This window comes from Lineus longissimus, chromosome 14 (assembly GCF_910592395.1).
Source record: "Lineus longissimus chromosome 14, tnLinLong1.2, whole genome shotgun sequence".
Lineage (NCBI taxonomy): Eukaryota > Metazoa > Nemertea > Pilidiophora > Heteronemertea > Lineidae > Lineus > Lineus longissimus.
In genome coordinates, this window is record NC_088321.1 from 7,812,790 (window position 1) to 8,101,147 (window position 288,358).

The window sequence follows — 288,358 nt, forward strand, 5'->3', positions numbered from 1 at the left end:
GGCCGAATTGGCAATATTGCCCGAAAGCTCTCGACCTGCGGTCTCGAGTTTTCCGGTCGTAGAAAATCATCTCGTGCAATCTGGCTACCCGGAATCAGCCACTCGTGTGGTTTTCTTATTGTATCGATAATTAAAGTAATTTGTTACATTAACAATAAAATAAGACGATCCATGGCAATTTTTAAAGCTGCATTCGGTATGTGATGATTCTTAACACAGCTGGTCTTCATACAGTCAAAACGGTCAAAATTCAGATTTTGGCACAATCACTTCCAGTGAGGCTATCGATGAAATGGATTGTGGATGCTGGTTGCCAGTGGATTGACAACGGTATCAAATCAATAAGAGGAGATTCCTTACAAAGGGAATTTATCCATTAGTAACACCCATAAAGGAACATTTTACCACAAACATGAACATTGGAAGCAGTTACAAACACACAGATCAATGGTTTGAAATTAATCACAATAGTGGCTCCACACAACGCCTATATGGGGAACTTCCATTTTTGCGGAAAAGCGACACCAAACGTCTATTTGAGTTATTAACAAAAAGCTGAAAACACGACAATATATGTTTATTTGAGATACGAACGCCACCAAACGTCTATTTGAGTGTATGTCTATTTGAGATACGACACAATATGTTTATTTTAGGTACGTCTCCGTTAAAACGAGCGTCACCAAACGTCCATTCGAGTCATAACACAACATAAAATGTCTATTTGAGACAACCTCTATTTATGCGGAAATAACCGCCCATACTGTTGTCAAAAAAACGATCAAAGTTATTCGGGAAGAAAGTTTTCAAGAAACTGCACACAAAGGCCAAGGGCACAAAGAAAGCTAAAGAAATTCGCCATGGTTTGACTAGTGGCGGGGGCTTCAAACGGGGAAGAAATAGTTACAACAAGCCCTTTCAGAACGGACCCTCGTCCTAAGTTAAAAAGTTGCATCCAAGAGGTGCGGGAATGGATGGCCATCAACTCTCTGAAACTCAACGACGAAAAGACAGAATTTATCCTTGTTTCATCTGGCGCCGGCTATCAACGGCAGGAATTAAGCATTAAGCCTGTCCATCAAAATAGGAGATCAGCTTATCTCAGCGGTGCCTCATGCACGTATTATCAGTGCTATTTTTGACGAACACCTCTCAATGGACCGACACATAAATTCTATATGTAAGTCAGCCTACTTCGAAATTCACAATATTGGTCTTATCAGAAAAATCCTTACAGTTGATGCCACAAAAACCCTTGTTCATGCCCTTGTCACCTCTAGATTGGATGGTCTGAACGCACTGCTACTTGGCCTGCCTCCAGAGAGTTCAAAATAGTGCTGCTCGTGTCATCACTGGTGTTTGCAGGTCAGATCATATTACTCCAGTGCTGAACGACCTCCACTGGCTCCGTATCCGCAGCAGGATAAAGTATAAGATTCTACTCCTTGTATTTAAGTGCTTTAACAATTTAGCCCAAAATTACATATCCTCCCTCATAGAAGTCTACCAACCTAGACGCAGTCTCCGTTCCTCATCTGTTGGCCCACTGTTGGTGCGACCAAGGAGTAGGTTGATAACGTTTGGCGACCGAGCCTTCTCCACTGCAGCCCCAAGGCTCTGGAATCAACTTCAGAATGTGCCAGCATCTCGGTCTTCAAATCGCATCTTAAATCCTATCTCTTAGGTCGCTACCACTCCTGTCTCTCTTTTAAAGTGTCACCGATCATTCTGAGTGGATTCTGGCACTATAAATCATTTCAATATTATTATTACTATTATCACGTACAGACGGCGGGGGTCAGAGGAACACAAGTTACCAGTACAACGCCAGAGGTATCGCTACATCAAGCAACGTCAGAAGAGGTCGTGGCAGAGGAACCAAGACAAGAGGCCAAAAAAGGTACGTTGCAGTCAAAGTCAGTAGCCTCATCGGCACCAAACCGATTATCACTTCCAGGGTAATTCGCAAACATTTCTGTGGAGACAGTGGCGAGGGAAATAAGGTCTTTAGGGCTTTGACATCCGCCTCCTACAGACGGACCTGTAGGGGGTCGTCTCATAGATTGTCTAGAAAATTGGAAAAAAGTCACAAACGACCCGACAGTTCTGGAAGTGGTAGGCGGTTATCATATTCCATTGTGGAATACCCCAAAACAAAACAGACAACCCTTCAGTCCCAGATTTTCCACAGCAGAGACAGAACAAATAGACATAGAGAAAAGGGCCATCACAGAAGTAATGAACCCAAGCACGGACTTATTTCTGAGTCACATCTTCCTTCGGCAGAAGAAAGATGGAACTTACAGACCAGTTTTCAATATGAAGAATCTAAATGCATTCATCCCATAAGAACACTTCAAAATGGAAATCATCCCAATGCTGAAAAACCTCGTGCAGCCAGGGGATTGGATGGTAAAAATAGACCTAAAAGATGCATACTTTTGCGTCCCAATGGCAGAAAACACAAGAAAGTTTCTTTGCTTCCAATGGAGGGGCAAGACATACATGTATCGGGTTCTTCCATTTGGCTTAGGCCCAGCACCACGGGTTTTCATCAAAATCCTGAAGGTCCCAATAGGCCTATTGAGAAGACTGGGCTTCAGGCTGATAATATTCCTGGACGATCTCATTCTGCTACACCAAGACCCATTGGTACTACAGCAGCAACTCCAGACCTGTCTTTGCTTACTTCAGGCACTAGGATTCATAATAAATTGGACCAAGTCAATCCTGAATCCAGACCAAGTGATGAATTCTTACCTAGGTTTTGCAGTAGACTCCGTACGAATGCAACTACAGTTACCGGAGGACAAGATTGCGAAGATACAAGCTAAATGCAAAGACATGGTGGCACAAGACCAGACAAGAGTCCGAGAGCTGGCACAACTAATAGGGAAATTAGCGGCGACAACGAAGGCGATTCTCCCCGGGCCCCTGCACTACAGGAACCTGCAGATGCTGAAGAGGGCAGGCCTTCGTTTGAAGAGTCAATGTTACGAGACCACAGTTACGCTCAACCCCGACTGCAAAGCAGACTTAAAGTGGTTGATAGAACAGCTTCGAAACCACAATGGGAAGGCAACAATATCGACCAAGCCAACGGGTGATTTCACAATCCAGTGTGTGTTAGGTGTTGGGTGTTAGTGTTACTGATCTGTAACAGATCTGTTAACAGATTCGCTAATCTGGGCTCCTCAAACGGTGCTCAGATTCAACAGGCTGTTAACAGGGTGTTAACACGGTGTTAACAGGGTGTTGAGAAAAAAAGTTTTTTTAGATTACCTGGTAATCATTCAATGAAACTGCATGTGTACAAATCACTGCTACTGTGGCATCACAACTTTTTCCATTGCGACCACAAAAATAAGCATTTCCTGCATGGTCCGGCCTTTGAATGCGAATGATGACCCCATCAATAAACAGAATCACACGTCTAACGCGACCATCAACATCCTCAAGATCCTGAGCAAGTTCATCGAATTCATCTGGTCCTGGTAGAGATATGTGCTGCGGGGCGATGTCCATGAAGAATGATACAACCTGTCGAATATCGGCAAATGATGTGGAGGTTGCACGACCAAATGCAAATCCGACCAGCCTGTAGTACCCCCCAGACGACACATAATGCAAAAATGTCTCTATCATTTTTCTGGATACGTCATGGCGAGCCTGTCCTCGGTCTCTCCAGGCATGAAATTCATCCGCCAGCTCCTCCACTTGGGGCTCTGTTAGCCTCATGTGTTTCTCTGTAGGCTCTGTGCTGGTAGCTGCTGTCCTCACATGATTTTCTTCCCTGTTGATGGCTATGGCTTGGAGAAATGGCTCGAACATCATTTTGACAAAGAAATCAAATTTCTTCACTTCTAAAGAAAATGGCCGCTAACAGAACACCGAGTTGTGAAATCATGACGGTGTTACACCTCCTTAACCTCTAGAGGTTAGTGTTGAAAGATTTTCCTAAAGTTTGTATTGGTCAAGTAAAGTGCAAGGTACTTATCTACATTGAAACATAGTGATTCTCTGAAAACATTAAATGAGAGATAATGAAATTATCTTAAGAAATATTGAAATTAGAAGAAAAACTCGCTGAACAGATTTCAGGTTGCTGAGATTAAGTCAACACCTCATGTTACATATCTGTGAGGTGTTCGTGTTAGTGTGACAGCTCTGTTGAAATTTTGCTATTTTCAACAGATCTGTCACACTAACATGACACTAACACTAGTGTGACACCGGTGTTTGTATCGATTTCAGAACCCAGTGTTAGTGAAACAGATCTGTTACAGATCTGTTACACTAACACATCAACACATAACACACACTGGATTGTGAAATCACCCATTGACATTTACAACAGATGCCTCGTTGACGGAATAGGGAGCGGTCCTAGAAACATCGAAGGATGTAGCGCAGGTACGATGGACCAAAGAAGAGACAAGACTCCATATCAACGTGTTAGAGTTGAAAGTAGTGGAGATTGCCCTGAAATCATTAGCACGACAGGCAAAAAATTGCCACAGACACTTCAGGCTGGACAACTCGTCAGCCGTTGCCCAGATCAACAAATTAGGAGGGAACAAGATCCCGAGACCTGCTGAAGATCACCCAAGAAGTATGGGACTATTGTATTCAGAGAGACATCTCATTGACAGCAGAGCACCTCCCAGGGGTGAAGAATGAGGAAGCAGACCAAGCTTCCAGAGGCGATAACATTCAACGCGTTTGCACTAGATTGGGGAAGGTTGGAGGCATATGCATTTCCACCATTTTGCCTGATTGGACGAAGCTTGGCAAAAGTCAAGGAGGACAAAGCGAACATGATCTTGATCACACCAGTGTGGCAAGGACAACAGTGGTACCCGACACTACTAGAGATGACTGTAGATCGACCAATCTACTTCCCCCGACAGCAAATCTGCTGACGGACCCCAAGGGGGACAGCCACTCTCTCGTTCTCGACTACACAATGTACCTGGCGGCATGGAAAATCTCAGGGAGACGAGAAGAACACCAGGGTTTTCTGAATCAGCTGCAGAACTCTACAGAAGAGGCTGGAGGGAGGGAACTGAGGCTGCTTACGACTCAGGTTGGAAAAAGTGGACTGGCTGGTGTGTCGGACGGGATTTTAATCCATTTCAGGCCACTGTGGCAAATATAGGCAATTTCCTGTCGTCAGAGTATGAGACAGGAAGGGCATATAACACAGTAAATGGCTACAGATCAGCCATCTCGGCGAGACACCTGGAAATAGACGGTCACAAGACGGGACAACACCCTGACATTGTGAGACTGATGCATGGGGTCTTTAATTGCAGACCACCGGTACCACGATATATGGACACCTGTGCGGTGGATGTAGTCCTCACAGCAATAAATTTACTGGGGTGCAATCGGACCATGAACATCAAAGATTTATCTGCCAAACTAGCAATGCCTATGGCACTGACAGGTGCATGCAGGTGCTCAGAATTACTGAGTAAAATAAAAATTATCAACAAAGCCAGGGAGGGTAAGAATGTGGTCTTCCAACTGGATTCTGTGACAAAGACCTCACGACCATGAAAACCATTGTTGAAATTGACATTCGTACCATAATATGACACAAATGACAAACTAGATGTTGTGCAGTGCTTGGAATCGAATGAGACCAGGACAGAAAATGGCGCATCACAGCCGAACAGAAACAGTATCTGTTCCTGGCTATGGTAAAACCACACCGCCCAGTAGCAAAATGCACAATAGCAAGATGGCTACAGTTCATCATGACAAAAGCGGGCATTGACACGGACAAATACAAAGCCCATTCGACAAGGGCGGCGACCACGACCAAAGCCAAAATTCAAGGCTTGTCAGTGGAGCAAATTGTGACCCGCTCTACCAAAACTAGGCGCTTGTCGCATCTGAACTTGCCAGGTTGATACGGACTTGTTGTTCATTTCCCTATTGTAGACCTTTTGTGAAATGTGACCAAATCAGTTTGTAATAGATTTCACAAAAGGTCTACAATAGGGAAATGAACAACAAGTTCGTATCAACCTGTCAAGTTCAGATGCTACAAGCGCCTAGTTTTGGTAGAGCGAGTCACAATTATGAAGAAAGCGGACTGGTCAAGGGCAAGCACATTTGGTAGATTTTATGACAAAGATATTGGATCGCAGGCCCAAAATAAATGCCAGTTCCAAGATAAAGTATTGGAATGGATGTAGGTTAGCTTTGAACATTCAATTATTACATCTATTTACGGTTTATGAAATTAGATTTAAAAGTGTGCGAAGCACATGAAATTAAATTATAATTTAATAAGTAAACCTAAATAGATGTAATAATCCCACCCTCCCTACCCATATTGATTTTGAAACATCCTTTCTCACTTTATCTTTACATATAGATCTGGATAACACATCTGAGACAACAACCACGGGAGAAGGACAATGTGAATTCGGCAAGGACTGGTTATGACACTTGCGGAAAAATCAGACTTTATTTTAAGAGACAACGGTCTCACATGAAGTCAGGTTGGACTAAGTTCAGTTATTAAGGCGATTCATAAGCCGAAGAAGAGACGAGCAGTCTGGTGAAGTTCAGTTCAGTTGATTTATTTGGACATGAGGCGATAAGCCGAAGGAGGACAGCAGTCCTGTATAGATTTAAATTTAAATTCAGTTATTGACACGCAGGAACGGCAGTAACCTTAATAGCCAGTGGGCTGGTTATCTTATGTTATTTACTTCATTTGTTGAACTTTGAAAAAAAGAAGAAGATTGTTTATCAGTTTGTACTTCTATAACCTGTACAGTATATATCTTAAAACTAGCAACTCATAAGGGGTGGACGGGGCGGTTATGAGAACCTAGTATGTTTTTTGAGTAAACTTGTTGGTCCAATCATGATTGAAGACATGATTGGGTCTATTAGCTAGGTTTGAAATTGCAGCGGACTCCAAATGAGGATGGGATGAGAGGAAAATGCAGATTCGTTTTCGGTTGAGACCGGAACGAAGTTTCAGCTGACCTGTTGAATTCTGGAGCGAAATTCAATTATTACATCTATTAAGGTTTACTCATTAAATTATAATTTCATTTCGTGTGCTTCGCACATTTATGAAATTTCAAATTGTGGATGGTCGCTGGTGGTTTACCAATGGTATCGAATTAAATCAAAGGCGATTCCATAAATGGGGCATTGGTCCAATCGATTATTGATAAGCAGATCGCTCGATATGTATTCTTGTCCTTAGAGGTCCTACATGTATAGGTATGCTGATGTCTGTCAGATATCTCTGCTGTCGTATGTATAAAGCATAGTTTTATGCAAATCTCATTACCAAGTTGTGGCTTAACATGGGTATGTCATTGATTGCCTATGACTTTTTCGAAACGTACTTCACAGGCAAAGGCTATATAAAAAACCTCATTCAAAGGCCATGGCTATACAGGAACCACAGTCAGAGCTCATGTATATGTGGAAACCTCATCACACGTTTTAACAGGCTATGGTGGTGCATCTTTTTCTATTTCAGGGAAGCATGTTTTGCTGAATCTACTATGTCTCATAACTAACATTGGGTCTCGAAGGATTGTATATATTATCCGATAAGATTTAGCGAGTTGACAGCCATTTTTAATAGTGCCACTTGTTTTAATGATCCAAGCTCCCATTGCAATATATTCAAGGTGTTTTGCTTTATCAAAGGCAAATAACCATGACCAAGTGCAAAACCCCTCTCGAGGCTATCAATAGTGGTGGTATCGTCACAAAATGTATAGATGTACTTTGTGCCCCTAATTAAACTTTTGAGAAAGCAAACATTTTCATTCATTGGTATACACACAACTTTATTGTTTACAGACACTAAAGGGTAATTTCAGGTCTAAAATTACCAGGTTGCAGCTGATATTACCAAAATGTCTCAGCAATCAGCTTACCGAAGGCAATGAGCAGATTCATTATTCTATGCTTAACAAAAAATTAAAAAGAAATGAGCGCACAGAAGACAAACGTGTACTTACCATGTACAACCATGTACAGGCTCAAGTGTGATTTGAGAAATATTCAGCAATACTAGTATAATCCAAAATTACTCAATGTGGTCTTATTGATGATTTGGAAATAAAAGAGTTATGGATATGATCGATTTCTGCTCAAAGGAATGGTTGAAATATATATTTGCCAGTCGGCTTGAAAACCGTAATGTGACAAGAGATAGACAAAATGATTAATTGTTGTTTCTTCGCACTCCCTAAAGGGCTTTTCATGGATTTTGAGCCCTCATACACACCGTATCATAGTAAACATGGTAAAGGAGCCGTGTGAGTGTTTGGGTCATGGGCCGGGGGCGGGGGATTTCTTTTAATCACATCTTTTAAAGTAATACTTCGTCCATTCCACAAACAACTGGTTCTGGGGTTGAATTTACAGCAGCCATTCGCATGTGTTGTTGTTCCGACTACAGCCACTGTTTATTCCCAGGGAAGATCGCTGGGAACTGGACTACAAGGGTTAGGTCTAGTGAGAGGCATCCAAACACCTATTCCCTTGATTATAGCTCAGGCCAGGAGATGTATTATCGCTACACGAACAATTATTCAAAATGGGAATGCTTTTTTAAAGGCGGCTGCTGTGAAGAGATAATTTACAAGAGGCACAAAGTAGCTTGCAACAGTTAACAGAGGAAAACTTTGTATATTTTACAACAATTAGACTCGGCGGTGGGAGAACGCCAGATTCCTGATTTTGAGAACCTTTCTTGTAACGTTATTTGGCGTTATTTGTCAAAACAAATTTAATTTGCATATGACTTGACCGAAGCAATGCATAGTGACCCATTGGAACGACACAAGTTTACACTAAATGATAAATGTTTAGGGGACGAGTACAGAATGATGATAATGATAACACAATAAACAAGAATGTTAAAGATCGTCATAAAATTCGATAAAGATCTTCTTAAAATCTCGCCAAAGATCCTCATAAAATCACCGCGAGTAGAATCAATTTGGAGCTTCGTTGGGGGGGGGGGCTAAAGTATAGTATGCCAGCAAACTGTGGCAGCACTGGGACGCTGACTGAGAACTGCCGACTTTCCCGAATGTTCGTCATTCAGATAATCCAACCTGCAATTGAAATTGCCAGTTCTCTTGCAGCGACCATATTGATCGCTGAACTTCTGATGGATTAAGTACTGCCTATGTGTCATCAAGGATGCGATACAGGATATATTTGGAAACATGTGGAATTTGGAGGCCAGTAATTGAATCGAGTTCAGGCTTTTTAGTCTAAATAATATATTATACACCGATCTTTGGACGCTCTCTCTCGATGTTCACCCAACGGTGTCTGCATATAATGCCTCGCTTTCGATTCGTGCATGGGGGAAATGGGAAGATCCAAATGCACATCACGAACATTCATGTGACCTCGGCCCCGGCCTTACTCGCGAATATATATTAGACCTGTCAATGACAAATAGCACCCATGTCTCCTTCTCTGCATGATAAGTGGTTATTTGTGCATGAATGGGCAATTCCCAGCCCATTGATGACCACTAATCTGGTTCTATCGTTCAGTTGTTATGAAAATGTGCTTCTAAATACTCTCGAGGCATGGTCTCATGGAAAAATCATTAACAGGCTGTCATGGCATTATGTAAGCCTCATTCGATCCCATTGCTTTATAACGGAAACTACACTCACATTGCTTTATGGGAACAACATTCACGGGCGACGGTTTTATACAAATCACATTCACTAGCAATGGTTTTATAGAAACTTCATTTCGCAGGCCATGGTCATGGCTGTATTGAAACTATTCACAGACCATGGCTCTATGGAAACCTCATTTATAGCCCATGGTTAAATGATAACCTTTATACAAACCAATGCTTTCTGGAAGCCTCATTTACAGACCATGGTTTCATGGAAATCGCACCATTTACATGTACAGGCCATGGCTTGAAAACTTCAAAATCAATGGCAATATGGGAACCACTATAATAACGCGATCAGACACCTTCGGCAATAACTGGATAAATTTAGGCTTTGGCAGTTTAAACCTGGGGGACCTTGGAGTTTCCGGTGATTTTGCGCTCGATGACCTTTGACCAGTTATGTCCCAGACCTTTGACAGTGCTTATTTTGGGCAATATGGTGATGCGGGCCATAGATCTGGTAGGAAATGTTCATTAATGCACTCATTCCATTTTATACCCCAGTATTGTGACCTTTTCAAAATATTGATGCCTCGATCGGTGGTAAGTCCGGGTGCAACCTACACGTCACACGTATATCAAGCTTATTGGCGATAAGGCCATCGACCTTGGAGAATAAGTGGAACACACAGCCGGCAAACAAACAGAAAGAAAAATGGCCCAAAAACATTTAGTATGGATAGTGTAACCCCCCCCCCCCCTCCCGTACGATGGTCCTCTAGGTACTCTCTTCTCCTCTCTTCTCCTTGCCCTTTTTGACCCTCCCTTGGGGGTCCCACGGTTCGTTAAGGGGGCCAAAAACTATGCAATGTTAAAGTACCCCCATAGACCTTCATTTTGATACCCATGTTGACATGTTTCGATGACATCAACTTTTTGACCCCTACTTTGGGACCATTAGGCCCTATTAAGGGTCTCATTTCTGACTTAATGTGCAACTTTACGCGGGAGAAAAATTGATTTTTGAAATCAGCACCCCCATATTACCCAAAAAACGACTGTTTTCAATTTGCCCGCTAATTTGTCAAACGGAATCCTTTTTCTAGACACATTTTTGCCACTCGTCCCATGGCCTACTACACGCTCAACGTCTCCCACATGAGTGTCAAATATTTGAGCAGCGAATCCCAGCCTAGGCAACTTGATTTTTTCTGCATTTCTTACTTATTTTCAATTATAAATATCAATGACATTGTGGATGTCAACATTTTTATCTTATCTATATATATCATTGAATTATTTCAGAACGCGCTATCTTCCAATACACACACTCATGTATAGGACGACAGACGATCCAATTTTATTGTTTGATTTTGATATGCCATTGACGTTACACCAGATATGCATTGTACTTGCGTCTTGAATACAATACTGCATCCACTCACCAATAAGATCCCAAGCCCGACAATACCCGATTTGTACCACCGCCTTAATGGGTAGAGTCTAAACAGCCGAACACAATAGTAGGCCTTTCACAGCCATAAAAGTGGTTTGGATATCTATTCAAGAGTTAACAACGTAATCGTCATGAATAGTCATGACTCTGCAGCGGAACTTTTCATAAAGACCAACTAGATATAACGCCATCGATCGAGGCGAATGGCATCAGAGTCTACAGGACTGTAACTGAACTGAACTGATTTTGAAGTTAAGTGGTGTAAAGGAAAGACGGCAACCTGGCAGCCATATTGGATATTGTGTCAGGTCATACATCTATAGGAAAGCTCCCCTACACTAGGCCATCACATCACAGAAATGTCAGGCGTGTCACTCACTCAGTTCTGGAGTTATGGGGCAGAATGCGAAAAACAAAGATGGCGGTCTGGCGGCCATGTTCGACTTTGGATCGGGTCCAAAATCGATAGAGAACCTCCCCTACACTAGGTTATCACACCACATAATTTTCATGTATGTGTCTCAACCGCTTCTTGAGTTGTGGGTCGGAATGCGAGAGAAAAAGATGGCGGCCTGGCGGCCATGCTAGCCCAAAATCGATAGCGAACCTTCCCTACACTAGGTCATCACACCACAGGAGTTTCAGGTCTGTCACTCACTTGGTTCTTTAGTTATGGGACGGAATGCCTAAAACCAAGTTGGTTGCCTGGTGGCCATCTTGGATTTCAGGTCGAGTCCAAAATTGATAGAGAACCTCCTCTACCCTAGGACATCACACCACATAAATTTCAGGTCTGTCACTCACTCGGTTCTTGAGTTATGGGGCAGAATACAAAAACAAAGATGGCAGCCTGGCGGGTATCTTCGATTTTGGTTCGGGATAGAAATTAGATATCAGTCAAGCAACCTCTTCTTGAGTTATAGTCCGGAATGGGAAATCCGAATGGCCTCCGGGCGGCCATGTTGAATTTCGGAGCACGACCAAAATCGATAGGGAACCTCTCCCTATCCACCCCATTACACAAAAGAAAAGAGCAGAATGCAAAAATCTAAGATGGCGGCTGGCGGCCATATTGGATTTTGAAACGCGCCCAATATCAATAGGGACCCTTTGACACATTAGGCCTACACACCCCCTAAAGATTTTACGTCAGCCGAACATGGGGTTCTTGAGTTATAGTCCGGGTTCAGTAGTGTGGCGTGGGTCGGAAGCGAATTTTTTTTCCTACGAGGTTTTTGTCTCATTTGCAAATGGCGCATGCGCACTTGGCCTTTGAACGTGCGCCATGGGTGACTTGTTCATTTCACCGTGTTCGAATTGTAGTGCGCGATGTCGATTAAGTGCTTTTGTCGGTAGGTATCTAGTTATTGCGAGTGATATTCATTTAGTTGTCGTGTTTCTGCATCTATTTTTGTAGTTTTAAAGGTTATTGATGCTTCTGAAGTCACACTAGAAATCTTGATTTTAATCGATTTTTTTCGTACTGAGATAAGTGAAGCGCTTAGGAAAATTATACACGCCTAGGCCTATCATGCCTATTGTATGTACGAAAAAACATGAACATTGCACTCGTTCAATTTGGATTGTGTCCTTAATCATTGCACTTGACCATGATGTCGGTGTCAATAATAGAAGCTTTTAATGCATGTAAGCACCCTGATGCTGCATGCCAACAAAATTAAGCTTTTCCCAATGATTATATCTTAAGAAAACACATAATAGTACAATGGAAGTTTTGTTGATGACGCCCAACACAATTAATAGCCCTTTTCACATATTAAAGATTGAAATTGTATTGTCCGCTTCATTTGTTATGGCCAGCATTGCAGCAAATAAGCTGTAACAAAGACAACCAGTGAACAAAAGACTGCTGTCACAAGCGAAAAATACCACATTTTGTGTGTGAATCAAACTTATCTCTTGCAAATTCTTTTCAGACTGTCCTTCCTACAAACTATGATCATCATATCTGCCACTTTGAAGCCAAGGAGGGAAAAGAATCATTTGAAGTCACTCTAAGGTTAAAATTGTCTACTGAAGAAGAAGCATGAAAATGATTGTCAGACTTCCAGGAATCAAGCTTTACTACATTAAGGAAAGCACAAACATATCCAAATATTGCTGAAAAGCATGGAAAGATTGAATTTTAGGTGTGTGGCCAATGTTCTAAAAATTCTGGTAACTGCTTATAATGGCTGTATCACTAATGATTACTTTGCGCAAAGCCTAAGCATGTTGTTGCTGATTAGTTAATGGAGGCTTAATCCAACATAAGCACTCCACTGTCATTTGTTCTGTCCTTCACACACTCAAGAATTGTGAACAGAACACAATGGAGGGACCAGTTTAGCCTCAATCTGCCTTAATCAGAATAATTTTTCAGCTTCTAATATTGCCCAAGCAGTCAAGACACATTGAGTTTAAGTTTCTTGCTTATATGTTTTGCAAAATCATCTATTTTGGTTCAAAGAGCTGGTAAATAGATGATCGTTTTTGTGATTGAACTTTGAAATATTCTTTCTTCGCAAATACTTTCAGGTTGATCTAAGATGCTAGCACAACACGATTCCACGGTCAGAAACCGCAGCTAATCGAAGAGGTAACAAGAATACCACCTGCAAAGCCAAGCTACAGGTGTCCATTCTGAAATTTAAAGAAGCCTCACTGTGTCAGAACAAAAAAAAGAATAGAAGGTGGGTTTTACAAAGTTGAAATCAAATTGATCGATAAAGAAAACTTGACAGTTACTGTGGAAATGATGAAACTGATTCCAGGACCATACTTCACCATTTTAAAATCCAGGACCAAGAACTTACATGTAGATGTCTACACCACCACAATATGCACACGTTAAATTTACCTCCATGAACTGTCATACTTGTATTTAAGTGACCAATAATGAAATTTCCTCACTTCAGGTCTGTGGATCCACATCCTCGTGATGAACGTCTCATTGTGACCCTTCATCATTGTCACAACCATCCTATCATAGCCGCAGATGCCCTTCGTTACAGAGATGTGTTACAGGAGGTGAAAGATAAACTACTTGAACTGTACAAGCAAGGTTATACACCCTCAAAAGCACTTGAGCTTCATAAGTTCGATTTACAGATCGAACATGGTGATGATTACATTATAAAAAGTGGTGACAGAGCAATTTGTCCGGACCTTCAGTTTTGTTACAGGTAAGCTCAGAATGAAGTACAGGGTGTCACAAAAAGAATATCAGTAAATGATTGATGGTATCTAATTCTAAGGCATTTAAGGGGGTAGATATTTAAAGGCTAAGAAATATTTTCATGATCACCTTTTGTCTTTCAGGTTGTAATATAAGAATTTTGCTGCTGAATATGGAGAGACGAAAAGAGAACATGTCCTGAAAAGACATGAAGAGAAGTTGAAGGAATACGACCAAGCTGTAGGTGGAAGTTGTGCACGGATGAAGGTTTTGGATCAAAAAGATGTGGCAATTGCAATCGTTACCCCACTTATGCATTGTGTGCATGAGCACATTAAACATGCAGGGGAGTTGGCATTCATTGATGCTTCGGGTAATATGGATAGGCAGGGATGCCGTATTTTCCTGATATTGACTCATAGCTCTGCTGGAGGAGTTCTGCAAGGTGTCTTGGTCACAACCAGTGAGAATACGGAAACTGTGACCCATGCATTAGAGATGCACAAATCACTGCTGGAAGATAGATCGTACTTTGGTAGAGGAGCAAGCTTTGGTCCAGAAGTGTTCATGACTGACGATAGTGCCTCAAAAAGACAGGCGCTGCATAATATTTATCCTGAGGCAAATCTTCTTCTCTGTGTTTTCCACATTCTCCAAGTGTTCTGGCGCTTTCTGTGGGACTCAAAAAACAGTGTAAGGAAAGAACACAGACCTCCTCTTCTCTCCCTGCTGAAGGGGCTGGTATATGCAGATAGTGCTGAATCTCTTGACGTTGAATATGCAGAGGCTGCTCAAAATGAGATGTTGTCGATGTATGATAATGTTGCCAAGCATCTAGAGGACATACATGCTAGCCGAACCTATTGGGCACTCTGCCACCGTTCCAATCTTAATGTCAGAAACAATAACACTAACAACTTTGCAGAAGCGGATATGAGGGTACTTAAAGATCAAATTATGGATTGTACCAAAGCGTACAATGTCATACAACTCGTTGATTTCCTGTCAACTCGCCTAGAGGCATATTAAGAGAGACGATTACTGGATATCTGCAACAATCGACTTGATCGGGCCCTGCAGTCCTGGTTTCTACCAAATCCACAGACAGGTGCGAAGATAGACCAGGAGAAGATAACGAAAATTGGAGAGACGGCATACAGAGTTCCCAGTGAAACAGATCCAGACGTCACATACACAGTAGATGTATCAGTTGGTGCATGTACATGCTGGAGAGGGAAAACAGGTAATTCAAAAGGGCTTAGGCCTATGCCATAGATATTTGCGGGTTTTCTACATGACAATACAGTAGAGCAGAAGCAATTTAGTCAGTGAAATTGAGGAATGCAATTGCAGCAACTTAAAGGGGAACTATAGGCATGAGCTAGGGGGTCAAATTGGTAGTCTTTATGTGATTAATATGCACAGTTAGGTGACTGGGTCGCATTTAATTCACCGATGAATATATTCCTCGTACACGTGTGAATAGTTTCGATGTTCTGTGAGATAGGAGAGACCCCTACCGGCAACTTCGAGTAACTAAAGCTTGTCTACCTAGCTCCTGCCTTTAGGGCAGAGACATGTATTCATCCACGACCGGAAGTGTGGCACAGAGCTTATCAAAATGTCAAGTTGTGGTAAATAGATGGCTGGGATGGACCAAAGTGGAATTAATTCTCAATCTGTGGTTGATTCTTAATCTACAGAGTCAGGCCATCACAGAAATATGCTTTTTGATAATATATTTAAGAAAATGTGGTCTCACTGGTCAGTTTAGAACTTGTATTTTGACAGGGCCATATCAATGCCCCAGTGACGTTTTGATGGATATAGTGTACGGAAATCATTTTTACTCAGGCAATCGGTATTGGAATGTTTTTAAACTTTATTATGCTATTGGCAAAGGGTTCTTCTTGACACATATAAAATTTTGTGCAGATTGATTGGTCCAATGAGTACTTTTTTTACCAAAACTTATGCACAACAATGTACACGTAATGTACACATGTTTTAATAGAGGACTCTGGCCTTTAGACCCCCTTTAACTGTATCATAGGCATTGTATTCACACTTCTAATCTGTATTCTAATATTTTCTTCATTTCTATTCGGGAGGACCATGTAAACACCAGTACCTGGTGGTGAAGATACTTGCGTCATGGAATTTCATTCCTCTGAATGATCCAGCCATGAGGCGTATTTTCTTCATGGTTGCAACTGGGAAAGCAACACCACTGAATGGTGACTGGTTTAAATCACTCCACTCAGGAAGGACAACCCCTGCCGATACCAACACTGTTGTTGAGGAGACGGGAGGAAACGGTGATGATCCCATGGACATTTCTATTGAGGAGTCGGCCTTGGTGGTTCCTACTGCTGGGGTCCCTACTGAAGGTGCTTTGTCTACGACACTTCTTGATTCTCTCCACTTGCAGAGAGATCTTCAGAATCAGTTTGATCGTAGGAATCAGCAACCTCCATTCAACGATGATCATAATCCATGTACTGATAGTATTTATTGGATGAGTTAAACAAAGTATTTGACAAGATAAAGACAAGTTTCCTTGAAAACAGAGACTACTTTGAAAAGCCATTGAGAATTTTTGTTAAACAAGCCAATTCCTTGACCACAAACTCTGCATTGTCTTCTGCATTACAGTGCTTTGGGAAGTACTCGGGGGCTGCGATAGCATTGGGCAAAATACGGAAGGCAAAAAAGGAATTGGTGAGTTGCAAGAAGATTGGGGTCCAGCCTGCCGGACTTGCTAGACGTAAGATGCTGGGTGGTGGTAAAAACCGAGTTGGTAGTGGTAGGCCAGCTACTAGAAGTAGTTAGGGAGAGACAAGCAGTAAGAAGTTGAAAAAGAGCAGCACTCCTTTCTCTTCCCAGATTTTGCCTAGGAGAAAAGCTTCTCATAATTTGAGAACATGTGTCCAAAGAAATGAAGCATTAGGTAAGACGCACTCTGCCAAGTGGTCTGCAATACTGTATTGTTCCATTGGAAAGGTCGTACATGTAAACCAGTTCATGCGTCTTGTTAAAGTTGCAATTCATTCATGAATTGGCCATTAAATTATGTACACCTTTGATTTAGATTCGTTCCCTCCATGCATATTTACTGAGATTAGTATGCAATCAGTATGCAAAAACTGTAAAAGACCCTTATGGAGCTCGCAGTGACATCTCCTTTGGAACATTACAGTAATATTCTGTGCCAGAATGTGAGTGTTTTATATTGTCACTAACTTGACTATGACTTCAGTCTTTTTCAATACAGTGTATCTTACTTTTTACAACATTTTTCCGCATTTGTTTTAGAAATGTTAAAGGGAGACTACACTAGTGTGCATTTGTCAACATTCCATTTTACTTTTACAACATTTTTCAGCATTTGTACTTGTTTTAAAAATGTTTTTAAAAAGTAGACTACACTGATGTGCATTTGTTAGCATTGCCAATGGAGCTTGAAATTGAGATTTCTCTGTTCATTGTACGTTATACCTGTTGTGACTGTTTACTTGGTTCTTAACTTTTGGTGTAATGAAATAATTACGGTATGAACCTCATACTGTCCTATTACCAGTATTACCAAGCCAGTAACCCATACATAGGACTTTAGATGTAAAATAACCTTACATTTTTTGCTATCAATAATAATAATAGTTAATCTGCAAAAATACTGTATTCAGTGTTTCTATTTTATTTAATACTGTAATATTGCTGAGGAGTGGGCTCCGCTTTTTCGGGTCTGTGCTGAGGGATGGAATTGACTTGACTGTGTGCTGCCACTTAACACCTGTTTGGGTACTGTAGAACTCGCCTCCCCCCTTCCCCAGATCCTATGTCCCCACCCAGAGTCTGATGTTCAATGATATAACACCACTGGTGCGCCCCCTTGCCCAACGACCATGAGGACTCCAACCTCCACCGTTGTCGTCATACTTCTGCCGAGAGTGTCTTGCCCAAGGACCTATACTCCAAACTTTTGTCAAGTGTCTTGCCCAAAGACCCACTCACACAAACAACCGCACGCACTGATCGCATAAATTATTCAATTCATGACGTCATATGCAAATGAGACAAAAACCTCGTAGGAAAAAAAAATTTGCAGGCCGGAAACCACCCAAGTACATGATGCCCCCACTATAGCGAGGGCATAATAATGGAAGAAACGAAGACAAGATATCCTACCTCTTTTGCCTATTATTATGCCCGGATGTTTAGGCTCTACCCATCGAGGCGGTAGTAGAAATCGGGTATTGTCGGGCTTGGGATCTTATTTGTGAGTGGATCCAGTAAACTGTATCCACTGGTTGTCGACAAAAGAGAAACGAAACAGTCCAAATATTGCGTGGCCATCCCTAGTAGACTGTTACATAAAATCTCGGAGCTTCGAACTCAATGATTTTTATCAAACAATTTAGATATGATAGAGATACGAAGACAATACTGACATAAACAGCGAGAGGCTGTGTCCTTAATTTTTTCGACAGTTATGAGAAGTTGCTGATGGCAATGATTTAAGAGTTCTTTTCGAAGTTCGTTGTTCTTCGCCACATGTTCATATTTATCAGGTTTGCATTGAATACATTGTCGTTGTTTAATCGACTAATTCTGGGTATCATATGGTCCCTTGTTTTGTTCTCAGGATATCCAATATTTTCAATTCTGACCAACTACAACGAGTTTTATAACATACTTAATTTTTGCAATCGTTAAAGAGATCCAGTCGTGGCACAAGTCTTTCTTTAGACGAGTTAAACGTGGTAAAAATAAATATATTGGTGATTACTTCTTATGCAGCTCATTGGCTACGTATACATAATCAACTACCTGAGGGGACCTCGAAACTGCCTACATTTTTCAATGGAAGCTTATTTCCACCTTGGATTTAACCGGGGCGTTCAAAACTCCCCATTTTCATAAGCGTTTCGCTATGTTTCCTTCAATGAGAATATCTCATTAGATGCCAATAACTGGTACATGTATATGATACCATAAGACACTACATGTAGTCCATGAAACGAAGACCACATACTTAATTGCTTACAAAAAAACTTAGTTCTCAACTGTAAGCGACAAAATATGGCGCTTTTCACGTCAATGTTGTTATCTAACTAGTTTTATAGAAATCAATGAATTCAAATTGACCGTTGATTTGTGTTATATCTAGTGCAGTGGTACGGATTTGGCCCGAATCAATGAGTGACCCGAGATGGCACTGCCCCAACACAAGTGTTATTGTTTTCGAAACGGGTCGTTGCTTGGAAACTATACGTTGATTTGTGATTTGTTGTTTTTTTATTCTAGTGTCGTCATTGGTCTGCATGGGGAGGAAAAAGAACTACACCTTCTGGTATCAATGTCTTGTTTTGTATTGCGCAACCCTCCATACTGGTCACGGCAAGTCTCCATTGGTACCACAGCTCTCCCGGGCAATTTACGGGAATATCACGATGAAGCCCATTTAACTAGGCTAGAAACAGAGCTGAGGTACAAAGCATTGATAGAATGATAAATATAATTCAATATAAAAATATACTCCGAACATGCAGTATACATATATATAAATGTATCGGGTAACAAGTGCTTAAAAATTAATTTATGGTATTGATGTGACAGGCTGACAATGTTAGAATAGGCAGTTGTGTTAGTACATTTTCATTAGCCGAATGAAGCCGCATGCAATCGATCGGTTTGCCATGAACTCGATCAATAGATAAGTTCTGGAGTAGTGCTCATGGTAAACTTGTGCAGGCACATACCATTCTATCTTACGAGATGACTCAAAATCAGTGTACATTATGACAAAACACATGTAAGGTTTAAGCCAAACGGCGTTTGCAACAATATTGATACGATAAACCTCACCCATGTAAGTCGAAACAAGCTCTTAATGGGAAATGAACCATTTTCTAATCTTAAAAACCAAGAAACAAGTTAATAACAAACTAAACAAATTAAACAAATGTCAAAATAACAAACTAGTTATAAACCCCATTAAATAAAAGTTGAATTATTAAAAAAGAAACATTTTAAGTCTTCTGGTAGTCAGGTTCAGATCGGGGTTATTGTCAGTAAAATCTGACTGATTTCAATCAAAACATGTCAACTTTTGTGAAATCACCCATTGACATTTACAACAGTTTGCCCAGTAGCAAAATGCACAATAGCAAGATGGCTACAGTTCATCATGACAAAAGCGGGCATTGACAGGGACAAATACAAAGCCCATTCGACAAGGGCGGCGACCACGACCAAAGCCAAAATTCAAGGCTTGTCAGTGGAGCAAATTATGAAGAAAGCGGACTGGTCAAGGGCAAGCACATTTGGTAGATTTTATGACAAAGAGATTCGATCGCAGGCCCAAAATAAATGCCAGTTCCAAGATAAAGTATTGGAATGGATGTAGGTTAGCTTTGAACATTCAATTATTACATCTATTTACGGTTTATGAAACTAAATTTAAAATTTTATAAGTGTGCGAAGCACACGAAATGAAATTATAATTTAATGAGTAAACCTAAATAGATGTAATAATCCCACCCTCCCTACCCATATTGAGATTGAAACATCCTTTCTCACTTTATCTTTACATATAGATCTGGATAACACATCTGAGACAACAACCACGGGAGAAGGACAATGTGAATTCGGCAAGGACTGGTTATGACACTTGCGGAAAAATCAGACGTTTATTTTAAGAGACAACGGTCTCACATGAAGTCAGGTTGGACTAAGTTCAGTTATTAAGGCGATTCATTAGCCGAAGAAGAGACGAGCAGTCTGGTGAAGTTCAGTTCAGTTGATTTATTTGGACATGAGGCGATTAGCCGAAGGAGGACAGCAGTCCTGTAGAAATTTTAAGTTAAATTTAGTTATTGACACGCAGGAACGGCAGCTACCTTAATAGCCAGTGGGCTGGTTATATTATGTTATTTATTTCATTTGTTGAACTTTGAAAAAAAAGATTGGTTATCAGTTTGTACTTCTATAACCTGTATATATGTTAATACTAGCAACTCATAAGGAGTGGATGGGGCGGTTATGAGAACCTAGTACGTTTTTTGAGTAAACTTGTTGGTCCCAATCATGATTGAAGACATGATTGAGTCTATTAGCTAGGTTTGAAATTGCAGCGGATTCCAAATGACGATGGCGTCAGATGAAAATGCAGATTCGTTTTCGGTTGAGACCGGAACGAAGTTTCCGCTGACCTATTGAATTCTGGAGCGAAATTCAATTATTACATCTATTTAGGTTTACTCATTAAATCATAATTTCATTTCGTGTGCTACGCACACTTATAAAATTTTAAATTGTGAATGGTCGCTGGTGGTTAACCATTGGTATCGAATCAAATCAGAGGCGATTCCATAAATGGGGCATTGGTCCAATCGATTATTGATAAGCAGATCGCTCGATATGTATTCTTGTCCTTAGAGGTCCTACATGTATAGGTAGGCCCGATGTCTGTCAGATATCTCTGCTGTCGTATGTATAAAGCATAGTTTTATGCAAATCTCATTATCAAGTTGTGGCTTAACATGGGTATGCCATTCATTACCCATGACTTTTCGAAACGTCCTACACAGGCAAAGGCTATATAAAACATCATTCAAAGGCCATGGCTATACTGGAACCACAGTCAGAACTCATGTCTATGTGGAAACCTCATCATACGTCAGAAATTAACAGGCTATGGTGGTGCACCTTTCTCAATTTCAGGGAAGCATGTTTTACTGAATCTACTACGTCTCATAACTAACATTGGGTCTCGAAGGATTGTATACTATATACATGTACTGTCCGAGATTTTGTGAGTTGACAGCCATTTTTAATAGTGCCACTTGTTTCCAATGCTCCGAGCTCCCATTGCAATATATTCAAGGTGTTTTGCTTTATCAAGGGCAAATAACCATGACCAAGTGCAAAACCCCTCTCGAGGCTATCAATAGTGGTGGTATCGTCACAAAATTTATAGATGTACTTTGTGCCCCTAATTAAACCTTTGAGAAAGCAAACATTTTCATTCATTGGTATACACACAACTTTATTGTTCACAGACACTAAAGGGGAATTTCAGGTCTAAAATTGCCCAGCTGCAGCTGATATTCCCAAAATATCTCAGCAATCAGCTTACCGAAGGCAATGAGCAGATTCATTCTTCTATGCTTAACAAAAAATTTAAAAGAAATGAGCGCACAGAAGACAAACGTGTACTTTTACCATGTACAACCATGTACAGGCTCAAGTGTGATTTGAGAAATATTCAGCAAGACTAGTATAATCCAAAATTACTCAATGTGGTCTTATTGATGATTTGGAAATAAAAGAGTTATGGATATGATCGATTTTCTGCTCAAAGGAATGGGTGAAATATATATTTGCCAGTCGGCTTGAAAACCGTAAAGCTTTAAGGGTCATACGAGAAATGTGACAAGATATAGACACAATGATTGCTGGTTGTTTCTTAGCACTCCCTAAAGGGCTTTTCATGGATTTTGAGCCCTCATACAAACCGTATCATAGTAAACATGGTAAAGGAGCCGTGTGAGTGTTTGGGTCATGGGCCGGGGGCCGGGGGCGGGGGGGGGGGGGGGATCTCGTAGTGACAACTCTTAAAGTTGCAATTCGTCCATTTTACAAACAACTGGTTCTGGGGTTGAATTTACAGCAGCCATTTGCCTGTGTTGTTGGTCCAACTACAGCCACTGTTTATTCCCACGGAAGATCGTTGGGAATAGCAGTACAAGGGTTAGGTCTAGTGAGAGGCATCCAAACACCTATTCCCATGATTATAACTGAGGCCAGGAGATGTATTATCGCTACACGAACACTTATTCAAAATGGGAATGCTTTTCTAAATGCGGTTGCTGTGAAGAGATAATTTAAAAGAGGCACAAAGTAGCTTGCTACAGTTAAAGGGAACTGGAACCGCCGAGCGATTTATTCAACTTTTCGACTTTCACCGCCCGAGAAAGTCAAACTTCCAACTTCCTATTCGAGTTCAGATGTGTAGCTCCGCCCCCAGTGCCCGAGCATGCGCAGTTCAATTCGTTATTATTGAGAATCATGTGAGAATCACGTGAGTCATGCGATCTTGCATTCATGAGTTTTCGTAGTAAATTCCATAGTAGTGACGTCACTCAATGATTGACAGCTAGGTGCCATGTTCCATTCATGCCTCGTTCTGATCACCCGATACGCGGGAAATGAAAACGAGGTCATACGAACTGGCTTGGCGGTTTCAGTTCCCTTTAACAGAGGAAAATTTGTATATTTTACAACAATTAGACTCGGCGGTGGGAGAACGCCAGATTTCTGATTTTAAGAACCTTTCTTGTAACGTTATTTGGCGTTATTTGTCAAAACAAATTTAAAATGCATATGACTTGACCTAAGCAATGCCTAGTGGCCCATTGGAAGTACACAAATACACTAAATGATAAATGTTTACTGGACGAGTACAGAATGATGATAATGATAACAAAATAAACAAGAATGTTAAAGATCGTCATAAAATTCGATAAAGATCTTCTTAAAATCTCGCCAAAGATCCTCATAAAATCACCGCGAGTAGATTCAATTTGGAGCTTCGTTGGGGGCTAAAGTATAGTATGCCAGCAAACTGTGGAGCACTGGGACGCTGACTGAGAACTGCCGACTTTTCCGAATGTTCGTCATTCAGATAATCCAACCTGCAATTGAAATTGCCAGTTCTCTTGCAGCGACCATATTGATCGCTGAACTTCTGATGGATTAAGTACTGCCTATGTGTCATCAAGGATGCGATACAGGATATATTTGGAAACATGTGGAATTTGGAGGCCAGTAATTGAATCGAGTTCAGGCTTTTTAGTCTAAATATATTTTACACCGATCTTTGGACGCTCTCTCTCGATGTTCACCCAACGGTGTCTGCATATAATGCCTCGCTTTCGATTCGTGCATGGGGGAAATGGGAAGATCCAAATGCACATCACGAACATTCATGTGACCTAGGCCCCGGCCTTACTCGCGAATATACAGTATATTAGACCTGTCAATGACAAATAGCACCCATGTCTCCTTCTCTGCATGATAAGTGGTTATTTATGCATGAATGGGCAATTCCCTGCCCTTGGCCACTCACTAATCTGGTGCTATCGTTCAGTTGTTATGAAATGGTGCTTCTAGATAATCTCTAGGCCGCATGGTCTCATGGAAAAGTCATTAACAGGCTGTCATGGCATTATATATGTAAGCCTCATTCGATCCCATTTCTTTATAACGGAAACTATACTCACATGCCATAGCTTTTTGGGAACAACATTCACGGGCGACGGTTTTATACAAATCACATTCACTAGCAATTGTTTTATAGAAACTTCATTTCGCAGGCCATGGTCATGGCTGTATTGAAACTATTCACAGACCATGGCTCTATGGAAACCTCATTTATAGGCCTTGGTTAAATGATAACCTTTATACAAACCAATGCTTTCTGGAAGCCTCATTTACAGACCATGGTTTCATGGAAATCGCACCATTTACATGTACAGGCCATGGCTTGAAAACTTCAAAATCAATGGCAATATGGGAACCACTATAATAACGCGATCGGACACCTTCGGCAATAACTGGATAAATTTAGGCTTTGGCAGTTTAAACCTGGGGGACCTTGGAGTTTCCGTGATTTTGCGCTCGATGACCTTTGACCAGTTATGTCCCAGACCTTTGACAGTGCTTATTTGGGGCAAACCTGGTTATCTCCCAATATGGTGATGCAGGCCATAGATCTGGTAGGAAATGTTCATTAATGCACTCATTCCATTTTAGACCCCAGTATTGTGACCTTTTCAAAATATTGATGCCTCGATCGGTGGCAAGTCCGGGTGCAACCTACACGTCACACGTATATCAAGCTTATTGGCGATAAGGCCATCGACCTTGGAGAATAAGTGGAACACACAGCCGGCAAACAAACAGAAAGAAAAATGGCCAAAAAAACATTTAGTATGGATAGTGTACCCCCCCCCCCTCCCGTACGATGGTCCTCTGGGTACTCTCTTCTCCTCCCACCCACCCCCCCCCCCCCCCCCACCCCACCCACCCACCCACGCCCTCCTCCCAGCCCCTTCAATTACCTTTGGCCAATCGGTAGGACATTAAACTGTCAATCTAATGATCGGTGACTATGCAACTTCAATATTCGTATATGTTCTTTGAACCATTAGCGTCGATTCATATTGCAAAACACTTTCGACACTAACTACCGGCACATTACTAAAACCCGGAATTCCGCGGATTTCCCCGGATTTACGCACATTACGGAACCAAGCTCTTTTCCGAAATTCCTGGGACATTATTGCTCACACGCGGTAGGGCTGTATTCGTTGTCACAGGCGATTGAGAGATTGCGCAGAGGCGAGTGAGAAATACATGCTGCGCGACAGGGCTGTATTCGTTGTCACAGGCGATTGAGAGATTGCACAGAGGCGAGTGAGAAATACATGCTGCGCGGCAGGGCTGTATTCGTTGTCACAGGCGATTGAGAGATTGCACACATGCGAGTTGGAAATACATGCTGCGCAGCAGGGCTGTATTCATTGTTACAGGCGATTGAGAGATTGCACACATGCGAGTTGGAAATACATGCTGCGCGGCAGGGCTGTATTCGTTGTCACAGGCGATTGAGAGATTGCACAGAGGCGAGTGAGAAATACATGCTGCGCGGCAGGGCTGTATTCGTTGTCACAGGCGATTGAAAGATTGCACACATGCGAGTTGGAAATACATGCTGCGCGGTAGGGCTGTATTCGATGTCGTAGGCGAGTGAGAGACCTCTCCTCATGATCCTCGCATCATGAATGATAGTACACCTGTACAGTGTGTACATCAGGCCTACGGTACGTATAGTGTGTGGTGTGTACCTCGGTGTCTACTGTACTAGTGGTTGTTGCTGCACTACACTATGTTGTTGTAATGCCACTAATAGAACCTGGGGGCCTTGGACGGCCAGTGAAGTCTCTTCCATGTAGATAAACACAGGTGGGGACAGCTAGGAAGGTCGGAGCTGAGAAATGAATGCTACGCGCCACACTCAAGTCGCATTTCGGTCTCATGGCATTTTTGGCGGCTTTTAACTCTTTGAGATCGCATCACTTTTTTTCTGTCGCAATACCAGGAACGTGCGACTTTTCTTGAAAAACACCATTTTCAAAAAAAAACAATCATCAAAGTTACTTGCAATTTATATCCCCTGAAAGGTCTTTCTGAGTCCTTTTCTTTGCTTCATAGCATTCCAATTTAGGCAAAACACCTGAGTTTTCACCCCTCACCGAATTCCGAAATAATTGGCAGAACTAGACATTCCACTAGCCACAAAAAGTCATAAAAACAACACAGAAAATTAGAACTCCCTAGCAACTAACTGCATAATAAATCATTGTCTAAGGCATCCCAAACTTCATGGGCTTTAAATCTCAATAGCATTCCGCGAAGTTAATATTTATAGCTCACAAGGTCATTTGCATAAGATATTGATGACGTTTTAGTCACGTGACAGTCGGACATCGACACTTATTTCTACGCATTTGAGCTTATTTCAAAGTCAATTATCTTTGACCGTGCATTGTTTTTAGCATGAATGATACCATAGTGTCAGAGAGAGAAATATTCAGAACAATTATGTAGTATTTCCAACACTCGGACATTGCCAGATTGAATCTAACTGCCCTAGTTAGAAAGCCTGAATCCATTACGAAACCGCATGTTTGTCTGACATTGCCTGTAATTCAGCGATGGGGAAATAGAGGGCAGCAGCTGCAGTGACCTCATCATCGCGGAATGCTATTGACCTGACAGTTTGACAGAAAATCGTCTTCTAGCTATTACCACCATATACACCAACCATCACCCGACCATAGCAACAAAAAAAAGCTGTTAGTAACCTAGAATGATTGTAGATGTATCTCGGATCGATTCCAGACAGTGCTGAGCACAGCTAAATCGTGTGTAAAAAGTAGTGTATACAAACAGCATGGGTCGTTCAACGTTACTGGTGCCTGATTTACCCAAACGACTTATGCCGTTCAACGGTCTCAAAGAGTTAATATAAAATGAAATGAAATGAAATGCGCGAAGTATGTATTTAGAACTGCATAGGCTTCCAGTACAGGTTCTTGGCTTCCCATACAGGCCGTCTGCAGTCACAATCCGTGATCCATTCCGTAATCCGCGGAATTCCGGGTTTTAGTAATGCCGACTAATTACACATACCTCCTAATACTCCTCATACTAGAAATCATATCATTGTCTAAGACATTCTTGGTGCAGACTTAGTTTAGTTTAGCTTATTCGTGGCTACATGTATACAGCAATAAAATAATCGATACAGTGAATAAAATGCACTTGTAAAAAGCATACATTGGTAAAAATGCATGCACCAACGGTAACCATGCAGGTCATAATGACCTTTTCAATGACACCAAGAAAGAGGGGCGACAGAACGGATATTCCTAATGATGACGACCTGTGCATCAGCAAGGGGGCATGGCGATTTAGCGGATCCTGCGGATTCTGCGGATTCTGCGGAATCTGGTCTGCAGCGGATTGGTATCCGGTCGTTTCGCTTCCTGACGTTTTCGCCCCCAGCATTTTCGCCCCCAAACTTAGCCTCATACCATTAGGCCCTACGTGGTGGCACTGAAGGTGGCCGCTGCCGTGATGTAATGTAATCAAGCTAAATCAAGAGAGTGTCTGAGAGTCACTCTACCCAAAAATTAGTCATTTCGCCTCCTGGGACTTCGTGTGGTTTAAGGATCGTTGCCAGGATCTCGGGCTTGTCACCTGTCATCGCATGATCTTGCTGGCTGTTTGGTCATCAAGAGTGGGATGATTGACTCGGGTGGACGTTTTAGAAAAATCTTTTGTTTATTATCATGAGAGTGGGAAATTCTCTGTTTAAACTGATTTGTCATCTGGGAGTCCTGGACATCATCAGTCATCATGTGACTTGAATATCTTAATGATGGATCATCAAGGCAATCGTATGTTGCTCGTGCACAATTTTGCGATGTTGTAAAATAAAGAGAGACGTGTCAACCAGACCAGTGTAGAAGTTTAAAATGTCCCCTGGAAAAAGTGTCCGTCCCTATTGTATTCTGCACGATATTAACAAATTAACGAATGAGCGAAAATGACGTGTGTTTTTCGGGTGCGTAACGACTTACACGATTACGGGCCAACCGGCCTATTACCAACTCGGTCTGGGTTATAGATCATGGTCAATGGTCTCATTAGGGAGGGGTTTTTTTATTCATGCGCGCCCCCCCCCCCCCTCACCGTAGTTCCTAAAATCATTGATTTCTCGGTCCTTACAGTCTGTCAGTGTTGATTCAGCAGTTGTTTTGGCAAAGACATGTTTTTTTGGAGTTTCTGAAACATAGAGCGCTACTCAATAGGCGGCTAACAAGAAACTACGCATTTATACTGTTGTTGCCGACGTATGTGTACACTGAACTTGGGATGTGCGTCGGCCCCATGTTGAAATGCCGTCCAGTGACAGTTGGTGCGTTTTTCGCTGATTTATGCAAAATTCAACATATCTAAAAAGTTCAATGGTTGACCCTCGATTTTTTTTTGATTTTTGTGTAGCGTAAGCAACTGTCTTTCATGGGAGAATGGTCACTGTAAGAATTATTCAGGAAGAAATGTATAATATTTGGGGTTTTTCGTGATTGTCCGGCCCAATTGGCAATATTGCCATTTGGGATAGTGAACAGAGCTAGGAGCAAATGTGACGCTTATGATTTATTTAAAGAAATAAAATGTCCGATTTAACATCCTGCAGAATCAGGGGAATCGGGCGTTTCCAGTGATATATGACACAAATGGGTTGTCCTCATGCATTCACTTTGGAAACGCATTTTAAAATAGATGTTACGTCCTGTTAATGGGGCACGTCATCATCGCGTACATTTGGGAAAAACTCCCTAACGAGACCAATGTGGAAATCGTCCGATAATAGAATGCAGACATTTTTTTCATGCATGTTGGGGTTTTTCCGAAATGCTTGATAATCTTAGCTTTTTAGACAATTTAACAGTTATGGAATATTACAAATATTTATTATAAGGATAATTTATCATAATATCGATATTCTCGAGCTGTTTTAATGCTGATTCCGCCCAGATTCCGCAGGTTCCGCAGAATCCGCAGGATCCGCTAAATTGCCATGCCCTCAGCAAGGTGGGTCGGCAATCGAAGGAACGAAAAAAAGTGACGAAAGTAATTTGTCAACCTCGAGACGATACATTCAGTCAACAAAAAAATCAATAGTAGGTCTAAAAATAAATTTTTCTTACTCCTGAGTTCAAGAGGTAAACAATGCCATAACTTTGGAGTTCAAATAAAATAAGTCGCACCGAACGTGCAACAATCGTGCATGGAGGTCAACTCGGTACGACAGGGGAAGCAGAGACAGCACTCGCGAACGTTCTACATATTAAGGTATGTCCGGACCTAGAATGTACCGTGTCACTCCCCGCTGCACTACACGCTCAACGTCTCCCACATGAGTGTCAAATATTTGAGCAGCGAATCCCAGCCTAGGCAACTTGATTTTTTCTGCATTTCTTACTTATCTTCAATTATAAATATCAATGACATTGTGGATGTCAACATCTTTATCTTATCTATATATATATATATCATTGTATTATTTCAGAACGCGCTATCTTCCAATACACACACTCATGTATAGGACGAAATACGATCAAATTTTATTGTTTGATTTTGATATGCCATTGACGTTACACCAAATATACATTGTACTTGCGTCTTAAATACAATACTGCATCCACTCACCAATAAGATCCCGAGCCCGACAATACCCGATTTGTACCACCGCCTTGATGGGTAGAGTCTAAACAGCCTAACACAATAGTAGGCCTTTCACAGCCATAAAAGGGGTGGGATCTCTATTCAAGAGTTAACAACGTAATCGTCATGAATAGTCAAGACTCTACAGAGGAGCTTTTCATATTACAATTAAAGACCAATAACGCCATCGATCGAGGCGAATGGCACCAGAGTCTACAGGACTGTAACTGAACTGATTTTGAAGTTAAGTGGTGTAAAGGAAAGACGGCAACCTGGCAGCCATATTGGATATTGTGTCAGGTCATACATCTATAGGAAAGCTCCCCTACACTCGGGTAGGTGATAAAGTATGGAATTAGTGAAACCTTGGAAACACTGATAAACCTTGGAAATACTCCTTAAAATGGTAGTTGATAAAGTATGGAATTAGTGAAACCTTGGAAACACTGATAAACCTTGGAATATTCAATGTAAACCATGGAATCACTGTGCAAATAGCGCGGGAAACCGGGTGCGTTCCTTCCACGATTTATACCCTCCCAACTGACAGTCTCGTCCCAGCTGACTTTATTGATAGCAATTTGCCAGTTAGTTCAGAAGCCAACATTTTTAATGTGGAGGATGACGTCATCAATTGGCAATGCGTTGTGGTCGTTAAAATATTTTATTTCTCTTCAATGGAAGCAAAAATTAGTTTTTATGATTGTTTTGTATTCCATAGACGATAAAGTATTATGCTCGGTACTAGATGCACGAGATCATAGGACAAACACACACGTGAATAAAAAAAACCGCTTAGAACTGGTGACGTCACAAAGATCTCTGCATCCCTCGATGCGTACTGGAAGATGTAAGAAATCGCTCACGGCGAAGGAAATTTTCATCCGCAAACTTCGGTAATAAACATACATGACTAGGCTTCTTTTATTCATCGTTTGTTATAAAATATCAGTCAATCATAGACAATTAGGCCTAGACATAGTCGTCAACCTTATCCATGCATAATGCATGACAGGCCCCCAATTTTCTCTGTATCACCCTGTATGAACAGACCGATCCGTAGTTCAAATAGGCCCCGCGTGGTGGTGGCGTATTTATAAGCGGAGCGCTATTGGTCCATATTATGGGTGTGTGGTGGGCGTGTCTTCCCATATTTGGGAGATCAGTACTGTACACTGGAGGCGAGGTACAACTGGGTTGTTCTAAAATATAGACTATTGAATCGGATATGCGACAGATTTCTAGATTACCATAAAATTCCGATCTGATCATGTAAGAATAAGCTCCAAATGTTGATTCGTAACCACGTTAGGTTCGAATGGCATTATTTCATGTTTTTATGCATTTTTAGGACTGATTCCAAGGTTTATCACTGGTTCCAAGGTTTCACTGATTCCAAGCTTTATCAACTACCCCTTAAAATGCATAAAAACATGAAATAATGCCATTCGAACCTAACGTGGTTACGAATCAACATTTGGAGCTTATTCTTACATGATCAGATCGGAATTTTATGGTAATTTAGAAATCTGTCGCATATCCGATTCAATAGTCTATATTTTAGAACAACCCAGTTGTACCTCGCCTCCAGTGTACAGTACTGATCTCCCAAATATGGGAAGACACGCCCACCACACACCCATAATATGGACCAATACCATCCATGCAATGTAATTCAGGTTATCGCATCCGATCCGTGCGTACAGACAGCGTACAGACAGCGTACAGGTCATGAGGTGCATCATCAGCCATGCTGCCATGGCCATGGCCATGTCTTGCTTTTCGATCAGACGAGTTGCTTGGGAAGTTGGGGGCCTGTCATGCATTATGCATGGATAAGGTTGACGACTATGTCTAGGCCTAATTGTCTATGATTGACTGATATTTTATAACAAACGATGAATAAAAGAAGCCTAGTCATGTATGTTTATTACCGAAGTTTGCGGATGAAAATTTCCTTCGCCGTGAGCGATTTCTTACATCTTCCAGTAGGCATCGAGGGATGCAGAGATCTTTGTGACGTCATCAGTTCTAAGCGGTTTTTTTATTCACGTGTGTGTTTGTCCTATGATCTCGTGCATCTAGTACCGAGCATAATACTTTATCGTCTATGGAATACAAAACAATCATAAAAACTAATTTTTGCTTCCATTGAAGAGAAATAAAATATTTTAACGACCACAGCGCATTGCCAATTGATGACGTCATCCTCCACATTAAAAATGTTGGCTTCTGAACTAACTGGCAAATTGCTATCAATAAAGTCAGCTGGGACGAGACTGTCAGTTGGGAGGGTATAAATCGTGGAAGGAACGCACCCGATTTCCCGCGCTATTTGCACAGTGATTCCATGGTTTACATTGAATATTACAAGGTTTATCAGTGTTTCCAAGGTCTCACTAATTCCATACTTTATCAACTACCCTACACTAGGCCATCACATCACAGAAATGTCAGGCGTGTCACTCACTCAGTTCTGGAGTTATGGGGCAGAACGCGAAAAACAAAGATGGAGGTCTGGCGGCCATGTTCGACTTTGGATCGGGTCCAAAATCGATAGAGAACCTCCCCTACACGAGGTTATCACACCACATAATTTTCATGTATGTGGCTCAACCGCTTCTTGAGTTGTGGGTCGGAATGCCAGAGAAAAAGATGGCGGCCTGGCGGCCATGATAGCCCAAAATCGATAGCGAACCTTCCCTACACTAGGTCATCACACCACAGGAGTTTCAGGTCTGTCATTCACTTGGTTCTTTAGTTATTGGACGGAATGCCTAAAACCAAGTTGGTGGCCCGGTGGCATTTTGAACTGGGAAATGGAGTCAGAAAGGGTTAAAGTGACTTGCAAATGAATGAAATGGAGTCAGAAAGGGTTAACGTGACTTGTAGCTGAATCGGGAGCCAGCATTTGAATAGGGAAATGGACTTATAGAGGGTTAAAATGAGTTAAGACGAATAAGGAACTGGCATTTTGAACCGGGAAATGGAGTCAGAAAGGGTTAATAAAAGTGACTTGCAAATGAATGAAATGGAGTCAGAAAGGGTTAAAGTGACTTGTAGCTGAATTGGGAGCAAGCATTTGAATCGGAAAATGGAGTTGTAGAGGGTTAAAATGAGTTAAAACGAATAAGGAGCTGGCATTTTGAACCGGGAAATGGAGTCAGAAAGGGTTAAAGTGACTTGCAAATGAATGAAATGGAGTCAGAAAGGGTCAAAGTGACTTGTAGCTGAATCGGGAGCCAGCATTTGAATAGAAAAATTGACTTATAGAGGGTTAAAATGAGTTAAGATGAATAAGGAACTGGCATTTTGAACTGGGAAATGTGTCAGAAAGGGTTAAAGTCACTGATAGTTGAATCGGGAGCTTGGTAGGAAAGGGTTAAAACCACCAAGTTGAGTTATCGGACTTTGGAGGGTTAATATTTGAAAGAAATTTGAATTGGGAACTGGGAAATGCTTAGCCCATTTCCTAGTTCCTTATTCGTACCCAACTGCGAACTGGGAACTGGGAACTGGGAACTGGGAGCCAACTTAACAGACCCGTTATGGGGCAAGGAGGATACCGCGGTGACGTCACGGCTTTTCCAAGATGGCGCTGCATATTGTAAACAAACTCGATCCACGGCCAAGGGAAAATCAAGTCATCAAAAAAGTTAGATTTTTCGCATCAAATCAGAGTTATTAGTACTTTTCTGCTATGAAATAAGTCTTCAGACAATAAGCTATCATTTGAATAATGAAAAGTGCTGTTTTGATGGGGAAAAATAGGGTTTTTTAAACCAAATAGCCGGCACCGATCTTCCAAAATTAGCGATGGTTTCAAAACAGTCTCCCAGATATGGGGCAATCTCTTCATTATCATAATGGGATTTGGAGGCATGTTTACAGATTTTACAAGTTCGAGACCTGTAATACCTAAAACTCGCATAGATCCCCATAGATCCCCTCTATTTGTCGAGTTAGCGCCCCTGTAAGATCATGCATTTTCGGACACTAGAACGAAATCTTCCTGCGGATATCGCGGTTTCGGTGATGATTTAAGGAGAAATTGACTGTTCTTAGAGTTGTATGGGACAGAAATGAGTTCATACTTCATGAATACATGAATATATTATGATATGGGCGGGCTTCTAAGTCAAAACAATAACAAACTCAACTGCATCTCTACCGTGTATCGCGTAGTGCATTGCCTAGTGTATTTTAGCGGAGACATTATTTCCCATTATTTCCGCACTTTGGCCACGCCAAACGTCTTTTTTATTCGTGGAAGTTAATCTGCTCTGTAAATTTTATTCTACACAGGAAGAATCCATACTAGGTATTGCAATATTTCATGTCTATTGGTGTTTTTGTGTACAGGAGCGCACCAGACAGTGAGACGTGGAGATGTGTTCAGTGCTGGTGCTGTCAGTAGACTGAATCTGATTGGCCATAGCGATCACTAATATGGGTCGGGATCACGTGATGTGACGTCACCGCGGTATCCTCCTTGGTTATGGGGCAGAATACAAAAACAAAGATGGCAGCCCGGCGGGTATCTTCGATTTTGGTTCGGGATAGAAATTAGATATCAGTGAAGCCACCTGTTCTTGAGTTAAAGTCCGGAATGGGAAATCCGAATGGCCTCCGGGCGGCCATGTTGAATTTCGGAGCACGACCAAAATCGATAGGGAACCTCTCCCTATCCACCCCATTACACAAAAGAAAAGAGCAGAATGCGATAATCTAAGATGGCGGCTGGCGGCCATATTGGATTTTGAAACGCGCCCAATATCAATAGGGACCCTCTGACACATTAGGCCTACTCACCCCCTAAAGATTTTACGTCAGCCGAACATGGGGTTCTTGAGTTATAGTCCGGAATTCAGTAGTGTGGTGTAGGCCGGACGCGAATTTTTTTCCTACGAGGTTTTTGCATATGGCGCATGCGTACTTGGCGTTTGAACTTGCGCCATGGGTGACTTGTTCATTTCACCGTGAAATCGAATTGTAGTCCGCAATATGTCGATAAAGTGCTTTTGTTGGTAGGTGTCTAGTTATTGCGAGTGATATTCATTTAGTTGTCGTATTTCTGCATCTATTTTTGTAGTTTTAAAGGTTGATGCTTCTGAAGTCACACTAGAAATCTTGATTTTAATCGATTTTTTTTCGTACTTAGATAAGTGAAGCGCTTAGGAAAATTATACACGCCTAGCCCAATCATGCCTATTGTATGTACGAAAAAACATGAACTTTGCACTCGTTCAATTTGGATTGTGTCCTTAATCATTGCACTTGACCATTGTGTCGGTGTCAATAATAGAAGCTTGTGAAGGCCATTTTGTGTTTATACTTTCCCGCCTAAATATTTGTTCAAAAGTTTTATTTATACATGTTGACCTCTAATTTGCATAGGTCATTTGGGGGTTCCTTTTCCTTTCTTGCCAATGGAGGTCTGGGACCAAGACCAGTTATCTTGGTTTCAGTGTTTTTATCTGTCCGCATCTGTATCTTGGATGTTACTATTTGTGTTCCTTTTCATTGGAATCGTAAAGTGGGATTCAGGGACGAGCTAGGGAGTCTAATTTGTCTTGTGAGTAAACATTTTTGTTGTCTTTGAGACCATTTTTCAGTCCATGCTGTGGAGATCCACATGTGCTGGTTATTTTCCCCATGCATAGGGTGTACAATATGTACTATATAGTATTATTTCATCATTATGTGTTTGTCTTTATTGATCATTTAACATGTAATACCATTATTTCCTCCTGTTTTGAGTTGTGTCCTGCTTGGTTGGTTTTATAATTGCCGTTATTGAATGTTTTGAAGAATCTTATCTTTGGTTTGACTTGAGTGCAGTTTTACTTGGCATTGGGCCTACACTTATTTATGTTATAGTATACTGTCTCTGTCTTATTCTATTGAGCATTGGGCTCCAGCTGATTCTGTCACTTCATTTATACTGTAGTTTATTGCCTATTTGGGACACATTGTGAGGAATTGGGTTTTTGTCTGGTATTTTCATTGTCGTGATTGCGTTTGATTGTATTTTCTTTGCATATTTTTGTGCTACTGTTTTGTACTGATGTCTACTTCTTGATTTCAGTAAACCGTTTCATTTACAACAATGTGTTCGGTTGTTCGTTTTTGAGACGTGTTCTACACTTGACCCCCGGCTCCCACAAAGCTTTTAATGCATGTAAGCACCCTGATGCTGCATGCCAACAAAATTAAGCTTTTCCCAATGATTATATCTTAAGAAAACACATAATAGTACAATGGAAGTTTTGTTGATGACGCCCAACACAATTAATAGCCCTTTTCACATATTAAAGATTGCAATTTGATTGTCCGCTTCATTTGTTATGGCCAGCATTGCAGCAAATAAGCTGTAACAAAGACAACCAGTGAACAAAAGACTGCTGTCACATGCGAAAAATACCACATTTTGTGTGTGAATCAAACTTATCTCTTGTAAATTCTTTTCAGACTGTCCTTCCTACAAACTATGATACATATCTGCCACTATGAAGCCAAGGAGGGAAGAGAATCATTTGAAGTCACTCTAAGGTTAAAATTGTCTACTGAAGAAGAAGCAAGAAAATGGTTGTCAGACTTCCAGGAATCAAGCTTTACTACATTTAGGAAAGCACAAACATATCCAAATATTGCTGAAAAGCATGGAAAGATTGAATATAAGGTGTGTGGCCAATGTTCTAAAAATTCTGGTAACTGCTTATAATGGCTGTATCACTAATGATTACTTTGCGCAAAGCCTAAGCATGTTGTTGCTGATTAGTTAATAGAGGCTTAATCCAGCATAAGCACTCCACTGTCATTTGTTCTGTCCTTCACACACTCAAGAATTGTGAACAGAACACAATGGAGGGACCAGTTTAGCCTCAATCTGCCTTAATCAGAATAATTTTTCAGCTTCTAATATTGCCCAAGCAATCAAGACACATTGGGTTTAAGTTTCTTGCTTGTATGTTTTGCAAAATCATCTATTTTGGTTCAAAGAGCTGGTAAATAGATGATCGTTTTTGTGATTGAACTTTAAAATATTCTTTCTTCGCAAATACTTTCAGGTTGATCTAAGATGCCAGCACAACACGATTCCACGGTCAGAACCGCAGCTAATCGAAGAGGTAACAAGAATACCACCTGCAAAGCCAAGCTACAGGTGTCCATTCTGAAATTTAAAGAAGCCTCACTGAGTCAGAACAACAAAAAGAATAGAAGGTGTGTTTTACAAAGTTGAAATCAAATTGATCGATACAGAAAACTTGACTGTTGCTGTGGAAATGATGAAACTGATTCCAGGACCATTCACCATTTTAAAATCCAGGACCAAGAACTTACATGTAGATGTCTACACCACCACAATATGCACACGTTAAATTTACTTGTATTTAAGTGACCAATAATGAAATTTCCTCACTTCAGGTCTGTGGATCCACATCCTCGTGATGAACGTCTCATTGTGACCCTTCATCATTGTCACAACCATCCTATCATAGCCGCGGATGCTTTTCGTTACAGAGATGTGTCACAGGAGGTGAAAGATAAACTACTTGAACTATACAAGCAATGTTATACACCCTCAAAAGCACTTGAACTTCATAAGTTCGATTTACAGATCGAACATAGTGATGATTACTTTATAAAAGGGGTGACAGAGCAATTTGTCCGGACCTTCAGTTTTGTTACAGGTAAGCTCAGAATGAAGTACAGGGTGTCACAAAAAGAATATCAGTAAATGATTGATGGTATCTAATTCTAAGGCATGTAAGGGGGTAGATATTTAAAGGCTAAGAAATATTTTTATGATCACCTTTTGTCTTCAGGTTGTAATATAAGAATGTTGCTGCTGAATATGGAGAGACGAAAGGAGAACATGTCCTGAAAAGACTTGAAGAGAAGTTGAAGGAATACGACCAAGCTGTAGGTGGAAGTTGTGCACGGATGAAGGTTTTGGATCAAAAAGATGTGGCAATTGCAATCGTTACCCCACTTATGCATTGTGTGCATGAGCACATTAAACATGCAGGGGAGTTGGCATTCATTGATGCTTCGGGTAATATGGATAGGCAGGGATGCCGTATTTTCCTGATATTGACTCATAGCTCTGCTGGAGGAGTTCCGCAAGGTGTCTTGGTCACAACCAGTGAGAATACGGAAACTGTGACCCATGCATTAGAGATGCACAAATCACTGCTGGAAGATAGATCGTACTTTGGTAGAGGAGCAAGCTTTGGTCCAGAAGTGTTCATGACTGACGATAGTGCCTCAAAAAGACAGGCGCTGCATAATATTTATCCTGAGGCAAATCTTCTTCTCTGTGTTTTCCACATTCTCCAAGTGTTCTGGCGCTTTCTGTGGGACTCAAAAAACAGTGTAAGGAAAGAACACAGACCTCCTCTTCTCTCCCTGCTGAAGGGGCTGGTATATGCAGATAGTGCTGAATCTCTTGACGTTGAATATGCAGAGGCTGCTCAAAATGAGATGTTGTCGATGTATGATAATGTTGCCAAGCATCTAGAGGACATACATGCTAGCCGAACCTATTGGGCACTCTGCCACCGTTCCAATCTTAATGTCAGAAACAATAACACTAACAACTTTGCAGAAGCGGATATGAGGGTACTTAAAGATCAAATTATGGATTGTACCAAAGCGTACAATGTCATACAACTCGTTGATTTCCTGTCAACTCGCCTAGAGGCATATTAAGAGAGACGATTACTGGATATCTGCAACAATCGACTTGATCGGGCCCTGCAGTCCAGGTTTCTACCAAATCCACAGACAGGTGCGAAGATAGACCAGGAGAAGATAACGAAAATTGGAGAGATGGCATACAGAGTTCCCAGTGAAACAGATCCAGACGTCACATACACAGTAGATGTATCAGTTGGTGCATGTACATGCTGGAGAGGGAAAACAGGTAATTCAAAAGGGCTTAGGCCTATGCCATAGATATTTGCGGGTTTTCTACATGACAATACAGTAGAGCAGAAGCAATTTAGTCAGTGAAATTGAGGAATGCAATTGTAGCAACTTAAAGGGGAACTATAGGCATGAGCTAGGGGGTCAAATTGGTAGTCTTTATGTGATTAATATGCACAGTTAGGTGACTGGGTCGCATTTAATTCACCGATGAATATATTCCTCGTACACGTGTGAATAGTTTCGATGTTCTGTGAGATAGGAGAGACCCCTACCGGCAACTTCGAGTAACTAAAGCTTGTCTACCTAGCTCCTGCCTTTAGGGCAGAGACATGTATTCATCCACGACCGGAAGTGTGGCACAGAGCTTATCAAAATGTCAAGTTGTGGTAAATACATGGCTGGGATGGACCAAAGTGGAATTAATTCTCAATCTGTGGTTGATTCTTAATCTACAGAGTCAGGCCATCACAGAAATATGCTTTTTGATAATATATTTAAGAAAATGTGGTCTCACTGGTCAGTTTAGAACTTGTATTTTGACAGGGCCATATCAATGCCCCAGTGACGTTTTGATGGATATAGTGTACGGAAATCATTTTTACTCAGGCAATCGGTATTGGAATGTTTTTAAACTTTATTATGCTATTGGCAAAGGGTTCTTCTTGACACATATAAAATTTTGTGCAGATTGATTGGTCCAATGAGTACTTTTTTTACCAAAACTTATGCACAACAATGTACACGTAATGTACACATGTTTTAATAGAGGACTCTGGCCTTTAGACCCCCTTTAACTGTATCATAGGCATTGTATTCACACTTCTAATCTGTATTCTAATATTTTCTTCATTTCTATTCGGGAGGACCATGTAAACACCAGTACCTGGTGGTGAAGATACTTGCGTCATGGAATTTCATTCCTCTGAATGATCCAGCCATGAGGCGTATTTTCTTCATGGTTGCAACTGGGAAAGCAACACCACTGAATGGTGACTGGTTTAAATCACTCCACTCAGGAAGGACAACCCCTGCCGATACCAACACTGTTGTTGAGGAGACGGGAGGAAACGGTGATGATCCCATGTACATTTCTATTGAGGAGTCGGCCTTGGTGGTTCCTACTGCTGGGGTCCCTACTGAAGGTGCTTTGTCTACGACACTTCTTGATTCTCTCCACTTGCAGAGAGATCTTCAGAATCAGTTTGATCGTAGGAATCAGCAACCTCCATTCAACGATGATCATAATCCATGTACTGATAGTATTTATTGGATGAGTTAAACAAAGTATTTGACAAGATAAAGACAAGTTTCCTTGAAAACAGAGACTACTTTGAAAAGCCATTGAGAATTTTTGTTAAACAAGCCAATTCCTTGACCACAAACTCTGCATTGTCTTCTGCATTACAGTGCTTTGGGAAGTACTCGGGGGCTGCGATAGCATTGGGCAAAATACGGAAGGCAAAAAAGGAATTGGTGAGTTGCAAGAAGATTGGGGTCCAGCCTGCCGGACTTGCTAGACGTAAGATGCTGGGTGGTGGTAAAAACCGAGTTGGTAGTGGTAGGCCAGCTACTAGAAGTAGTTAGGGAGAGACAAGCAGTAAGAAGTTGAAAAAGAGCAGCACTCCTTTCTCTTCCCAGATTTTGCCTAGGAGAAAAGCTTCTCATAATTTGAGAACATGTGTCCAAAGAAATGAAGCATTAGGTAAGACGCACTCTGCCAAGTGGTCTGCAATACTGTATTGTTCCATTGGAAAGGTCGTACATGTAAACCAGTTCATGCGTCTTGTTAAAGTTGCAATTCATTCATTAATTGGCCATTAAATTATGTACACCTTTGATTTAGATTCGTTCCCTCCATGCATATTTACTGAGATTAGTATGCAATCAGTATGCAAAAACTGTAAAAGACCCTTATGGAGCTCGCAGTGACATCTCCTTTGGAACATTACAGTAATATTCTGTGCCAGAATGTGAGTGTTTTATATTGTCACTTACTTGACTATGACTTCAGTCTTTTTCAATACAGTGTATCTTACTTTTTACAACATTTTTCCGCATTTGTTTTAGAAATGTTAAAGGGAGACTACACTAGTGTGCATTTGTCAACATTCCATTTTACTTTTACAACATTTTTCAGCATTTGTACTTGTTTTAAAAATGTTTTTAAAAAGTAGACTACACTGATGTGCATTTGTTAGCATTGCCAATGGAGCTTGAAATTGAGATTTCTCTGTTCATTGTACGTTATACCTGTTGTGACTGTTTACTTGGTTCTTAACTTTTGGTGTAATGAAATAATTACGGTATGAACCTCATACTGTCCTATTACCAGTATTACCAAGCCAGTAACCCATACATAGGACTTTAGATGTAAAATAACCTTACATTTTTTGCTATCAATAATAATAATAGTTAATCTGCAAAAATACTGTATTCAGTGTTTCTATTTTATTTAATACTGTAATATTGCTGAGGAGTGGGCTCCGCTTTTTCGGGTCTGTGCTGAGGGATGGAATTGACTTGACTGTGTGCTGCCACTTTACACCTGTTTGGGTACTGTAGAACTCGCCTCCCCCCTTCCCCAGATCCTATGTCCCCACCCAGAGTCTGATGTTCAATGATAAAACACCACTGGTGCGCCTCCTTGCCCAACGACCGTGAGGACTCCAACCTCCACCGTTGTCGTCATACTTCTGCCGAGAGTGTCTTGCCCAAGGACCTATACTCCAAACTTCTGTCAAGTGTCTTGCCCAAAGACCCACATCACACAAACAACCGCACGCACTAATCGCATAAATTATTCAATTCATGACGTCATATGCAAATGAGACAAAAACCTCGTAGGAAAAAAAGTTTGCGGGCCGGAAACCACCCAAGTACATGATGCCCCCACTATAGCGAGGGCATAATAATGGAAGAAACGAAGACAAGATATCCTACCTCTTTTGCCTATTATTATGCCCGGATGTTTAGGCTCTACCCATCGAGGCGGTAGTAGAAATCGGGTATTGTCGGGCTTGGGATCTTATTTGTGAGTGGATCCAGTAAACTGTATCCACTGGTTGTCGACAAAAGAGAAACGAAATAGTCCAAATATTGCGTGGCCATCCCTAGTAGACTGTTACATAAAATCTCGGAGCTTCGAACTCAATGATTTAGATATGATAGAGATACGAAGACAATACTGACATAAACAGCGAGAGGCTGTGTCCTTAATTTTTTCGACAGTTATGAGAAGTTGCTGATGGCAATGATTTAAGAGTTCTTTTCGAAGTTCGTTGTTCTTCTCCACATGTTCATATTTATCAGGTTTGCATTGAATACATTGTCGTTATTTAATCGACTAATTCTGGGTATCATACGGTCCCTTGTTTTGTCCTCAGGATATCCAATATTTTCAATTCTGACCAACTACAACAAGTTTTATAACATACTTAATTTTTGCAATCGTTAAAGAGATCCAGTCGTGGCACAAGTCTTTCTTTAGACGAGTTAAACGTGGTAAAAATAAATATATTGGTGATTACTTCTTATGCAGCTCATTGGCTACGTATACATAATCAACTACCTGAGGGGACCTCGAAACTGCCTACATTTTTCAATGGAAGCTTATTTCCGCCTTGGATTTAACCGGGGCGTTCAAAACTCCCCATTTTCATAAGCGTTTCGCTATGTTTCCTTTAATGAGAATATCTCATTAGATGCCAATAACTGGTACATGTATATGATACCATAAGACACTACATGTAGTCCATGAAACGAAGACCACATACTTAATTGCTTACAAAAAAACTTAGTTCTCAACTGTAAGCGACAAAATATGGCGCTTTTCACGTCAATGTTGTTATCTAACTAGTTTTATAGAAATCAATGAATTCAAATTGACCGTTGATTTGTGTTATATCTAGTGCAGTGGTACGGATTTGGCCCGAATCAATGAGTGACCCGGGATGGCACTGCCCCAACACAAGTGTTATTGTTTTCGAAACGGGTCGTTGCTTGGAAACTATACGTTGATTTGTGATTTGTTGTTTTTTTATTCTAGTGTCGTCATTGGTCTGCATGGGGAGGAAAAAGAACTACACCTTCTGGTATCAATGTCTTGTTTTGTATTGCGCAACCCTCCATACTGGTCACGGCAAGTCTCCATTGGTACCACAGCTCTCCCGGGCAATTTACGGGAATATCACGATGAAGCCCATTTAACTAGGCTAGAAACAGAGCTGAGGTACAAAGCATTGATAGAATGATAAATATAATTCAATATAAAAATATACTCCGAACATGCAGTATACATATATATAAATGTATCGGGTAACAAGTGCTTAAAAATTAATTTATGGTATTGATGTGACAGGCTGACAATGTTAGAATAGGCAGTTGCGTTAGTACATTTTCATCAGCCGAATGAAGCCGCATGCAATCGATCGGTTTGCCATGAACTCGATCAATAGATAAGTTCTGGAGTAGTGCTCATGGTAAACTTGTGCAGGCACATACCATTCTATCTTACGAGATGACTCAAAATCAGTGTACATTATGACAAAACACATGTAAGGTTTAAGCCAAACGGCGTTTTCAACAATATTGATACGATAAACCTCACCCATGTAAGTCGAAACAAGCTCTTAATGGGAAATGAACCATTTTCTAATCTTAAAAACCAAGAAACAAGTTAATAACAAACTAAACAAATTAAACAAATGTCAAAATAACAAACTAGTTATAAACCCCATTAAATAAAAGTTGAATTATTAAAAAAGAAACATTTTAAGTCTTCTGGTAGTCAGGTTCAGATCGGGGTTATTGTCAGTAAAATCTGACTGATTTCAATCAAAACATGTCAACTTTTGACCACAAACTTCGAGATATTTGGAGTTTTTCAGATTTTTACCACGAAAGTAGTATTATAAACCTGCTATAAAGCTCGTTGTAGTTGGTCGAAATTGATAAGTACATGTAATGAATAGTCCATTAGATGACAACAAGTGAAACTATACGATACCCTTACATAGTACATTAAGCACCGACAACTTACTGAACTGCTAATAAACCAAAAAAATATGCGAAAATGTGAAGAAGAAAAAAACATTTTTAACCTTTTTTAGTCAACTGAGATTGCTTTGAGAGTGAGAAATTAGAAATGTTGTAGAAGCTTTTTGGTCCGCCAAAAAATATGGCGCTAAAGTTGAGAAATAAAACAATTTTGTTGACATTTCATTTCTGGTCAACTGAAAAATATGGGGGTGAGACAAGGAAATTAAACATTTTTGGACGCCTCTTAGTCCTCCAAAAATATGGCTTTGAAGTTTAGTAATAAATATTTCTGTGGACATCTTTTTGTCCTCTGAGTAAAGAGAAATGAAACTGTATTTGGATATCTTTGGTACAGTTAAAAATATTGGTTTGAGACTGAAAAATAACGAGACGTTTTTTTATCCACGGAAAATATGGCTGTGAGATTGAGAAATTAAACATTCTCTGAAGCTTTTTGGTTGTCAAAGATAATGGCTTCGAAGTTGAGAAATAAACTTTTCTGTGGACATTTTTTGTCCACTGAGTTTATTATGTGGCATTGAAATAGAGCAATTAAAAACATATTGGGGCACTAAAAAAAAAAGGGTGTGAAACTAGGAAATTAAACATTTTCTAAAAGGTTTTAATTAAAGTCCTAGACAAAACATGGCTTTAGTTGAGAAATAGGAATTGCTGTGGACAATATTGTGGTCTACAATAAAGTAATGTCACATTGAAAGAGAGAAAAGAAGAAACATTTTTGTGGATACGTTTTGTGCACTGAAAAATATGGGTTTGGAAAAATAAACTTTTAGTCCACTGATTAATATGGCTTTGTGACTGAGAAGTTGAACATTTTCTGGATGCCTTTTTGCCCTCAAAGAAATATGGCTATGAAGTTGAGAAATATATTTTTTTGTATACATTTGCTGGTCCACTGAGAAAGATGGCTAGAAGATTAAAGATATATTGACAATATGTATTTATAATTTACTGGACGCCATGATGAAGCCCACTTTAAGTCAGCTACCAACGCAGCTAAAATGCACTAAAAATTAGACATTGCGACAATAATTCAACGTTCACGTACGAGTTTCAGGGGCTTTGCAAAAACTCCCGAATATGAATTGTTGACTAACATTGACGTGAACGATCCAAAAATTTAGACAATAGTGTTAGTAACTTTTGATTAGCTGCTAAAAACCAGCCCGCACTTAAGCAGCGTGCATTCACAGATCAGTATGCAATTTGTTATAAAAACAAATGGTTTGCAATTACATGTATTTGCAAACTTGTGAGAGACACATACTGAAATGACTCAGAATTAATGTACACGTCATGAAATATATTTCAAAATGCTAAGCAAACCGCATTTCAAACAATGTTAGTACGGTATACCATTCACCACTTAAAGGGGGACAATAGGCAGGAGTAAATTGGCCACCTTCGGGTGACTCATATGCACAGTAAGGGTACTGGGTCATGTTAGATTCAGCACTACATATACAAGCCATTAGGCTAATATGGGTCGTCGCAACACGGGAAGGATGCACGGAATGTCACTAAAAAACGCATAAACCATCTCGAAATAATTCATTACATATTTCGACACTTTGACACGCATCTTTTTCTAGTGAACATACAGACCTATATCATCGCTTATTGTGACGAACTCGGATATCAGTCCGCTAGAGAAACCCGGCCCGAGAACAACCCATTTACCGCCATTTCCTGGACACAGCACACCCTCGCCGTGCCAGGCTAATCATTCCACATTTTACTATGCTCCAATGATTATCCTGGCCCCAAATGTTTTTAAACATCACTATTACAAGAAAATTGTAATACTTTATCCAGCAAAAATATCGCATTTTCTCTCGATAGAAAATGACAAAATGTTTAGAAATTGAGATTCCATTAAAAACATCCTTCATATTCGGTCAATTAGTACCCTTTTTTGATAATGTTTGTCTGCACTATTTTGCGAAGGGCTACACACTTCGCGGCATGCGATTTGGATATTGCCTGTTCACTCAGTCTGCAGCTAATCAACAAGCAGCCTGAGATTTGAATTTGTTGTGATTTCTTTGGCGTGCAAATTGGACACAGCAGACGGGCTAATCACGTGACATGGAGTCTGGAACATGTATAGGTCACGCCTGCTGATTTACAATCATTAACATTCAATTGTAGAAAGAATAAGGCGGCGCCGTCAGCTTGAATATACACACTCCGGATGCTAATTTTTGAGTTACACTCCGCCTCTGACAAAGTTGTAAACACGTCAGGAAATGGCGATCCCACGCTGACATTTAGCGAAAATTCCCAACTTCCATCGGTGATGATGAAATAATAACACAACGACACGGAGAGATACAGAAGTATGTATCTAATAAGAGTCTTAGTTACGTGATACGCGTGAGATATCTGATTGTCTGTGGTTTTGTTGGGTGAAATAAGCGATTTTATTGGGGCATGTTTTCGTGTGCGTGGTCACGTATACAGAATGGTGTTTTGCATAGCATTCCCGATCGGCCGAAGCCACTGAGCTGAAACAAATCGATTCACCGCCTACACTTTTACTCCGATTTTGCTGAAATTTGGTGACAAAGAGGCTTGATGTATTCCGCACAATTCGTAGGAAACGAATTTCGAAAATAATGATGAAAAATGTTTTTTCTAAGTAAAAATGGCCGTTGCTAGGCATGGTTGCTAGGCCATGCTGCCACAGACATATCCACGGAAAAACTGACAATAAGGTTCTGCACTGCGTTAGCGACGACCCAATATTCATTGTACAAGCCTGAATAGTTTTGACGTACTGTGAGATGTTAAATGTTTGCCGAAACAAACACATCGATGAGAAAATGAACCATTTACAAGAAATTAGACTTCAAATTACAAAACTGTTAAAGGAGCATTGGTATTATCAACAGCATTATTACCAGACTGTCGGCCGTCCCCTCCGTCACCTTCTATTCCACAGTCGGAGTTCCCATCATTAAATAACGGTTTAGTTCAAAACCAGGCAATTGGCATTTGGCAATGTCAATGTGCCAAACGACAACTGCACGACAGATTAGAGATATCCTACAGGGCACTTCAGGTAATTTCATTAAAGATGGATTGATGGACTCAACCAAGTCATACAGCAATGAGATAGTATAGTCCGGGAGCTGAGTGACTTTAGAAACCGTTTTCCTAATTTCTGTGATAACAATTTCTTTTCAAGAATATTTCTTAATATCTAAGAGTCAAAGTTCTCTGTGGACAATAAAGTGCTTTGTTCTTGAAATTTAATTCTCTCCTTCCATTTCGAAATCTTTTCCAAATTTCTCTGTGGACAATTTTAGTTCAAGAATATGTCAAAAAACATTTTAATCGAAATTCTCTGTGGAAATATTCGTTTTCAAATTTCTATCTCTTCCCTTTTGAAATGTTTTTCGAAATTTTTCTGTAGACGATTTCATTAAGTACATATTCTACTCAACCTTCAATCATATCAAAGCTTCTTGCTTCTATTTCAAAATTGATTCCCAATTTTCTCTGCGGACAACTTCCGTTCAGGATGTTTCATAACGCATATTCCTATCAAATTTCAAAGCGCTTTCAAAGCGCTCTCTCTTCAATTTCAAACTCCCAAAATGTCAGTTCAATAATATTTCAAATAGAACTATCAGCAAAATTTTCGGTGTGGTACTATACACTCTTCAAATATCTCTCATCCACTTCAAAAAGTTTTTTCCTATTTTCTCTGTGGACAATTTCAATTCAAAAACATTTCAAAAATTATTCTAATCAAACTTCTTTGTCGACAAAATCACCGTATAATGTATTCCCTCCATTTCAAAATTGATTCCTTATTTTCTCTGCGGACAATTTCGATAAAATTCTTATGAAACTTCTTTGTAGACGATTTCCAGTTCAATAACAAACTATAAGCAAAATTACTTGACTGTGGAGGCTCTTTAAAATTTTCTCTTCCGCAAAAGTCATATCACTTCTATACATCGAAATCCCTTGTCAACTTTCACTGCATTTTTGTCGATAGGGAAAAAATTACCGAATGTGCTCAATGCCATTTCTCTCAGTGGACGAAATCAATTTTTAGAATTTCCAAAAACATATTTGTTTGATATCGATGGCATGTTCCTCATCAGTGGACCAAAGAATGTCTACCAAAATGTCATATTTCTCAACTTTAAAGCCATATTTCTTTGACGACCAAAAAGCGTCAATAAAAATTGTTTAATTACTCAGTCTCAAAGCGATATTTTTTAGTGGACCTAAGAACGTCATAAAAAAAGTTTATTTTTCCCAACTCATATTTTTTCAGGAACAAATTTCGTAGAAACGCTAAATTCCTGAAATAGAGATATTAAAATTTCAGTCGAAATTTTAATTTCTCTATTTCAACGCCACATTACAATGATCACTCAGTGGACCAAAAAATGTCCACAGAAATTGTATTTCTCAGCCTCAAAGCCATATATAGGACTAAAAAGCGTCCACGAAATGTTTGATATCCTAGTCTCACACCCATATTTTCTAGTGCCCAAAAATGTAACCAAATTTTTTAATTTCTTTATTCTTTTATTTCCGACTTCAATGCAATTTTTCTTTGAGAATCAAAAGCGTTAACAAAACGTAAAATTTCTCAGTCTCAAAACACAATTTTCCTGTACTTCCTGAGAAAATTAATTTTTCAATCTCAAACCCATATTTTTCAATGCACCAATAAAATTGCCACAACATGTTTCATTTCCATATTCACGTCTTGACCCTCAATATACTGATATTGCTTAGTTTCCAGACAAGGCGCGTCATTACCTTGGCGAAGAATACAGCAAGCATTGGTATGCAATCTATTTCAAACTGAAGTTGATCGGCTATTACTCACTCATAAACGGCATCGTTGTGTACACAATGGTAACAAGTTAGCGTGATGCCACTGACATGACTGATCATCACTGCTGCTCGATCAGAGGTCTGATATCTCGGCAAATATAGCGTTTTTGTGTCTCATTCAAAAACAACAATATGCTTTGCATCGAAACTTACGCGCGCAGTGTCCAGAGAACATAAAAAGGGCCAAACGAGTGAAGTAGGTTTTAAATCCAGGTCATATAGCAGAGCAGTGTTCTAAAAAGCCTCCTTTTGATATGTTGTAGGAAATGAGATTTTTAAATTGGTTTCTACGGAATCAAGGCAAATCAAGACAAAATACATTACAAAGTCATTTTCGACCAAACTGCCACTTAAAAACAAATAAAAATCACGCTGGTCTCACTCAGAGGCAACATGTTGCTATCTGTTGGTAATACATTTATAGGGTCTTAATCCTACCGTTCAAGATGTATGCATACATTAATACTTGTACTCCTTTACAGAGCTCCTATGCTAAAATTCTAACCTCTATATCACCTACACCCACCACTGGAAAAACTTATAAAACTGGGTTTCTATGGGCAAGTAGGCCTACTCTATCACTCAACACATTCAAATCATTTGTAGCTTCTATGTTAAGTAAAACTAAATGAAACAGAGAGAGAGCGATTTACTTTCCACAGAGGATTTTCATGATAATAAATTCTGAAATATTCGTGAAAAAAAATTTTAATAAAGAAATTTGGATGAGGATTTCGAAATGGACGATAGAGAAATTAGATAGCGATTTCATAAACTGTGATATTGCATATTTCAAACATGGAAACTAGTAGAATTAGCCATGGACGTCTTTATGAATTATATATAAATTACACTACAGGAGAACTAGATAAATATCGCTACAAAAGAGTCAACTATTAAAGGTGTCAATAACGAGTAGATGCAGGAAACTGATATTATAGGTGAATTCATTAAACATGTTGAAAGACACTTGCTTTACTATTTTCATGCTATAGTTTCACCGGTCTAAGTCAGCTGGATTATATTTTTCATGAAATCAAAAACAGACCAATCCGAGACATGACGTCGAGTAAAACCGGACAATATGGTTTTGCTAACGCGATGTCAATGTAAAACATGAGGAATCGCATCAGGCGGCAATAATATCGTATTTTACCTTTGTTGATTATTCAGGAACGATATTCAAGAAATGATCTCATATTGGTGAATCTGGAATGAATATTTTTTTTTTCTGGTTTTTATCATGCGCATGCATCCGCTTAATAGAACGCCGGTCTTTTGTTTAAATTGTAACTTTCAATTATTTGTCTTTTTTTGCGGGGAGGGGGAGGGGCTCAACATTGAAATAGATGTCGTTTTTTTCACTATCTTTAGTGTACTTATCAGTCGATCTATTTGTTTTAAAAAAAACCACGAAGCCACACCAGGGTCTTTCAAATAAAGAGTCAGGTCACGGCAAGTTTCTTTTGATCCCACAGCTCTCTCGGGCAATTAACTGGAAGCCATTGTGAAGCCCATTTAATTCAGCTACAAAATGAGCTGAGGTGCAAAATAATGATAGACGACACCAAAGTTCAACGAACAAAATTTACTCGGCACGGAGGTACACAATGATTTATCGCGTTACAAATACATAGAATATAAATTATATTGATGTGAACGATCTAAGAATTCAAGCAGATGTGTTGAGTATCTGCTAATTGCCAAACATAACAATAATCAAATCGCAGTTAAGCTGATCACTGATCGCTTTACAATTTGTTATAAAAAATAGGTTGTAATCAATAGCAAACTTGGCACATGTAATGTAAATTGTTTCTTATGAGGTGACTCAAAAATTGATGTAAACATCATAAATGTTTGTGTTCTGGATTTTTTACCGTGAACGCGAAATTAAACAAGCTGTAAAACTCGTTGTAGTCGGTTAAAATTAATAGGATATGAATATCCCATTAGATGACAACAACCGGAACTATGTGGTACCATTAGATTGTCCATTAAAAACCGACAACATACATGTACTAAATTGCTAACCACAAAAATATATATGTGATGCTGTGGAATAGAAACGCTTTTCGTAAATTATTTTTAAATCAGTGCCATCACTTCTCCTCAAAACTGTCGAAAAGCAACATGCGAAACTTATCGCTTTTCATAAAACTGTTATCTGAATAGTTTTATAGAGATCAGTGACTTTGAAGCTGGCGTTTGCTTTAAAACGGGGTGTTTGTAACGGCGATGTTCAGCTGATCGAAGAATTGTTCAAATTCCTGTCGTGCGGAATAGGCTTGGGTGTACCACATGACCCGAGAGAACCCCGTCCCTACGCGCGTCTTCCGAAATGGGTGGTGGCTTTGATGTTGAAGTCATACGTTCCCGTGTTGCCTGACTCTTTATTTTGAAAGACTCTGGTCACACCGACCTTTTAGAGCGTGATTCTGGGGGTAAACTAAGTACCATTATTGACCCTGTTCAGAGTCAGGTTTCAACCTAGCTATCCCCAGTACATACATGTACTGCCAAATTGATTGAATATGCAGGTTCAATAGAATCTTTGCTCAACCGAAATAGATGCACCACTTTCGACCCACAATTTCAAAGATGTATATTAAGTGTGAATTGAACATATTGGTTATGAATAAACAACAAATTGGAGCCAAACTCACCGATTTCCTGTGAGGTATAACTCTCTTTTAAATATTCCAAAAAGCATATACAATGTACTCCTTTCTTACTCATGAACTAAATGGATAAATAATCTTATACATGTGAAACTTGAATTGGTTCAAGTGGTCAGCTGATGATTTCCTCCTTACCATGCAGGCTATCACTGATAATAGCAAAACAGGTTAGAACTAGATCTGACTAAGCACGGACATTTTGTTTAATCTTCAAAAAATGTCTTGTATAAAATTTTGTTTTATCTACAGCTCATCAGTCACACTGTCTGTTGGCATGTGACGTTGAGCAAGCCAACAAGCAAGACTGCAACAGATGAACATGCCGAAAGGCCTGGTGCAATGGCAGGCTGGGGTCAAGAAGCGCAAAAGTGCCCATGCCGCTTATGCATTGGGTTTCCAACATTTCACTAGAGGTTACTAGCCACATTCGTCTGCTGCGGCGTTTCTTTCCAAATTGGTTACCAACGCCACCGCTAACCGGATAGCATTTGTACTGGCCGCTATATATTGTTAGGCCACCCACTGAGCCCTCTGCAACGCCATGTTATTTTTAGACGGAAAGCCCCCACGCCAAGAGTTACTTTGAGAATGGAAACCCCTCAACCTAATGGGTGATGTCATTGTCAGTGCAAAATGGTAGGTGATAAAGTATGGAATTAGTGAAACCTTGGAAACACTGATAAACCTTGGAAACACTCCTTAAAATGCATAAAAACATGAAATAATGCCATTCGAACCTAACGTGGTTACGAATCAACATTTGGAGCTTATTCTTACATGATCAAATCGGAATTTTATGGTAATTTAGAAATCTGTCGCATATCCGATTCAATAGTCTATATTTTAAAACAACCCAGTTGTACCTCGCCTCCAGTGTACAGTATTGATCTCCCAAATATGGGAAGACACGCCCACCACACACCCATAATATGGACCAATAGCGCTCCGCTAAAAATACGCCACCACCACGCGGGGCCTTTTCGATCAGACGAGTTGCTTGGGAAGTTGGGGGCCTGTCATGCATTATGCATGGATAAGGTTGACGACTATGTCTAGGCCTAATTGTCTATGATTGACTGATATTTTATAACAAACGATGAATAAAAGAAGCCTAGTCATGTATGTTTATCACCGAAGTTTGCGGATGAAAATTTCCTTCGCCGTGAGCGATTTCTTACATCTTCCAGTACGCATCGAGGGATGCAGAGATCTTTGTGCCGTCACCAGTTCTAAGCGGTTTTTTTATTCACGTGTGTGTTTTTCCTATGATCTCGTGCATCTAGTACCGAGCATAATACTTTATCGTCTATGAAATACAAAACAATCATAAAAACTAATTTTTGCTTCCATTGAAGAGAAATAAAATATTTTAACGACCACAGCGCATTGTCAATTGATGACGTCATCCTCCACATTAAAAATGTTGGCTTCTGAACTAACTGGCAAATTGCTATCAATAAAGTCAGCTGGGACGAGACTGTCAGTTGGGAGGGTATAAATCGTGGAAGGAACGCACCCGATTTCCCGCGCTATTTGCACAGTGATTCCATGGTTTACATTGAATATTACAAGGTTTATCAGTGTTTCCAAGGTTTCACTAATTCCATACTTTATCTACTACCGTGCAAAATACTCGATCACCTAATTTCTACATGGATTTCCAAATATTAATGAGATTTCTTCGACAAATCACCAAATTAAGTGCCAAAAAAGAAATATTTAGGAAACCGGGTGCTCAAATGTTTTAAAAGATATGAATTCATTTAGGATTGGTCAACCACCAAAAAATCAATTTACCAAATATCGTCGCAAAGTGGGAAAATATCTTTGAGAGAGGTATGTTCAGCGAAGATTGCGAAAATATCATCTTTCGAAAAATTGATCAAACTCGGTTGATTTTGCTTGGAATTTGATGAAATAAACACCAATTTTTCTTTCAATAACTAACAATTTCGCCATCTTTGATCAATCGCTCTCCCCGAACAGTCGTGCATGCTACAGAGGTTTTAGTCTCTGCCACAAATATGGCGCGAGTTAGTACCAAATTTTTACCGATAGGTGACAGTAGCAGCGCAACGCAGAGAGAAACGCTTTTTGAGCGCTGCGAACGGGGGCGCGGCCAACTGACTGCATTAGGAAAGGGGAAGGATATGTCTTCTAACAATTGTGGCAATAATAAGTTCTAAAGTAACGCACTGAATAAATTGACTGGAGTGACTCTAATTGTATGAATGAATTGTCGTCTGCTATGACTGCAAGTGAACCTGCATCGACTATTGGTCAGGAGTTTATGATGGTTCATTGTATTTGAGGTTACACCCTGTGATGTAAGATGACCTGTGTGGACAAAGTGGTATAAATATAGTTAGCTCAAGCTGGTAAAAATCAGTAACCAAATATTTACTGATGATGTCCACAGTGTCACCTGCCTTGTGTGTGGTCTCACTGTACTGTAGTATTGGGGATGGAGCGCATCACCCAAGATAACCACAAAACGCAAACACGATTCCCCGGGAGAAAAGAGCGGAGTGGCCTGGGGATTGACATTGACTTTGTTATTAAGCACAGACCGATGCCCTTTTCCTTAACAACCCATCCCGATGTCCATCCCAGCCCACGCACGCAGACGCCTGACCACTGATCGTCACGCAAAGCACACTGTCAGCAATAAATCCCTTGAGATGCTAGAGGGGAGGACTAAGGCACTTGCCAAAAGCCAAAAATATGTTAATTATCCGGCGGTAAAATATCATGTGAAACTTGAATTTACATCAGAATATTTTGAGGCAGCATCAAGATGTAATTGAATGCAGAACCAACCTCATTTGTTTATTTTTTTGGATGACCTGCCAGGATTTGTGTGGGGAGCAAACAATGAAGGAAAAATGCTGTAACGTGATTTTATTAATCCTGTGATGATTCTTGCAAATGCACTTGAAAAATAGTCATTGTGAATTCATGATGATATGCATAGCCCCTTAAAAATGAATTCCCTTTTTATGCTCTGGACATAGTTTCAAGTCTTCTAAAGGCGATTAAGCTCAACTATTTTTACATTTTCTCGGGCGGTAAAAATGTAACTTTTCCGGCCTTTCCTGTTTAAAAGTCCGGCGCAGATCAGTTTGCTAAGTCTGATGAACATGTTGATAAGGGTTCCATTCAGAAACTCGTCTATGACTTGATGATGCGTCAATTGCTTTGATAATGATTTAGGTGCAGGAAGGGTATTGTGTTGCTGGTGCGAAATTCGCTTTGAATTGATTTGAACCATATGTCCCAAAATGTTGTGAAGCAGAGAAAGGTATCAAAAAGACGGTAGTTATATTATTTCGGGCCCCAAAACCTTGAAGTCATCGAAAATTCGTGATTTGACCGACTTGTATTATAAATCTACTTATATTTTGCCGTAGCCGTGTTCCTCACCATAACACCTTAAAAATTATAAGCGTGCAGAGTGAGAGTGCCATTTCACTTTTCACTGGACAATGGCCTAAATATTTATAATGGGTGACTCACGAAGATAGACTCACTATACAGCACGCATGATAGGAGAATCACACGAAAGCAATTGACCTTCTTTACGAGTTTTATTTTTGTTCACCTGTCGGGACATGGACCGCATTCGGGATGGGAGATAACACACCAAGGAGCACTTGACTTTTATAAGTTTGACTATGTTATCAGTAGCCAAATAAATCATACCAAGTTATTGAACACAAGGGATCAAATATCACCATAGAAACCGATAACCTATAGAAAAATCGAATGTCAAATACATGTACAGGCCAGATAAAAAATCACTGAAAACGTGAGATCGTCCTTTCTTTCTTGCTGTGCATCGGGAGAGGGCGTATTTTAAAGATACATTTATATAAGTGAAGACGTCATCAAAACCAAGGCCTGGTGGTTCAGGGCAAATGAAGTCACTAACCCAGTCTTAACTTTCACTCAGCTTTATCTCCTTCAGTTAGCGCGGTAAACTTGATGCAGAGCAATGCCACGCAAGTGGCCAACATGTGTTGAACAACCAGCCCAGGGATGTAGAAAGAATAATATCAATACGTCTCCGTCTCAAAAACGATTGAGAAAGAGAAGACATTTTAACTAACGCTTACGTTTTTAAACAGGTGCACACTGACGCTTTATCTTTCTCAACCACTTGTTTCCTCCAAATTGCCAGTGGATTTGAACTGTGAGGATGTGAGGGCGATTTCTCTAGGTATAGTAGGCTACTCTAAAGACTGTTTTAACCCGCGCCTTTACATGTTTTTTAAACGTATTGACATTATTGACAATAGTTTTCTAAATTACTTTTCTTTATCTCACGAGATAACCACTACATTTGATCTACGTTGATTGCTTGGAGTCTTTTGTTTGGTTAAGTGCTCTTGAGACGCTCGTTTAGGGATGGCCGCTTGATAATAAGCTATTAATTGTGTGACCTTGTAATGAGAGGTATGCGTACGTAAACATCGGGCGACAGTGATAACACACTGCTGTCGATAAAACCTGAGAATAAAAGTGGTATCGATCGAACCTCACCATTACCTCTCATGATAATCATAATTGGCAGAATCCAGCCCTTTCGTTTCTGACCAGAGAGAAAATTGATATGGAAGTGTTCGCTTCTGCGTGATCAACTGAAAAACTAATGCAATTTAGCCTTCTGTGTTTGTGCCCAAGACTCACATCTACTTTTATCAAACTTGTAAAGCATATTACATATTCTAAAAGCGTCTGTTCTGTTCATAAAACCAAGCAGATATCGTGGTATTCATGGTCAACACTTTCGTTTCTGACTATACTCCATGACATAGAGAAGATAGGCTGAAGGAAAGTCCAACTTCGGAATTCTCAGCCTGCTGTGATTGTACCTAGGATGCCCATCTACGTTTGTCTAATGTGTAAAACATATTACATCTTCTGAAAGAATCTCTTCACGTTAAAACCTTGTAGACATCGTTAGAATTCGCAGACTGTGTAGCACTTTTATTTCTGACCATTTTACTGTTACCCGTCACAGCAAAATCAGGCACAGGTCTCTCGAAGCTTGGCAGGATGAGACGGACTAGTCGTTTATTTCACTGTAGTCTGCCTCTGGCATAACCATCAATGGGAGGCCTATCAGACTCGTATGATATCCCGACAGTCGGGCGAGTAAGTGATGACATTTAAAATCTAAACTGGTTGTTGTTCACAGATATTTTTAGAAAATCATACAAGTTTGATTTTTTGACACGTTTCACCCCCCCCCCCCCCCCGCGCCCTGACCAATTGGCAAATATAAAAATCGCTTTTTATAAAATGATTTCTTTATATCTGTAGCAAATATATTTTGAACATCTCTCCAAAAAATGACCTTAAAAACTCGAGTCTAATTGAAAGGTCTGGATCCTCCAACCAAAGAAATCTAATCTTGTCTCAATGAGGGGGGGGGGGGGGGGCGGGGGGATAAGGTAAAAATTTTGAGAATCCAGCAAAAGTTTATTTTCCTGTTAACATAACATCCCATAACTCTCCTACCGAGGAAAGTGATCTGGAAAAAGCCATGATTTCTACTCCAGCCAAAAGCACACAGTTCAGCACCACCTCAATGCAAGTTAAGGATAAACGCAAGAGTATCTATGTTGCTTGTGAAACGACTTTCATGATCAGGGGCTTATATAGTTTCAAAGTGATTGCGTATTGACTAGTTAGACAATACAATGAAACCTCCCATAGCGGACACCTCTTTATTAAGGACAATCTCTCTATTAAGGACACATTGGATATTAAATCATCAGCAATGCAATACTCTAAACGAATTACATATAGAATGATTTAAGCACATTCTAAATATCGATCAAGATGACCAGGGCAAGAATTTTGCAAATTGTATCAAAACTAGACCATTGCGGCCAATGCAGCAGGCCTGGGACGGAACGAACTCAGATATGATAGAGATTTTCGGTCATGCGCAAACAGGACGCCTAACATGGTATACATCATCAAGTCAGGTTGCAATTAGCATTATCGCCGCTGCCTCGGTATAAGGAATTGATACCGAACTGGCGGTATCGGTTGTCTCACCAAAACCGCGAGGGTCGAGCAAGAAATGTAGACCAACCGATTGAGTGGTTTTGGCGAGACAGAAATTGATACCTTACCAACTTCTGATATATATACGTTTTCCCCACGCTCCCGCCAGGTGGCCAGTGTGTAAAATACCGTTAGTATAAGGTATCAATTTCTGCTCTGTAAAACCTCTTAAATTAAATAACGAATAGTGTGGTTTTAAATGCTTTTTGGCTGTTATCATATTTTGCAGCAACCCAAGCGTCGGTTGCCTCACCCAGAGTCTTTCAAATAGACCGAGGTTGCCGAGGTTTTGGTCAACAATTAAGCTTCACCGGAGCGCTTTTTTGAGACAATATCAATATTGATTATGCCGATTATGCATTAATGCCGACAGTGAGATAGCAGTTTATATTCTTAAACAACGAGCTGTAATGTACTGGTTTTAGATGCTTTTGAAAGACTGTGCTGTAGTTAGGGATCTACTTAATTTTTGTGAAAGGGCAAACGTATGCAAATATATATATTCTCTATTTTTCTAATGTTAATTGATCACGTAAATGGGCAGTCGGTCGCCTTTAATTTCATCAAATTAGCCCGATTAACACAGTTTGTTTGCGGGGAATTTTTAGCATGGGGTTGTAATAAAACAATTCAGGTAGAAGTAATTTAATAAGTTCAACGGTTAATGTATAAGAGCAAACTAAATTACAAAAAGTCCCCTATATTCAAAATAAGAACCAAGTGCTAGTCTATCTAACCAGTAGCTAGTTGAAGTTCTTATTAAATCAATATTTGGGTGTTCGCCAAAACGGGTGGTCGAGGACTTGATATACGACTTCACATGCCTCGATCTGGGTTATTCTTGTACTAATGGGCGGGATTCCGGGCTGAAATCGTCTCCTGTGATTGACATTATTATATTTGTCTTGGTACTGTAGATCACTATTTTTGTACATAGGGTCCGTGGCTGATAAACTTCCATTTACAGAGAGTAAGACAATGGTGTATATCAGAGACGTCCGGCAAGGTCTTAATTAACACCTTCATGTTCACGACAAGCCTATGATAAACAGACCTATCAAAGGTGAGCATCTGATGAAGACTGGCTACTCCTCGCCCGCAAAAGTAGTCAGAAAACCAGACGTCTGGGATTTTTTGGCAGGAATCGTTTATTTAGTACGTAATGTGGTCAGTAAGGAGAGCAGTTGCATAGTGATAAGATCACAGGGCTCATAATCGGGATGTCTTGGGTTCGAATCACCGAAAGATCATCATTTGTTTCGTCTTTGTCATTCCAGACCAGCAGCAAATTGGTAACTTACTTGCATATAGATGGCGAAATATGATTAAGGAATTGATACTGAAGGTATTGCATTTCTTTTAGTGAGTTTTTTGGCCGGATTTGGATCCACACAATGGTACTTAAAAGTACCATTGTAAACAAGGGACTAGCTCCTACTGTTGTAGCTTTTTCTAGCAAACCCCGCTCATTATGTCACGTCGGTGGTGTGTGTCTGTCGCAGAGGACGGAGTTACTGACTCACCAAAGTCCCTCACTTTCACCGACAAGTAAAACATTGCGAATTCTGAAGAGCGCCGGTTGGTTAAGCTCTTGGTTCGGGCTTTTAATCTCTGATATTTTCCGTCTGTACATTTTGTAACCATTGTATTTTCATTTTAATGTTCTCCTTTTAGGAGGTTAATAATGTTATTATTATATTATTATTGCTTGTCTCACCAAAACCGCGAGGGTGGAGCGAAAATGTAGACCAAAAACGAGGCAGCTGGAGCCGAGGTTTCGGCAAACATTTCAGATCCAGCCGAGCGGTTTTAGTGAGACAATCAATATCGACAGTGAGGTATCAATTTCTAATCTAAAAAATCTCAAATAAAACAACGAAAAATAATGCATTCCATTTCACTCAGCTAAAATTACCATTTTGCTGAGTAACCCCGACTCTCAGTCTTTAAACAAAAAAAACAAAGGAATAAAAGAAGAAACTGAGATTTTAATTCATTGTTAACAGAGATTTATTCAACAAGTATGATCAGTAATGGTATCCATGTATCTAGTTAAATCATCCATTTCTCACAAGTATCTGAAGTGACCAACTGAATTTAGTCAAATGCAGAAATAATAAGAGCACTGTCTTCAAGAATTTAGAAAGTCTGACTAAATTCAATCGTTGTCTGAAGTGTCATCAATTCGAATTGTCATTTTTTTTCTAATTTCAAAACATCCTTACCAGACCACGATGACCCAAAGGAGTTGGCTGAGAAGTTCTGTAGTTTTTTCACAAGTAAGATCAGTAAGATTCGGGTAAAACTCGTTTCGAGCAATGCTGTGTCGACACCAATTTCAGAGGACTCTGTTGAAGGCTGTGTTCCAGGCCTGTCCAGTTTCACCCATGCAACTGAGGATGAAATAAGGAAGCTGGTGTTGTCAATACCCGCCAAGAGTTGCACTCTGGATCCGATCTCGACTGTCCTACTGAAAAAATGTGTCACTCCCCTTGTGCCAGTGCTCACATCTATAGTCAACAAATCAATGCAGCAAGGGCATGTACCTAAAGACCTCAAATTTGCCTTAGTGAAGCCTTTGTTGAAAAAGCCAACCTTGGACTGTGATGAACTTGCCAACTATAGGCCAGTTTCAAACCTGACCTATTTATCCAAGCTAATCGAAAGGGTTGTAGCTGTTCGTCTACGAGAGCATATGACAGTGAACGAGTTGTATGACCCGAATCAGTCGGCCTATCGAAAAGGCCACAGCACCGAGACTACACTTCTTAAAGTTACCAATGACATACTCACATCCTTGGATGTAGGACATGAGGGTCTCTTGGTGTTACTCGATCTTACTGCGGCCTTTGATACGGTTGACCACACCATTCTGCTTGGCAGACTCCAGGAGAGGATAGGACTCTCGGACACTGCCCTGCACTGGTTCAGCTCATATCTCGAGGACAGACAACTTTCTGTGTGTATACAGGGTTTTACGTCAGCTGCTGTGTCACTGGAGTATGGAGTGCCGCAAGGGTCTGTGTTGGGCCCAGTACTTTTCACGATATATACAATTCCATTGGGAGACGTCATGAATAGAGCATGCATTCCATATCAAGTGTACGCTGATGATAATCAGTTGTTGACTTCTGCTCGATGTGGTGACAACGCCCAGTGTAGCGCCATGGTTGCCTCCACGGAGGGTGGAATAGGCCATATCCAGTCTTGGCTGTCAACAAATTGGCTCTGTCTTAATGCCCCAAAAACGGACATGGTCAATTTTGTGTCAACGCGTCGACAGGGATCCATTCCCAGTATCAGTATCAGCGGAGTTCAGATTCCAAAATCTGAATGCGTTAAGGACCTGGGAGTGTGGCTCGATGAGGGAATGACTATGCAGACTCAAGTGAAAATGACATGCAAAGCTGCCTATGCCAGCCTCTACAAAATTGGGAGGATAAGGAAATACCTAGATCGTCACTCAGTAGTAAGGCTTGTGCATGCATTGGTTGTCTCCCGACTAGACACTAACAATGCCATACTCTATGGTCTACCAGATAAGACCCTGGCTCCTTTGCAACGTGTGCTAAATTCCGCTGCTAGGCTTGTTTGTCGCCGCAGGAAATTTGACAGCATCACCCCACTGCTCCGCGAGCTCCATTGGCTTCCTGTCAAGGCAAGCAACGTTTACAAAATTCTGACTCTTGTACACAAGACAGTAGTGAGCAGTGGGGGTCCGATATACCTGTCAGATTTGCTGGTGGCGACAAGCGGCTGTACGAGGTCCACCACGTTCAAGGCGCTTAAAATCAAAAGAAGTAAGTCCAGGTATGGTGACCGCAGCTTCTCATGCTGTGGCCCATACCTGTGGAACAAACTTCCTGTTTCCGTCAGGGCTCTACCAGAAACATCATTTAAGAGGCAACTCAAAACCACCTTGTTTGAGGACTATTTAGGGGGGGTGGCGCCTTGAGCGTGGTGGACCACGGAAAGGCGCCCAATATAAGTTTTTCAATTCATTCATTCATTCATTCATCCTTTTATAATCTGACCTAATTCAGGCAGTTAAAGCAAGGTGTGAAGATGACTAATTCAGTCAAATGCATGCCCAGAATAAACAATAAAATAGTGTCCACTATCTGCAATACTCACATACATAGATATATAGATTGTAAACGTTGTGTGGGGCGCCTTTTCACCGAACAAATTGTGCTCAAGGCGCTGCCCTCTCAAAGTGCCTCGCGTACAGCCAAGTCTTTAACTGACATTTGAATTTAAGGACATCTGAAGCATTCTGAATATGAGATGGGAGTTGATGTTCTAACCAAATTGAATTTGAATTCAGTCATTCAATGAATTGTTTTAAATGCTATCGAAAAACTGTTTCTACTTCAGAGGCCTAAGCATGATGAAATTAAATACGATTTTCTTGTTTTCAAAACACAATTAAGTAAAACAGCAATGTAAACTATGCTAGATCTGCAAATCACAGAGATACAAACGAAAATAACGATATCATAACAGAAAAATTGTATCTATCAAATCTTAGAAAACGACAGACAAAGTTGACAGGATTTTTATGAACGTTACTGACGATAGTAATGTGAGTGATGACCCTAGTGTTACCGGCAGAATTAGGGCGAGTTAGAGTCTGATTTTGTTTCAGATGATGACTATGTACCTGCTGTATAGCATGACGCTAGTAATAGTGATGGGGCTTTTGATGGTGGCCCACGTGGAAACAATTCGTCTGGGGATGAAGACATGCACCTCCCCCCCTCAGAAATCCTGAGAAATTCGGCGATTTAAGTGTTAATCTACTGGTATGATATTATACTTAGAACACGACACCAAATCAGAAGAGCCGATGGGTCGGTGTGCCGGTGTAGACAGTAAGACCCTTAATCTACTGGTATGATATAATACTTAGAACACGACACCAAATCAGAAGAGCCGATGGGTCGGTGTGCCGGTGTAGACAGTAAGACCCTTAATCTACTGATATGATATTATACTTAGAACATGACACCAAATCAGAAGAGCCGATGGGTCGGTGTGCCGGCGTAGACAGTGAGGCCCTTAATCTACTGGTATGATATTATACTTAGAACATGACACCAAATCAGAAGAGCGGATGGGTCGGTGTGCCGGTATAGGCAGTGAGGCCCTTAATCTACTGGTATGATATTATACTTAGAACATGACACCAAATCAGAAGAGTGGATGGGTCGGTGTGCCGGCGTAGACAGTGAGGCCCTTAATCTACTAGTATGATATTATACTTAGAACATGACACCAAATCAGAAGAGCCGATGGGTCGGTGTGCCGGTATAGGCAGTGAGGCCCTTAATCTACTGGTATGATATTATACTTAGAACACGACACCAAATCAGAAGAGCCGATGGGTCGGTGTGCCGGTATAGGCAGTGAGGCCCTTAATCTACTGGTATGATATTATACTTAGAATATGACACCAAATCAGAAGAGCCGATGGGTCGAAAAGATTTTGAACTTTTAGATATATTTCAAAGTAATCATTTTAAGCGTATTTTAGGTCTGCCAAAGAGGAGCCACCATTGTAGCTGTTGGCGGCCCTCGATATAAAACCGGTATCCGCTGTAGTTATAAATGGAAAATTTGTCGTTTTTTTCTGTTTTTAAACAACAGTCTCCGGCTTGTTTTTTAAATACATTTCTTTTAGCGAGGTTTTTAGCAGGATTTGGATGTATTAAAGGCACGCTTTTAATAAATACCATTGTGAACAAGCGACTAGCTCCTACTGTTGTAGCTTTTTCTAGCAAAACCCGCTCATTATGTCACGTCGGTGGTGTGTGTTTGTCGCAGAGGATGGGGTTACTGACTCACTAAAGTCCCTCATTTTCACCAACAGGTACAACATTGTGAATTCTGAAGAGCGCCGATTGGTTATGCTCTTGATTCGGGCTATTAAATCTGTCATAATTTTACCGTCTGTAAATTTTGTAACCCATCATAGTATAGTATTTTATTTCATTTCGACGTTCTCCTTTTAGGAGGTTAATAAATATTATTACTATTATACCAAAACCTTTTTTTCCTTTTGATATACTTGGCCCTTTTTCACTCATTCAAGAGTTCAAATTAATTATTTCATAGGAAAAGTCAAAGCATCAGAATCTCATGGCATTGATAGATAATGGTAACGTACTTCAATATCTTATTATGAATACAGCCGAGAATTTGGATGATGAAGACATTGGTGAAATTGAAAATAATGCTCACGTTGATTGAATAAATGTACAGGTTTTGTAGGTCTACATTGTAGGTCTTAGTTTTATAGTCTTCCATTTGTAGATTTAGTTATACGGCTATCAGTGGTATGACCTAGGAATGTTGATTTCTTTCTGGTCAATAAAGATGTCAGTGTTACTAAGCACTTATTTCATTTCTTATTATTGAGAGGATTGGGATGGACTTTAGGAGAGAAATGTTGTTGGTGACTGCTGTGATTATTGACATTCGCAGCTCATCCCAACAGAACTAGCACGGAACCGGGATGCATGGGCTGTCCATGCCATTTTGTAGGACAAAAGGTACTCTTCTATGCACCGGCAAAATCACAAAAGTGATACGATGCTATGATGATGATGATGATGATGTCTTGTCTACATGTATAAAGCCACTTAACTATTCTATTGTCTTTGGCTCTGAGTGTACATATGTAGTACTGTATTCAAACAAATAGGCAAAGGAACGGCAGGTTACACAAAAGTACATTTATTGAATCAGGTACAGAACTACTAGTGTGTACAACAAATATACATGTACTATGTATGAAAAATTGATCTACCAGTATCCACCCGTATAATCACACCAGTCTCCACTGATAGTAAGACCCGTGAGACTTTTATGCCAGTCTCCTAGACATAATAGATTGTTCCTATAGGTGCAATGCATATCTTTTTTGAGAGTTAATCACACACAAAACAAATTAAGATAAAATTGGCAGTAAGGTCTATTAGGGACGACACCGCAACAGAGTTCTATTGAGCAAAAATCAGAATCAGAGTTTTTCTTCAAAATCTCATCAAATATCGCAATATCAAAATACATGTATCATGAAAAAGCTACTTTTTCATAACATGTAAACGCCTAGAATGTGAATCTAAGATCCATGCCCAAAAAAACCTGCAAAAATGGGTATAACTTTGGTATGCAGACATATACAGTATCAAATCACAGCTGCACAGTACAAGAACACATTCTATAAGCCTATGTGACCGATCAGACACACCAAAACCAGGCGCATGTAGGCATACCATAACTTTACAGAATATGCATTGTATTTATTTAACCCTATTTCTAAATTTTACGACAGGCGTCTGGTTTTGCTGTGATGGGTCGCATAGAGAATCTCACATCAGACAAACTGTACTTGGTTTAATGAAATTTGCCCTGAAATCTTTAATTTCCTACAAATGAATAGGGGTTACCATAGATGGAAAAATCAATTAATCAAATTCATTGATAAAATTTATAGATTTCAGGTCAAATACCTCCGACACATGTATAGAAGGAACACCCAATTCATCCTGGCAATGGCATAATACAGTGACAAAGTAGGCCCGTTTTACTGTTCAAGTAAAATGTAACAAATACCAGCAGTTCTATCATTGACCAGTTAATCCACACAGTCATAAGAAATGGGTATACAGTAGAACTCGCGTAAGTCGACATCGTATAACCAGTCACTGTGCATAAGTCGGCACCCACCAGAAAGTCCCAATTTCATCTAACTAACGTTAATTTCATTAAAAGATATGCGTACAACTCGTCATTCATAAGTCGTCATTTAAGGTTTGGCTCTACGTCAATTCTTTGCAACACCATTCTGCCATGATTTTTTTTGCAAAAACACCAGCATTACTCCTTCAAAAGTGAGTTTCATCAAATTTCAGATAGCGCACACTGTTCTTTGTGCATTACTGGACATACTGCCAACCTTGAAATGCAAATTAACTTCCTTTTGAGGGAGTTCTAATTGCTTTCGAATTTCAGTTTCCTGGAAAAATTTCCAAATGTGCAGAAAAGCAATTAGAGCAGCTTCAAAACGAAGTCAATGTTGATTTTGATGGTGGCAGTTTGTTCATTAAATCACAGAGAACAGTGTGCGCTCCTTGAAATTTGATAAAACTCATTTTTGAACAAGTAATGCTGGTGTTTTTGCCAAAAAAGCATGCCAAAATGGTGTAGTAAAGAATTGTCGTAGAGCCAACCCTTAATACAAGTCGGCACCAATCTTACAGTCCCTTGTAATAGAAATGAATGTACAATTACACCGGTAACTCGTCACCGCAGGGCGTGCATCTTTGTTCAGCCAATAGATCAAATGACGATCCACGTGTATTAAAAATGTACGAATACAGTTACAAGTCGTCACTGACGAGTTATGTAAGCCGTCATTGTGATGAGTTATGTAAGCCATCATTGTGACGAGTTATGTAAGTCGTCATTGTGACGAGTTATGTAAGCCATCATTGTGACGAGTTATGTAAGCCGTCATTGTGACGAGTTATGTAAGCCATCATTGTGACGAGTTATGTAAGCCGTCATTGTGACGAGTTATGTAAGCCATCATTGTGACGAGTTATGTAAGCCGTCATTGTGACGAGTTATGTAAGCCATCATTGTGACGAGTTATGTAAGTCGTCATTGTGACGAGTTATGTAAGCCGTCATTGTGACGAGTTATGTAAGCCGGCATTGTGACGAGTTATGTAAGCCATCATTGTGACGAGTTATGTAAGCTGTCATTGTGACGAGTTATGTAAGCTGTCATTGTGACGAGTTATGTTAGCCATCATTGTGACGAGTTATGGAAGCCATCATCGTGACGAGTTATGTAAGCCATCATTGTGACGAGTTATGTAAGTCATCATTGTGACGAGTTATGTAAGCCGTCATTGTGACGAGTTATGTACGCCGTCATTGTGACGAGTTATGTAAGCCATCATTGTGACGAGTTATGTAAGTCATCATTGTGACGAGTTATGTAAGCCGTCATTGTGACGAGTTATGTAAGCCATCATTGTGACGAGTTATGTAAGTCATCATTGTGACGAGTTATGTAAGCCGTCATTGTGACGAGTTATGTAAGCCATCATTGTGACGAGTTATGTAAACCAACATTGTGACGAGTTATGTAAGCTGTCATTGTGACGAGTTATGTAAGCCATCATTGTGACGAGTTATGTAAGCCATCATTGTGACGAGTTATGTACGCCGTCATTGTGACGAGTTATGTAAGCCATCATTGTGACGAGTTATGTAAGTCATCATTGTGACGAGTTATGTAAGCCGTCATTGTGACGAGTTATGTAAGCCGTCATTGTGACGAGTTATGTAAGCCATCATTGTGACGAGTTATGGAAGCCATCATCGTGACGAGTTATGTAAGCCATCATTGTGACGAGTTATGTAAGTCATCATTGTGACGAGTTATGTAAGCCGTCATTGTGACGAGTTATGTAAGCCATCATTGTGACGAGTTATGTAAGCCGTCATTGTGACGAGTTATGTAAACCATCATTGTGACGAGTTATGTAAGCCATCATTGTGACGAGTTATGTAAGCCATCATTGTGACGAGTTATGTAAGCCATCATTGTGACGAGTTATGTAAGCCGTCATTGTGACGAGTTATGTAAGCCATCATTGTGACGAGTTATGTAAGCCATCATTGTGACGAGTTATGTAAGCCATCATTGTGACGAGTTATGTAAGCCATCATTGTGACGAGTTATGTAAGCCATCATTGTGACGAGTTATGTAAGCCGTCATTGTGACGAGTTATGTAAGCCATCATTGTGACGAGTTATGTAAGCCATCATTGTGACGAGTTATGTAAGCCATCATTGTGACGAGTTATGTAAGCCATCATTGTGACGAGTTATGTAAGCCGTCATTGTGACGAGTTATGTAAGCCATCATCGTGACGAGTTATGTAAGCCATCATTGTGACGAGTTATGTAAGCCATCATTGTGACGAGTTATGTAAGCCATCATTGTGACGAGTTATGTAAGCCATCATTGTGACGAGTTATGTAAGTCATCATTGTGACGAGTTATGTAAGCCGTCATTGTGACGAGTTATGTAAGCCATCATTGTGACGAGTTATGTAAGTCATCATTGTGACGAGTTATGTAAGCCGTCATTGTGACGAGTTATGTAAGCCATCATTGTGACGAGTTATGTAAGTCATCATTGTGACGAGTTATGTAAGCCGTCATTGTGACGAGTTATGTAAGCCATCATTGTGACGAGTTATGTAAGCCATCATTGTGACGAGTTATGTACGCCGTCATTGTGACGAGTTATGTAAGCCATCATTGTGACGAGTTATGTAAGTCATCATTGTGACGAGTTATGTAAGCCGTCATTGTGACGAGTTATGTAAGCCGTCATTGTGACGAGTTATGTAAGCCATCATTGTGACGAGTTATGGAAGCCATCATCGTGACGAGTTATGTAAGCCATCATTGTGACGAGTTATGTAAGTCATCATTGTGACGAGTTATGTAAGCCGTCATTGTGACGAGTTATGTAAGCCATCATTGTGACGAGTTATGTAAGCCGTCATTGTGACGAGTTATGTAAACCATCATTGTGACGAGTTATGTAAGCCATCATTGTGACGAGTTATGTAAGCCATCATTGTGACGAGTTATGTAAGCCATCATTGTGACGAGTTATGTAAGCCGTCATTGTGACGAGTTATTTAAGCCATCATTGTGACGAGTTATGTAAGTCGTCATTGTGACGAGTTATGTAAGCCGTCATTGTGACGAGTTATGTAAGCCGTCATTGTGACGAGTTATGTAAGCCATCATCGTGACGAGTTATGTAAGCCATCATTGTGACGAGTTATGTAAGTCATCATTGTGACGAGTTATGTAAGCCGTCATTGTGACGAGTTATGTAAGCCATCATTGTGACGAGTTATGTAAGTCATCATTGTGACGAGTTATGTAAGCCGTCATTGTGACGAGTTATGTAAGCCATCATTGTGACGAGTTATGTAAGCCATCATTGTGACGAGTTATGTAAGTCGTCATTGTGACGAGTTATGTAAGCCATCATTGTGACGAGTTATGTAAGCCGTCATTGTGACGAGTTATGTAAGCCATCATTGTGACGAGTTATGTAAGCCGTCATTGTGACGAGTTATGTAAGCCGTCATTGTGACGAGTTATGTAAGCCATCATTGTGACGAGTTATGTAAGCCATCATTGTGACGAGTTATGTAAGCCGTCATTGTGACGAGTTATGTAAGCCATCATTGTGACGAGTTATGTAAGCCATCATTGTGACGAGTTATGTAAGCCATCATTGTGACGAGTTATGTAAGTCATCATTGTGACGAGTTATGTAAGCCGTCATTGTGACGAGTTATGTAAGCCATCATTGTGACGAGTTATGTAAGTCATCATTGTGACGAGTTATGTAAGCCATCATTGTGACGAGTTATGTTAGCCATCATTGTGACGAGTTATGTAAGCCATCATTGTGACGAGTTATGTAAGCCGTCATTGTGACGAGTTATGTAAGCCATCATTGTGACGAGTTATGTAAGCCGTCATTGTGACGAGTTATGTAAGCCGTCATTGTGACGAGTTGTGACGAGTTATGTAAGCCATCATTGTGACGAGTTATGTAAGTCATCATTGTGACGAGTTATGTAAGCCGTCATTGTGACGAGTTATGTAAGCCATCATTGTGACGAGTTATGTAAGCCATCATTGTGACGAGTTATGTAAGTCGTCATTGTGACGAGTTATGTAAGCCATCATTGTGACGAGTTATGTAAGCCGTCATTGTGACGAGTTATGTAAGCCATCATTGTGACGAGTTATGTAAGCCGTCATTGTGACGAGTTATGTAAGCCGTCATTGTGACGAGTTATGTAAGCCATCATTGTGACGAGTTATGTAAGCCATCATTGTGACGAGTTATGTAAGCCGTCATTGTGATGAGTTATGTAAGCCATCATTGTGACGAGTTATGTAAGCCATCATTGTGACGAGTTATGTAAGCCATCATTGTGACGAGTTATGTAAGTCATCATTGTGACGAGTTATGTAAGCCGTCATTGTGACGAGTTATGTAAGCCATCATTGTGACGAGTTATGTAAGTCATCATTGTGACGAGTTATGTAAGCCATCATTGTGACGAGTTATGTAAGCCATCATTGTGACGAGTTATGTAAGCCGTCATTGTGACGAGTTATGTAAGCCATCATTGTGACGAGTTATGTAAGCCATCATTGTGACGAGTTATGTAAGCCGTCATTGTGACGAGTTATGTTAGCCGTCATTGTGACGAGTTATGTAAGCCATCATTGTGACGAGTTATGTAAGCCGTCATTGTGACGAGTTATGTAAGCCATCATTGTGACGAGTTATGTAAGCCGTCATTGTGACGAGTTATGTAAGCCGTCATTGTGACGAGTTATGTAAGCCATCATTGTGACGAGTTATGTAAGCCATCATTGTGACGAGTTATGTAAGCCGTCATTGTGACGAGTTATGTAAGCCATCATTGTGACGAGTTATGTAAGCCGTCATTGTGACGAGTTATGTAAGCCATCATTGTGACGAGTTATGTAAGCCGTCATTGTGACGAGTTATGTAAGCCATCATTGTGACGAGTTATGTAAGCCGTCATTGTGACGAGTTATGTAAGCCATCATTGTGACGAGTTATGTAAGCCATCATTGTGACGAGTTATGTAAGTCATCATTGTGACGAGTTATGTAAGCCATCATTGTGACGAGTTATGTAAGCCATCATTGTGACGAGTTATGTAAGCCGTCATTGTGACGAGTTATGTAAGCCATCATTGTGACGAGTTATGTAAGCCGTCATTGTGACGAGTTATGTAAGCCGTCATTGTGACGAGTTATGTAAGCCATCATTGTGACGAGTTATGTAAGCCGTCATTGTGACGAGTTATGTTAGCCGTCATTGTGACGAGTTATGTAAGCCGTCATTGTGACGAGTTATGTAAGCCGTCATTGTGACGAGTTATGTAAGCCGTCATTGTGACGAGTTATGTAAGCCATCATTGTGACGAGTTATGTAAGCCGTCATTGTGACGAGTTATGTAAGCCATCATTGTGACGAGTTATGTAAGCCATCATTGTGATGAGTTATGTAAGTCATCAAAATGATGAGTTATTTTACTCGTCCTACCTGTAAGTCATCATCAACATCTGAGTCCCAAGGATGGCGACTTACACGAGTTCTACTGTATCACAATGTTCATGATATGATTACACAACCAGTCCATTGACTTTAAAGTAGGTATTAACTTACACGAGTTCTACTGTATCACAATGTTCATGATATGATTACACAACCAGTCCATTGACTTTAAAGTAGGTATTAACTTACACGAGTTCTACTGTATCACAATGTTCTTGATATGATTACACAACCAGTCCATTGACTTTAAAGTAGGTATTAACTTACACGAGTTCTACTGTATCACAATGTTCATGATATGATTACACAACCAGTCCATTGACTTTAAAGTAGGTATTAACTTACACGAGTTCTACTGTATCACAATGTTCTTGATATGATTACACAACCAGTCCATTGACTTTAAAGTAGGTATTAACTTACACGAGTTCTACTGTATCACAATGTTCATGATATGATTACACAACCAGTCCATTGACTTTAAAGTAGGTATTAAACGATACAAGTTTTGCATGTATAAATCAATATCAAATTGAAACATCCTATCACGTTTCTGAAAATGTTTAACAAGAATATTGCATTAGGTCGGGGGGGGGGGGTAACCACTTGTCCACCCAACTGAACAACTGCACCAGTATTCCTGCGTTTGGTCTCGCGACGCCAACAACAGATTGACAGCGAGCCAAGGCCACTCACAGCCAGTAAAATCGCGAGGTTGTTCAGTCGGGTTGACTAGTGGGTAGTGCTGCCCCTCCCATATGAATTATTGAGTCTAGTGACACAGTGTTCCTTTACTTTCAGTAAGATTTTTTTTAAATTGCATTGAGATGAAACCTGTACCACATTGTAGCCAATATCATATAGTTTCAAAAACAGAAAGAATTAAAATAATCTGTTGGTAAAATTTTGAGAAAACTGCATTTTTCCATTTCATGTACATTTTCCCATACATTGTATACATGCATTTCTCTTAAGTTAATCCTCCCATTTTTACTCATTTAACATGTTTAAATGTGTCATTTGCACTAAAAAATCACTTTGTTTGTTTGTCCACATGGTCAAAAGGAAAAGTAAATGATCATAACCAAAATGATTTACAACAGTAATTAGATATAAGCAGATTATACATGGTGTTTAACTCTCATATTTGACTTTTAGCCATATTATGAAGGGAATATGGGAGTTAAACACCATGTCATCTCCTATTATCTTACCATTGTTGCAACACATTTTGGTGAAAATCATTTACTCTTCCTTTTGGCAAAAGAAAAAAATATTATTTAGTGCCGATGGGAAATATTGACATGCATGGCAATCTGTTTGCATTCACCTTGAGCGTGATCGGATCTTTGAGTGTTGCATTCATAAGTCTCTCTCAAGAGGAGGCAAGAGCTTTAAGAAAGGACTTGTGATCATCTCCGAGTCCACATTCGGGTCAAACAGGGCACACAATGATGCCTTGCATAGGCTCATTGGGAAGTACCCCAACAACACGTAAGCGTGGCTGATGATTTTCCCAATGATGGAGAAAACATCAGTGTCCATCACATCATGGTCCACTTTTGGGCCCTTAGCATCACTCCCCTCAAAATACTTTGAGAGGGCAGCCTTCAGAAAACACGTCAACATCTCTCGGGACAAGCCATCCATATCCTCTGCAATGTTTTCTCCTTCGAACGTCACATTGATTCGATGGAAAGTCAGTTGGTCATCACTCCTATAATAGTCCATCAGGTTTAAGATCGACTCACGGCTGATGAACATGTTCTTCTCCACACCAACTCGAATGAAGGTTTTTATCTCCATAGCTGCACTTTGTAGATCTCCAAGACCTGAAGTGATAGAGTAAGTTAATCAAAGAAATTGCCAACTCTAAATTGTCAATAGACAAGGATATCCTTAAAGAGATCAGGGTTTTTCAGTGGCCTCAACAAGACCTGAATGAGATTGGGGATTCTGTGATATGCCATTAAGCTAAATGGACTGCCAATGACTTACAATGGCCATGTAACTCGGGATAGAATCAGCATTCTCTACACACCAGTAGCAACTGAAATTGTTGAAATTATATTGAAAGAAAACTTACAGGTTTTTGTGCAAACTGAACCAGTAGCAGTAGATTCAATCTCCTCTTCATTTTTGTCCATTTCCTCATCATCCAAAGATTCCACATCCTAGAATAAGATGAATGACATCCTAGAAGTAGAAGAATGGATCAGCTTTAAAAATAGATTACTAACACGGGGTATTTATATAGGGCTCTATTACTCATCAGGTGAGTATGCTGCTTTCAATGAGTGCATTGCCAGGTGGCTCTTTAGGAAAGAAGTATGCAAGTGATTCTGTTCTTTCAATCCTCCACAACCTGGTTCAACATTGATCATGGTTGAGGCAACTGTCACAAAGATACTACCATATAGTGGTTGCATCTAACGGTGGCCAGTGGAACCAGGCTGAGACTGGTCCAGCGACCGGGAAATCAATGAAAACTAGCAGTGGCGGAATAAGAAAAGACTGGCGTTTGAATGTAGCCACTGCTTAAAGGAGTGTAGGTAAGCTTAGGCTTAGGCTTTTATTCACTAGGCCAAGGGTAGTTCTCTGCCAATCCCAACTTACCCTAAATCAACATCTGTGCCAAGAATGCATACAGAGGGCTTTTTTATAGACATCATACATAAAGAGACTGAGATCAACAAATGAAATAAACTTACTGAAGACAATTGGCGATCATCATCATCTTTTATGTGCAGTGTGGTGTTTGATGTTCTCCCAACCTCCTTCAGGGAGAGTTGATCCCGCTTCAGCTTTTCGCCAGCTAACATAAGTTCACAGCCCTGAATCTTGGTCGATCCCTCAACAAAATAGAACAAGCTCTGAAAAGAGAAAATATACCCATAAATGGCGAGGCAGACGCAGAACACACAGTGCTGCAAGTGATGATGACTGTGCATTTCTGTAGACCCAGGTGAAAGTTCCCGTTTCAAACAGGATTTTACCAATATGGTTGACGCTGAGACAGTCAGGCCTTCTGGTGAGGAAATACAAATTGAAATATCTCATCCATTTTCTCATTCATGATATCAATTCATTCATTCAGGGCTGTGCACACCACAAACACACACAAATGAAGTTTTTGGCAACAAAGTTATTGAATGACACTCGTGGTAAGTTCCACCTCTTTTTTATCCACTATCAAGAAGCAACAAGGCTGGGTTCTGAGAGACGAGAGAGAAAGTTGTCACATACCAGGACAGTATCCGTTTCCCGGAATTGCCTCGTTAAATTCGTTTCAGGGCACACAAATTTCACCTGGATACATCCCTCCTCATCTGGTTCTAGGCCCAGTTCTGCAACCCTCTTTTCTGTCAGCTGAAGCACAAGAAAACACTGGTCAACTCTTGAGATTTAAATCGAACAATACTCTTCCTGATCCAGGTGCTAACTGTGGAGTGAGGACAAGAGGTCAAATGAAAAGTTGGTTAATCACTTCTCTGAATATAATGCAATATCTGAAGGACCCCAAAAAATTGTTTCTCACTGACAAATCCATGTCGTTCTCCAACAAGGACTTCACCAAGCCAGTCAACTGGATCAAACAGGGGGCTAAATTTGGCCTAACTAGCTGTCGATACCTATCAAACGGTGTGAAGTACACCAGTTTTAAGTTCAAGTGTACGTGAAATTCTAAATAATTGATTCCTGATTTCCAGATTCCATCTTTACTGATTTCAGGCTTGCATTGGTCGCGTCCTCTTCTAACCTTCACATAAGCAAGCGGCCGATAGCATTTTCAACGTGTACACATTTGGAGGAGCGTTGGTTGAGATTCTGAGGAGTCACACTGGACCAGCCAATCATATCACGATATCTGTTACAATGTACCATGACTTGCCAATCAAACCATGATCAAACCAAGCGGCGGCAAAATTCTTTTGAAGTCTGACCCCGTTTTCTCTTCGATTGTTATTATCGTGCTTTTGAAGTCTCAGTCAGCGTCTTCTGATTGGTCGCAAACAATTCAGCGCAAAGATTGGACGGGCTCAGCGATTGGTCCTGTCAGAACGTAGTGAGGAGTAAGCAGACGAAGAATTATGTGAGGAGTTAGGCAGAATTATGTGAGGAGTTAGGCAGAATGATGTGAGGAGTTAGGCAGAATGATGTGAGGAGTTAGTCAGAATAATGTGAGGAGTTAGGCAGAATGGCAAATTCATACAGCATTACTAACCTGACTTAGTTCTTCTCCTTGCCCTCCTTTCAGTGTGTGCAATCTGGAGGTTTAGGCGAGCAACCCTTCTTCAATTGGCCTGAAATTGAACATTTCATAGGGTCAAGAAACTGTGTGGAATAATAGAAATGAAACAACACTGGAAAATAATCGCTCGCATATTTCGACCAATTCAATTAGGTCTAATCGCCAACGTTCTTGTCTAATGCAGATATTGGAGGCAGAGAGACCCCCCCCCCTCTCTACGGGCTGAATCTCTGCAGAGTACATTGCTTGCCTGAAGTTCCTTAGAAACAATTTTCTGATTTGTCACCATACTGAATATCAGACCAATCCCACTTTTAAAGGAACCTTCCTCATTAACAATGCCACAACGCTCCGACAACAATAGCTGGTGGAGCATTTTGGGTATAGAGGGGTAATAGCTGATAATCATGGATTTGCATCTTACCTTTTCACCATCTACAATCATACTTTCTATATATTCAATATCTTGAATAACACGAATGTTTTCTGTTGCTGTTCTTGGATGGTGCTGCAAGGCAAGAAACACGTCTCATCAGAGAAATGTTAAACATTATTCAACTGTTAGTGTTCAGTTCACTCTGTCTGAGTAAACGAAACAATAACATTCATCTTACAAATTGTCTCATCAAGATCACCTCAAGCACATCCTTTAAAGCTGACCTGCATGCTTTCTCAGTGACAAATTGGCCACAATAAAAACACCAACAGGTACTTCCTTGACCTTTGGCCCCTGGTGGCCAGAAGGTGAATCATATGAGCTCATTTTCCGTGTCTGAGTAGCGGTCACCAAGGAATGTGTGTGTGTACCAAGCTTCACTTCAATTGCTTCAGCGGAAACGAAACATGCCACCCATGCCTATAAACGTTGACGGACGATATTATTTATAGTGTGTCCTTGTAAAGGCTCACAGGTGGGCCAAAAAATGAGGTATTCTCAATTCCATACCTGTTCAGCTATCATGACAGTGTCATCCATCTCTATGTCTGGGCCACCGGCAAAATCTCTCATCTCCGGCTGAAATAGAGATTTATGCCAAATTTATTTACTACTGTGCAAAGTCTGCCAGGAAGAAAATGAATCATAGCATCCTGTCAGTGTCATAGAATGATCGGATAGAATTATTTAACTTGAACATGTTGAAGATACTGCATGCTTCAGAGATTATCATCAGGAATCAGGATATACACAATACATGTATCATACAATGATACATAGATACTGTGTCTGCGGGTTTTAGCCGGTTTCGGGTCTACTATACAAAAGACCTGTTTTACCTGTAATAGGCCTATGTAAAGTGACATACCGAGCACCGGCTAAAACTCACGCACACAGTATGTTGGTAATGTGACCTAAGGACATCCTAAAATCTATTTCAAAATGGTTTAAATTGAGATGGTCCATAGATCATGGGCTTACCTGTGGACCAACAAAATGAAGAGAACAAGACCAACAGACAGTGTTAATATTGACTCATATATTATTATTGCCTACCATAGCCATCTCAACTAGCAAAGGTGAGGTTCTCATACATGAAGTACATCAGCACATCCATTGTATGTAATACTATGCATCAGAAACAACCTGGTGAGTCATGGTCACTAGAACTGAGATTTACGCCTGTAACCAGGTTGGGGACTGATAGTGATACATAGTACTGGTGCTGAAGAAAACCCCCGCTGCACATGTGGTGCTACTTTAGATCATATTCAGTACACTTATACTCACCACTACTTTGCCTCCAGCTGGAGTGCTAGCAGCAAGGTCCATGGTTGAACTATTAGTATCAGTGAAGAGGGAGCTTGCTTGACGTCTAGATCTAGATGCCTGACCAGAAGTCGTAGCAGTGGGGATAGAGCTTTCCTGGCGGATAGATGCCCGAGTGGACACCTGAAATATGTTTAAAAGAAAGAATGATCAGCAGAAAGCATTGTTACAAGTACTGCTCAATGCTGATAGGCCAAGGAAATGTGGCACATGAGGGTATAGAAATTCCAGCAGTGCTACTGCATACAGTGAGTACTCATTTGACTTCAAAATCTTCACTCAGTTTTTCTAACCAGGTGTGCTCATCCCACTTACCTCAGAATCAGGTGCATCAACATCTCCACCAAGATCAGGAAGGAAATCGTCTACCGGTAATTCAGGCCCACTACGCCCATTGTCCTTAAAATACAAAAACAAAGTTATTGTTAAAATCAACAAATTATTGGAAATCAACAATGAAGTTCATGGTTTGAAGCCGCCAAAATGTGTGATCATCATTTTGCAAGGATTGTTGTAATCTTATAAGTACTGAACTCATAAAGCAGTATAGAATGGGTGAGGTGAAGTCTTGGAGTTGAGAAAGTGTAAGGTGTTGGTGCTACCTTCACCATGGTAACACCATCACTACACCAACACTTGACATTCCTGATATTCTTGCTGCAGTGTAGTCATGAGCAACACTGCCCCACCATGGCCAAAGGAAGTACTAGTAACTGACATTTATTACTTTTCGAGAAAAATGAAGAAAAACATAAACAGCCTGTGCTTTTGAATGTAATGACAAACCTCCCTGATAAGCCTGGTAAGCTTAGCTCAGTTTGACCTAGATTGACCTAGATTGTCAGTTACTTCTTTTGCCATGGTGGGGCAGAACAGCTTTCTGGCCTGATAATTGCATAACAATAGTTTAACTTACTTGTAATGGTGCTTCAATTCTGGTATCACTTCTTGATCTTCAACTTCGATGAAGTTGAAGTCGGATGCGAGGTCGTGATTGGGGACGAGGTCTTTCAGATGCAGCCTGCCTCTACAATGACGAAGAAATTGCTCAAAAGATGTTCAATCAGGAATTTGTTTCACCCCTAGCCTCATTCTATTGTACTCTTACAATGTTCAAATGTAGTGATGATAGTGGACATATTGTGATCTGAAATTTTAGGGAGAAAATGAAACGGTGACCTTGACTAGATCTTCAGACATTTTCAGAAGTGTTCACTTCAGGAAAAATGTGTAGTCCTAAAAAGAGTACAAATTCGGCTCAAATACAATTGTTTCCAAATTCTAGAGATTCCAGACTTGGCAATGCAGATATAACATATTTCCCAACAGTTCAAAAAATACAGTGTAGGTAATATGTCAAGGGATAGAAAACAAAAGTTCCAAAATGCAGGCGAATCTATCACTCCTCTGGTCCCAAAAAAGTCTTCTCCTCTCAAGTTAGTTACCAAATATTCAATCAAAATGCAGGGGAATCTATCACTCCTCTGGTCCCAAAAAAGTCTTCTCCTCTCAAGTTAGTTACCAAATTTTCAATCAAATTCGAAGTGCAGGTGTAGTAAAATGACAAATGTGCCACCTTCAAAAAGAAGAGTAGGAGCCTACCTGATTATGACTAATATCAGGTAAGTTTTCACCTGCTTCCTCCTCCTCGACAGTTTCCTGAAGAATAATATCTCTGGTTACACTATGAAGACTTCAAGACCACTAGAGGCCCTAAATGACAATCAGCCAATCACCACACAGAGATGTTGCGCAATGTTCTCATTAGCCAATCACCACCTCAAGAAGAAAGACATTCATGTATTTGAATCGTACTGACAGATCAATGACCTTTACAAACTAAGATTAAGTAACATTTTGGACAGCCAGTGTAGATATTTAGATAGGCTTAAAGAAACATTGTTTTTTTGGGATAGTCGAGTCGGCACAACTATTCGTGAAATGCATAAGTTTAATGCATGCCTGAAAATACTTACACTCTGACAGATGTAAGTTCATCCTTCTTGAATTTTGTGAGGAGAACAGCAAATCGATCGACAATGCCTCTTTCAGTTGCATCCTTTTTTTCTTGTCCCTCCCCGGTGAAATAAAAATTAAAGTTCTGAAGCACTTCTTTCCACTTTGACGGTTCAGAGAAAGGGTTGATGGCTACAATCTCTTTTAGAAGCGCTACATCCTTCACCATAGTGAACTTATAAATCTTCCTTTGTTGAGGAGCCGTAGACATTTTCTAAAAAAAAGGAGATTCCTATAGTTTATTACTCCAAGGCCTAGGCTGGGCCTAAATCCCTAAGAAGCTAAGGCAGTAAGGGTCCATCTATATATACAGAGGCAAAAGTATCTGTCCACGGATAGCTGATGGCCCATGAACGTTCCATCCATGGAGCCCATGGATGGATAGTTCATGATTAAAGCTTTCAATGATCACTTTTTTGCAGTACCATTTGTAAACCAGTTGACATGACCATTGATTCAAATGCTCTCAATGAGCACTTTCTGATGGTACCATTTGTAAACCTACTGACATGACCATTCTTTGGAAAGCTCTCAATGAGCACTTTCTTATGGTACCATTTGTAAACCTATTGACATGACCATTCATTGGAAAGTTCTCAATGAGCACTTTCTGATGGTACCATTTGTAAACCTATTGACATGACCATATACTGGAAAGCTCTTAATGAGCCCTTTCTTATGGTACCATTTCTAAACCTACTGACATGACTATTCATTGGAAAGCTCTCAATGAGCACTTTCTATTTAGAGACTCACCATTTCGGGGCTGATATATAATAAGGCGTTCCCAGCACTGTATTCGCTCCTTTATCAGCAGTTGACATTATCTTTGAGATTCCAAAGTCGCCAACTTTAACAACGCCCTCTTTTGTCAGGAAGATGTTGGCCGTTTTCATATCCCTGGAGAAATTATCAAAATCATTTTTTTTGTTAGGAGAAGTTACTCAAGAAAATGCAGACCGACACTAACGAAATCTACAACTTTCCTGAAAAGAAGGTCATAACGTCTATCAATCCCTTGGGCCTAAAAGCATCTAATACAAACTGTGTGGGCTTTGGCCATGCATGCACAACTATTAAAGACATTAACCCATTCTCCCACATGCAGCAGAGACGCAAGAGCAAAAGGGCCTGGGTTTGATCCCGAGGAGCACCCAGGATTGTATTTCTGGATGAACCGGCGTGGCTTTCGAGGAACGTAAATTCCTGGCTCTTCACAGTCCATCGAATGAGATGTTAAACCGAGGTTCCTTGTAGGGCAGGCTAAAGACCCCACCAAGTGAGAAACATGAGCAGCTTGCGTGGACTGTACCTCTGGCCGAAGTCGGATTCACTAGGCCAATAACCCAATTGGTGCATAATCGTAGTGGCACGCATAAACGCTCATCCTGCCTCGGAGGAGGAATACTCCCTGGAGAAAATCACCTCCAAGGGCAGAGTGAATGCTGAAGAGGAAGAAGAAGGGACAACACTCGACCGCCGATAGGGAGATTGGTGTTTTTCTGGTGTATTACGCTGGCAAAAATGCCCAGTTAGGTGGCACTGTCTTAACCATGTTGGTCCGACACATTCAAAACAGTCAGGGAGGACACTAAATGTGGCCCACCACGGCAAAATGGGTCGCATGTCTCACAGAAGATGAGCCTAAAATGACACATAAGAGTCGCGTCCACTACATAAAACGCCAGTGTTGGTACGGAGTTTTTGCGCTTACACCTGTTAATTTTCCCCTGGAAAACGCCGGTGCTAGAAAACGCCGGTGTTTTCTTGTCACGACGATGGATTCAGGGCTAAATGGGGGCTAATTTAAGCACGGCGTTTTATGTAGTGTAATCACAAAAACGCCGGCGTTAGTAAGTTTCTACACTCGGCGACAGGCGGCGTGGTTACCACTGCGCATTTTGTGTCGGTCAATCGCGACTCCAACAATAACAAAAAATCGGAGAGTTCTACAGGAATTTCATATAGACCACGCCATCTGTCGCCGTGTTCAGTATCTGCTTCCATGTAGTGGAAGTCCTCGCCGTGTCTTCTCCGGGCATTGTCTGGTTCGGAGTATCCCCGGGTTTAAAAACGCCGGGGTTTTCCATGTTGTGGACGTACTACTATTATAGAAGAAATCGACTTCACATAAGGCAGACAATAGTGAAATGAACAACCAGTCCGTCTCAACCTGTCAAGCTCGAAGCGACATGCGACTCATTTTGCTGTGGTGGGCCACAAATACTAAAATAGATCACAGATACACTGGCAAAATTTGGCGAGTAAAATTTATATAAATTTTATATAAAATTCGACTTCTCTGAATTTGATATATAGAAAACTTTGCAGAGACTACCTGTGTAGTATGTTATGTTCGTGAATGTGACGAATGGCTGCCACCATCTGTTGGAAGATTTCTAGTATTTCCTTCTCGTCCAGTGGAGCGTCCCTATGAGAGAGGTATTGAGCTAGCGTCCTGGAAAAAGGAATCGAGGAAAATAAAAAATTGCAACTTTTTACATGAGCATAGCGCTTTATAATGCAGAACAGCCTCAAAGCACTTTATATTATCTACAGAACATAGATATATTAATGATAATGATATTAATCATGAGACTTATATAGCGCTAAATCTAACTGGTTTCAGTCGCTCAAAGCGCTTCACATTATTATCCCTAACAGTCTCAGAGCACTTTATATTTTTTACAGAACATAGAGAATAATAATGATAATAATCATGAGACTTATATAGCGCTTAATCTAACTGGTTTCAGTCGCTCAAAGCGCTTCACATTATTACCCCTAGCTATCGGCCTGAACATTTTTGTTTCAAGCTCGACTCTCTGGGAGTATCACAGGTCCGAGCTGCAGCTTTACAGCACTCTAGACTAACATTCATAGTGGGCCATCTCTGCCAGCTAGGTACCCATCTACTCCTGGGTGAAGAGAAGCAAGTAAGCTTAGCTCAGTTTGACCTAGATTGACCTAGATTGTCAGTTACTTCTTTTGCCATGGTGGGACAGAACAGCTTTCTGGCCTGATAATTGCATAACCATAGTTTAACTTACTTGTAATGGTGCTTCAATTCTGGTATCACTTCTTGATCTTCGACTTCGATGAAGTTGAAGTCGGATGCGAGGTCGTGATTGGGGACGAGGTCTTTCAGATGCAGCCTGCCTCTACAATGACAAAGAAATTGCTCAAGAGATGTTCAATCAGGAATTCGTTTCACCCCTAGCCTCATTCTATTGTACTCTTACAATGTTCAAATGTAGTGATGATAGTGGACATATTGTGATGTGAAATTTAAGGGAGAAAATGAAACGGTGACCTTGACTAGATCTTCAGACATTTTCAGAAGTGTTCACTTCAGGAAAAATGTGTAGTCCTAAAAAGAGTACAAATTCGGCTCAAATACAATTGTTTCCAAATTCTAGAGATTGCAGACTTAGCAATGCAGATATAACATATTTCCCAACATTTCAAAAAATACAGTGTAGGTAATATGTCAAGGAATAGAAAACAAAAGTTCCAAAATGCAGGGGAATCTATCACTCCTCTGGTCCCAAAAAAGTCTTCTTCTCTCAAGTTAGTTACCAAATATTCAATCAAAATGCAGGGGAATCTATCACTCCTCTGGTCCCAAAAAAGTCTTCTCCTCTCAAGTTAGTTGCCAAATATTTAATCAAAATGCAGGGGAATCTATCACTCCTCTGGTCCCAAAAAAGTCTTCTTCTCTCAAGTTAGTTACCAAATATTCAATCAAAATGCAGGCGAATCTATCACTCCTCTGGTCCCAAAAAAGTCTTCTCCTCTCAAGTTAGTTACCAAATATTCAATCAAAATGCAGGGGAATCTATCACTCCTCTGGTCCCAAAAGAGTCTTCTCCTCTCAAGTTAGTTACCAAATATTCAATCAAAATGCAGGGGAATCTATCACTCCTCTGGTCCCAAAAAAGTCTTCTCCTCTCAAGTTAGTTACCAAATTTTCAATCAAATTCGAAGTGCAGGTGTAGTAAAATGACAAATGTGCCACCTTCAAAAAGAAGAGTAGTAGCCTACCTGATTATGACTAATATCAGGTTTTCACCTGCTTCCTCCTCCTGGACAGTTTCCTGAAGAATAATATCTCTGGTTACACTATGAAGACTTCAAGACCACTAGAGGCCCTAAATGACAATCAGCCAATCACCACGCAGAGATGGTGCGCAATGTTCTCATTAGCCAACCACCACCTCAAGAAGAAAGACATTTATGTATTGGAATCGTACTGACAGATCAATGACCTTTACAAACTAAGATTAAGTAACATTTTGGACAGCCAGTGTAGATATTTAGATAGGCTTAAAGAAACATTGTTTTTTTGGGATAGTCGAGTCGGCACAACTATTCGTGAAATGCATAAGTTTAATGCATGCCTGAAAATACTTACACTCTGACAGATGTAAGTTCATCCTTCTTGAATTTTGTGAGGAGAACAGCAAATCGATCGACAATGCCTCTTTCAGTTGCATCCTTTTTTTCTTGTCCCTCCCCGGTGAAATAAAAATTAAAGTTCTGAAGCACTTCTTTCCACTTTGACGGTTCACAGAAAGGGTTGATGGCTACAATCTCTTTTAGAAGCGCTACATCCTTCACCATAGGGAACTTATAAATCTTCCTTTGTTGAGGAGTCGTAGACATTTTCTAAATAAAAAGAGATTCCTATAGTTTATTACTCCAAGGCCTAGGCTAGGCCTAAATCCCTAAGAAGCTAAGGCAGTAAGGGTCCCTCTATATACTACTCTGCCTATCCGTCCTGTAAAAAACCTGAAATCTTGGCTCTCAGAGTAGGGCGTACGAGTTAGATAATGACATATCATATTGTCAAATTTGATCAAAATTTCAAAACAAAAACTTCGGATTTTAATTCAAAACTTGATCGATGAGAGGTTGTCCTTAACAGAGAGGTTGTCCTTAATAGAGAGGCTGTCCTTAATAGAGAGGCTGTCCTTAATAGAGAGGGTGTCCTTAATAGAGATGTTGTCCTAAATTGAGAGGTTGTCCTTAATAGAGAGGTTGTCCTTAATATAGAGGTTGTCCTTAATAGAGAGGCTGTCCTTAATAGAGAGGTTGTCCTTAATAGAGAGGTTGTCCTTAATAGAGAGGTGTCCGCTAAGGGAGGTTCCACTGTATTTGTAAATAAATATCATCCCTACCTCTGGCAACCGTCGATACATGAGTTCATTGGCAGACGGTCGGTATTCAGGCTCACGTTCTAACATGTCCTTTATCAGGTTCTTGAAATCTTCTGAATAGTTTCCTTTCACTGGGGCAAACTGGCCCTGGAAGGTGAATGAAAATAATTGAACTCCTTCAGTGCCAAGGATTTGAGCATTTTCATCACCGAAATCTCACAAAAATAATTGTGATACACTCATCGAAATTCTTCAAACCTACGTCGTTACCCCTGGTTTCCATAAAACAGCAATGATAAGTAGGAGCATATTGGGATTATTTTCTAAAAAGTGGGAGTGGTAATTTTGGCCGATTTCCAAAATTTTTTACCTAAAATGAGGTGTGGCAGACCCCACCTCACCCTCGCAGTTGAACAATTTATTCAATTAGGACACCCCAGGCCAGAGAAACCATATGAAACACATTTGAGTAGCTGGGGACATCTGGTATTGTCTGGAGGAACTAAAATACCTGTACCTAGTTTCAGCAAATAGCATCCCGCGAAGTTACTATTTATATCTCACAAGGTCATTTGCATAAGATATTGATGATGTTTTAGTCACGTGACAGTCGGACATCGACACTTATTTCTACGCATTTGAGCTTATTTCAAAGTCAATTATCTTTGACCCTGCATTGTTTTTAGCATGAATGATACCATAGAGTCAGAGAGAGAAATATTCAGAACAATTATGTAGTTTTTCCAACACTCAGACATGTGCCAGATTGAATCTAACTGCCCTAGTTAGAAAGACTGAATCGATTACGAAACCGCATGTTTGTCCGACATTGCCTGTAATTCAGCGATGGGGAAATAGAGGGCAGCAGCTGCAATGACGTCATCTTCGCGGAATGCTATTTTCCTGAACCACCAGTAAATATGAACAGTGGACCCCTTTAAATTTCTTACCTTCATAATTTTATTGACCAAGGCGGGCAGATTTGACCCCTCGAACGTCTTCTGTAAACAAGCCATTTCATACAGAATGCAGCCGAGTGCCCAGATGTCCGATTTGTCATTGTATTCCTTGCCTTCGCACTGTAATAGAACAAAATAATAACAAAACTACCTGATCCGAGTCACCAGGTTGCACGACATGATTTTCTCCAGCCTGAAAGCTCGAGATGGCAGGTCACATGCTTTCAGGCTGCAGAGGATCATCGAGTGTGATCTGGATGACAAGGATCAGCCACGAGTGAAGTTTTTTTAAATCGTATACCACACATCGCAAAAAATATCAAGAAAATGACAATTGTAAAGACAAGTTTTTTTTTCATTTTTCACTAAAAATTTCTCTTGAAGACATGACTATCTTTTGAGTTGAATGGAGAGCTCTCTATTAGCACTTTCTGATGGTACCATTAGTAAACCTACTGACAAGACCATTCCTTAGAAAGCTCTCAATGAGGACTTTCTTATGGTACCATTAGATAACCTATCGACATCGCCATTCTTTGGAAAGCTCTCAATGAGCACTTTCTGATGGTACCATTTGACATAACCATTCATAGGAAAGCTCTCAGCCCTTTATGGTACCATTTGTAAACCTATTGACATGACCATTCTTTGGAAAGCTTTCAAGATCACTTTTTTGCAGTACCATTTGTAAACCTGTTGACATGACCATTGATTCGAATGCTCTCAATGAGCACTTTCTGATGGTACCATTTGTAAACCTACTGACATGACCATTCTTTGGAAAGCTCTCAATGAGCACTTTCTTATGGTACCATTTGTAAACCTATTGACATGACCATTCATTGGAAAGCTCTCAATGAGCACTTTCTGATGGTACCATTTGTAAACCTATTGACATGACCATTCACTGGAAAGCTCTCAATGAGCCCTTTCTTATGGTACCATTTCTAAACCTACTGACATGACCATTCATTAGAAAGCTCTCAATGAGCACTTTCTATTTAGAGACTCACCATTTCGGGGCTGATATAATAAGGCGTTCCCAGCACTGTATTCGCTCCTTTATCAGCAGTTGACATTATCTTTGAGATTCCAAAGTCGCCGACTTTAACAACGCCCTCTTTTGTCAGGAAGATGTTGGCCGTTTTCATATCCCTGGAGAAATTATCAAAATCATTTTTTTTATTAGGAGAAGTTACTCAAGAAAATGCAGACCGACACTAACGAAATCTACAACTTTCCTGAAAAGAAGGTCATAACGTCTATCAATCCCTTAGGCCTAAAAGCATCTAATACAAACTGTGTGGGCTTTGGCCATGCATGCACCTGCAGCAGAGACGCAAGAGCAAAAGGCCCTGGGTTTGATCCCGAGCAGAACACAGCATTGTATTTTAGGATGAACCGGCATGGCTTTCGAGGAACGTAAATTCCTGGCTCTTCACAGTCCATCGAATGAGATGTTAAACCAAGGTTCCTTGTATCTGATGTCTATGCCAGGGCAGGTTAAATACCCCACCAAGTGAGAAACATGAGCAGCTTGCGTGGATTCTACCTCTGGCCGAAGTCGATTCACTAGGCCAATAACTCAATTGGTGCATAACCATAGTGGCACGCATAAACGCTCATCCTGCCTCGGAGGAGGAATACTCCCTGGAGAAAATCACCTCCAAGGGCAGAGTGAATGCTGAAGAGGAAGAAGAAGGGACAACACTCGACCGCCGATAGGGAGATTGGCGTTTTTCTGGTGTATTATGCTGGCAAAAATGCCCAGTAAGGTGGCACTGTCTTAACCTTGTTGGTCCGACACATTCAAAACAGTCAGGGAGGACACTAAATGTGGCCCACCACGGCAAAATGGGTCGCATGTCTCACAGAAGATGAGCCTAAAATGACACCAGGACATAAGAGTCACGTCCACTACATAAAACGCCAGTGTTGGTACGGAGTTTTCGCGCTTACACCTGTTAATTTTCCCCTGGAAAACGCCAGTGCTAGAAAATGCCGGTGTTTTCTTGTCACGACGATGGATTCAGGGCTAAATGGGGGCTAATTTAAGCACGGCGTTTTATGTAGTGTAATCACAAAAACGCCGGCGTTAGTAAGTTTCTACACTCGGCGACAGGCGGCGTGGTTACCACTGCGCATTTTGTGTCGGTCAATCGCGACTCCAACAATAACAAAAAATCGGAGAGTTCTACAGGAATTTCATATAGACCATGCCATCTGTCGCCGTGTTCAATAACTGCTTCCATGTAGTGGAAGTCCTCACCGTGTCTTCTCCGGGCTTTTTCTGGTTCGGAGTATCCCCGGGGTTTAAAAACGCCGGGGTTTTCCATGTTGTGGACGTACTACTATTATAGAAGAAATCGATTTCACATAAGGCAGACAATAGTGAAATGAACAACCAGTCCGTCTCAACCTGTCAAGCTCGAAGCGACATGCGACTCATTTTGCTGTGGTGGGCCACAAATACTAAAATAGATCACAGATACACTGTCAAAATTTGGCGAGTAAAATTTATATAAATTTTATATAAAATTCGACTTCTCTAAATTTGATATATAGAAAACTTTGCAGAGACTACCTGTGTAGTATGTTATGTTCGTGAATGTGACGAATGGCTGCCACCATCTGTTGGAAGATTTCTAGTATTTCCTTCTCGTCCAGTGGAGCGTCCCTATGAGAGAGGTATTGAGCTAGCGTCCTGGAAAAAGGAATCGAGGAAAATAAAAAATTGCAACTTTTTACATGAGCATAGCGCTTTATAATGCAGAACAGCCTCAAAGCACTTTATATTATCTACAGAACATAGATATATTAATGATAATGATATTAATCATGAGACTTATATAGCGCTAAATCTAACTGGTTTCAGTCGCTCAAAGCGCTTCACATTATTATCCCTAACAGTCTCAGAGCACTTTATATTTTTTACAGAACATAGAGAATAATAATGATAATAATCATGAGACTTATATAGCGCTTAATCTAACTGGTTTCAGTCGCTCAAAGCGCTTCACATTATTACCCCTAGCTATCGGCCTGAACATTTTTGTTTCAAGCTCGACTCTCTGGGAGTATCACAGGTCCGAGCTGCAGCTTTACAGCACTCTAGACTAACATTCATAGTGGGCCATCTCTGCCAGCTAGGTACCCATCTACTCCTGGGTGAAGAGAAGCAAGTGAGGTAAAGTGCCTTGCTCAAGGACACAAAGGCGAAAGATAATCTTCAGAAAAAAATAAGTTCAGGGTTTTCATGACAAGTCAATACGTAAACAACTTCGGAACGAGATGCGAGTTGACTTTGTCGATGATTAAAGGCCTACGCGGTTCGTAAAAGAATTTGAATTTGTAATTGAATTTGAAAACTTTAATTGCGTAAATACATACTGAATATAAATTTCAACACTGCCGTTGTGTAGACTGATGTACAAATACAGTGGAACCTCCCTTAGCGGACACCTCTCTATTAAGGACAACCTCTCTATTAAGGACAACCTCTCTATTTAGGACAACCTCTCTATTAAGGACAACCTCTCTATTAAGGACACTAGTTCTGGTCCCAAATTGGTTGTTTCCATTCGATTTGACCTCTCTAATCGGGACACCTCTCTTTTAAGGATAACATTTGTCAGTCCCAATGGTGTCCTTTAAAATTGAGAGGTTCTACTGTGCTACTCTAAAGTGAAAAGTGAAAAGTGACTGGGCAGCCGACAGCTTGGTAATATTGCCATTGCCATAGTACAGCACTTGTCAGTCCCATGGGTGTCCTTAATAGAGTGGTTCTACTGTAACTTACCCTCCATTTGCATACTCCATTTCAATCATCAAGACGCCGTCTTCTATTAAGGACAACCTCTCTATTAAGGACACTAGTTTTGGTTCCAAATTGGCTGTTTCCATTGAAGTTGACCTCTCTAATCAGGACACCTCTTTATTAAGGACAGCTCTTGTCAGTCCCATGGGTGTCCTCAATAGAGTGGTTCTACAGTAACTTACCCTCCATTTGCATACTCCATTTCAATCATCAGGACGCCGTCTTCTTCAAAACTATCGTAATAACTGATGATGTTCGGGTGGTCTAAGACGGCGAGAACTTTCACCTGAAAAGACGAGATCGTGTCAAAAATCAGACGACTTGCCTGAAGTATCTGAAAATACAGGTAAGTACAGTAGAACCTCCCTTAGCGGACACCTCTCTATAAAGGACACCCTCTCTATTATATCAGAAATTGCACGACTTGTCTAAAGTACAGTAGAACCTCTCTATTGAGGACATCCTCTCTATTATATCAGAAATTGCACACCTTGCCTAAAGTACAGTAGAACCTCTCTAATGAGGACACCTCTCCACAAAGGACACCCTCTCTATTATATCAGAAATTGCACACCTTGCCTAAAGTACAGTAGAACCTCGCTATTGAGGACACCCTCGGGACTGACAAGTGCTGTCCTTATTAGAGAGCTGTCCTGATTAGAGAGGTCAAATTGAATGCTCACAACCAATTCTCGACCAAAAGTAGTGTCCTATATAGAGAGGTTGTCCTTAATGGAGAGGTGTCCGCTAAGCAAGGTTCCACTGTATGTGAAAATAAGTAACAAAATGGTTTAAATGAAATAAGCACAAATTTGACATTTTTCAATATTTGGCTGAAAATGGGTCTTTTTCACACTTAGTCCAATTCTCACAAAGTAAGTAAAATATTGAGGTGAGAGCCAAGCGTCAACTAGGACTCTATCAGATCTATTATAAACAATATTGGGTAATGTTTTCATGTAAGTAGGAGGAAACCTACGATATTGAAGAAGACACTCTGTTTCTGAGTGTACCCGTACGGAATGGGAATTGAACCTGGGACGTCAGAGGTGACAGGCGCTGTTGTTTCCACTGCGCCACTCTGACGGCCGCAGCAAAGTGAGTAGTTTTAGATATTTTTGACTTAAAGGTGTACGCCGTTCGTAATTACTGGTGGTCTAAGAAAATAGAAATGCAGTGATACACAATGCCGGAGTGCCGTTATTATGCATGCAAATTTGTTGAAACTTGGTATTTATAGTATTTGTATATCAGTCTATGCAATGGCAATGCAGAAATTTTCAATAAGCCCACATTGACGCAACTGGAAATTTTCAAATTCATATTCAAATTTCACTTTTTTTACAAACCTACGTAGGCCTTTAATAATAATATTTTGTTCAACATGTTCAATTGCTGAATTTTCCGCATGAAATCTCCAGCGCCATTTTTTTCATGAAATAGACAGAAGACAACAACGCCGGGGATATCACTGTACATTTCTTTACGACTCTCACCTCGTTAAGAGCAAGTTGTCTCTCTGCTGCATTCAAGTCGTGCATGTTGATTTCTTTGAGTATGACCAGGGAGTCGTCGTCACGTTTCCGGTAGAGGACGGCCGCACCATATGCCCCTAGAAGAAATTAACAGTTAATAATAACTAAACGTATTTATAGTGCCAAAATCTACCTGAAGTGATCAATGACACTTTACAATTACTTACTTACTTACTTTTTTGTACAATAAGTTAATAGAATAAGTCTAATGCCTGTAGCGATGAAAGAGGAAGGTTTTAAAGGGAAGCTATGGGAATGATTCCCCATTCGACCAACAGTTACATGAAAGAGGAAGGTTTTAAAGGGAAGCTATGGGAATGATTCCCCATTCGACCAACAGTTACATGAAAGAGGAAGGTTTTAAAGGGAAGCTATGGAAGGTTTTAAAGGGAAGCTATGGGAATGATTCCCCATTCGACCAACAGTTACATGAAAGAGGAAGGTTTTAAAGGGAAGCTATGGAAGGTTTTAAAGGGAAGATATGGGAATGATTCCCCATTCGACCAACAGTTACATGAAAGAGGAAGGTTTTAAAGGGAAGCTATGGGAATGATTCCCTATTCGACCAACAGTTACATAAAAGAGGAAGGTTTTAAAGGGAAGCTATGGGAATGATTCCCCATTCGACCAACAGTTACATGAAAGAGGAAGGTTTTAAAGGGAAGCTATGGGAATGATTCCCCATTCGACCAACAGTTACAACCTCAACATCTACGTAAACTGCGTATTCTTAAAAACAACTGTGGCTCTTGGTTTTATAAATAAACAAACATTAATGAGTGAAATGGATGATTTTAATTGCTTATTTTTGAATCAAGTATGCCGCCATCTTGGTGGATTTTAATCTGGTCTCTCCTCCAAACCGAGAGCCAATGACGTCATTGATGCAGCCATTGTGACAATCAGCTGTTCGAACAATGGCGAATGCTTGGAATGACAGATGACAGTTCTTCGATTTCTTCGGGTTCTTCGTCGACGTCCGGTGATGAATCCTTCGATTACAACCGTGCATCAACAGAAGAACGAGCAGGTCTAGTTCCCTATGCGTTTGAGCCAAGGTACCGGGGTAGAAAAAGGTCTGGAAACTTAGTGGAAACGAGTAGTACTCGCCTTGATGAAAAAACCCCACTGCATCCATGACGTCATTCGCCCGGGAGATTTGAACAAACATGGCAACCCCCGCAAACTGCTTATTAAATGCAATTTTCTGCACTATCTAGGAATATTCATCACATCCTTGGTGTAGAGTATTTGTTTGTCATGTAACTTGGTATGTATTTGTTAAAAAAATATTATTTTGCTGCATCAATTTATTCCCATAGCTTCCCTTTAAGGCTGTTCTTGAAGACCGCGATGCTGCCATTTTCCCGTATAGGACGCGGGAGGCCATTCCAAAGTTTTGGAGCAGTGCAAGAAAAAGCCCGGCTCCAAAATTAACCGACCTGCTTCTTGGTCGCGACAGCAGTAGGCCACTTGCAGAACGAAGTTGCCGCCTCGGCTGATAAAAAAAAAATCAATGAAGGAGCTAAAATAATCAGGGCCAGAGTTGTTGAGACACTCGAAAACAAGCAAAAGCACCTTAACCCTTTAACTGCCGAATATATTTTTCATAATTTTCAAACTTTCCAATGACCTGTTTTGAAAAGACTGCAGCTTGAAACGGAGAAGAGTTCCATTCCTCGAAACCGCCATCGACACGATCACCTGCACGCCATCTATCAGTAGGTGGGAAAACTGCGTAGTTTTTGTTGAGGCAGGTGTTAAGAATTTCCTAACAAGGCCGATGTTTTTATTATTAATTAATGAGGGTCTGTCGGATGAGACAAAAAGTTGTACCTGAGTGTCTTAGCCAGGACAAGTAAAAGATCCCACATACATGTAGGTGGACAGTAGCATACAGTAGTCTAGTCGAGCTAGCTCATTTTGGACCTTAACCGGAAACAAATTGCAACAGAAATTATTCCACTGGCACTGCCATTCATTCAGGGAATGAATAATTATTAAAAGAGTTATGTCGCAATGTGGCAGAATGTATGGTGATCGCACTGATGACCGCAATGTGGCAGAATGTATGGTGATCACACTGATGACGACCTAGGTCGCAATGTGGCAGAATGTATAGTGATCGCACTCATGACGACCTAGGTTGCGATGTGGCAGAATGTATGGTGATCGCACTGATGACGACCTAGGTTGCGATGTGGCAGAATGTTTGGTGATCGCACTGATGATGATCTCGGTCGCAATGTGGCAGAATGTATGGTGGTCGCACTGATGATGACCTAGGTCACAATGTGGTTGAAAGTATGGTAAGTCAAGTAATGGGTAATTGAAAGCCATGGCTTCCAAAACTCAAAGATGCTTGATTGAACTCGGGGAGCTAGAATCTTCACAAATACACACCCAACAAATGATATTGCAACTCTGTGACCAATTAATATACTTTCAGTTTTGAAGTATCCAGTTGTGCAGTGAGTGACCGGCGTATTAAGAGCCTGATTTACCCACCTTTCCCAACGGTTCTGATCTTCTCAAAGCCGGCCATTGACTGCTGGTAATGTCCACTCCATCCACGGAGACACTCAAGACGGAAGTAGAGCTCCCCAACCGTACTGGAAAAAAGTCCATAAGATTTAGTTCCGTGGATTTTTAGAATTACACCAAGCAGGTTGTCCGTAATAGAGAGGTGTCCACTAAGAGAGGTTCTACTGCAGTAGAATCTCTCTATTAAGGACACCCTAAGGACTGACAAGTGCTGATCTTAATAGAGAGGTGTCCTGGTTAGAGAGGTCAAATTGAATGGCAACAACCAATTTGGGACCAAAACTAGTGTCCTTAATAGAGAGGTTGTCCTTAATAGAGAGGTATCACTAAGGGAGGTTCTACTATATGCTTAAATTTACCATTCATGTTCTCACCTTTTTGAGGACGGGTCTTTGACCAGCTCTGCTCCGACAATGTCTCGAGACAAACCAACCGACACCTGAGGAAGAAAAGTCGACAATGAAGACCTGAAAAACCCGACATTTTTTTCAGACATTACGTTATTCAGCCCCTGACCTCGCAGTTAATAATAGAATTCAGGGGTCATACTAAACAGCGTCCACCAGGTTTAAAAGCATATGTGACCCGTTCCAGCAAAACCAGTCGCATGTCGCTCTGAGCTTGGCAGGTTGAAACAGACTGTTTGTTCATTTCACGATTGTCTGCCTTTTGTGAAATCTGACGCCATCAATTTCTTCTATTATCTCCTGGTGTCATCTAGGCTCATCTTATGTGCGACATGCGACTAGTTTTGCTAGAACAGGTCACATATTTAAAGCCATCAAGATAAAATCTAATATTCATAAACGAAATAAGCAGGACATTTTCCACATTTTCTGATCGTTTCATGACATTTGTGTGCTAGATTAGCAAGTTGTTGCCTAAAATGTACCAGCGTTCACTGGTCACCCAGTCGGTGGCCTTGTTGGATTTGACTTGGAGGAAATGATAGGGCTTCCCTATACTACAGGGGCCTTGTGATTTTAGACAACATCTCCCTTATTTTACACCTAAATGTCATGAAATTGTCAGGAAATGTGTTCTATGGTGTACTTATTCCATTTATGGCTTCTAAATTTTATTTTGATGACTTGATACCTGACTTTAAACCTGGTGGACGCTGTTTAGGATGACCGGAATTCAGGCCTAGCCCAATACATGGTCTATTGTCTTTAAACAAAGTCCGTTTGGACCTTGGCCTAAATTCCCATTGTTCTACTGACTTATCAAAGGGTTTAAAGGACAAATCATGATCACATAGACCCCAAGAAACAGCTTCATGGAGGTTGATACGCTTAAACACGAAAATGCAAATAAAGGTATATGGGGACCCTCACCCCCTCATTTGGGCCCAGGGGATGTTCATTGCCCCGTTTACAGTAAAGAACTTCCAGTAATTGAAACACAATGGAACATCTCTAAGCGGACACCTCTGTAATTAGGACACCCTCTCTAAGACACTGATTTTGGTCCCAAATTGGTCATTTTCACTCAATTTCACCTCTGTGATCAGGTCACCTCTCTATACTTCCTCAGTCATCTTCGTCCCTAGTGCTGGGGCATAAGGCCTTCACCTCACTATAAAGCACATCGACTCTCAGTCCCAAGGGTGTCCTTAACCTCTTGAATCCCGGTGACTGACCAGTCGCTCATTTTGAAATAACGTTTTTTCCAAACGACCGACAGGTCGGTCTCAGTGATATTTTATTCCCTTGAGCTGGGACGCTAGCTTATTGCTTGTTTCAGCGTGTTTGATGTACAGTAGGGTCAGTTAGAGCATGCCTGGGTAGATGGCGCCTCGGTACCGGACTTTGGCGGTTGTATGCGGGCGCTATACATCGTGAAAGTCAGACCCAATTTCGCAACCACGTGACCACCCTGGGACCCCGGGATTTTTAAGTTCTTGGATTCAAGAGGTTAATAGAGCGGTTCTTAAGTACCTGCATGGTTACTTACCCCCAGCAGAGCCTCCAGCTCCTTGACGATGCCCTGTCCGCCATCTTGTCCCTGAGCGGCGTTACATGCCAAGAAGTCGAGGCGGAGGTTCGCTGCCTCCTTGTTGCCATGGAGACTGAAGAGTTTGGAGAAGAAGCCACGAATACCTGCGTGGTCAAGGACGGTATCTCTATTGAGCGGCTGTAAATTTAGAGATTCAAAATTGTACATGGAAGACGGAAGTGTAGAACTTTTTTTAGCCGCATCATTTTCAATGTTGTCAGGCCAAGCTGGCTACCGAGTGGACTAGTTATCACTGGCGGTGGTAGCCACTGAACCAGTTCACCGTTAAGGTCAGGTCAGTGCAGGGTTGTTGCTGAACCTTTTTTAGCCACATCATTTTCAATGTTGTCAGACCAAGCTGGCTACCGAGTGGACTGGTTATCACTGGCGATGGTAGCCACTGAACCAGTTTACCGTTAAGGTCAGGTCAGTGCAGGGTCGTTGCTGAACCTTTTTTAGCCACATCCTTTTCAATGTTGTCAGACCAAGCTGGCTACCCAGTGGACTGGTTATCACTGGCGATGGTAGCCTCTGAACCAGTTCACTGTTAAGGTCAGGTCAGTGCAGGGTCGTTGCTGAACCTTTTTTAGCCACATCATTTTCAATGTTGTCAGACCAAGCTGGCTACCCAGTGGACTGGTTATCACTGGCGATGGTAGCCACTGAACCAGTTCAATGTTAAGGTCAGGTCAGTGCAGGGTCGTTGCTGAACCTTTTTTAGCCGCATCATTTTCAATGTTGTCAGACCAAGCTGGCTACCCAGTGGACTGGTAATCACTGGCGGTGGTAGCCACTGAGCCAGTTAAATGTTAAGGTCAGGTCAGTGCAGGGTCATTGCTGAACCTTTTTTAGCCACATCATTCGAAATATTGCCCAAAAGAAACGCGCTACCTTTTGGAATTGACAATATGCATTAGTTAGTTAAAATGAAAAATTAATGATATCATATTGTATGATTGTTAGCTTCAAAATAAATATCACTTGTAGTACTTCATTTTCAACTTTTTGTATCTCTTTTGCCAAAAGTCTATACACTACATATAGGAATACCTGGAAATCTTCAGGGAGATGCTGGAATAAAATGTGTAGACCCGCAGGAGCTAAAGGGTTAAAAAACAAAAAGGGAAATTTTATGGGTTTTTGCCACAGGCCGCTGACCCCAGCGCGGTTGTCTGGTGCCCCCTGGTTCAACCTAGTGCCTCATGACCTGCTCATAGTAAGTAGCCCGAATAACCTACCTTTTCCTCTTTCCCACACAACTGTATCACGCCCACCGGGCTATTTATACTATTTATCATAGTAAGTAGCCCCGAATAACCTACCTTTTCCTCTTTCCCACACAACTGTATCACGCCCACCGGGCTATTTATGCTATTTATCAAAGTAAGTAGCTCCGAATGACCTACCTTTTCCTCTTTCCCACACAACTGTATCACGCCCACCGGGCTATTTATGCTATTTATCATAGTAAGTAGCCCCGAATGACCTACCTTTTCCTCTTTCCCACACAACTGTATCACGCCCACCGGGCTATTTATGCTATTTATCATAGTAAGTAGCCCTGAATGACCTACCTTTTCCTCTTTCCCACACAACTGTATCACGCCCACCGGGCTATTTATGCTATTTATCATAGTAAGTAGCCCCGAATAACCTACCTTTTCCTCTTTCCCACACCACTGTATCACGCCCACCGGGCTATTTATGCTATTTATCATAGTAAGTAGCCCCGCATGACCTACCTTTTCCTCTTTCCCACACAACTGTATCACGCCCACCGGGCTATTTATGCTATTTATCATAGTAAGTAGCCCCGAATGACCTACCTTTTCCTCTTTCCCACACAACTGTATCACGCCCACCGGGCTATTTATGCTATTTATCATAGTAAGTAGCCCCGAATGACCTACCTTTTCCTCTTTCCCACACAACTGTATCACGCCCACCGGGCTATTTATGCTATTTATCATAGTAAGTAGCCCCGAATGACCTACCTTTTCCTGTTTCCCACACAACTGTATCACGCCCACCGGGCTATTTGTGCTATTTATCATAGTAAGTAGCCCCGAATGACCTACCTTTTCCTCTTTCCCACACAACTGTATCACGCCCACCGGGCTATTTATGCTATTTATCATAGTAAGTAGCCCCGAATGACCTACCTTTTCCCACACTACTGTATCACGCCCACCGGGCTATTTATGCTATTTATCATAATAAGCAGCCCCGAATGACCTACCTTTTCCTCTTTCCCACACAACTGTATCACGCCCACCGGGCTATTCATGCTATTTATCATAATAAGTAGCCCCGAATGACCTACCTTTTCCTCTTTCCCACACAACTGTATCACGCCCACCGGGCTATTTATGCTATTCATCATAGTAAGTAGCCCCGAATGACCTACCTTTTCCTCTTTCCCACACAACTGTATCATGCCCACCGGGCTATTTATGCTATTTATCATAGTAAGTAGCCCCGAATGACCTACCTTTTCCTCTTACCCACACAACTGTATCACGCCCACCGGGCTATTTATGCTATTTATCATAGTAAGGAGCTCCGAATAACCTACCTTTTCCTCTTTCCCACACAACTGTATCACGCCCACCGGGCTATTTATGCTATTTATCATAGTAAGTAGCCCCGAATGACCTACCTTTTCCTCTTTCCCACACAACTGTATCACGCCCACCGGGCTATTTATGCTATTTATCATAGTAAGTAGCCCCGAATGACCTACCTTTTCCTCTTTCCCACACAACTGTATCACGCCCACCGGGCCATGGAGAACTAAGGCAACACTGTGAAACTTCTTATTGAGCAGGAATTGGCCTATTAAACCTGAAAGAGAAGGGAGCTGAGGTTAACATGTGTTTTGAATACTTTGTACATTTTGGGGATTCTTTTTCCTGCTGTTTTGTATGACGTCATTTCCTTTGATACATCATCATGTCGCCGTCTTTGTGGTTATCTCCGTTACGTATTTCGGTTGGGTTAACGCCATTTTTAGAATCATTCGCAGACGTCAGTCCTGTTTTCCTTTATAACATGAAAATCGCACTCTTAGGTATGATTAGAGTAGAACCTCTCTATTAAGAACACCCTTGGGACTGCAAAGTACTGTCCTTAATAAAGAGGTGTCCTGATTAGAGAGGTCAAATTGAATGGAAACAGCCAATTTGGGACCAAAACTAGTGTCCTTAATAGAGAGGTGTCCACTGTACTTTCCTTTCAATTTCTCTTTGATTTGTTGGTAATGCTAATCCGCAATACCATATTTATTTCATTGCCTCATGTCTGTATATTTGTTTTTGCAGAACGTGTTTTTATCATAATAAATCAAGAACGTTTACTCTTTCACTGCCAATAACGTTTTAAAACGTTACTGAAAATATGTCGCTAAATTGCCAATAACGTTTCAGAACGTTATCTCAGTGTTTCCATCTACTCATCAAAAAGTAAACCAAACTATTGATTCTATGTTGATTTAAAGTAAACCTCCCGCCATGTCTTCGGAAGTGTTCTCGGAAGGATTCAGTTCAATCTCGTCCCCAGGAAGTGGGTATTTCGAGTCAGGTGAATTGGTGAAGATAGACCAATTTAGCCCCCTCCCCCCCAAATCCTCATCCTTCTGACTCTCAATAAGTCCTTCTGAGACTGTTATCTCGAGGCGATGGAGTGGAACCCCGAAACCATCTCGAGTCCTTCCGACACCTATAGTGGTGCGCTAATCTCAACCATCATTACCCTTCCTTTTCATGCTATTGCTAATTCCAACCATGACACTTCCCTCTCATAGAGCTATCTCTAACCATGACGATGTCTCGAACTTATATTGCAAAAATGTCACTTGAGGCAGTAGGGCATTCTGTAGAGACATAATGTTCTTCGTTTACTTCAAAGTACAGTAGAACCTCCCTTAGCAGACACCTCTCTTATTAAGGACAACCTCTCTATTAAGGACACTAGTTTTGGTCTCAAATTGGTTGTTTCCATTCAAGTTGACCTCTCTAATCAGGACACTTCTATTAAGGACAGCACTTGTCAGTCCCGAGGGTGTCCTTAGTAGTGAGGTTCTACTGTCATGAGTTTTTGGTGCCTAACCTACCTATCAAACCATCAAAAGTCGATGTCTCGAACTTATATTGCAAAAACGTCACTTGAGGCAGTAGGGCATTCTGTAGAGACATAATGTTCTTTATCTTACTCGAAACCACCAGTAACCGCGGTGGAAAATCGGCGCGGCTTCCCTGACGATCGTACTTCAGCGACCGCGATCGCGATAACACAACCTCGGCATGCTCATTATCATAAATGCCCTGATCGCTATGCTGTCCGTTGGAATCGCTGCGCTGACGACGTGGGCTCACAAACACCGCCCCGCCATCAGAATAACTCCTTGTGTGTTCCTTGACTAACTTTTCTTTCTGATTTCTCGCCGCAGTCTGTCCGCTTACAGGACGCTCTTTGCCAATATTTTCCGAGTCCGGCTCAGACTTATTTTTTCCGTGTTCCATATTCGTCGGATTATTGCCACTCTTACGATCCGCGCTGTTCTGCCGTTCAATCTCTCCCTGTGCGGATATATTCGTGCGTCGGTCCGCCTCCGCTTCCCGACCGAGTCTCTCGTGTTCCTGAGTCGTTTCGTCGCGGGCATTGTCCACGTCCTGATCACCACTCGTGCAGTCACCCGCCCCATTCCTTGGCACCTCCTCCTCAGGATTCCTCCGAGTCCGACCTTTCTTCTCACCACTACCGGCTGAATCCACCGCTTTCTCGCACTTTGAAATCGGCTCACTCCCCGCCTCCTTTGATTTCACCCGCTCCGTTTTTCCTCGATTTTCCGAATACCCACTTTCACCGTCTTTGACGTTAACTCTGGAACCACTGGAATGCCCATGTCTTCGCTTCTTCTCTTTTGATCTATTCTGGGATTGCTCTGGTGGTCCAGGCCCCCCTGTAACATCCCTGGAGTCTGCCATGTTGATGACAACGGCGTTCCAGGACTTGGCTTTTGCTTTGTTTGTTTAGGACGGCACAAGTGTCAGGTCATCACAGTTGCATGCTCACGTCAGCAGTGTCCTAGAGATTCTGAAGGAACAATCATATTCAATTAGCCTACAATTATGTACAATCATGTAAATCACATCGTCATCAACTATAATTTTAAAAGGTTACGCCACTCGTAATTACTCGTGGTCCAGTTAAATAGAAATTCACTAATCACACAATGCTGTAGTGCAGTTATTGCCAGAGCCCTCTATTAAAAACTGTGTACATTACGTGTACATTGTTTGTTCATAAGTTTTGGTAAAAAAAGTACACCTTGGACCAATCAATCTGCACAAAATTTTATATGTGTCAAGAAGAACCCTTTGCTATAGTATAATAAAGTTTCAAAACAATCCAATACCGATTGCCTGCGAAAAAATGATTTCCGTACACCATATCCATCAAAACGTCACTGACGCATTGATATGGCGCTGTCAAAATACAAGTTTTAAACTGACCAGTGAGACCACATTTTCTTAAATATATTATCAAAAAGCATATTTCTGTGATGGCCTGACGCTGTAGATTAAGAATCAACCACAGATTGAGAATTAATTCCACTTTGGTCCATCCCAGCCATGTGTTTACCAAAACTTGACATTTTAATAAGCTCTATGTAACTGTGCACACTTCCGTTTGTGGATGAATACACGTCTCTGCCCTAGTATTATGATTACAAATTTGTTTAAACTTGGTATTCATAATATCTGTATATCAGTCTTCACAACGGCAATGTCGAAATTTATATTTAGTACGTATTTCCGGAATTAGGCTAGACATTTTAACATTTTAACCTGTAAGCAGCGTAGTTTTTTATTTGTTAACCGCGTCATATCGTGTAATTGATTAGATTACACATCCTCATCTCACAGCCGCTTCCTCTTGCATGCTGTAGCCATGATTCAGCTCAAAAACCATGATTCAGCTCAAAAGCTCAAAAACCATGATTCAGCTCAAAAGCTCAAAAGCCATGATTCAGCTCAAAAGCTCAAAAACCATGATTCAGCGGAGCAACTGCAGAATAGCTGGGACACTCTGTGCTAAATGCTAGGAATTCTGTACATTATGTACAGAGGAACAGAGTGTAGGCCTACATCGTCATAACGCAGAGCTACTACTGTCCCGGCTATTCTGTAGTTAGGCCATAGGCCCCTATAGGCCTACATTCACTTATTGACTAATTGAGACATCTAGGCTTCGACATTTTTTCAAACTTAATCAATAACTCTGTGTGATTGAGAGTTTGACATGATGACTGGTGTGTGATTTAACTGTAATGAATGCGAAATGACTTTTTTGTAACTTTTTTGTTTTTCTTGGAATGCCATCTCAATTTTCCTTAGATACGCCCAAAACATTTAATTTCTGGCGAAATCTTTTGATGAAAAAACATATACTCTTTCTCTTCATTTGGTTATCCTCCAAAATTTCGTTCTCTAGAAGGTAAAATATTACAAAAGAAACCGAAAAATTTGTACCTGTCAAAGTTTGGCTTCCATCTTGTTTTTTAGTTCATAAAAAAATTCTGAGAGGCGCTCGCAGTGAAAGCCGACAGATGGTGCACAAGTGCATCCGGTTTTTTCTCGGAGTTGGGTTTGTTTATAAAATTTCCTCCGCACTTCCGCTAGTTTTGTCGTTATTATTGGTCAGATTCTACTGAAAATTGTTTAATTGTATTTATAAAGGTATACACTACTAATGACTTATGCCGAATATATGTTGACATATGCGTGTATTTTGGCTTGATGACGATTTGAAAACGCCAAAATTACCAGTCATCCGATCGGCGAAACAGCGTCCACCACTCATCTCATCATGCACTGCACCAGCGTCCACCTGGTTTAAAATTCAGGCATAAAGTCATCAAAATGAAATTTAGTGGCCATAAACGTAATAAGTACACCATGAAACACATTTCCTGAAAATTTTTATGACATTTGGGTGTAAGACTGAGATGTTGTCTTACTCGGACTCTTATCTCTAAAATCACAGGGGCAGCTGGGCTCTGACGGGTCCACCTAATGTGCGTCCGGAACTCTGTTTGCGCGTCCGGAAGAGAAAGTGCGCGTCCGGAACAATTTCCTATGTAAATATGAACCTATTGTTGCATTCGATGGCTTAAATAGCATTTTAATTCCATGTAGAGAAAATAAAATTGAAAAAAATCTTTTTGGTGACTTGTATTTTACAATTTTCAGCGAGGTGGTTAATTACTAATGCCATACTCATATCCTAACTTCCTTACGCGCCTTCTCCTATTGTGGTCGTCTAAGTCGGTATGAGTTTGTCTTTGCGTGCCGTGGGATAAGGGGCAATAGCAATTATTGTGAAGCCAATTTGCGCTTTTAGGGGGGAGGGGAGGGGATCGAGGGGGGCGGGGGAAGGGGGTCAACAAAATTCATTCCATGTGCTGAGACACCAGATACCAGTCTAATCCATTACAACACGGCTACTATCGAAATTCTGCAACTGCAACAACAATTTGTTGAGGAGAAACGTCAGTAAACTGGGATTTGATGGCTGTGTAACACCCAAATCACCCCGCTGAAAATTGTAAAATACAAAGTCACCAAGGAGATTTTTTCCAATTTTATTTTCTCTACATGGAATTAAAATGCTATTTAAGCCATCTAATGCAACATTAGGTTCATATTTACATAGGAAATTGTTCCGGACGCGCACTTTCTCTTCCGGACGCACAAATTGTTCCGGACGCGCATTAGGTAGACCGGCTCTGACCTCTGTATTGTCTATTGACACTATTGACTGTAGTCTGTTGTCAGTGTTGACCAGGTCCAGGAAGCCCTATCCAGTTCAAATCCAACACGGCCGCCGACAGGGTGGTGGACGCTGGTATATTTTAGACAACAACTCGCTAATCTAGCTAGCACCCAAATTGGCCTTTGTCTGCAGAATAGCCGGGACAGTAGTAGCTCTGTACATTATGTACACTCTGTCCCTCTGTACATTATGTACACATTCCTATCATTTAGCACAGAGTGTCCCTGCTATTCTGCAGTTGCTCACACAAATGTCATGAAACAATCAGGAAATGTGGAAAAATGAAAATGTCCTTATTTCATTTACTGATTTAGGGCCTATGACCATTATATTTTATTTTGATGACTTTAATGCATTTAATTCTGGTGGAGGCTGTTAAGTAGTAAGTTTGACCCAAAATTACAGCTGCTGACACCTGAGAATCTGAAATTGAAGTGAAACTCTTTTTTCTGTCTCTTTGGGAAGGTGTAAATGCTGATGGCGACTCTAATCTCACTCTGATAGAAGATCCGCCTTCTTGGATCAACAAAATCCAACTATTTTCACCTGAGAGAGGTCAAACTATTTTGGCCTTAAACTTGATGATCAATATTAATCGTCAACAAAATCGAACTATTTTCACCTGAGAGAGGTGAAACTATTTTGGCCTAAAACTTGATGATCAATATTAATCGTCAACAAAATCCAACTATTTTCACCTGAGGGTCAAACTACTTTGGCCTAAAACTTGATGATCAATATTAATCGTCAACAAAATCGAACTATTTTCACCCGAGAGATGTCAAACAATTTTGGCCTAAAACTTGGTGATATAAGGCCTAATTGTCAACAAAATCCAACTATTTTCACCTGAGAGAGGTGAAACTATTTTGGCCTAAAACTTGATGATATTAACTGTCAACAAAATCCAACTATTTTCACCTGAGAGAGGTGAAACTATTTTGGCCTTAAACTTGATGATATTAACTGTCAACAAAATCCAAATATTTTCACCTGAGAGAGGTCAAACTATTTTGGCCTGAAACTTGATGATATTAACTGTCAACAAAATCCAACTATTTTCACCTGAGGGTCAAACTACTTTGGCCTAAAACTTGATGATCAATATTAATCGTCAACAAAATCGAACTATTTTCACCCGAGAGATGTCAAACAATTTTGGCCTAAAACTTGGTGATATAAGGCCTAATTGTCAACAAAATCCAACTATTTTCACCTGAGAGAGGTGAAACTATTTTGGCCTAAAACTTGATGATATTAACTGTCAACAAAATCCAACTATTTTCACCTGAGAGAGGTGAAACTATTTTGGCCTGAAACTTGATGATATAAGGCCTAATTGTCAACAAAATCCAACTATTTTCACGTGAGAGAGGTTCAACTATTTTGGCCTAAAACTTGATGATATTAACTGTCAACAAAATCCAAATATTTTCACCTGAGAGAGGTGAAACTATTTTGGCCTGAAACTTGATGATATAAGGCCTAATTGTCAACAAAATCCAACTATTTTCACGTGAGAGAGGTTCAACTATTTTGGCCTAACTTGATGATCGATATTAATTGTCAACAAAATCCAACTATTTTCACCTGAGACTGAGAGGTCAAACTTTTTTGGCCTGAAACTTGATGATATTAAGCTTTGCATTCTTAATCTTATATTGTTTCAGCACTTTTTAATTTGCATCAAATTACAATATTCGGCCATTATATTGACGTTTTGAAATCTTTTTCGACCCTGTTTACATTGTCTTAGGAAAAGTATAGGCTTGACTAGTTTGGGGTGAGTCTCCACTCGCTTTTCAGAGAAAAGTGAGTCCCAAAGGTGAATTGTTATGACTGGAGGTGAATCCGCTCCTGGTGATTTCCATGAGACAGGTGAATCTATGACTGGTTCCCAACCTCAGGGATTTGCTGGACTGGCGAGTTAACGTCGAGTGCCTGAGGAGGGGGGTCCAGGCATAAGCTTGATAGCTGCATTAAAACAATGAAATGTCAAATGAAGCCGGCGGCTATTTCTTGCACCGGTACGTCAGTACTAGATCAACTGTAAAACACATGGTAAACTTACACTGCCTGTGATTCACAGGCAGTGTAAGTTTGAAAAATAATAAATAATAAATTTCTGCCATTTTGAAAAGCACTTTTCACAGAAATTTATTTGCGCAAACCGTTTATTGAGTCTTTGGCATGGGAACTGGTATTGAAACATCTCAGTTGTAATCTGTTGTTTTTGATATGTCATCCGATCTGAAGTGTATTCAGATCTCGATAATAATTTTGGGCAAGTTGGGGTTCCTGGCCACAACTGTCATGACTGTCAACCCAATGTTCGTCTAATCTTTTGATTTCACCACGTTCTTTTTCTAGATGGATCCAGCATTGCTGAAGGAGAGAGAAGCTTTCAAAAAGAGGGCGCTAGCACAACCATCAGTCGAAAAGAGAAAGGCCCAGAAAAGAACTGAAAATGATCGCTGTACTAAGAAGGCACGGCCAGCGCCAAAACCTAAGGGTAAGCACCCTACCCTTGAAAGCCTCATACTTACTTAGGGCTCTTCGTCCCTAGTGGCACATAAGGCCACAACACAACCTCCAGCCTTTTCAGTCTCGTGCTGCCCGTTGTGCCTCGTTCCATGTCAGCCCCATCAGTTTCAGCTCCTTTGACATAGTCCTCCTGGTAAGCACCTACCCTTGAAAGCCTCATACTTACTTAGGGCTCTTCGTCCCTAGTGGCACATAAGGCCACAACACAACCTCCAGCCTTTTCAGTCTCTTGCTGCCCGTTGTGCCTCGTCCCATGTCAGCCCCATGAGTTTCAGCTCCACTGACATAGTCCTACTTCATTTGACTTTGGGCCAGCCTCGTTTGTTCTTTCCCTGGGGGCTCAAATGCAGGGCAGTCTTTGGTATGCTGCTTGGATTCATTCAGAGGACATGTCTAAGCCATCAAAGTCTGCAGCATCCGATTACGCGGCAACGTTAGAACTCTAGATCTGCGTCAGCTGACGGATCGGAGAGCTTCATTAGAGATTATCCTTGGCAAGAACACTTGGCAGATCCATCGCAGACACCTGTTTGAAAGCCTCATAGCCTAGTGGTTGATAAAAGTACTGTGGGTTACCACGCAATTCGGCCCAGATTCGGAACCAAGGATTTGTGTTCTTGATGAACCGTTGTAGATTTAAGGAACTAATATTCCTGACTCTTCACAGTCATTCGAATAAGACTTGACAAAACACCCGAGTGAGAATATTTCGTTATCATAATGGATAATGTAGCCTTTATCATTCGATATTTCATTTGAGATGTTTTAGAATAGAAATTGATACCTCACTGTCGGTATTGATTGTCTCACAAAAACCGCTCGGATGGAGCTTAAATATTGGCTATGGTTTTGGTCTACATTTTAGCTCCAACCTCGCGGTTTTGGTGAGACAATCAATACCGTCAGTTCGGTATCAATTCCTTGAAGCCAAAGCTCCTAGTATCTGGTGTTTACGCTAGGGCAAGTTAAAGTCCCCACCAAGTGAGAAACATGAGTAGCTGGCGTGGACTTCCCTCCTTTGGCCAAAAGACCGGGGGCATAATGGTCAGTATGATGGCCGCGTCCCAGTGTTAACCAGTTCAATCAGAACATCAAGATTCAAACAGACTCGACGGCTTCGGGAGTTAAAACTGGCTGTGAAAGAATTTTGAAGGCCAAGTTTGCATGAAAGATTAAGCCTAATGATTTTCATAGCTTTGCTTGTTGGCCGAAAACAGAAAAGTTTTTGAGTGGCTGTTTTAGTTTTGGTCTACTCTAATTGCAACTGAAAATGTTTATGAGTTGAGCCTTTCAGTGAGTTTACTGTTTTATTCATTTCAGCCGATTTTAACTACAAGGCAATGCAAGGAAGTTCACAGTTTAAGTTTGGAATATTGGCAAAAATAGTTAAATATATGAAGGTAAGATAAGAATACTAATCACTTGGTTTCGTTGACTGTTTTTTCCACCAGAACAAAAGTACCGAAAAGTGTTTTGCCGCTGAAGTAAAATGATCAAATGTATGTGCAAATTTGAATAAAGGAGCCTTATAGCTGAGTGGTGAACTCTGACTACCACTTAAAAGGCCCCGGTCAATCCCGGGTAGAACCCAGTAGTGTATTTCTGGATGAACCGGCGTGGCTTTCAAGGAACGAAAATTCCCGGCTCTCCACAGTCCTTTGAATGAGATGTAAAACCGAGGTTCCTTGAATCTGGTGTCTATGCCAGGGCAGGTTACAGACCCCACCAAGTGAGAAACATGAGTAGCTTGCGTGGACTCTACAGGGCTGCCTAACCTTACACATTTGGGGGAAATCTCACACACAGGCCTGTTTACACTTAGTTAGGGCCATTTTACACTTTGACTCCAGAAAATGTCTTTAAAATTGTGCCGAAATCATCAGAAGACCCAACAATGACATTTCCCTTGCTGTTTTACCCTTTTTACTGAGGGTTTTAGTTTTACACATTGCTGGACGAAGGCAGTTGTGACACTCCATCCGGCCGAAGTCTGGAGTCACTAGGCCTTGCCGAAGGCGTAGTCGCTAGGCCAATAAACCCAACTGGCGTCTAACCATACTGGCACGCATGAACGCTCATCCCGCCTTGGAGGAGGAATACTCCGTGGAGAAAATCACCTCCAAGTGCAGAGCAAACGCCCAGGAAGGGGAAGGATAGAAGAAGGGAAATTGGATTCCATCAAATTGGATATCGTGATGCGATTTTGGGCTGCACTCACCCTGTTTCTGCGCCTCTCATGTTCGAAGTTGCTCACAATGAAAAACAAATCCCCAACTGATACTAGCTCATATAGGCCAATAGAACTTCAGGTGACTTCTTCAATCATAAAATTAACGCGGTTTTGGAAAAATATCTTATTTTCCTCTCCATCGGAAAAATAGAAGTTGTCCTTTAAAGAAATCAATCAGCAGCAGCTAGGTAGGTTAGAAAAAGCTACACAAAGTCCTTAATAGGTGTCCCTCCAATCTCATCGTACGTCAAAACTATTCACGCTTGTGCGAGGAATGTTGTAGTGCTGTGTCAAACATTACCGGAATTATTGGAATTCAGGAATACCAGACGACTTGGAATCCTGACTTGGCACTCAATGCCGGGAATTCAGGATTTTGAATCAGCAGAGTTTGCCCTGATGACGCCAGCGTCGACACTGATGAAACATGGGCCTACCCGATGTGAGTTGTTTGTCTCAGTGATTCATTCCTAACTTATTGAAACGTTCCTAGAGATTGCATTGTCAAAATCGTGTATCGTCCGCTTTTAATATTTCAGCAACGGCATCAACAGGGAGACACTTATCCATTATCAATTGATGACATTCTTGACGAAACAAATCAACTTGATGTCGGAGCACGGCATAAACAATGGCTATCGACCGAGGTAGGTTGTTTCCTCCCACTGTTCACCCTCCTCCAAACTCACTTTATCCCTGGTACCATCAGGGCAAGACCAATATACTGATATTTGATGAAATATGGCTATGGACCGAGGTAGGTTGTTTCCTCCCACTGTTCACCCTCCTCCAAACTCACTTTATCCCTGGTACCATCAGGGCAAGACCATTATACTGATATTTGATGAAATATGGCTATCGACCGAGGTAGGTTTCCTCCCACTCTTCACCCTCCTCCAAACTCACTTTATCCCTGGTACCATCAGGGTAAGACCAATATACTGATATTTGATGAAATATGGCTATCGACCGAGGTAAGTTTCCTCCCACTGTTCACCCTCCTCCAAACTCACTTTATCCCTGGTACCATCAGGGTAAGACCAATATACTGATATTTGATGAAATATGGCTATTGACCGAGGTACGTTGTTTCCTCCCACTGTTCACCCTCCTCCAAACTCACTTTATCCCTGGTACCATCAGGGCAAGACCATTATACTGATATTTGATGAAATATGGCTATTGACCGAGGTAGGTTGTTTCCTCCCACTGTTCACCCTCCTCCAAACTCACTTTATCCCTGGTACCATCAGGGCAAGACCATTATACTGATATTTGATGAAATATGGCTATTGACTGAGGTAGGTTGTTTCCTCCCACTGTTCACCCTCCTCCAAACTCACTTTATCCCTGGTACCATCAGGGCAAGACCAATATACTGATATTTGATGAAATTCTTGTTGAGACCAACCAATGTAAGGTCACCCTCACCCTGCACACCACCCCTCCCTTGGGTCATCTTCTGCATCTCATGAGGATACGGGCCATCCATTGAGTATGTACGTACTGAGAGGGGAGACGGTTTAGGAATTTTGGGGAAAATGCGTACAGCTGTAAATTTTGTCCAAATTGTGTGTACAAGGGGAGGGGTCTCAAAATCCCAAGTTTGATGCGTACATACAGTGGAACCTCCCTTAGCGGACACCTCTCTATTAAGGACACTAGTTTTGGTCCCAATTTGGTAGTTTCTATTCAATTTGACCTCTCTGATCAGGACACCTCTCTATTAAGGCCAGCACTTGCCAGTCCCGAAGGTGTCCTTAATAGAGAGGTTCTACTGTACTTAATGGATGGCCCCATACTGGTATCAAGAGCCTTTCGAATCCAGCACCCAAAATATGATTCTGGGCCAGATGACCATCCATGAGCATGAATGTAGTATAGGACTGAAAAGCCTGTAAGACCTGGGTACAAGGTATTTTTAAAGTGGTCTGCATCCGCAAACTGTGCGTGATATAACGCTGAAAATGCGGGATATTGATGATAGATACATGATCTGATAGATGTTAAAGCGAAATGTTTATATCAATACTGGTTTGGCAGTAATTCTTCAAAACACCATGAAAACGATATTTCCTCTCAATCAACTAGACTTTGATGTTTTCACCCCAAATCTTGGGTTCAGTACTCAGACTGACATTGTCTTCCATGTCATCAAGAAAATTTTCAAAAAATGTTGATATTTTGAGAACATGTCCAAGTTGTCATTTTGCAATATTTGGAAGAATAAATGGTTAATTAGCGTTGATATCGATATCTCACTTAGCATCAATCAGATTATGTATCTATCATCATTACGTTCCAAAATTTTCAGCAACATAATGGAAGAGTTTTGGCTCCACTTACCACTGTGCATGCGCATGGTGAATCTCTTTTCACCAGGAAAAAACTGAAGCTATTACAGTGGAACCTCCCTTAGCGGACACCTCTCTATTAAAGATAACCTCTCTATTAAGGATAACCTCTCTATTAAGGACAACCTCTCTATTAGTATTAAGGACACTAGTTTTGGTCCCAAATTGGTTGTTTCCATTCAAATTGACCTCTCTAATCAGGACACCTCTCTATTAAGGACATCACTTGTCAGTCCCGTTGGTGTCCTTAATAGAGAGGTTCTACTGTACATCGGTGTCGTGAAAAGGTCAGATAGGGACCTGGAATGTAAAGTGCCACCTCGTTTGCTGATCAAAATATGAACCTCTCAAATGTCTCGTAACCCTTGTAGGCCCTCGTCAACAATCAGGACACCTCTCTATTTAGGACATCACTTGTCAGTCCCGTTGGTGTCCTTAATAGAGAGGTTCTACTGAACTTCGTAGTCTTGAAAAAGTCAGACAGGGACCTGGAATAGAAAGTGCCACCTTGTTTGCTTATCAAAATCTGAACCTCTCTAATGTCTCGTAACCCTTGTAGGCCCTCGTCAACAATCAGGATACCTCTCTATTAAGGACATCACTTGTCAGTTCCCTTAGTGTCCTTAATAGAGAGGTTCTACTGTACTTCGAAGTCTTGATAAAGTCAGACAGGGACCTGGAATATAAAGTGCCACCTTGTTTGCTGATCAAAATCTGAACCTCTCTAATGTCTCATAACCCTTGTAGGCCCTCGTCAACAATCCCAAGATCAACGTCGTGGATGACAATAAGTTTGTCTTCCGCCCGAAGTATAACATCCGAGACCGGAGGGGGTTAATGTGATTGCTGGAGCGGAATGACCTGAAAGGATTGGGCGGTGTTTTGATGGACGACGTCGAAGAGGCTGTGCCGAAATGTGGGCGAGTTATTCAGGTAGGCGCCGAGCTGACACGAGTGTCCTCTTTAACGCTATAACACCTAGAGCCAGCGCAAGGGCTTATTCCCCTTGGCCCCGACTTTATTTTACCTGGAAATCATGTTTTTTTCTCCAGTGAGATCGACGGCGGTTGTCACCGGGCGCCTCCAGGTGTTATAGGGTTAAGAAACTCTCTAACAAGTTTATGCTGCAATAGACACCAACCTAGCATCTTCCATTGATGTCCATTGCAATATTACAAATTCAGTTTTTTTTTTGCAAACTTCTCTACAGGCTCATGCTGCACCCGAATGCCACCAACCTTAATTCGAATGCTCTATTAAATCACGGAGTTCAAGCATACCGTGCTATACACCCAAGTGAAGAGTCCATTGATCATGTTCTCAGTTATGCAGAGTACTTCATAACACTCGGGTATGTTTTTGTATCGCTATACACCAACAAGTTAAAATGTATGTTTGTTCATCCTGAATATGAAGGAGGCAATAATTGGTGGAGCCCCTGAAATAAGGCCCAGGTTTGATCCCCTTCTCAAGGAACAGTGTGGTCAACACTGCTTCCTACCCTGCAATAAGGCCCAGGTTTGATCCCCTTCTCAAGGAACAGTGTGGTCAACACTGCTTCCTACTCCGCAATAAGGCCCGGGTTTGATCCCCTTCTCAAGGAACTGTGTGGTCAACACTGCTTCCTACCCTGCAATAAGGCCCGGGTTTGATCCCCTTCTCAAGGAACTGTGTGGTCAACACGGCTTCCTACCCTGCAATAAGGCCCTGGTTTGATCCCCTTCTCAAGGAACTGTGTGGTCAACACTGCTTACTACCCTGCAATAAGGCCCGGGTTTGATCCCCTTCTCAAGGAACTGTGTGGTCAACACGGCTTCCTACCCTGCAATAAGACCCGGGTTTGATCCCCTTCTCAAGGAACTGTGTGGTCAACACTGCTTCCTACCCTGCAATAAGGCCTGGGTTTGATCCCCTTCTCAAGGAACTGTGTGGTCAACACTGCTTCCTACCCTGCAATAAGGCCCGGGTTTGATCCCCTTCTCAAGGAACAGTGTGGTCAACACTGCTTCCTACCCTGAAATAATGCCCGGGTTTGATCCCCTTCTCAAGGAACTGTGTGGTCAACACTGCTTCCTACCCTGCAATAAGGCCCGGGTTTGATCCCCTTCTCAAGGAACTGTGTGGTCAACACTGCTTCCTACCCTGCAATAAGGGCCGGGTTTGATCCCCTTCTCAAGGAACTGTGTGGTCAACACTGCTTCCTACCCTGCAATAAGGCCCGGGTTTGATCCCCTTCTCAAGGAACTGTGTGGTCAACACTGCTTCCTACCCTGCAATAAGGCCCGGGTTTGATCCCCTTCTCAAGGAACTGTGTGGTCAACACGGCTTCCTACCCTGCAATAAGGCCCGGGTTTGATCCCCTTCTCAAGGAACTGTGTGGTCAACACTGCTTCCTACCCTGCAATACGGCCCGGGTTTGATCCCCTTCTCAAGGAACAGTGTGGTCAACACTGCTTCCTACCCTGAAATAAGGCCCAGGTTTGATCCCCTTCTCAAGGAACTGTGTGGTCAACACTGCTTCCTACTCCGCAATAAGGCCCTGGTTTGATCCCCTTCTCAAGGAACTGTGTGGTCAACACTGCTTCCTACCCTGCAATAAGGCCCAGGTTTGATCCCCTTCTCAAGGAACTGTGTGGTCAACACTGCTTCCTACTCCGCAATAAGGCCCTGGTTTGATCCCCTTCTCAAGGAACTGTGTGGTCAACACTGCTTCCTACCTTGGAATAAGGCCCGGGTTTGATCCCCTTCTCAAGGAACTGTGTGGTCAACACTGCTTCCTACCCTGCAATAGATCCGGGTTTGATCCCCTTCTCAAGGAACTGTGTGGTCAACACTGCTTCCTACCCTGCAATAAGACCCGGGTTTGATCCCCTTCTCAAGGAACTGTGTGGTCAACACTGCTTCCTACCCTGCAATAAGACCCGGGTTTGATCCCCTTCTCAAGGAACTGTGTGGTCAACACTGCTTCCTACCCTGCAATAAGACCCGGGTTTGATCCCCTTCTCAAGGAACTGTGTGGTCAACACTGCTTACTACCCTGCAATAGATCCGGGTTTGATCCCCTTCTGAAGGAACTGTGTGGTCAACACTGCTTCCTACCCTGCTATAAGGCCCGGGTTTGATCCCCATCTCAAGAAACTGTGTGGTCAACACTGCTTCCTACCCTGCAATAAGGCCCGGGTTTGATCCCCTTCTCAAGGAACTGTGTGGTCAACACTGCTTCCTACCCTGCAATAAGGCCCGGGTTTGATCCCCTTCTCAAGGAACTGTGTGGTCAACACTGCTTCCTACCCTGCAATAAGGCCCGGGTTTGATCCCCTCCTCAAGGAACTGTGTGGTCAACACTGCTTCCTACCCTGCAATAAGGCCCGGGTTTGATCCCCTTCTCAAGGAACTTTGTGGTCAACACTGCTTCCTACCCCGCAATAAGGCCCGGGTTTGATCCCCTTCTCAAGGAACTGTGACCGATGGGACTGGTCATCTGTGGCCGTGGTGGGGTAAAGGAAGGAAGAACTGCAAATATAGTGGTTTGAAATGTATGATAACAGCTCTTGGCATAAGGTATAAATGGACTGGCATTGAGCGATAGGGGTCAAACCCTGAGAAGGCCTTGAATTACATATGTTGGAATAAAGGAGAGAATGAGAAGAACTAGATTGTGCTGCCATCTAACTTTATGCAGCACAACTACAATACAAATAATTTAAAGGGATACTATAAGATTCTCCAACAGAACATTCCTGGCTCAGCACAAAACCTACAATGTATGAAATACGTGAGGGTCTGTCGGATGAGACTGATAGCCGTGGTCCCTTGTACCTGAGTGCCTATGCCAGGACAAGTAAAAGATACCACATAGGTCGACAGTAGCCTTCAGTGGACTCCAACTCTCCTGCAGAGATCAAAGGGTAATGACGCTGGTATTGTTATGATATTGGACTGTGGCTTCATAGGGTATTGGTACGATGCTCTTGTCATCAGTGACAAGGCTTGCTCAAAATACAATAGGTTTTTGATCACTTTTAACCAAATTATGATATTTTTCCAGGAAGAGTTAACATGAGGTAAAGACAGTCAATGAGTTTCACACTGCAATCTCTTAGACCGTTGTCTAAGCTTCTTTGAACATGCTGGTTGGCTGGTTGGAAGAATGCGTTTTAAAACTTATATGCAGTGGTACCTCCCTTAGCGGACACCTTTATATAAGGGACAACCTCTCTATTAAGGACACCTCTCTATTAAGGACACTAACTTTGGTCCCAAATTGATTGTTTCCATTCAATTTGACCTCTCTAATCAGGACACCTCTCTATTAAGGACACTAGCTTTGGTCCCAAATTGGTTGTTTCCATTCAATTTGACCTCTCTAATCTGAACACCTCTCTATTAAGGACACTAGCTTTGGTCCCAAATTGGTTGTTTCCATTCAATTTGACCTCTCTAATCAGGACACCTCTCTACTTAGTACTTGTCAGTCCTGAGGGTGTCCTTAATAGAGAGGTTCTACTTTGGATTGTTTAAACTTCACTTGATCTTGCGCATTGATAAAGTAGTCCGAATTCTTAACTCCTTAAAAAGTTCAGCAAGTTCCATCAGCTGGCTTGCAAAAATAGGAGGACGACGCATGTTTGAAGTAATGACATCACAATGCATTACATACTGTGTTGAAATCTAACGTCGTACACGACATAAGGTCATTAAGGTCACGACATTAGGTCATGAAGGTCATGTATAGGGATGACCTGGACAAACATTTAGAAGGACCAGAGGGGGTGGTACTTTCTTACTTTCTACCATAATTACTCCTGAATTGAAAGCCTGTTCAATCTCACTTTCTACCACAATTTCTCATGAATTGAAAGCCTGTTCAATCTTACTTTCTACCACAATTTCTCATGAATTGTAAGCCTGTTCAATCTTACTTTCTATCACAATTTGTCATGAATTGAAAGCCTGTTCAATCTTACTTTCTATCACAATTTGTCATGAATTGAAAGCCTGTTCAATCTTACTTTCTATCACAATTTCTCATGAATTGAAAGACTGTTCAATCTTACTTTCTACAGCAATTGGGCAGCCAAATCACCAAAATCACGCGACCCGCCGATAAAAAAGAAATCCTCTTCTACAACGATAAGAGCTTTGACTTCACAGTTGACGAGGGTAAGGACACTCTGATTGCTCAGTGGTTCTCATTTGCATAGGAAAGCTTTTGGTTTTCAAAGTACTATGAGTCTGATATCAAGTACAGTTTGTTTGCTTGTTTTTTCCAACTACAGTAGAGGTTGTCATCTAGTTTCGAATGTTTTAACCCCGCACTGTCCCGAGACCTTTCAGGACTTTGATGAGCTTCCATTTTTTAGCTCAGCTGACAAGCTGAGCTATTCATATGAGTAAATGGAAGAATGAATGTCCGTCTGTCTGTCTGTCTGTCTGTCTGTCTGTCTGTCCGTTAAACAGGCACGTTTCAAAACTATGGCAGATAGGCGATAGATTTTCCCTATAAGCCATTTAGACCCTTCAGGACTCCTGAATAGACAAAGTGTGGGTCCGGCAGGATTAACAGTTTGGCCACCAGAGGGCAAAAAGCCTAAATCACAAAACAATTTTTTGGCGCTTTATTCAAGCAGATAGAAGCTTGAAATAAAGTTGAAAAGGACCGCATGCATGTAGGTCTTGAAACTACTAAGAGTAGTTTTGATTGATACTACCAGTTGGCGTTACTGAGCCAAAATCTGTGTTGACCTAGTTTAAGCTTGATTTGAATTTCCCGCTCTTGTATGACTCTGAAGGTTGTGGGTTCCAATCCCACTTCGGGTCAATTTTTTTTTTTTTTAATTTTTACTTTTTTCACTTGTAAATACATTTTCTTTACTTTTTAGCTCACCTCTTAGCAGAGGTGAGCTTATTCCATACCGTGGCGTCCGTCGTAGGCGTCGTCGTCGTCGTCGTCCGTCGTCCGTTAGCAGGGCACGTTTCGTAACTGTTAAAGCTATTGAGTTGAAACTTGGTACACATGTACCCTTATGTAATGACACCTTGGAGACCAAGTTTCGGTCCGATTCGTTTCATGGTTTGGCCACCAGGGGGCCAAACGTTAAAAGTGAAAATATGCAATATCTCCCTTAATAGTAGTCGGGAAATTTTGAAAAAAATATGGTAGGTACTTCTAGCAAAGGTGCATCATATATCCTCCGGGTTTTTGATTTGACCTCCTTTTTAAGGTCACAGAGGTCAAATGGTGTAAATTGGCCGTTAGGATGTAACGATGGCACGTTTCTAAACTGCAATGACTATTGATACCAAATTTGGTACACATTTACCCCTTAGTCAGGTGATCTCAGGGACCGAAGTTTGGTCCAATATGATTCACCACTTGACCACCAGGGGGCAAAATCCAAAAACCTTAAAAATGTGATTATTCCTTAACTTCTTGCCCGATTGCCACCAATTTGATATCATGGATACATCTAACCACCATACAGTATATGTCACACAGGTTTTTAATTTGACCTTCTTGTCAAGGTCACAGAGGTCAAATGGCGTAAATTCGCCGTCAGGCTGTAACGATGGCACGTTTCTTAACTGCAATGACTATTGATCACAAATTAAGTACACATGTACCCCTTGGTCAGGTGATCTCAGGTACCGAAGTTTGGTGCGATCTGATTTGCCGTTTGGCCTCCAGGGAGGGGGCCAAATCCTAAATTCTTCAAAATGCCATTATTCCTAGTAATGACTTGCCCGATTGGCACCAATTTCATATCATAGGTACATCTAATTCTAACAACCATTCAATGTGTCACCCGGGTCTTCTTTGATTTGACCTACTTTTCAAGGTCACAGAGGTCGAATGTACTGTAAATTGGCCATTTTGGGGAAATAGTAATTGCTTGGACCTACATCAAACCTAACACTACATGACACAATACCATGCTCTTTATCCATCTTTCCTCCACATGAGGTGAGCACAATGGCCCTGGCCATTTCATTTGAATAATTTGGTGGGCGGCCATCTTGGTTTTTTTTTTCTATTTTAAAGCCTTTGCTGTATCCAGAGTGACATGAATTTTATGGTTGGTGTACAATAAGTCTCCTTTACATGATATCACATGGGCTTTCTATTTGACCTACTTTTCAAGGTCAGCCTGGCTCAGGCACTTAGATTTGACTAATAAGTGGCATATTTGTCACCATTTAAAAGTCTTTTTACTTTGGTATGTTTGCCTGATATATTGACAAAACTGAGGTTGAAAGAGATCTATCGGGTACTTTCCATGTTCATATATTTCAGCTGAGCGCCAGGCCCTTGGGCCTCTTGTTAAGAAGTTTTATTTGTGGCACTATAAAATACAATGAAGACAACAGTGTAGGCCTTTCACTACAAGACTACAATGCCCTTTCAAAATGTTCTGCTTTTTATTCAGAATTTATAAAATTATGGCGAGGCGTGTCCGTAGATGGGGTAGATGAAAATAAGATAGATGAGTACCTGGACCAGCGGGGAATCACTACCATGCAGGACGTCGGAGCAAAAACAGCAGTAAGTTCCAATGGGTGGTGCATAACTGATGGAACAGCCCTGATGTATTGTTATGTAATGGTATGTGTATGCCGCAAGGCTGTTCCAAGGTATGAACTGCATCCTATGGCAAAGGTTGCAGTAGCTTCAATGGGTGGTGCAAAACTGATCGAACAGCCCTGATGAATTGTTTTGTAATGGTACGTGTATGCGGCAAGGCCGTTCCAAGGTATGAACTGCAGCCTGTGGCAAAGGTTGCGATAGCTTCAATGGGTGGTGCAAAACTGATGGAACAGCCCTGATGAATTGTTTTGTAATGGTACGTGTATGCGGCAAGGCCGTTCCAAGGTATGAACTGCATCCGGTGGCAAAGGTTGCGGTAGCTTCAATGGGTGGTGTATAATTGATGGTACAGCCCTGATATATTGTTGCGTAGTTGAATGTGTATGCCGCAAGGCTGTTCCGAGAAATTTGTGTCCCCACAGTCATTGATGAAAATGTATACCCACACTCACTGCTCACTCTCGCAACTTGACAGTTCTATTTTGTAGTTGATCTCACTGGTTTCTATGCGCTGTGGGAGGTAGTTAGCCTTTCCACAGCCGGCCAGTGGGAGGGGCTGCCTCCTATAGATCCACAGCCAAAGCTGGTGTTATGATCAGAGTGTCCGTCACTGCTCACTGTTCTATTTTGTAGTTGATGTCACTAGTTTAATTCTATGCGCTGTGAGAGGTAGTTAGCCTTTCCACAGCCGGCCAGTAGGAGGGGCTGCCTCCTATAGATCCACCGCCAAAGCTAGTGTTATGGTCAAAGTGTCCGTCACTGCTCACTGTTCTATTTTGTAGTTGATGTCACTAGTTTCTATGCGCTGTGGGAGGTAGTTAACCTTTCCACAGCCGGCCAGTGGGAGGGGCTATAGATCCACCGCCAAAGCTGGTGTTATGATCAGAGTGTCCGTCACTGCTCACTGTTCTATTTATGGGCCCCAGACCACATAGTCTGGGGACCATATTGATATTGCTGGAATTCTGCATTCTATCTGTTACCAAACTTTAGTGTGAGTGTTCTCTGAAACAGCTCAACAAACCAAAAATCTTTCACCCCAAACCCACCAAGCATACCCCCATCCAAGGGACGTCACTAAAGACTTTTCAAAATTTCGGCTCATTTTGATGTTATTGACGCTTTTATGCTGAGATTCGTCTGATCGTCTTCTCCCAACATGCCGAAGTCGCGATTCAATCTGACATGCGCTGTGACATGCGCAGAGGCGAGACGCTGATACATTAGCATAAGCTCCGCCCCGTCATAATGACGTCATTATTCTCAGGAGTTGGTCGAGCGATGGGACGATGGAGGTATTATAAAGAAACCCAATTCGATTCATGGACTATCGCAAAACGATTTTTCAAAACTCAGAATATTTCGATGCTTTAGATGCGTTTTTATGACTCCAGCTCCTCCCTCTGGGAGCTGGAGTTAGTATTGTTTTCGCTCAGGTTTCTCGTCCAATCACGTGACCTCTCCAACACTCGATAATGCACTCTTTTCGTCCACGTTTTAGGCCAATCTTCGGCATGAACATGAAATCTAATAAGCGCAGTACTTAAATCAGATGTTTCTCTCGCCTTGAAAACATTCCTGGGTAAAATCCATTGAGATTAGCCGAGTTAATCTACTTTTTCCGTGATTAAAATCTCTGCCGCTGAATTCTATAAATAGAAACTATTAACATCGCGGCAGTGTGGTTCCCATTGTGCGCCCTCCCACTTCACACCATGTCTGCAAGTTTTACGGAGAGGGAGGGCGTGCGGTAAGAAGAATGGCCAAAATGACGTCACGTTTTCCTGGCAATGCCTCTTGCCGGACCAGTCAAGCATTGGGAAAGCATCTTTAATTCTCAATGCTATTTCAATTTCATCTCAAACATGTCTTTTTACAGACCCACCCCTTACACAGACAATGGGTAACATCAAGTCTTCTGTTTTCAAAGTGTTGGAGAAAGTGTTTTAGGCCTACCTCAGTAGCTGAACTGATAAAACACTGTCCAAGATCAGCAAAGCAGCAACTGAGAATGGTGTCAACAATGTTTTTAACAGAAACAAGCCTCAAACACTTTCCCCAACACTTTCAAACCCAAGACTTTACCTCACTCAGTGAGTGATGCACTCTGAACTATACTTACCAAGAACTGTCTCCACCCTCATTCTCTGGCTAGGATAATGTAATCCATACAACAGTTTACTATCGCTAGGATAACCCAATGCTCCCTCCATCCAATACTCGGGGGCCCATTTAATTTGCTGTTAAGCAGATTTCTCAATCTAGTTTGTAGTTGATGTCACTAGTTTCTCTGCGCTGTGAGAGGTAGTAAGCCTTTCCACAGCCAGCCAGTGGGAGGGGCTTTCTCCTATAGATCCACCGGCAAAGCTGGTGTTATGATTTGAGTGTGTTTCTCTCGTGCTCGCTACCATCACTTAGTTGGAGTGCACAGTCTAACCAGGTGGTGTCCGTCCGCAAAAATCATTATAAGAGATCAGCTTCAGTACGATGCTACCAGTGGTGGCACATGGTGGCAGACAGAGGTATTATCCTCCTGGCCAGGTGATTACCAGGCCATGGTCGTCTCTTTAACCCACCCCTCCCATTACTGATAATGTCTTCCTCTGTTTCAGGCTCCAGTACAGAAACGAAAACGAAAAGGTGGCAATCGAAAAAAGACATTCAAATCACATAACGACCATTTAGGAAACTTGTTAGAAGACTATTCAAACGTGGACAAGTGAGACAGTTATCAATTTTGTAAGGACTTGTGTGATTGGCTGAAGTAATTCAGAAATGAGTTAGGTCGGGTCTGATTGGTTGGAATTCTGCTGAAGATTTTATGGAGAAAAGTGTCTGCCGTGACTATATGCGTTGCCAAAAGGTGGAAATCGTTATGACTGTTCGGTTGCATGCATCACTTGATTGACATCGATGTTCAAAGTTAAATGGAGAACACGGTCGCTGACAAACCATGTCCTTAAGCATGTTAAAGGGACAACTTGGGCATGAGATATGTTGGTTTTTTCATTACAAAAATGGCTTCCTGCAGGAGCGTGATATCTCCAAACGGGATAATTGAAAAGTCATTGAAGTCCAATAACAAATGCACAAGAACGGGGTGTAAATTTAGGCCTGCCTGAAATTCGCAAGCCATGCCCAGAACTGCCTTCCAACACAGGTGAAAATCGTTATCAGAGAACGGCATCAGTGTAATACTACCAGTGGTGACGCATGGTGTCAAGCTGGCACATTTTCCTACTGGCCAGGTAATTTCCAGGTTGTCCCTTTAATAAGATTGAGCTCGGGGCACGGCCGCTCTTGATTGGTTCCTAATTTTCATTTGCTCTGAAACGGTATTTGGCACTAAATTTCTAGGAAGCCACGCCCCCCACAAACCTCAACCAATAAAATCGCATATAAACAACAACAAACCTGAACACGTTGGGGTATCGCGGCTGACTTTTGTTAAGACGTAGCGTAAACTACATTCTCTGTTCGCAATAGTATTTAACCTGGTTGACCAAATTTGTAAAGTCATTCATTGAAAAAGTACCAATTGTACGAAATGTCTGAATAGACTGGAATCGTTGCATTTGTTTATTTAAACCCACACTGAAACGGTATTTGGGCAATTTGTTTTGTAGGAGGAAACCAGTGCACCCGGAGGGAACGAAAACAAAACGTGTTGAATTAGACTGAGTGTTGCGCAAACCTGCCTCAGTAAAAGTTTGAAAGATACTTAGTTAAAAAGATGTGGATGGGGATGTTTTTAGAAATGAATCAAATAAAACGTTTTGTTGTTCGAAGTCTGTTTTCTGTTGGTTGGTTTTCTGTCTGGTTTCTATTTTGTTGAAAGTGTTGTTGGCGTTCATCACTGCTTTATTGGTAACCCTTTCACTGCCGGCTGCCTAGTATTCTCCTCCAGGGAGTATTTTCCTCAAAGGCAGGGTGAGCATCTTTCTTCGAGAAAATTCTACTTTGTCAGGTGTTTGCATTTGGAGGTGTGGTCCTCCAGGGACAGCTCGGAATACAACTCTCCTTTAGCAGGGGACTTTAAGGCCTTCTTCTCCAGGGAGTATTCTCCTCCAACCCAGGATAAGTATTTTTACATGCCACTACGGTTTGGTTTATTGAAATGAATGTTTCTCACTTGGTGGAGTCTTATGCTTGCTCTGGCAAAGGTAAAAGGTAGACTGAGCCTTGGTTCCATTTGAAACGACGAGGGTTGAGTGTCTCGCTCAAGGACACAAAGACATAACTGCGGTGATCCGTTTGAGAGTCAAACCCATGGTAGTCCTTATATCAATGTGTTTGGTCGCCTGACGCTTGTAACGAGAAGAGTTTTTGGGTGCATTTCTATAGTAACTCACACAACATAGTGAGTGTAATGGTTACGTGTGTATAAAGTGTAAACAAAATTCATATATCCATCATGTCCATCGAATCTGAAAAAATTTGTGCAGACCCATGACAATTCTGGTTCCGGTACAGTTTGTCGCATTCCATACGGGCCGCGCTTGCCGATCCTGCTTTCACGACGCACCGCAACCACAGTTACCATGATTCCCATTGTTTCCTTCCTCGTGACGCAATTATTTCATGACGTCATGAGCCATTGACCATTCACGCAAGTAGATTTATTCACACCGGCGCCACTGAAGTGCGGGTGTGGGACATCATGTATTTCAAAATCGTCTGCTAGGACATACAGGACAACGTCGGCGGAGACAGTTGTGACATTTCATTGCAGACAAAGAAAACGTCATCTTCTTCTCGATTTACGTAACTTCAAAAAAGTCAGTTTTATCACTACTAAATCCAGATCCAGTCACGTGATTTCTAGTAACTGCCAAACTCGACCCAGTGCCAGAACTGTGAAGTAATGATGTAGGTCACGTGGTCAGAGTGCAGGAGTTCCCTTACCGCCTGGCTATCCGATTTAGCATCTACCGTTCCGGAACGACATCAGCGCCTCCAGTGTCAAGATAATAAATTTGCCATTCTTGATTTTGGCGCCAAACGAATAAAAAAAACGCGTTAAAACAATTAAGAATATATCAGCTACAAAAATTCGTTATTAACTAACTGCTGAAGAAACATACACAAATATCTAGGCTAGCAGGTGGAAAATTCAATTATTATTTCACCACAAAGAGCTGCTTCTGTCCGCAGATATGAGACAGCTACCGGGGCGGGGACTATTTCTTATGGGGCCTTATTGTTCAGCGTCTCCAAGGAATTTCCCCCCAATGTACTGACTAAAACCTGTCACTTTCAGAGAACGGGGTTGGGGCTTTGGGGGTCTCATCCCCAAATGTACTGGCTAAATATGTCAGAAGGACGGGGTTTGGGGGGCTCCCCCATGTCAAACAGTTGTGGGAGTTGACTAGAGCTTGCTCTTTACATATTATAGGCCTAGTACATGCCCACCAATGCAGATTGAAGTCGGACCTCTCGGCTCTGGCTGTTGGGGCGCAGGACCCCGCCGCGAAGACCGATCAGCCGGTTGCGGCTGACGGGGAAAAGGTCACATAATTTAGGAGGAGAGACGATAACGACGAGGATGGATTTCTCTAATTTCTACTTTTTTTCGGACTTTTAAATATGGCATTTTGGCAGATCGTTGTGGATAGGGAGGAGGCTAGTATTGGATGAGCGGAAAGAGTGGATATCGTATATTCTGGAGATATTGACGTCGTGTAGAGACATCGTTTTGGAGGGAGCATAAACGGACGTTTTTGTGCAGTGTTTGCCGTCACTATTTTCTCCCGCCGTGGCTCATGAAGGGAGGCCTCCCACCCGCGATTATTTAGATCGTTCTATTCCACGGCCGTTAGACAACAATGTGCCTTAACAATTTATTTGATCACATGACTCCTGTGGAATCTCCGATCTGATTGGTTGATCTGCAAACATGACGCCTTCGTGGTAATTTGCATGATTTATGAAGTAATTTCCCTTGACCAACTTTGAACGCGTCGATTATGATAATAAAAGGGAGGGACCCAAATCGGAAGTGAATAATAATTAGGTCATGTGCCAGGAATGGTTACTGCGTAATCAATTTTTTGGGTACTTCGTCAACTGGCGGAGAAATTTGCTGATGCGCCAAATCCCGTGCGAGTTTCTTCGATATTTCGCCGGAAAATCAGTTTAAAACAGGTAAGATCGGTTCATATGCCAAGAATTCGTACATGGTAACGAAGAACCCATATCGAGGGACTCTTATGAACCAAGAATAGAAACTAGCAAGTCTTTAATATGTAAAGTCAAGAACTTAGTGAGCCCCCCTTTAGGTCGGGGGAGCTCCCCCGAACCCCCCTACGAGCATATGTTAAGTGCAAGCTCTAACAACTACAGCTGTTACAATGGGGGGACACCCCCCAAACCCCCCTCCGTCGACATAGGTTTTTACCAGTGCGTTGGGGGGAAGCTCCCCCCAAACCCCCCCGGTGAACAGTCAACTAGCCCTTCTGTGTCATACTGCTGGAGGGGGGGGGGTGCGATGGGACCATCCATATAGTTCCTTCCGACACATTTTTGTTTTGGTAATGTAATACATTGTGATTGACCTTATTCACGGGAATCGGGCGTTTCCAGTGATATACGACACAAATGGGTTGTCCTCATGCATTCACTTTCGAAACGCATTTTAAAATAGATGTTACGTCCTGTTAACCCTTAAACCGCCAGAGGCGACGATCGTCGACATAAGGGGGAAAGCGCCAGAGGCGACGATCGTCGACAGCAGACATTTAGTTCCACCTGTCTGCTAAGAGATGGCAGTGAGTGTGCATGTACGCTCTTTGGTACTTCGACAGTGATGCTTAGCACAAAATGGCATCGAACAAATTTCAAGTTTCTATACAAGCTTTTGAGTATTTTATCAAAAACTTGAAGCCCCATTTTCGCGGGAATGACGTCATCAGGAGTAATTAGCGCTGCTACGACTAATTAGACGGATGCTTCGACCAGGAATCGGATGGAAACGATGTATTTGTATTTGTAGACTTCATATTAAAATACCAAGGGAGGTATAAAAAGCTGATGGAGGTATGTTCTGGCCATATTTTTGTTGATTATGGGTATTTGCACTAATTAACCCCTAATTAGTAAATTTTGGCGGGAAATGTCACAAAAATCGACGGGAATTACCATTTGTATAAAATCATCAGTACATTCCATGGTGTTTGTAACAAAAATAACGTTGTTATTAATCATTTTCAAAAATGCTCGGTTAATTCGGCGCTCAGGGGTAATATGATTTTGTTAATTCGGCGCTTTAAGGGTTAATGGGGCACGTCATCATCGCGTACATTTTGGAAAAACTCCCTAACGAGACCGGAGCAGACGGCTGAAAGTAGTTTACTTATTGGCCGCTAGGGTACAGAATGTACGTCGCTCACCCGAATTTTTCACGCAACTATAGCTAAATAGAGCTAGTTCTAGTTTGTGATTCAATTTGATACTTCAGATTTGGGCAGTAGACCAATATAACTTAGTCGTCAGTGTGGTTTTAAGCTGGAAAAACGTATTTGTTTTTCTTAAAGTGCCTTTTTTGGACGGGTGTGTGCGATTGTTTTGTTTTTATGTCACGTGACCTCGATCATGTCGACACAAAATTGAAATAAACCACCCTTTTCTGTCATTATTTAGGACGGATATTTCTCTGATAAAAATATTAATAATTGGCCAATTTCTTAGGCATATGATGTAGCGAATTCCCATGAAGATTTAAATTAATTTCAACCAATGGGATAGCAACCACCACCGGAAGATCGCGGAGAAATCGGTAAACTCAACGGAGTTAATTCAGAAAAATACCAAAAAAAATTGTTTGTAGGATATACAATCTCTCTTTATTTCTCATCATTCATTTACATTATCTACTCCCGCACACACGTGTATCTTAAGAGCCCCTCCTAAAGGGGGGCTTATAAACGTAAACAGAATGATGAAAAGGGAAAATTATATGGTAATTTCTCATCTTGGTGGTGTATGCTACAATGTGGAACCAACTACACGGCTCGTCGATGGTGTAGCAGGAGATTTGCTTGACCAACTTTGAAAATCGCGAGCCCGGGTCTCCTGGTCGTATTCCTTATTATATACCAAGCCACTTTGGTTACTCAACCCGCCGTTGGCGCGGTGGTCGGCAGGCTATTCATAGTAACAAGACCGAGGGATTTCTCCACGTAAAAATTACCTAGCTAACGGCCGTGATTCCAATACGGAGAACGTGAGTAACATTTTATTCATTGATTTATTTGGAGGCCGATGAGATCTTTGTGAACTTTGTTCGTGTACATATGTTGTCGTATTCGGAATCGTGTATATTCGTATTATTCTAAACCACGTGAATGGATTCTGGAAGGATCTATTCAATCATATCGTAAATGTGGAGCTCGCCAAGCCAGGATCGACAGCAAGTGGACTCATAGAGAATTGAAGAAACCAGGCTGTGGTAAGTTTGTGACATTTTAGTACTTTATAGATACAGTCCTCACATCGCCTTATTGTATGGGAGGTCAATTATAGCTGCGCCCAAAAAACTTGCCGCTGGCTGCATTGGGTACGGGGTGAGTTTTGATCAATCAATCATGCTTTCTGCCAGCTGTAGGCTAATACCGGAAGATGTTGGCTAGAGTAGAACACCGACCATCCGGCGAAGTAATTATAAAAACAAAAAAAGTGAAGGAACCTTTTCTGCCTGGGTGAGAAAACTTTGTAAAAATTATATACTTTCGATTGTCGGATGATCTATTTCCGGACATTGTCATTTCTCCGCTCTCGTCATAACCCCCTCCTCCTGCACGCGAGTCCAGCCCTTCTGATGACCAGACAAAAAATGCCATGAACTTCAGTGACCTGGGTGACCTTTTTTTAGCTGGTCGCAAATTGCGTTGTGTACTGGGGCACGTCATCGTGGGGGGGGGGGTTCGGGAAGAAGTTTTGATGCAGTTCAGCCGACAAGAACTATCAGGGAAATAGAAACATACAAGTACCAGTCGTAGCGATCACATCAGATCACCATTATACTCATGTGATCCATCCGTACTGTAAACCCCTTAATTTACACAGGGTTTTTTTTTGCAGAATTTGCAAACAGCCTATATTCGCGAAAATAAAAATCGCGAAAAAAGTTTTAGATTCGAAAAACTGATCGAAATTTCAAAATCAACAAAAAAATAAAAGTCGTGGATATTTTTTTCAGAAATGTTGGCTGATTGGAAAAATAAAAAAGCACGAACATTTGTCTGTTGACAGTGTGCTGGTTGCTGCAACTCTCTCACGCAAATGACTCACTACAACACTGAAATGCGAATAATATACTTTATTCTTTTTTTCTATTTATGATTTACCACCACCTTCGTATTCTACTTTTTGTTATAGATATGCACCACCAACATTGTAGCATTCATTCAATATAATACCATGTTCTAAATATAATGATATGCAGCAAACGACCTATTTCGTCCAATCAAAAGCGTGTACAGAGAATCACCGTATGTGTCATTTTGCTTCTTTGTGATATTTTCAACTGCTACTTTTTTACAATCGATTGCCGCGGCCAATATGGCATGTTTCACTTTATTTTACACCACCAGCATACAACAATCGTTGAGGTGATATAAAGATTACTTCCTTCATTATTACTTGCGAGCAAAAATCACAAGTAGGCCTACTGATGTTCTTACATTGTTTAAGGGCTTCATAATATACAATGTAGCTCTTTTCTGGAAGCACAGGAGGAACAGTGCATGAAGCTGCAGCCAGCTGACAGCGTCATTGCTCTGTTGCGCTCAGCAGAGTGAAAAATACATTGTCCATGTTGGCCACGGCATTCTACACTAAAGGGAGTAGACAGTATTGGGATGACAGTCTGAACAATCTCACCATTTGGGCAACCAAGGAGTGAAGGACAGAAATTCTATACCAAGCCAACCAATTTGATAGAGCAAGGTGGCCTTCTGGCTATATACGAGGACGGTTCAATAAGTTTTAACAATGGGGCATTCATTTCAAAAGGGGTTATCACAGACTTTGGAAAACACATTTGCTCAAATGATGCAACTGTCTTAAGCGCATCTAAAAATTATCCCCATACTCCTACAATAACTGGAACTGCAGCTTATTTAGCAGAGGTTGGGTGCAGCCTTTGAATTCTGAAAATCGAAAAGTTTGAAAAACCCTCATAAAATATATTGATTCCGTTATTTTTCAAAAGCCAATATTTGCACCAGTGAGTAGAAACAAGCATTTATAAAATGTGTAAATATCGGTCACGTGGGCTAACCAGATGTACCATTGTTATTCAATATAAATAATATTGATGACACGTTTGCAATGTGGTGAATTCTGGTCGAATTTTTCAAATACGTCAATCATCAGTCTTTAATTACATTTGATCAGCCTCAATCATGCTGGTCGAATGCGTGTTAAGCATTAAGTAAAAGCATCCAGATTCACTTTATAGTTGTAACAAGTGGCTTTTGATTCCCAGTTATTTTTAATATCTAATGTTTCATTTAAGTGTTAAATTTGGTGAAATTCTGCTAAAAAAAACTCGGTCACAAACAGGTAGTTTATAAAGCCCCCTTGTATGAATTGTGCTAGGGACGAAGAGCCAGGAATAAGTAAGTGCTCTGGTATGTTGATTAGTAATGCCTAAAGGAAAATATGGTGGTGACTTTTAAATACTGAAAATTTTCATAACAAGTTTGTCAAAAATGCACCACCTGTTTTTAGTCAGAATTCAATTGCCACTCAAGGGTCAACACATAGCGATAAAACATCAACATTTATGTGAAAGTGGCCACAATATGCAGTGATTTCAGCATGATGCAGGCCCTGGTTTCGCCTCGGCGGCAAAAAGTTATATCAAGTTTTTTAAAAACTTCTTGATCCGCCCTCGTAATACATTGAATAATACCTTGGTCCATGTGACATACAAGTAGAGAAGAAAATGTCCGTATTACAAAAGTTGATGATTGTAGTTATACCTAAAAAAATGAAACGGCCAGGGGCCATTGTGCTCACCGTATAGATATTTGGTGCTTTGGAATTAATCCAGGTTAAGAATCATTGTACATGTTTAGTATACAAGTCAAACCAAAGTCGGTATGAAGTGATGTATCGTTGCTTGGAGTAAGTACCATAAGAATATCATCAAAAACAAGTCACTAATAAACGAGATATTGCACTTTTTACTTATTTTAGTTTTTGCCTTCTGGTGGCCAAGTTGAGTACCAGATCAGATTCGAAATTCGGTGTCCGAGGTTACATGACGTAGGGAGTCAGGTGTACCAAATTTCAAGTTCATAGCTTTAGTGGTTAAGAAACGTGCCATAGTTACAATCAAACGACCAATTTACGCCATTTGACCTCCGTGACCTTGAAAAGCAGGTCAGATTAAAAACTCATATGATACGCGATATATCCTTGCTAGGAGAACCTACCATAAAAATGTTATTGAAAACGAATCACTAATAAGCGAGATATCACACTTTCTAGGTTTTCACTTTTGGCCCCCTGGTGGCCAAGTCAAGAATCAGACCGGACTGAAATTCAGGGTCAGAAGTCAGCTGACCTAGGGGGTACTTTGTACAAAGCCTCAAGTTCATGGCCTTTGGGGTTAACAAACGTTCCACAGTTACGCTCAAATGGCCAATTTACACGATTTGACCTCTGTGACCTTGACAAGCAGGTCAAATCAAAAACCCGTATCATATGTGATGCATCCTTGCTAAGAGTATCTACCATAAAATTTTTACCAAAAACTAATCAGTAATAAGCGAGATATGGCACTATTCAAATTTTTGGTTTTGGCCCCCTGGTGGCCAAGTTAAGAATCAGACCAGACCGAAAATCAGTGTCACAGGTCATCTGACCTAGGGGGTCATGTGTACCAAGTTTAAAGTTCATAGCTTTAGTGGTTAAGAAACGTGCCATATTTACACACAAACGGCCAATTCACACCATTTGACCTCTGTGACCTTGAAAAGTACGCCACATCGACCTGATTTTTTGTCAACATGTAGAGCTACGTAACAGGTGTCTACATACCCAATTTAAAGACTATAGATAAATAATAAATTATATAGGACAAACTATAGGACAAATAAAGACAAAGTGTGCCACTATCGGTGAAATTTTAGAGTTTGACCTCTGTGACCTTGAAAAGTAGGTCAAATCAAAAACCCGTATGATATGTGATGTATCCTTGCTAGGGGTACTCACCATGCAAATTTTAGCAAAAACAAATCAGTAATAAACGATTTATCGCACTTTTTAAGTTTTTGGTTTTAGCTCCCTGGTGGCCAGGTGAAGAATCAGACCGGACCGAAATTCGCTGCCAAAAGTCATGTGACCTAGGTCATAATGTGTACAAAGTTTCAAGTTCATAGCACAAGCGGTTAAAGGAAAGGACCCGTCAGAAAATGGGGAGTTTTGGACGGCCCGGTCAAAACCTTAGGCGGGAATAAGGTTTCATTGATAAATATAAGGAGTTTCAAGGCCCCCAAATTACTTGTAAGGTTCAATAGATACTGGCCTTTCATTGGTTTACCGTTTGCGTATCATTTACATACTCTCATCTTGAAAAATATGACAATATTTACGATCACGTTATTGATTTTTGCAACATTTTCGGTAACGCGCCCCTTGCGGATCTGTAAGGTACCATTCGGATGCTTGAAAAATGCCTCGTCTTGTCGATTCGCTCGCGGATAAACGCATCAGGTTGACTGCAGCAACTTTTAATTGTTGGAGACAGAGAAGGAAGGAATATAATTATCAGTTTGATGAAGACTTTGCAAAGTTTCTTCTTGGGACTCTTGAAGGTCTGCCTCTACCAAATATCCCGATGGAAGTTGATGATGCTCGAGCCGCACTCGGCTCTGGGAGGTATGTACTGTCATACACGTAGCATGCACAGCATTTAGGCATACACTACAGCACAGTGTGAGTGTGCAAAATCTACAGACACTCACTGCCTGGCGTTTTGCCAAGGTATGGTGTTTTGATTTTTCTCTGTCTGCTTTCCAAGATGTTAGGAAGGTTTGGTACTATTATTAGGCCAGGATGGCTATCTAGGAAGGTTTGGTACTATTATTAGGCCAGGATGGCTATCCCAATCATAAAATCTGCAGCTGAACCCGGTTTTTAGCAAATATGCAAAAATTGCAAGCATGGCAATTTAGAAGTAGGCCCTATTAGTATAGGCCTAGGCCTAGCCTAGCCTAGCCTACAATACTTGACTTGCCAAACTCAGAAATGCAGCGCCACTCGCGGACAAAGATAGAACAACTCGACATTTTTTCCACCGGTTTTCGCTGCGCATGCGTACCAGCCGTCATCTTTCGCGGCGACGGACGAGAAAAACAACTGTTCTTCACGCAGTGAAAGCAAATTCACACAGGTAAACTGGTTATAACTGTGGTACGTCTGTTTCTTAACACGTAATAGTTATCAGATTGCTAAATTATCTTAAATCATGAGCCTTAAAGAACTTTTTGAACTCTCAAAAACTTACACAAAACAAGTTCAGATTGCCGCCATTATTAGTTTCCGGATGGCTGGTACGCATGCGCAGCGAAAACCGGTGAAAAAAATGTCGAGTTGTTCTGTCTTTGTCCGCGAGTGGCGCTGCATTTCTGAGTTTGGCAAGTCAAGTATTACATCATGACAGCCTACAAATACAATGGCAGTGTCATGTCAACTGGCCAAGGGCCTTGGGCAGGCCAATAGCAATAGGTGAAGGATGATAAGTCCTCCGAGACTTGTACTGGTATCGACAATGTTATTAATATTGTAAAAGCGCCTTTGAACGGATAATAATCTGAAAAGGGCGCTTAAATTTAAATATGGTATATACATACATACATACATTGAATATTTCATAATTTATTGACAATCTTCTGCTAGGGCCTAGTGCAGTGTCAAATGATAAAACTATTTCATTTCTGTTTCAGTTCAGTGGGACCTGTTCATGATATTGGCTTTCCTGACATGAGTGGAGTCGCTGATCTTGATTGCAGTTTCCTTGATGTTGACGAGGACAGCAATGAGGAAAACTCTGATGACGAGGGCCCTATTGCTCAATTGCAAGCGTCTTTGATGAGCAGTGAGGATAATGCCCTTGACTTGGAGGTAAATAACTATCCATGAACTTTCACCATTCAGGGATGCAACTACCAGGGGAGGGAGCAGGGGGAAATCCCCCCCCCCCCCCCCCCCGATCATTTAAGAGATGTGTTACTTTTTTACCGTGTTTTTGGCTAAAGAATTTCCAGGAGGTGCCCCGATCATTTTGCCCTCCCGCCTGTCGAGAGCCTTTTGCCCCCAACCACCACCAACTAAAAAGCTAGAGTATGCCCCTGCAATCAGTATTGATACGTCATCAATCTAAATGACTATATCACCCACATTTGAATATAGGCCTTAGAAAATTGTTGTTTTGCCTCTTGTACTTAAATCACATGGCATATTTCAGATTCAGGAACCTGAAGATGACTTGGAGGTTGACCATACCGTCATGGAAGAATTCCAAGACCAAAGAAATGAAGAACTACCTGTGCAGCCAACAACTGTTACTGAGGACATGGTTGATGGGGAAGTGTTTGATCAGGTTCCAAACAAAAGGTAAATGATAAAAGAACCTTTATTGATAACAAGTTCAGTACTATTTTTTGTTATATTAATAAAAGTAAATAGAGCAGGTTTCCTTGGATGTGTCTGTACTTAAGCACTGAACAAGTTGGTAGGTCGTCTGCAGACATTGTTTTGGTGACAAAATTGATGGCCATCGCATCTTGCCCAACTATACAGTGATTTCCAAAAATATTATTTTAATATCAGAAGTTTATTTTAACAATAACCAACCAAGTAACCAAAGTTACTTACTGTACATCATCCAATTACTACACTGCAGAACCTGAATTACAATATTGCTTTATTGCATTTCCAGGTTGCTTGCCGATGGATATGAGCGCCAGTTGGAGAGTGGAATGTCTGCTGCTGACGAAGACCTCCTTGCCGATCAGCTGTTTGTTTGCTCTTTGTCCAAGTGCAAGGAACTTTTCAATGGCAAATACAGAGAACAGTTGTGTCAGATCTGTGGGGCTGATGTTTTAACGGATCATTTCTTTGTGGGGGGTACACTTGTCCTTCGACAGAAGTGCTGCATTAAGCCCCGTCATGTACAGAATTCTTGGCAGTCCAGCCACAAGGACACTGGTATTTATACCACAAATTTATTACTCATGGCTTCAATTACTATGACAGGGAACAGTTATGCCAAAGTGGCTCATTTAGCCAAATTCATGAATCTCGTCATTCCTTCTGCCTCGACATTCCACCGGGTACAAGATGCATATGTGACGCCTGCTGTCAACAGGTACTATGATTTTGCTCATGGTATAATTATAGAAAGCTTAGCGAAGCAGGGACAGCCCCTTGATCTGTGTGGTGATGGAAGGTGTGACAGTCCAGGTAAGTTGTCACTGTGTTATTTCTGTCTTTATTACAGGAGTATGCCTATAGCATGACTATATGGTTGTGATTGAAATGGTTATGGAGATTATTTTAGATAAAATGTTTAGGTTACTGTACGGGGCGAAGTCTTGGGAGTTGAACACTGCTCCCTAGATTGCACATATAGAAGTGGTGTGATTGTACATTAGACTTTGTCTCTTTCAGGTTTTTCGGCCAAGTACCTGCAGTACTCGTTTATGGATGCGGCCAGTAGTTACATTGTTCACCTGACCACGACTGATAAGAGGGAGGTCGGGTTAAAAAGTCCTAATATGGAACGGCACGCTGCGATATTGGGGCTAGCCTATCTCTGTGGAAAAGTTGGCATAAACTCCTTCACGACAGATGATCACAGACCCACAAGAGTACTCTTAGGTAAAGGCTTACAAGTGATTATAAAGACACATTTGATACTTGTCTTGACATATTAAAACGATAAGTTGATATCTTTGAAAAACCTTGCAGTCTGTGTGTCTACAAGACCACCTACTCATTGGTTTCCAACCAGAGGCAAGACCACTCTATTGATTACTTTCTGCATCTGTTTTATTCATTCACAGCATTCAGCAATCATACCTGTAGGTTCTTTTTATAAATTTTTTCAAGGAGTCGGTATGAAAATGCTTCATGTCTCGTATCCCTTTTTCTTCTGTTACAGTAAAAATACATGTATATATTTGTGCATTTCCTCATTTCAGAAGGTAGTCAGCGCTCCGAGACAAAACTAAAGGCACTTTTCCCACAACTAGAAGATACTGATGTCCAAAATATCCTGAAAGTGATGCATTACCTCGATGTTTGGCACCGGTCGAAAAAGATAGGAACAGCCCTTGTTGAGGTAGGTACAACATAATAAATAATTTCACATCTAAGTCAACTGTATCCATTGATCACTCAAAATATGTACTACAATTGAAGTAGTTTTGAACAAAGAAAATATGTCGTTGAATATAGTTGCATGTATGACCAGCGTGTTTTATAACTCATTTGATTCTATATTTCTACTCAACATAGCTTGCAAAGAAGGCGAGACACCAAGAGTTGCTAGTGTGGGTCAAGCCAATAGTAAATCACTTCTGGTTTAGCTGTGGGACATGTAAAGGTGACCAAGATGTTATCAAGGTAAAATTAGTCGGCTAGTAAATTGCCCATACTGTTCATCTCTTCACGCCTACAATCAGAGAATAATAATTTGACTTCAAGTTACACTTGCAACTGCCATACAAACCCACAAACAAAATGATCTGTTCTTGGCTGGTTAATGTGGATTTGTTACAGTTTGAATTTAGAATCATTTTGTATGAAATTTAGTATTCACTCTAAGTATTCATTTTGCTTTAGGATATACATTCTGTATAAAAATATATCACGTCAGTCTCAAGTCTGCTGCAATATTAATGATATCGTTTTCAGGAATTGTGGCTCTCTGTCTTGTACCACATGCAAGGCATCCATGAATGGTCCACGGGACAGTGCACCCACGGTACTGTTGATGAGGAGAGGCCACCAATCAAAAGCGAATCAACCATTCAAGCTGTGAGGGAAGTGGTGATGCTGGAGAAACTTCTCCAAGACCTGAAGATGTATGTTGGATTCCACCACACAGGTCTCTTGGAAAATTTCAACGGCCTCATTAACATGTATGCATCAAAACGAAACCACTTCGAGTAAGTACATATACACAATCATCATTCAAAATACACAAGAAACTCCCATTAAAGGACACTAATTGGACTGAAAAAGTCTGTCCTTTGTACATGCTATAGGGAAGTATCCTGATTACAGAGGTAAAATGGAATGGGGGGGGGGGGATGACCTTTATTAGCAAGTTGTTCAACAATACGCAGTGTAGCTGTTTGAATGATGTTCCCCATTCTGTCTGCCAAAAATGGAAGATAATGGCATATTTTCAATGAGTGACTCAATCATGACGTATGAATGAATTTCTTCAGGTATAGCACCATGGTGGCAAGGACGAGACTTGCAGCCATCGACCACAACCATCATATCCATCGTGAAATCGCGACATCAAATGGAAAATCAGTTGTGACAAAAGCGTATTCCAAAGGAGGTGCGCAGTGGGTTTTGCGGTTCAAGAAAGAACCAAAAAACTACAGTTATCATAGGTAAATATCTCTTGCATGCATTACCAGACTATTGTCTTCGTATTAGTAGATGGAACCAGTTGCAGGAACTGGGAGATCAGGAGTCCACCTGATGTTCACAGAAAAAACTTGTACGACTTGAAGACGAAGTGAACAAACTAATTTATTGGAGATAGCTTTACAGTAACAAATGTAGTAGATCAATGTTCAAAAACACTAATACAAATTCAACAATATTTTCAGAACACTAAAGTTTATGGTTCTGGAGGAGAGGAGGCATTACCCGAGTAGGCTTTCAGCCAAGCACGTGATAGATGAGTCGGATCCCAGAAATATTGCACCAAACATTGCCCCAGTGCAGGGAGTCTCCACGGAACAGCTTCTGGATAATTACAAGTCCAGAATGGGAAAGTCTGCAGTGTAAGTTATTTCTGGAGAGAATAATGGCATGCCCATAACAGAAACATCTTTAATATGATGCAGTAAAGTCTCTCCTACATGTTCACAGTTGCCAGTTCCACACCAACCTGTCAAGTGTTAACTGATACATCTACTTACTAGAGGACAGGACGCAGAAGACAAACTCGATTTGCAGACATTGTCAGTGTTATCAAAAATTCTGGTAAAGGTCAATGCAGATATTCTTTAACTTACTTTCATGTTACATTTGCAGTTCGAGGAACGAGGACGAGGTGAATGAAGAACAGCCGGGAGAACAGCTTGTGTTAGAGTGATGCAGAAATGTTTTTGGCCACCTTTCCAACAGCGCAATGCAAATTATTTTCTTAAAAGTAACTGTCTAGGCCTACACCACAGCCAGTGTTCCAGCACGTTTGAATCCTGTGTATCTGCCATCGGGTGCAGGAAACCTTTCGCGAATCATCCAAACACAGCATGAGGGAATTACCACTCTAACAGATTTTCCAAGATATCCGTACTTTAACATAATGAATTGTCGATAGCCTGTGTGGCGCATGGCTCTGTTGTTTCTTTCCCTGTTCATGTTGGCTAACATCTCTCTGTTGCCACGGAATGCCGTGATAATTACGTCTTCATTGATGCAGACATTACGCACTGCTGGCTCAAGTGAGACACATTGTGGCCAGGTTTTACCACAGCAAACTTGCTCGTCTCGAGTAGGCATCACCCTACACCTTTTACAAGTGCATCCATTGGGTGCATCAGAAGGAGGAGGTTGGGGAGGGATTCCCCTCTTCTGGTGCTGCATTTTCATGTGATGTTGTTGTAGGGCGGCAAGAAGTTCCGGTTGGTCATTAACGACCATCTGTACAAAGTTCCAAACTTCATCATTGGTAAGATCATGCAAAAACTCCTGAAAAACAGATGAGTAATGACAGTTAGTTTGATGTAGAAAAGTTAGGGTCTCATAATTGTGTCATTTCTATATAACCTGACCGCTGTTTTCAAGACACGTCCCTAATACATTGTAATCAGGATTGTATTGTAAGTCCTGCATTTTAAGTCTCGGAGGTGTCCTTGATACAGTGCCCACTGTATTACGAGTGGTCTTTCCATAAATTCCTTTTCGTTTTTTGGGACACTTACTTCTGGGATATCAACTTGCTGGTGGATTGGCTGACTTGCATTCTGGCCTGCATGTCTTGCAACTCCAGTTGCTCTTGGCATTTCATTTGATGGCCCAGGCTGAAGCAAGATACAAGAACATTTTTGAAAAGTTTCAAGTTGAATAAATATGAATTTTTTACCTCAAGACCTAATCAATAACTGAATCTGTCAGGGAGTTGCACTGACACTATGAATTTGATCAGGAGCCAACACTATTCAATTGCCTCATATTGTTCCAACAACATAATTTTGCGTTTTTTTATTTAACGCGTTACACAATATATCTTTCAAATATCTGGTTCCATAAGCACCTGCTTTGTATTTACATGTACTGCAATGGCTTTGTAAGGACAGTAGAAAAAGATATTTGCTTAGCAGAAATGCATGCGATGTGTCACATATTATTTTCATGCATGTACCCACCACTTGATCATCTTGCACTGGTATGCTGGAACTCCTCTGCTGCACGCTTTGCAGGCCTGCCTCCTAGAAGTAAGATGAAATGATTTAAAGTTTTCATCAAAAGGATTTGATTTTTGCTGTCCGGGTATTTGCAATCTCACTTGTTCATTTGTTAGTACAGTGAGTAACAATTACTGAACAATTACTTGTATACCTTTTTACACTTTGCAAATATAATACTCGGATATATCTCTATACATATTGAGTTCTTTTAATTCTTGGCTCAGAGCGCATCCTTCTCTATGCTTTTTAATTCGTTGAGGTTATCTACAGACCTGACAACCACCCACATCTCAATATCAAACTGTCATAGCCTGTAGCCTAGTATGATTATCCCCCATTTCTTCCCGGTCTCATTCCCTATCTTCCCCAGTGGTTTCTACTACTATCTGATTAATGACAATCTAACTCCATCTGGTTGAGCATCGAGATCTGACATGGGTACCCCTTGTCCAAGGAAATCCGAAAAGAAGTGCATGACAACTGGCACAAAATACTTGATGGTCGAACCAGCGGCTCATAAAGAGTTGGGGAGGGCTTGGGAACTGTGTGAAAAGACCTCTGAAGTAGTGACTAAGTGTGTTTGAACTCACCATGTTACCCCTGGCCCTGTTCGTGCATTTCCCAAGACGACAGGCACACGCACTGGTGCATAATCGTGAGGGAATGGCCTTCTTGCAAGGACAACCCCTGGCACAGGTTGCCTTGCAGCTGCATGTTAGTCGCGTGGCTCCATCTGCTACAGCTGTCACCGCACCGGTGTTAGTCTCACGTCTTGGCGTCTGCACCACCCTTGGGGAACACCTCAATGCCGTTGGCGTACTGACGAGACCAGCGTCTCTGGAGGCTCCGACATTCGCCATCAGCAGTGACAGGTCACTTGGCTGGAATGGCCCCATCTCCTCTTCGCTCATGTTCAGTGCCCGCAATTCTGGCAAATATCTCGAGTCGTCATGGTTGTCAATCAAGTCTTGGATAACATGCCGCTCCATTTCTTCTGTACTGTTCGGATCAGGGGCCTCGCTCTCCACCGGCCCAGAATCCACCGGCGACTCGAAATCCATACCACTATTCTCTCCATCCATTTTCTCATCTCTCCAACTCACTACTATCGCTATTGACTGCGTAACATACACTAACATTCTTTATCTATCATTGCTAACTTCATTTACTAGAACACTAGCCTCTTTGTAGCCGATTATGTAACCCATAGATAGTGGAAACACCTGACAGCGCCGCCCGGCATGATCCACGTGCTACTGGCATATTTATAACTCGTAGTAAATAAGGTTGTAAAAATATGCAAATGAGATGCCGTATATGGAAACCATGACGTCACTAAGCAGTTCTTATTTCTGCTACGGGTGGCGCTGTTGCTTGCTTCTGGAGGCGCTATTCAACCTCTTTAAGAAACGTGCCACACAGGATACGGACGACGGACACATGGCTATCGTATAGACTCCCCTGACGGTGAGCCAAAAAGGGCTGTGCGGGTGGTCACTTGCCAGAATTCGTCTACCAACTAATCCGTGTTTTACCAAGACCGTTTACTGACAGATTGACAATAAGACAATCAGTAGCGAAAGCAATTCTGACAAGAGAATCCTCACACTGCCGCTGAGATAATTTATTGCCAAAAGGCGGCATCATTTACCGGTCAAATACACCAAAAAAACTCCAGCCCATGTCAACTTCATCCACAAAAGTTAGTTAATTTGATTTGATTTGATTCAATTTAATTTCATATAAATTATGAGCAACGATACAGACATATTGTATCGGTAACTATTGAAGCCACGCTTTGGCAATAACGTCCTCATTGCTTTTACGCACTCAACGTCTATAAGGTTACATTTAGCAGAAATGGATTTATATATCCTTTGAAAAAGTACATGCTTCTCTCTAGAGCACGAGAAATCATTCTCACAATCCCTATTTGTATAACAATATTACACGCTTCTAAAGAGTATACAATTCACACATTGGCCCAATATGTATCAAAATACGTGACGCAGTATACAGCGAAATTAACATAATGTCACAAGTATCTTGTTTAGCAGGATGCAATTGGAAAGACATGTACGTAACTGATTAGCATCAATTCGTTTCCCATCGAATTGTCAGTGAGATCTTTGCACTACCATCTTATCTTGGTCGTGAACTACAACGGAGATTTATGAAAATAACTTTTAACTCAAAATCGCCTTTCCTGGTCAATGTGTTGTTATGCTGTCCTGTGTCATGTATTTGTTACATGTTCTAGAGTACAAAAAGACATACTGTCCACATAGTTCAAGCATAAAAATCCTAAGATTCTAGAATATAATTAACACAATGGCCCATATGCATTGAATTGTACTCATCGTAGAATTCCATTTTCCACCAATAGTCTTATGGTTTGCAGACTTTTGCTTCTGGTTCAGAGCAACATTTCATCAAAGTGTTCCTTTTGTGAAACGTTCCTCTAAACACAAGAAGATTTTAAATTCTTATAAAAAGTTTCTAGAGGAAAGAAGGATACCGACATCTGAATAGTCTTATGAGTGAGGTTTCGCTATCCCGTTACACCGAAAACGGTCCTCGTTCTCATTATCGGAAATATCAAAAAAGATTCCTATTCCCCGTATAGAAATGCATGCAGGCATTCACAACCAAGATTTCGGCCTGTTTTATCATCAGCCCTCTTGGTTTACAAACCAACCTTTCTGGATGTTATTCTGAATCACGGTTCGGCAACCGGGTACCAAGGCCTGGTTGACAAAATCCGGTTACAAGATCCAACCTTTGTGTTGCTTCTCGCCTGTTTATCGTGTAAAAGAATGTATACCGCACGAATTTCTGGATGTTATTCTGAATCACGGTTCGGCAACTGGGTACCAAGGCCTGGTGGACAAAATCCGGTTTTGAGATCGATAAAACCAGCTCAGAAATTGATGAAGTTATTCGCATCAGTCGATCAATCTCGGTCGATCGGTTCTTGGAATGGGATAGCAAAAACTCACTATTACTGTTGACTTGAGAGGAACGTTTTACAAGTGATCTTATCTGTGTAAAACTTTGCTCTCCGCTAGAATAAGCCGCGCCGAACAATGTATAGGTGCAAGCTTCGAGAGCACAGAAATGGAATACCATTCATACAACGGCCCTAATGCATCAAGATAATAATAAGTTTCTCTAGAGTACAAATAGAAATACAATTCACACAATGCAAGCAAAACATTACGTTTCTATGATACAATACGCATCAGAATATGTGACGCAGCCAGTAAAACATTGCATGTCGATTACCAGGTGAATTTTTGGATGCAAATGCACTTGAAAATGGGAACTGCATCCCTTAGCATGAATTATTCTCCCATAAAATTATCAATTTTCAAACAAAGACGTCTTCACGTGACACTGAATCTCACGAAATGGAGTTTTCAAAAATAAACTGCAACCCAACTTGTTTTCTGTTCACTTTGACTCGTTTTACTGTCTGGGTCACAAGTTTGTCGAGTTCAAAAATAAAGCACGCACTGATTGAGCCTAAATATCAAGCTTCACAAGCGTATATAAGAAAAACATCTCTCCCATTGTCCATTCCGTATGCCTAACATATGAAGCTTCACAAGCATACATAAGAAATACATCTCTCCCATTGTCCATTATGTATGCCTAAAATATCAAGCTTCACAAGCATGTATAAGAAATACATATTTCCCATTGTCCATTCTGTATGCCTTAAACATCAAAAAGGACATGCTTCTCTCTAGAGCACGAGAAATCATTCTCACAATCCCTATTTGTATAACAATATTACACGCTTCTAAAGAGTATACAATTTACACATTGGCCAAATATGTATCAAAATACGTGACGCAGTATACAGCGAAATTAACATAATGTCACAATTATCTTGTTTAGCAGGATGCAATTGGAAATATATGTACGTAACTGATTAGCATCAATTCGTTTCCCATCAAATTGTCAATGTTAAGCTGGTGAGATCTTTGCACTACCATCTTGGTCGTGAACTACAACGGAGATTTATGAAAAGAACTTTTAACTCAAAATCGCCTTTCCTGGTCAATGTGTTGATATGCTGTCCTGTGTCATGTATTTGTTACATGTTCTAGAGTACAAAAAGACATACTGTCCACATAGTTCAAGCATAAAAATCCTAAGATTCTAGAATATAATTAACACAATGGCCCATATGCATTAAATTGTACTCATCGTAGAATTCCATTTTCCACCAATAGTCTTATGGTTTGCGGACTTTTGCTTCTGGTTCAGAGCAACATTTCATTAAAGTGTTCCTTTTGTGAAACGTTCCTCTAAACATAAGAAGATTTTAAAATCAAACCGTATAAACACTTATATAAAAAGTTTCTAGAGGAAAGAAGGATATGTTACCGACATCTGAATAGTCTTATGAGTGAGGTTTCGCTATCCCGTTACACCGAAAACAGTCCTCGTTCCCGTTCTCATTATCGGAAATATCAAAAACGGTTTCCTATTCCCCGTATAGAAATGCATGCAGGCATTCACAACCAAGATTTCGGCCTGTTTTATCATCAGCCCTCTTGGTTTACAAACCAACCTTTGTGTTGTTTCTCGCCAGTTTATCGCGTAAAAGAATGTATACCGCACAAATTTCTGGATGCTATTCTGAATCACGGTTCGGCAACTGGGTACCAAGGCCTGGTTGACAAAATCCGGTTTTGAGATCAAGAAAACCAGCTCAGAAATTGATGAAGTCATTCGCATCAGTCGATCAATCTCGGTCGATCGATTCTTGGAATTGGATAGCAAAAACTCACTATTACTGTTGACTTCAGAGGAACGTTTTACAAGTGATCTTATCTGTGTAAAACTTTGCTCTCCGCTAGAATAAGCCGCGCCGAACAATGTATAGGTGCAAGCTTCGAGAGCACAGAAATGGAATACCATTCATACAACGGCCCTAATGCATCAAGATAATAATAAGTTTCTCTAGAGTACAAATAGAAATACAATTCACACAATGCAAGCAAAACATTACGTTTCTATGATACAATACGCATCAGAATATGTGACGCAGCCAGTAAAACATTGCATGTCGATTACCAGGTGAATTTTTGGATACAAATGCACTTGAAAATGGGAACTGCATCCCTTAGCATGAATTATTCTCCCATAAAATTATCAATTTTCAAGAAAAGACGTCTTCACGTCACTCTGAATCTCACGAAATGGAGTTTTCAAAAAGAAACTGCAACCAAAAATTTGTTTTCTATTCGCTTGACTCGTTTTACTGTCTGGGTCGCAATTTTGTTGAGTTCAGAAATAATGCACGCACTGATTAGGCCTAAAATATCAAGCTTCACGAGCGTATAAGAAATACAGTTATCTCATTGATAATACCGCATGCCTAAATATCAAGCTTGACGTCCATTCACGATCATAAGAAATACAGTTCTATCATTGTTAATACCGTATGCCTAAAATATCAAGCTTGACGACCATTCACGATCATAAGAAATACAGTTCTATCATTGTTGATACCGTATGCCTAAAATATCAAGCTTGACGCCCATTCACGATCATAAGAAATACAGTTCTCTCGTGGCCCATACCTTCATGACCTTGTGCCTTAAACATCAAGCCTCTCGAGCATACATATAAGAAATACAGTTCTGTCATTGTCTATACCTAATATCTAAAATATCAGGCTTATATAAGAAATACCGTTTGCTCATTGCTGATACCGTATGCCTGAAGTACATTATGCTTCTAGAGTATATGAAATATGATGCAGTACAATACATACAACACTGCTGATACAATATGAATGGGTTAGGGCAGGTTTCAACTATCTGTTTCGTGTGGTGCAGCAGTCAATGCACACTCCTCACTCGACACTTGGTTAACATCTAAACATGATTTTGTTTGTTAGGATTCGACATTATCATGACCCAGGATAACAAACATACTGTTCGTAACAAAATCATCTGTTCTCTAATCCCGCGATGGCAGGGTTCGTTGCTAGATTACCCATGTGAATCACTACCACCAGTGCGCGACGTCAATATTGATAACTTAAACAACTCGGGGGGACCAATAGTAATCATGCTGAAATATACAGCGATATGATACTCATTTTTTCATTTGCGAAGCAATGCTAAAATCGGACCTTGAAATGTCTCTGGCAGAGTCGGGCAATATTTTGGAGGGTCATTTCACAACATTTCGTTGGTCGCCAGAACATCGAAATGCCATAGATACGATCGACAGAAATCGAAACACGTATAGTTTCAATCGGTCTGCGTTATCGACGATTTGATTCCTAGAAATAGTCGGTAGAAATGTTCTCGAGCAATCGACGTCAATTCTAAAATTTCGGCGTCAATTCGACGTTGATCTGGCGCTGATTCCTGACCTGGGATGGAACATAGAAGCTCGCAATGACCACTGCACCACGGAAACAACCATTTGGCCAAAGTTCGTAAAATGGAACAATTCTTTGGCTTCAATAAAACAAACACAGTTGAAAATACGCATAGTGTAATCTTGAAAAACTTGGAAACATTTAACATGTCGTTATCACTTTGTGATATTGAGTTACCGCTGGAATAGGCTGCACAAAACTCATGAAAACCATCACATCACCCAATCTGATGTTTTCAACTTAAAAATACACTACGAACTTTATTTAAAAGGAAGTCCTTGTGACTTGTACACAAAAATAATTTCGAGGAAAAACATCTTTAAAATCATAGCCCTTTCTCCCTTTTCTCCACATTCTAGTCGCCTACACTTGCCAGAGCATGTCTCATAATGTATAATAGTATTACACTGGAGTATGAATAGAAATTCAATATAACATAAGTTTCTTGGATACAAAAATAAATCAAATTCAGCTTTGACATATAATGATACTGTAACTGTACAATATGGCCTGGCTCTTTATTTTTGCGAATTCGGATGTAATCTCGTTTAATTCTAAGTGAAACTAAAAATTTGCAAAAATTTATTTTTATCGGAAAAACTGAAATAAAATCGTCTACTCTTCTGCCAAAAAGTCCCCGAAAAACAAGTTCTTAGTTTTTCATTTCGTGAATCGCAAAAATATAGAGGCAAGCACATGTACAGGTTTACAATCTGCGTTAAAACATGAGACCCAGTGCGTCTATATGCTACAGTTATTACATTACAATTCGCCTCTTTCTGATCTGCGCGCACCTCTCGAGGCAAAGCTCTCATTTGGGGAAACTAGCCGACTTATATAGCGTTTGATGTATCCGAATTACGAGCCCTAATCTTATATCATCCATTAGCATGTTTGAAACATAATATGGAACGAATTACCTTCTTTGTTTGTCTCGTTATGCACTGTCGGCAGAAGAGATACCTGTATTTCAACTGTCGGCAGAAGAGATACCTGCATTTTCACCGTCGACTGCCTAGGTATACCTGCATTTCCACAGTCGACTAAAGCAGGACCTGCAATTCCACTGTCGGCAGCAGTTATCAGTATTTCCACTGTCGGCTAAAGAGATGCTTGTATTTCCACTGGCGGCTGAAAAGATAACTGCATTTCCACTATCGGCTGGAGGGGTACCTGCTTTTCCACTAGCGGCTGAAGAGAGACGGACATTTCCACTGCGGTCTAAAGTGATACCAGCGACTGAAACGCAAAGCAAGTAAACGTTACACCAGTTTATATTGTCTATGGTTTAAATAATGGAGAAGCACGATTCACTCATAAATACTTAACAAAATCAAGAGGATAACCCATATGATGGAATCAGATATTAATTTGATAACGAAATAATTTCCAATTTGGGTACAGAGATTTCAGCGTGAATGTTGTAATGCTGAGGCAACTGTGTAAAGCATGCTGAAAGTCTGCATTTGATGGACAATTGAAAAGAAAATGCTTTAAAATATTTTTAACAATGGCCTCATCAGGGCCACGTCAAAACAGAGTATACAGAGGGTCAGCAGCCGATATCAGTAACATAATGAATATGGAAAATCCCACCATCTCAGGGCAGTTATATTTAAAGGTTACCACCCTATGTCAGTGCTGCAAACCCGCGTCGAGTGCGAAATATACAACGTTTGCCTAAATATGGTGAAATATGAAGGCTATCCATAGTGGCCTACTGGACTTTGCGCAAAGAAAGCAACCTAGGTTTTTTAATTTTCCTTAGACAATACAGAGCCTGGTCATCCTAGGGTCGTGGTTACATGGGAAGTTATCATTGCAAAAGAAGGCCAAACGCAAGCTTGATTCAAGCAGCACACATAAGTCGAGCACATACAAGCCATGACACAGAACACATTAGGTTTTATAATATGGATTGGCAGTCAAAGCGAAGGCATACTTTATTTAGTTGCAGGTGATTCACTGCCAGTTAAAGGGATTATTATCTTGTCACAATATGGTATAGTTTGGAATATGAATTTGGCCAAGTTCATGGGGATGGATAGGTGGCGCCAGCATCTAACCGAGCATATATTTGCCTTGGCCATAGAGGAACCTACCCATGCAAATCACTGGCAGTTAAAGGGTCTAGCATGTGACATAAGGGTAGTTTGGAATATCAATTTCGCCTGGTTCATGGGGATCGATAGAGGGCGCCAGCATCTAACTAAGCATACATTTGCCGCTATGATCATGAATAGAGGGGCTAAAGTGCAAATCACTGGGACTATTATCTTGCGACGTGGGGATGGATAGGTGGCGCCAGCGTGGCAGATGGAAGATATATATGTTACGTATTGAAGTACACAGGGGGCTCAAATCTGCACCACACAAAAGAGTACATCTCAAGATAAACCATGACCAAAGCACTATCCACTGGAGGTATTCTGTGGCCGTGTTAGCCCCTGGTTTAATTTACTAGGAACAGAACCTGAAGCGGTCGAATATAATGGTCGCTCCCCCATTGCGCTTGTTGCGTTGCGTTGCTTACTTTGCGCAAAGTCCAGTAAGCCTTTCATCAAATGCAAAATGGCCAAGCGTGAGATGTTATGTCTTGTACTCTCATCAGTGAGTGAAAGTCGATTACTTAGAGACAGTGAACATGGCCAGGCTTGGAGATTTGGGAATTCACGACAATACAGTGCAGTGCAGACCATATATTTACTCAAGAAAAATCCATATTATATTCAACATTTACGATATTACCATGCACTAGGGAGGAAAGAAAGGAAAGAATTCGAATTATGTCAAGAAGTTCTATTTAGCGTATTTTATTAAAATAGGTATTATTAGCGTATTTTATCAAAATAGAACTTCTTGACATGATTCTGGTTCTTTTCTCCTTTTCCACTCTTTCGATCGGCGTCGCCTAGCGGTCTCGGGTATCCAAAACGACTAATTTCAAGCTTTGGAGAACTTTTGTTTTGTAAAATTGGATGAAATTCGAAATAACCTAACGTGTATGCTATGTTGTATGTGTAAAGTGTGTAGTAAATATCTAACTGTCACTGGCTCATCAATTGTGAATCTCAATTCAATGAATTACTAGAGTACAAGATGAAATATAATGATTCATTAGCCCAGCGCATGATCCATACATAACCTCCAGAAAGCTCTCCACTGGTTGCAATGGTTAATAGGGTGAGGGACGAGGCCGGTCCACTGCGTCCGGACTGTAAGTATATTATGCTCGGGTTGCTCAGGAAGGGCTCACTGGGGCAAATCTCTTTGCTTTTGCTTTAAATGACTGCACCCTCTCTTCCACCAGGTCTGCTGACTGAGCATGCACAGTCAGAGGGAAAAACCGTTGTGGCGCACTGAATAACCACAGGTAGCCCATAAGTTTTATTTTTGATTAATTCCTTTCCGTATCAAAAACAAGAAGAATTCACACCAAGGGGACAGCTATTGACCGATTTAAAGAGAAAAGGTACTAGCCAATATGCATCGTAGTCAGAGGGGGGGGGGGGACAAGAGGCATGTAACGGCCAAAGGAGACAAGGGAGTAATAGATAGTGTCCAAGCGTAGGTGTACAAAGAAGTATGATGATTATGATTTATAGTGCGACATGAAACCATGGTTCAGGCCAACATTCAGTTAAAGTGTTGTATCAACTTTTGTTCAGTAATTCTCTTTTGTGTAGTGTCAGTATTATAAAGTGATCCCTTGAGAACAGAGACTTTCATATCATCAAGAGAAGGCCCAGGTTTATTTAAATGTCCACCGATAGGAAGAAGTGTTTTTGCGCCTGATGGATTGTGCATGAGCACAATGACCAAATGAGGGTTTAGGCCAAATGGAGTGGGACTGAGCCCTGTTTGTTGGGTCTGAGCCCTATATGCAATATGTCCGAGCACAAAATGTGGGGGGATCTGGAATGCAAAGATGGCTGTATTGTACAAAAATATTTTTTTTGAATCTATCCACCATCAAGAGAAAAGGTAAAAAATTCTGAAAATATTGCATGCCGACCACCAGTTATTGCTTTGTATTTGTAATTCACGTCATTCCCGCCAGTGCCCATAGCTGTTCGGATATTATTCTGTGGTCACTTGTGTTCGGCAATTGTGGTCAATTGCAACCAGGGCAATGGGCCTATCTATGATTGACCGACCATGAAAGCCGAAAACGGCATTGAAATAAATATTTGAAAAGAGCACACCTGCGCGACGAAATGAATTAAATCTGCATGTAAATCAGGGGTTGAGAGCATGGGACCGAACATCCCACGAAAATGAGAGGCATTTTCATTCAAAGCGAGGCATTTTCTGTCGTCCGCTTACGAAAACAAAATAAATTTGAAGTTTGTCCCCTTCGACCAGAAAAGAGCTCCAGGAATGATGGGACCACACATCCCGGAAAGGACCAAACATCCAAGCAATGGCAGACGAACATCATTTTGATAAGTTTTTTTTTGTATTTGTCCTTCATACAAGTTCATAAGCCTAGTTCATACTCCGACGCATGACCGCCGGCGACCGACGCACGATCAAATTCTCGACGCCGACGTCTTGGTGTTGATTCGACGCGCGTTCGGTCGGCGTGCGATATTAAAGAGTTCAACAAATTTGAACTCTCTGCGTCCGATCGCGGCGTCGTACCAATGAATGATCACTTTTCTGGTCATGGGACCAAGGACTCATGTTTATGCATATTTTCAAAGGCGCCTAGTTCAAACTGGAAAGACGGGGAATGGGAATTGATTACGTCGTTTTACGCTTGAGCTTCTTCACATAACGAAGTTAAAATGTCGGACGCAGAAGAGCTACTCATATGTGAAGTAAAACATTACAAATGTCTTTATGACATTTCCAGATCTAGATTGTTAAAGTCCCCTTGTTCCCACCGCCGAGCGAATATCTCCCTCACATACATATCTCGTCGGTGGTGTTTCCTTTGCATCCTGTAGAGGACAACCATTGCCTGGACATTTAAAATAAGCAGTGCGTCCTCCTCCTCCATTTTGACGTGGCAGAATGGTATAATCGCGTGAGCATTCATAGTCACGCGATATGACGCCTACAAAATCGTGCAATGGCATAGGCGACCGACGCAGGACGCTGCGTTCGACGCCGGCGATGGTCGTGCGTCGGAGTATGAATCCACCTATAGTCGTCTTAGAGAACGTCAGTCACAAAACTGGCTCCATCAAGCAAAGCATTACTCATTGAGCAATATGATAATTCCAATTATGTTACGTAATACATCCCAGAAATCGGGAATTTCAATAGTTTTCTCGGCCTCAAAATCGTTTATCGAGGGTATATATTCAAGTGTGACGAACAGCGATCCTAATTTATTTGACGTAGTCAAAACGATTACTAAGACGCTATCTTTCCGAATTGTCCAGTGCATCACACTCAGTAGCCCTGCTGGCACGGCATGATATTTTGCCAATCCTTTTTTAGCTCAGCTGACAAAGTCAGCGGAGCTAGTCAAATAGCTAATTGATTGGTGTTAGTCCTTCCATCCTGCCATCCATCTAGCCATGTTGGGCATTTTGTAACCGTACAGCCGAGGCACTTCAAATATGGTTTTGTATATAAACACCGCAGAAAATGTTGCTTACAGAAAAAAATTTGGGCGATTCGACTCAAATTCAGCTCCCCAGGGGGCAAAAGGCGTAAATGAAAAAACAATTTTTTGACGCTCTATTCGAGGAGATAAAAGCTTGAAATAAAGTTGAAAAGGTCTTCATGATACAGAAGTTTTGATATAAAATAGATTAGTGTGGATTTATATCACCAGTTGGCGGTAGTGAGCAAAACTGTTGTTTGACCCCAGATGACCCCGCTTTAAATTTCCCGCCGCGAACTGATATGAAAACCTCGAACCAGGGAATACCGGACTGCTGGTATTGCCAGTGCATTCACTGTATGAACGGCTCGTCTGGGGTAAATTGACGAGGCGGCTCGACCTTCCACTGCGCGGTCGAGGTTACCTGGAGTACTATCATCAAGAAAATGGCGGTGACCTTTTTATTTCTCCCGGAGCGATGATTTTGTAAGTGACAAATTTTCTTATTTAAGCCTTTACGGAAATGTATTTTGGTACGAATCTTCACACGTTTATAGAAAAGATCAACGAGAATGTGTTCAAATGCCCTCATAACGATGAGTTCAACGGAATTTGGTCAAAACAACCTTCGAATGGAGTCAACTTCCTTTGCGAAATTGAAGCGACGACCTCATTATTTGTCGTAATTTATGCAGATCTGAGTCCAGCTGATGGGCAAAATTAGCGATGGTTTCAAAACAGTCTCCCAGACATGGGGCAATCTCTTCATTATCATAATGGGATTTGGAGGCATGTTTACAGATTTTACAAGTTCGAGACCTGTAGGACAAAACAATAACAAACTCAACTGCATCTCTACCGTGTAGCGCGTAGTGCATTGCCTAGTGTATTTCGTAGTGTATTTTAGCGGAGACATTATTTCCACACTTTGGCCACGCCAAACGTCTTTTTTATTCGTGGAAGTTAAATTGCTCTGTAAATTTTATTTTACACAGGAAGAATCCATACAAGGTATTGCAATATTTCATGTCTATTGGTGTATTTGTGTACAGGAGCACACCAGACAGTGAGACGTGGAGATGTGTTTAGTGCTGGTGCTGTCAGTAGACTGAATCTGATTGGCCATAGCGATCAGTAATATGGGTCGTGATCACGTGATGTGACGTCACCGCGGTATCCTCCTTGGCTGATGGGTGATGTTCTGAGTTGTGTTCAAACTATTGGAAACTTCGGAAATTAGTTCTATGAGTTCTACTATTCTGCAGGAGTATATCATAGCCATTGATGTTGACAGCTAAAATCACGAAAACTTTGTTTATTTATCAAACTGTATCGAGTGTTATCGAATCGAATGGATGTGTCGATCGTCGGGGCGGATTGATATGTGGTTGTGCGTCCAAGGCGATTAGGTCATTCAGTTAGTTTGAGAAAGATCATGATCATGAAGATGCGTGTTGTGTTATCATAACCGGAAAATAATTTGAAGTTATTAGTGGTGTTGTCATTGCCATTTTTTGCATGGAATGATAGTTCGACAGCTCTCATCGACGTATTCAGCATTGACGGAAAGTAGGTCCGGATTTGGCAAACACTGTCCAATCACTTTCCATCTTGACGTCTTGTAAATGTAATAATCTTTGCCAAATCAGTGATTCTTATATAATTTACTCCATGATTGCAATCAGCCTTTGTTAAATTCCAATCACCTGCAGGTCAGGTCAATCTTTTAACAATAAAGTTAATTTTCTTAAGCACCTCTTTATCTTACTTCTTCACATACAGGGCATCCCAAACACTTTGCTAAATCCACTAACCCCCCCATTTCAAGTTGGTATTGCACCAGACCCAAGCTCAACGGTACAATGATCATGTAAGTGTCCAAATACCTTTTCAGGACATACTAGTATGAGGACATCAATTTTGATACCAGAAGGAAAACCAATCCTGTCTGTGTGTCACTGTGACATAGATCCTGGCTCTATTGGAAATGTCGCACTCGCACTGCATTACTTCATGTGATGTCACTTACATCTTTCACAGTTGACAAATTGAAGCATCCATGGTTATTGTAACTATATATAGTCCTTGCCAAATCTATCTAAAAGTATCAGTAAAACTGCTAAACTATGAATTGTATCTGCTTACTCAGCTGAGCGCCAGGCCCTTGGGCCTCTTGTTTTAATTCATTTTTTCACATAAATTATTATTTTACCCATTTTTATTTTAAATTGTTCAATTTGGCTATGATCTTTTTTATAAAAGTGCACTGGATTATTTTGAAATCGAAAAAATAATTATCATCTTAATCGAAAATACTGTCAAATGGACTCTCTGAGCAGCTAGGTAGGCAAGATAAAGTTATCCAAAGACAAAGTCATCAAAACTAATCACGCTTCCCTTGTACGGGGGATGTATTTAGTGGGGAATCAAAATGACCTTGTGGCGCCCTTACTATAAGTCACCAAAAAGGTGGCTAATTTAACCGCCCTCTCCTGCCTTTAGTCCCCTTAAACCCAGGGGGAGTTCAGTCCAGCGATATAGATAATAAGAAATCCATTGGCAACGTTAACACAGGCGCAGAGAGCAGGTGGTTTTACCAATGAATTTGTTGATTCATCTATTCATGAAATTAAAGAGATCTTTTCGGACAGTTCCTAAAGTTATGATAACCAAACTGTTCTAAAAAAGGCCTAAAATGCGTTTTAGTATAATTCTACTAATAGCCCCCGAAAATGATAAGAATAGACCCGGATGAAGTTTGAAACCAGAGCATTACGGAGCCTATTAAACTAAAAGGCTGTTTGGGGGGGGGGGGGACGTAACATTACATTCGATTTATCTAAAAATGAAAATAGATTGGTCAGGATAGACTTGAACCCATGACTATGAAACCTATCGACATCGGGTGAAAGAATCACTACTGGCAGTGTAACCGCCTAGGCAAACGAGTAACCTCATCAGAAGGGCATCACAAGTCGTCATCAAACAGCATTAGTTGACATAAATTCGCTGTTCGTCACACTTGAATACCCTCGATATAAATTTTTGAGGCCAACAATACTATTGAAATTACCGATATCCGGGATGTATACATGCATACGTAACATAATTGGCATTATCATATAGCTCAATAAGAAATGCTCTGCTTGATGGAGCCTGTTTTGGGAATAACGTTCTCTAAGACGAGTATGAAGCACAAATGCGCAGCAAAAAATCTTATCAAAATGATTTTCTTCCGCCAAGCATTGTGAGGACAAGGAAATTACCCAATACTCCTTTAAAGCAATTGCTGGGACAAGGACCTACATATTACCCATTCTCAAAAGTAATTTCGGGCGGATCTTATCCACATAAATGAGTAATCCCACGGCTAGCCTGCACATCGGGAATGGGCACATCAGATTACCCACGATGGGTACATCATATAACCCATTCTCATAAGCATTTTCGGGCGGATATTACCCATCAGTTTTTACAGTGAATGCTAGGATGTTAAATCCGCGGATTCCGGGATGTTTCGTCCCATTCCGGTATGTGCGGTCTCATCATTCCTGGAGCTCTTTACTGTTCAAGGGGATAACACTTCAAATTTATTTTCTTTCCGTTAGCAGAAACATGCCTCGCTTCGACTGAAAAAGCCTGTTTTTTTGTGGAATGTTCGGTCCCGTGCAACCCCCAACCCCTGTAAATGGCGTTAATTAAGCATTAGTTCAGAGGACTGCCACTTGTCAGAAGAGCTTGCAGTATGTTAACCCCAACCTTAAAGTTGTACCCCAGATCATAGGCATTGCAAAGTTCGTTCCAGGCGCAGGTTTCACGTCCGCTTCACACGTGCATTTTTGGGTGTGTACACTCAAGGGATAAAAGGGTCAAATAGACTGCTTTACGCCGTTCTGACCGTTAGGTGATAAAGCTTGGAACCAGTGAAACCTTGAAACCAGTGATAAACCTTGGAATCAGTCCTGAAAATGCATAAAAACATGAAATAATGCCATTTGAACCTAAGGTGGTTACGAATCAATATTTGGAGCTTATTTTTACATGATCAGATCGGAATTTGACGGTAGTTTAGAAATCAGTCGCGTATCCGATTCAATAATCTATATTTTAGAACAACCCAGTCATACCTCGCCTCCAGTGTACATTACTGATCTCCCAAATATAGGCATGCACGTCACGACACGCCCACCACACACCCATAATATGGACCGATCAGCGCTCCGCTTACTACGCCACTACACGGGGCCTATTTGAACTACGGAGCGGTGTGATCATACAGGGTGATACAGAGAAGATTGACTACATCATGCAGTACCGGCTGGCACTTATCCGTAGAAACGTAGATGAAGGTTTATTACCGAAGGTTTTAGCCGGGTTTGGAGATGAAAAATGTGAATAAATTCCTTCGCTGTGAGTGATTTCGTACATATTCATGTACACATCGAGGGATGTAGAGATATTTTCGTGATGTAACCAGTTCTAAGCGGACACATTTTTTAGTGATTCCCGTGTGCATGTTTGTCATATCTACTGAGCATTATCAGAGCATTATATATACAAATGATTCTTCTAAGAAAAACGTTTTATTTTAGTATATGGAATACAAAACAATCACAAAAGCTTACTTTTGCTTTCATCGAAGAGCAATAATTAGATATATGCAAATGGCGGCCCGTCATGAATATAAGTTTATTTTTTAACGACAACAACACATTTCCAATGCATTCAATGATGACGTCATCCTCCACAAAAAGGTTGATTCTGGAACTACTGGCAAATTGCTATCAATAAAGTCAGCTGGGACGAGATTGGCAGTTGGGAGGGTATAAATCGTGGAAGGAACGCGCCCGATTTCACGCAGAACTTGCACAGTGATTCCACGGTTTAGTACTGACTATTCCAAGGTTTATCACTGGTTACATGGTTTCACTGATTCCAAGCTTTATCAACTACCGTTCTGACCCTGTTTTTTTTCCAAAATTGAAAAGTACATTAAATCTGATGGGAGTTAGCTTATTATGTGCCAGAAAATGTTCCCTCCGAGTATAAGTGGCGCGAACTTGGCAAAGTACAAGTACAACCACTGCAGGAAGAGATAATCAGCTGGATTCCACTTCTTTTTCGTTAAACTAAGGTCTCACTCCTCAGTTTCATTAAATCCATCAGACGCCAGTGCCTGGTGTGACACACGAAGCATCACCCCCATATGCATGCTGGGACCAAACTACTGCAACCAGATACTCAAACCTTCCAATTTGTATGGAGGCAAAGTCCTAAGACAGCCTTCTTATTAGTTTCGATACCAGTAGGCTGCTTCACATTTGATACCACCTAGATTCAGCAAACAGTTAAAAAATCAGTCAAAAATATTCAAGTGTTTCGCAAAGTTTGCGCCAAAATATTCGGAGGGAAAGATTTCCAGGCACATATAAGCTATATAGAAAATTAATGTACTTTTAAATTTTAGAAAAAAAAAATCCAGGGTCAAAACGGCGCAAAGCGGTCTATTCGTTCGCTGAATGGATAACGCCCAAAAATGTAAATGCAAAGTGAGACGTCAAACCAGCATCTGGTGTGATCAACAGGGAATCTGAGACGAAACTACTGGCAACAGATACACATACTTGCACATTTTTCGTTGTGCGTATATTCTCCTTCACCGCCGATAACTCCCCCCCTGATCGGCCATCAGAAGGGCTGTTACTTTATCAGTAGTCTCCCTACATGCCCTTCTTTTCCCACGCGTCCATATCGCGACAGCACTAACATTACACTCACTCATGGTTGTCGCACGAGACACGCACTGAAAGCCATCATAATTGAAGGACCAGGTGTTCAATGAGTTACGGTTCCAGGGATGCTGACCTGACCCAAATGCAAAGTGCATGTTTTATAAAAGAAGGCTAACCTGATTCTGAGATTGTCACTATTAATTCAGGCCGTCATTCAATTACTTTGTGTCTAGCAATTTGATTGGTCACCCGTTTATGATGGTGCTTCCGACGGAATTCCTGGCCCTTCATGTCGGCAGTGAAAGGAGGAGACTTTAGGACTGATATTAGGCATGATTTTTATGGAGACAATGAATTTTTCTAAAACACAGTGCGTTTAATTCGTTTTTCTTTGCCAGTAGGTAGTGCTACCTTTGATGCTCCCAAAATCCTGCTCGATAGCCAAGAATCAGGCCAAAAATTTCTCGAGCTCTGCAAATTTCGCCCTCCATATACTCGGAGGGAAAATTTATCTGACAGATCAGCTTACAACCATGAGATAGGCAATTTAAAGTACATGTACATTTAAATTTATGAACACAATCCGTTGTGAAAGCGGCGCAAAGCAGTGTATTTGTCCGTTGAATCAGGAATCCCCGAAAACACACGTGTATTTTTGGTAACCGGAAAAACGCCGACCGACCGACCGACCGACCGACCTACTCGCCGACTCTGACAACCTCACTTACGGCATCCCATTCGCGCCTCATAGCCCGGTAACCAGAAAAACGCCGACCGACCGACCGACCGACCGACTGACCTGCCAACCTACCGTCATAGTGCAGTATCCCTTTCGCTTCTCTATAGCACATGTATCTGTGTAGTGCCCAGCGCAATGGACGTGATGGAGTCCGACTTGTCTGACAGCAGCATCTCCAGTCAATTATACCGGGAAAACGAGTTCACGCGGTAAGGAACTGATAACGATACTCTAAAGATATGCTTTGTCTACATGGTCGGTGGATATAAAAACATGATTTGGGCCTAATCTATGCACTGTAGTTTTTCTACTCGAGTGTCTCGACCGATGCAATGCATGAACTGCAACGCGCAACATGCATTTGTTGTCATTTGACCAGCGCACGTGCGCTTGTTTACAATTTCATTTCACGTGACCTGCTATCGTGGATTGGATATATCACATTGACTTATGAGACCTGTGACTCAACTACGAAACTCCTTGGGTTAGTAGGTCGGAAGGTCGGTCGGTCAGTCGGTCGGTCGGTCGGTCGGCGTTTTTCCGGTTACCTGTATTTTTGACACTGTATTTTTGGACACTTTTTGCCGATTTTAAAACTGTGGAGTGGGACCTAAAGATTTATTTGCGTATAATATCCTGCATCCCCTGTTTTTGATATATGCGTCGTATGGTTGTATTTGTAGTTTATCATGTTTATTGTGATTCGACCAATAGTGGGTTGTCGAGAGTAAGTTGTGTACTGTAAAATCGGTCATTAGCCGTCCTGAATTTCAACTCCTGGCTGGGAATAATGTGGTATATCAAAGGCGACCAATGAGTTGTAAATGGTTGGAATTATTCAGGCAGCCCAGGAGTTTTATATATATTTTACTCCTTCCCGACCCTATCCCGTATATTTTAGATTCCTAAATGTGAATTCTACCACATGCGGGCCACGTTTTTTATTTTTGATTAATGTGAATTGATTGATTGAATACAGATGTGATTTCTTTTAATATTACTTCAATTATTACAAAATATTGCACGCATACTGGTTCAGGAAAAATCAACCTCTGCCTCTCTACAGAACATACATCATCCTTCCTCCACTCAAATACTTCAGCACACCATGATAGAACCGCAGCAGTGACATCTCAAAAGGGAATGATACAATAATGATCCCTGCTTATACCCGTTTTGAGTTTTCCTGACTTCAGTCGCTTTGTCTATAATATGTCATTAGGAAAGTGCTTGTTACTCCTACCGTGTGAGATGACCGAATAAGTTTCAACATGAGAGTGTAACTTACGCAACTTATCTTGGAGAAGGTCCTTGGCAGATGGTCGATCTTTAGGGATCACAATGAAGGTCTTCTTGAGGAAATCTTTCACACTATCAGGAACATTTTCAGCAACGGAAGGAGTATTTTTTTTTCCAATCATAAACAGCACATGTGCTGCATTTCCAGACTCACTCCATGGACGAGTTCCCTTGGCCATTTCCAACACAACACAGCCAACGCTCCTGTGGATAGGATACACATTTGATTTAGCATCGGGTGAATTATAACACCATACATAACATTCACGAGGCGATCATGTTGCTGCCGTGTGGCTATGGCAGTGTTGTTACATTGACACTTGTCTATGAGCAAGATCAGTGGCGTAGTGGTTAGAGCACCGGGCTCATAATCAGGAGGTCGTGGGTCAACCTCGTTTACCCGGAGGTCATTACGTGCTCCTATAGTCACTTGCACTGCACCTGGTATCATGTTGAGTTAAAACATATTTGATTGGTCAAAGAATAACGTTTGACATGTAAATAAGATGTAAATAATGATTTGACACTTGGCATATTCATGGCATATTGAATCGTTGAAAAGGGTGACTTATCAGTCTACATAACCATTTACCCTAAGGCCGAAGTTACATAGGCCTCATTCGTTCATTTACCACGAGTCACTTTCCGGGTTTTTCTTTCATTCCTCGGTGAATGCACGCCACAAGGCCGTGCTTTTACAGGGGAACGAAAGCAAAAGGGGAAAATGAGTCCTGGGAAATGAACGAATGAGGTCTATGTAACTTCGGCCTAATGCGATCACAAATCAATTGACGGCATAATAGAACTTCATGGGCACGGATAATATTAGCTAATGCTGATATAAAAAATTGATTTCCTCTACAAGAAAATTGCGTCATTTAGTCGGGCCATGCGGGAACTCCAAGCAAAAAGAACCGAAGAAGCACGTGTTACAAACGCCAATCGAGCGAGCACTGTGAAAATATTATTTCGAAATCCCTTTTGATAATTTATTTTTATATCTAAGTATAAGGCTTCTTTATCTGTATTCAGCTTGAGATAATTGCTCAATTTTACAATTATTTGGTCGGCTGCAAAAAGTTTTGGTCATGATGAAACAGTGCTGACAAATAGGGCCCGAATAGACGGATCAGCGGTCAGACATGCTACGTCACCCCCAGATTCTGGCGGTGACGCGGCATGTGTCGTATAGGTATTTCCAGGGGATACGGTGAAGCCCTTTTGAATGCTAATCAATTAGACTCCGGATGTAGAGGTTGGTCGCGGGTTCGATTCTCGGAAGGGCCACCGCTGTTTCGTCTTTGTGTCTTTGAGCAAGGCATTTTAACCTACTTGCTTCTCCACCCTGGAGTAAATGGGTACCTAGCTGGCAGAGATGGCAAACTATGAATGTTAGTCCTGAGCGCTGTAAAGCTGCAGCTCAGACCTGTGATACTCTCACAGAGTAGAGCTTGAATCATGAATGTGAACCAGCGTACAGTCATGACAGTGCCCACATGTATAACCATAGCGGGGGCTTGTGGTATTAGCTCACCTCTCTGAGAGGTGAGCTAAGAATAGCAAAATTTCGTTTGAACCGAGGGGTTTGGTGAGCTTTTGCTATGGCGAAGTGTCTGTTGTCTTTTGGCGGGGCACATTTCGTAAACACTGGGACTCTATGATGAACATTGGTAAATTTATCAATTAAACCTTTTGCAGAGGGAATTATCCTAGAATCTTCACATTCATCATGATCTTGATAGCCGTGTTTTGTCTCTTGAAAACCATAACTGTATACTGGAAATTTGATATACCTATTTCTAAGGCCTATGCAATGCCTACGAAACAAAAAAACTTAAAGTTATGAATAGAAAAAGAGAGAATTCAAATAAAATTCGAAAAAAAATTGTGTACTTTTTTACCTATTTATGCCATTTTGTGTACCTATTTTCCCAGTACCTTTTTAGCTCACCTCTTAGCAGAGGTGAGCGTATCCCATACCGTGGCGTCCGTCGTCCGTCGTCGTCGTCGTCGTCCGTCGTCCGTTAGCAGGGCACGTTTCGTAACTGTTAGAGCTATTGAGTTGAAACTTGGTACACATGTACCCTTATGTAATGACACCTTGGAGACCAAGTTTCGGTCCGATTCGTTTCATGGTTTGGCCACCAGGGGGCCAAACGTTAAAAGTGAAAATATGCAATATCTCCCTTAATAGTAGTCGGGAAATTTTGAAAAAAATATGGTAGGTACTTCTAGCAAAGGTGCATCATATATCCTCCAGGTTTTTGATTTGACCTCCTTTTCAAGGTCACAGAGGTCAAATGGTGTAAATTGGCCGTTAGGATGTAACGATGGCACGTTTCTAAACTGCAATGACTATTGATACCAAATTTGGTACACATTTACCCCTTAGTCAGGTGATCTCAGGGACTGAAGTTTGGTCCAATATGATTCACCACTTGACCACCAGGGGGCAAAATCCAAAAACCTTAAAAATGTGATTATTCCTTAACTTCTTGCCCGATTGCCACCAATTTGATATCATGGGTACAGCTAACCACCATACAGTATATGCCACACAGGTTTTTAATTTGACCTTCTTGTCAAGGTCACAGAGGTCAAATGGCATAAATTCGCCGTCAGGCCGTAACTATTGCATGTTTCTTAACTGCAATGACTATTGATCACAAATTAAGTACACATGTACCCCTTGGTCAGGTGATCTCAGGTACCGAAGTTTGGTGCGATATGATTTGCCGTTTGGCCTCCAGGGAGGGGGCCAAATCCTAAATTCATCAAAATGCCATTATTTCTAGTAATGACTTGCCCGATTGGCACCAATTTTATATCATAGGTACATCTAATTCTAACAACCATTCAATGTGTCACTACTCGGGTTTTCTTTGATTTGACCTACTTTTCAAGGTCACAGAGGTCGAATGTACTGTAAATTGGCCATTTTGGGGAAATTGTAATTGCTTGGACCTACATCAAACCTAACACTACATGACACAATACCATGCTCTTTATCCATCTTTCCTCCACATGAGGTGAGCACAATGGCCCTGGCCATTTCATTTTCCGGTACCTTTACTTCCGGTACTTTTATTTCCTGTACTTTTATTTCCTGTACCTTTTTTCCTGTACCTTTTTTCCTGTACCTTTTTTCCTGTACCTTTATTACCTAGATTCAGTCAACAGACACCCCTATACCCCCCCCCCCCCCCCAACACACCCATACTCAGAAAAAACAAACGCCCATCTCTTCCCGCTACCTTAATACTTCTGGATACCAGGATATTGGTATAAAATATGTGGAACGGGCTGGAGCAAACAGAACGGTTGCCAGGACGACTTGGCATGTGAGGTAGCTCAACCCTCAAAGCAAACCCACTGGAGAATGCCAGCAAGACTTGGCATGAGAGGTAGCCAAATCCTCAATTTTTTTGTCTAAGGGACAATGCTAGGAAAGCTCAGTATGAGAGGTGGACGGACATATCCTCTTGGGAAAGCTCCTTTGCAGAATGCTAGAACAACTTAGCATGAAGGTAGTCTAACCCTTCCCTGGCAATGCATCAGTGGCTATCTGATGGCGGCTCTTGTAACTATAGGCCTCACGAGTCAGCCTGTTTGGCCTATACTTTTTTGCACTTTGTTTGCGAGTGTGCTTCAGAAAGGATTAATCATGTGGTGATTATGTGGGAGATATTAGTGTGCGTAAGTGTTGGCTTGGAATTATGATGCTGTAGAATGTGTAAGTACTGTAAATAGTTATGAGCTCAGTTTATCATTAAAACTTATCAATTAGAATTGAAGTCTAAGCCCTCTGTTTCTTACTTAGTTCCTTGGTCCATTACAATAAGATTGGTGTCAGATCAGTGGTGACATCGTACTTGACGAACTAGTTAATTTCGTCGATATTTGGATGCCCAGGGTTGTGGCATTTATTGTCTTTGTTTCTTTAATGGTGACGCCTTACTGCTCGACCCGGTTTTACGCTACAGTAGAAATAAGCATAATTTGTATCCTAAATTAGACGTAGAACTACAAAATCTCATCTACTTATTCAGAGAGCTACATCAATACAAACATATCAACAGAAGTGTTGCTATCATCGAGATATAACAATGAGCAAACCCACATCTAGTAGCACAGAAAAGGAAGTATTCGCTGTTGAATCTGCCTGGGCTTTCAATTTTTTACTGTCGTCTGCTATCGCTTTGGTAACCATAGTGACAGGTCCTTACTGACACTGTCCGAATCCCCACACCCACGGTGGTCAACGTACACGATTAATGCAGTGCGTAGCAATGGTCTATCACTTTTCTTGAGCAGACAATCCACTCCGTTTTGCGCCTTAGAAACTACCGTAATTGTGAGAATAAGTCCATTTTTAAGTGTTCCACCCACACAACGTTCTTGCGTAATTTGAAATAGGCGAATTATTACCTCATAGCCGCGATTTACTTTGTGAAACATGTAACTGTCCGCTAAAAATCATCCCTGCAATCGAAGTTCGATAATATCTGACCGTGGACTATTCGAAGGACCACGCTGTATATGTCTGCTACACTGTGTGTTGCAAATAGGTATTTCATTTCCTATCATTAGGATGATATTGGAATGTCAAACTGGCACATCACATCAAGACGTATCCTGATGAACACCGACAAACATACGGATGTACGACCTTTCGGGTGCACGGATTAACCATACTAAAACACGTGAAATATCGTTATAGGGCACACTTCAAACGTACGTTTCCCGTTTTAGACGACGGTATATGCGATTTGTAGAAAGTAGTTTTTCATGATTTGTCAGTCTACTAAATAAAAACGGTCTATCTTTTGCAGTACCGTAGAGTCGTTTAAATCAGCCGGTATTCCTTGAACCTCACAAGTGTTTTGGCGTTCTCGAAACATACTGCCGCCTTCAAGGGACCCTCCAATCTTCGTGATGACCCGGGTGCAGCAGCGAGGCTTCTCTACTCGAGTCCATTGCTATGTGGTAAGCGTGCTACCATTTAATCACACCCCTTTGGTTACCTTACGTCATCAAGAGTATACCTGGATGATTCATATTATTGGAGCCAAAATGTTGAGCAAAACAGAGGCAGAGCCGAGATTTTGGCCAACATTTCAGCTCCGCCCTCGCAATTTTTGGTGAGACAATCAACGCCGACAGTGAAGTATCAATTTCTATTCTAAAATATATCAAATGCAACAAAGGTTTTAGATAACAGTGGTATTAGATGGTTTTTGAGAGCTTCCACATTTGCACCAACCCAAGCGGTGCCGCTGAATTCAAAACGAGACTTCGTTTGCGCATAGTGCATTTGCACTGAGCGGTTCTCCATTCGCTCTGAATCAGGGTATTTTAGAATTCGCTACTATACTTCCCAGACAATATTTCGACGTCCCCTAGTTTCTTTTCCGTCCAACCATGCCAACAGTTAATTGATGAAGACACTTGACCGAAAATCTATCATTTCAGTAACTCGTCACTGACACCCTGCAGAATGTTATAGATTTGCATTTGAAATATCAGAGGGTTGTGGTCCGGTATATGCCTAATGTACACAAAATCAACATTATGTACAGGAATTATTTTCATTTATTGACATATCACGCCTAAATTAAGGGGGAGGTATCTTCAAAGGGTATTGTACATGATCACATAGTATGAATCAATTATTAGTGACCCTTCATTGTTATTTTGCCATTAGAAAAACTATAAAATGAAGAATTCCCGAACTATAAAACGAAGATGCTCTCAAAAATCATTGAAGAAAATGTGTTATCAATTTCAAACTTTGGCAACATGACTTTCAAGCCAAAACGACCCTTTTCTATTGATTTCAACAAATTCCACACACTTTCATTAATTTTCATAGGGGGTGTGGTCGGGTATATAGGCCTTATGTACACAAAATCAACATTATGTACAGGAATTATTTTCATTTATTGACATATCACGCCTAAATTAAGGGGGAGGTATCTTTAAAGGGTACTGCACATGATCACATAGTATGAATCGATTATTAGTGACCCTTCATTGTTATTTTGCCATTAGAAAAACTATATAGTTTTCCACCTTTTTCTGACCTCTGCGTAATATAGATTCTGCAATCTTCAATCTTCGTTTTATAGACACCCGTAGATGACCCTCATGTAGTGTTTTGGCACAACCTGTCTTCGGGGCAATTACCACGGTCAGGACGGAATTGATATGTATGTTGTTGTTACGAGCAGATGGCTGATGATTGTAAATAAAGAATACAATTATCGTGATTAAATTCGTCGTTCATGCCTCAAGAACGTTACAATTGGCGACGAGGAAAAGTACGAATGTGCCAAAGAGACTGTAGTTTGAATACGACAAGTTAAATCCGGGTTAAATTCGATAAACTTTGTGAAAATGGCAACGAATGTTGATGTTGCTCCACTGCCAAGGTTTGACTGTACAGGTGATTTGGCCAGTGTTGGTCCGCGTTGGAAGCGGTGGAAAAAGGCTTTCGAATATTACGTTGTTGGAAAAGGTGTTACTAACAATGCACAAAAGAAAGCACTGCTTCTTCATTCCGCTGGGATGGAAGTGCAGGATGTGTTCGAAACTGCCGCAGACGTGCCATTCGTAGCAGTGGCTGAGGGTGAGACTGACAATGTGTTCAAGGCAGCCATGAGAAAATTGGATGGCTACTTTCTTCCGAAGTTAAATGTAGCGTATGAGCGCCATGTTTTCAGACAGTTGAAACAAGAAGAGGAAACAGTAGCTCAGTTTGTTTCGAGATTAAAGCAGCAAGCTATCAACTGTGAATTCGGGGATTTAGACGCAGCTAACGAACAGATACGTGACCAGGTTGTGGATGCTTGCAAGTCGTCCCAATTACGCCGTAAACTACTGCAAAAGGGGACGGATTTAACTCTGGACAATGTTTTGAGTGTGGCGAGGGCCATGGAGGCAGTGGACCTCCAAATGAAACGTATTGAGGGCAAACCTGCTGAAGTAAATCGTCTTTCCGACAGGAAACAGGAGAAGAAATGGGGTAAACCGAGCGGTAAACCAAGTGGTAAAACGTGTTTCCGTTGCGGAAAAGAAGGCCACATTGCCAAAGACTCCGATTGTTCAGCTAAAAACGCGACATGCAATAAATGTAAATTTGTTGGACATTACGCTGTAGTTTGCAAGACCAAGTCGAATCGTAAACCAGGCGAGAAACCAGGAAGAGGGCAAGAAAATGGAGATAAGCGCGACAAAAAGAGGAAACCCGTACATTTCGTTGGGACAGCAACAGAGGACGATGAATACTCATTCTTATTATACCAAGGCGCCGAGAGCAATAAAGGTGTAATAGATGTCAAAGTCGGTGGTGTTTTCGTGCGCGTTTTGATTGACTCTGGGTCGACAGCGAACGTCATCGATAGCGCAACGTGGAAATACTTAAAAAACAGCGTGTGAAATGTGTTAGTGAACCAACCGCGCAACGTTTGTATCCGTATGGTTCAAGCGAACCTTTGAATACACTTGGGAAATTTTCCACAACTGTTGAGGTGGGTGACCGGAACGTTGAGGCCAACTTCATGGTAATCAACGGGATAGGACAGTCATTACTGAGCAGAGACACTGCAGAAAAACGTGGGGTCCTGAAAGTGGGCTTAAATGTAAATTCCGTGCAATGCGACAAACTTACGCTGGAGGACATTAAGAAACGTTTTCCAGGGGTATGCAATGGCATCGGTAAACTTAAAAACTATCAGGCAAAGATCCATGTGGATCCTAACGTTAAACCCGTAGCTCAGAATGCGCGAAAAACCCCGTTTGCTATACATGATAAGTTGGAAGTGAAAATAAAGGAACTGGTGAAAGATGACATTCTAGAAGGGGATGAAGGCCCGACGCCGTGGGTGTCACCACTGGTGATTGTTCCAAAACCGTCAGGTGACATACGAATTTGGGTTGATATGCGACAAGCTAATACCGCGATAATTCGGGAAAGACATCCGATTCCAACAGTAGAGGAAGTCGTTCAGCGGATGAATGGCAGCACCGTATTCAGCAAAATTGACTTGAAATCAGGATTTCACCAACTGGAGCTTGCTGAGGAATCTCGAGGGATCACAACTTTTGCTTGTCACCTTGGTTTATTCCGGTATAAAAGATTGAATTTCGGAATATCATGCGCGCCGGAACTTTTCCAGCATGTTATTTAACAGGTGTTGGCTGAATGTGAAGGGGTGGAGAATATTTCTGATGATCTGATCATTCATGGAAATGGTGACCCTGAACATGATGCGCGCCTTATCAAAGTCCTAGAAACTCTAGAAAAAAATGGTCTAACTGTGAATTTAGACAAGTGTTTAATCCGATTACCCGAGCTTGAGTACTTTGGTCTTAACATGAGTGCCAACGGTCTTGCACCTACCGCAGATAGGGTAAGAGCTGTTGTTGAAGCAAGTAAACCCAAGTCAGCGACTGAAGTAAGAAGTTGTATGGGACTTGTGAACTTTAGTGGGAGATTCATACCCAATCTCGCTACTATAGCTGAACCGCTCCGAAAGTTGACTAGGCACGGAGAACCATTCAAATGGGGACAACCGCAGGACATTGCTTTCAAAAAGTTGAAGGATGAACTGTGCAGGGTGAACAAACTAGCTCATTTCAAGAAAGGGGCTGACACTGAAATAGTGGTTGATGCCAGTCCAGTAGGGCTAGGTGCCATGTTGGTACAGACTCAGAACAATGAGAAACGAGTAATTTGCTATGCGAGCCGCAGTCTGTCTCATGTTGAGCGACGTTACTCTCAAACAGAAAAGGAGGCGCTAGGAATCGTCTGGGCCTGTGAAAGGTTTCATGCATATTTGTATGGGATCACTTTTGAAATAGCGACTGATCACAAACCGTTGATTTACATATACTCGCAGAAGTCGAAACCGTGCGCGAGAATTGAACGTTGGGTGTTGAGATTGCAGTCATACGATTTCAAAGTGAAGCATATTCCCGGAAAGGAAATGGCAGCAGACGCGTTATCGAGGCTGATTGAGGACACGCGAAGTGAAACAGAGAAAATCAATCATGTTAACGTTGGAGAGGGGTATGTTCGATTCATCGCAGAAATTGCAACACCAAAAGCGTTGACAACTCGTGAAATAGAACGCGAATCCGATTCCGATGCAAAATTAGAAGTTGTGAGGGAATGTATCGCAACGGGACACTGGAACAATTGCCCTCCTGAGTACAAATGCGTGCGCAACGAACTCTGTGTGGTTGGTAAACTTGTTCTAAGAGGCTGTAGGATCTTAGTGCCAAAAACTTTGAGATGCCAAGTTGTCAAACTAGCTCATGAAGGGCACTTGGGTATCGTCAAAACCAAACAAAGACTACGCTTAAAGGTATGGTGGCCTGGTATGGACAGAGATGCGGAACGTGAGTGTAAGACTTGTCCTGGGTGTCAGCTTGTGGCACAACCGTCTTACCCTGAACCAATGAAACGCACTGAAATGCCAACCATGCCGTGGCAGGATGTAGCGCTAGACCTTCTTGGCCCGATGCCAGAAGGAGAATACATCCTGGCTGTCGTCGATTATTTTAGTAGATATTTCGAGGTGGACATTGTAAAAAGTGTGACCACCACTGATATGATAAGAAGTTTGAATGAGATTTTCGCTTCTCATGGATATCCGCTATCGTTAAAATCCGATAATGGACCTCAGTTCATCTCCGAAAAGTTCGAATGTTACCTGGAAGAATGTGGCATAGAGCACAGACTGAGCCCAGCTTTATGGCCACAGGCCAATGGTGAGATTGAGAGACAAAACCGTACAATGCTTAAATCTATGCGCATCGCACATGCACAAGGCAAAGACTGGAAAGAGGAACTTTTCAAGACACTTCTGTCTTATAGATCTACACCTTATGAGTCAACGGGTGTTACTCCAGCAAAACTCATGTTTAATCGTGAAATCCGTACTAAATTGCCTGAGTTGCGTGATAACACACCAAGGAATTTGGAAGCTAGAGATCGCGATGCTGAGAGCAAGCAAAAAGGAAAAGGACTATGCAGACCAGAGACGTCATGCCAAAGATAGTGATTTAAACGTAGGGGATCGTGTTTTGATGCAACAAGCGAAAAAGAACAAGTTGACGACGCGTTATGGTGAAAAGCCGCTAACTGTCGTGGAAAAAACGGGAAGCAAGGTCACTGTCGAAACAGATGGAGGAAAACAGTACAGGAGAAATTCAGCTCATCTACGCAGATTTGAGGAGCAAACAACGGAGGATGCTACTGATAACGATATCGAGACGGAAATCGCAATTGACGATGATATCGCTGAGGACACTGACCCAGTGCCGCAGTGGTCTCCTCAGAAGATTGTGACTAGGTCTGGTAGAGAGATCAAAGTCCCTACCAAATTCAAGGATTTTGATATGACCTACATATAGAAACCTAGCTAAGGTGTTTGTTAATGTACGATCGCGATAGACGATATTAGCAAGTTTACTAAAAAGGGCAGAATAATCCCTTTATCTAACTGTGAAGCTATTGGGTAGTCTACCCTAGTTGCTTTACTATATAATTCATGTTTTTTGTAATCAAAAGGTTAATCTTTTGCAATCTTAGTTCTGATAATCTCTTTGTAGACAGACATTTCATTGGAAATGAACTCTTGTTCAAATTCGTACTCCCATAGTGAACTCTTAACATGATGGTTAAACTCTATTTTGATTGAGTTAGTTCTGGTTAAGCTGGTAACATTATTGTTTAGTTTCAAAGTGTTCTTTTATACTCTGCTGTTCTTGTGTTTTATATGTACGCTTAAAGGACTCTTGGACTGACATTGGTTTAGTAATATTCAAGCAGAGTTAGTATTGTGTATTGTGTTAAATCTGGGGGGTTAACTACTTGTCTAAAATGAAATGGCCAGGGCCATTGTGCTCACCTCTTGTGAAGGGAAGATGGATGAAGCATTAGCATGGTTTTAAATGTAAGAAAGAAATGAAGTAATGTTTTACAATGAAATTACATGAAAAACAGAAATTTGCAGGTTAGTGCAATCGTTAAAACAGCAGCAGAACAAAAGCTTGAAGCAGCAAAACATGCAAAACATGCCTACCAAAAGAACAAATAAGCAATTCCATGCAACAAGTCATCAGCATTAACACACCTTTTAAAAAAAAGTCCTTTGGTTTACAGATGACCCATTATGGAAATGCTTAGGAATAGGATAATTATGTTGTTTGCTTGTGTCTAGTACAAGAAACAACCATCATCTGAAATTCCTAGGGCTCTGTAGAGGTTAATTAATCCTGCATTTGCCTAGGCTTAGACTATGACATCCCACTTAGCAGCATTTCAAGGCACCCTTAGGGGAGAGTCCACTATTAACATTTGGGGCCCTGCTGGCCAAACTGAGAATCAGAAAAAGACTGCAGTTTAGTCTAAGAGTATAGGGGTACATTCGTACCAAGTTAGGGATCTGTAGCTAAAGCAGTGACAAAACGTGCCGTCATTGTAAAATGGCGGTGCCATAGGAAAACTTTGACCTCTGTGACCTTGAGAAGTAGGTCAAATCAAAAACCCACATTTATGAAATGTATCCTTGCTAGGAGTACCTACCATAAAAATGTTATGAAAATCAGACCACTATTAAACGAGCAATCAAACATTTTAACTTTGGACATTAAATTTGGCCCCCGGGTGGCCAAACTAAGAATTTTTCAAGATGCCCGCCTGGCACCCATATTGGCTATCACATTTGATAAAAAATCAAGGATTTAGTAGAGAGTACATAGATATACATCCAGATCAAATTTGGTTGCAATCCGATCATTAGTTTCGGAGTAATAGTACTGTGTTTATTTTTCAAGATGGCTGCCTGGCGGCCATATTTGATGTCCGAACGGCCGAAATTTTAGGGCTGGAATAGAGAATCCCCAGATACATGTCAACACTGGTTTAAAACCTTCTAGCTAAAATAGACAGGAAACATGCTACTGTTCAGTGAATCAGCAAACTTTGACCTCTGTGACCTTGAAAAGGAGGTCAAATCAAAAACCCGGAGGATATATGATGCACCTTTGCTAGAAGTACCTAACATATTTTTTTCAAAATTTCCCGACTACTATTAAGGGAGATATTGCATATTTTCACTTTTAACGTTTGGCCCCCTGGTGGCCAAACCATGAAACGAATTGGACCGAAATTTGGTCTCCAAGGTGTCATTACATAAGGGTACATGTGTACCAAGTTTCAACTCAATAGCTCTAACAGTTACGAAACGTGCCCTGCTAACGGACGACGACGACGACGACGACGACGGACGCCACGGTATGGGATAAGCTCACCTCTGCTAAGAGGTGAGCTAAAAAGGGGAGGGATTGTAGTGTTTTGGCACAACCTGTCTTCGGGGCAATTACCACGGTCAGGACGGAATTGATATGTATGTTGTTGTTACGAGCAGATGGCTGATGATTGTAAATAAAGAATACAATTAGCGTGATTAAATTCGTCGTTCATGCCTTAAGAACGTTACACCTCATGCATGCGTTCACTTTTACTAGATCTCCGTGCACCAATGTGGGTAGACCTAAGTTCAGATTCTGGAGCTGATACATCATAGACTGGAGGCTTGATCGACAATTAGTGTTACAGTGCGGCATACACAGTTTGAATCATCAATGAAAACAATTCATATTTCGAACATTTGTGAGAAGTCTACAAATCTACGAATTTTCGACGATAAAGACGTGAATTCGGTTAATTCGTAAAGAATGGTCTCACGTAGTATGTTTACTGATATTCGCTCTCCAATAAAGACCGGAAAATATGAAATCAAAATGTCCTTATAGAACGAGGAATTTACATAAACTTGTGCGATATTGCAATCCCAACGTACACTAGATTTTATTCAGAAGGTGATAGAACATTGCTACGCAGGGGATGAATCGTGTACGTTGTCCACCGTAGCACTGGTGACTGTAGTGCACATGTGGTCGAAGTGACAAAAAACTCACAAATACCAGTAGTTCGCATCATACTCGCGTTAGAAAAAAACTGCCATCGTTAATTTCTATTTGCTAACGGTTTGGTATAGGTTTCAACACTAGAATAATGGCCTGTCATTTGATAAACATGATATCATATCATGATTTTACTCGAATGTAAGTTAAAGGCAAAACAATGGACAGTGAAATGATCTCATCAAGTATATGTACCCATGCGAAGTGCATACACAGAGAACAGTGTGGGATGCAATAACATTGCAACTAATAAGGAAAAGCAAATAAACGCAGTGCGTTATTTTAGTCTCACCAGATATCTGTCTGTAAGCCATACCCCTTTTTCTCGTCGTCCTCGCCCTTTACTGCCTCCGGTGACATGTACTGCACTGTTCCTTTATCAGCAGTTAATGCTCCATGGGTCAGGCGACTGGCCTCGAGCTTCTTTGAGATTCCGAAGTCCGCCAATTTGATACGGTCATCGAAGCTCAAAAGTATGTTGTCAGCTATAAAGTAAAATGACATGTTGTTGTGATGTTGCAAACACGTGTAAGTGCAAAAATAATTTGAGATAGAAAACTATTATTATTAAACCCAGATCGTCAATGTTTTAAGACTGGCTACGTACCCATCGTAACTGTGATAAGAATGAGATCACAGAAATATAAAATCAACTTTTTTTTACGATAACACAAAACATATCGGGTTATTCAGAGAAAAAAAACTGCCATTCATCTTAGTTGTATATCTAAGAGGGAGGGAAGCGCTGAACATATCTTAAGATTTGTTATCTAGGATTACATGTTTGTTCCTCCAATTATGAAGATTTACAAAGTATAAGGTGAAAAGAATGAACAAAAAATGAATCCAGTTTTAACAAAACAAAACTGCCCAGGTGTGCATTGTACAAGTGGTCGAGTTATTTACTTAGCTCTTATCGATACAAGATAGTTCCATTACCCTTCAGCCGATTGCGGCTTTTCTGAGGACGAACATTTTTGTATCAAAGTCATAGTTATCTAGCTGTCTGCCCAGTAAAGTTTCTGTGAGCAGACTGTCGTTCATGTTCCATAGCGTGGTACTGAGATTTGTGGGACATTCACGATCATTTCCCAGTAGTTGTAGCGAAGAAAACCCCGAATACCCGCAAATGTAGACTCCCAGGGCAGCCCATCGCATCATCCAATTTGGTCTCCTTATACCGGGCGACAGGACGAGGCCGGTCCAATGCGTTCGGAGTGGATCGCAGAAGAGGTGAACTTGCGGGTCGGTATACCTCATGGAACAGCGATCACACTTTGTCTCTGTGGTAGTCTCTGGTGTTTAGTTTGGTCAGAAAATCATAGTCACTTTTACGCGCAAGGTCGAGCTGAGCAGCAGTCCCTGACAAAGACGGACAATCAGATGATTTTTGAATGTTTGCTACCATAAGAAGGTTATTTTCTGCACACACTACGACAAAACGTTGATTTTCAAGATCAAGGACAGACATGTAATTTTGTACTTAAAAACTTTCCTAATGGGTGGACAGAGTTCGACTGAGTCGGTAGACATGCTTAAAGAGCCCGACGCTATGTATATTTCTATTGTATTCGTCAGGTATGGAACGTGTCCAAGACATGTCTCATTTCTGTTTTTCATGTTTGTCATCGATTGGTAACGGAAGCTAAAAGTGTAAGTACAATGAAAATGTCAAGTTTAATTTTACTCTTAATTTAAAACGACCAAAAACAATGGGTTAATATCCATTTTATTTCATGAAAATAGCTCAAAAATTGAAAAGGTTATGATTGGCCAAAGTTAGAGACTCAGCAAGGCTCATCAAAAAGTGGGACGGCTCGATAACTTGGCCTCTCTAATCTGAGAACAAAGAGCGAATAGCCAAGACTATATTAAAGAGCCAAGTGCCCCCCCAGGAAAGCCACGACCCAAAGAAAAAGTAAAGGCTAATGAATACGATTATTATCTTTGGGAACCATAAGTCTAACAGGTACCCTACTTAATTTTTTTTTTTGGTAACCACTGACGTTGTAAGACATAGCCACCCGGATAGCGGTATTGTCAGCAGTCTACCATGTCTGGATTTTTTTATCGTACTATCGTTATACCGTCTAAACAATACCGGTCCAGTGTACATTGTGCCTGCATTTCATACACTACGTACAATCAAACATGTTTGTCATTCCTGCCGTATCATGTAGCCTTTTGCGCAAATATTGCAAATAAAACTGTTTTAAAAAGGCATGATAGTGCTCAAATTTATAAATCCTTGAAACCGGCCAATTCAAGTAATGAGAGTAGGACCGCCTCATCACACTACTATCATTGCGCAAGGAGTGTGCATTTATTCTTCTTCACTAGCATCATACCCGTGGCGCGGGTTGTTTTAGGGTGTGGGCTTACTGTGGGGTCGGGGCAATTTGGGTGAAATGAAATTATATGTCCATGATGTCTGGGGGTTGTGATGTTGTCTCGACTTATTTTGACGAACTATTTTGCGAATGGTGAAGAGGCAATGGCGTGTTACATACTTAGTACAACAAATGCCGCAGGCATAGTGGGTGGCAGCACCAGACGGAGGAAGTAGTTCGCCTAGGGTTTTTTTCGACACCCTCCGCACGGACTCCACTCGTTCCGGAACACTCACTTACTTGTTAATCTGCAGTGGTTAGCCTGTTTTAATTGCACTAAAGAAATGTTAATCGGGATTTTATATTATATTTTATATTTGCCCCGGGTATTCATATAGGGAGCTGTGCGCTACTTTGCGCCCAGTGCTTGGTGACGTGTATCACCTGATAAATTCTCATACGGTACTTAGAAAAATTAAGAGCGATTAACAACGTAAGGTGAAAGAGTACGACCAAAATAAAGGGGGAAAATTGCGGAGATGGATGAATGCTTTAAACATATAGTGGCCCCAATACTTTCTCGGATTATTTTTATATAATCCCACACTTTTGATTTAATAGATGGCCCCATATGCAAATCAGACCTGCTCAAAAGGCCCCTTATGTTAATGAGTAAGCCCATATATAGAAATAACAAAAAATGCTATTTCTCCGAGATCGCTGCAAAGTTTACCCATTTAACCCGGCGAGGTCAATCTCCATATCAACCACGACTATCAGAAAAAGTTTCGAGGTCATCCGATCTAAACTGACGGAGGAGATGTGTGACAAACTAGAGAGGTTGCGGACCGTCCCCACTCCCACTCCCACTCCGAGGTGATTCCGTTTTGGCGTATTACGTCATCACTTCACGAGGGATTTCCCCGTCTTGCTCCCCGAACTCGGACGATTTTACGAGTTGGAGGCCGCGAACTCGTAAGTGTTCTCCCACTTGCATTATCTTAGCTTTAGACATTTAAATGTAGTGACAATGAAGAAGCAATATCCCTTACACACTGTTCTAGCACGTCACCTAAGTTGTAACAAGATTTTTTGTGTAAAAGACGTAGAAAACTTGTTGTTTTTGAAGTGTTCAATATTGTGTAGAACGGCCGTCACGTCGTAGGCCTGTCGCCCCAAAATATAGTTTCATGAATGAAACTCTGTTCCCCTCTGTACTTTTTGGATCTAGTTATCTTAGGACTGAAGTAATTCGTAGTTTTACAATAGAAATACGCACATGTTACAGAGGAAACGGCTTTTTACTAGCTGTAAATCACCAAAATTGTAGAATATTTCGTCTGCTTTATTTACTTTTTTTCTCGTACGTCGTTAATTTGGGTGATTTCCAGTTTGGCCGTGTGACTCGCAGGCTGGCCGAATGACGTCTCCCAACTCGGTTCCCGTTGGTGCGCGCAACCTACTTTTCGACGTCACGAGTTCCGAGAACGACTCCAGTTGAACTCGGAGTGGGAGTGGGAGTCGGGATGGTTTGCAACCTCTCTACTATTTCAGCTCTACGTCCATTATAGTAGTGATTCTCCTAAGCAGCAATAACAATCAAGCATATTGTACATGTAGGACCGCGCCTTATCACACTGCTATCAGTGCACTTGATCAATGAACCAAAATCAGGCGATGGTCTAGATGCAGGCAAACCACTTCAACTAGGCCACCAGATAAATAAACATCTGATATACAGGCCTAATTAAGCAACTAAACATAGACAGACCATATATTTCTGTAAACTGAAGATCACCGTCCTCTAGTTTATCTCAAAATATTTGAAAATTTTACCCCCAGAAAAATCTTGAGGAGGGTCAAAAAAATTACATAAAAAACATTTATTTGGGGGTCATTTTGACCCCGCGATCCTCCCCCTAATTAGTGCTTATACACCGTTAAATGGTGTAGGCTTATAATTTGTTTAATTAGTGTAATTGAGAGGCCTGAAGTATGCAAGTCAAATAAACAGATCAAAACACCCGTCTCCTCTCAACTCAAGACAGGATATTTTGACATGGCTCATGAAAACCTTTATACCCCCAATTTGGAACAGCCACTAAATTTTGTTTCTTGTAAACTGTCTGCAGATACTTGAACTTCTCGTCACCCCACTTGGAAACAATGACAGACTGCATATTATTTAATTTTATTTATTTATTTAATCGTACATAATAGTACATTCAACAGAGTGCAGTGCTGTATTGTGCAGTGAGAAAAATAAATAGATGGAAGAACATTTTAAAAACAAGTTAGAAACAGGCAGCGAATGCCACAACTAATTACCAGTGATACTCAATTGAACTTGTTTATACAGATATTATATTGGCCATCAACCTATTCAATGTGATTAAACTACTCTACTGATAATTATATCAGTACTTCGCCGTTGTAGCATTAACTTGAAATATTGGTATAGAAAGTGTTTCGCCGTATTTGGGTTTTATTGGACCACGATCCTTCATATTATGATAGATGGCGCAGTGTACACTACTACTACTCTGCCTATCCGTCCTGTAAAAAAACGGAAATCTTGGCTCTCAGAATAGGGCGTACCGGCTAGACGCAAGGGCCCAACGCGCCGCGTAGCGGCAAAAAAGCGAAGCTGGCAAAACATTTATAACGGGTCACCGTCACTTATTATTGGACTTATAGCGCATTTACGGGGTTGCAACTATTTTGCTTTATAGTGTCACCAGGAAAGAAAAGCATGCGACCTAACGCCGATCTATTTGTATAAAGTGATAATTGGAAGGTATATAGTAGGAAATATCAATAAAATAATCATTCCATTTCGTCTTTTGAGGGCATTTTTGATTGTAAAAAATATATGTGTACGTCACCGTAGTCTCTGCAATGATAATTTTATCAGAGCAGTCTCGCGCAAGTAGAAGTTCTTTACCTATTAGTTCTTCACTTATTAGTCTCAACGTCTGGCGCAAAGCCAGACGTTTTCCATTACGATTTCACTACGATGTTTGACAAGAAGGAGCAGTGCGCGAGATATGCTAATGAGCAGACTTCCCTCGCTTGAGTTTCTGAAGAATGTTCCATATCGCGCTAAGCTCATCACTACTGATTACGGCAGGCGTGCAAAGGTAGGTATCTGCTCCCCAACTTCCACCCTAATACGGTACAATAAGTTACCATTTGATGGGAATGGGACAATGCCCTCACTGTGTATGGAGTCATAGGGATAAGAAGACATTATTCATTAGTGTTGGTACAAGTGATTTTGCCCTAAAAGCATGCGCATTCAAAAAACAAAATATGCAAGGTATCACGTACATGACCATGACGACGTGCAGAAAGTGCACTGGCCAGTGCATACCCTATGGCTATGTACTAGTAAACATGGTAAACATGAACAACATCATTATTCATCGGCAGTTCATTTTACTCCGAGCTTTTCCTGAAACATATAGCCATGATAATTAGGCCTACCATGTACCATGACCAATAACAGCACTAGATCATGTAGATGTCAACAAGTTCACATGAACCGTATAATCCCATGTGGGGCATGCGTCTAAACCAAAGCCCCAAAATCACTTGTTTTGGTCTATTTCAGTTTCACTTGTGTTTCCCCCGTCTCCCAGTCCATAATACATTTACAGTTTACAATCCCCGATCATGGCCCAACAAAAGGTCATCGGTTGACTAAAGGAACACAACTGTTCAATGGATTTATAGTTGAATGCGATCAAACTACGTCTTTTCAATCGTGGATTGTAAATTTAACCCCATGGGCCTAGGAAAGGCCCTATAACAATACTTTCGACACAGTTATTATCTCCGCTGCCTCCACCATGTTACACACAGTGCTCACTGCTGATTCTAAAATGCGCCACCTAGTCAAAACAGGACATATGTTCTTCTAGGAATAGATCTCTTTCCAATATTTCGTCATTCCACTATCGTCATCACCTCATCATACTTTCATTGACATTACAGGCACACATCCACAGAGCACTCTTCAAATCATCTACACAGTGGTTATCAAACTAGGATTATAAAGGTAATTTCTTAGCCCCGCACAGTGGGTTTCAGTCTTGATAAAGGGGCACTATCCAAGATAAAGTTACAAGAAGTAGTCAATAGGGGTCTCTCACCTCTCACTGTATGTCCACACTATTCACGCTTGTACGAGGAATACATTGCTGAATCTAACAACACCCAGTGCCCTTACTCTGTATATTAGTCACTGGAAGATGGCCCATTTCACTCCTTCCTTCTACTTCACCTATAGTCTCATTGCAAACGCCTCAGTTCTATGATATCACATTCACTTTCAGCTGTCATGCAACGCAACAACTGTGCTATCTGCCATCGCACATCAACGAAGAAGTGCAGCCGCCCACATTCCACCTCACGTCTGTCCGACCAGCTGCAATCCTCGAGGACGCCCCACTGCACCACGATGTTTGACAAGAAGGAGCAGTGCGCGAGATAGGCTAATGAGCAGACTTCCCTCGCTTGAGTTTCGGAAGAATGTTCCATATCGCGCTAAGCTGACCACTGCTGACCATGACAGGCGTGCATTGGACTGGTACAGGTTGGAACTGAACATTGAATATGCTGGTGGTGACGCTTTCTGATGAGAAGTTGGTCGTGACTGATGCAGTATCCTTGGACTTGTCCACAGCATCGTTCAATCATTGCTCTCTGAGCTGCCTTGATTCTGTACTTACCCAAATACTAAGACCAAATGCCTGTTGACTGTGCTTTAAGAGAGACTAGCGCCATGCCTAGAGATATGACTGACCCCTATTGGCAAATTTGTATGACTTTATCTTGCCTACCTAGCTGCTGCCTATAGTCTCCCTTTAACTGCGGAACACTTCAAAGTCGATAAAATGCCATGTTCCACCTTTTAATGTGTTCAGACCGCCATTTTCAAAATAATCAAGTCAGGACACTGCCTTCTAGTCTCATAATAAAATTTGCTTTCCTCAATAATAACATTTCTACTTCTTCAATGCTTTCATCATTCCAAACTTCTCCTCCTCTGACTTTTACAGGGGTACAGTCATGGCAATCAAAACCCAAATACTGAGACCAAATGCCTGTTGACTGTGCTTTAAGAGAGACTGGCGCCATGCCTAGTCTCTCTTAAAGCACAGTCAACAGACACCAACCCCCTCAGACTCAGAAACCACAAACGCCCAACCCTTCCTGCTACCTTAATACTTCTGGATAATGTCATATCATATTGTCAAATTTGATCAAAATTTCAAAACAAAAACTTCGGATTTTAAAACTTGATCGATGACGCACCCATTCAATCAAAATGAAATGACCCAGGGCCATTGTGCTCATGGTATAGATATTTGGTGGTTAGAAATTCACCCTGGTTAAGAAACATGCTACATGAAGAGTATATACAGGTCAAACCAAAGTTTATATGACAAGTGATGTATGATTGTTTGGAGTATACCATAACGATATCATCGAAAACAGGTCACTAATAAGCGAGATATTGCACTTTTTACCTTTTTCAGTTTTGGCCTCCTGGTGGTCAAGTGGAGAATCAGATCGGGTGCTAAGACCCCACCTAGAGCGTGAGGGATGCAAACGTTTTTGCTGTTATGAATGCTGTTGTACCTGCTTTGATCCTAGCAACATTTTCTCTTGAATACACAACATGCTGTGTATACAATGTACAGGCACGCGCATTGTCTAGAGTACACATCAGACTTCGCTGGCTGGAGAAAACTGTTTTGGTCATATGGCACACATGACATCCAAAAACCGGGGCTCCATACGCCTTAGATTTACTTGGGGGTCATAGCCAGATGTTGAATTGGCCCCAGCTTGAAGGGAAGCGGGGAGTTCTTCCACCGCCACCGCCACCGCCATTTTTTCTCCAGCTGACATTATTGATGACGCGGTTATGTTGATTCGCCTCTGCTGTGCATGCAACCAACTTGTTCATGCGTACACATCAGTCTGCTACATCGCCACTTCGATAAAAGATAGTGGTATTAAGAATCTCTTTCCAAAAAGGGTTTTATCTTATTCCGACTTGGAGGGATACCGTAGATTATTTTTGTAACCGTTTTCAACAAACGCGTATGAAGCTTGCTAGAATTAGATTGCGACTTAATTATAGGAACATCTTCAGACGTCACAATAGCAACCGAAATGATTACCTAACGGTAGTCAATCACTTAACCGATCACCTGCGAAATGCCCAGTCTTATCAATGGAAGCATGCCTTTTATCACGGATATGCCTTTCACTGCAAGAGGAAAATTTAACATCAACTGTATTCAACACATGAAATATGTCTCAATGTACGTATGAACAAAGAAATCCTGAACGAAAACGCTGAGTGAACGACGACTCACTAGGGAGTTTCCGCATCGCTTACGATTACGATTAAGATTACGATTTCAAAGTCGTAATCGTAATACTCTCAAGACCGGCATGAACCAGAAATTTAGTTTCCGCATTCACACCAACGACTTGGTGTACTGTTGTATGGGGCCCTATACTCTGCTCTCATGCTCTGGGTGCATGCTGTCGTAGTGGTGCGAAAGCTCACTTATCTAGGCCAACGTCGTCGTTGAACATGTTGAATGGGCAAATGGTTTTTATTCAGGTCGCCAAATATATGGGGGCGAAGGCTACTCTCAAGTGATATTTTGATGGCTTCCCATATTATTCATACCTGCGTAGTGTGTCTTCTTTCCCATTCCTGCATGGTTAGTAAGTAACACGCGAAATACCCTGAAGCTCAAGATGCGTAAGATTTTAGTATCCCCCCCCCCCCCCCCCGTATGAGAATCAATCAAATAGACCCCGCAGAAGACCAGAAAAGCCATAAACACTTCATCAAATTGATACCAACAAGGTCTCAGTCCTTTTTTACCCCTCAGCCCAATGGCCTAGAGGGGTATTGTCGTCACGTACGCCGTCCGTCCGGGCGGGCGTCTGCTACTTGGTTTCCGTCGATTTCTAGGAGAACAGCTATGACAATCAATTCAATTTTTGGTATGTACATTTGGGGTGACTAGAGGAAGGTTCCTTTTGAAAACGGGCTTGTTCCGATTATCAATATGGCCACCAGGGCGGCGTGTTTGAAATTGGTTTCCGTCAATTTCGAGGAGAACCGTTCGTCCGATCAAATTCATTTTTGGTATGTACTTTGGGGGTGACTAGAGGAAGGTTCCTTTCGAAAACCGGCTCGTTCTGATTCTCAAAATGGTCACCAGGGCAACGTGCTTGAAATCGGTTTCCGTCAATTTCGAGGAGAACGGCTTGGAGGATGGAATCAATTTTTAGTGGGTGTAGGCCTAATGCAGTTTTGTAAGGGGAAGGTTCCTTTCGAAAATCAGCGCAATTCGAAATTCAATATGGCTGCCACGCTCACATCCTCAAAATAGGTTTCCACAAATTTAATTTCCATATGCAAACTAGCCACTCCACTAAGCCAACTTCACCATTATCTCACCTTCAACCTTAATAGGCTGAGGGGTTATGCTCGCTATGCAATGCTATTTTTTTCTGATGTGTTATCAAAACCTGTTGGTCAACAGCTACCGGTTACAGGCACATCACGTGTATAGGCCTACCCAACTTAGTTATATCACTATTATCAAGCTCGTTTACCCAGGGGTCATTGCGCGCTCATATGGTGACTTGCACTGCCCCTGGTCGCATGCTGATCTAAAACATATTTGATTGGTCAACGAATAACCTTTGACATGCAAATAAGATGTAAATAATGTTTTGACTCATGGCATATTCATGGCATATTGAATTGGCGAAAAGGGCGACTTATCGAGTCTACAAAAACATTTACCCTAATGCCATCCCCAAAAAACTGACGGCATAATATAACTCATAGACACGGATAATATATGAGCTAATGCTGATATGAAAAATTAAGTTGCCCCTAAAAGAAAATTGCGTCTTTTAGTCGGGCCATGCGGGCATGTATTTTTAGAAAAAACGGATCGTTAGCACCTGCACGCACCATGCCTCGATGTGCAAGTCGAAATGACATGATGTCGCATCGTTAAGTGTGTAGGATTGTTCAAAACTCAAATTATGACCTCTAATCTTCTTCTTCTTTGTTCTCTCTTAGATGGTCAGTACCGTCCTAGCGGTGTACGCCGTCGTCTTCCTTAGCTGGTCCTGGTCACCCGCGTATAACTGGTCCTTGATGGAGGTTCCCGATGGCCAGATCTCCTCCCTTAGGGCTGATAGGTCAGGGCACTTGGACAGTATGTGGCTGACAGTCATCGGTTCGGAACTGCAGGGGTACAGGTCACTCCCTCCGATTCCAAACGTGTGGAACATACAGTGTTTTAGTCTGCAATGATCGGTTCGGAGGCGGAATATGATGGCTTGCTCGGCCTGGTGAGGTTGTGGCAGTTGTTTTGGTCATATTCGGGGTGGTTGTTTTTCCACTTGGTCTTGAAGACTGTTTTGACTGTTTATTTGGCCTCGTCGTAGAAGAAGCTCATGCAGGTCAGTCTGCTCCATCCTAATTCCTTCATTTGCGAGACGGTCTACTCTTTCGTTGCCTCTAATGTCACAGTGGGTTGGTATCCATTGCAGCACGACCTTCTTGTTGTAGTTACAAAGGATGTTCAAAGCTGTGATCAGGTGGTCTAGATCCTCGCTCCTGGGGTTCTTGTGTGCTTCTAGGACGAAGAGGGCGTCAGTGAAAATGACAATGCTTTTTGGGGCTTTTCTTCTCCCCTGTGCCAGTCTCTTGGCCGCTTCTTGCAGTGCTGTCGCTTCCGCTCTGAAGTTGCTGGAGTATCTCCCAGTTGGTATGGCGATTTCCTCTTCCTTGGCCTTGAACTTGATGAGGATGCCAGCCCCTCCATCTTTGGTAGCTTCAGCTGCAGAACCATCGGTGTGGGCACGAGTCCACTTCTTGCTTGGGTACTTGTGGTGGATGTGCTCCAGAGCGAGAGCTTTCCTTGCCTCATCCGTTTGATGCTGCTTTGCAAGAATTCTTGGAATGTCAGTTTCGATTTTCGGTGACATCTTTGGGTTGAGTGTTGGGTGTGATCTGCTTGTTGGAATGGGCTTCGGTATGGTGTCTCTGAGTTCTGGTTATTTTTTCTCCAATTCTTTGCTGTGGCTGATAAAGCTTCCACGTTTAAAGGCCATATATCAAGGTTTGAAAACATGCTTGATACTCATGAAATATGTTGAGGGTTAAAAAAACAAGATCCCAGACATTAAAAAAATTCTTATAATAAAGTCATTATTTAGTTATTTCAATTTTCAATTTTAAACTATTTGAATTTCCCACCACACACAACTTTAGATTAGTTCCACATGTGGCCGCTAGGGATTTTTTGATGACGTAGATCAGGTCAGTCAGAACAAAGCAAGATGGCTTCCGCATACAGTTCAGAGAGTGAGAGCAGTGAATTTGAGGATGTTTTGGTCGATACAGAAGGATATTTAAACGTTGAGCCGTACATGTTCGAGCCATTAATATCACTAGATCATAATGAGAGTGATCATTCGGACGAAAGTGATTAGAATTTGTGGTTAATCAATTTGCATGGCAGACCTGCCGATATAGCAAAGAAGACATTGAATGATAGACGGTTGCAGATGCATAACATGTATGATTTTTGAACAGACCAATGCTGCACAATATTGTTTCGCCTCGTCAGTGTTGTATCGCCAGTTATGTCATGACGCTGAACTACTATTGAAAAGTGACGGTATTATGCACAATCATCTTGACGTGACGATATAATGCCGTGCAACGTTAGATAGGCCTAGATGTCAGATGACAATAATCTGTCATTGACAGTGGCTGTCACTGACACTGACCTGTGTCGCTGTCACCTTGCTATGGCTGGAACACAAGAAGACACTATGCGGTATCACAGGCCCCAATAGGGCCTACACATTATGTATAACAACCGACCTCAGCAGCCTCGGGCATTAAATGCAATTGACATGGTTGGAACAGCTGTTTTTAACAAGTGGCATTTAATATTCAGTTGGATGCAGATATCCGGCTTCATGTGATAATCCGTATCGATAAAGTGATCACTGCAAAGTTTGGCCGAAGGCCCAGGCTTCCAACACTCCAAACGTTTGCACTTCTGAATCCACAGCTTCCTCCTCTCTCGTTCAACTGGCTTTGGAAATTCATGAAAATGGGTCCCATCCCTCATTCGATTGTTCTTTGTGCTATACTTGACACAATTTGGAGCCATACAATACACCATAGTGAATGAAACACATTACTTCCAGGTGTGCATAATTAATTAAGGCCCTCCTGCTTTTATGATTGCATGACATGTACAGATAACCTGATCTACATCACAACTTTTGCTGAACCCGCCGCCTGGCTCTAACAAGCCAGTTGCTAGCCTGATCAGGTAATCAAGTTGTCAAACACATAATTGGCTATATCTTCAAAATGGATGGAGCTAATTGAATTTGGTTTTCTGTATTGTATAAAGTGTTAGGTACACTTTTGAAATCGTCTTACAGCAGAAAATGGCAAAAAACCTTGATATATGGCCTTTAAAGGTCATATATCAAGGTTTTTTGCCATTTTCTGCTGTAAGACGATTTCAAAAGTGTACCTAACACTTTATACAATACAGAAAACCAAATTCAATTAGCTCCATCCATTTTGAAGATATAGCCAATTATGTGTTTGACAACTTGATTACCTGATCAGGCTAGCAACTGGCTTGTTAGAGCCAGGCGGCGGGTTCAGCAAAAGTTGTGATGTTGATCAGGTCATCTGTACATGTCATGCAATCATAAAAGCAGGAGGGCCTTAATTAATTATGCACACCTGGAAGTAATGTGTTTCATTCACTATGGTGTATTGTGTGGCTCCGAATTGTGTCAAGGCTGGCACAAAGAACAATCGAATGACGGATGGGACCCATTTTCATGAATTTCCAAAGCCAGTTGAACGAGAGAGGAGGAAGCTGTGGATTCGGAAGTGCAAACGTTTGGAGTGTTGGAAGCCTGGGCCTTCGGCCAAACTTTGCAGTGATCACTTTATCGATACGGATTATCACATGAAGCCGGATATCTGCATCCAACTGAATATTAAATGCCACTTGTTAAAAACAGCTGTTCCATCTGTATTCGATTTGACCAACCCCACTTACATGCGACAGCCTCCAAAGGAACGTTCGTTAGCCAAAAAACGTAAACATCAAGAAGTGAGTTGAACACTATTTCATGATTTATACACTACTGATGCACACAACACTCATACTACCCAAATGGCACATGTCATCCACTGTACAGTGGCTACACAACCATGTCAATTGCATTTAATGCCCGAGGCTGCTGAGGTCGGTTGTTATACATAATGTGTAGGCCCTATTGGGGCCTGTGATACCGCATAGTGTCTTCTTGTGTTCCAGCCATAGCAAGGTGACAGCGAGGTGACAGCGACACAGGTCAGTGTCAGTGACAGATTATTGTCATCTGACATCTAGGCCTATCTAACGTTGCACGGCATTATATCGTCACGTCAAGATGATTGTGCATAATACCGTCACTTTTCAATAGTAGTTCAGCGTCATGACATAACTGGCGATACAACACAGACGAGGCGAAACAATATTGTGCAACATTAGTCTGTTCAAAAATCATACATGTTATGCATCTGCAACCATCTATCAATGTCTTCTTTGCTATATCGGCAGGTCTGCCATGCAAATTGATTAACCACAAATTCTAATTTATTAACTTTTCCTCATCACTTTCGTCCGAATGATCACTCTCATTATGATCTAGTGATATCAATGGCTCGAACATGTATGGCTCAACGTTTAAATATCCTTCTGTATCGACCAAAACATCCTCAAATTCACTGCTCTCACTCTCTGAACTGTATGCGGAAGCCATCTTGCTTTGTTCTGACTGACCTGACCTACGTCATCAAAAAATCCCTAGCGGCCACATGTGGAACTAATCTAAAGTTGTGTGTGGTGGGAAATTCAAATAGTTTAAAATTGAAAATTGAAATAACTAAATAATGACTTTATTATTAGAATTTTTTTAATGTCTGGGATCTTGTTTTTTTAACCCTCAACATATTTCATGAGTATCAAGCATGTTTTCAAACCTTGATATATGACCTTTAAGGCGTTTTTTCACTCCTCTTTGACTTCTGTGGTGCATTGGATAGTTGGTCATTCTCTTGCACTTTTCGGCTTCCATCATCACTTTGGTGTCCCTGCAGTCCACTAGGGGCTGCAATGATGCGTGGGTCTCCATTGCAGCAATTGGAGTCAATTTCATTCTTCCAGTGATGATTCGTGCAGCTTGATTTGGTACTCAGTTTAGCCGCGCCATGTTGGATTTGGTGGCAATTGACATTGCAAGCATCACATACTCCAGCACTGGGCGTACGCTTCCAACATAGAGCTTCTTGAGAATCCTGCTGTCAGCACCCCACTGGCTACTTGAGATCTTCTTCATTAGACCTAGGTTTTTTTCACTTTGGCAGTACTCTTGTCTGTGTTGGCTCTCCATGTCAGTCGCTTGTCGAAAGTTACTCCGAGGTAGATTGGGGGCGGCTCCATTTATTTAGGGGTTCGCCATTCAGTGTGAGCAGTATCTTCTGTTGTTTCGTTGAGAGGCTGAAGATGGTGTATACTGTCTTGTGGGTGTTCACGGTGGTCAGCCATTTCGCGGTCCACTTCTGGAGTTGGTTGAGGACATACTGAATGTGGCTTCTGGCCACTTTGAGCTTCACTTCAGAGCACCAAAGTACCAGGTCATCTACATAGATTGCTCCCTTGACCTTCTTTGATATTCCAGCCAGGATATCATTGATGAAAATGAGAAAGAGTGTAGGGGATAGTACTCCTCCTTGCGGTACATCCTGCCTTATTAACTTCTTCCTGCGGAGGTTTCCTTGGACGCGAACTCTGGCTTTCCTTTTGTGCAAGTACTTTGAAATCCACTTGTACATGTTACCGGTGACTCCGCTTTGGTGTAGTTTAAGCTTCCTTTCTTCCACACCTTGTCGAAAGCTTTCCCCATGTCTATAAGACAGCTACTGTTACCTCCTTGTCTTGAATACATCTTCATTACTCTGTGAGATGTAACCTAATGTAACCTGATATTCGGTAGATCGTTGCCTTTTGAAGCCAGCTTGTTCTGGTGGTAGAACTTGTTTCTCCTCCAGGTGCCATGTCAGTCGGTTGTTGATAAGCTTCTCCATTACCTTTCCCACATTGCTTGTGAGACTGATGGGTCTGTAGCTTCTGGCATTTACCTTATCCTTCATGCAAGAGATACTCGTGTTTTTTGGGAAGAAGTGAAGAAAGTACGGGGGAAGTAAACGTCATTGCCCACAAAGATGGATGGGAAGGTTGGAATAGCCGAATTAGGTAATCTGTTTGTTGATAATTACAGAGCGCTCCGGCGCTCTATAACTCTGTCTCACATCGTGATGATGATTTGAAATTGTTGCAGGGTAAAATAGAAAATGATATCATAAACAATTGTTGTGTCGGTAAATGAAAAACCTCCTACAATGTCGAAGTAGACAGTATAGCAGGCGCTATTAAACGCCTGAAGAAGGGTAAAAAGGACAGTATTAATAACGTATCCTCTAATAATTTTATGCACAACGGAAGCTGCATGTTTATCTCACCTTCATGTTAAACACAATGATATCTCATGGTTTCTGCCCTAGTGATTTCTCTACGTCTACTGTTGTCCCTATTCCTAAGAATACGAGAAAATCATTGAATGTTTCTGAGAATTACCTTGGTATTGCACTTAGTAGCATAATTGGTAAGATTTAAGATTGTATCATTCTAGATAAATATAGTGTGTTTTTGTTAACAAAAGACAGCCAATTTGGTTTCAAAAAGAATCTGTCAACTACAAGCGGCAGTTTATGATGGAAGAAGTTATTATATAGGTATTTCAGTAACAATGACACCATGTGTATTGTGTCATGCTTGATGCATCCGAAGCGTTTGATTGTGTGAATTACATCAAGCTCTTTAAAATTCTGCGAGGTAGAGGTATTTGTCCCCTTATATCACGTTTACTACTGACTCTGTATACCACACAGACAATTTGTATTAAGTTGGACCAATATGCGTCCCCCACCTTTAGGGTTTCAAATGGCGTAAAACAGTGCGGTGTTTCATCACCAACCCTGTTCAATATGTACATAGGAGAGCTTCTGGATGGGTTGCAGCGGACAGGTATCGGCTGCCATATAGGTCACATCTTTTGTGGGGCATTCGCTTACGCGGATGATGTTATAATTGGAGTACCGTCGCTTTTAGCTTTGTGGACAATGCTCGGGGTTGTGACAAATTCTCCATAAAGTATAGTATAAAATTCAATGCCACAAGAGTAAATTGCTTGTATTTAGAATGCAAAGGGTTGACGAAATCACGGTGTTTTCTTATGATATTTAATGGTATCCATTGTTAAGCACACTGCACGCTAGCACTTTCACACATACACTAGATAAATGTACTTCTATTCATTTACGAAATAAACATATATATATATTGGTCTTATGGTATCTCCAGTCTATCAAGAGGTAGTTGCTTGTCAACGGCGCAACAGATGTTATAGATCTTGATCTCCTGATTGTTGGTGAGCAGCTTGATTCCAATGATATCTGCTTCCTTGTTTGTGTCAATGGTGAAGTTTTGTACTGGGATAAAGTTATGTACCAAGACTAAGATTCCACCCTTATGTCTGTCGAAGCGATCCATGCGGATTGTTTGGTATCCCCGCATGGTGAACCTTTGCCTTTCAGTGAGCTGGGCCTCCTGAATGCAAGCAACATCTATCTTCTCTGTTTGCAGCCTTTCGGTGAGAGCGGCCTTCTTGTTGTAGATACCCTCTGCATTCTACTGTAGAATGTTCAGCATCCTTGCCTGATCTTCTTTGGCTTTGCTCATTTGGCCAGTAGATTTCTCCTTATCCATTGTACATGTCTCCTGGCTCCTCAAGACATGGTATAGGGACCACCCGTAGCATGTGGTGGACCCCATCGAGGCTTGGGGCCCGGCACCCGTCCAGCCTGGTGGGTCTTCACAGATCGAGCACCATCTCTAATACGGTTATGTTTGTCCATCATGAGAGTAGAGTGCGTAACATCCTAGTTATGCGCCGAATTGGCCAGATGTTTCCGTCTTCGGCGTGCCAAATGACCCTTTGGTGGGGAGATTGGATGGGTGAGTGCCAGGGCGTGTCCACATGCCAGTGGGCCTGCGTACACTGCACGTCTGGGGCTCCAATCTGCTCCGAGATCCCCAGCAGGCTTTGCCTAGAGCCGCAAGGTGTCCAGTTACCGCAGGCCACCCCGGATAGGAACTGCTGGAGTCTTGATAGAGTAGAGGCTATGTACTGACAGGAGGAGACTTACATACAGTACATCTGCTCCTCTTTTTACCCGAGGGCTAGCCAGCGGCAGAAGTTGAAAGCGAGAAAGGTATTGAGGCACCTCTACACTACACGCTACTCTACACTACGCTAAAGCACTAGACGCATCACACCACCCTGTTTTAAAACCACGTGGCCCACTTACCTCTAATTAAAAGCTAATTAACTCTATTATAATAGGTAAAAATTGAAAATTTTATGCAAATGGGAAGATAACTGTTGGAACTAAATCATACATTGAAATAAATATATTCCAGTTTGTGAGTAATATGTTATAGATATTTTTTGTTGGAAGCACACTGAATGTGTCAAAGGTGAACCCTAGCCTCAAGGTGTATGAAAGGAGTTGCCTTCTGGCATTGTGGTTCCTGCGCCAGCCAAGAACCTCAAACAGTCGGATGAAAACATTGCAGTTTTTAGGAGGAGAAAATCTGATGGAGGAAATGAGGTAATCTGTCTGAAACTAGAAGCTTTACTGCAATGCTACAAATTCATGAAATAACTTTTTTCTCTCGCTATTTCTAGGAAAATGGAAGGCTGGCAGGCTATGCGTTTTGCTTGGTACTTTTATTACTCAGTTTTAAACATGTTAAAATAAATGCGATTCTACCCTACAAATAAAAATTTTCCTGGCAAAAAACTGAAAACTGTTTTTTGCTGCTGATCGGAGTATTGTCTTGACCTCGATGTCGAAGGCTGCGGCAAACGCCGAACTTCATTTGTACTGTGATTAATTATCTACCTTGTTAATTTTTTATCATTAATGAAAGATAAGGATCCACTGTTTGAAATGGCATTTTTACTGCATTTTAGCTCTTTTGGGGGGAAATGTGGTAATAGATCGTTTTTCCTTCCAACCAAGCTATGTTGATGGGCAGAGACCTGTATTCATCCACGACCGGAAGTGTGGCACAGTCACATAGAGCTTATCAAAATGTCAAGTTGTGGTTAATACATGGCTGGGATGGACCAAAGTGGAATTAATTCTCAATCTGTGGTTGATTCTTAATCTACAGAGTCAGGCCATCACAGAAATATGCTTTTTGATAATATATTTAAGAAAATGTGGTCTCACTGGTCAGTTTAGAACTTGTACTTTGACAGGGCCATATCAATGCGCCAGTGACGTTTTGATGGATATGGTGTACGGAAATCTTTTTTTCTCAGGCAATCGGTATTGTAATTTTTAAAAACTTTATTATGCTATTGGCAAAGGGTTCTTCTTGACACATATAAAATTTTGTGCAGATTGATTGGTCCAATGAGTACTTTTTTTACCAAAACCTATGCACAACAATGTACACGTAATGTACACATGTTTTAATAGAGGACTCTGGCCTGATGTATAGAAAACTAAGACCATTAAGATTACACCTACTCCTTACATCCAATACGGCGATCGCATTTTCCCTTTTTAAATCGGTGTGGCCTGACTTCATATTGCTGTTGGTCTTCATCAATATTTAAATAACGTAGCCTTTCTTTGAAAATGATAGTATGTCATTCAAAATTCACACATTAGGCACAAACAGACATAATTTTTATTTAGTTTTGGGTATGTAGCTTTCCAAATAGCATTCCGCGAAGTTACTATTTATAGCTCAAAAGGTCATTTGCATAAGATATTGATGTCGTTTTAGTCACGTGACAGTCGGACATCGACACTCATTTCTACGCATTTGAGCTTATTTCAAAGTCAATTATCTTTGACCCTGCATTGTTTTTAGCATGAATGATACCATAGAGTCAGAGAGAGAAATATTCAGAACAATTATGTAGTATTTCCAACACTCGGACATGTGCCAGATTGAATCTAACTGCCCTAGTTAGAAAGCCTGAATCCATTACGAAACCGCATGTTTGTCCGACATTGCCTGTAATTCAGCGATGGGGAAATAGAGGGCAGCAGCTGCAGTGACGTCATCTTTGCGGAATGCTATTGAATGCACAGTGACCTTTCTGGCGAGTACATGTTTATAAAAGCGGCAGCTGCCATTCTTGAGTTCGACACCTGTCAACTTAACTACAGGGAGGGGCATGCCTGAATTAAAAGATTCTAACTTTTAAAACCGAGGAAGTCCATATATGGCAAGTGCAAGTATTGGATGGGATGACAGAATTATAAAGCAAGATTGACCAAACCTGATCATGTATGTGACTCACTTACACTTGATATCCCTATGGGCTATGTGTTTCCCATGGAGGAACTGAATGCCACAGAGAATCTGATACGTGTAGCTTCTTAGTTTGTCCTCAGTCAGTGGCTGTCCGGCTATCTTCTTTGTCAAAGATCCCTGTGAAATAAATATGTTTGAAGGTTATCGAAAAAAGCCATTTCACGCAATTTGAACATCGAGGAAAACGACATACATTTAAGGGTCAATAAAGGCATTGACTAAACAACATGCCGTAGTCCGGTAAGTAGAAGTTAGCTTTTAAAATGCCAGACGCCCCTTCCAGCAAACCCATTTCATGTCTCCGCGCGAACCTGGTACGCTGGGCTTGTTCCGAAACAGTGCTAATGCTCCTATGTACAGAATGAAATATCATTGTCCGAGGACACATCATGAGAGCTGTTGCATTGCGATACATAGCAGGCCTCCATTAGACTGTGTGTTCGCCGATATTCTGGTCATGGTAATGTCGGTTCTGGAATAGCGTGCATCCGTGTTGTAGGTTGGAATTGGAAAGAATGGACATAAACAAGACAGTGCATATGTTTTAGCACTATTGATTGCCATTTCGGCCGTAAGAAAGTGATATGAATTTGGCACAGTAGCGGCTCTCTGGGACCTCACAAACAACTATGCCCGCGATTTCCAGCGGGTGAATTCTTGCTTTAAGGTGACTGTGATTATACAGTATTGGGGCTTATATGGTATGATCCGACCTGGTCATCAGCTGTGCTCTCATTAGAGAGTATTCACAGACATTCAATAATCGGCCAGAGACTATAAGGAAAATATAAAACATAAACTTCGCAGAATAAAATGTCTTGTTTTCTTCGTCAGTGGTTTGCCTGATCAGGGAATAAAATCAGCTCGGTGTACATAATTGAAGGTCATAATTTTAATTTGTGTTCGTAGTCGTGGAATGTAGGTTATGACTTTTGAACACTCACTTGCCTGGTTTTCCCGATAGAGGCGCAACTGTCTAATTATGAAAAATGTGCACCGAGCATTATCCGTGAGTTATATATGAAACAGTTTTCAAATAAAAAAGATGTGTTTTGGCATAAGGAATACAATTCACAAAACATATCCAACTTTTATCCCCGTTTTAAGCATTATATTATGTTAGCTCTCCAAGAGGGCAATACTTTTTTAATGTTTAGTTATTCATATCTTGCATGTATTGTATTGTATTCTTTATGTCAAAATAAATCCTTTTATCGCAATATTACGGATAATGCTCAGTGCATACTACAACGACTGCTGAACGACTGTTGTCACATTTTTCATGATCAGACAGTGGCGCCCCTATCGGGAAAACCGGGCAAGTGGATTTTCAAAAGTCATAACCTGGAATTTAGACCACGATTGAGGGGGTAAATTTTTTTTTACTGCTTGAAATGCCCGGATGGTCAGAAAAATACCATGATGGCGTGTTTTCTTCAAATTGTTAAACTTCGCCAATAGATCGATATTTAACAAAATATTTTCTTATAAAAACATTACACTTGCATGTATTATCGCAGTTAAAGGCAAAGCATAGGCACAAAACAAAGTGGCATTTTGTTCTCCAAAAGAGCCGCTTTAGGCACCGATTCCCCCCCCCCCCCCCGAAATTGCCTTGAAAATACACAAAAAGATACACACCGGGGATGTTCTACTCCTCTTATAATTAGCATGAAGAATTCACAAAGACTCAGAATTTGGAACTTCAGAATTGAAAAAAAATCAAATTAAAGCTAACTTTAACTTGCAGTGCTACAGCAAAAATTTGCAAAACCTCGCCTTTCCTGCCCAGCATTTATATGGGGCCATGCTGCAATTTATTTTAAAATATCATGGTGTTGTAAAAAAGTTATGAGAGTAAATATGTTTTCACTCGATGTCGATGATTTACCTTCTTACCAATTACAGTCTAATTAATGACTTTAAGCCAAACTCAAAACATATTGTGACAATTGGTTCAGAACAGTACAAATCTTTGTTCTCAAAACGTTTTTGTCGTGCCATCGTTTCAACTCCTAACAAAGTTATCTTAAAAGTTTTGTAACACATTTTATTATAGGTGTATAGAGTCACCTTAAGAATGGTAGTAGCTTGATAATTCATGACACTTTGAAAACATATTTTGATAAAACACGCCAGGTTCACCACTGCCTTGAAATGAGTTAATCCCATATTATTGCATGTCGGTCGTGTCAGTTCGGGAAATGCGGCACTGCTAAAGTGGCCGTATATTGGCGACTGATCTAATTCCACAATTTGGATCTTACCCCAGTCAAATATTCCATTCCAATGTACCACTTGCCAATAGCCTCATCATTATGCTCGAAGTAATATTGTACGATATGTTGATGCTTGTATTGACTGATCTCGCACATTATCTTCACCTCATTCAAAAGGGCTTCACCTTCCTGCAAAATAATTGTTTTACCATCAATAAAAAACATCAATATCTGTGGCTGAAACATACGACCACGGTCGCATACGGCACATATCTCTTGTTTTCAGTGCCAGTGGTCTGACCCAGTGCCAGTGCCTGAGTGCCAAGAATCATCCCAAATTACCTCTGCGATATGCGATGAGTATGAAACAAATACAAATTTCCCAATATCCCTTTCAGCCTCCTCAAGGCCTCAAGATAGCGATAGTTGCGCTCCTAGGTTCCTAGGTTACTACATTATGCAAATGAGTATCTCCCCCGAAAACCAAGACTTGCGGTTAGGGAGAACGTGTCAACCGGCTTCTGATTGGTAAAGCAGGATGACGTCAAAGTAAACATAGTGCACATGCGCGTCATCCAGATGAGGTCACATGGCCGTACTCGCGTTATTTTTAGCAATGCCATGTGTGTTTGTTTACATTTTGAAATGAAGTCGGTTTTATGGTATTTCTTTCATTTTTTCGAAGGCCTTGCGTTTATCTCACCACCATCTCTAGGCTGAACTTTGACCCTAATCAGCATATGATAATGAAGGCAATCTACATTAAACTTCATTAACATAAAGCAGATCTCTAAAGACATATTTTAAGAATTGAACCAATGGACGAACACTACACCACCAAGACATTGCACTACTTCACCATTTAAAACAACAGGCTGTAGGAATCGAACCTACCAAAGCACTACACCACCATCTAAAAAGACTGCACTCCCTTCGTGCCCCTGATGTAGTCATCCTCAGAGTTTGCTATAACGATGATAACAACGACTTGGTCATGGAAAGTATTGAGGTGCCTATGCCTGCGCCTCAATTCCAATTTTTATGAAAACCCGTTTCTTTTTCTTTTCTGTGTTTCATTCCTGCGTTTCTGTTTCATTTCTGTGTTTCTTGTTTTACAACTACGGAATCAAATCGTCCACCCCTCCTTGTCTTACAAGCTAATGGTTGGGACTAGAGCCTTTGAAGCAAAATGCTTATTGACTTGGCAGATTATGCATGAATCTGTATCAGCAGGAAGCACACATTGTTCTGGAGTAACTTTAATTACTGTTGGTCTACTCCAAGTGAGGTATACCTGTAAATACCCCACGTATGTAGATTCATGATGTATAGTTTACGACCTACCGAGCTGAGATTAATTCTGTATAGCACTTGTTCAAGGTAACATAACATGATGGAATAATTTAAAATAACTTCCTGGTTGTGAAAAAAGGCTGTGCCAATAATATCTCAGGAACTTATCACTTCAGGGGGCTAAGTGCTCTGATGACAAGCAAAGTAGGAGTTGCTGAAAAAATCTCCCTTACAGAGATTACTGATCATGAACTTATCACTTGACAACAATAGCCACTGAAAAATGCATTTCCATGACCTATCTGGTGAGAAAAATTATATGAAATGCCTGTCATTTCAGGGTATAGGTATTTTACAATGCGCTAATAGGCCACGTACTTGTTATCAAGTTTTAAGCCATTTTCCCTTTAAAACTGTACTTTATTCATGCTCAAAACTTTTTCCGAGACGTAACCCAGGAGGAACGCTTTCAAAGCCAAATAGACCTATCGAAGCCTGTCTAATCCTTACACCGTTCCATCAGCAGGCTGTGCTAACAGCTCTCCCTCAGCAGGCTTTGCGGTAATGAGGCACCTCCTTACTTGGCCTGAAATATGATCTGTCCAACCTTACACCAGAGTCTTTCAAATAAAGGGTCGGGTCACAGAGTTTCCTTTGAACGCAGAGCTCTCTTGGGCAATTATTTGGAAGCCATGATGAAGCCCTCTTTAAATCAGCTACAAACTCAGCTGAGGTGCAAAACAATGATGGATCGACCAAATTTCAACGAAAAATAGTTACTCTGCACATGAGGTACACATGTCGGGTTACAAATATACAATATAAATTATATAGAGGAGAACGATTTCAGAATTCAGGCAGATGGGTTGATTAGCTGCTAATTGCTAAAACATAACAATAATCAAACCACAATTACTGCATGCACTCTCTATCTGTTTGCAATTTTGTTATAAAAAAAATCCAAAATCAGGTTGTAATCAATGGCAACATGTACTGTAAATTGTTTCTTATGAGGTGACTCAAAATTGATGTACACAATGTTTGTACGGTTTAAGCCAAATTGCACGTTCAACAATATTGGAACGGTATACCTCACACCACTTTGCGCTTATATGTGCGCCAAAACAAGCTCATCAAGGGGAAAAGGAACCGTTTTCTAATCTAAATAAACTAGAAACTGGGCTTTAAAATCACAAAACTATCAAATATCCAATTAAATAACACTTACATTAAATTAGAAAATTTAAATAGACATGAAATGGGATTTCTAAACATGTGAACATGTGAACATCTAACAACAAAAAACGCGAAGTTTTGCATTTGTTCATGTTTTTTTTTTTGTTTACCGGGAATGCGAAATTAAACCTGCTATAAAACTAGTTGTAGTCGGTCAAAATTAATAAGATATGAATATCCCATTAGAAAACAACAAATGGAACCATGTGATACCCTTAGATGGAAGCAAGCACTTAATATATTTTAAACCCTGAACGGGGCAAGGCATTTCAGGTAGTCGCAACCAATTCAGAAAAACAGTAGTAACAACAACACAATAAACCATGGTAGACCCAATAAAAGTATACATTTTCCAAAAGCTTATAATGTCATCTAAATTTTTTCCCCATTTGATATTGAGAAAGAAACAAAGTTTACCCACTTAAAAGGGACTTATTCATCAAAAAGGGCCCAGGGGGGGTCGGCCAGCCAAACCACCCCTCACGACCACAAACATTGACCAATACGCACTGTACTCTGATGAACCAAATATACCACCTAACAAGGTGCGATTTACGTAAATAGAATGTTTGGAAGAAAATCGCGAGTCCGGGTCTCCTGGTAGTTCGTATTCCATATATTTATTTATATATTACCTACAGTTTGTTATTCAACCCGCTGTTGGCGCGGTGATCGGCAAGTTCTTTATATAAATAATAGTAACAGTGAAAAGGGGTTTCCCCGAAACTAAAAATCGCCGAGCTGACGGCCGTGATTGGTCATTCTTCACGGCGGGTGATTCAAATAGCATACGGAATTAGCCGTAGGTGCCCGTTTTCAACTTTGTAAAAGGCTACGGCGTACTCCGTAGGTGCCCCCATATGGGTTTTAAGCACCGACAACATACTAAACTGCTAACCACAAAAATATGTGATGACGTGGAGTAGAAAAACGCTTTTCGAGAATTATTCTCAAACCAGTGCCATCACTTCTCCTCAAAACTGTCGAATAGCAAACTGCGAAACATACCACGTTTCGTATAAATTTTATCTTTGACATTATAATAGTCTTTACCGGACATCTATCCCTGGTCCTATATACGGTCATGCGGAATTTAGCCACTAAGGACATTGATCGCTTTTACAGCAGTAACAGCGCATAAAGTCCCACGCATAGAATGTCCATTCCTTATATAAATAGTCGCGTAATGTGACATGGTCTTTGATTGTAGGAATAGGTAGGCTAAAAATCGGGACATTTTCCGTCGGCTCCCATGGCGCAGTGGAACAGTGCCTGGTTCATGGTTGAGAGTCTTGTGGATCGAATACGCCGTGGCGATTTTCTTTTAATTACTGTCATAATATAATACAATGGTTAGTATCGGCGCGATTGACTCTCTTTTTTTCTTTATTTCATAAGACAATTTCGTCATCTTAATAACAATTTTTGTTGCGTAAGTAATATATTGAACGCGGGATTCAATGTCCATCGGACTCTCGTAGCCAGGAATAGAAGTTCATTGGACACTTATCTCTAGTTATGAATGTGTCCGGACTGTGAACGCAGTTACTAATGTCCAATGGACTGTCCAACCTAGGGATAGGTGTCTCATGAGACATTAGTCATGTTAGTTGCTAGCCCGTAGGTGCCCCCATATGGGTTTTAAGCACCGACAACATACTAAACTGCTAACCACAAAAATATGTGATGACGTGGAGTAGAAAAACGCTTTTCGAGAATTATTCTCAAACCAGTGCCATCACTTCTCCTCAAAACTGTCGAATAGCAAACTGCGAAACATACCACGTTTCGTATAAATTTTATCTTTGACATTATAATAGTCTTTACCGGACATCTATCCCTGGTCCTATATACGGTCATGCGGAATTTAGCCACTAAGGACATTGATCGCTTTTACAGCAGTAACAGCGCATAAAGTCCCACGCATAGAATGTCCATTCTTTATATAAATAGTCGCGTAATGTGACATGGTCTTTGATTGTAGGAATAGGTAGGCTAAAAATCGGGACATTTTCCGTCGGCTCCCATGGCGAACAGTGCCTGGTTCATGGTTGAGAGTCTTGTGGATCGAATACGCCGTGGCGATTTTCTTTTAATTACTGTCATAATATAATACAATGGTTAGTATCGGCGCAATTGACTCTCTTTTTTTCTTTATTTCATAAGACAATTTCGTCATCTTAATAACAATTTTTGTTGCGTAAGTAATATATTGAACGCGGGATTCAATGTCCATCGGACTCTCGTAGCCAGGAATAGAAGTTCATTGGACACTTATCTCTAGTTATGAATGTGTCCGGACTGTGAACGCAGTTACTAATGTCCAATGGACTGTCCAACCTAGGGATAGGTGTCTCATGAGACATTAGTCATGTTAGTTGCTAGCCCGTAGGTGCCCCCATATGGGTTTTAAGCACCGACAACATACTAAACTGCTAACCACAAAAATATGTGATGACGTGGAGTAGAAAAACGCTTTTCGAGAATTATTCTCAAACCAGTGCCATCACTTCTCCTCAAAACTGTCGAATAGCAAACTGCGAAACATACCACGTTTCGTATAAATTTTATCTTTGACATTATAATAGTCTTTACCGGACATCTATCCCTGGTCCTATATACGGTCATGCGGAATTTAGCCACTAAGGACATTGATCGCTTTTACAGCAGTAACAGCGCATAAAGTCCCACGCATAGAATGTCCATTCCTTATATAAATAGTCGCGTAATGTGACATGGTCTTTGATTGTAGGAATAGGTAGGCTAAAAATCGGGACATTTTCCGTCGGCTCCCATGGCGCAGTGGAACAGTGCCTGGTTCATGGTTGAGAGTCTTGTGGATCGAATACGCCGTGGGGATTTTCTTTTAATTACTGTCATAATATAATACAATGGTTAGTATCGGCGCGATTGACTCTCTTTTTTTCTTTATTTCATAAGACAATTTCGTCATCTTAATAACAATTTTTGTTGCGTAAGTAATATATTGAACGCGGGATTCAATGTCCATCGGACTCTCGTAGCCAGGAATAGAAGTTCATTGGACACTTATCTCTAGTTATGAATGTGTCCGGACTGTGAACGCAGTTACTAATGTCCAATGGACTGTCCAACCTAGGGATAGGTGTCTCATGAGACATTAGTCATGTTAGTTGCTAGCCCGTAGGTGCCCCCATATGGGTTTTAAGCACCGACAACATACTAAACTGCTAACCACAAAAATATGTGATGACGTGGAGTAGAAAAACGCTTTTCGAGAATTATTCTCAAACCAGTGCCATCACTTCTCCTCAAAACTGTCGAATAGCAAACTGCGAAACATACCACGTTTCGTATAAATTTTATCTTTGACATTATAATAGTCTTTACCGGACATCTATCCCTGGTCCTATATACGGTCATGCGGAATTTAGCCACTAAGGACATTGATCGCTTTTACAGCAGTAACAGCGCATAAAGTCCCACGCATAGAATGTCCATTCTTTATATAAATAGTCGCGTAATGTGACATGGTCTTTGATTGTAGGAATAGGTAGGCTAAAAATCGGGACATTTTCCGTCGGCTCCCATGGCGAACAGTGCCTGGTTCATGGTTGAGAGTCTTGTGGATCGAATACGCCGTGGCGATTTTCTTTTAATTACTGTCATAATATAATACAATGGTTAGTATCGGCGCAATTGACTCTCTTTTTTTCTTTATTTCATAAGACAATTTCGTCATCTTAATAACAATTTTTGTTGCGTAAGTAATATATTGAACGCGGGATTCAATGTCCATCGGACTCTCGTAGCCAGGAATAGAAGTTCATTGGACACTTATCTCTAGTTATGAATGTGTCCGGACTGTGAACGCAGTTACTAATGTCCAATGGACTGTCCAACCTAGGGATAGGTGTCTCATGAGACATTAGTCATGTTAGTTGCTAGCCCGTAGGTGCCCCCATATGGGTTTTAAGCACCGACAACATACTAAACTGCTAACCACAAAAATATGTGATGACGTGGAGTAGAAAAACGCTTTTCGAGAATTATTCTCAAACCAGTGCCATCACTTCTCCTCAAAACTGTCGAATAGCAAACTGCGAAACATACCACGTTTCGTATAAATTTTATCTTTGACATTATAATAGTCTTTACCGGACATCTATCCCTGGTCCTATATACGGTCATGCGGAATTTAGCCACTAAGGACATTGATCGCTTTTACAGCAGTAACAGCGCATAAAGTCCCACGCATAGAATGTCCATTCTTTATATAAATAGTCGCGTAATGTGACATGGTCTTTGATTGTAGGAATAGGTAGGCTAAAAATCGGGACATTTTCCGTCGGCTCCCATGGCGAACAGTGCCTGGTTCATGGTTGAGAGTCTTGTGGATCGAATACGCCGTGGCGATTTTCTTTTAATTACTGTCATAATATAATACAATGGTTAGTATCGGCGCGATTGACTCTCTTTTTTTCTTTATTTCATAAGACAATTTCGTCATCTTAATAACAATTTTTGTTGCGTAAGTAATATATTGAACGCGGGATTCAATGTCCATCGGACTCTCGTAGCCAGGAATAGAAGTTCATTGGACACTTATCTCTAGTTATGAATGTGTCCGGACTGTGAACGCAGTTACTAATGTCCAATGGACTGTCCAACCTAGGGATAGGTGTCTCATGAGACATTAGTCATGTTAGTTGCTAGCTGTGGTAGTCTATGGGACAGTAATACCTAGGAATGATGGTCTCTAAGACGTACACTTCACATTATTTCCAATATATCACATTAAAATTGAGGGCCGTCAGGACTATATTATAATTTAGGTTAGGAGTGTTGACTTCATGGAGTACATTGACAGATCGGATACCGTATATTATCTAGTCTTCCTATTTCCTATTTTTAATGAATGCCCGGGAAACAAAGGACTCTATTATGCGCTTCAATCTCTGAGCTATTTACGGTCAGGGTTCTATAGAACCATATTGCAGAATATAATAAGGCCGGACACTTTTTCCAGGGGGTATTTGTTACTGTTACACCGGCTTCGATCCGGATCGGGGCCGGTTTGTTCGTGCCGTGGCCGATGGTGGCGTTGGCCAGTTTTGAAATGTATTAAATGGCCTTCCATGCTCACGTTCTACTTAGAAAAAAATTGATGTTTTATCGGCCATTGCATCCTCCCTGTCACAGCTTTGACTGCACGTACAATTTACAGACCAGTTTGGCAAATCTTCGAATCTCAAAATGTACATGTAGCTAGTGTCTATGAACTTCCCTTGCAATATGTTTACTGTAGGCTACAGTCCCTATTAACTGATGGATATTATGATACACATGGTTGATACACATGGTTACAGTATATTATACACTTATCTTAGATGCATAACACGACTCATCGCTATACCATGTACACACAGATTCAAACACACAGAGATTCAAACCGACCTGGTCTGTTCGCATGTACACGACAGCGCGAACCCGCCTTAACCGGCCTAATTCTCCTGAACCGACCGGCAATACACGGTGCGTGTTGAACCGAAGAGGTTTCGATCAGGATCGAACCCGTACCGTCTAAATTGGGCTATAGTCCCAAAGAGAGTACCTGATCGCTGAACTAACCTTTGTTCTTAAACTTCCTGGGGCATCTATTTCCTTGATCGCAATTGTTTCACCTGTTTTCATATCTTGGTAAGACCAAACTGCGCCGTACGAACCTCTGCCTAGCAAACCGTCTTCTTTCCTTTGAAAATCCGAAAATTTTCGCTCCTTTGTTTTGTCTGTAATAAATATAAAACGAAACTAAACCGCTCATTTTGTATGACCAAATAAAACTGAGGGATGTACGAAAGCTATAATGTGGTAATTTCGCAGGCTTCAAGTGTTCGTTTTTTGTGTTATTAGAAACCGGTGGTGGTGGTATTGTTGTAACAACCTGCAGTGTGCTGCTGAACTCTCGCGCACGCCTTTGGCCAAGTTCGGGCCCAAGCCGCAGATTGGTACGAACACCCAGTAGGCTATATGTCCATGTAACCTCATATATCCATGTAACCTCAAAATAGAATATTCAAACCTCAACCAGGCACCTTTGCGAATGCATGTTTTTATAACTCGAAAACGACTTAATTTACTATGATTATGAAGGTAACTGTTCAATACTGTAGTGTAAATAAAGTATATTGTCTTGTCGTTCTTTGAAAACCTAGTTCTTTGAAAATACTATTCGGGGTTTAGTTTTGAGTTACATTTATCCTTTCCATTGTGCATGTACAGTGATAAAGTGCATGTTAATGAGCAAATTTACATTTACGATGAGAAAAAAACAAAACGTCACGTCAAAAACTAAAGTGTCGGGGGGAACAGTTGTTTTCTTGCCATTGCTACTCGATTTAAATGGTATCCAACGCAAAGGAGGGCTTTATAAAAACCAGCATCTTATCAGAAATGCAAGAACTACCAGACGTTAATATGATTCCGGATGAGCTGAGACAAGAGGAAAACACTTTAATTTGCTGCCATTATGACGTCATAGATTGTTGCCCTAATTGCTAAGCAATTATAGTTACAACGCTTAAGTCACATAACCATGCTATTTCCTGATGGAAAATAGTTTATCTTAGCATTGGTTAGTGCAAACCGGTTGACCCCGTACCCTGGTACGTAAATTTATTTGAATTTGAGTATAAAATGTTAGCTCAAATGGTTAACTGTTAATCTGTTTTTTGTTTCTTACCACACAGGAATTGGGCTTGTCGCTCCGTGTGAGAAATCCACCCAAAACTAAAGCGTTTAGTAATTAGTAGCACATATGTACACTCACCGTAGGGACCAAGAATGCTATCTTCAGTGCTGTGTATTTTGTCAGTCAGTTGTTTGAAGTTTGGTGTAAAAGCAAGGAAAAATACCAGCGCTGTGTAATCGCCCAACGACATATAACCCAGACTGGAATAAAAATAATATGATTATATTAAGAGAGTTGAGACCATTTCTTATCCGTCCATTCTTGGACCAATCCAAGGTCCAATGCAGTGACATCAACCTGCATGCATCTTAATATATATTTACGCCATCCCTGGTTGCGATTCGACCATTTTCGCGTTTATAAAACATGCTCGCCTAAAACTTCCAGGTGGAAGCGCAGTGTCATTTCAAACTTAATATACCTATTATAAAAGCACTTATCTTAATATCGAGATTTCGACCAACCTTTTAAGGACATCCCATAGGTCAGTGAGTTTCTTTGCATTGAATATCTTGAAATCGGTGGTCGGACGGAAAGCTCTCACGTTCTCGTTTATTTCACGCCATTCATTTAGTGAGTCTTCATACTGCTGACCCGTAACGAGCGCCTTCAGGTACATATAAAGTTCCCGCTCAAGCTTTTTGGCGTCCTTTTCCCCTTTATCCTAAACAATATGAAGTTTGTATCATGATCAACAACCTATGAATATAAATATGAACAATTTTTCTGTCCTGACACACAGTAAACCAAAAGTTATTACGAATAGAATAAGTGTCCTGCATAAATAACTGGCGATTGGTTGTTTTTTATTTAGAGAAACAGACATATTTGGACTCGACATCAAAGTTATTGCTGCCACATATAGTGGACAAATATGGAACACATTAGCGTTGTTTATACTACGCGTAGCATACCACTAGCTTTGAGACCTGTAATTTTAATTAAAACGTTTATTCTACATCCCAATACCATCACTTATAAGACAATTACTGTAGCATACAGGGAGCCTCATAACCCAGTGATTAACACTGCTTGCTACCAAGCAAAGGGGCCCGAGTTTGATCCCGGGGAAAAGCAAGGATTGCATTCCTGGATGAACCGGAGTGGTTTACAAGGAACCAAAATTTTGGCGTTTCACAGTCCTACAGTAGTTGAGACTTGAAAATCGAGGTTTTTTGTATCTGGTGCCTATTCCAGGGCAGGTTAAAGACCCCACCAAATAAGGAACACGGGTAGCTTGCGTGGACTCAACCTCTCGCCGAAGTTGGATTCGCTTGGCCAATAAACCCAGTTGGCGCATAACCGTAGTGGCACGGATAAACGCTCATCCCGCCTTTGAGGAAGAATACTCCTTGGAGAAAATCACCTCCAAGTGCAGAGCAAACGCTTATTGAAAATGAAGAAGAAGCGTAGCATACTATCGAAGCGAAAAAATGCGATAATAAAACGATAAATCTATTGGAGAAATGAGAATAATGTCTATAATTTTAGGTTTCTGTTCCCAATTGTAGACTGCCTAGACTTACTCACGTACCAAATCCTCACTTAACTCATTCTTTGCACCTCTAAGCTTCTTCGTGGTAAGGGACAGTGCTTCTAACTTTTTTGAAAGTTTATCTCTGTTGTTGCGGTTTTTTTCTAATTCATCATCTACTGAAGTTTGTTCCGTGCTTTTGTCATCTTTCCTTGCTTGAAGAGTAGCAAAATGGTCTTCTTCTTCCTGAAGCTCCTTTTCAATACCGCTTTTATTCGACTCATCCTTGTCAAGTTGTTTCTCGAGATCTTTTATCTTCCCTTTGTTTTCTCTTATATTTGCCAATCGAACTGAAACAAAATTTTTTCTTTTAATAATACAAAATATGTACATGTATAAGCATGTTTGTGGTAGTTTTAGTGACAATACTAATATATTCTTGTGATTGCGTCTTTGATCGAACTCAACATCATGTTAAGTGGCTTTTAGATACTTTCTGTGGTAAAAAGAAAATTTCTTCAGAAATCCCGTGTTTCATCCATTCACCATGGTAATATCAAGAAAATATAAAAGAGGCATGTTTTAATTAGAAATTGAGTTCATTATCTTAGTTCACCTTCCTGCAATCTTTCCCTTCGAACATCCTCAGCTGTACGCTGGAAGCAGAAATTTACAACAGACTCAAATTTCAGTAGAACCATAAAGGCCTAATTGGCAAGGTATGTGAATTTTATAGCGACTTAATTGTTAGTAGGAGTAAGCTAATGAATATCACGTGCAATCTATTAACCATTCTCATCACATACAGTATAGAATAGAGTTTGAACGACTGGTTCATTATTTCCATAGCACACTCACAATCGTAAAGGGAGTGAATAAAACATAACAAGTATTATGAGGAATGGCTGAATGGCTTGACATGGTGGCACAGCGCCTTAGGCTGGCATGAATTGGATTAGACGAGATGGTACGGTCAGTTTCACCCTTGGACTTCTAACCGACTATTGAGTACGGGGTTGCGATTGGAGTAATGCTGCACTGAATAACCGCCCCGGCTGGTTTACTTGTTGTTATGCGGGAGGATCTCTGAATATCAGAAACCGGTTGTTTTAATCTCGATTCTACTGTATATCCTACGTGCACTGTTAAAACAGTCATCAACATCTCTTGAATATTGACCTTTTATCAGTCATTTCCGATAATTTCGATGAACAAATACTTATAACGGCCATTATATGTCATTTTCATCATTACTGTTATTCATTTATCGATGACGAATATCAAGTGATTATTGAGTTATCAGCGATGTCTTTTTTAATTTTTCGCTGGCATGTTCAGTTTCTGGCTTCTGCGAAACGTCAGAAACATTTGTGCATCATGAGTGTACGAACATGATGAATTTAAAGTCAATAGCAAAGCATTAGCTCTTTATCTATAGATACATCATTCGATCAGTGAACATGTGATTTTCATAAGCCCTCAGCGCTCTGCAATATTCTAATGTCATCACTGACATTCGTTCATATAACCTAAGCTGTTCCTCCTTTTTAAAACAATGGCCTTGATATCGCCATTCAATAATGACATTAACCGTCTGCAACTTCGCAACAAGTTTTATGAACTTAATATATAAACTCATTGATACGGGTCACTTCTGATCAATCGAATCTTACTTCGCCAATTACCAGTTGCGGACGTCCGCTATTTCTGAATGTATCATCTTCGAACCTGATTTTTACAGCCATCCTCAAATCTGAGAATGCGCCAACCGACGGAGGCCAATACCACTGTAAACGAACTATATGTATATGTGGATGTCCTGATTTTGCATGAGTGAAAACTTCCAATTGCACATTAATAACTAATTTTCACAGTTTTGTTTTTTCCATACCATAGACTACAAGAAACTTCAAGACCAATGATATTTGCAATTAAAATCCGAGCCAATTAAGTTGATTGCCTTTCTTAATTTATAGCTTAATTTCTGAACCGGGTTGATATGAAAACGTTTACTAAAACTTATTGCAGTCGTCCTGGACGCATTGACCCAACGCGCCGCGTAGCGGCAAAATAGCGAAGCTGGCGAAACATCTATAACGGGTCACTGTGATCTCATTGATATGGACTTATAGCGCGATTATGGGGTTGTAACTATTTTGCTGTATATTGTCACGAGGAAAGAAAAGCACGCGACCTAACGCCAACCTATTTATGTAAAGTGATAATTAGAAGGTATATAGTTCAGGAAATGTTAATAAATAATCATTCCTTATCGTCTTTTGGGAGCATTTTTAATTGTAAAAAGGATATGCCTACGTCACAGTGTCTTTGCGATGGTCATTTTTATCACAGTAGTCTCGCGCAGCTAGACCCTCTTCACTTATCAGTCTGGCGCAATTCATTATACTAGACCTAGACGTATTCCACCACAATGCATCTGGGCCGAAGAAACACTGCGCAAGATTACCTCGAGCTGGAGCTAAGAATAGATTTTGCTAATGAGCATACTTCCTCATTGAGATTTCCCAGAATGGTGCATATCGCGCGAAGCTACTTAGTCTAATACCATTCGGTCCCACGTAGTGGCGCTGAGGCAGCCGCTGTAATCAAGGGAGTGGTTGAGTCACTGTATATTATGAAGGACCTTACCGAAATTGCTTACATTTTCGCATTGCTACAATGAAAGACCTATTACTGAAACCACATGTCTGTTGACTGTGCTTTACAGTCAACATACACCACTATACCCCTCACACTCAGAAACCACAAACGCCCTCCCCTTACTTCTGGATTTATTTTTGTTTAATGCATTATTTTACAACAAGAAATCGGTCGGAAGGGATCAACGTATACCAATTCATGAGCATATGTAATCGGATACTGTATTGTGAAATTGTGTTCGAACTTTCTGACGACTGTCGCGCTGTTTCATCAGGCCCCAGAGGAAATTCAGCAATAAGATTTCATATCTATAATAACCAATCAGATACCAGAAAAATAATTTTGTTCCCCCTATTTACTTTTTCCTCGTGACGGACACAACTAAAGATTAAATAACGTTTCTTGCATCATTTGCTGTGTTCCAGTGACTGATGGCATATACCCTCGATATAAATAATCGGCAGCTGAAAGCATTATTATGACATTTGACATTTTTGAAAATACTTATAATTTTCCTCGCTGTGTAAAACAAACCTAAGCAAAGGTCCTGAAATATGCATCACATCTGCATATTGTTCTAGCCTACCCATCTACCGATTCTGGATACTTATCATGAGTATCCCCCTCCTGATTGGAGGTAATAGAGAGAATTTCCCACCCCAACACAGCTCTGAGCATGAATTACAGTCATTATGAGACACATTCAACTGAACAAATGTAAAGAACGATTTCATACTGATGAACCACCTTCACTCGTGAACGGAATATCCGAACATTCCAATTACGCTGCAAATCATGAAGCCGCATTCCAAGTTGAAAGCGGCGGCCTCCAACTTTGAATCTGACATCATATATATATATATATAATCCACTTAGTTTTTAGCTCAGCTGACAAAGTCAGCGGAGCTAGTAGAATAGCTGTTCAAATGGTGTCCGTCCTGCAATCCATCCATCCATCCATCCATCCATCCATCTAGGGACCCATCTGTGGACAAAATTGGACATTTCTGATTGGGAAGGCCTAGCCACTTCGTTGACGGTGCTAAATTAGGAGTTGCCCAAGGTGAACTCAAAACACGAAAAATCAGCGCGATCCGACCTGTATTAAGAGAATGAGGTCATTTCGCGTTTAGATTTCTTTCCCTTTTTACCTCGGTCCACAGAGCAAATATTGTTTTCAAATGTGGCTGAATATTTTTTAATTTTTTACTTTTAATGGAATTAATATAGTTTTCACCGCCAGTTGGCGCTGCAGGCACATTGACTGAATTTTGGCGATTTCAAATTTGGCGGTGGCTCAACTTTTTGCAAGCAGTGCCGCTGATTGGCCGAGCGATAGAAGAGATGCCACCATTTAAAAATGGCGGTAGTCGCCGCTTCAATGAAGGTGAGTGAAATTTCTCATGTTCAATCGGTTGATACTCTTTTAATCAACATGACCATGTACCTGAAATTTGTTTAGGTACTGAAAAGAGTCTATATAATTCAGATTTATCGATAGTTTTTTATAATATTGCGGAAATTTTGTGCACAAATTAGCGAAAGTTGGTGCTCGTCTCATGTCATTTTAGAGCGAGAAATTTGTTTCCGTCGATCTCTACCACTAAAAAATCGCTTGCATAGCTTCGAATTTTTGTGAAAATAAGTATCTGAACTTGGTTTCAAATAGTCTAGAGAGTTACCTTTGTGGTGATACATATGGTATGTGATAAATATTTGTCGAATTTGTGAAATTCGGTTTTCAAACGTGCCGATGAAGCAAGCGATCTCGCGTGAATTTTGCAAGTCCTGATATGTCGACCGGGTGTCAAAAATCACTCGCCTAAATTCAATTCAAAGATCAAAAATAATATCTGAACTTAGTTTCAAATAGCCTACGCAATTATCATTTCGGTGATATATAATGCATGCATGTAATAATTGATTAATCTGCCTAAAACGCGCAATTAAAACGGCGAAAGATCGTGATAAACACTCTGGTGGCGGTCGCACTAAATAACGACCGGTAGGGCCCGGCGTCTGGCGGAGAAAAAAAGGTAGCGCCCGGAGGTTGAAACGGGATTTTTATGCACTTTTAACTGTATATATATGTTGCTTGGATGTATTTCTAACTGTTCTGTAACTTTGATGACCAAGCTTGCGCCCAAAGTTGGTAAAATTGATGCTTGTTTATGGACTGCGCTAGCGACCGGAGAATTCGCCGTCGGCCATTTTGGCTACGGTCCCTGAGTTGTTATGGATGGCAATTTTGCAACATATTTCGCCATTTACGTTTGTTTGCAATTATTTTGAAAGTCACATTATGACATCGTAGTATGAATCCCACTGCAGTTTCGTTACGCAGCAATGCTCATGTTTTTGGTTTGCAATCCTGTACTGTCTGTACACTGCGCTGTGCATGGCTGTACTGTAGCTGTAAAAAAGACAAAAACCATAGCCAAGCCCTATAGGACAGGCTTAGAGTATAACTCAACAGGCCCTCATGATTCATTTGATGGACACCTTATTTGATAGTACCTCATCATTAAGTCCACTAGATCCTGTTCTGTCACATGTCGTAGACGATAGACAATTTTCAAAATGTAGTACACCACTCGCTCATCTTTAAGCCCAGCTCTCGGCTCACATCAATCATCATGTGGGCACGGTTGGCTGTTGAGTGTTATGGTTCAGTCTGTGAGACTAATTTAAAGAGGTTACACTTTTATTTTGAATTGGAAAACAGCCCACAGGACTGACTTTTCACTGAGTAATAAGTGTGCCCTTCGAAGGTTAAGTCTCTTTCTGGATTTGCTTCCATAGATGCCTTGTTCAGGATATCATCTGACCGATGCCTGATCAAGCACAGACTGTATCCGGTGGTGTACATTTCCCGTCTATGTCACCCTTTTTAGCTCACCTCTTAGCAGAGGTGAGCTTGTCCCATACCGTGGCGTCCGTCGTCCGTCGTCGTCGTCGTCGTCGTCGTCCGTCGTACGTTAGCAGGGCACGTTTCGTAACTGTTAGAGCTATTGAGTTGAAACTTGGTACACATGTACCCTTATGTAATGACACCTGGGAGACCAAGTTTCGGTCCGATTCGTTTCATGGTTTGGCCACCAGGGGGCCAAACGTTAAAAGTGAAAATATGCAATATCTCCCTTAATAGTAGTCGGGAAATTTTGAAAAAAATATGGTAGGTACTTCTAGCAAAGGTGCATCATATATCCTCCGGGTTTTTGATTTGACCTACTTTTCAAGGTCACAGAGGTCAAATGGTGTAAATTGGCCGTTAGGATGTAACGATGGCACGTTTCTAAAGTGCAATGACTATTGATACCAAATTTGGTACACATTTACCCCTTAGTCAGGTGATCTCAGGGACCGAAGTTTGGTCCAATATGATTCACCACTTGACCACCAGGGGGCAAAATCTAAAAACCTTAAAAATGTGATTATTCCTTAACTTCTTGCCCGATTGCCACCAATTTGATATCATGGGTACATCTAACCACCATACAGTATATGTCACACAGGTTTTTAATTTGACCTTCTTGTCAAGGTCACAGAGGTCAAATGGCGTAAATTCGCCGTCAGGCCGTAACTATGGCACGTTTCTTAACTGCAATGACTATTGATCACAAATTTCGTACACATGTACCCCTTGGTCAGGTGATCTCAGGTACCGAAGTTTGGTACGATCTGATTTGCCGTTTGGCCTCCAGGGAGGGGGCCAAATCCTAAATTCTTCAAAATGCCATTATTCCTAGTAATGACTTGCCCGATTGACACCAATTTTATATCATAGGTACATCTAATTCTAACAACCATTCAGTGTGTCACCCGGGTCTTCTTTGATTTGACCTACTTTTCAAGGTCACAGAGGTCGAATGTACTGTAAATTGGCCATTTTGGGGAAATTGTAATTGCTTGGACCTACATCAAACCTAACACTACATGACACAAGACCATGCTCTTTATCCATCTTTCCTCCACATGAGGTGAGCACAATGGCCCTGGCCATTTCATTTATTCAGTCAGTGTTAATTTCTCTTCTCTTTTTTTACAGATCAACTGTTGTTGGTTATTGCAAGAGGAGTCGTTGGCACATTTCAAGTCCAGGAAAGCACTTGCTGTTCCCACATTCAGAGTAAGGTGTGCTTACTCGTTTTACTGCTTTCCATTCCCGGAGAGCGTTATCAAATATCTGCCGCAAGGCGCTTCAAAAATCTGCCGAAAGGCATCAAATATCTGCCGCACCAATAAAGTTCATTTTGTTAACCAACTCTTTATCTTCTTTTCTTCACATACAAAAAAGACCGTCCCAAACATTTGGCTGCATCCACTTCATAAATGTCCAGACAACAGTCGGTTCATTTGACCATTGTAAAGCACCAGTATTAGTTCCACCTACGCTGCATGAAGACAAGGACTCCACTCTTTGACGTCACCACACAACTCCTTGACGTCATCACACACCCCACTACTGCAACGGCAATAGAAATGACTTTACGTCATAATACCAGGGTGACGTCAACTCAGTACTTCAGCATGCACTGATATAGCAAGAAGGTCTTTCGCATCAGCACTTCTGCGTGCTAGACGTTATAGCTTCAAGTTGCCTCATAATAACGGTACCGACACACACTTGGCCCTTGCCTTCACCTATCCATTTCAGCTGAGCGCCAGGCCCTTGGGCCTCTTGTTTTAAAATTCTTGCGGATAAAATTTGTTAGGTCTACACTTTTGGTATTAAAATTGACCTATCACGTTCCAGATGTGTGAGTTCAACTAAGTTCATTTGGTAACACCGATGTGAAAAACACTTTTAAAACGTTTAACCATTCCGTAAAATCCTGATTTTATTTGAATATGGTAATCCCAATTTAAAATAGGCTCCCCTCTGATGAACTGTACTGTATACCGTATAAAGTTCACCTGGAGTTTCGGGGTTTTATAAACAGTAAAGTTGAAGCTTACGAAACACAGTGCCATCCGTGACACACTGTGGCGAATGTGAGATATGTTATTGCGTGCGTTTGAATTTACCACCATCCTGTATGTGGCGGCCTCTGGACTAATTAAAAAACAGTTGACGAGGATTTTTGATGCAACATGACGAGGACAATCGTTTAGTTTCTGAAGACGAATTGGCAAAAATATAGGACTTTAGGCGCAGATGAATATGAGACGGGAGCTTAATTCGTTGTTGAAGCAGGCTATAAGGCTGTAAGGAACTTGTGTTTTCGAGCCGAAATAAAGCTATGGTTTTAATTGACAGCACTATTCTTGTTTATGGAATCACAGAAAAATAAACCTTTTATTCCCCAAATGACGTGCGGTGGGTAGGCCAGCCACAAGATCCAATCTAGTCCGGGGGTATGCCCCTATAAATCCGGTCTGCCCAAAAGGTCAAAGCGTTAAAAAAAAACTTTGTTCCAAGACTGACAAATCCTTCGATCATCAAACCTCTGCCGTATAGAAAACTAAATCTCCAATATTTTTATCCAATGTATACCGATGAACCGATATTGTGCAATATGACAGGCCCTTTCAACCTCGATATTTCAACATGTGCGATGGTCCAAACTTTTTCGGTGATGGCAAAATAGTGCCAATATTTTACGGATTAAATCATCTCATCACAAGCATTTTGTAGGACATATACAAGTTGAAATATTGTTCTACAATAACTAATAAGCTAAAGTGAATTTTCCTGATCTTGAGGTTATTTATAAATAAGTGAAGTATAGATACGTTACCGACTCGACAATGCCCAATGATCTCAATGCACCTTAATGATATTCATCTGTTCGACTGTACACATTTTAAAAAAGGTTTACTCTTTTTACGAAGCGGTTAAACGTTTTTAAAGTGTTCTTCATACATTGTCATATCGTTGTGGCCAAATTAACCTAGTTGAACTCAGAAATGTGAACACCAGATTATCCTTAGGGTAGGTCTAACCAATTCTCGAGTGTAATAATCTGTTTCAAATTTCTAGGGTCTTCTTTGCTTGGTTTGCCTGTCCCGCATACAGACCTTTTGCAACCCTCATGTTCCCTCCATTAGACAGTATTCTCCCCCTGACATATAAAAAGAGTATTGTTTTTTCAAGATGTCAACTAACGCCGTTCAATTATGACACCAGCCGCGCATGCCAAGAACTGTCTATTTGTTTACCGCCGCTTATTATTTTACTTTCAGCGGGAATGTGTTCAAACACAAAATTGGAGCCGGCATAGCTATACATGTAGCCCGGTGTACCGGGTGGAGCAACGCGCCATAGCTACCGCACCAAAATACTGTTAACCAAGTTTAGAACCGATATGTCGATGACATCGTTGGAGTTATCATAAAAGGGGGGGGGGGATTATTTGGATATTCTACTGAATAAACCCGTTACCCCAATGCAGTGCTGAACTCAAAAGTGAGGCATTCTCTGCAGACAACGAAGGGTGTATTTTGAGTTAAGTCCAGAGATCAGTATACAGTGTATATAAAATATTCGGACAAAAATGTCTGAACTTGATTCAATCACTGACCTCCATGTTTTCGCGGTAATGCTTTCATTTAAAACACGAGCAAATTATCCGGGGATCGAGCGGGCATGTTGATAAAATCAGCCTTAACTCCAGACTAACGATCGACAGTAACGTGGGACTCTGGATTTTCGAGGATAGTTAAAATTAGGCAGGCTATACTTGGAATGAAATTAAAATTCAGTTTTAGTGATTTATTGAAAATAACGTGTAACTCTAAAAGTTTAGATAGCAATGAAAGATATACATGTACGTTTATATGCAAAGGCCGAACCTGTTGGTGTCCTGAGGTCAGGCACATGGTTTGTATAAACTCAAATTATATGGCTCATTTTCACCACATGCTATATGAGAACTTTAAAACCCATGAATAAATCAAAATTCTGGCAAAGCTGGCATTTCATTTCTGAGAGCTTTCGCTAAACCACGTCTTTGAAATTTGAAAACATTTTCTTCCGTGTTGACTTAAAAAAACTTGTTGCAATTCTGCTGATCCGAAAAATAAAGTTATAAGCTCACTAGTTTTTCTTCTTTGACAGCATTCACAAGAACCAGTTTAATCATTTTCCGAGCCATTTTGCATACTTAATTCGAATACTATTTGTCATGTTTGTCCAATGTTATCGGAAGTGTGCTGGATGGTGCACAAAAAAAGTGTCAGTCGATTATAATTTGCCGTTACTTCTAATTCCGCCAGAACTTATCTGCAAGGGGTGGGATTGTTAGACATTTTGAAAAATATGACAACAGCTTGTGAAGAGGATGACAGCACATACCATGTACATGTATAATATCATGGTTAAAATTATTCCAGATTTAGTTAGTAGATTTGCTGTCATCCGTACGAGCTGAGCGGTTTCTCGAATGAACGCCATGCCAAAAACATACAATGTAGCTAAACAGGCCCTATGATATTCCAACTAATCAGTTTATATTGGTCATGAATGGCCACGCATATAATTGGGCGCCAAAACATTCAGTCAACAGTGGTTTGATCGAGTCGATCAGGGGCGGGCTTGGGATTGGCGCTCTCACTATATCTTATCCACTGTCTTATCGGTTGATGATACTTTCACTCTCCATTATTCTCGTCATAACAACATCTATGTAATTTAAATAGCAGTGGTTGAGAATGAAAATGTTCTCGCCATCTTGAGTTAAAACTGTATGCAGTGCTAGAGAATGGAATCGTACCGGAAACATGTAGAGCGGGTTACTTCTCGAAAGTTGGCACAAACTGCTTTTTCCATTTTTTACTAATCATGGGAAGGTGTTTCCAGCCGTGCAGTCTAACATATCGCGATCGGCGTGCTCATCCGGTGGGTTTAAAATGGAAGCAGCAGCTAATCGTTAAGTTCAGCAGTTATACTGCCAGGTGTTGTTTAATTAAGAGCAACGTGTACATGTATGCACGTCAATAAGGATCTACCGATAAGGTGGTACAAAATTGGTGACAACTCGCAAAACGGAAACTCTTGCTTGATCACTGATTACCTGCTTGTATGGCAGCTTCCCAGGATCTCACTAAGCCCTCTGGAGGGTGGGAGTTGGTGTGTTCATTGTGGGTTTAAAATATGTACACGTGGAGGTCCTTCAGGTTCGAGGTATACATTTTATAGTCTGCTGTTACTGATCCCGAGAGATTCATCTTTTTACGGCTTTGCTACTCTACCGATCTTTTTATGTTTTATGAAATAAAACTTGGTTTGGTACTTGTTGGTATTCGTTTATCAATCTAAACTGAACTGGTGTTACTGATTGTACAGATTTATATATAGGACGATATATTTATTGCGACTCAATGCACTGGGGTTGCGTTTAGATGAAATGACCAAGGCCATTGTGCTCACCTCCCTCACAGGCGGTTTATTAGATATGATAGAAAATACCGATTATACGATTTTAGCTACCTGGTGGACAAAGCAAGAATCGAACCATCCCGAAATTCAGTCAGCGAGGTTTCATAATAGCTAGGGCTACATACTTATATACATGTATTATATAACCAACTTCCATGTCAATAGCTCGATCCAGTAGTTACGGAACGTGCCACCTTCGGCCAATTCACGCTAGTCGACCCCTGTGAATTTGAAAAGTGAACGTGTGTAATAAAATGTCATGTACCGTCATTATATGAACCTATGATAACAATTTGGAGATGATCTGGCCCTTGGGGAGATAGCAATTTTTGTGTTTTCGGGCATCGAATCGAACCGAAATTTAGTCTGCAGGGTGTCATTTTATAGTGGAACATATGCACGAAGTTTCAAGTTGATAAATCCAGTAGCTACAACGCGTGCCTTGCTAACGGACGACGACGATGACGACAAGCTCACAACCTCTCTTGATGACGGGTGATGTTCATATCAAATGCATTACTGAGACTTGTTGTGATCATTTACAAAATGTTTGTATTAATTAGTGGATAACATAAGATTGGTCCGACCAAGGCAAGTAGTGCTGGTTTTGATAGTTTAAGTTTAGTCTATACTCGATTTGATTTGAAGAGGTACAGGAAGGTTTCATGTGGTTGATTGGATGCTGACTCTTGCCTGACGCAGGATACTTTCACTGTTCTTCTTATGATTGATACTTAGGCCTGGCTAGCTCATGCTGGTCTTCATTCGATCAACGATTACCGACATTCGCAAGCGTTTCCGGATACCAAAACTTTGCCAAACTGGCAAGTCTAATTTACATAAATGCGTCAAAAGCAAGAGGGTTACTCAGTGGTAAACTGTTTGACGCTCCGACCCCAGCGGCACTTCAAGCCAACAAGTTACTAAAAGCGCTTCCATTCATTACCCCCGAAGTGGATTTTACCGGAGCCGAGTATGATCTGAAGGAAAATTCGGATGCCGAAAATAAAGCTTACACATGTTTGTCTCTTAACCTCTGCGGTGACACGCGCCGCACTTATAACTTGTAAAAAAACATTTTATGAGCATTTGGCAAGTTTGCCGACAGGCGCTCCTTGTCGGAACGCATAATTTCAGGCAATGCATCGACATATCTAGCCGAAGTGGTCTAACTGCAGAAACTGTGCGAGTCTGAGGACATTATTCATATCTCACAAAACATCGCATGGCCCTGCAAATGGTTATACGACGTGTATATACGTCATATGGGCTGAAAAATATTCCTACGGAAGATGAGACGATAGTCGACGAACGCCCTTTTATCTACGCATTTATGGATTAAGAGACACAACCACAGTCTGACGCCGTCGCATCTATCATAAAAGGGATGTCACTTATCTCCCTACATCACTCGATAGATGTCGATGAACAATTGGATCTTGCCTACGAGATCAAGTAGATGGAATAACAAAATCGTGCAGATATAACACCAAGTGTTGTGCCTCAAGGTCAAGGTTGTCTCTTTATTTATTTGATACCTGACTCGAGATCTCGATGATTGGTAAATTCAACGTAACACAGTGGAATTGAAACAATAAAGTTCCTCGACATTACCCGGATCATAGGAGCAAAAAGAAGCCATGCAATGAATTAACCTCTGAAGTTTAGGTAGAATTTTAGAAATAACATCCGCTGTGGATGCTAAAGTTTCTAAAGTTTTCATTCTCACTATTTTATTCTTCGGAAGATCGGGCAGTTCAGTGAATCGGACACTTCCGCTCTCATTGGTTTTCATGTACGGCATGTTTTTCTTTGATACGAACACTCAAAAACTGCATCGACAAAAATATTTATAATACTATTACTGAATATCGTCCAGACACCAAGCTTGTAAATATGGTTACATCTATACTATAATGCGCGTTGTGGCCGCTATTTAGGAGGTAATTTTTGTTTCAAAATTGGGCCTTGGAAATGCGTCCAATTCTTGCAACCTTTGGCTTCGTATGTCTGGATCATACGTAAGAGTGTCACTGAGGGTGTCATACGTCGAATATCTTCGTGGTTTTAGAATAAATAACAACTTTTCAGAGAGCACGTCGACTGGAGAGCTCCGCTCATTCTCAAAAGCATACACAAACTTCACGCATATTCTCCCTGCCACATCAGTATTAGCCTCCAGCACAAATGTAGTGCTATACAATCTGGTCCATGGTGCAGGGTATTAGCAGGGAGATTAATGATTAGCCTGTTCTATTTTAGTTCTATTCGAGAAACACTGACCTGAGTGATAAGGCAAATTCTGGAGAGTGGCCTACCGGAACATGCAGTCAGGGTATCAATAAACAGTTATGCCAGGATGGACAAAATATGTACAGTGGCCAGCGCTTGCTCTTTGTTTTATTCTTTACTGACTGATGTTGTCAGTTTGAATTGCGTTCTGCATCTCTCCATGCGCCTGGCTTTGGTCCGACAGTGGCATTGGGTACGGGAGTGGGTAGGTGATATGCCTAATATGTGAGGGCCTTATTTGGAACAGGACCTGCTGTCACTGGTCTCAATGCATTGTGCAAAATAGCGTACTCCAATCAATCTATTGGGGGTTGCATGTAGATAGCAGCAATAAGTCCCTAAATGCAGTTAATTTCGTGTTTAACCTTTAATAAAACTTCAGTAACGTTAGAAATTTAATGTAGCTCAATCATCGTGCCCATTTAACTAATGTATATTACATTTCAACTTTGCCCACTCCATGGGTATATGCTAGTCTAATAAATGGATGCAGCCCAGGATGACTTCTTAAGTTGCGCTTTACAATATAACTTGGCTAATTGTTTCTTATCACACTTGACAAATCATTCAGTGCCATATTGCGGCGGCCGTAGTTACACCGATATTTTCGGAAATCTATTCCCCAACTGGTCAAAATTGGGCCGCTTTATTCATATATTTAGTATGTTAATTGGCTGGGTTATGCCACTTGCGTGCGCTTTTAAAATATCGCTTGTATTGGTAGTTTATCCGCTGTACATGCTAAGTAATATCAGTGTTTATTTTTTCATAGACCTCCGTCGGATGCACTGATCTTTATTCGTTCATCCTCAAATTGGAAAATCACCTTCACATCAGAAATAGCGGCCGACGTCACGGCCAAGTTCAGCGCATAGCTACATGAAAAAAAAACCTGCCCAGTTTGGCAATTTGACACCTGCGGACGAGTAATAATTGCTTTCAGTCAGCTGAAATCGCCGTTCACTAACACGACTATCGACCAAATCGAATATTGAAAAACTAAGGCCAATATTAAGCGGAACCACGTCATTAAAACTCACCTGCACACTCGTGAACTGACGTCGGTTTCGTTAAAAGAGATTTCAAGTGAAGTTCACATTGCAATCTCAGAACGGTTTGAGTCAAAGCGGTTCACGAGAAACACGTTACGAAGCGGTTTGCGTAGACTAGTTGGAAATTGGTTCGAAAATTTTACAGTGGGAGCACGTCAGACCGTTTTGATGTCTTAAATTGATGTACAATGCACTTTAAACCGGTTTGAGATTGCAGCGTGAACACGTCATATATGGCTCAGTCAAGTGGCAAAAAATTCTACAATGATGTCAAGCTACCATCACCAAGTCAGTGCTGTCAGCTTCATATCAGATAATTGTTCCTATGAGAATATATCGTTGACAACAGCCAGCACTTGGGATCTGCAATACTTGGTTGGTATTATTTGAGCAGGCTCTGCCCATCACTCTCATACATAGTGCTCCGCCACCTGCCTTCGAACATGACAAAGACAATCGACTGGCTGATAGTTTTGATGACGCCTTTGCTTACCCTGAGCTGAAAGAAAGAATACAGATGTTGTATAATGTGTAAAAATTTTTGTAACGTTAGCTTTTTGGCCACAAATACGAGACTAGTTAATGTATAACGAAATCTCCGTTTCAGCGATATTGATGTGTTTGGTCGGAATGCCTAATCCATAATTATTATGTAATGCTACATTCTTCTTATTGGGTCCCAAAATATTCTTCTTTCCGACATTCAGTAGATGCACTGGGCTATATTATGTTTACCAATGATAAATCCTATAGTTACTTTCAACGATATTTTAAGTGTATAACACCTTCATTCACTCAGTTGTTCTTATCACCTTGAACAGATGTTATCGTAAAACGGCCGTTCACTTTTTCTGTACAAAACTGTAATACTTATATATTTCTTATGATTGATATTTCCCCATCACTCTTATAATGTCATCTGTGCCTTCAATGATTACAATGATGACACACTGAAGAGAGTTAATGATATCATTTGCGCCTCTGATCTGCTTACCTCATGTCTCTGAAAGAGAGAATACAGAAGTTGTAACGTAAACTCCTCGGTAGGCCATGACAATGTCATGTCATTTTAATGACATTGTCATGGCCTCCCGACTAGTGATTAGGCACGCTATTAAAGTTTAAACTTAAATAGAGTGAGCGGCTTTTTACCTCAATATGTTTGTACTTCCCTTGTTTCATTATTAGCAAACCAAACATTTTTTGTCTTTTTAAAATTTGGCTTTTAGTATTAGAAGTAAGAAAGACATGATTTTTGTTAATCTCTACCCTCAAAGGGTCAATGAATTCCTCGCGTGGGAATTTGCTTTCCCGCTCTCCGAAATGCAGTGTTGTTTGCCTAGAAATGAGAGTCCGAAGCCTTACAAATGACGCATTTTCTCTCCCGATGTTCTAATTTTTCGAAGCGATGTTAAGAAAAGACGTTGAATGTACCCTTTGTATTATTAAAGTCGTCCACCATCGTGGTTGATTTGGGCTATATTCCTAGTATAGACTCTATAGCAACAAGGAAAAAAATTTCTGTTTTGATGCATTGCTCCAGGCAGTGCATATATTCATGCATTTCTCCATATGTGGAGGATCTCCGGGCTCTGGGTAACTCGCGTCCAGTTAAAACATTGGAATAGCGTTTCAGTCAGCTTTTAAATCATGAATTTTATATGCAGTTGGGTGGTGGAAACTACTAGAAACTGTAATAATTAAAGGTGACTGGCAGTAAAAAAATTGGTAAAATTACCCTAACAATGCCATTGGTAATTTAAGAGTCAAAACGCAATACTTAATTTACCATATAAAAATGATTTAACACAAAAAATATGCAATATCGATGTGGTGAGTTTTTGCTTAAAATTCCATTCATCTTGCATTAAGACTGTTTGTTCGATAAACCAAAAATTCAAATGCAAATACACAATAACACATTGGTCAATGAAAGCTCTGACATGTCGGAGGTTTTGATTTGGTGATTTCATCTTAGACCTGAAGCCGAAAACGGACACATTTGGCACCAAATGTTGACATACCAATAATGGAACATTACAAAAGTAAGCAATATGTGACGATTGGTTACAAGAATACTTTTGTTTTTTTTATAAAGATGAAACGAAACGCACGCCAAAAATAAATCTAACTTACGGTAACTTCATGTTTATGTTAACCAGCATATTACCTCCGGAAAAGAATGACGGCCTTCTGCCCTAAAAGCTCCTCATGATTGTTCCAAGTGGGTCTTTTAGACTTGCCACACCGAATATATTTTCAATACCTCTCCTAATATGCACTTGACAGATAAAAACACACTCGCGCCTAATTGATAGGTCTGGATCCTCCAACCTTGTCTCAGCGCTCCATTTTCAACTCTGAAATGCCGGTAAATCGCGTGTTTTTGGCTGAATATTATTGAAAATATCGTCGCTCTCCCTGTGTCTCGCAAGGAACATCGAAGTCGAAGTTCGAGCGCGGGATTTTTTGACAACCTGCCTCCCCCTCCTCCCGGAAATAATCCTGGCGTAAACCCTGCTTGTGAGCATTTGTTACCAGCAATAGTAGCATGCTGGGGTATACATATGGAAAAATCCGTTGCGAGCTTTGCTGGCGGTTACCTTGCGAGCATGCTGGGGTATAAATGTGACGGCTCCAGTCAAGCTCGATTATTTTTCGTTCTTAATAAATGTGTGTACGAGCTGGTTTCCCCGATCCCGTTTCCGACAATTTCTTGGCGAACTCTATGTAAGCCCTGCGCTGTTAATTTTTGTATGTGGTTGTGTGTGTGTTTCCTCTCCGGGGAATGTATCGTGCAAGTAAATCGAACCAGTGTATTATTACGCTCTCATTTGCTTATAGAAATCGTTTCGGTGGCATTTGGGAGCGAAACGATGCCATTGTATTGGAAGTGATACCTCAGTTTGTCGTTTACCACATGAAGTCAATAAATGGCCAAAAGTTCATTGCATAATCTTAATCAGGCTAAAGTTGGACCTGACATTTGCGGCTTATCCAATTATTAAATAGATATTTGACTAATAGGTCTCGCGGTTTGATTTATTGCCTCACTTTCTCTTTTCAGACAAAGACGATTTTTCGCCTGGGCCAGAATAAGGAATAAAGATGCGGTGGATACTAAATTGCAGCCCAAAACAATTTACGGTAGCGCAGCTTCTTTTCCGGGGCACCTGCCCTAGTGAAGCTTTGTCTTCACGTGGGTTCTGAGGCTGAGTTTTCTGTCTTTCCCTGCCATACCGATATATTTTGTGAACGGCATTACCACGGTACTACATTACTACTTGCTACCGAATTAACTCTTGAGCCCCCATTGTGTATGTCGCCTTCCTATCTGCTTCGGTATGAGCAACGTTTGAAAGACAAGAAACTCAGTCCTAAGCCCACGTAATCGTATGGTGTCGATTACAATAATTCATTTTCTTATATGGTTCTCCCGACTGTCTCAGTTCTCATTTTGAAGAAAAAAAGGAAAAAAGGGAAGTTTTCGCACCAAGATCTTAAATCTATGCGCTTCTTTTCTCCGCGTTTTGAAAGGTTTTTCGGTATTTTTTTTTATATTTGAGGAGATCTCGGGTGAATAAGGAAACTATTTGCATGCCACACGGTTATCTATAGTGTAAGATTGTCCAATCACTCCTTGCGAGACGATAGCTTTCGCCGAGGATGTGTCTTATCCTAATGATAAACCGAAGAAATGAATGTGATATGTTGGCGTTAATTATTTTCAAAGATACAAACAGTTCGAACAATTTATCTTTGCATTACAATGCTTTAAATGAAAGCCATTCCAGAACAGGGCGGAGCCCAGTGGTCGAATCGTGCTGCAACTTTGTCGTCCGAATCTTATCTCTGGTCGCTCTCACACGGTGTCTGCAGAGAATGCCTCGCTTTTATTTGTGAACTGGCCGGGGGTAATGAATGTATTCAGTAGAAGATCAGAATGCGCATCAGGCGGGGGGGGGGGGAGTCACGGTCACTGCATGAATAATCGTAATTTTTCTGGTCCCACATTACCCCCTGGTTATGGCTCAAGCTTCCATTCGTTGACCGATTCATCTTTCAATGGTTGGTTGTACATCAGTCTCTTAATTTGGAAATTTTCTCTCGAGGGGTCATCCATCTCTCCCGCCTATAATTATTACTACGACTGCTTTGATTGTGTTTGGGAACCACATATATGTCGTCCATGTGAAAACAACGCTTGGTTGTAGCATCAGCCCGATAATACTGTCTTTCATCCTGACATTCTGCAGTGAGGTCCGATCCAAGGGTATATACTGGCAAAAGCTGTTGAAAAAGTCCCTACACTTGAGCATACAATATGATTAACATCATTATAAAGATGTCTAGTCAGCAGGACAACTTTAACAAGTTAGGAATCTATGAGTTTGTGCTTATTTGCGGACATGATCGACTGGCACCTGATAATGCATCGTTCAAACATGACCCGTGAGCGCAATCGGATTTTCGTGTGATCGCAACAGGGCACCTTCCAAGGTATTCAGTAAATCAGAACCTTTGCCAAAGTATTAGTACAGAACGTGTTCTGAAAATTGACAGAAGTTGGTCGATTACTTCTCCTGACGCAGAACCGCATGATCACCGATGAAGTATCTTGGTCACTCATGGCTTCTGTCTTGATACTGGGTATGTTTTGGGTAAGTTTTTAACAGTTGTAGACCGACCTAGAAGAAAATTAAAGGTCTAAGTCCGGAAAGGAAGACGCTTCATAACTTTATTGATCATCGATTGTCCAACGGGAGTGGCAGCCACTTGGTAAATTTTCATTTAAAGCCTGTTTGATCGATCGCATGCACGATGAACACGCTGGCCGGTGTACATGATGTACGTGGTTGCACGCTCAGTATACGTGGTGTCGCAGGAGAAATAGTCCAGGCAGAAAGAAGTCCTAGTTGGTCCATAAAGCAGCAGAAGCACTTGTTCTCCTACAATGCCAATCAACCAAGTTACCGAGTGATTCGATGACAAGCAACAGCTGTCGATCATCCACCACCAAGACGTCTAGGTTCAGACAGAGGAAGTTTTAGAAGCTGAAATGGTGAAAACTAAACAGATTGCTGAGCAACAGATACAGGAGGCTAGGATTCAAGCCGAAATAGCTCGAAAGGAGATCCACATTAGCATGAAGATGCGGCGCCGATTGGTAGACTTGAGAGCAGAGATGTGCGCTGTGCAGTGATACTCTGAAGACGATCCAGAAGAAGAACAGTTGACAGAAGCCGCTCGCCGAACAGGCATCATTGCCTTGTATCAACCCAATTTGGCAAGCCCGGCTTGAATTACCTAGCCCGGTGTAAAAGTAAAAAGTGTCCCCCCTAGAAAAAGTGTCCGGGCCTATTGTATTCTGACAGATTATGGCATATGGTTCTATAGAGGCAATGACCGTCAATAGCTCAGCGCATAATAGAATCCTTTGTTCCCGGACAGTTTATCCTAGGACATTTTAAACTTCTACACCGGCTTGAATTGCCAAACAGGTAAAATATTCTACTTTGTTTTGCGAGCCAGAGACTTTACAACACATTAGCCAACATTAGAGCTGTGACGTCATATTTGAATTAATATGCGCATAATTAACAATGGCTGATTTCTCGCTCTCGATTCAATTTCTTTTACTAAACTGTTCTTGTCAAAAATTGACGGACAGGAATATACCCGTGTGTGTTATTTAAAGTAAGCGTAATAATTGCATTGGGTACATTGCTAAGGTCATTCGCTATGACTCCAGTAGTGTTGTTGACCGCTTTGCCATTGAATGGTAATGAGCTCTTCAACGACAATACATATTAATGAGTTCGGCTCTCCATTCAGGGTAAAAAAGTCGGTGTTTGGTAAGCCAGGCTTGTCAATGGTCACTTCCTTGAGAGAATGGGCAGATGAAGATTTTGGGGTGTAAAATCATATTCAATTCGGTCCAATTGTCGCCGAAAACGGATATGTTCAACCAGATAAGGGCGAGAGACCAAACCCGTTGCATCCCTGCACTGGTGAACTTACTCAGGATATGAGCGGTAAGCTTACGAAAGAAAGTCCAGAAGTCGTGCAGAGATCCACCAAATCAGCTGACATTGATGTGAAACAAGGGCTGCCACGTCTGTTGGTGAAGTTCAACGGGACTGGTCCATGCATACCCAAGGGATGATGCGAGATTACATCTTACTGCAAGGCATTGATGAAAGGGTTGCTTTTCAATCAAATCCAGGCTGAATAACGTTGCAAAACCAGTTTCAGTCACAGTTTCATACATTGGAAGTTCAAGCATGTCAAGCTACAGTGGGTGAACCGTGGTGTCCATACACAAGACCTAGTTAACCACCATCGCCATGATATTCAGGGTCATGTTCATTCTAGACCAAGAGATGTATTATGTCAGAGTGCTCCAGCCGTCATTCATCACTCGAGCCAAGGTCATCAGAATTTAGGTCAAGGAAATTTGAGAGAGAGAGACGGTTCAATTCACATGTTCAGAGCCTTCCAGTCACTCCTCAGTATTAAAGCGAGGGGCATCATAATCCTGGTCAAGGTCATCCCATCTTAAGCCATTCGTTGTCCACCTGAAGGCTCTTCAGCGCGCCTTGAGCTGCCAGAGTCAGAGATAAAGTGTTTCGATGGAGACCCCTTGATTATGCCAGGTTTATGATGGCGTTTTAGCAGAATGTTGAGACAAGAACATGTGACCCAGGGAAACTGTTCTAGCTTCTACGAAAACATTGCCATGGAAGGGCCAGCGATGCCATTGCGAAATATGACATGCTTTTTAGCTCACCTCTTAGCAGAGGTGAGCTTATCCCATACCGTGGCGTCCGTCGTCCGTCGTTGTCGTCGTCGTCGTCCGTCGTCCGTTAGCAGGGCACGTTTCGTAACTGTTAGAGCTATTGAGTTGAAACTTGGTACACATGTACCCTTATGTAATGACACCTGGGAGACCAAGTTTCGGTCCGATTCGTTTCATGGTTTGGCCACCAGGGGGCCAAACGTTAAAAGTGAAAATGTGCAATATCTCCCTTAATAGTAGTCGGGAAATTTTGAAAAAAATATGGTAGGTACTTCTAGCAAAGGTGCATCATATATCCTCCGGGTTTTTGATTTGACCTCCTTTTTAAGGTCACAGAGGTCAAATGGTGTAAATTGGCCGTTAGGATGTAACGATGGCATGTTCTAAACTGCAATGACTATTGATACCAAATTTGGTACACATTTACCCCTTAGTCAGGTGATCTCAGGGACCGAAGTTTGGTCCAATATGATTCACCACTTGACCACCAGGGGGCAAAATCCAAAAACCTTAAAAATGTGATTATTCCTTAACTTCTTGCCCGATTGCCACCAATTTGATATCATGGGTACATCTAACCACCATACAGTATATGTCACACAGGTTTTTAATTTGACCTTCTTGTCAAGGTCACAGAGGTCAAATGGCGTAAATTCGCCGTCGGGCCGTAACTATGGCACGTTTCTTAACTGCAATGACTATTGATCACAAATTAAGTACACATGTACCCCTTGGTCAGGTGATCTCAGGTACCGAAGTTTGGTGCGATCTGATTTGCCGTTTGGCCTCCAGGGAGGGGGCCAAATCCTAAATTCTTAAAAATGCCATTATTCCTAGTAATGACTTGCCCGATTGGCACCAATTTTATATCATAGGTACATCTAATTCTAACAACCATTCAATGTGTCACCCGGGTCTTCTTTGATTTGACCTACTTTTCAAGGTCACAGAGGTCGAATGTACTGTAAATTGGCCATTTTGGGGAAATTGTAATTGCTTGGACCTACATCAAACCTAACACTACATGACACAATACCATGCTCTTTATCCATCTTTCCTCCACATGAGGTGAGCACAATGGCCCTGGCCATTTCATTTCAGACCAGAGGCCAAGCACTACATTTGGTTAAACTTCGGGCAACCGCATCTGATGACGATGGAATTTTTTAAAAAGCTGAATTCACAGGGCGACATTAACTATGGTGACAGGCATGGAATGAGAAGGTACACCGAGTTGTTGGAAATCACGTGTCCGTCTCTCCGTAGCGTTAACAAATAGAAGGGATTGGATCATCAGACTACCTTTTGGACGCCGTTGCCAAGTTGCCGATGCAGGATCGTCGTGCTTGGCTGAGAGAGACCGCTTCGATCCGTGAAGAGTCGAAAAAAGTCAGTTTCGCCGATGCCTTTGATTTGGTCAAGAGACTCTTGCGAGAAGTGAATGATACTGAATTTGCAGCGTGAAGAATGATAAACGGAGGACCATTCACAAGGAGCAAGACAAACCACCAGCTGTGAAGGCGTACTTCATATCGAAGACAAAGACTGCTGATGCGACTTATTAAGGTGCATTCAATGCGCATGCAGTGACGGTCCGCAGCACTGTATTTGATAGTGTTCTACCATCCGGAAACTTCTATGGAAACAGAGGCAGGAAAAGACAAAGGAAAAGGGCTGTGTTGCAACTGTCTAAATGCTGATGAAAAAAATCAGTCACAAAAACTTAGCCAAGAAAGGCCCTTCACCGAGGGAATGTACGATGACAGGATGCAGGTCAACATCGAAACACCATACCCTTCTAATTTTTGAATATGACGATTAAGAAAACGGTAGCAGCCCGACCAGCTCCATGACAATCAACTGCAATTTCTGCTCAGAGAAGCAGAAAACAGGGTGTACTTCCTTGCCTTTCCAGTCATTATCAGGTCTCTAATCACTGGAAAAGAGATGAAAACCTTGGCAGGGATGGACTCCTACTCCAGCGCCTGTCTTTGCGAAGAAGACATTTTGCAAGAACTGTCAGTCAAACAGGATAATAAGCGAGTTGAGTTGAAGACATTGAACGGAGTGAGTGCAGGCGAAATCACTACGTTCCGCCTCAGCATTTCAGGATTAGATGGCAACAGCTGGTTTGAGATTGCAGAACTTTTCTCATGGGAGAAATTGCCCATTGGGAACAAACATTTGCCAACCAAGTAAACCTGGTCAAATTACGAGCATCTCAGATATCTATCGGTCGCAGACACTCCAGTTAGAAAGCTGAAGGTGTTGATTGAAGGCAACATCCCATCTGCCTACAAGCAACTTGAATGGAGAGAAGGACCGTGACCGGACCAGCCCATCGCTGTAAGTTTCCCATGGGACTGGACACTGCTTTGAGGTCCCACTGAATGTAATCATGTCTCTGTAAAAGAACAGGAGATCAGCGAGATGCTCATGAGCTAGATTAGCTGAACTTGATCGAGTTGGGACCAAGTATCATTTCGACAAGCCAACCTCAGCAAAAGATGTGATGCGAATGAGATTCTAACTGACATCCCCAGCAAAAGAGAGCTGGCACTAAAAAGACTTGAGGGAATCAGGACAAAGCTGAAGAAAAGAAGATTGGTGAAAGAAAAACTGACAGAATACGATGGCAATTGTGAACTCTTCAGAAAATACAGAGAGAATGGCTATGCTGACGAGATAGCGACCAATGTGCTTGTACAATACGTGCCCTTTCACCATGTGTATCACCCAGCAAAACCTGGAAAAATGAGGATCGTGTGGGACGCTGCCGCACGCCATGAGGTTATACCTGCTTTAATGACCATGTTTATGCAGGAGCAGAAAGCATGAATTCGCTGCTTGGTGACTTGATAAGGTTCATGGACTTGAGGAGAAGTAGCTTCCAAGTTGACATCAATGCGATGTATAATCAGATTTACATCAGGAGGCAACATCGGAATCTGATGACGAGGTTTCTGTAGTTCAAAGATGATGAATTGGATGCAGTGCCTGAAGAGTACCAGCTCCTCAACAATTACTTTGGTGGTACACATGCTCCTGCGATGGCAGGTTATGCAGTATAAGCGACATGTTTGGACAACAAGGACGATTTCCACCCAGAACAATCCATACAGGACTTCGTAACACATACGTTGTTGATGTTTCGAAGTCTTTAGAGCCAAGGCTGGCAGTCCAAGTTGTCTCAGAAATTTTTGAACTATTCACGATCAAAAGAGGTGGATTCGAGCTGGCCAAGTTTGTCACATCTTAGACAAAGATCTTCTGCTGCTGCTAGATGATCCAAAACTCCAGGCGGCATCAAGAGTGTAAGTCGATATGGGACGTGAATACAATAGCAGGGGAAGAGGTGGCAGAGGACGGCGTGGATGTCGGCGTACCAACCCCTCACTTCCAAGTGTCTTGAGGTTGAGGGATCACTCCCTTGGCAATTGCAGTGGTTCGGATGCTGACTCCGATGATGGTTTTAAAGTTCCCAGTTATGAACAGAAATGGTTGCTCGAGTCAAAAGGTGATCACCGGCAAATCTGGTAGCTGTGGTTTCAAGGGTGCCCCGGAGCCGGACAGAGATTTGTTCTTCTTTGAGTCGATCATTCAACTCTTACTGAGGACCTTGTGAGTCATCTCAAAAATAAGAATTTTGAGATTCGCAAGCTTGTGATTGTGTCTCATGAGGAAGCCCAGTTCAGATCCTTTTGATTAACTGTGTCAAAGTCACAGTTCGGGAGGCTGTTTGATGAGAGCTTTGGCCAGATGGTGTGCGCATTAGAAAATTCAATACCCCCCGCGATCGCAGCTCGGAGGATAACGACAGTAGTAATCAGTGATGGCTAGTTACGGTACTTTTGTGAACGTTAAACTGCTCTTCACCTGGTTGACAATCATGAGCCTGTTGAATATCACAACATACAATAGTAACAGACTAGGGCCCTGTAGAAAGGAGGACATGAGTGACTTGACCGCATATAGTGACTTTATTCTTTTTCCAGAACACTGGCAATATGTTGAGCAGCTCAATAAACTGAGCGCTGACTTAGGACATAACATGAACATTCATAGTGTTTCTGGTATGGATAAGGAATCTTTGTTGGTTGGCAGACCACATGGGGGTGTCGCAATCGCTTGGAACGCGAGTTCAGGCGCTGTTGTAAAACCTGTGCAGTGGGAATCCAAACGAGTGTGTGCTGCTCAGGTCAAAAACTTGAGTCTTCATCCTGATCAGAGTGAAATTCTTTTGGTAAATGTTTATAAGCCGACCAACAGTGGTCAGCAGAATATTGGAGATTTTAACGGGGTGTTGCAAGAAATCACAGCCATTCTTGAAAGTAATCAAGCTACTGATATAATTATTGGAGGGGACTGGAATACTGACTTTAGCAGAGCTGACTCGGCTCATACTCGGGCCTTACTTGATTTCATTAAAAGGGAGAGCCTGGTCAGTGGACAGGTACCCAATACCTGTAATGCTGAATACACTTTTGAGAGTAAAATAATGGGTGAAAGACCACTAACTGATCATTTAAATGTTTCGGAAAGTGTGTTTAACTAGAACTGAGATTTCACCGGCACTCCAGAGCTGTGTATCACTTGGCCGTGAGACGGATCAAAAGGGAACAAGATAGAGTTGCTGCTGAAAAATTGGCTAATTCTCTAAGGGGTAAAAACAATAAAGAATTTTGGAAACATGTCAAAAAGATCAAAGATTGGGGTGGTGTAATTAATGCTGAGTTCAGTGGATCGAGGGTAAGGAGGATATTTATGAAGTGTTTGCTGACAAATTCAAAATTGTGTATAATTCCGTGCCTTATTAAAATGTTGATATGAATAATTTAAAGGAGTCAATGAGTGAAAACATCCTGTTAAAGTGTTGTGAGGGTCGGTGTAATAAAAACCACCGGGTTGGCGTTGAGGATGTGAGCCTGGGTATCAGGAAGCTTGTAAGAGGGGGAAGAAGGATAGTTCCCCTCACATTCAGTCATATCATTTTATTCATGGAGGTCATAAATCAAATTATGTTATCTTTGCTTCTAAGCTCAATGGTCTCGCATGGATATTATGGCATGATATATGTTGCAATATTCAATAAAAATATTTTTCATGCAATATTGATATTTGTTCATTCATCGTTTCATTTTTGATGCAATGTTACACTTTTTTATGCAATGTTAAAATTTCCATTCAATGTGTGTTCATATTTGATGCAATGTTACATTTCTTTCTGCAATGTTTACTCGATAATTGTTCATTCAATATTTCATATTTGATGCAATAATTCACTTTTTTCATGCAATAATGCTCAAATTTTCATTCGATAGTTGCCCTGATAATTAATCATTCAATGTTTCGTATTCGTTTCAATGTTTCACTTTTTTATGCAATAACGATTTCTAAATTTCATAAAATGATCATGTAATATTTGGCAATTATTCATTCAATGTTGGCGGAAACTTTTTCATTCAATATTTTGCGAAAATATTTATGCGAAAACTGCATTGTGGGTAATATTAGAAACGCGGACGCTGATTGGCTAATCTCGTGACAGGGAATAAGACAGACATACCAAAAGCTCCATTGTTGTGTACATGCTGTCAATGGCTGTATATGAATGAGACTAAACCATACAATTGTGATTATCGTGACATCCTCCCTCCAAGCTCGTATCAAACGACTTTGGAAAAAGTTGTGTACAATGTGCTAGTGGTATTGTAATCCTTATGAAAATAACTGAAAGAACACAGCTCTTAGATAAAAACACAACTTGACGCAAGGGCCCAAAGCGCCGCGTAGCGGCAAAAAAGCGAAGCTGGCGAAACATTTATAACGGGTCACCGTCACTTATTATTGGACTTATAGCGCATTTACGGGGTTGCAACTATTTTGCTTTATAGTGTCACCAGGAAAGAAAAGCATGCGACCTAACGCCGATCTATTTGTATAAAGTGATAATTGGAAGGTATATAGTAGGAAATATCAATAAAATAATCATTCCATGTCGTCTTTGGAGGGCATTTTTGATTGTAAAAAATATATGTGTACGTCACCGGAGTCTCTGCAATGATAATTTTATCACAGCAGTCTCGCGCAAGTAGAAGTTCTTTACCTAAAGTTCTTCACTTATTAGTCTCAATGTCTGGTGCAAAGCCAGACGTTTTCCATTACGATTTCACTACGATGTTTGACAAGAAGGAGCAGTGCGCGAGATATGCTAATGAGCAGACTTCCCTCGCTTGAGTTTCGGAAGAATGTTCCATATCGCGCTAAGCTGACCACTGCTGACCATGACAGGCGTGCATTGGACTGGTACAGGTTGGAACTGATCATTGATTATGCTGGTGGTGACGCTTTCTGATGAGAAGTTGGTCGTGACTGATGCAGTATCCTTGGACTTGTCCACAGTATTGTTTAATCATTGCTTTTTGAGCTGCCTTGATTCTGTACTTACCCAAATACTGAGACCAAATTAATGCCTGTTGACTGTGCTTTAACAAGAGAGACTGGCGCCATGCCTAGTCTCTCTTAAAGCACAGTCAACAGACACCAACCCCCTCAGACTCAGAAACCACAAACGCCCAACCCTTCCTGCTACCTTAATACTTCTGGATTATTGGATTTATGCTGTTGACTAATAAGTACCATTTCCTTTCTTTTCAATGCAGACTGTTAATGAAGCCATTGCCAACTTAAACCAACTGCAACCTGAACAATCAAAGACTAAGAGTGATGATGACTCCAAGTGCTATGATAGTGACCCTCAGATTGATTTCGAGGTGCCTGCCATGCCTGCCCCCGTAGCGCCCAGTCCCAAATTAACAAGCATTCGACTAACTAGGTCTGAAAGTGAGTTTTTTTTCCTTCAATATCCTAAACTGAGTTTTTCTTCAATATCCTAAACTGGGTGTACCCAAGTACTTCCTATGATGCTGTGATGTGCAATGCCACGTGACAAAAATGTTGACATTCATTGGAACCCATTTATCTATTGACCCACTCTTCTTGCAGTTTATGTTGTCAGCATTCCTCCAGCAGAAATGGTTTCGAGGGGACATCAAGTCCGGATGCCATATCGGTCAAAGGAAACGCAGACCACTAATTTTCAACCTGACCTCACCCACACTTCAGTGTCGATCATGGAGGTACCAAGTACGCCTGAAGCTGCATCTACCCCTCAGCCAATATACAAGAGGAAGCGTTCTGATTCAGGTAACGATGAGGAGACTGAGCCCTTGGCAAAGCATTCTTTGTCATTTGTGGATGATGAAACCAAGGACCCCTCTTTGAATCCAAATATGTCTTTGGAAAGTGTTGCATCTACTAGGTATGTTTCATAGCACGATGTGCAAGGTTTGCAGTAGGCCTGCATAAGTTGCATTTAAACCTTTGTCATAGAGCAAGAGGAATGTACTACCTTGTTGGAAAGGGTTTGAGTTTTCATACTAGTAAATGTAAATTATGTCAACAGATCTTTAGTATCTAAAGAGATACTTATTTTTCTTAAATCCATTTCAGTGATGCCAACAATAAGCGAGCATCCTCATCCCTGACCGAGGGCATGTGTGCAGTTTCAGTGTCCAAGCTTTTGGAGCTGTTCCACATCTGCTACAACTGCGGCTCAATGGTGACCATCACACAGTCATGCTTGTCATGTGATGGTATCTGGAAATGGCAGAGCCAGGAAATGATTGGAACGGTATATGCTGGTAACATCGGCCTATCGATGGCAATTCTTGCAGCGGGTGCTATTCCAAGCAAAGTGATAAGAGTCCTGCAATTCTGGGGCATTCGAAGCATTTCCTCCGGAACATATTTTCGACACCAGTCAAAGTACCTGAACCAGGCAGTACGTAATGTTTGGGAGGAGGAGACCATCCAGGCACTGGCAGCTGTAGAGGACGTGGCCAAACTCTCCGGTGATGGAAGGTGCGATTCGCCCGGCCATTGTGCGAAGTATGGCTCTTACAAATTACATGACACAGGGAGAAACGCCATTGTCTTTCCAGTAAGCCTGTTTCTGCCATCATTCACTGAGGCAGTATCCTGAAGTCATATTTGTATTACAACAACATTCATATCACTTCAGTTTTTCATGTGCCTCATTATTTTGCAGTCCACTGAGGTTAAGAACTCCTACCACATGGAGCTGGAGGGCCTGTCCCGATGTGTCGATGAAGTGAAAGCATACGTCCCACATGTTAAGATAGAATTAACAACTGATGGCCACAAATCAGTGGAGAAGTGGTTGAGAGAGGAACAATCGGACACCATAAAGCATTATTTTGATGTGTGGCATGTTGCTAAAGGTGAGTACCACTATCAGTGCTGTGATATGCACACACTGACTTAGTGTCTCAACAAATACAATCTTGTTTCTCATTTCCCTATTCCGTCGGTTCTCATGTTAACTCTTTTGGATGTGGCATTGAGAAAAGATCAACAAGATTCCAGTCGTCAACCTTTACTTTTAGGTAACTTGGATTAACTTATGAATTTTATAGTATACAGTGCGTTCGGAAAAAAACTACCCACAGAAAAATGATAAAGTATTTGGGTGTTTTTTTTTCGGACGCACTGTATAAGTTATCTCTATCGCAAAATTGTGTCTAGTTCATTTAGTTAAACCATGCGACACTCCTGTCTGTCATCTGGGAAAGTTCATATTATACAATACTATACTTCAGGACTGAGGAAAAGACTCAAGCCCATAACCATGAACAGGCGGTTTCAGCTGGTCAACAAATGGCTGAAAAGTATTATCAATCACTTGTACTGGTGTGCCATGACCAGAAATAACGACCAATCATTGATCTTGGCCAAGTGGAGATCAATAGTGAACCATATAGCCGGCGTCCACACGCACGAAGAAAACGAACTGTTCCCCAAGTGTATCCACAGTCGTATTCCAAGGCAGTGGTTTAAGAAAGGTGAGTATGTGCATGCCCTTACCCTTTACCCCAAAAATGGTTGCTGTATTCATGGAATAAAGCTAGAAATTGTTTTTCCAAACTTATTTGTGTATGAAAACACTTCTGTGTTTGGATTGTTAAATCAATCTGAAGTTACTGTGGTACTCCTCTACGGTTTTTGTCCTCTAGGAACAGAAGAATACGACAAGGTGTGTGCTCTGCTACTCAACAAGAACCTTCTACATTCAATCTCAAAGCTCAGCTCGGATGGCCAGACATCTGGTTTGGAGGGATACCATAGCAGCCTTCTACACTTCGCCCAAAAGATGTACCATTTCGGAGACCTGTATTCATCCACGACCGGAAGTGTGGCAGTCACATAGAGCTTATCAAAATGTCAAGTTGTGGTAAATACATGGCTGGGATGGACCAAAGTGGAATTAATTCTCAAACTGTGGTTGATTCTTAATCTACAGAGTCAGGCCATCACAGAAATATGCTTTTTGATAATATATTTAAGAAAATGTGGTCTCACTGGTCAGTTTAGAACTTATATTTTGACAGGGCCATATCAATGCGTCAGTGACGTTTTGATGGATATGGTGTACGGAAATCATTTTTTCTCTGGCAATCGGTATTGGAATGTTTTTAAACTTTATTATGCTATTGGCAAAGCGTTGTTCTTGACACATATAAAATTTTGTGCAGATTTATTGGTCCAAGGTGTACTTTTTTTATCAAAACATATGAACAACAATGTAGACTTAATGTACACAGGTTTTAATAGAGGGCTCCGGCCTAGTAGTCAAAATGGTTGACCAGGTATGAAAAATTTGACACTTGCCATGCTTGCACGCACATTTTATTTCTCTATTCTGCACGTCCTTTTCATTCCTTTTTCTTGTAGTTGAACCAATATTTATGGCATTATTGTACATATTAACCCTTTCAGCCGCAATCATGGATTCAGACCTTAAAACTGAAAATAAACCAGAACAGCGAACCTGGTCTGAAGTCGAATAGTGTATAACAGTCTGTGTATGGACTGGGTATAGTCGTAGTTATGGGGAGACACGGAACGGGTGCAGCAAAAAGCACAGGGCCCATACATGCCATAGGCTTGCTTATATTGCTTACTATGGTGGCCCCTTGCCTTTTGGACTTGATGTCTTTCACAAATGCCACAATGAATGCGCTGTGTGTCAATGTTGACCACTTGAGTTTAGAAGCGAGGGGTATTAACAACCAGAGGAAGACTTGCCTGGCTGAAAAGAAATGCTTTGGGCACTTAGATAAAAAAGACTGCTTGTTTTGAGGTAAATGCAAGGTCAAACTACATGTAGTATAATAGTGAGTATAAAGTGAAGCTAGTGATATATTAAATTGTTTCTGAGCTGGATGAAATTGCTGTGTGTTGTCGAAACTGGTGGTTGTAATCTCTTGCTAGTCTCTTAGCTCTCTCCTTTAATCCACCCTCCTCCTCCAGTTCTAGCCTGTCCTTATGGTAATCCATGTCTTTAACTGCCCCCCTTCTCTTGGCTTGATAGAAAGCACGCATTCGGATTGTCCTCACAACTCGTCATCTAATCCTAGTTTTTAGCTCGCTTTCCAATTTCTTATAGTACCTTTTCCTATTGTCCATTTCTTTCAGACAATTCATTGCTGCTGCTGAAATTCGGGCACCAAGTCTCTTGAGCTTCAGTGGAATGGACTTTCCCTGTGTATTGTTCATGGTGTGGATTGCTGCATGAACACGACTGCGATAGTTTTTAAGGTGAGTCACGTTTTTTGGGACAATCAAATTCAATTGCCGATTGGCACTCTCACAGGCCTGTGTGTTTGTCGCATGTCATATATTTTGGCTCACCTGTGAGCCTTTAGCATCACGCAGTGTCCGTCGGTCGTTGTCGTCGTCGTCGTTAGACATGGGTTGCACGTTTTGTAACTGCTCAAGCTTTTGAACTCTAACTCCGTACACATGTACCCCTAGGTGACCGCTACTCAGAGACCGAATCGAGGCCTCATATGATACAAGGTTTTGCCACCAGGGGGCCAGAGGTCAAAAATGGAAAAATTGTGTTTTCTCCCGTATCACCGGTCTGAAAAATTTGAAAAAAATATGGTAGGTACTTCTACCAATGGGACATCGAATATCCTCCGGGTTTTTGATTTTACGTACTTTTGAAGCTCACAGAGGTCAAAGTTTGTCGGCAGTAACACCGTTAGTCGGTGGTGGCACGTTTCGTAACCACTTCAGCCAGAGATCTCAAACTTGGTACAAATGTACCCCTGGGTGACCCCTACTCAGACACCAAATCTTGGCGTAATACAATTCACAGTTTGGCCAATAGGAGGCCAACACCACCTGCCTCCGATCATACCAGCCGACTGAAACATATGTTATTCTTGGCGACTTCAACATGAATTCAATAGCGGGAGGTGAACATTTCAATGCCAAACTTGAAAAATTCTTTCTCCAGGAATATAACATGAAGCAAACAGTCACTGAAGAAACAACTGATTACCACACCAAATTAGACCTTGTATTTACAAATGAACATCATGTGGATCATACAGGGGTCATTGACAATTGCTGGTCTGACCATAAAATGATATATACAGCTTTACCAATGTCAGAATCACTGACCCCATAGCCTTCCCTTTGACACAGGTGAGCTCATGGTCCCTGGACCATTTCATTTAGACATGTTTTGATCAACTTCATCTCCAGTATGCTTCTCACTAGAAGCTGGTCAGCATCACTCATGTTGAGGTCCTTGGCTGACAACTCCAAGTTGCCTAGTTTGCATGCACTCCAACAAGAACCTTGGCCATCGCATACGGTTGTTTAGATTGAACACTGGCTGCAGTCACCGTCGGAACAAGCGATCAGATTGTCCACTATTGTGGCTAAGTTTTCACCAATTTGGTCAGTGTCCCCATGATACTTTTTAAACAGGGTATCGAAAATTGTGGATGCACGGATTGCAATGTCACTGGAGAGACATTTCTTCGCCTCTGCTGCATCAGGTGCCTTCATACCAGCAAACATTTCCTTTGAAAATTGGGCTCTCATGCCTTTTCGAAATTGGGCTTGACCCAAATGATATGTATCCGACATCCTTTCTACTTTTAAGGCCTTCCCAAGAAAGGTGCTGAAAGCATCCTCCATGCCGGCACTACATCTACCGTCGCCGTCGGTTTTACAGCAATGAACAAGTAAGTGATTAGCTGCCAACTCTAAGCCAACCATATTTCCAATGTCATATTCCCTGAGAACTTGATAATCTGGAAGATTCGCCTTGCATCCATCATGTGCTTCATCTGTGCCACACTTTGGTTGGAACCCTCTTCCTAAAAGCCTACTGCAATGATTTTGTGGGACGGTGTCTCATTTCACGAACTAATCCCACTGCTTGAGTTGCGGTTTGACCGGGCCTACTTCGTCTGGCAATAGTAACACTATTGTAGACTGTATCCATTTTGAACACTGACTCCTGATTGATCACATCTCATTCTTTTCACCTCTTTTAGATAATCCTGTTGTCTCTTCAAGTCATCCTTATTCAGTTCAACAGTTTCCATCCCAACCCTGTTGACAGTGTTTTGTAAACTTGATTTCGACATTGGTGGAACATTTGCTATTGACAGTAATGTCCTAGTCTTTGATTGGCTACCAATTTCCTGAGAAGCCAGTGCCAATGCAACATTTATTTCACCCTGCTTTGCACCATGGCCTTGCTTCTCTATTTCATTATAGAGTTTAGAATAATGCTTCCCACAAGCAAAATTACAATTTGCACACCTCAGTGTTCAGCGAGCACTAGCACCCTTCTTGATGTCATGTTCTATCTAAAACTTTGGAATGTCACAGTGACCAATAAAGTTAAAATGGAGTTCTGCACACCCATTCAGCATTTCAAGAATTTTAAATTTGCTGGCAATGAAGTTAATATCCTCAGTTAGTTTTACATCCGTATTGTCCTTTGCAGCATCCTGTCCCCTCCGGCGAAGTATCTTCAGTGGGCTGACCGTGTTCTCGACCGTCGGTGCATAGATTATCCCATCCGATCGCTCCCGCACAACATTGTTGTAATCCTCATGACTGAAACGAGACCAGCTACCATCGATTTTCTCTGGAGGCATTGTCCTGCTGTAGGGCGAGTGGTAAGAGTGACCAACTTGAAATCCACGACTTGGCTTTTTGCTGAGCTTAGGCATCTTGAGTTGAAGTTTACTCTGTGGAGTCCACATGTAAAGTGGCCCCCCCCCCCCCCCCCCCGAGCATACCTAGTTGAAGCTTGAGGATATTGGGATGGTTCATCATTGTGCTTCTTTGTACTGATGAGTTGCTGAGATAAACAAATATTTTAGCCATAACAAAAGTCTTATCCAAATGAAAAACAAACATGTGGTACACATGTGTCCTTTGGTCTTTCAAGTTTAGAATGCGAGTAAATACGGTTTCTCAGGGTCAAAGGGGTGCACTTTGAATTGGCCACACATGCTCTTTGCTGGCCATGTGAAGTTCAAACTTGATAGGTAGGCAAGTGTGAATCTGAAGTAATCTGGAAATGTGACTTTTTGAAAATTCAGACTCAGTGTTCTTGAGACAATTTCTATAATCCGTTGTCATGGTAACTGCCCAAACTTAGAAACCTGGCCCTGGGACATCCAACATTGACCATATGAACTCAAAAACTCTTTCTTTCTTATAATAAATAATTATGAGACTTATATAGCACTAAATCCAACTGGTTTCAGTCGCTCAAAGTGCTTCACATTACCCCTAGCTATTGGCCTGTACATTCTTAGTTCAAGCTCTACTCTCTGGGAGTATTACAGGTCCGAGCTACAGCTATACAGCGCTCAGGACTAACATTCATAGCGTGCCAACTCTGCCAGCTAGGTACACATTTACTCCTGGGTGGAGAGAAGCAAGTAGGGTTAAGTGCCTTGCTTAAAGACACAAAGACGAAACAGCAGTGACCCTTCTGAGAATCGACCAACGACCTCCTTATTATGAGACCGGTGCTCTAACCACTACGCCACTGATCTTCCCTATAATGATGTATATATCCTTTATTTCAAACTAACAGTGCTTGGTAGGATTTAATAATTTTTAACAGAAATATTACATGTTCGGTATTTAAGAATTTGCCACGCCCACATCACTTCAACATAGAATTTGAGGCCGGACATAGCAAGAAGATGAACTCGAATAAAAATTTTACAATTCAATATAATTCAAAAATTCCTTTTGCACAGTAATGTGGACATCTAGGGGAATCTGAAAACAGCAGAACATTTGACCTGGGGCCAACATTGGTTCTCTAGTACTATTGGAAACATGGCAGCATTCTTGCGGGAGACTTAAATGTAGACAGATTTTGTCTTATTTTCTCGACCCTTCACATTGTTTACACTTCTTTTGTATGTTTTTGAATCAGTTTTAAATGAATTATCATACATTTTAACCCTTAGCAGAGTTGCATTACTCATTCCTTGCTATTGAACAGAAATCCAAAAATCGAGACTGATATGTACTGTGTTGTAGGCCTATCCATAGTGTTGTATGTGATATACTTCATGCCTATGAACTGTACTATCAGTTGATGTAGGGCCTTACATGCAGTCAGAATTAGTCATTTCATTTCAGACTTTTCTACTGGTTGCAGTATCCTGCAAGACCTGGGTCCTGTCAGTTCACTTTGCAATCTCTGATTGAGGCACTGATGCATCAGATCACTCTTCAAGGACAAGGCTGTACCGGCACGATATATCCTCATCGGAGAATGTGACCAATTTAACATCTATTATCTGTTGAGGTGGATTCATAACAAAGCATTTGACCATTTTCTCTCTCTTTTTAATGAATCGACATATTTGTCGGATTTCAACGCATTTACAGAGTATAAGTGCAGACCCTTGTGGCATTGGGCACCAGAGCCAATGATGACATGTGCCAGTATATTGTTATTTCTGATTACATGTATAGTCCTTGTATAAAACAAACAGTGCTCAATAGTATTAAGTCATATTTGACAAAATTATTAGCTCTTGAGTTTGGTTTAGCTTCAGAATTAAAAGGTGGGCGTGGCACATTCAGATATAGCTTTGAGTAGATGAACTCCTCAAATTTCTTTAGAGGTCAATATTATTTAAAACTTTCTTTTGCAGACTGTTGTGAACATCTAGGGGAATCGGGAAATGGCAGAAATTCTGACTTGGGGTCAAAACTGGCTCTCTACTAGGGCAGAGACATGTATTCATCCACAGGCGGAAGTGTGGCACTGGCACATAGTCCGTACTGAACTGTGAAGCTGTGGTAAATACATGACTGTGATGGGTGAAAGTGGATTTATTCTTCAATCTTTAGTGGATTCTTAATCTACAGAGCCAGGCCATAACAGGGATATAATTTTTGATAATTAATTTAAGGAAATATTGTGTCAGTGGCCAGTTTAGAACTTGTATTCTAATAGGCCCAGTCCGCAAGTGACGATTTGATGGCAATCCTGTACACAAATCAATTTTTCTCAGGCAATCTGTATTGGAATGTTTTGAATTTTTACTATTATTTTGATAAAAGCCTCTTCATAACACATATAAAATTTGGTGGGAATTAAAGCACCCTTGGTGTACTTTTTTCACCAACCTATGTTCATTAAAATGTACACAGAATGTACACGCTGGCTAATAGAGGTATCTGGACTGCAATTTTTTTTTTGCGTCTCAGTTGTTGAATTGATTCATAAATACAGTAGTTGTCAGGTTCATAATAATGTTCAGTTATGGATAATTTGATTCTTTTCTGGTATTTTGATTGTGTACAACTCAAAATTTAGCAAGGGGGGATTTGCTGTGTATTCACTCTTTGTAATTCGCGCCTTACGTTGGTGGCGACGTCTGTGTTAAGTTGAATAAACCTCGTTGTAGTTTCGGTATTGAGAATGGAACATTGTCTTTGTGTTCTTCCTTCTAATGATGCTATTTAGGACCCACATATATAGTAAACCGAGTCTCTGTTGAACTTTGATCTAAAGGCCTCCATACACTGCATGACAAAAGTCATTTTGTGGCTTGTTTCCCAAAAAAATTTTGCAATGTGTATACGATTGGAACTTTTGTTACGAAGTATCCATATGTCCCGCCTTGTTGAAAGTTGTATAACGTTAACCACAAAAGTCAATAGGTGTGTAGATGATTACAACTATTGTGAACGCGTTTCAGGTGGCCGCTCCCACTTCAAACTCTTGAGTCATCTTTTACAAAAGTCATTCAGTGTGTATTCACTCGGTGACCTTTGTGGGCATGTTTACCCCTGTAGAAAGCCTGTGGAAACTTGTGGACAGCTGAATTGAACTTGTTCAATTTTTGGAGACCTGTTGCTCATTGGACAGGAAGATGGCTACGTGGGATTTAGAAAAAACATCAAGATTTTGTGAACTTTGGGGGGCGCAAGAATGTCTTTTCAACGTCAAGTCCCCTCTGTACCACGATAGGAACGAAAAGAGGAAAAAGATAGCCGAAATCGCTACTGAATTGGACGTCACCAATAAGGTTCACATTGGTAATGTTGGTAAATATGCCCCGACCAATTTCAATACACGTTTACCCAAGAAATAAATGAACAAAATTTTACTATCCAGTTTAATATTATTTGCTTGGAAGACAATACAAGAAAATTGGATGTAAACCCTGTGATTTTAACGTAATTCATCCACTACTTATGAATCCATGTTGGTCGTTTAAATTAGAATGAGGACAGAGCAAATCGCACGTGGAGCCATTTCCCTTTGCCTGGTACACAGGCTACAGGCAAAGATTCTGTGGCAAAGTGTGAAATGTCATTCATGTTGATTACCGTATACTTGAGTGCTTGTACTGTTCTAATACCCGCCGTTGTTTATGTTAACAGCAGATGACGCAATCAAGAAAATCGCATTCGTCTGGTTCGTCTTCACCGAATGATGATAAATGAGAGACAGACATACCGATGCGACCAGTTCGGTGTCTGCCATGGTTATGAAGTGTGACGTCGGTGTAGAAGAGTTTTGGTCATTGTTGACGTGGAATGTCATGAATGTGTAGTGACCAGTCAACAACTGTGGAAAGTCACAAAAATATTTGTGGCAAATGGTGATTTCTGTGGCCTGTCGGATCATTTTGTAGCAAATGTGTGCTACATTATTGACTATTGTCGAGTGTCACCTGGAAACATATGTTGCAGGTGCGTTTTGGATGTCTATCAGTGTGTTGAGAAATTTCGACTTCTGTGAAATGTCACCAGAATGTCTTTTGTCGAAGGTGACTTTGTAGCAGCTGATTTCTACTTTTGTCATGTAGTGTATGAAGGCCTTTAGACCGTATTTGCGTCGTTAAGCGATTCTGAGACTATAAACGTGTCTCTATTGAACATTGAACTCCAAGCAATCAGTAATTGTGGTCATTGTGCTCTGTGATGTGTCGTTATTTGTCACATCTTAAAACCAATTTCGCAAAAGTCTCTATTGAACATTGAACTTCAAGCGATCAGTAATTGTGGTCATGTCTACCGAATCAGGATCTTTCGATTTACCACTAAATGATATTGTGATGTGACGATCATCTTTATTGTACCTAAATCATTGCTCTCCGTTTTCTGTTGAGATACCATTTTTGCAGTTCCATATAGTGTTCAACTCATTGCCCTTTCAAAAATTTTGCTACAATTGAACTCAAAGTACTGAACTGTGGACTTCACTGACACAAACGATCATCGACTGTCCAAAGGAAACAGCAGCCACTTTGTTGTATATGAGATGCTTCTTGACCGCCGACTTGGCTGATAGTTATAACGACATCATTGGAGACTAAATCTTATTCCTGAGCATAATCGGCGTTCATCATAGAGACAAGGGAGCCGCTATCAAATAGAATAGTAACAGTTTTGGAAGTTTCCATTACGTACACGGCATAGGTTTGAATTGAATAGCGGTCAAAAAGAGCCCCCTGCAAGAGATGATGATGGCTATAAGCACAAGACCAAAAGAACAATCAGCTGAGTTCTGTCAAGAATTCGAAATATCATGACATATTTGAGATGACGTAACTTGACCACTAGCCGTGATTGTCACATTCACTGAGTATTTTGCATAAATAGGCTCTACACGACGAATGTCTGCTCCCGCCACACGATGAATCATGATCTCACTTTTCATCCAGCCAGAGCATAAGAGTGTCATAGGTTTACTTGAATCGATGCACATTGTTATTTCATCAGAACCATTTGTAACTGATCGATCCAACTGGCATGGCCTTCGCTATCAATTTGGTCGAAATCAAGAACCATGAATTACTATCTTCGAACTTGAACACACTTTGAAAGGCCACTTTAAACCTACCTCCACAGCTTCAGTCACCGCCGAAATGGGGGACGATCCCCAAAAAGTATTAATGCGAGACAATGTTGATTTAGTACGAGCAGCTGTCCTTTCTTTCCCAGTTAAGTCATGTTCAACAAATTCGAACAATGATCCAGACACTATAAAAACGTTCGAACCGTATCCTGTCGAAACGGTCAATTTAGTTTTTATTGTTCGTTCATTAAGACGTACTTAGTGACGAGGTTGATTGACGTTTTGACTGACTTGTACCAACGTCTCTTGTTTGTTCCCTACGGGTTCGTCTTGAGCTGAGCCGTATTTCTAATGACGTTCGTCTCCTATGGAGACAGCGACCACGGTGTCCCAGCAAATCGATGGGCTGTACTCATGAAACGATGGTTTAGTTTGGATCATGTGTATTAATGAAATGCATTGAGCACCAAATTAAAATTCGTTCGTTTTAAGGTTTGCTCACTAATGTGAACATCAGATAATCTAGATCTGCTGACGCAAAATTGGATATATGAACATTCTTTCCTAGAATATAATACTGTCTAACGACTGACTATTTCGAGATAATAATACGTTAAAAAATGTGTCAAACATAATATTACACGGATTACCTGTCCCACTTACACGTTTTTAAGCTCGGCACGTACCTGAATTAAACCAATCAGCTCACGGTTTCATTTTGAAGTCAATGCCTGGTTTCACCATACCAGTTGAATGGTATCATTTAACATTTGAAATATAATACTTATAGTTCTTCTTAACTACAGAATTTGGTGTGTTGAAAATATTTCAGTCTAAGTTGCTTACTTATGTGGTTTGGGGGGCTTAGATTAACCCGTCGTGGTCAAAAAGCTGATTCGCGGGTTGAAAAATAATAAATAATGGCTTGACGTTCATTTCGAGTGCGAAATCTTTATCAGTGTTGTGTGCCATAGCTTTTCGACATAACGACGAGAATGGTACTTCATCTTTAGCGATTTTCCTTTAGAGATCAACTGCCATATATTATTCCGAACATAACTCTTGAGCCTAATACTTGCAGGGCAGAAAAACCTCACTCAGGCCATATAAATCATAGAATATTTGACAGGCCATGACCATGATAATTTCAGGGTTTGGGGTCTGACGTTTTTTGGGTCGTTTTGTTTTTAATTCAACTGTCCCGTCACATTTCCGGGCTTGGTGGGTTGACCTCTTGATTACCGCCGACCACAATACAATGTAGTCGTTTGCTAATCGACAAACCATTATACCACCGACAGCGAATTCGGTCACTATGGTATGAATCCTTATACATGTTATAAGGTCGGCATAGGCTGTTATTGTTAAAGAGATCCGGTCGTGAGGCTAGCTGAATGTAGTAAAAAGGACTAAATTGGTGGTTACCTCTGAAATGTCTTATGCAGTCCATTGACCGGTGTCAGTAATGTAATGCAACGTTTGGCAATGTTACCGAGATGCCCAGCCAAATTAATCAACTATCTGAGGGGAACTCGAAACTGCTAACATTTATCTGGATTTTTCCCGCCATAGGTTCTAACCGAGCCATTCAAAAACTCTCCATTTTCATAAGCGTTTCTTGAAGGTTTCCTTTATGCGATAGGGCATGTTGCCGAGTGATCTCTGACTTGACCGGCAATGTGCAGATGGCGCCACTGTTTAATTTGTGTGCTAAGCCAGGAAGTGCTGTGTTGCATTACGTCATTGCATGTCAACAGGGCAATTTTGATCGAGTTGTCTGTTTTGTAAATATGAGCTATGCAAATATGAGCATGTGTTTGGAGTTCAGGAGACTCTTTCAAGGGTCCGGAATGATAGACAGGCGTAAATGAAGGACAAACACAAAACCAATCAATCAAAATTGATGAGTGATCACCGGTTATTGCAGGAGTGTGAATTTGCATCAACACCGATCGACAAGCCTTTTCAATCCCCTCTACAAAACATATGATTTATGGGGGGTTTCACCTAAGACCTATTTATTACAACTTTTTACAATTGAAGCGAAAATCGAAAACTTTCCTTAAAAACGGCCCGGTATTGAGAGCTTTTGACGGAATAATAGTCAACATTTCAATTGGGACCCCAAAACCGCGTCGGGGAAATTATCAGATTCAAGGCACATCAGAAGTTTGGCAGAAACAGCTTCAATACATAATTCATGATATCAGAAGACCAACATTCTGCTGATTGCAAGAAATAGCAGTTCCATCCGCTCAACAGTGAGACCAAGCAACGTATTAGTTTTTATGAGCTTTTGAAAAACTTTTTTTTCAGTCTCAGTCAACACGAATATGCATCTCCGTCGAGGTTCTTCTGGGAAACGGGGAATTTGTGTTGGCTGAAAAAAATCTCTTTTTCGAAACCATAAAAAACGTTCATTTTAAGATTGTCGACTCCAGTTGGAACAGGTTATGAAATTCACATCGAGTCGTTTTTTAGCGCCACGGGAAAGCACGATTTCTTTCAGAAATTTGACAATTTACTTACGGTTCACCTGTCCAATCTTATACCGTTCTTTGTATTTTTCTAACTTTGATTTAAATGCAGACAACAACACAGAAGGGACATGACTTTCGTTCACTCTAAAAACGGAAGAAACCGGACTGCAAGTGAATTGCATGGCTCAACCTATCGCACGGTGCACTTTATAAAGCCTTGATTCAGATTAAGTAAAGTGCAAATTCAAACTACATAAGAACAATATACAAAATCATTTTCGAACTTTTTTAGCGAAACACTATGAAAATATTCTATGAAAATTTGACCCTAATTTTGAAATATCCAATAATGTAATGTTTTTTTACCCTAATTTTGAAATATCCAATAATGTTTTGTCCAATATAGTCATTACAAGGAGACGTGGATGATTTTAAAGGAAAATGACGTGCAGCCTTAGGTGGAAAAAAATATATGCAAGAATTTAAAGTCGTAATATAAGATAAGTCCATAATTCGCATATCCAGCGAAACAGAGTATATTTTTTCGGTTTTATGTCCAGAAGTGCAAATCTACCGAATCAAATATTTTCACAACTGAATTTTGATTCCCCTATGTTATGCTCAATATTGATGAATTTTGATCACTTTCAACTGCTCGCGCCTCATCATTGGTATCAAAAATGAAGTGCTTCTTTATGCCGCAGAATTAGATCGACAGTCATTTCAGGTAAATCAATGCAGGACAGTCACGTCGCCATTCTTTTACATATCATTTTATCTTTAAGATAGGTGATACCAATAGTATTGGACTGGACCTGTTGAAACTGATTAGACTTCGGAACATTGTAGAGAGTCATTGTGCTTATTCCCATGCACTTATATTCAGTGGCTTTTATCCACTCGATCAAGCTTCAGGAAATGAACGAGATTGCCAGGTACAGTCGTGACAAATTTTCGTGAGAGTTGTACAGTATAGCAAATTCGGCTTGTGCCTTTTTTTAGTTTAAGACATCATTTTTAAAGGCAAGAGTCATAAGATGCATGTTAAGGTCATACACATATATTGTCAAGAATCAATCATTGATATCATCCATATCTAAGCATGTGACCGATATTGAATACGTATAAGTTGGTCAACCCGGAGAGTCGGGGACGTTTTTTTGGCCACACCAGATGTATCACGTGCCAGAAGATTCCTACAGGAAACTATCTCGTTGACTAAGTTACGGTAGTACTTCATGTATTTGTGTTACCCTGCAACCATTGCTAGTGTAGCCAGCACATCCATATTCCTTCAGTATTCATCATTGCTTTGCCAAAGGATCAACGTAGTTATTAGGGGAGTATTACCAAGCTGCAAGCTGCCCAGTCACCTCCCAACAAACATGCAGCAAAAGTCATCAAATTTCACATAGAATGGCAGAAAAAAAATTATGATTGAAACATCACGCTTTTAATTTTCGATTTTAATCTCGACAGGACCTGTTTGAGCCCTCGGTGCAGAAATCACCTCAGTGCGGCGGATCCCGCTGTCTGGATTTTTGTAATAGGCTGATAATAAAGACGTCATCATTTCGGCACTCGTTTACCCATGACGACGACACTCGAACTATCGGGCGGACGACGGCTTGCACTCGTTGGGCGGGAAAAGTTCCGTCAGGAGTTTTGTTACTAAAAGTAACAGATAATGCTACTTTTCCTCATTTCATTTTCAAAAATGATAGTTTGCTAACGAAGCAGGGGAAGCAGGCATATAGATGAGATAATATGTCTTGTCTTTTTAATGACGGCATTCCAGCGTAATGTCAATAAAATGATGTTTTAATGATCAACAGTACGTCATCTCCATCACTTTACTAACATGACTGTCATACCATCCGTGACAATTTTCTATCTGCGATTAAGTAATGCCTTTTCAGGTGAGCAGGCCCATACTCATTTAGTTGTTCTAGCCTTCATTACCTTGACAATGGTCATGGGCGGGATCTTTCATCATCAAGAATGTTATTAATCGGGATTGCTTACCTTCTCGTACTGAAAGTAAAGTAAAGATGCAGAGATATAACGAGTGTAAACACCATAATAGAAAAAAAATCAATGCATGTCGATATCAATGTCCTGATTTGCACTTTGCCAACATTCCATTACCATACGCTAACACTATCAAACATAAAAGAACTAGTCGATCTTTAAGGAGAAGTAGCTGCAACCCATTCAAACAATTCAGTGACAATTTGCACCCATTTAGACATTGATATTTTCTCTGAGTGTATGCAGTTTGAAGAGTCAGGCCAATGCTATCTATCCGTGGTGATAAAAATGCATATTATCAAAGGTGCAATTCCGGTACGACTATTTACTAAGACTGCAAATATAACTAACTCGATATAAACGAATATTGCAAGTTCTGTATAAAATAATTGGGGATAAAACCAGTGTCATCAATAGTTTATTAGGTCTACTAACTAGATGAGTATCCTGGTTTAGGGTTAAGTACTAAAACAAAACACATTCGCATTCTTCATAGAAGTCGGAAAGAACTGAGAAGTAGGCAAAAAAATAAAGAAAATATAGTCTAACATAAATGTAAGTTGAAAAGAAGACTATGTATAGAGCAACCACGCTGCGTAATTATTATTCGCCCCCGGAACTTAAATAAAAGGTAAAACTGTGCCCGAATGACAGTAGATCAGACCACTCATCAGACGGTAGAGTCAAGTTTTAGATATACGCAGTAGCTATACCACCTCGATGTTGGACATTACGGTAGTTTAATATCGTGACTGTGATGCGGAAAAGTGGCATTGAAGCTTGCTTTTTTAACACGGGAAGTCAGTCGCTTTTGTATCTAGAGCAATGTCGGGCGCAGAAATCGAAAAGGAGCTGATGGCGGTCGTCTTTACCTCTTCCATGTTTCACAATTATATTTATGGAAAGAAAGACGTAATAATAGAAACAGACCACATGCCGTTGTGGTAGCTATTACAAGAAAACACACTTGCCGCAGCACCGGCGAGGCTGCAACGCTTACTCCTTGGATTAAAAAAATATATCAGTTTGATATGGTATCCAAAAAAGGAAAGGCACTGCAAATGGCCGACACTCTTTAACGCGCTGCTTCTCAAACCAGCAGATGTAAACCTAGATCAGCGATCAAGTGACTGTGATGACCTCACAGTTTTTTTAGTCCAATTAGCGACAACAAACTAGAGGAACTAATGCAAGCTACTACTGATGATCGCACTAAAAGTTATTATATAGGTCATTATATAGGTCACCTCATCCTGAACGTACGGAAAGATGTTTAACCGTCCACCTTACCGTACGTTTCGTTTCGCGATGAACTACTTGTCGATAATGGCATTGTTTTCAGAGGACAGAAAAAAATGGTTGCCATCAAACTTCAACAGGACTGCATGAAGCAAGAACACGGTGGCCATATTGGCTGCGACGCCACAAACCGCCGTACTCGTGACATTCTATCCTGGATGTCAATGAACAATAATATCTAAACAATGGTTAAATTATGCAGTCTGTGCCTTTGGTACGTCTGAGACGTAAGCTGCTGCGACAGTCGGACAGAGGCAACTCTAAAGAAACAACTGCACTTCGCTCAAGGGTCGGTGCAGTCGAACGCAACATCACCACAATGAAACTGTCATCCGAGATGTATGCTGCTGCTGCCACAGCCTCTAAAACTTCATCACCGCAGCATGAGTCGATTCCTCCTGGCGAACCACCAAGGAACTTCGAGACAATTATCATCAGGAGTACTAGTAATACGAGCTCACGGCCCGAAACGCATTAGCATTCTCAGAATGTCCCACTTTTTTTCTGGAGCTTGTGGATTCGTTGGTGTGGTACGCTAACCAAGTCGGAGGAGAGCACCTCTTTTCGTTGGATTTAGATATCTCGCCCCGCACAACTTCCGAATCAATCGTTAAATTCCTTACGGACAATGCGATCATGGCACGTACAGTTCGACTGATCAAAAGCAAATTCAAGGGAGCTCAATCGGCAAAAAAGTATCGTGGACTTCGAGGATAAAGATACACTTCTCGAGGAGTATACTTCTAGCCTGAGGGCGTGCTATGTCGGGAATGGGTTGATAAGTTTCTTCGTTAAATAATGATGTCAACGACCTTTTGTATAGGAAAAGGATTCCGCTCCCCCTGCTGGAACGCACGCGGTGTGATGGCCGGCGTTCCCTACGTTGATAATCTCTTGCGCGCAAGTTAATTCGCCCTCATCGGTATTTGTCAACACTGGTTACATCCAGACTCGCTTATCCTTCTGCAGTCTATTAGCGACGATTACGTTTCACTTGGCGTCGCCACGAATGAACTTCTTATAAGTGACAACTACGGAGGATCGGAACTTTTTTCATGTGGAAAATATGCCTCGCAGCTATCATCCGCGTGCTTAATCTGAACAGCGATCGTGTTGTAGGAGTGAGCCTTAGGCCTATCCTTGCTTCGCAGAGGCCAGTGTTTTTCTTTATGGCATACTTGCCAAGTTCTTATTATCCTGCAAGCATCTTCGTGGAGTATGTGGATTATCTTTTCAAAATTTGCGAATTTTATGGCTCCACTGGTAAAATAGCGATCATGGGGACCTAATGAATGCGCAAATTAGTCGTGACTGTCAAAGAGCTAGGTGTCTTGAGTCCTTTTTATTGCTGAAAAGAACGAATCAGTTTCGTATCCTCGTTAGTAACTCGTTTTCGGGCTTCACCCCAAATGAAGTGGACTTTCTTTCCGACAATACAACCCGCGCTATGAGCAGAGCCGCTGAACTGACCATTCCACAAAGGAACTCCCGTAAACGACACCGTCCTCACTGGAATGACAATCTTAAATCTCTCCACGAAAACATGCGCCTCGTAGGCACGAGTGGCTAAAAGCTGGTAAATCGGGTGAACCGAACTCAACCATATGCGTATAAGCGGCAAAAGCGCATATTTCGTGCGGAACTTAGAAATTTAATGAAGAATTGTTAGGAATGAATGAACAGTCTGAGCTCTGCTTTTTTAAACTGGAAACAGGTGAAAAGACATCAGCGTCCTCCACCATCGGCACTGTGCTTCGATGATACAATTTACCATACTCTACTGATTTCAGCAAGAAGTGGGCAGAGTACTTCGAAAACATCTTTATAGACTAGACAATACGTCCGGTAAGACAATTGTGAAGAAGCTGAATCTCACTTTGTCAGATTCGGTACATCACACCGGTCTAAATAATTCAAGGACTTCGTAGTGCTTCGAACTTTAAACTCTACGACACGAACAGCCCTTACTTCCATTCTAGCAATCGCCAGGCGGAGCTGTTCAAAGCGTCTCTTAAGGACATCTCACAGCGACCATAGTGACTTTTACATGAACTTATATTGTTAAATTGGCGGAATACTCCTATGGACTCTGCGCTCGGCTGTCATGATCAAGCGCAACGAAATTTGTCTCGGTGCACGTGACGCGCTCAACGCTTCCCACAGCTGAAGGTCCTGCTTGAACCCCATATAAATTGTCCAAAAATGCCAATCTGAACTCCGTCGAAATTCAAAGATATCCGTGAACAAATCATCCAAACCTTTTACACATTTGGTACAAGGTGATAATGTTCGCATTCCGACCGATAAAGGATATGACAAGGGTGAGATATTCACAAGGAGAGCGGACCAATCAAGATCTAATTATGTCCAAGCCAAACCAGCAGGATTCCAATAACAGAAGAACCGCAACCATCTCTTCAAAAAAGTGCCAAGTTATAGTTACAATAAAGATAGCAATTCTGAGCAGGGTCACGCAGTCATCCGTGCCTTTATAAACTGCACCAGCTCCTCAGACTGACGCAGGACATCCGCCAATTACCTCACAGACTTCCAGACAGACTTCTTGCAAAATGTCAACTTGAAAGTCGAGAAAGAAAGGGACACCCGGAATATTCTGTTACAAAAGAACAATTGGAGCATCTTCTGGTTATCGGCTTTACTCTGGCTTCAATTGCCAGGAGAAAGTTGCTCGGAATGTGAAGTCGGCAGACAGTCGACCGCCACATGACCGCCACATGAACCATTTTCGGTTCAAACACGTCGCCAGAGGTTGAGTGTATTAAGCAGAGAGGAACTGGTGAAGAATCGGTGCGACGAATAAACCATGAAACGGCCGAGGGCCGTTGTACTCACCGTATAGATATTTGGTGGTAAGGAATGCATCCTGGAAACATGCTACATGTATAGTATATAGGTCAAACCAAATTCGTAATGTATCACTGCTTGGGATATGCATCCTTGCTCGGAGAACCTACCATAATTTTTTTATTGAAAACGAATCACTCATAATACAAGAGAGATATCACACTTTTTAGGTTTCCACTTCTGGCCCCCTGGTGGTCAAGTCAAGAATCAGATCGGACCGAAATTCACTATCAGGATATGCAGGACAGCGATCCGTGCGGTAGCTTTGGGGCGGGTAGCCAGCTGTTCATAACAATTCAATGAACCTCGGTTTTATGAATGTCTCATTGAAGGACTAATCATAATCAGTTGCCTGCAGCGGGTGGCCAATGCATTAACTCTTTCATCTTTTTTCCAGGTCCAGGCCTTTTAATCAAGCCAGCCCCCCCCCCCCCCCCATATTAGTAACACGGCAACGTGTGAGGTCTGCACTCAAGGCAGTAGACCCCATTGGAACACGGTGATTGGAAGTGCTACCAGATGGGGCCAGGTAATCCGGCGAAGGAAGCACCATGTTCCCTTTCCAAATTCTCTGTGGCATCTTGATACACATCACCCTCTTCTTAGGTTAATAAAAAAGTGTATGAGGGGGCCAAGAGGGATTATAAAGTTATTGTACTGTTAACAGTATTAGACTGCAACCCAGATAGTTTATGCAGGCGTTATAACTTTGAGTTCTCTGTGGACCAACCTCGTCTTGAAATTAACAATCTCAAAATGGAACTTAATTCATACATTATGCATTGTGCATAGTGCGCAATGTATATACGCATAAACTGTCAAGTGTTGCAGTAAAATCCAGGCAAAAATCCGGCAAAATATTTCTGGGTTACACTTACAGTTGCTAGCTAGTAGGTAGCAATTGAGTCAGACCCTTTTGTACATGTATTGTATCCCATGATTCAATTTGAGGTATTTATCCCTGAGATAAATGATAAATTGCCATTACATGGTAGGATAGAAGAGATCAGCACTCTTTTTATGTTTCCGCAATGTTGTTTATGTCCCTTCAATTCAACATAAATTGTTGTAATTTTTTACTTTTCACAGGTGGCGATTGGTGGTCAATAGTGCAATTGATATTGTTTCACGGTGTCTGGTTCCGTGCATAAGGGTTTTGCCTGAAAACACAGCCCGAACGTGTCTGCGTGTATTCATCAATGGAATTCAGAGGTATGGACAGCCCAGTCACATTCGTATCGATGGTGGTGGAGAATATGTCCATGTTACTGAATTTCAAAATCGAAGGATGGTTGCAAACAGAGGCAGTGTGTTGATTGGTGCCTCTGTCCATAACCAACGAGTGGAAAGACTTTGGAGGGATGTTTTTACCGAAGTAATTGACATATTTTACAAACTGTTTTACCACATGGATGAACATGAAATTCTTAATGTCACAAATGAAACTCATATATTTTGTCTACATTACACTTTCATTCCTATCATTGATAATGAACTACGATAAATGCCCACAATAACCACCGTATCAGAACTGAACACAATCAGACCACTTTACAGCTTTGGTTCGGAGGTATAATTATCCAGCGCATTGAGAATTTTAATCAACCGCTATACAAAATATTTTACATCCCAATATTGATGGTGATGAGGGGGATGATGCCTGGTTTGAACAGCATGGGGTTGATTGGGATCATTCTGATCCAGAAAACATCAGAAGAATTATAATCACTAGAAATCCTATAAATGAAGAAGAGCCTTCGGAGTTACTGGAAAACTTTCCTGCAGAAGTGCTCTTATCCTATTCAGATTCTCATGGAATGGACATTTATGGTAGAGTTCTCCACTTTGTGATGACAGTATTAGAGAACATTGATTAAATATGAGCACACTGCAATTTAGGATAGGATAGGTAGGATCCCTGATATTGAGACCGACCGGTGAAAAAGTGCGCAGTCGTTGCATCATCATGGACTCTTTGACAAGTCTGGTGTTCTAGGGGCATGGATATATCATAAAGCTAGAGTTGAACCACAGTAGATTTTTGGAAATATTTAGGTTGATAAGGTGCGCATTTACTTTTGATTAACAGGGTATTCCGATCGACTGGTGGTCCAGGAAAATAGAAATGCATTTACCCGGTGTACCAGCGATAGCAGTCCTAAGGTTAGTTGTCCCCCAAACAAAACATTTGTATTGTCAACGGTTATGGTTAGGGTTAGTTGTATACTCGGAAAAATAGAACACAACGCCTTAATCTGCTGTTACAATAGAAAGCGGACTATGGTTCAAGGGGGACTTTGATCGCTTTCACACCGGTATATACCATGCTGTAGTGAAGGGCATGTTAAATGAATACAAACTTGCTGAAACTTATTAGGTATTTATAGTAGTAGTTCATTGGTCAACACTGAACACAACAGCAATGTTTGAATTTAAATATAGAATGTAAATATATTATATACAATTTGAAATGTTCAGATTCAATTACAAATTCCAAATAATTAGCAAACATACCGGTAGGCCTTTAAGGTATAACATGTGCATTTTTTTTCATTAAAAAGGTCTAATGGCCCATCATATCAAGACAATGCGTCTTGTCTCTAATACTTGTTTGCCTAGTATAACTCTTGGTAGTGAAATATATTTCTTGCTGTTGGCAGCTGGAATGAACTTGACCATCATAAACTGTTCCTCCAAATCAGGATCTCCTCTGTACCATTTGAACTATGATTGATTTGTTTCAGAGTTGTCATCTTCATACCACAGAACCTACATGAACTAACGTAAAAAACTGAACTGCTGTGATGCTGCGTATTACGTATTATATTGTTCCAAGGAGACCAGCAAGTATCCATGGTCTCTCAGTCAAACGTCAACCCCTACAGTTTATGACAAGGACAAACAGAGTGGCCAGACTAAAATGCCGTTCTGCCAGAAAACAAGTTGGTAATAGCCAATAACTTTCTTGGATACAACACTGGCTTGATATATTATAGTGTTTGTGATGGAACAAGTCAGACCTGTCTTTGCAGGAGGTGTTGACCAAGAGGAGCTTCTGTGGTGTGCAACCAATTTGGAATCAAATTAATGTTTTTAAAGTCCAAGTTCTCAGTTGGTGTCAATATCTGGAGGGCTTTTCATGAATTTGATGACGGTGATTGTGATGTTTAGGCCCAATTCTTGCTCATCAAGTTAAAGTGGTCAAGTTGAAGTCTCTTTTGGCACCAGTAATGTTAAAATTGTCACTGGAAGCTTCCATTATGGAGCATTTTGCCAGACTGATGCATTGTATACAACAATGTGAGACATGCGACAAATGACATGTAGAATATTGCTCTTACAGCAAAATATACTCAGAGACATAGCGCTGGCGAAATGTATACACTTGAATACCAAGATGAAACGTTGAATAAAAATAGAATAAACACTTTTATTGTTACAAACCACATTGAATTTTACAATGTAAGTGTACAAACAAGTGATATGCATATATAAATATTTTCGAAAACAAGTCACTAATATTAAAGCGCGATATTGCACTTTTTAACCTTTGTCCCCTGGTGACCAAGTTGAGAATCAGATCAAACCGAAATTCGGTGTCAGAAGTTATGATTATGATGTAGGAGGTGTTTGTACCAAATTTCAAGTTCATAGCTTTACAGGTTAAGAAACGTGGCATAGTTACACTCAAACGGCAAATTTACGCCATTTGACATCTGTTACATTAAGATTAGGTCATTTATCAAAAACCTGTATGATATGTGATGTATCCTTGCTAGGAGAACCTATTGTGGGCATTATGGATTTTAAGGTTTAGTTCTTTATCATATTTCCTATGGTCCCTTTAAGGCTGTGCAGCAGACAGGCCTGGGTCGTTAAGATAATCCTTTGTTTTCCAGATAGTGATAAGGCTTGTGTTGGCATTGTTTATTGGTTGGGGATTTCACACATTCGTTACTGGAGGGAAGTTTGTATTGTTCTAGTATCATGTGTCTTGGCCTATCGTGTAGTGATCTAAATTATGTAACGGGGCTATATTTTGGGCTGGGACTACTTGGGATGTTCACTCCTTTAGTATTGAATTCATTGTGTTCCTACTCCTCGGGGTAAGTATATAAACTGGGGTTTTCTGCTAGATTCTTCAGTGTGGCAAGCCTCGAGCTGTGCACTCAACCTCTCTTCAGATTCAATGTTAAAGCGCTGAACTCATCTATCGCTCTTGGAAAGTGTATGTTATAGTGCTGCCTTTCTTAGAGTGTAGCGCTGCATTCAACCTCTCTTCCGAGTTTATGTTATAGCGCTGAACTCATCTATTGCTCTTGGAAAGTGTATGTTACAGAGCTGCACCAACCTCTGTTTTTTTTCTGCTTAGAATTGCATGTTTTAGCGCTGCCTTTCTGTGTGAGACAAACTTCTCTGGGAGTACACTTGTTCACTCATCATTTAATTAGAGTCCAAGGTTGTGGACATAGAAAATATTCTGAGAGAATGAATATCCTGTTGAGGTTTAGTCCGAGGTTTATAGTGCGCAAGTCACAGTTGTGACAGAAGTTTGAGGTTGTAAATATAAGTTGTGGGATGATTATGATGACGTAATACCTGCTTGTAAATAGAAGTTATGACGAGTTATGAATAAAGAGTGTATATGGAGATCAGTTGTTTCTGGTTATAAATACTAGATAGTTAAGTGTTTCCTGCCCCGTTTTAGCAGGACCTTCATATTTAATTAGTTTGAAAGTGGCAAGTCTTCTTACTGCTAGGACGACTTAGTCACACAACACTATCATCATTTTATTAAAAAACGAGTCACTTATAAGTGAGATATAATACTTTTTGCCCCCTGGTGGTCAAGTGAAGAATCATATTGTACCAAAATTCAGTGTCGAAGGTCACCTGACCTGGGAGTACAAAGTTTCAAGTCCATAGCCCTAGCTATTAAGAAACGTGCACCACTCTTTTTGAAACAGGATACAGACAACTACATTAATACCCTACCGTGAGCCAAAAACCGTACAGTACAGACAACCTTTATCCTTCATATACACATATGCAGGTAAATTATTCACCAAACTTTGTCCGATAGTTTCATACATAACATTTACATGTCAAAGTTCCATCTCAGAGTCTTCTCTCCAACTGGAACTTGCATGTACAGCCGATGAGTGATACAAAAAAGTTCCAGGTCAATGTACTCTACAATTAAAATATGATCCTTTCAAGATCCACAAGTCAGTCCCCACCAACAGAGCAACTCAAAATACATGCACAGCAATCAGGTCAGGACTGCATATCATATTCGGGCTGCACTTCAGACACATTTCCGTGAAGATTATAAGATCCCTGGGAGGAGGCAGGGGCTAATAATTATGCCAGGCTGAAGAAAGTGGTTGAGTTGTGTATGAAACGCACTACAGACAACTTTTTAGCACATAGCTCAGTGAGAATTTTGCGTGCAACAAAATTCAAGGTTATTTGTCCATGTGTCTTAGCCCAGTAGCTAATTCGGCACTTTGTTTACATTCAAGTTCTAACACAGCTATTTTAAATGGAATAACACCAAGTTCAGCCAACTTGGCATTGGTCTCCAACACTGATTGAGCAACCCCTCACCGAACGGCAGTGCACTGAAATTGACTGCATCACACTGCTTTTGACTGACACCCCCACTGCATATGACTTTTTAGGCATGCCATTTTTTCTTAATGTTAAAAAACCACTAATTTTGACTGAAAGATCACTGCAAAGCACTGCCACCTGCATATCATTATGAACGACATACAGTGGAACCTCCCTTAGCAGACACCTCTCTATTAAGGACAACCTCTCTATTAAGGACACTAGGTTTGGTCCCAAATTGGCTGTTTCCATTCCATTTGACCTCTCTAATCAGGACACCTCTCTATTAAGGACAGCACTTGTCAGTCCTGAGGGTGTCCTTAATAGAGAGGTTCTACTGTATTTCAAAAACACTGCCTATGACTGAAAGACCACTGATTTCCACTTCTCCAACTCTGATCGAAACCCGTGGCATTTTCAAAATGACTGAAAACCACTGCTTTATGACTGGTGAGATTAAGATTTGATGGCAGTGTAAAGCAGTGGTAATTGCAGTCAAAGTCAGGCTGTAGGTGCTGTAATGTATGCATGCACTGCAAGATATCTGCATGGGAGCTGCAGTCAACAGCTGATGTTCTGGGCATCAATATATACACATCAATCAGTCTGTTAGACCATTATTCTAGAGGCTGCGTGCAGTAACTTTATTTGGATGTCAATTTGATCTTCAATCCCTGACATCACTGAAAGTAGCTAAGTGCCATGTGTGGTTTCAATTGTCTAGTAACCCCATCTGACCACTGTCATTATTGCTTCAGTGACAAAGTTTGCAATGACGTAGGTCAAGGACGTAAATTAGTCATTTAAAATGGTGTTTTTTTACTGTGACACATCATCATGCAATGGCGATGTCCTCTATTTGTGCACGACTTGTAGATGACGTCATCACTGCCATATTAGATGCAAACACATCATCTAAAATAGGACAGCAAAAGTAACAGTTGGCTAGAAATTTTTGCTTTTTCGCACAATTTCTTTGGTTGCCATCAGCACGGGGGGGGGTCACGTCCCCCAAACCTCTCTCGGCATCCGTGCCTGCATGCCATTGAATAAATTATTCATATTAACAATGAAAATGACTGCTCCCTCCTGGAGGTTTTGGAAATGGCAGTCAAAATCAGTGGTGTTTCAGTGTGGATTCAGTGTGCTGTGAAACATTTAAATTAACACCGAACCCCACTGCCAGCCCTGTGCATGATGCATAGTGGGGAGTCATTTTCAGTGTCAAAAACAGTGGAAATCAGTCAGCCAAAATATTTAAATGAGCACTGCTTTTGACTGCCCTACCACTGATTTTGACTATCTTACCACTGCTTGAGACTCCCTGACCTCTCTTTTTGATTGCTGTACAACTGTATGTTTGGTAACGCGTGACTGAAAAACACTCCCTTATGACTGCTTTCCACTGATTTCAACACTGCCATATAAATGTAAGGTAATTCTATGGAGGACCTTTCAGAAAAGCCCAATTCAATTTCCCTAAAGATGACTTCCTCTACCACACAACTTTTAGCCTATTCCAGGGCAGGTTTAGACACAAGTCTAATCCCAATCTCAATAATGAACACTTCTTTGTGTTATTGCTCTTGGGAAATCCACTGATATAGCAGTAAGACAATACCTACTTATTTGTGGACCATTAAGTCAGGTAAGGGCATGGTCAAAATTGTTCCAGGAAACAAAGTCTCACTCATTATCTTTTTGTTCTACAAATTTCATGTTCATGCAAAGCTATTTAGTTGGCTTTACATATATACATTTCTTTCTATTGGTAGAGGTGTGTTATCATCTTAACTTTTGTCATAGCCAGAGCAGGCCTGGACCTACCGCTGGATTATTTGTATGTGTAGTATTTAGCTTACCTAAGTTAAGTTTGGGAAGCTAACATGATTGCCAAATTAGCTTGATTAATGTTATGCAATCAGTAATTAGTAGTTTTCATGTTAAATCAAATGCTGTATATCTGACATTCAGGACTGGCACTCCAACCAGGGAAGACCTATACCAGAATTGGATCCCAGTTTTGTGATTTGTGAATGTATTAACACCTGGACTTGAAAATATATCATTTAGAAGGGAGTTCCATCTTCAAGTCTTTACTGAACATTATTAAGCTAGTCCACTCTGAATTTCAAACATATTAGTAACACTGCAACCTGACAGAATCCTGACTGACATCACACTGCTTTTCGGTGAGGGACTGCACCTAGCCAGATAATATACCTCATCTATACCTCAAACAATTTGTTAAGAAGAATTTACAAAAGTGATTCTTCTGAAAATGGAATTGCTATGACACCAAGGTATTTTAAAACGCAAAATGCCTTCAAAACCTCAAATTATTGTACAATGTCCAGTGATAGACCATGTGTGAGCTAAGTATAGACTATTTGCTTATGAGAGCTACATATGGACTTGATTCGCAGCAGTTGATATAAATGATAGAAAACTATTAAAACATTTGACATTAACTAAATAGCTAGACTCTACATGTATTAGTGATAAACAGTGTACATGTACAGGACCAATAAACTTTGTTCCACAGCAGTGAACACATAAAATGCTAAAAAAATTATGAAGAGAATAGCCTAACATGACAATGAAGCGGCCAGGGCCGTTGTGCTCACCTGTAGACATCAGCCAACATACACTATTTTCTCACCTTGAAAAGTAGGCTTAGGTGGGTTAGGGCTAGATCAAATTGCTTTTGAGTTATAGCACTTGGATCCGTTTTGAGTGGCCATATCTGAAGCTGGAACAGGCTGAAATTGTGCCCCGGAGAAGGTCTTCTCCGGGGCACAAAATGTTCCAGGTTTTGAAGTTGCTATGTAAAACAATGACAAAACGTGCCACATTTTTTGTTTTTTTCCAACTTTGACCTCGGTGACCTTGAAAAGTAGGTCAAATCAAAAACCTGTATTATATGTGATGCACCATCACAAGATGAACCCACGATAAAAGTTTCGTCATACTAGCTAGCAGCGTTCAGGAGTTATGGCCAAAAGGTTTTCACAAAGCGCCCCCTATATGCCAGAACAATAATCAAATCGCGCCGTATTTAGGTATACAAGTTACTGTTGCCCCAAGAGACCCCACACACTAAGTTTAAAGTTTCAAGGTCCAGTGGTTTAAGAAACGTGCCACCATTGTTTAACGGACGACGCGCTATCACTATAGCTCCCCTGTCCTTAAGACAGGTGAGCCGAAAACCAAATACTAGACTAAACTCAACATTCGCTACACGTACCCGTAATTAACAATGAAGAGAACCATGAATGGCAGATAAGATGTACAGGTAGGGATAAAAGTGAATTAACAAAATAGACATTTGCTATTATAAAGAAAATGGCTTCATTCAAGACTTTTGAGAAGTTATTGAGACAAAGAGAGCAAAATTATAGATATTAAGTATAAACAATAGCTATGCCTACATTGTACTTTAAAGTATAACAGGGTCATGAAAGCACAATTTTTCTTCAAGACCTAAACCCGCATTCATCCCCAAGGCTACCACAATTACCTGAGAAAGAGCATCAAACTAACCGGATTCACATTAGCAAAAGATACTGATTAAGTGGACAATGCATATTGGTTAAGAAACGTGCTATAGTATATAGCCAAATCTACATTTCATGCCATTTAAAGAGATCCAGTCGTGGCACAAGTCTTTATTTAGACTACAGCTGAATGTGGTAAAAATAACTAAATTGGTGATTGCTTCTCATGCAGCTTATTGGCTAAATAATCACCTACCGATGGGGAACTCGAAACTGCTAACATTTATCAATGGAAGCTAATTCTCGCCTTAAGTTTCAACCGGGCCGTTTAAAACTCCTGTTTTTTATAAGAGTTTTGCTGTAGGTTACCTTTAACCTCTGTGACCTTGAAAAGTAGGTCAAATAAAAAACCCATGTGACACATACCTTATGGAGGTTAGATGTACCCATGGTATCGAATTGGTGGCAGGTAATCACATTTCTACATTTTTTCTGAATTTAGCCACCTGTTGGCAAATTGATGAATGAAATGGAACCAAACTCTCGGCTGTAAGATGACCTGACAATGTACTCATAGGGTGTGTACGAAATGTGGGATCAATGGTCACTGCAGTTAAGAAAACTCTCGTCATTCTCGGGTACATACCTTAAAAAAACTCGATGTACATGGTGTCAGGCATCTGCAGTTGAAATAACGCGGCAAGAGAGTCTTTACAAACGGAAGGGGAAAAGTATCCCATCAAGACTACAGCATGAGAAATATTTCTGCCTAAAAGGAACATTTTATCTCTCCCACACCATTCATGGTTCATAATGGGAACCTTTTCATTTCTCCTTATAAAAAACTAAAAAAAAACTTTCCGAAAAAAAATTGTAAACATCTCTCTGGTGACACCATCTAGATCTTCAGCCACCTCCTCTCCCACTATCACCACTACAATACGATGAAAAACCAAGTCCCTATCCTTCCTGTGATAGTCCATAAGACTTAGAATTGAATCCCTGCGGACAAAGATCCTTCTCTCTTGTCCAGCTCCCATTAAAATCTTGAGCTCCATTGATCATTTTCGGAGTTGCAGCTAAATCTGAAAGAGCGAAAAAAAAGATTTTGAATCACACGAGATAAAACATTGGGTGGGATGAATAAGCCAGAAAATGCTTTTACTCCAAAAGTGCAAAATGGCTAAGCAAAAGTATCAAGAAGTTGATCTGCCTATTCCAGGAAAGTAATCCAGACATGGGGATCACAAATTGGGAAATCCAGAATATCCAATATTTGCACATTTAAAGAGGGGAATTCATGACACTGCGCCAGACTAAATTAGTTGTGTCGTCACATTAATCCTTTTGTTTCGCAATAGCAACATCAGTCACGTCACTTCAAAGAAAACTGACTACTGGTTTGCCTCAAAAGCCCAAAGCGATGCGGACATAACAATGTGAATGGACTATAATTAGTCTCCGGCTTTGAGCTGGTGACTTCTATATTAGTAGGGATTCTTCTCCCCAGAAAATTATCCGGCACACTCTCGTCACGGGTGGACGTGGTGTATGCACGTACATAATGGAATGCACTGCAAATGGTAGCTAGATTCAACCTTGTCCGTGAACTGAACATACAGTTTGGGTTCCAGGGTGATGTCCCGTATGAAAATACACAGAGGTATGCATGTGAAACGGCATAGAACAAACCTCACGGAACTCGCCGGTTACAGAAATACCAATAAAGGAAATTATTCTGAAAGTGTTCTTCCCCTTGCTTCCGATTGTCCTGTATTGTAATATTTCGGCGCCTAGGATTGAAATTCGATCAGCTCTTATTTTGATACCGCTATTTGATCAGTTGTTTCGCCACAAATCAAAGCTGAAAATCATAGCCTGGTACTGCTTGCTACCGTCAGATGGCAGGGTGTTGATACCCCGGGAATTCCTTGATCAACATCGTCCCCGGTGGAAGATGCGTATGGAAATACACTGAGCAATACATGTAAAGAATTGAACGGCACGAGGATACCGCGTGTGTTTCATACACGGCACTCACGTTGTTCACAGCATTCTTCTTCGCTATCTTCGAAGTTTCATGCAAATTTCTCACGTTCCTAATAATGGCACCCCCCCCCCCCCCATCAAAGCCGGAGACTCCCGAGTCTGGCAAGACTCCACTGACAATTCTAGTTATTGTTGTTTTGTAGATGATAAACACAAAACCAACCCGTGTGTTTTAAGATTAATCAGATCACATGCTCCTGCATGGTCTTTGGCCCAGAAAACCACTCAACCTGCAATGTGAATGGATCCCAAAAACAAGAAGGACCAGAGAACATACCAGTCATTGCCACACCTGGCATGTTTCTCATTCTCGGTTGGTTCATGTACACTATCAGCTGCCACCTCTTCTTCCTCAGAGCTGTCATCTTCTTCCACATCCTAAAAAGACGCATGTTTTTGAAGTTATATGATTACAATACACACTGAATGTGATCCGAAATAGAAATAGAAATCCCCAAATTCACCCTTAGGTAAGTAATCTACATCGATATGTATCTCGCTGTAACTGTGTTGCTTCATACTCATATACCAGGGATCTCAAAGACCATCCACGCTCCAACACTCACTTTTTGGTTAACTCACATGAATTCCATGATCTCAATTCTGACAAACACCAACTAGATCCCCATAAATCAATCAAAATGTTGCTTGAATCAGATTCTATTTCCATATTATGGTGACCTGCTGCATACAACATGTGCATGTATGTATGAATTACTACTACAAAACAGATGAAACTAGATCTGCTCAAGTTAATCATAAAACACTCTGAACGAAATGAATTGTTAGCCATTTAATCTCTAGCTATTCACCAGAACGTTTGCACTCATATAAGTTATGCATGTCTATTTGTAAACAGAAAAAAATTATGTTTAAACAGCTGTAAGTTTGAAATCTAAACTATTGTTAGGTTGAAATTTAAAAAAATGTTTTTTCACAGTACATTTGTCAAGTTTGGGTATATGCTAGATGTACATTCAGAAATAGCACTATGGACTGCAGTTCGGATATTTCTTACTCTCAACTTACCACATCATCGACTGCCACATCCTTCACCATCAATGACGTATTAGAGGAAATACCGACATCAGTAAGGTTAGCTTCGAAACTTGGAAGTTCTTTCCAAGCAAGAAATAACTTCACAGCTGGTGATGAGCTGGATCCTTCAACACAATAAACAGGAGCTGAAAACAAGATTAAAAGTAAATTCAGTTGATAACTGCATGAACATGTCTGGCATTCATTGTTGTCATTGAAAAGATGAAAAGAGTAATACTTTTTGAGGTATTACTTTGAACTTCTTCAGCCAGCCAGTTTCCGAAATGAAACGGCCAGGGGCCATTGTGCTCACCGTATAGATATTTGGTGCTTTGTAATTCATCCAGATTAAGAAACATTGTACATGTATAGTATATAGGTCAAACCAAAGTCGGTATGACATGTGATGTATCGTTGCTTGGAGTAAGTACCATAAGAATATCATCAAAAACAAGTCAATAATAAACGAGATATTGCACTTTTTACCTATTTTAGTTTTGGCCTCCTGGTGGCCGAGTTGAGTACCAGATCAGATCGAAATTCGGTGTCCGAGGTTACATGACGTAGGGAGTCATGTGTATCAAATTTCAAGTTCAAAGCTTTAGTGGTTAAGAAACGTGCCATAGTTACAATTAAACGACAAATTTACGCCATTTGACCTCTGTGACCTTGAAAAGCAGGTCAGATCAAAAACTCATATGATATGTGATGTATCCTTGCTAGGAGAACCTACCATAAAAATGTTATTGAAAACGAATCACTAAAAATAAGCAAGATATTGCACTTCTTACTTTTTCCATTATGGCCCCCTGGTGGCCGAATAAAGAATCAGATCGAGCCAAAATTTGGCATCAGAGGTTATCTGATGTAGGGGGTTATATGCACCAAGTTTCAAGTTCATAGCTTTACTGGTTAAGAAACGTGCCATAGTTTACACTCTAACGGCCAATTTACGCCATATGACCTCTGTGACCTTGAAAAGTAGGTCAAATTGAAAACCCGTAAGATATGTGATGTATTCTTCCTAAGGGTACCTACCATAAAAATTTTATCGAAAACAAGTCACTTATAAGCGAGATATCACACTTTTTAGATTTCCACTTTTGGCCCCCTGGTGGCAAAGTTGAGAATCAGATCAAACTGAAATTCAGCACCAGAGGCTATGTGATATAGGGGGTTATATGTACCAAGTTTCAAGTTCATAGCTTTAGTGGTTAAGAAACGTGCCATAGTTTACACTCTAACGGCCAATTTACGCCATATGACCTCTGTGACCTTGAAAAATAGGTCAAATTGAAAACCCGTAAGATATGTGATGTATTCTTCCTAAGGGTACCTACCATAAAAATTTTATCGAAAACAAGTCACTTATAAGCGAGATATCACACTTTTTAGATATCCACATTTGGCCCCCTGGTGGCAAAGTTGAGAATCAGATCAAACTGAAATTCAGCACCAGAGGCTATGTGATATAGGGGGTTATATGTACCAAGTTTCAAGTTCATAGCTTTAGTGGTTAAGAAACGTGCCATAGTTTACACTCTAACGGCCAATTTACGCCATATGACCTCTGTGACCTTGAAAAGTAGGTCAAATTAAAAACCCGTATGATATAAGATGTATATTTGCTATGAGTACCTACAACAAAAGTTTCATCGAAAACAAGTCACTAATAAGCGAGATATCACACTTTTTAGATATCCACATTTGGCCCCCTGGTGGCCAAGTAGAGAATCAGATCGGAGAGAAATTTAGTGTCACGGGTCATCTGACCTAGGGGGTCATGTGTACAAAGTTTTAAGTTCATAGGCCTAGCGGTTAAGAAACGTGCCACTGTTTTTGAACTAGGATACGACGGACGACGACGACGACGACGACGACGACGACGACGACGACGGACGACGACGGACGACGGACACTGCGGTATTGTATAGACTCCCCTACGGTGAGCCAAAAATGCAATACCTTGCAATGTGACCCAAGTATGAGCAGGGTGAATGATACAGGTAGTGATAGAGACATTTTTACTTATTTTATGGTGTACTTTTCATCAAAAGTATAAATTAACAAGTTATCATTTCTCATAATGTTTCAGGTGAATCTATATGATATTTCAAACAGGTCAAAACACAAAACTGGTCAGCCATTTCTGAAAACAATGGTTACTGAGGGTTTAACTCTTTCACTATAAGGTGTCATTGTTTTAATCAATGGCTGTTCATACAAGTTGGAGACGCTATGTCTGGAAGACCATTCATCATTTCTTGCGTTCTCTGGCTTATTTGATTTGTTCATTGTTGTAGTTAGAATAATCTAACTTAGCCTAGATTTAAATTAGTTCTTTATTGTTTTGCTGCTGGTTGGTAATATCTGATGTGGTTACCTCGTTTATATTTGGGAAACAACAACGGCTTCCTTGGACACGCACTATCATGGTCAGATGATACGGCGTTTCTGATTGGCTTGACCTATGTCGCATAAGTTTCCAAGGTTGGTTAAGGCCCTTTCTTATTGGTCAGGATCCTCCATATAAGTTAAATGCTTTGGGTCTTGAAGCACTTTAACTTGGAGTGCTGATCAATAATAAATGGAATCATCTAACTTGGATCTTTATTCACATATTTGTAGGTAAGCCAAACTTATTATATTTTCTATCTCATGTTTAGTAGGTTTTAACTTAGTTCTAATATTTGTGCATTTAGACAACTCAATTTGTTGGATAATTTGGGAACATCGCTTAATATTATTCTCTGAACATTACTGTTTGATTTAAATGTTGATACAGCACATGCTGCTACAAACATTACTTAGTTTCAGTCAGGTTGTCTGGTAACCTGACTAAACTAATCATGATTTGATATTGAATCTGGGATTCGTGATGCAATTGTATGTATTTGTAATTCATAAACTTATACTCGTGTAACGCTTTAGACTTTAACTTGGAGTGCTGATCAATAATAAATGGAATCATCTAATTTGGATCTTTCTTCACATATTTGCAGATTTTGCTAGTCCCCTCCCTTATAAAAATTACCAATACATCATTAGTGACGGAACCGCCGTCTCAATGGGCGATTACTACGAAATGAAATCAATATCTCTTCTTCAGGTTCATCACCAACGTCCTTGAGCTTTTGTAACTGAACCCAAAGGAGAAAGCTGGGACTTAGTAAGCAAGCAAAATGATTTATCAACACAATCGAACTTTTGCAAATCTAACGATATCATTTTCTCTTTGGAAAAAGACAACCATAAAGATTTGTCTGTCTATCATTACTGACTACTGTAAGTGTAATGGCACAAAGTTTGACGCCTCTAAATACTTCTGATACTAAGGCTGAACACAATTTGTTAGGCCAAAACTGGTGTCAAGTAGATATCTCATCAGTTGGCAAACAATGGATACATTGCTTTGCTTTCAAGAAGAATGAAAATCGTGTACCTCTTTCCTCTCTTCTTGAGCAGCTGCTCTCCTCCTCCTTTCTGTTCGAGCCATCCTCAAATTCAACTGCGCTTGTCTTCTATCTGATTCCTAAAATATATTATAAATTGTTCTGTAACGTAAGCAATTAAATGTCGAGTGGTATAGTCCCGAATATGAACACGGTGGATCAACAATGAAATGAAACGGCCAGGGGCCATTGTGCGCACTGTATAGATTTATCGGTGGTTAGGAATTCATCCTGGTTAAGAAATATTCTACATGTATAGTATATAGGTCAAACCAAAAGTTGGTATGACATGTGATATATCGTTGCTTGGAGTACCTACCATAAAATTATCATTGAAAACAAGTCACTAATAAGCGAGATAATGCACTTTTTACCTTTTTTTGCTTTGGCCTCCTGGTGGCCAAGTCGAGAATTAGATCACATCGAAATTCGGTGTCTGCGGTAATATGACAAAGGGAGTCATGTGCACCAAATTTCAAGTTCATAGCTTTAGCGGTTAAGAAACATGCCATAGTTACACTCAAATGACCAATTTATGCCATTTGACCTCTGTGACCTTGAAAAGTAGGTCAATTCAAACACCTGTATGATATGTAATGTATCGGAAACGAGTCACTCATAAGAGAGAAATCACACTTTTTAGGTTTCCACTTCTGGCCCACTGGTGGCAAAGTCAAGAATCAGATCGGACCGAAACTCGTTGTCAGAGGGAACATGACATAGGGAGTCATGTGTACCAAATTTCAAATTCATAGCTTTAGCGGTTAAGAAACGTGCCATTGTGTTACACTCCATTGGCCAATTCACACCGTTTGACCTCTGTGACCTTGAAAATCAGATCAGACTGAAATTCATTGTCAGAGGTTACATGATGTAGGGAGTCATGTGTACCAAATTTCAAGTTCATAGCTTTATCGGTTAAGAAACGTGCCATAGTTACACTCAAACGGACAATTTATGCCATTTGACCTCTGTGACCTTGAAAATTAAGTCAAATCAATAAAAACCGGATGATATGTGATGTACCCTTACTAGGAAAACCTACCATTAAAATTTTATCAAAAATGAGTCACTTATAAGAGATATCACACTTTTTAGGTTTCAATTTCTGGCTCCCTGGTAACCAAGTCAAGAATCTGATCCGACCGAAATTCATTGTCAGATGTCACCTAACCTGGGGAGTCCTCTGTACACAGTTTCAAGTTCATAGCTCTAGTGGTTAAGAAACGTGCCACTGTTTTTAAAACAGGATACAGACAATGACGACGACGACAGACACTGCAATGTTGTATAGACTCCCCTACAGTGAGCCAAAAAGGTAATCTTAAAATAAACAGCTTTTATATGATAAGTAAATGCCATTGATATTTCATTACATGTATTGTAAAGGAGGAGCAAGGCCCTTTCCATTGATGTCTTCCATGGATGACTGCACATCATTGTCTTGAAAATGACATGCAGAAATCTAATTTTTCAAAATCGCCTAGGTTTAAGCAGGTTTGAGACATGAACTTCCAAACAAATGACACCTCTCAATGCTTGATTGATCAGCCACAATGATTGTGGGCCCTCAGTCATATGGTTTTGTCATCATGTGTTTAATCTCCTTGGTTGCTGTGGTGGTCACTGCCTAGGGACATTCAGAAAAACAGAAAGTACAAGATGGTTCAGTTGACAATCGAGCAGCACGTATTCATGGTGGAAACGTTCCTTCAAACATGAAGTTTGGAGGCAACATGAGCAGCCTTCGGAGAAAACTTTCTGGATAGACAAACCGCCAAAAAAAGGCTATCTGGGCCAACGACAAAAAGGATTGTGAACACGGTATGAGCGGAAACTGTAGCAAGGGTAATTCCGGAAGACCATGGATACGCTGGCATAACACAACATGAAAAGATTGGAACTGCAGTAATCCGTGGGTGCATGGGTGATATGAATATGAAGACATCAATGGAAAGGGCCAGGCTCCTTCTTTATAACTTGTAAGATTCATGGCATTGATAATTATCACATAAAAAGCTTTTTGTTTCAGGATTACCTTTTTATTGATCCACCCTGTAGTGCGAGAAGGTGTCGGCACATCCGTTTTCATGGAGATTTAAAGCTGCTTTTCTCGCCAAGGCATGGGCACCTTCCATCCACACTCTTATTGGTGAGATGATATCTGAATTTTAGAGCATTTCAGGGTTCTTGTCGGTGCCAATGGTGCACTTAAGTAAAGGTTGTTGCAACAGAAGATGGCTTTTTAAAGCAATTCCATGGGCTTTTGCTGGGCAAGCTACTGAAAATGAGGGCTTTCGACTACAATCGTAGACCTGCCACGCAGACAGTAATAAGCATCCTTGGCTTGCCAAAACCGGGATAGGCATGTACAGCCTGAGATTGGTTGTGTGGCCACCCCGAGAGTGCATGCTTACCCTTCCTTGATCAGAAGCGAGGCTCTGCAAAAATTCCAAATCTTGAACTGCAAGCAGATTCCTCAAATTACTGTCGGGCAGCGGCTGAAATGAAATGCGTTAATCAAGAAGTTAGTATTAGCTATATAGGCCGGGTACATCTACATTCACTATTTCAATGAAACGGCCAGTGGCCATTGTGCTCACCGTATAGATATTTGGTGCTTTGAAATTCATCCAGATTAAGAAACATTGTACATGTATAGTATATAGGTCAAACCAATGTGATGTATCGTTGCTTGGAGTAAGTACCATAAGAATATCATCAAAAACAAGTCACTAATATTATAAACGAGATATTGCACTTTTTACCTATTTTAGTTTTGGCCTCCTGGTGGTCAAGTTGAGTACCAGATCAGATCGAAATTCGGTGTCCGAGGTTACATGACGTAGGGAGTCATGTGTACCAACTTTCAAATTCATAGCTTTAGCGGTTAAGAAACGTGCCATTGTGTTACACTCCATTGGCCAATTCACACCGTTTGACCTCTGTGACCTTGAAAATCAGATCAGACTGAAATTCATTGTCAGAGGTTACATGGTGTAGGGAGTCATGTGTACCAAATTTCAAGTTCATAGCTTTATCGGTTAAGAAACGTGCCATAGTTACACTCAAACGGACAATTTCCGCCATTTGACCTCTGTGACCTTGAAAATTAAGTCAAATCAAAAACCCGGATGATATGTGATGTACTCTTACTAGGAAAACCTACCATAAAAAATTTATCAAAAATGAGTCACTTATAAGAGAGATATCACACTTTTTAGGTTTCCATTTCTGCTCCCCCGGTGACCAAGTCAAGAATCTGATCCGACCGAAATTCATTGTCAGATGTCACCTAACCTGGGGAGTCCTCTGTACACAGTTTCAAGTTCATAGCTCTAGTGGTTAAGAAACGTGCCACTGTTTTTAAAACAGGATACAGACAATGACGACGACGACGACAGACACTGCAATGTTGTATAGACTCCCCTACAGTGAGCCAAAAAGGTAATCTTAAAATAAACAGCTTTTATATGATAAGTAAATGCCATTGATATTTCATTACATGTATTGTAAAGGAGGAGCAAGGCCCTTTCCATTGATGTCTTCCATGGATGACTGCACATCATTGTCTTGAAAATGACATGCAGAAATCTAATTTTTCGAAATCGCCTAGGTTTAAGCAGGTTTGAGACATGAACTTCCAAACAAATGACACCTCTCAATGCTTGATTGATCAGCCACAATGATTGTGGGCCGTCAGTCATATGGTTTTGTCATCATGTGTTTAATCTCCTTGGTTGCTGTGGTGGTCATTGCCTAGGGACATTCCGAAAAACAGAAAGTACAAGATGGTTCAGTTGACAATCGAGCAGCACGTATTCATGGTGGAAACGTTCCTTCAAACATGAAGTTTGGAGGCAACATGAGCAGCCTTCGGAGAAAACTTTCTGGATAGACAAACCGCCAAAAAAAGGCTATCTGGGCCAACGACAAAAAGGATTGTGAACACGGTATGAGCGGAAACTGTAGCAAGGGTAATTCCGGAAGACCATGGATACGCTGGCATAACACAACATGAAAAGATTGGAACTGCAGTTATCCGTGGGTGCATGGGTGATATGAATATGAAGACATCAATGGAAAGGGCCTGGCTCCTTCTTTATCTTACTTGTAAGATTCATGCCATTAATAATTATCACATAAAAAGCTTTTTGTTTTTTAGGATTACCTTTTTATTGATCCACCCTGTAGTGCGAGAAGGGGTAGGCACATCCGTTTCCATGGAGATTTAAAGCTGCTTTTCTCGCCAAGGCATGGGCACCTTCCATCCACACTCTTATTAGCAGGATGATACCTGAATTTTAGAGCATTTCAGGGTTCTTGTCGGTGCCAATGGTGCACTTAAGTAAAGGTTGTTGCAACAGAAGATGGCTTTTTAAAGCAATTCCATGGGCTTTTGCTGGACAAGCTACTGAAAATGAGGGCTTTTGACTACAATCGTAGACCTGCCGTGGAGACAGTAATAAGCATCCTTGGCTTGCCAAAACCGGGATAGGCATGTACAGCCTGAGATTGGTTGTGTGGCCACCCTGAGAGTGCATGCTTACCCTTCCTTGATCAGAAGCGAGGCTCTGGAAAAATTCCAAATCTTGAACTGCAAGCAGATTCCTCAAATTACTGTCGGGCAGCGCCTGAAATGAAATGCGTTAATCAAGAAGTTAGTATTAGCTATATAGGCCGGGTACATCTACATTCACTATTTCAATGAAACGGCCAGTGGCCATTGTGCTCACCGTATAGATATTTGGTGCTTTGAAATTCATCCAGATTAAGAAACATTGTACATGTATAGTATATAGGTCAAACCAATGTGATGTATCGTTGCTTGGAGTAAGTACCATAAGAATATCATCAAAAACAAGTCACTAATATTATAAACGAGATATTGCACTTTTTACCTATTTTAGTTTTGGCCTCTTGGTGGCCGAGTTGAGTACCAGATCAGATCGAAATTCGGTGTCCGAGGTAACATGACGTAGGGAGTCATGTGTACCAACTTTCAAGTTCATAGCTTTAGTGGTTAAGAAACGTGCCATAGTTACAATCAAACGACCAATTTACACCATTTGACCTCTGTGACCTTGAAAAGCAGGTCAGATCAAAAACACATGATATGTGATGTATCCCTGCTAGGAAAATCTACCATAAAAATGTTATTGAAAACGAATCACTAATAAGCGAGATATCACACTTCCTAGGTTTTCACTTTTGGCCCCTTGGTGGCCAAGTCTAGAATCAGACCGGACTGAAATTCAGGGTCAGAGGTCAGTTGACCTATGGGGTCCTCTGGACAAAGTCTCAAGTTCATAGCCTTAGGGGTTAACAAACGTTCCACAGTTACGCTCAAATGGCCAATTTACACCATTTGACCTCTGTGATAAAGGAGCTTCATGGCCTAGTGGTTAACACTGCTGGCCACCACGCAATAGGGCCCGGGTTCGATCCCGGGGAGAACCCATGATCGTATGTCTGGATGAACCGGCGTGGCTTTCAAGGAACTAAAATTCCTGGCTCTTCACAGTCCTTCGAATGAGACTCAAAACCGAGGTTCCTTGTACCTGGTGTCTATGCCAGGGCAAGCTAAGGCCCCACCAAGTGAGAAACATGAGTAGCTTGCGCGGACTCTATCTCTCTCTCGCAAAAGTCGGACCACTAGGCCAATAAACCCAATTGGCGCCTAACCGTAGTGGCACGCAGGATACGCTCATCCCGCCTTGGAGGAGGATTACTCCTAGGAGAATGACCCCTTCAAGTGCAGAGCGAACGCTGAAGAAGAAGAAAAAGACGAAGAAGAAGAAGACCTCTGTGACCTTGACAAGTATGTCAAATCAAAAACCCGTATCATATGTGATGTATCCTTGCTAAGAGTATCTACCATAAAATTTTTACCAAAAATTATCAGTAATAAGCGAGATATGGCACTATTCAAATTTTTGGTTTTGGCCCCCTGGTGGCAAAGTTAAGAATCAGACCAGACCGAAAATCAGTGTCACAGGTCCTCTGACCTAGGGGGGTCATGTGTACCAAGTTTAAAGTTCATAGCTTTAGTGGTTAAGAAACGTGCCATATTTACACACAAACGGCCAATTCATACAATTTGACCTCTGTGACCTTGAAAAGTACGCCACATCGACCTGATTTTTTGTCAACATGTAGAGCTACGTAACAGGTGTCTACATACCAAATTTAAAGACTATAGGACGAATAAAGACAAAACGTGCCTCTATCGGTGAAATTTTAGAGTTTGACCTCTGTGACCTTGAAAAGTAGGTCAAATCAAAAACCCGTATGAAATGTGATGTATCCTTGCTAGGGGTACCCACCATAAAATTTTTGTCAAAAACAAATCAGTAATAAATGAGATATTGCACATTTTAACTTTTCGGTTTTAGCCCCCTGGTGGCAAAGTCAAGAATCAGACCGCTGTGAAATTCAGTGTCAGGGTACATATGACCTTGAGAATGATGTATATAAAGTTTCAGGTACATAGCACAAGCGGTTAAGAAACGTGCCACAGGATACCACGACGACAGCGGACGACGACGACAACAGCGGACGACGACGACGACGGACACTGCGGTATCGTATAGACCCCCCTACGGTGAGCCAACAAGTGTACCACAGAGTGACATCGTACTAGGAAACAATCTATGAGCAAGGCAAATTGACTGGTAACTTAAAGTTGCTTGGTGGAGCTGTAGAGGCAATACACGTTATTTATTTCTTTCACTTGAGACTGCACCGTGATCATTAAACTGATGCAGTGATATGACTTTGTGCTTTATTTCTATAGCGGAAGACCACCAAAATAGCTTTTCAGATCGGCGACAAAAATCAAAGGGCACCTACCACTCCCACAGAAAATGTGCTTGCCAACATTATGTACAAGGGGATATGTCCGACAGACACAAAAGGCCTACCTCATTATTCAGGATAACGGCATCCTCGTGATCATCTTTATCCTCATCAGACATAGATATTAGCTCCTAAAGCAAAGACGGATAAAATGAAAAGATAGCTTCTGACAGCCTCATGTGATAGCCTGGTGGTCAACACTGCTGGTTATCCCGCAATAGGGCCCAGGTTTGATTCTGGGGAGAACTCAGGATTGATCCTTCAAAAAGACTTAAAACAAAGGTTCCTTGTATCTGGTGTATATACCTGAAAGACCCCACCAAGTGACAAACATGAGCAGCCTGCGTGGACTCTACCTCTGGGCATTAGCCAAAGTCCGAGTCACGCCACCGCACATTCTGCCTTGAAGGGGGATTACTCCCTAGAGAAAATCACCTCCAAGTGCTCAATGCCGAATCAATGTTAAATTCCATTCGTCATGAAGAATGATCAACCTCTGGATGAAAGCACTGTTCCTTTAATTTGTACAGCCTTTTAAAAAGGCCTCCGGCATAATGAATAAAAGCTAACCATTTTTAACCATAATGTTGAAGGTTTGTAAAGTGTCTAAAGTTATAATCTCTCATCATGAACAGTGATGAAGACTTTCTTTGTTTCAGAATGAATACCTTTGTTGTCGTTCAAAACATAGAGCACAGAAGTCATCAACTGTGACAAACGTCGAGCATGACTAATAATACCAATCCAGAAAAAAACAGGGTCGAATACTTACACTCACACTCACAGTGGATGCATTCGATGCATGCAGCACTTCAGTAGCAGTGGCGGTTGGCGAACTCGGCTGCAGTCCAGGGATATTTTGAGTGGTAGGCTGGAAACATATAGAAGTTTAGTCAGTCCCAAGGGTGTAGTTATAATTTTGATATAATTGAGGTTCTACTGTACTTGCAATGAGCCTGTTTAATGTTCTTGTCCCTATGAAAACTACTCACTGACATCAAACTAAAACACACAACTGCTTTACTATAAAACAAAGTGCAACATCGAAGTCCATCATTGTAGATGGTCGATGAGTACATGGCAACATGGATCCTACAGGAGAAGCTCAGCCGCATGTTTGTTGCTTCTGCCTAACAAGCGGACAGAAGGTTATAGAAATACTAGTATTCACTTACAAGTCGACTACGAAAGACTACTGGTGTTGATGATCCAAGTTGGCTACCAGAGGCTGCTGTTGTTGATGACCCAAGTTGACTACCAGAGGCTGCTGGTGTTGATAACCCAAGGCCAAGTTGACTGCCAGCGGCTGCTGGTGTTGATGACCCATGTTAACTGCCAGAGGCTGCTGGTGTTGATGACCCATGTTGACTACCAGAGGCTGCTGGTGTTGATAACCCAAGGCCAAGTTGACTGCCAGAGGCTGCTGGTGTTGATGACCCATGTTGACTACCAGAGGCTGCTGGTGCGATGACCCAAGTCGACTACCAGAGGCTGCTGGTGTTGATGACCCATGTTGACTACCAGAGGCTGCTGGTGTTGATAACCCAAGGCCAAGGTGACTGACAGAGGCTGCTGGTGTTGATGACCCATGTTGACTACCAGAGGCTGCTGGTGTTGATAACCCAAGGCCAAGTTGACTGCCAGAGGCTGCTGGTGTTGATGACCCATGTTGACTACCAGAGGCTGCTGGTGCGATGACCCAAGTCGACTACCAGAGGCTGCTGGTGTTGATGACCCATGTTGACTACCAGAGGCTGCTGGTGTTGATAACCCAAGGCCAAGGTGACTGACAGAGGCTGCTGGTGTTGATGACCCATGTTGACTACCAGAGGCTGCTGGTGCGATGACCCAAGTCGACTACCAGAGGCTGCTGGTATTGATGACCCAAGGCCAAGTTGACTGCCAGAGGCTGCTGGTGTTGATAACCCAAGGCCAAGTTGACTGCCAGAGGCTGCTGGTGTTGATGACCCATGTTGACTGCCAGAGGCTGCTGGTGCGATGACCCAAGTCGACTACCAGAGGCTGCTGGTATTGATGACCGAGGTCGAAATAACTGAAAAAAACAATGAAATACAATTAATGCCAAGATTAATCCCACAAGCAGTTTTAATAAAGTGGCCATGAAAGTCAAGATACTGGTAATTGTACATGGAGAACTGTTGGTTGGGTCAAGTGCATGGCAATGTGGATTTCAACTCGGGTCAAGTGCCATAATATAAGCTGAAGTTGATTGTTGCCTCTGTCTGACAAGTTGACTGACAGTTCCAGGTTTGATGAGAACAAATACTTACTTACAGACCACTACCAGATGCGCTGCTGGTGTTCAGGACCTAGACTGTGAGTGTGATGACTGAAATCAGAAAATTTAGCGAAAAATTAACCACAATTATTTAAGGGATGAAAAGTCTAGAGCCAGGTCATCAGCCCCGAAAGTTTTGGCATCAAAGTAGGGCCTACAGCCCTTTTCCCACAGGTCACAAATCAGGGGAATATTGCTTAAGTTTCCAGCCAGCCAGCCTGTTAAGATTTTAGCATAGTTTCTGCATTCAGAGACAAGACCACTAATGAATATTCATAGGTTGGAGGGTCGAGGCCTATCAATTAGACGAGTGCATGTTTTTAATTCTCAAGTACATATTTGGAGAGGTATTGAAAAAATATTTGCTGTGGCAAGTCTACAGATATAAAGAAATTATTTGATAAAAAAATTAATTTTGAATTTTGCTAATTGGGTAATAGGGGGCGGGTTTTGAGTTTTTTCTGCCAGTTGGCTGGAAAGAGTGGAAATATCAAAGTCTGTCTAATTTGTTGATTATCAAAAAATTTCCGTGGTCAACTACCAGTTTATTTTTCACCATTTACTTGCCCAACTGTCCGGAATAACATAATCTAAATTTCAGATTCACAACCCCACGTAGTATTTGATGCGTCGCGGTCAAACATTGACAATTTAACTGCTAAAAGGCTTAAAAAATCAATTGTGGTCTTGTCTCTTCATCAGATGTTGACAAAATGTCTGCAAAGATGGCCGCCTTTTAAGGAGCTTAGAAAGAAGTAAATAAAAATGCAATGATTTTTGCTGTGACAAGTCATGTTGTCATGGCATCAAAGAACACACGTTTCGTCGTTCAAGCTAAATGAATTGAACAGTACACCCCCACAAACAGGAGGGAACAATTACCTCATTATTTCAATGCGGCAGTCTCAGTCTTGGTCTGGCTATTGGCCTGGGTCTGGTTACTTGTACAATGTACCTGCTGGGATGGAACCTAAAATTACAAAACAATTGTTAGTACATGCAGCGACCCTTATCATAAATAGCAAATATTTTTCTACTTTTCTACATTTTATCTTTAATTGATAACTTTTACGAACAATGGTGTATTAATTAGTGCTGGCATGCAAGATAAACATAAAACTAAATGCAGCTGAGAAGACATAAGCTGGCTTTAAAAGATGGAACAACTGGTCCAGGTAGAAGAAAATATGGGGCAATGGATGCAGATGTTCTTGGTGGCCCTCTTCTTGCAGGATTCCTCTTTGGCTTCTTTTTTGGGGGTTGTACGTGTGGCAAATAACAGTCACTCACACTCGCAATAGCTTTTTTCAGGTTACTCTCAAAATCACCCAGGTCAGAACTGTCGGACACTGCAAAAAAGATCAGAAAATATTAAAGAGTTTTTTTACACAAAACAATTTGTGACCCACTACAGCAAAATCAGTCGCACGTCACTTCGAGCTTGACAAGTTGAGAAAGATTGGTTGTTCATTTCACTATAGTCTGCCTTTTGTGAAATCTGAGTGTATCAATTTCTTGTAATATGTCCTGGTGTCATTTTAGGCTCATCTTCTGGGCGACATGCGACCCATTTTGCTGTGGTGGGCCACATTTTATTGAGAATGACAAGTTCATAGGCCTGTCTCTTGAGCCATTGTGTACATCAATGGCAGTGACATCATTCATTCATTGCCCGTGAAAACATTATTTTAGCAATGGTTCCTGTGGTACATGCCATGCATCTGGAATCCCACACATGTCATATCGACATGTATTGTATTTTGTAGGCCTACTCTCTGTGACAACTGACATGCATTAATAACCATTAATGCATTATTACACTTTCAAATGGACACTTGTTAATGATTATGTTATGACCATCAATCATAAATCATGAAGATATGGAAGGAAAGCTTGCATAAACTCAGCAAGCTGTCAGCGTCACTTTGTCCATCCAATAATTCAATCATGTTTCACCCAAAGGAGAAATGTCACCGATACACACTGTATAGGCCTAAAATCTACTGCAGTGCATCACGCATGTATCCTTCGATGCTTGTACATAGCCTACACGCAGCTTGCATTGCTTACAGTAGAAATGCAGCGATCTTTTCTTGATTCGGAGCAGTTGTGTGTTTCCATGCATATTATGTGTAAACACTAGCAAATCACGTTCAAATCACGCAGCAAACATGAAAACTAAAACTTACTTTCGTTCTGTAGCGCTAAACTGACTACATCCGATCTGCACAGCTGACAGCATGCACGGGATGAACTGCGCGCGCTTAAACAAAACCGACGGGTTCACTGCGCATGTGGAGTAATGAAAGCTCCTCATCTCCCACTCAACCTCTCCCCCAGATGAATCATGCGTGTTCCGCTGTGGAGACGTGGTAAAAAGACGATGCGTTGTAAGGAACGTAATCAGCGCCTCTAGTGTCAAGATTGGGTTTCTAGCACATGGATTGGAAACTAGATTTTATAAGAAATAACATGGTCTTTTTCAATAAAAACTAGGTTTTGATGAAGACATAACATGGTTTTATTCCACAAAACCAATTTTCCTTCTACGTATTGAAGAAGCATAGGTATAATTATTTTTAAACATAGTTCTCTTGTAAAAAAACAATTGGGTTTTGATCAAGAAAACATGGCATGAGGAAACTATGGCAAGCCAAAGCGGAATTTATTCAAGACCGTGGAATTACTATTCAAGAAGTTAAATATATGTTCAAGACCAAAATATGTTCAATCCTGAATCAAATATTGTCAACCTTGAATCAAATATTGTCAACCTTGAATCAAATATTGTCAACCTTGAACAAAATATATTCAACCTTGAACAAAATATATTCCCTTGAACAAAATATATTCAAGACTCACGTGACCATATTCAAGACGCACGTGACCACAAAAATTGATGACGTAGTTGCTCATGTTTTGATGCTTTACGGACTTTCCCGAACCCGCGTCCGGACTTTCCCGAACCCATGGTACTTGTGTTGCGTTTCGGAGCTCGAATTGTTCGCACGAGGTTTTGACACATGGTTGTACACGTACCTAGCCGCCTACACCTGACATGTACTGTAATCCTACACATCATGACATGGATGCCGAGTGAATGTCAGAGTCGATACATGTTTCACAGACATATCAGGCAAATTATAGGTTCAAAATGCGCAATGCCTGTCGTGAAACAGAACGCATCGGAAGTACCACAGATTCTACGCTCTACGTCATCAATTTTGTGGTCACGTGCGTCTTGAATATGGTCACGTGAGTCTTGAATATATTTTGTTCAAGGTTGAATATATTTTGTTCAAGGTTGGACATATTTTATTCAAGGTTGAACATATTTTATTCAAGGTTGAACATATTTTATTCAAGGTTGAAAACATTTGATTCAAGGTTGAACATATTTTAGTCTTGAACATATATTTCCTTCTTGAACTTATATTTAACTCCTTGAATGGTAATTCTAAAGTCTTGAATAAAATTCCGCTTTGGCTTGCCATAGGAAACCAGCCCTGTAAAATATTTAGTCGCCCTCCAACTTCAAGCACCCCGCTGATACTACACACAGTGATGATCGGCATATTTACCTTATCTACCTAATGGCCAGCGTAACCAGTGATAACACTCGGGCTGATAAGGCAAAATTAGAAGTACATGTAATTTGGTCAACTACAAGGCAACCAGGATGTGATAGCAAGATCGGTTATGTAACAACATATGTTGACCTCAGCCTTTGGTCGGGCAACTCAGCAGGAGGTTACCTGGCACAGATAAGCTGAGAGCTAAAGTCAATAAACTATTCCTCAGAAACTCTCCCCTCATCAAATATCCATCCCCCGTCATCTAAGGCATTTTCCATTAGTTGGTGGGGGATGGTTAGGAGATAATTTTTACAGGGCTGGTTTCCTCATGGTTTTTATCATAAACCAATGCTTTTTCCATACAAACCTAGTGTTCTGGTTTTCTTCTTCTTTGTCGTTTACTAGGCCTGGGTGAGCTCTCGCCATCTATATTTTCAACCTTACATTATTCTGACTGTGGGCATGCGCACTCGCGCCCCGCAGCCATGGCCGCCTAATCCAAAAGGAGATCTTCCTCAACTTTATTCTATATTTCTGGGTCAAAGACTTTTGTGACCGTCGTCTGTTGGTTAATATAAATCTAATACGTCTTCTCTCATCGTAATTATCGATAGGAACAGACAAGACTACGCGTACCCTAGCCTGAGTTCACCCAGGATTCTAGTAGGACTTCACTTCTTCTCGGATTCCATGCTCGGATTCGATTCTAATACAAATATACTTTATATATGGAAACCACTTGTGTTGTGTGGAGTCAATGTTCTATCCCTTGTTCGGGTCCTAACCCGAACACCTAGTTTCACTGAATAAATTGTGGTTTTCTTCCATAAAAGTAGGTTTTCTTCCATAAACTACGTTTTTTTAAATTATTAGACATACGGCTTGCCATATACGCTGTAACGTGTAATAGCGTGACTGCGAGGCGATGTTCCATGCTTGGCATTGGAGAAGAAAATAGCATCTCCTTTGAAATTGAAGGCCATTCGTTGGTAGGCTGCATGGTTTGCCGGTTATTTTGGCTGTTTTTTAAATTTAGAGTGTGATTTTGGCCTTTGTACCGGGAGTGCCTGTTGATGACAGAACCTCATATTAAAGGGCAGGCGGTATTTGCACCACGCCACCACGGGCACCACGCGACCACCACGCCACCACGCGAACAGGCGGAGCGATCATAATGACGATATCAAAACAGACCATCAGACCACAGACGCTTGAGAGTTGTGGTTACACCTACCAATTATAGATGGCATGTTGGTATACTGCGTTGTTGCCGGACGGGATTTACGAATTTTTCATTACTTGTTAATGGCATTCGCAAAAAGCAGGGCTATTATTAAGCCGCTATACATTCGTGTCCAACCGTTTGTCATGAGAGATTTCAACAACGACGGATTGTTTATTTTACAAGAGTTCCATTACAGAGGGCACCTGTTTTGGTTTGAAACCTTTACTTTCTCATCAAACTGACTTATTTTGTAGATGTGTCATTAGTCACAGCTACAGATGACAGAATGCAACTTAGGCTTTGGTGTCCATTGAACAAAGGTCTTCAAAGGTCAGGCGGGCGCGTCGATTATAATAATAATATACAATGTATAATAATGATCACAATATTGAAGATAAGAAGAAGAATTCCCAAGCTTGTTGGCTTGGGAAGCCTAGTGATTCACCTTCCCTAAAGAATGCATAAGATTCGAGACATGTCCATTAAAGGGGCACTGTAGGCAGCATCTTGGTAGGCAACATAAAGTTACACAAAGTAGCCAGTGAGTCTCTCACCTCTCACAGTTTGTCCTAACCTAGTCACGCCTGTAACAGGGATACATTCAGTGATGAATCAAATAAGACCTAATGCCCTTACCCTGTTTATAAGTCAGCTAAAGTTGGCCAATTTGACCCCCTGCTCCTACATAGTCCCCCTTTAATGGGAAACTATAGGCAACAGCTAGGTAGGCAAGATAAAGTTACACAAAGTCGCCAATAAGGGTCTCTCACACAACAGTATGTTGAAACTATGCACACGTGTTCGAGTGAGTGATAAATCTAACTCCTCCCCCCCCCCCCCCCAACCCACCCCACCCAAACGAACGGCCACCCCTTTAAAGGGAGACTATATAACCCACTCGTACTCGTATGGTTTTTGCAGGTCAGTCGTCAGTTGGTGTAGGTCTAGAACGGTAATTCAGTACGTATTTCCGTAGTTGGCGTACGCCTTTATTCCAATAATCCCAAGAACGGGCATCAGAGAAGCTAGGATAGCAGCCAACGCCATCTATAATTGTTCCAAGAAACCATGATCCAATGAATCGACCGCTATTTTGATATCGTCATTATGATCGCTCCGCCTGTTCGCGTGGTGGCGTGGTGGTGGCGTGGTGCCCGTGGTGGCGTGGTGCAAATACCGCCTGCCATATTAAAGTGAAGTTGAAAAAAGTGTTGCTTTAAAAAATGTTTTCATTCTAGTGTTCTTTTGTGAGAAGCCGGCATATTCATAAATGTTTTGGAGACATCATACCAATTGAACGGTTGCTTTCAATTTTGCTAGTTTAGGCTGTGTATGGTAAAGTGTTAGTTGAGAGATTGGGAGAGTTGTCACAGCCTTTCTTAATGCTTACTTGCATAACGCACCAAACCTGCTCTCGCTGGGTCTGATGTTTCGGACAAATATCACAGGATCGGCGACATCATCGGGTGTCGGTCGGCTCTCTGACAAGAAGTGCAGATACGAAATATTCATGATTCGCGCAGAGGGGATAGAACGTGAACGTGCTTTCACGTTTTTACAAACGCGTCCCAAATCTTGTAGCAGAAAAATCTCAGCTTGCAGCTGATCATGAACGCTGCTGCTGCTGAGGGAAGACCCCGCGATTCTGAAAGTTAACAATTTTGCGAACTTTGCAACCCTCGAACAATATTGGAAAGGCATAAATCCAACTTGAAAACTCAACAGCCTGATGGGGAACCATTCCAGGCATTTCTATCTGATTTGCGCAAGAAAGCAAATGCATGCGATTATGTTGAACTAAAGGACCAGTTACTGCGTAACCGATGGGAAACGGGAACCACTAAAGGACAACATCCGCAAGATTCCTTTGAGGAACGCGAATTAGCTCTCAATGAAAAGAAACAGATTCACGAGATTTCTAAGCAGGGTGCTATATAGGACATCCAAGGAAATCATGCCACAGCAAAAAGGAGGAACAGAATGATACACTTTGTGAAAAAAGGGAAACTTCATTTTAAGCCACCAAATAGCGGTTTTTAAAATGAAATTAAGCAGAGCAATCTGATTGCAAGAAAAAGAAATCGCACCCACCAGGTCAGGATTCCTAATGTAGCAATTGTGGTTAAACCCATACGGGGAAAGATAAATCATCCTGCCCAGCAAAAATGTGCAGTCCTACCAGAAAGTAAAATGTCCTCAGGTTTTTAAAATATAACGGAGACAGAATAAGATAATTGAATGCGGGTTTCCACAGGCATTAGTATATTATAAGCTGCTCATGTATTCGTTGTATTTTAACCCAGCTAATCCTGTATCTTCATTATGGAGCAGGCAATTTTAAAAAAATCCGAAGACTTTTTTATCTATCTTCGTTTATTTTCGTTATTTTTCACAATGTATCGGTGAACTATGATGCAACTAAGCTTTTTTGCTTTCATTTGAAAATTCCTGCTAAATTATTCATTTTGAAGATTAATTTTAGCTCGCTGCAGGTAATTGTTTATGTCAGCTAGCTTGATGGTGACATTTGAGAACTCCCCTTATGGTCTCAGTCAGGGTATTTATGAATTCAACACAATTGATTGATGGTTCTGTTACAATGACTAGCATAATACCCGTGGCACGGGTTGTTTTAGGGTGTTGGCTTACTGTGGGGTTGGGGCAATTTGGGTGAAATGAAATGATATGTCTGTGATGTTGTCTTGATTTTGATGATTGGGACAATCTGGGTGATATGGGTTGATTGGTCTGAGGGGTTGTGACCGGAAAATCCACTCCATTTTTACGAACTATTTCGCGAATGGTGAAGAGGCAATGACTGAAGTTACGAACTTAGTAAAACAAATACCGCGAGCCTAGCGGGTGGCAGCACCACACGGAGGAAGTAGTTCGCCTAAGGTTTTTTCGAAACCCTCCGCACGGACTCCACTCGTTCCGGAACACTCACTTACTTGTTAATCTGCAGTGGATAGCCTGTTTTTATTGCAGTAAAGAAATGTTAATCGGGATTTTATATCATATTTTATTTTTGCCCCGGGTATTCATAAAGGGAGCTGCGCGCTACATTGCGCCCAGTGCTTGGGTCGGGTGAGGCGGTTTTGTTATTATGTGACGTGTATCTCGTGATGAATTCCCATGCGGTACTTCGAAAAATTAAGAGCGATTAACAACGTAAGGTGAAAGAGCACGACCAAAATAAAGGGGGAAAATTGCGGAGATGGATGAATGCTTTAAACACATAGTGGCCCCAATACTTTCCCGGCTTATTTTTGTATGATCCCACACTTTTGATTTAATAGATGACCCCATATGCAAATCAGACCTGCTGAAATGGCCCCTTATGTTAATGAGTATGCCCATATATAGAAAGAACAACAAATGCTATTTCTCCGAGATCGCTGCAAAGTTTACCCATTTAACTCGGCGAGGACCATCTCCATATCAACCACGACTTTCAGAAAAGTTTCGAGGTCATCCGATCTGAACTGACGGAGGAGATGTGTGACAAACTATTTCAGCTCTCCGTCCATTATAGTAGTGATATGCAGAGGGCTGTTCAAGGGCTTTCTGTTGCAACTGATTCTCAAACAAACCTAACATGTCAATGATTCAACCGGATTTGAATTTGGAATGAGCACACGAATGTCGGAAGTGTTCATAGAAACCCATCAAATACATAGTCATGTTCACGATAGGACATCTGATATTGATTAATTTCACTGTATAATTGCACGACCCTTGGTCAACACGAGCTCGTTCATGAAGGATTGGGGGTCTTTATCAAAGATATTGAAAGATATTATAATTAAATTGAGATTAAGTACAACATATATATATGACCAACTAAATATACCATACTCCCACAGGGCTGAAAACCGCATTCAAATATCTTATCTTATCTCTGTGATATTTTTTAATGAAACGGCCAGGGGCCATTGTGCTCACCGTATACATCTTTTAGTAGGCAGGATCATGCTTAGTTTAGAGGTGAATATGGTGAACACAATCAGGCATGAAGACTTTTTTTAGATGTGTATTGATGTCAAGTAATAAGACAGGGCAGTATATATAAGTTTATGATCCAACCAATAATTGTCTATGACATCAACAAGATCAATATCGTGTGATTGCTAAGAGTCCCTGCAATAAAAAATTCATCGAAAAAAAGTCATTTTAAAATAAGCAAGATATTGCACGTCCTACTTTTTCAGTTTTGACCCCCTGGTGGCCAAATCAAGAATCAGATGAGGCCAAAATTCGGTGTCAGAGATTATCTGATGTAGGGGGTTACATGTACCAACTTTCAAGTTCATAGCATCAGCAGTTAAGAAACGTGCCATAGTTACACTCTAATGGCCAATTTACGCCATTTGACCTCTGTGACCTAGAAAAGGAGGTCAAATCCAAAAATCGTAGGACATGTGGTGTATCCTTGCTAGAAGTCCCTGCCATAAAAATTTTATCGAAAACAATTCACTCAAATAAGCAAGATATTGCACTTCTTCCTTTTTCCATTATGGCCCCCTGGTGGCCGAATAAAGAATAAGATCAGGCCAAAATTCGGCATCAAAGGTTATCTGATGTAGGGGGTTATATGCACCAAGTTTCAAGTTCATAGCTTTACTGGTTAAGAAACGTGCCATAGTTTACACTCCAACGGCCAATTTACGCCATATGACCTCTGTGACCTTGAAAAGTAGGTCAAATTGAAAACCCGTAAGACAGGTGATGTATTCTTCCTATGAGTACCTACCATAAAAAGTTTATCGAAAACAAGTCACTTATAAGCGAGATATCACACTTTTTAGATATCCACATTTGGCCCCCTGGTGGCAAAGTTGAGAATCAGATCAAACTGAAATTCAGCACCAGAGGCTATGTGATATAGGGGGTTATATGTACCAAGTTTCAAGTTCATAGCTTTAGTGGTTAAGAAACGTGCCATAGTTTACACTCTAACGGCCAATTTACGCCATATGACCTCTGTGACCTTGAAAAGTAGGTCAAATTAAAAACCCGTATGATATAAGATGTATATTTGTTATGAGTACCTACAACACAAGTTTCATCGAAAACAAGTCACTAATAAGCGAGATATCACACTTTTTAGATATCGACATTTGGCCCCCTGGTTGCCAAGTTGAGAATCAGATCGGACCGAAATTCAGTGTCAGAGGTCACCTGACCTAGGGGTTGCTGTGTACAAAGTTTTAAGTTCATAGCCCTAGCGGTTAAGAAACGTGCCACTGTTTTTTAAATAGGATACGACGACGGACGACGGACGACGACGACGGACGACGGACACTGCGGTATTACATAAGACTCCCCTACGGTGAGCCAAAAATCAAGAAAATGTAAGATACAAGTCAGAAAAGACAAAAGGGAAAAGATAAAAAATAATAAAATAAAAAAATATTTTTGGCCGTCCCTGACCGGGGTTTGAACTCACGACCTTTGGATTGCCACAACACGAAAAACACAAAACATGCAATTTCGGCCATATCTGTGTCTGCGTTGTGACCTCTGTGACCTCGACAAGTAGGTCAAATTAAAAACCCATATGATATATGATGTATCCTTGCTATGAGTACCTACCACAAAAGTTTTATCGAAAACAAGTCATCAATAAGCGAGATATCACACTTTTTAGATATCCACATTCGACCCCCTGGTGGCCAAATTGAGAATCAGATCGGACCGATATTCAGCACAAGAGGTTATCTGATATAGGGGGTTATATGTACCAAGTTTCAAGTTCATAGCTGTGGCGGTTGAGAAACGTGCCATAGTTACACTGAAACAGCCAATTTATGCCATTTGACCTCTGCAACCTTGAAAAGTAGGTCAAATTAAAAACCCGTACGATATATGATGTATCCTTGCTATGAGTACCCACCACGAAAGTTTTATTGAAAACAAGTTATTGATAAGCGAATTATCACACTTTTTAGGTATCCACATTCGGCCCCCTGGTGGCCAAGTTGAGAATCAGATCAGACCGAAATTCAGCACCAGAGGTTATCTGGTATAGGGGGTTATATGTACTAAGTTTCAAGTTCATAGCTGTGGAGGTTGAAAAACGTGCCATAGTTACACTGAAACAGCCAATTTACGCCATTTGACCTCTGTGACCTTGAAAAGTAGGTCAAATTAAAAACCCGTACGATATATGATGTATCCTTGCTATGAGTACCTACCACAAAAATTTCATTCCAAACAAGTCATTAATAAGCGAGATATCACACTTTTTAGATATCTACATTCGGCCCCCTGGTGGCCAAATTAAGAATCAGATCGGACCGAAATTTAGTGTCACAGGTCATCTGACCAAGGGAGTCCTGTGTACAAAGTTACAAGTTCATAGGCTTAGCGGTTAAGAAACGTGCCACTGTTTTTGAAACAGGATACGACGACGACGACGACGGACGACGACGACGACAGACGACGACGGACGACGGACACTGCGGTATTGTAAAGACTCCCCTACGGTGAGCCAAAAAGGTGGACATTTTCTATCTGGTAGGACTGTATATAATGGAATCAATTTATATCGGTTTGCAGGCAATTCATGCGCTATAAATGCAAACAATATCATCCTATCTTTGTGAGGAGGACCTCACTCGCTTTTCTGATGAACTGTTCTACACCTACAGATGGCTGAAGAAAGAGGGGCAGCTTAAACATACACAAACAGTCGACAGGACAATCCTAATAGAAAAGTGCGACGGTACCAAGCACCGGACAAACGACGGATAGACCTCGATGCCATAATCCCTGTGCCGGCATACACAGATTCTGATTCCCCAATTACTCCCCGTCCTTGATCACTGCAATCGCCCCCTCAAGGAGACACCACCGACAGCCCGTTCCCAGCTAGGAACGAGTCCATGACTGAAAGACCAAAGGGACAACCAAGGACAAACAAGAAGACCGTCTGAAATACCATCTCCGCCAGCACCGAGACAAAAGAAGTTTTCGCCCGAGCAGTACACCCGCATCAGCCAACCTACCCGACCCCGCCGGGCCGGGCGCGCGCGTATAATCGATACGTAGTTTCGCGTGCTTTTGGTATGAATAATGTTCTGATTCCCTAGGCCACACCTCTTTCATGGTATTCTCTCTACTGTGAAAACTTGTTGGTAAAAATATTACAAGTCCATTAATTGTAATACATGTACTTGTTTTTTGGGTAAAGAAGTTTGCCGCCGGGCAAAGTAATGAAGAAAGGACGAACAACACAAGTTCCGAGTGTCTTTCTTCCTACAAGTACAATCACTTCATTTCTCAATGAGCCGCCGTGTTCTCTTATTCTATGTGGATCTGTGATTGACCTCCCAGTCGTGTCTTGTTTTCACGGTGGTTCTTTTTCCAAAACGTTAAAATAGATTATCAAAAACGATTAATTCCCAATGGATTTTATCACTTAGACTCATTCGAAGGAGGCCTTGCAATCATGATCAGTGCAATTCAGTGGGGGGTTTGCTTTTCATCATATCACTGTGCATGCAGTACGCAGTGTTTTATTTCTAGGACCTCGAAAGAAGGAATGTTAACCCGGGTTTATTTTTTTTCTCATCCCAAGACATTTATGTAAGTGGTGTCATCAATGCAACACGCACAACACAAGCTCTGCCTGGTCTACTATATAACCACCCAAAAATTTAAAATTTGAATATGTTTTATCATAGAGCTTCCTGCTTTTTTCCCCTTAAATTGTGGTTTTAAGCTATTGCATAGGTAGCCAAATGTCTTGATCACACCTA

At 41.0% G+C, this 288,358-nt stretch overlaps 5 protein-coding genes, 1 long non-coding RNA gene and 1 pseudogene across 16 annotated transcripts; 4 read left to right on the forward strand and 3 right to left on the reverse strand.

Moving 5' to 3' along the window:
• Nucleotides 1–36,691: 36,691 nt before the first annotated feature.
• LOC135498618 (uncharacterized) lies at nucleotides 36,692–37,720 on the forward strand. The gene is made up of 3 exons (XR_010449114.1): nucleotides 36,692–36,826; nucleotides 37,215–37,368; nucleotides 37,573–37,720. It is a non-coding gene; the product is annotated as an uncharacterized LOC135498618 (long non-coding RNA).
• A 34,165-nt stretch (nucleotides 37,721–71,885) lies between these two features.
• On the reverse strand, nucleotides 71,886–81,470 carry LOC135499243 (uncharacterized). 2 transcript variants are annotated; one of them, XM_064789912.1, is made up of 14 exons: nucleotides 81,356–81,470; nucleotides 79,774–79,917; nucleotides 78,978–79,231; nucleotides 78,604–78,660; nucleotides 77,918–78,028; nucleotides 77,317–77,400; nucleotides 76,963–77,124; nucleotides 76,183–76,251; nucleotides 75,661–75,744; nucleotides 75,210–75,288; nucleotides 74,231–74,353; nucleotides 73,696–73,857; nucleotides 73,071–73,158; nucleotides 71,886–72,816 (listed from the first exon to the last, which is right to left on the reverse strand). In XM_064789912.1, exons 12-14 carry the CDS (start codon nucleotides 73,804–73,806, stop codon nucleotides 72,347–72,349), a joined length of 669 nt encoding a protein of 222 aa, XP_064645982.1. In that variant the 5' UTR covers nucleotides 73,807–73,857; nucleotides 74,231–74,353; nucleotides 75,210–75,288; nucleotides 75,661–75,744; nucleotides 76,183–76,251; nucleotides 76,963–77,124; nucleotides 77,317–77,400; nucleotides 77,918–78,028; nucleotides 78,604–78,660; nucleotides 78,978–79,231; nucleotides 79,774–79,917; nucleotides 81,356–81,470; the 3' UTR covers nucleotides 71,886–72,346. The 2 variants fall into 2 exon arrangements, with proteins under 2 accessions (XP_064645982.1, XP_064645983.1); XM_064789913.1 differs by lacking the exon at nucleotides 81,356–81,470 and adding an exon at nucleotides 80,330–80,554.
• Nucleotides 81,471–82,072: 602 nt separating this feature from the next.
• LOC135498878 (uncharacterized) lies at nucleotides 82,073–101,594 on the reverse strand. 2 transcript variants are annotated; one of them, XM_064789386.1, is made up of 15 exons: nucleotides 101,563–101,594; nucleotides 99,141–100,123; nucleotides 97,773–97,873; nucleotides 94,988–95,167; nucleotides 93,406–93,470; nucleotides 92,996–93,099; nucleotides 90,449–90,564; nucleotides 89,135–89,238; nucleotides 87,720–87,839; nucleotides 86,149–86,290; nucleotides 85,127–85,255; nucleotides 84,198–84,323; nucleotides 83,432–83,685; nucleotides 83,062–83,114; nucleotides 82,073–82,178 (listed from the first exon to the last, which is right to left on the reverse strand). In XM_064789386.1, the coding sequence occupies exons 2-14, from the start codon at nucleotides 100,012–100,014 to the stop codon at nucleotides 83,078–83,080; spliced, it is 2,352 nt and encodes a 783-aa protein (XP_064645456.1). In that variant the 5' UTR covers nucleotides 100,015–100,123; nucleotides 101,563–101,594; the 3' UTR covers nucleotides 82,073–82,178; nucleotides 83,062–83,077. The 2 variants fall into 2 exon arrangements, with proteins under 2 accessions (XP_064645456.1, XP_064645457.1); XM_064789387.1 differs by lacking the exon at nucleotides 94,988–95,167.
• Nucleotides 101,595–101,712: 118 nt separating this feature from the next.
• Nucleotides 101,713–121,366, forward strand: LOC135499242 (transcription initiation factor IIE subunit beta-like; annotated as a pseudogene).
• A 3,218-nt stretch (nucleotides 121,367–124,584) lies between these two features.
• On the forward strand, nucleotides 124,585–239,929 carry LOC135498761 (uncharacterized). Of its 9 annotated transcripts, none has more exons than XM_064789169.1 (13): nucleotides 124,585–126,024; nucleotides 161,823–161,976; nucleotides 220,333–220,412; nucleotides 230,727–230,907; nucleotides 231,070–231,270; nucleotides 231,577–232,066; nucleotides 232,175–232,367; nucleotides 232,746–232,988; nucleotides 233,160–233,377; nucleotides 234,622–234,744; nucleotides 236,108–236,189; nucleotides 236,963–237,137; nucleotides 239,151–239,929. In XM_064789169.1, the coding sequence occupies exons 6-9, from the start codon at nucleotides 231,620–231,622 to the stop codon at nucleotides 233,351–233,353; spliced, it is 1,077 nt and encodes a 358-aa protein (XP_064645239.1). In that variant the 5' UTR covers nucleotides 124,585–126,024; nucleotides 161,823–161,976; nucleotides 220,333–220,412; nucleotides 230,727–230,907; nucleotides 231,070–231,270; nucleotides 231,577–231,619; the 3' UTR covers nucleotides 233,354–233,377; nucleotides 234,622–234,744; nucleotides 236,108–236,189; nucleotides 236,963–237,137; nucleotides 239,151–239,929. The 9 variants fall into 9 exon arrangements, with proteins under 9 accessions (XP_064645239.1, XP_064645244.1, XP_064645241.1 ...); XM_064789174.1 differs by having other exon boundaries at nucleotides 231,094–231,270; XM_064789171.1 differs by lacking the exon at nucleotides 220,333–220,412.
• LOC135498899 (uncharacterized) lies at nucleotides 131,565–137,383 on the forward strand. The gene is made up of 10 exons (XM_064789416.1): nucleotides 131,565–131,711; nucleotides 132,055–132,203; nucleotides 132,529–133,052; nucleotides 133,260–133,469; nucleotides 133,793–133,932; nucleotides 134,109–134,216; nucleotides 134,508–134,761; nucleotides 135,047–135,220; nucleotides 135,443–135,619; nucleotides 135,873–137,383. Exons 1-10 carry the CDS (start codon nucleotides 131,571–131,573, stop codon nucleotides 135,931–135,933), a joined length of 1,938 nt encoding a protein of 645 aa, XP_064645486.1. The 5' UTR covers nucleotides 131,565–131,570; the 3' UTR covers nucleotides 135,934–137,383.
• Nucleotides 144,676–204,217, reverse strand: LOC135499230 (uncharacterized). Its single transcript, XM_064789891.1, has 10 exons — nucleotides 203,497–204,217; nucleotides 202,941–203,230; nucleotides 201,871–202,070; nucleotides 201,485–201,606; nucleotides 200,287–200,444; nucleotides 192,196–192,336; nucleotides 189,919–190,045; nucleotides 170,279–170,471; nucleotides 156,980–157,194; nucleotides 144,676–144,899 (listed from the first exon to the last, which is right to left on the reverse strand). The coding sequence occupies exons 1-10, from the start codon at nucleotides 203,579–203,581 to the stop codon at nucleotides 144,676–144,678; spliced, it is 1,755 nt and encodes a 584-aa protein (XP_064645961.1). The 5' UTR covers nucleotides 203,582–204,217.
• Nucleotides 239,930–288,358: the final 48,429 nt, after the last annotated feature.

What these genes read in the sequence shown, in the direction of transcription:
- LOC135499230 (XM_064789891.1), bottom strand. Translation starts at nt 203,581, where the DNA reads ATGGTTCTACTGAAATTTGAGTCTGTTGTAAATTTCTGCTTCCAGCGT. An exon ending in AAGGGAAAGATTGCAGGAAG is followed by an intron (nt 203,231 to 203,496) that starts GTGAACTAAGAT and finishes ATTTTGTTTCAG; the next exon opens with TTCGATTGGCAAATATAAGA. An exon ending in TAGCATTCTTGGTCCCTACG is followed by an intron (nt 200,445 to 201,484) that starts GTGAGTGTACAT and finishes TATTTATTACAG; the next exon opens with ACAAAACAAAGGAGCGAAAA.
- LOC135498761 (XM_064789167.1), top strand. Translation starts at nt 231,357, where the DNA reads ATGTCTTTGGAAAGTGTTGCATCTACTAG. An exon ending in GAAAGTGTTGCATCTACTAG is followed by an intron (nt 231,386 to 231,576) that starts GTATGTTTCATA and finishes AATCCATTTCAG; the next exon opens with TGATGCCAACAATAAGCGAG. An exon ending in AAGGCAGTGGTTTAAGAAAG is followed by an intron (nt 232,989 to 233,159) that starts GTGAGTATGTGC and finishes TTTGTCCTCTAG; the next exon opens with GAACAGAAGAATACGACAAG.
- LOC135498878 (XM_064789386.1), bottom strand. Translation starts at nt 100,014, where the DNA reads ATGGCAGACTCCAGGGATGTTACAGGGGGGCCTGGACCACCAGAGCAA. An exon ending in ATGGAGTATGCAAATGGAGG is followed by an intron (nt 87,840 to 89,134) that starts GTAAGTTACTGT and finishes TCCTTTTTCCAG; the next exon opens with GACGCTAGCTCAATACCTCT. An exon ending in GAACTTACATCTGTCAGAGT is followed by an intron (nt 83,115 to 83,431) that starts GTAAGTATTTTC and finishes ATTATTCTTCAG; the next exon opens with GAAACTGTCCAGGAGGAGGA.
- LOC135498899 (XM_064789416.1), top strand. Translation starts at nt 131,571, where the DNA reads ATGAGTGGAGTCGCTGATCTTGATTGCAGTTTCCTTGATGTTGACGAG. An exon ending in GATCAGGTTCCAAACAAAAG is followed by an intron (nt 132,204 to 132,528) that starts GTAAATGATAAA and finishes TTGCATTTCCAG; the next exon opens with GTTGCTTGCCGATGGATATG. An exon ending in AAAAACTACAGTTATCATAG is followed by an intron (nt 135,221 to 135,442) that starts GTAAATATCTCT and finishes CAATATTTTCAG; the next exon opens with AACACTAAAGTTTATGGTTC.
- LOC135499243 (XM_064789912.1), bottom strand. Translation starts at nt 73,806, where the DNA reads ATGTTAGCTGGCGAAAAGCTGAAGCGGGATCAACTCTCCCTGAAGGAG. An exon ending in ATGATCGCCAATTGTCTTCA is followed by an intron (nt 73,159 to 73,695) that starts GTAAGTTTATTT and finishes ATCTTATTCTAG; the next exon opens with GATGTGGAATCTTTGGATGA. An exon ending in TTCAGTTTGCACAAAAACCT is followed by an intron (nt 72,817 to 73,070) that starts GTAAGTTTTCTT and finishes CTATCACTTCAG; the next exon opens with GTCTTGGAGATCTACAAAGT.